Source organism: Tinamus guttatus, unplaced genomic scaffold (assembly GCF_059628265.1).
Source record: "Tinamus guttatus ecotype Peru unplaced genomic scaffold, ASM5962826v1 Tinamus_guttatus_pri_ptg000045l, whole genome shotgun sequence".
Lineage (NCBI taxonomy): Eukaryota > Metazoa > Chordata > Aves > Tinamiformes > Tinamidae > Tinamus > Tinamus guttatus.
The window spans coordinates 2,218,938-2,502,353 of record NW_028288579.1 but is presented as its reverse complement, the minus strand read 5'-3'; the positions used below and the strand labels follow the sequence as shown (position 1 = coordinate 2,502,353).

The following is a 283,416-nucleotide window of genomic DNA, read 5'->3' as shown; positions in this document are numbered from 1 at the left end:
AAGCTGAGGCAGGTGCTTCCCAGCTCTTCAGCTCCTTCGTTCCTGGATCTCTTTGAAGCTCAGCAGTTTGGGAACTCTGGTCCTCTCAGGATCTGCGAGGAAGATCTAGGTCTTTTAAAAATCACTGTACCTGCCATGAGCTTTTAGAGCTCCCTCGCTCCCAGCTCATTGTAGGTGGGCAAGGACTAGTAACAGGTTTGAGAGCCCCAGTGCTGTGCTTCCTAACACTGAACGCTTCCTAACGCCTTCTGACACATTTGACCCCAGGAATATCCTCCCATGCTCCTCCTGAACACCCGTCAGCTCTGTACGAGCAGGTCCTTACTTCTTGCTTTAGAGAACATCTGTGTAAAAAAGCTCTGTTGTGTTTCCTGTGACTTGTCATCAGAGCAACGTCCCCTCCATGACTCCCCCGTTCCTGTTCCATGTCTAGGGACAGAACAGTGTCTGCTGGAGCCACGCTGCCAGCGGGCTAATGGGTGTCTTCTGATTCCTTCTTTCTAGGATGCATTCGAACAGGGCCGTGTTTATATTGGAAGTACAGATGAGGGATATGAAGTGCGAGAGGGCTTTCCCCAGGGAGTCCAGGTGAAGAAGAGGAAACCAGGGATCACTGTGGTGACACCAACGAGGGAGTTTGTGTTTATGTGTGATAATGACAAGGATCAGAGGGAGTGGATAGATGCTTTGAATGGAGTCCTTGCCCAGCCTTTGACCAGCTAAGATGAACACAGAATTCTAGTGACCTGCACTTTTGGGTTAATTCCAGCACTGCTCCGTGGTCTCTTTCTGTTGGCAAGGATGGTGCTCAAGGCCCTGCACAAAGGACTTCTTCCTTGAACAGCTGTGGGCACAGGGGAGGAGACAAATGAGTAAGAGGGGGATACAGATGTTTAGAAAGGATCTGTTCCCTGTAGAACCTCGCGTGAAGTGTCTTCTCCCTTCCCTTCCTTGTTTTTGAGAGGAGGAGGCCTTCTTCTCTTGAGGCAGGATCAACCAGCCTGTGCTGTCTAATGGAAAAAGGAACAAGGTCAGCAAGAGACTCTGACCCTAGAAGAAACTGAGCCCTGTAGATGCTGTTATACCAGATCCTCCCTTCTGGTCTTGGTCTGGGGTCAGAAGAGGACTCCTATACATCCCATAGGATGTATTTGACAATCCGGCCTGTGGCATGTATCCTGCTCGTGAACATGAGCATCTGTTATTTGAACACATAAAGCCAGTGACAAGAGGCAAAGCGATCACTACCAGGAGGATGCAGGGTGTCCTGTCCAACAGGCCTAGCTGCCAACCCGTACTGGATCCGCTGGACGATCGGAACCAAGCAGTGCCGCGCACTGCTGCCGACACTAAGCGCGTGTAAAGCTGGGTAGCTGTGCTCCACCTGCCTGCAGCTCCTCCCCACACAGCAACAGGCTTGTTTGCAATGGGTTTAATGTTTTGTACAGTGTTATATTTCTGGCACAGAAATTATTAAAATAAAAGTCATATTTGAATTGTAGAGGATATTGTAATATAATCAATCTGATGACAGAATACACCTAGCTCCTTGGTTTTGGCTGTCTCTGCTATTTCACTCTTGTAAGTGGCAAATCTGCCGTGAACAGGTTTTTTTCCAAAGCAACCCTGAACAGTGATGCCCAGTCAAGACAGGAGGAAGATCTGCTGGTCTGTCCTACCTCCCAGAAGTCCAGCTGAAGCTTTGGCTTCTAGATTCTCGTAATGAGTTTGTCTAATCTGGGCACTGAAAGGCAGAAACTGCTTCTAAAAGTATTATCTTCAGTGTCCTGCTTGAAGATACTCAGTGAACAAGTGCCAGCACTGGAAAAGTACAGTGACTCGGGTATCACTCAAACCACCCCATGCAGGAATTGGTGAAGATTGACACTGGCTGATACAGTGCACTGATTTTTTACTTGCTGGAGTATGAGGTTTGGTTCTGCCAAGCAGACATTCAGATACTTGATTCTTCTCTTTTAAGACTGCCTTAGCTTGCAAATCAGGCGGAAGTCTTGCAAGCTGAGTTTCTGGTGAGGCTGTTACCTCTTGCTGGTGCTTGCCAGTCAGTCCGAATGCCCAGAATAGTTCTCCTCTTTACAGAAATGAGGAAGTTTGATACAGGCAGGGATTAGTGTGGAGGTTTTGTGTGTGTGCACAATAGTGTAGAAAATTTGTTTGAGCTGGATCTTCAGCTGGCTCATCCCTATCTAACCCTATCTGCAGCAAGAGTGTTGTGTGCTTACGTGTGCCCATAAGCTCACCTGTGTTCCCATTCTCCCCACCTAACCTCTATTCCGACTCCTGGTGGGTCAGCAAATCTTGTTAACAGCCTAATCCAGCAGCCACCAAAATCAATAGCAAAGCACTTGCTGAACTTGTATGAAGAACAGTATTGACCTTGTTTTGGTTTTGCATGTGTTAATTGTTGTTTTGGCATGAACTGAGTGATAGGGGGACGATGCTTGGTAGGGATCAGGTCAGCCAGTAGCTGAACTTCCTGGATGGGCCTGTGCTGGTCTTGCTGAGCTGGGGTGTTTGCTGCCCGGGATGGGTCAGTAGGCCAGTCCTGTCAGCAGCTCTGCTGTGACCTTGTTACAAAATCAAGAAAGTCCATGAGAAAATGAAAGAGTGAAGATGCAACAACTTTTGAGGGAGAGTCAGTAGAAGTCAAGGCTGGGTCACGGAGCACTCTGCATGATGATTCATTTTGAAGTCAAAACGATTCCTGGACTAGAGCTTCCGAAAGAGGGGACTGCTCGGAAGGGCCGTGTCCTGGCCTGGAGCTCTGTGGGAGCCTCCCAGCCCATCTGTGCTCCGTCCTGCCTGTTTGGTGGTCCCAGCTCAGCTGTGGGGCCCAGCCGTGCAGGGACAGGAGCCTGTCTGCAGAGCCAGTGTCCAAGAAGAGGCACCGCTCTGGGGTGTCCTCTGCTCTCTCCCTTTGCTCTTGCAAGGAACACACCATTTCTGCCATCCTGTCGCTGTGTCCCAGCTCCTGCACACAGGAGCCTCTGGGGAGGCAGCAGGAGACACCTGCAGGAATCAAAACTGAAATAACCAGGGGCCACGGCAGCTTCCTTGGATCCCGGCAGCTCCAGGCAGTCCTGCAGCTGATGAGCCTCTGCAGTGGCCTGTAGTGCCAGTGTGTGGCATTGCTCACCTTGAGCACTGAGCACCTGAAGGACAGAGAACCATCTGTTCTTTCCCTCCTCCTTCCTAAATGTCTTTAAGCAGTGTTATATATTGCCAGTCTTAGCAGCGGAACTATCTAACCAAAATATTATTTGTATGGTTCTAGAGCTCCATCTAGCCAAATGGCTCAAAATGGATCAGGTTCGTTATGTAGATGTCTGCTTAAAGAGAAAAGAAAAGCCTTAAGAAGCTCTCAAATTTTGATGGACTGCATGAGCAAAATCTCACTATTGACCCTCACTTTAGCACTATACACTTATCTGTATGCACAAAAGATTAACTTCAGCTGCCTGTTTCTTTGTGCAGACTAAAGGCAGACTGAGAGGATGGCTCAGATGTGCAACACAGATTCTGAGTGCAGGCAATTGAATATCTTAGAGATCACTGCTGGTTTTCCACACTGGCCTTCCAGTACCACCTGATATGCTTGATGGAGTAACTGCAGTTGTTTACATCTCCTGCCTTGATTGTTTCATGTCCTTATTAGGGTAGTTTACCTGAGGCAGAGGGGTACAAAGGCTCACCCTTAACAGCAGATAAAATTGCTCTTGGTGAGGAAAGATTAATGTCCCCACAAGTAGAAGAGGTTAAGGAGCAATTGTAAATGTTACGATGGGAGAAGTACCCTGGGCAGCTCCCACCAGGTGAGTTTTTGGAAATCTCTTGTTTTACTGGAGGGTGTTGACCCAATTGATCAAGGTTCCTGCATATGGCCACTCCACCTCACTGAATACCTTCCTTGTGAGACCCCAATATTTAGCAATATTTTGACACGGCTTTGACCTCACACTCAAGATTTGTAGGAGAGTCATTCTAACAAATAGATCAGTCTGTAAAGCAAAAAGTTCAGAGAAAACAGGTGCCTATATTGTTCTAAATATATTGTTCAAAGTATTCTTGAGAGCAACTAAGGCTAAGCTAAAAGCCCACTACTAGCAAGGGCAGTTCTCCCCTCACCATCCTTCCCTTCTCTCCTTGCCTTTTGCAAGTACAGGGATATCTCAGTGCTTAGTAGTCACAGCCCAGAGCAGGAAAGTAATGGTTTCCAGCTATCCCTCTAATTATGAGCCATTGCCCAAGAGATCCTGCATCAGCCAAGTGATGTGTTCCCAGAGCTTCTCTAGCTGGTGCCGCTACTGGGAAGTAATTATCAAGGACAGTGATGGATGGGCTGTGAGAGCTGCTCATGAAATGAGTGGTAAAAAAGATAAATCGGGAAGACCAGCGTGTTCCTGGTGTGTGGAAGGTCCCTAAAAGCAGCTGTCAGCATGACAGAGGGGTCAAGAGACATTATTGAGCGGGGAGAAGCCCCTGAAAGCGGGAGATTCCCTCAGGCGCCACAGAGGGGCGCGCCGTCTCCCTGCGTCGCCTCAGGGCCGCGCGCGCTCCCGCCGCGCCGCCGTTGGGCGCGCGCACGCAGGCGCGCGGGCTCCGCGCTCACTAGGCTGTCCCTCTGGCGCCGCCGTAGCTCGCCCGCGCCGGGGCGAAGGAGGCGGCGGCGCGCAGGGGGCCGCGGCGTGAGGGGCTCGCAGGCCGCAGCGGCGCCGCGTCCCCGCACAGCCCCATGTGAGCGCCCCGCGCCGGGGCCAGCGAGCGCGGCCATGAAGAAGGACGTGAGGATCCTGCTCGTGGGGGAACGTGAGTGCGGGGGCGCTCGGGCCGGCCCAGCGGCGGAGCGGGAGTGTCGGAGGACGCTGCGGGGCGTCCCGGCCTGGTCCCCGCCGCCTTGAGGCACCGGCCGCCTTGGGGCGCCTCGCCCGGCCGGGGCGGAGGGGAGCGGGCGGCCCTGCCCCCACCGCCGTGGTCGCCCTGCGTGGTCCTTTTTCCTCATGAATCCGTGGAGATAGATCTGGGAGGAAAATTCCTGCCCTGAGTTCGATCACGGCCTGACAACTCTTTCCCCCACTTTTTTTTTTTTTTTTGGTCCTCCACCAGCCGAGATTTAGTCATTCTTTTATGCCGAGGTTGGAACTCCCAAAATCCCAAGCCCCTCTGGGCAGCGGCTGTGCTGGGCACTGGACAGTTGCGGTCAGCTCGGGGCCTGGGAGCGTTAACTTGATGCATGACCTTGGGTAAACTACGTGCTTGTGCACATGCCAAAGTTGTAACGAGCTTTTGTTGTTGTTTAGCATGTCCCTAAAATTATGCCCTTAAGTTCTTACTTAGGTATCCAAATCAGGGACAGGTTTTCAAGGGTACAAAGAGCTTCTGTTTTGCTAGTTTGTAAAGTGCTCTTAGATACCTTGCAGGAAAAGAGTGTAAAGTAATTGCAACTGTTATTAGTAAAATTATGTGATCCTACTAACAAGGTGGTATTACTGACAAAGCATCCTTGTGGGTTGGATACATAAGGTATTTCTACCACGGTTCATGAAATTGTGTGACTGTAGGGGCTGCTTCTGTCTTTACTGTCTAAAGAGCTTCTCTTGGACTTCTTTAAAGGCAGTCTGTAGCAAGATGTTACCATGCAGGGAAGGAGGGTTGAGCTTGTAAAACCTCTGTTTGACCAGTTTCACAGGACCACAGGTTTCAGCTTATTTAGAAATGTTTTTGTGCATTTGAACATGGACCTGCATTCCTTTTCAAAATGTGTGCCTAATCTGCCTTACTGTCTTTGGCAATGAGTTCAGGGTTGCTTGTGTCAGAATTATATTTATTGGGCAGACTAATTACCCGGTTGGAGTCTGCACTTGTTACTTAATGGATTCTGGGTTTAATTCAAAGTCAACTGATCTTCTATTTAGCTAGAATGTTGGAACTGTTTGTGTGTATGTATGTATATATGTGTGTATGTATACATATTTACGTTAATCAAGTAGTAGATGGAAAGAAGAAATCATATGAAGTCATTTGAATTAAGAAATGTCAAAATGCCAGACTTAATATTTTCCAGCTGCAGAATAAGTGCTTAAGGAAGGAAAGTTCTATAATGAAAATCTACCACAAAAGTAGCCCCCTTTTAAAAACCAACGTAGTGCCCCATGTGAACAGTGAGAACTTGGGTGGTGTATTGTAGGGGGAAGAAGAGCATGTCAAAGTCACGCTGTAGAAGACTGGTATGTTTTGAACTGGTTTAGGTCAGTGGTTTACCTAAAGATATCGACAGATTTGTGTTTGTTTGGCAGCTGAGTGCATAATGTGTCCTATTGGGTAAATTTCAATCTACTATGTAGACTTTATAGCAGCCTACAGTATAGATACATATCAGGGATTGTGAGCATCATTATACTGTATTTCTACTGGAGCTGTAATAAACAGAAGGGGAAAAATTATTTTCTGTATCAATAAAACTGCTAGAGTTTGGTAGTAATCTGTCAGCTTCAGACTGTAGAATATTATGGGAAAGCCTTTTGATGTAAGCCTGTCCCAAAACATTGCTTTCTTCATCCCCAGTGGTTTTCATGTTAGGTTAAGGTTATTTTAGTTCCAGTATCCAGGGTGCAAGCACTGATTTCTAATAGCCACTAATTTTCAGAAAGTGTCTAGCATGCTATTTTTGCCTGGCATGGTCCAAAAGGCTTCTGTATATGAGGAAAAAGAGAAGCCCAGTTTATCATCATAAAGCACTGTGCTGTCTTTTCATCCTGCCCAGTTGATACTGTTTAGGCTGTTATTTCCAAGACTATAAACAAAATTGGGAAAGCAAATGGCTGACCTAGATTCAAGCAAAATAAACCTCATGTCTACCCCTCAGCCTATGGTCTTTCATAGCAACAACATCAGAACACTTGCTCTGAATTAAATATTCAGGAAAAAATTCATAACCAAGTGCCTTCAGTAGTGTGTTGTCTTAGAACACCTCAAAAATAAACTACTAGAAAACTTTCACGGAGTAATGTGGACTCGATTTGTGCATATGTGAAGTTTAAGGATCAGTTCCTTGTCCTGCAGTCTGGAAGTCCTGTCCTTCCCAGGTCGCTCTGGCCTGGCTGGTGCGGGTTGCCTTCAGCTGTGCCAGCAAGTTGCTTTAGCTTCCTGCTTGTTGCTTATTTTTAAATTCTTGGACAAGTCTTCGTATTTTGGCTTTCCTACTCTATAAACAATTGTATTGCCTACCTATGTTCAGAAATATCTTGAGGAATATAACATCAAGTCCAGAACTACGACTTATGACTAATTATGGCTAGAAGATCGCATCAGTTTAGCCTTCAGCCCCAGTGCTGTTTGAATTCACCAAAACTTAGTATTGTGCAGTATGCATGAGTTGATTTATGGACCTTCAAAAGTAAAGACGGCAACTTAGCACTGTTCGCTGCAAACTGCAGTCACTTCTATTGTGCTGAAGCTGTATTTCCAAAAGGAGTTGGGCTTAGCTAAATATATATACACACATCAAGTGGCAGGTGATTCAATGATAGTTGCAGGATTGGGGAGAGGACACTTGTCCATACTTTCCTATTTTTGCAGTTATGTGTGTATTTGTGTGTATTTGGGATTTTTTTTTTTTTTTTTTTTTTTTGGAGGGGGGGCGAGGGAGGGGTGGGAGGAGGAGGAGATGCAGCATCTGGGTTAGTAAATCACACATAGTAGAGAAGATGTTATTTGACCAGGATGAAGTAGCTTTTGCTTGAATTGTACTGAATTGAGCAGTCAAAAATGCTTTACAACCCCAGATAATACTTGAATCCATTTTGGTATTTTTATGTTAAAGAAATGGGTCACAAACAATTAAAGCAGTAATAGTCTTTCAAGGCTTTCAAAAGAACACAAAATGGGCAAATGAGGACTTCAGGGATAGAAGTGCCCTGAACAAACTTACCGACTTAATTCAAAGATGCTCAAAGCCAGGAAATCCAGTAAGGAAGCCAAAATTCTTAACTTTGAAGGTACACTGAGCTATTTGCTTGAACAGAGCTAAGTACTGTTCTGCTTTTTGGATTAAAAAGAAAGAAAGAAAAAGTGCCTTTAGGAGTTTTCCACTTTCTTTTTTTTGAGGGGGAAAAGCTCGTTTGTACCACAGGGACTGCTCTTGTTGCATTTCTGAAGTGGTCAGGTTAGTTTGTGGAGACTTTGTTCAGTTGTGATAGACCCATGTCTTCTAGCTCTTAATCATTGATAGTTTGGGACCAAGGCCTAATAATGGTATCAAGAATACTACAAAAACAGTTAATAATTAAATTCCTGCTTGTGTGCTTTCTTTGTAACTCTTAAGCTCTGCTAATGCATTTCTAGTTTGTTTTGGTTGGCTTTGTTGCGTAAGTATTCTGCATTAAGGTAAATTCTGCTGAGTTTCTCTAAGACTGAGCAAAATTTGATTCCCTTTTTTGACAAAAAATTGAAAGATTAAGTGGAATCTGCAGCTCTATAATAAAAGACTTCTGAGAGAATGACTAGGATCTATATTCTGTATTTTTAAACTGTAAATATCTAACATCATCAGTTGGAAAATGTTTTTAAAATATTTTATGCTTTAAGATGGGGTGCAACTATTAAGTGTAACAAAATCGAATCACTTAATCTATTTTTTTTCCTTCTTTTACAGCCAGAGTTGGGAAGACATCGCTAATTATGTCACTTGTCAGTGAAGAATTTCCAGAAGAGGTAGACCATCCTTATTTGTTCTTGAAATATTATTTCTATCCTGTGGTGGTTTTTTTCCTTTTTTTTTTTCTTTTTTTTTTTTCCCTAAAAGATAACTTCATAGGCTCAACCTTAAAATAACCTTTTCTATTAAAAAAAGAGCGAATTAAAACAATGAGGATTTTACCTGTAAGAGTGATTTTAAGTTAGTTTAAATACCTCTGTGCAAAGATCGGGAATACAATTTTTAATTAAATTGCATTCTTGTTTTTCACATGCTTAATTAAAATCATATTTTTGATGTAGGTTTGTAAGCAGTTGAAACTGATCAGAACTGGCAGCATGTTTCAGCGTTAGACTCATAACTGGGAAGATGCTCAAAGAAGCAAGATGCTCCTTTTTTTTTTTTTTTTTTTTTTTTTTTTTGCATATTACTTCTGTAGAGCTGAGGTAGATTGAAAAATAAATGAAAATGAGAAATTAATAAGCCATATTGTATAACTTGTAGATAGCATTTTTTTTTGTAGATAAGAAAGACACAGCATTTAATTTTACTTTTGAGAAATACTTTCATGATTGAAATAATAAAAAAAAAACCCAGAACACTTACGCTGCTTTCTTCCAGCATAAAAGCAGAGCTACTTCCACATTTTATTGCTTTATAAAAAGCAGTTCTCTTCATGCCGTCATGTGGCTGCAACTGCTGCAGATAGTTAAGATTTTTACATATAAACATGAATGTTTATTTCTTCTGATCACAAGCCTTAAAATAGCCATCATGTGCTGCTCTTTGAAATTGCAGTGCCTTATGTTTAGTGCCAGTCAGTAGGTTACCACAGCTCATGAGCGGAGATCAGACTAGTAACATAATTAAATTTAATCCCCAATCTCTTGGGTAAAAAAAAAACAGTTTAAGGGCAATCAGCAGCTGGATCTCTAGGGGACACTCCTTGATGGACTCTATGTTGATGCACCTAATGAATTACAAGCCTCTCTCAGCCTGGGGACTTATTTGTTACATAGGATTGTAAGATGTTTTCATAAGACTTTTATTTATATAGCATTTTTGTTTAAGATAACTTACAGTTGAGAATTGGGTGTAATGGGTTGAGTTTTATCGAAGCGTTCATTGAATCCCTTAGAAACGCTGCTTTCCTGCATAACATGCAGGAAACCACTTATGCAGCAGGTGTACTATTAAATAACAAGAAAGTAGCAGTGACTTTCAAAGCACGGCAAAAAGAAGCGTTTAGGCTATTAAACTGTTTTATGTAAAACCAACTAATCAGCAGATAAGTTGCAGTGTTTATCTTTTAAAGTTTTTCTTGCTGTTTGTTTACAACCCAAGGTTCCACCCCGTGCTGAAGAAATCACCATTCCAGCTGATGTTACCCCTGAAAGAGTGCCAACCCACATCGTGGATTATTCAGGTAAAAGGACTGCAGAGTACGCGTAAAGTTTGACTGAAGTGGTGTGGATTTGCTTCTCTAACTCAATAGCCTCTTTAGTGGTAATACTGGTATGGGACCAAAACTGCATGTAGGAAAACACTAGATGGAAGCTGAAACTCAGGGGATAAAACTACATCAAGTGGTGGTGGCTGATCCCATTAATTCAAATCCAAACAGGAACTTGTGGTACTTCCATGGAAGGCAGTGGGGTGATATTCCAGTGAAGATAGTGTTCTTTCTGATGTGCATATTTAGAGATTCAGATGCAGGTGGCACTTTCATTGAATTTGGAGCTATTTTTCTTTCAAGGAAGAATTTAGTCAGATGCAGGAGACTTACCTTATTCTGTATGTTTGTGATACAAAAGCATGCCATGTCTGACCTTAGAAATTCAGTTTAAAACTTTTTAATTTTTTTTAACATATTGCAGCTTCCTTGATCTTTTTGAGCATTAAGTTCATATGCTTGTGTAAATATGTGCACAACTAGATAAAAATCCAAGTTATCCTCTTCACAGGTCAATATATAAAATCTCTGGTGAAAACTGTCTTCATCCATTTAAGATGGAAGCAAAAAATTAGGCTCTGTTAACAGATTCTTGCTTCTTCTCTCCCTTCACTGTTTGAGTATATCTTTAGTGTGTTCCTTATTTGGAGCAAAATAAACAAAATATATGCTTTCTATGGGATGAAATATTCCATAGATTTGAGTAATGAAGATATTAATTGACTCTGCAATAAAATTACTCTGTGCCATGTTTTGTGGTGGAGTTTACGTTATAGAACAGATGGTGTCGCTTATTATTCTGGGAAGGGTCTTTTGATAAATGTTGGGGATCCAAACTGTGACTCATTTCATGCAGAACCTTTCTGGAAACATAATGATTCATCTTTAAAATACCTACTGAAAAAAATGCATGCAGCAGGCCATCTTCCAAGTTACTGGATCAGTTGAACTGTTGTTACGATCGAAGCACTTTTCTTAGTGCACTATAGCAAGAGTTTCCACAAGGCTATCTTATGAGCATTGTGAAATATCCCTGTTTAATTTCTTAAAGTTTGCATTTTTGCTCACAACAATGTTCATTAATACTGAACAGCTTGTTCTGTTGTATGCAGAAGCAGAGCAAAGTGATGAGCAGCTTTACCATGAGATATCACAGGTGAGTATTTTAGAGTTTGCTAGAAACTGCTTTCTGGTTTTGAAGAAATCTTTCCTTTTAATTTCTCTGCTTTAAATGAGGTACAGTTCGAATTGTAGGGAAAACCCTTCTTGCTCTTTCTTCCTTGGCATTTCATTTAGGTGTTTTTTTTTTTTTTTTTTTTTTTTTTTTTTTTTTCCCTCCTCTGTTAAAAACCTTCCTCTGTTGAAAAAGTGTGACTTGGTGAATTTGGTGTAAGCTTTTGCTTTCTAAGTGAAAGAACAGAACCTAGATATCTTTAGTTAGTAGACCAAGGAATTGATGCTTTTTGGAGAAAGAAATAATCCCACCCTGAAAAGATCTATTTCACTTATGTAATATTATTCTGTTGCATTTACGAATGTGAGAACAGTCTTAGTACTTTTATAATTCTTTCTGCTTCTTATTCCCAGTTGTTTCTGAGCACCTCTGCACATTTTCTGTGCAGACTGTAGTGATGTTGCGTTTAGTTCAGTAAGCGCTGCAAATTGCAGTTCTTCAGGTTAGTGGGCAGAAGCTGGGAATACTAGACTGCAGGAGACTACAAGTCTAGGATGCAGTTTTTGAATAATGGTGAAGCATTCTTGATCTCTTACGATATTATAGATGTTTCTTAATTGTCTCTTCTTCTAGAGACTATTGGAACTTCACGCCTTTTTTCTTTTCATTTTAGGCAAATGTAATTTGCATAGTATATGCTGTTAATAACAAGAATTCTATTGATAAGGTATGGTAACACATTTTATCCAATTATTGCTTGAGGTGGAAGTTGTGCATTGCTGATTGTTGGCTTGAACAATCCAAATTAACTTCGAATGTTTAAAATCTGTAAAATGGCATTTGAGATGAGATGGTTAATAAAATACATCTATGCATTGTTTTACTTGTGGTCCATCCCAACATCTGGATTTTCAGTCATCTGAGAAAGATATTTCTTTTCTCCTGTATGGATAAATAAGTGCTCCTTTGTCATCTTTGCAAAGAAGCAGTGGTAGTTGTGTGAATTAAACTGTGTGTACAGTTCAGTCATGCTATATTTGAAGGCTTTTTTTTTTTTCTTCTCCTTTTCCCCCTTCCCCTTTAGGTAACAAGCCGATGGATTCCTCTCATCAGTGAAAGGACAGACAAAGATAGCAGGTGCATAATAAAAACATAAGTGTGGATTAGGCTGCACATCAATGAGTGTTAAAGGACAGTGTTGAGGATGTTAACTGTTTAAGAAAATCAAATTGTAAATTTAAAGCTTATGCAAGAAGTCCAAGGAGCAAGAGACTTAAAGTATGTAGGTCCATTAAATGCCCCAACAGTGCTGTATATTTTGAATTTCATGCTCGGTTTTGAGCAGATGTGATATTTGTGATAGTATAATCAGTTTTGGCTGCGTGACCTGTATCGGCTTTCTATTGATGGTGGCTTTGTAGAACAGTAATAATATGGTTAGTTATTCTTATGTTCAGCAGGATCACTGGGAAGTACATTTCAATCTAAGTGTGTATTAGAATCATTTACTCAAATTGCTAACATTTAGTTTTGCCTACTGGTTGCTAGTGATATCACACTAATCACATGAAAATAATGTAATAGTTTCTGGTGGGAAGTAGAGCACTAAATTAAAATCTGTTGATCCCTCTGTCTGTAAAGTTCATTAAAGTTTTTTTTTTTTTTTTTTTTCTTTTCAGACTGCCTCTTATATTAGTTGGAAACAAATCTGATCTAGTGGAATATAGCAGTATGGAAACTATTCTTCCCATTATGAATCAATATACAGAGATAGAAACATGTGTAGAGGTATGCAAGACTTCCTGAAATTGGAATGAGTAACAAGAATACATTCTTGTCAAGCATATATAATAACTCTTTAATAACTGTAGCGGTTTTTGTTCAGACTAGATAAATAACATCTCAACTAGAGCAGTTGTTGTCACGGTGAGTTTGTTATTTTTTTTCTATAGAGAAGATGCCACTATTGTATGATTAAATATTAAAAGCTGTTTTCATATTCAGAACATCTCCTCAATTCTTTGCCCCCATCAAGTATTTTAAATGTATTTATCAAAATAGATGTCATACATGCAGACATATGGCAAATATCAAAATAGAATGGATATATCTATATATATGTTAGACTGTGATACTGCTTTTTGATTTCCATGTTACTGATACTGATAGCAAATTAGTGAGACCTCCCTGTTAATTACTGAACTGATAGAGGAGCTAGCCTTTTGTTAATAGCACTGCATCCACAAGGTGGGGCTAGGTATTAAAGTTTGCTCACTTAGATTTCTGCTTGAACCATCAAATAGTCAAGAGAGTGGCAAATCAACATAAGGATTTCTCTTTCAGTGTTCAGCAAAAAACTTGAAGAATATATCTGAGCTATTTTATTATGCACAGAAAGCTGTTCTACATCCTACAGGTCCTCTTTATTGCCCAGAGGAGAAAGAGGTATTTAAATACAGATTTTAAAAACAAGTAATGTGAGCAGGGGAAAGTTGACTGAAGTTAATTTTCTGTTCCTCCCTTTTGAATGGATTTTGCATTTCTTAGTGCATTCTCATACACACACCCCTCAAATGTCAAGCATTATATTCTTAAAAAAAAGAATATTGATATCTTTGTTTTACATTAATCAGATCTGCCTTTCCTCTTTATTGAAACAATAAAGACAGAATTTTTAATGTAAATTTCAAAATAAAATATGAAGCTTTGGTAATGGCTTTATTGTTGTGTCAAATTATGTGTCAAATTCTGTTCTCTGTTAACTTTCACATTAATCCTCCTTTTTCAGGAAAATTACTCCATATTCACCCTGATTTAAAAAAAGAACTTTTCTGAGCATGGTGTGAGACTTTGGCAGAAGACAGGTTGTTTTTAATTACCATAGGAAGTTAGTTCAGTGTATTATGAAGGAGTATGATTTTTTTCAAACATTAATTATATAGGTAATTGTTAATAAAATCAGTAAACTTACCCAACCATGTGTTTTTGGACATGTGATTTGCTTCAATTTCAAGTATTTTGTTAATGTAGAAAACTAGAGAATAATTCTGTTTTGATTTCTTCCATCAGAATCATCTTTGAGTTAGTAATGATGTGATAGAATTGTTGTGCTGAAATCTTTTTGGGTTTCCCAAACCAATCTCTATGCAATCTCTGACTTCTATGAAGAGAAGAGTCCATCACCAGTATAGGTGTTGGGAGAGAAATACCCCTGTCTCTGTTTTCTTTCATTTGGAAGGTATCCCAGCAATTCTTCTGTCCTAGAGATAGTTCATGTGATCAATGCTTTGCCTGGCAGATGAATGAGCTCTGTGGAGGTTTTCAGTGTTTGATGTTTGAATTTTTTACTTCTGAAGCCATAGTTGAATCAGTAAATGTAGACAGTAGACTTCTTTAGAAAAAGCATAGTTCCAGAGCCACTTATTTTTGCAAGGTGCTGAAATTGCCATGCTTTCCCCCGCCCCTTCCTCCCCCCCCTAAAATTCTTTTGCAAAAAAAAACCCCACAACTTTCCATAGCAATATTACTGAACTTAGAGAACTGGTTTTGGGGGGAATTAGTGCCACCTGCAGCCTGTGAAGAGATTCAGACTAATCTACTTATTGAACAGAAAGGCATTTTATGTGACAAAAAACTGCTTTCGATCGGTGGACATAAATTTGCCAGTTTAAGAATGTTCTTTTTCTTCCCCCCCCACCTTTTTCCTGTGTGTGTTTGTGTGTGAATGTCTCTGTTCCAAAAATGTAAGATAAAAACTAGTATTAGCTTTAATTCGTTTGAGCTGTGTGATGTCATTTAGTGTAGTATTTTAATCTAGAAACCCAAAAAGATACTGAACTTTCTTTTATTCCTTAGATGAAACCTGCCTGTATTAAAGCACTCACTCGTATTTTTAGAATTTCTGATCAGGATAATGATGGTACTCTCAATGATGCAGAGCTCAACTTCTTTCAGGTAAGTCTGTCTGCATCTCTTTTCACTATTCTGAATGGCTGAGTTATATGAATACTACCAAAACAACTGTTTATTTTAGAAGGAATGATAATAGATCAAAATAAATGAGAAGGGAATTGGGCCTAAATATGAAGTCTCTACTGCAGCATAAAAGAAGAGATCTCCTTGCACAACTGAAATGGTGCTAATGATTTCTAACCACTGCTGTAGTTTTAGTTCAAAACAAAATAAAAATGTATTTAAATTGATCAATCCAAAGATAGTATTATTTAAAAAAAAAAAATCTCCATATAATCTCCACTGAGAAACTGGGTTGCCTTTTATTAGCTTATCCTATCCTTTAAGGCTGCATTTCGTATATAGGATGTGCTGTTTGTAAGGGTAGTGTCCAGTGGTCCTAACAGACTCTCCTGATTTTTGTTAGAGAATTTGTTTTAATACGCCACTGGCACCTCAAGCTTTGGAGGATGTAAAGAATGTAGTCAGGAAAAATCTAAGTGATGGAGTTGCTGATAATGGATTAACATTAAAAGGTAAGCATTGTTTAACTTTTAAAAATGAATTTTTTTAAGTTGATAGTCATTCTCCTGTAAAGTAACTGTTTTGAAATATGAACTCTAGTTTGCTTCTTAAATTACAAAAGTTGGGTGTGATAACAGTATCATGTCAAAGGATGATTAAACTGAGGGATAAGGAGCATGAATGATTTTTTTTAACTTGCTGTTACTGAAGCTTGGAATCCAGATGTCTAAAATAAGTCAACTGAGTCAAAGAGATCGTTTCCTAGGAAATCTGTAGCTTGTGTCTCATCTCACTGGTTGCAATAACTGTCAGCCAGGTGTGGTGTCTGCCAGCATTTTAACAACCACATTGTACAGATTTGCTAAGAACATATGGCCAAACTGAAGGAAGAAAATGTTTTCTTCCTGAGCATCAGTGTAACTGCTTTCCTTGTGGAGCTTGTGCATGTAATAGTACTAGTTATAAAGAGTGGAATCTTAAAGCATAGCCTTACTAAGCAGTGAAATCTCAGTGTTTGTTAAGCTGTAGAAAGTGCTAACTGATCATCCAGTTATTTTGGTATGGGAAAACCAAGGCCATTCTTCCATGGGGTTGCTTTCCAGGCTTCTTGCTAACTGTTTTTGTATTGTTGAAAATATGTTTTGTCTTTATTTTCATACAGTTAAATTCTTCTAAATCTGTTACTTCACCTAAGAAGTTGGAAAACTGAGTGTTTATTTTCAACTCTTTATTCTGATATTGAGTCTATTTGTATAGCAGATGAAGTGCTTCAAGGCCTTCAGATTTTTGTTATTTGATTTCAGGTTTCCTTTTTCTACACACGCTTTTCATTCAGCGAGGAAGACATGAAACAACTTGGACTGTTCTACGTCGCTTTGGATATGATGATGACTTAGAGCTCACACCAGAGTACTTGTTTCCTCCGTATGTATTGTTGTTTTAGCTTTCTTTAACCTAAAGGAAATTATTTTATGTTGCCTTTGGTGAGTGGGAAACCTTATGTGTATTTATCCAAGACTTGCTGTTACAACAGTAAAATTCCCTACTTTTTGCTCTGCTAGTAAAAATCTTCATGTGACTGAGAATTATGAAGAAATGAGACTTGTCCATTTCTCCCCTATTGTGCCCTTCATCCCTCTTTATAAGTAAGAGGTGGCAAAATAGACTAGAACTTGCAAGTTTGCAATTGCAGACTGTATGTGGCTCTTGGAATCTGTAGAAAATTCCCAAATTAAATAAGTTTTCATATGTTAACATGCAAATTTCCTCTATTTTAACTTGCTTTCTATCGTTTTTCAAAAGCATACCTATCTACTTTTAAAAAAAAATGTTGCTAGTTATTAGATAGTATGTAATATAAAGACACTCAGTGATACCTTTAAAATTCCTAACAAAAAGTACTTGTTTTGTTCTCTTTTAATGAAATTATTAAAATTCAATACTAAGATGAAAGACCAAATGCTGTATTTCTGAACTCACTTAAGACTTCCAATTTTGTTTTTTGTTTTCAATAAATAGGCTAAAAATTCCTTCAGACTGCACAACAGAATTAAATCATCATGCATACTTGTTTCTCCAAAGCATTTTTGATAAACATGATTTGGTAAGCCTTTAATTTGAATTTAGAAATGTGTGTGTGTGTGTATGTATATATATATATATATATATATATATCTCAAAGCCTTAATAAAATCACAATTTTTCTAGCAATTTTTTTTGTCATTGTCATTTCATTCAGAAACTGGCTTAAGCTATAAAGAGGAGTGATGAAAAAGGTGCTAGTTTTTTAACAGCCAGTTTCTTGAGCCTTGCAAATGTACACCAAGAAAGTATCTGTTTAGAATAGTCAGGAATTAATCTGTGGTGTTTATGTCTGATATCAAATGCTTGTTTTCAGGACAGAGATTGTGCTTTGTCCCCCGATGAACTGAAAGATTTATTCAAAGTCTTCCCTTACATGCCATGGGGACCTGATGTTAACAACACTGTTTGTACAAATGAGAGGGGCTGGATTACGTACCAAGGCTTTCTCTCTCAGTGGACGTAAGTGTGGTGCATTACGTTGTTGGTTACTGCTGCTTTATGGAGGTGATTCGGAAGGGTCCTTGAAGCTTTTTGGAATATGTTCTGTTGATTGGTTCATGTTTCTTTCTTCTAACCTTTAGAAACATATAAAGAATGCTGTTCAAGACTGGTGTTTTTGTTTTTTTCTTTCCCTCTTGAAGTCAAAGAAAGTGAGGTGAACATCTTTCCCTGTGCAGAAAATAGCGTAGGTGATAGGTCTCACTGCCTCAACAGTATTTGTCTGAGCATTAAGACCAGATAAAGTTGCCATTATTTGTCTTCAGAGAACTTGTATCTTTGAGTACTGGGAATACTCCTATTATCTCAGTCTGGAGTGATGTGGGGGGAAAATGTTATGGTATTCTGCAGAATTAATACGGAGGACCTTTATGGTTTAGAAAATCTTTTTTGTGCCCTTCACTAGGCTAACCACATACTTGGATGTACAGCGCTGCCTGGAGTACCTGGGTTATTTAGGCTATTCGATACTTGCGGAACAAGAATCTCAAGCATCAGCAATTACAGGTAATTGCCAAAATTTGGTATAATACAGATTTTTAAACTTAGAAATCTTCCTAGGAGTCAATTGTTTAAATAAATAGAATGTCCTGTCTTTTTTGAACTTTCATTCTCTCTTCCTTTACTATTTTCTGTTCAAGCCAAACTCGATTCAGTATTTTTGAGGGATACTGTTTTGTGTGTATGTTTTCAATGTAAATGGATAGTTAGTTCAGATATAGCTATCAATGACTTGACTAGATAAAGGAAAAAATGTATAGAAATGGGCTTCACTGAACAAAACCTGAGAAAAGCTGTATGGAACTTGTCTGTGTCGCAGTTGGCATTCTAGCATGATGTGTCACTGCAATCGTAAGGCAATCCTGTATGTGTAAGAGTTGGTCAACATTAACGTTCTGTTTAAAAGCTTGCAGAGATACCCAGACATATTTGAATCTTCTGTTTGTTATAAATTAGTTGCAGAAGGCAACTGAGAGTGTTTTTTCTGGGGGGAGGAGGGCATGGTGTTTTTTTTTTTTTTTTAAATCAGTAAAATTAAAAACTAATGAAATGGCTCCACCTCTGTTAAGCAACACAACTGTTTCAGAGTACTTGGGTTTTACAAACATACACACACGTGCATCTTGTGAAAGAAATATTTGTGTTTTTTCAAAAGTAACTAGAGATAAAAAAATAGATCTCCAGAAAAAACAGACACAAAGAAATGTTTTCCGATGCAATGTTGTTGGAATGAAAGGCTGTGGGAAAAGTGGAGTTCTTCAGGCTCTTCTTGGAAGAAATCTAATAGTAAGAGACCTTTGTTTACCTTCACACATGCATGCTTTGAGTTAACTTTGGACAGCCAAACCCTGTCAGAATTTAGAGCCCTGCTGATTATTACTGAACTTACAGAGTCCTCCTGTGTATTATAGTTTTGTAGATCAGCAAATAGGCAAATGGATATTGCATTGCATGATTATTTGTTCATCGTGGAATATAACTGTGCGTGTACTTGCCAAAATAAGCTAGGGTCAGATTACTGTTATGCTTGTTCATTTATAAGGAGAGTAGAACAGCTTCTCAAACCTAATTTAGAGGGGGAAAGTTAGTATATTTTATTGTGAAATTCTATGTTTCCAGAGACAGAGGCAAATACGTGCAGAACACAAATCCTACTATGCCATTAATACAGTCTATGTGTATGGACAGGAGAAATACTTGCTGGTAAGTCTGCTCCATTGTTGTTTGCGTAAGACTGATTAATTTTAAAATTCAGTGCAATTCTTTGGAGCCTTCTGCAAACAAATGAAAAATTTCTGTTTTAACTATCTCTTTAATGGGGAGTTTTCTCCCTTTCTTCACCGCTTTGTTTTGTTTTGGTTTTGTTTTTCTCCTCAGGCTAAAATATCTTCTGGTTTTGCCCGTGGCTAAAACTCTGAGCAGAATGTTCAGACTCTGTTTGATACTTTTTTTTAAGCCCTTATTTAAATCCCTCTATTATCTTTGTACTTTTTGGCATCAAGTTATAACACTAGCTGACAAATAATCAGCAAGTGATCTATCACTTTTATAAATAAGAACCTGCCAGGTGGGATAATTAGGATGAATAAAGTTCATCTGTCTTCAGTGGGTTAAATATTTTCCTTAAGGTTTGTTTGACTGTAGTTTTGCTTTACTATAATAATTTTTTCTTTTTCAAGATCTAGTCTTCCCCTCTGATTTTCTCTGAATACCGGTTTCTATGGGAATCTAAGGTTTTATGTGTTAGAAGCAGATGTAACTTTTTATGCTGAGGTTGTGATTGCCTGGGGATGTGATGTTAACAATTCACATATGTTAGCTGTATGGTAAATTCCTGGTATTTTTGTTGTTATTGTTAATTCTGGCTATTGTCAATCTATTGCTTCTAAGGATACATGAAATGAGCCATTAAATTTTGAGAAAAAAGAGTTATAAAATTCCTTTAACTGCATAATGATGGAGCTCTTCTCCCATTTCCACCAACTATTTTTTTTTCTCCCAGCTACATGATGTCAGTGATTCTGAATTTCTAACTGACGCTGAAACCATATGTGACGTGGTCTGCCTAGTATATGATGTTAGTAACCCCAAGTCCTTTGAATACTGTGCCAGGATTTTTAAGGTTTGTATTTATATAAATCTAGTCATTGACAAAATTCTGTTTCAATTGCTCATATTTTATGCAGTTCTTTTGCTTAAAATATATATTCTGTATGTGTGCTAGTTATATACGGCGAATGCATTAGAACTGTCATGGAAGTAAGAGTGTTCTTTTTTTTTTTTTTTTTTTTCTTCACACAAAGCTATGGTATACTTGTCTATTTAAAATATTCTGCTTCTAAAGCCACCAAACAGCACTATGAATGTGTCTTACTGTTGCTGCAACCAGTTAAATTCAGGCTGCTTAAGGCTGAACACATTATCTACTGTTTCTTTCTCTGTTTTTCTCTAAATTTGCAGCAGCACTTCATGGATAGGAGAATACCTTGCTTAGTGGTAGCTGCAAAGTCTGACTTGCATGAAGTTAGACAGGAATATAGCATTTCACCTGCTGAATTCTGCAAAAAACACAAAATGCCTCCGCCTCAAGCCTTTACTTGCAATACTGTTGATGCTCCAAGTAAGGACATCTTTGTTAAACTGACAACTATGGCAATGTATCCGTAAGTACCTGAGCCGTTGTACTTGGCGTACTGCATGGGTCACTCAGTGCCACCACATATCATTGTTAGCCACGGGGGAGCTGCCTCATAATGGTTTAACAACAGAGGGAGGAAAGAGCAGCTTAAGTAGGATCTTTAAATTATTTTAAATCAAAAAAAAAAAAAAAAAGTTTAGTGCCAATATATAAGATAGTGTCAATTATTCCTACTATGCTGTTTTCTAAAATGCATACCGTATTTCATCCAGTTCATGTTGCATTTTGTATATATTTATCCAATGGACATGTAGAGTTGTGTTCTGTACATGTTGCAGATGCATAACTCATTTCTTAGTGCTCCTCTCTCAGTAATTCTGAGATAGTTGTGAATAAGTAGAGGTATTAGCAAGGATTTTGATACAACCTTACAGTACAATTTTATGGTTAATTACAACACTTGCTAGCAAACAGCAATTAAATTCCCCCCAGTGCAGAGCTTAAAGTTTTTTTCTTATTTGGGCTATTTAATAGTGTATTCTTCAAATCATGAATCTCAAATCTGATATATTTCACGTAATGCCTGTAATAAGCATTCCTTGGGCTTTAGGCATGATATACTTAAGCTTGTGTTCTTTTTCAATACACACCTCACTCTGTTGCTAAGCTGAGATTGCATCTCTGTTTGGTGGGTGGAGCTTTTAATATGGTGATGTACTAGATAAAAATCATAGCACAAAGTCTAGTATGACAGCTGACATTTACTTTAAATTAAATAGAACTAATGTCACTTTCACCCAGAATCAAGTGGTTTTTGTTTTGTAGCTGAGAAAGAATTTCTTGAATGAGATTTGTGAAGCTTTTGTTCTCCTATACTTATTTTGTAGCACTGGAATATTAGGACACTACTAAAAGTGTAGCACTGGCTATAAATGTGTGTTGTGTCAATATCCCTGCTTCTCCCCTGGTTTTGAAGCATGCGTGTTTGTAAGGGTGGGAAAATAGGGGTGACAGTCACTTTGTACCGTGTGCATTCCAAGTGGTAGAAGATGTGGCTTACTTTCCTTTGAAAAATGGGTGTTATCTATTGCTGTGCAGACATACTCCAAAGTCCTGAGATGCTTTTCTTACAAACTTGAATGTAATTCAGCAAATATTTCCAGTGATGTTTGTGTTTTCCTATTACGATCTGCTAACGGGTGATAAAGCCAAAACACCCAAGACCTAGGACATGTAACCCTAAAATTCTGCACAGCTGTAGCTTTACCCTTGCTTTCCCAGTGTATTTATTTATTTATTTTCCTCTCCTTACTCATTCGAATGTACCTTTTATTCCTAACTCTCTCTTGGTTGTGGCACAGCCCTAATGTGCACCTGATTTTTATGAGCAAGATCTCAACTCCTGTCCTTCTGTGTGTTTTCGCAGCCATGCCCGGTTACGCTGTATGTGCGCCTGCAACAGGTGTACATTTTGCATCTGTCAGAACTTCCTCAACTCAGACTTGCTGCAATCTGTAAAGAACAAACTCTTCACTGCAGTTCTTAACAGGTCCTTAACTTTATTTACTAGGTACCAGGTGTGCTTTTAACATAAAGGTTTCTCTGAAAAAGCAATTGGTAACCTTATACCCTGCAGATTTTTCACTCCATATCCACTAAGCAGGCAGATGCTTGTTTTAGTAAATGTCATGAGATTTTTTTTTTCAGGCACTGATCTGTGTAGCTTAAAAGTAGTTTTGATCTTTGAAGCTTAGTTTAAAGGTAATTTTGAAATACTACCAATTTTGTGGTCAATTCAGCCATTTAGTGATTGCAAAAACAAAAAGGAGAAATTAGGCCTGTGTTGTTAAGGGAGCTGATAATAGGCAGCAGCTAGTGTCTATAAATCTATAAAATGTCTCATTTGGGACCATATAGGTTCAAGTATTCATTAGATATAGTGCTGCTTAGATACCAATTCTACAAATATATTTTCATTTAATGTAGACAAAGGCAAGTCTTGACTATAACAGTATTACAGCATACTACACGGTTACAGTTGCTGATTTTGTTTGGGGGAGTTGACAGAATTTCTGTGTGTATAAATTATGCATATAAATATTATGGCTGGTTTACATAGTGAGTGGATATGTTGTGAAAAAATCTGGAACTTTTAACATCCAATTCATCTCTGAATAAAACAACACATTAGAAGTGGTAAATGGTTAACCATGTCCATTTGCAGCTATTGCAAGAAGAGCAATTAGTGAACTCACAGATTCAAACTGTAGATTCTGAGAGCTGGTTTTCAGCGTTGAAGTGGGTGCTGCACCTTGTCTTGTGTGTACTGCAGGCTGTGTTTATGAAACACCTTGGTTTTGACACAGTTACTGGCACCTCAGCATTCATCATCTTCCCCTGCAAATGGGAGTTCAAACCGAACAACTTTTGTAGTGTAGTGGTTCCTTCTTTTATAGCCTCCTTGGAATCCCAGATTATGGTGCAAATGTTTCTTGGAAGGCCGTGGCTGGAATAGCATGGCATGCTGCTGCTCCATGTGTATTAGCACGTTATATTGCTTTCAGATATAACTGCACCAAACAGAGGATGCCTCCCTTGAAGGCAAGTTACGTGTGCATCAGAGGCCTAGTGATGGACATACCTGCAGTATAAAGTATGCTGCTGAAATCCTACTCTTGGAGTTCCAAATATTAGTATTAACCAAAGAGTAAGAAGAGGAAGAGAGGGGAAATGAGTAGCTCGAGAAAATATAATAAATATGTGAGGTAATTCTTACTATGCATCTTCCATAATAGTCTTCCCTCAGACAAAAGTCCCTTGAAACAAAAGTCTCCTTGCATGTTGTCACTTCACTCAGCAGTCACTGCTAGAAAACCCCAGTCTTCTGCTAGCAAGGCCCAGACCACTGCTATAATTAATCCTCACTTCTCCTTTCGGATTGCTTATGGATTGCTGCATTAACTGCTGTGGCTTGTTTCTCTTTTGTATGGGCGTTTGAGACCCTGTACTTTGTTCCCCTGAGTTACTGCTGAGCTCCTATTTGAAAATCTTGAGTGCTCTCATTCTGCACCTTTTGTCTTGGTAGTGGGGAATAAACAGCTGAGCCCACTCTGCTCTAAAAAATCTGTAATTCAGAACAAAGAATTCCTCAAGCTCTTGTGCTGATCCTACAAAGAAGCAGTTACTGCTAGAATCTCATCTCTGCAGTCATCTAGAGTCGTTTTATTGCAGGTTTCCAGCCTTTTACCTTCATCCAACCAACTCGCTTTCTAGTGAGCTCTTTAAAAATATTTTTAATCTAATGGAAAATTTGTGATTAGAGAAGACATTTTAATCAAGGAGACTTTTTTGATGTAGTTAATGTTGTGGGTTTTTTTTTTTTTTTTTTTTTTTTTTTTAACTAAGTGCTTGCATAGTCAGGGAAGTTGGGCAAAAGTTAGTCATTTAAGAGGCAGAGGAGGTTTCTCAAGAGTATTTTTTTTCTCCTGGTTTATTCTTAGTCTGCAGTTTTAGACAGTGAAATCTTTCAGACTGGGCCCCTTCCTGTATTATTGTTGCTACGTAGTGCTTATATACTGTTACTGAGGCAAATTTTGTATTTGACTATTCCCACTTTAGTGATTTAAGGAAGAACATTGCTTCCTTGCAATTGAGACATGTTCATGCCACCCTGAATTTATCTTGTATAGACAAGCTTAAGAGGCTCTCTTGTAGGTTATCAGAAACACAGCTGCAGCAAGTGTGGAAGGTCAGTTTTATAATATTTATTGTACAGGAACGGGAATTGTTGGTTTGAACTACCCAGGATCACAGTTTGATTGTCTGAGGAAGACATTGCATTCGGAGCACTATAGATGCATGTATGAGATTTGTTACTCTGTTGTAGCACTTATATTTCTTAATTTGTGCTTTCCTTTAGGTGTTCGTTTGTAGTTGTCTGGCTGGCACTTAATCTCTTTTTACTACATTATTTTACCTCTTTTTAAAAGCAAAACTTCTGCATATATAAGTTATTCTAACCCTTTCCTTAACCATCTGCTTGGTTTTATTTTATTTATTTATTTATTTCCATGGCATACATTTTAACTGTGTGTTTCTGCTTTTTTCATTTTAAATCATTCGCTTGTTGCCTTTTGCTTGTTAGTAGTGGCGTTTTTCTGTGGCAGCTGAATTTGTTTCAGAATGATTCTTCTGCATGAGAATTCTGTTGTGCAGGAGGAGAGACATCTCTCAGACAATGTTTTTCTTCATTCTGAAGGTTTCAAATAGTGTGAAATAGTGAGTTTTTACTTGCATATAAAACAAGATTGTTTCAGGAAATATTTATAAGTTTCTTATGAAAACCTTTCTTCTCTGAAAGTAAAGTTAGGAGAATAGTTTTATTTTCCTTTAATAATGGGAAGAGCTCTAAGAACACAAGCCACGTTTTATTTTTCCACAGTGTGCAGTGCACTTGGATTATTTTTTTTTTGAAAATAGAAGTGTATTGTTAAATCTGATGGAGGAAATGTTTCCTTATTTTATCCTCAAATTAGGAAAGTATAACTATTTTATTTACCTATTTTCATCCTTCTATGAACTGTTTAATTCATACTCCATACTGAGTAGAAGTTTGCAAAGCTGCATTCTTTGGCTGTTTTCCAAATGGAATATATTGATTGGGCACTTTACATTCCTTTTAGTTTTTGTGTATAGTAAGATGTGCTTGGAGCTTCTTACATTTTAGATGACTAATGCATGGGGGGAGGCTAACTGCTGGAGTTGGTTTGCATCCCGGGGAAAAAATGTGCCTGAAGGGAAGCTGCAGCAGCTTGCACACGTGACACGATGTTGGTGGAATTCCATGTGTGTTTTATCCTGCAAACCTACTACCCCTCGGAGCAGGCTGCTGCTGCTTGCTGCCTGCATTAACTCTGCTTGTAACTCTGGTTTGAGCTGCCATGTGGCTAGGCTGGCCTCACCGCTGCGCTTTTCAGATGCTTTCATCACTACAGTGGGGATGTTCTGGAACTCAAGGTCAAACCCACCCAAACTTAGGTTTCTTTTGCTGCTGACAGGGAAAAAGCGTTGGTTTTGGCCCAGAATTCAGCAGTTTTGTGTGTGTCCCTCTGACTGGCATGCTCAGTTAACTTCTTGCTTAGTGCGTGGTGCAAGCTTCTTGTGAGTTCAGAAGACAGTAGAGTTTGGAAACATGTCATCCAACAGGTGGCAAATGACTCTCTACTCAACCTGTCCTTGGTATCAATTGCACTTTTTTTCCAAAATGTGTATTAAAATCTGTTTTTTTTTTTTTTTTTGCTAGAGGTGGAATTTCTAGACTTCATATATGCATGGAATTGATTAATTAATTTCCTACACAAGTCTATTTTTGACATTTGAAAGCTAAGTATTATTACTACTAAGCAAGAGCCTCAAATAGGACCCCATGAACAATGTTCTAACTAGCATGTGTGCACGTATATACGTACGTGCCTTCTCCCTGACCAACACGGGGCAATTTTCTCATTCAGGGTTGACAAAATTGGTAGTTACTTGTAACTTGAAGTTGTAACTTCTACCATTGCAAATAAGTTCCATAAACACAACTATACTAAAGTAAAAATTTAATGTTGTTTTAAAGTAACATTTATTTAAAACTTGGAAGCTTTCTGCATGTGTTTGAACACTGTAATCACTTTCATGTTGAAGAGCCATGTTAGAAAAAAAAGGTTGATTATTTTTTAAATTTTTTAATGGCAGCTAAATGATGTGATTAGAGGAAAAGAAAGGTGGGAAAATGTGCTAAAACACATCCAAAGTGTTCTGAATTTCAGTATTGCTTTAATTTAAATTTTTGTATTAAGATTTTTCTGAGGGCCCTAATAGTTACTCATGGAAGTCAGCTTCCTTTGCGGTCCTGAGACAAGTCACTGTCCTGATTTCTTTCATTTAAATGAAAGAATCTGTAACCGAGGGGCTTAGATAAGAGATCAGAACCAATTTACTCTGTGTTTAGACATGAAAAGACGTTTTTATCATAGCTGAAAATGTAGTCATTGTTTTTTTAAAAGGACATAGTATTACTTTATCTTGCTTAGTAATTTTCCCACATGCCATTAAGTATGGACCTGTTGTAAGTGTTGCAACAAGGCAAATTATAGATAGTAATCAGAAAATATGGATAGGAGTGATAGTGCTTTATGAGACAATGCAGAAGCATTCATTGCAATTTGAGTAGTGATTTGTACTTTTAAGGACAGGCTTTTTGAATTATGCAAGTAGTTGGGCATTTGAATTAACAAAATTAAACTTGAGCTGCTAATTATACAATTATACACCCAACAGAACTTGGCACATAAGTAATAAAAGATATATACAATGATTTATTTTACATATACAGATAAGTTTTATAATGTTATGGTCTTAAAGGCTTCATAATCATATACTTAAAAAGAGCTTTCTCTGAAACTTCTTAGTACTGCTAAAATACAGTTTTGGTTTGTCAACAGTAATGAATTCCTGTCAATTTGAGGGCTGCCGTGTTGGAGCCAGGGTGCTTTGCCCAGGTACACTAGCTTGTGTGGAGTACAGGAGTATTGCAGTATCCTGTAGACTCATGAAAACTGACGCTTTGGTGTTGGTAGGAAGGGATTCATTTTCCTAAGCAGCTTTCTTCACAGCAGTGGTGCTGACTTACGCAACCATGTTTTTGACTCAGCTTATCAAAAGCACAAACTGCAGTTACTGCTGTTTTCCCCAAGCACTAAGTTTTTAACAACCGCACAAGAATAGGGTCTAAATGGTTTTAAAAAAAATCTGATTATAAATCGTGTGGGCTTTGTCATTTTGGCATATTTTGAGACTCTTGCTGTTGTTGAGCCATGCTATGAACTGCAAACTGTGCATGTGTGTAAAAAGGTTAAGACCCTACCTAGATGAGTTGGGTGCCATGCTGTTAGCAGACGAGGAGAGCAGTATTGTGCAGCAGGTGCACGCCGTCCACTCTGTAGAAGATTCCATCTTCATGGAGTCATCTCTTGGTCCACGTTTGCTTGAAGACAGGTAACAGCACCCTAACTAAGGTGACCTTGGCATTGCCTTCTCCCTTGCTTCCCCTTGACAAACCCACCTGACCCCTCGTATGCAGTTTGTCCCGACTAGCTGTGGAAGAACTAATGCTTGCAGGAACTGATGAATTTGAGCCATTCCGTAATGGAGCACGATAAGCCTAAATATGAATAGGAATTTCTACTGAGCAGCTGTGACCGGCTGCTTGTGCACCGAGGAACCCGTGCCCGTTCTTCAGCATATGATATGACAGTGCAATGGTTATCTACATAGTTCGTACTACTCCTGCAAATGTCTTAAACTGGTTTTGTGCCTTTTGATAACAAGTAACAATTCCTGCTCTCCAAAACAGCTTGTGTATGATGGCCCTGCAATTCACACATGAATTCTTACACAGTGTATGCTCAGGGTCTCTGTTTGTTTCTTGTATGTAATAATGCTAAAGCTTTCACCGAGTAACCCATGACAATTAATACAGGCTAAAATACTTAGAGTAGTGAAGTTCTGTTGCAGCTTCTATCTTTGAAATATATACACATATTAAAAAAAAAAAAAAAAAAAAAAAAAAAACTTCTTGCTATTATTAAGGAACTTTTTGTGTTTGAATGGTGGTGTTCGTTGTAACTTGTTTTAAACAGTAACTGCTGCTTTATGGTAAGCTGTCATACTTGAGACTACTTTGAGGATGGCTAGCAGTGTTTAACTGAGCATGCTCACAAACTTCTTGCAATATTTGGGTTGCTGGCTGTCTCTAATGCAAATTGTGGCTTTTTATGTCATCTACTCACTTCATATTGTTGTCACATCTTGTACTTTTTCTGTTGATGCCAGTGTCACTGCCTGTTTCACTAGCACATTCTCTTAGCTTTTGGCTTGGTATTGGTTGGGTGTTTCTATTACTGTTAGTGTGGGAAGGGCTTTACAAATTGCCATTCTTTGATTCTAGCTTTTGGAAAAAATATTCCTTGCTGCTTGTCAGTAAACTTTTTTTTTCTGGGAAATTCAAATAGATACTCAAAAGGACTGAGGATTTTGCACAGAAAAGCAGATATAAGCAAGCAGAAGATGAAAAATAATAATAAATTATATTTTGCTGTGTCGTACTTGTTCTCACTGTGGATGCTTGATTATTTACTTGCTGGTATTCTTAAAGAGAGCAGATTGCCCTCCGCACAGTCGTAGTTGACTAATGATCTGCTGCAGCATTCCTCTTTCAGCTACATGAGGTCTCCACTTTTAGTGAGCTCCACCAACATGATCAAAGCTGCAGATCAAGTTCTAAGTTTTTAAGAAAGTAAAAGTGCCTGTATGATTATTTTCATGGCCTAACTGTATGCTTCATGCTTGTGACAAGTGTAATGATGAATTTCCAAAAGCAGAGCTGTTCAGCACAAGTTGTCGATATTCCTGTCCAGACATTAACCTGTTTTTCTGTGTGTGTGTGTGTGTGTGTTAAATTGCAGGCATGTGACACAAGCAGACCTCAAGAGCTCTACGTTTTGGCTTCGAGCGAGTTTTGGTGCTACTGTCTTTGCAGTTTTGGGTTTTGCTATGTACAAAGCATTATTAAAGCAACGATGATCTGAGAAGAAGCACATCTGGCCCTACCAAATAAAAATAAACTTTTATGTACATTCAGAATGCTTTAAATTCTGCTAGGAATATTTATATATGCAGAGTTACTTTATTAATATTTGTAATTCATGCATAAGATTATTTTAAATTATAGTTCTAATTACAGTATTGCATAAATGTGTGTGAGAAAAACAAAAAATTGCATATTAACAGCCAGGTGAAATGGCTTGACTTATGAGGCCAAAAGGGAATTAGCTGTAAATAACCTGTACATACTAAGGCAGTAAGACATGGCTTCCCCCAAAGTTATTCAAAATACTGTTCTTAGGTGTTTCACCATAGTGACAGGATAGTGTAAAATTTAAATTCATTTTTCAGTAGAATAGGTTCAACTCAAGGATCACTCTTCCTCAAGGATTGCTTATTTATTACAAATTCATCTGACGGGACTTAATCTTTTGGGACTACAATCTGTATCAGGCAGAATTTTTGATTTTTTTTTTCTTTATCTATTTTTTAACTAAAAAAAAAAAAAAACAGTTTACCCACTGAACTATGTATTTCAAGATAAAGGTCACTGTGGCTGACTTGGCCTACGATTTTGTATGTTATATGACCAGTGAAATGTTTAACAGTCTAAGACTTCTTTTAAAACGAAAAAAGGAAACTTCGAAAACTGCCAGACCAACTTCATATGCTGTGTGTAATTCTATTTTTTTCATTTTCCACTATGTTGCATTTTATAACCCTGATGAATCAGATGAGATTTATATATTGTAAATGTTTATAACTCAGAAAGTGTTTAATTTCTCACATCTGTAAATCATACTTGTTAAGCTGTGTATGAGCTAGACCTAAGTAGTACACAGTGCCTATTCTACTGTAGTAAATTAGTTGCATGGTTCACAGTGCATTCTGTAACTGGCTAGATTACCTGTAGACACAGCTTTTTTAATGATGAAGTAAATCTAACATTATTCCTCATGACAAACCTATTTTTCCATCGCTGGCCTTTTCAGGTATTTCAATAAAATAACTCTGTACTGTGTGTGTCTCTCAGCTTTACTTTCCCCTTTCCTCTGTCTTCAAAGATGATTTTTATGAAACTTTCTGTGATGTCAGTGAGAATAAGTGGTTGCAGGTTAAAGATGCTGTTTCTTTGACTTTTCCAGGGGCCCTTCCAAAGAGGGTATCGAAGCTTCCTTGCTCTGTTTTTCTGCAAAGCGGTGCCGCTCGCCTCCTGCTCGCCCCGCTCTGGCTGTGGTGCGGCTGCCCCGGCCAGGACGTCACAGGCTTTTCAGGCCCAGCTCCTGTGCTGAAGCTGTCGCCTTTCGTAGAGGGCTGCTCTTAGGGCTAAGGGAGCACTGCTACTTTGGGAAAGCATGTTCACAAGTGAATATACCTGTCGTGGTTAAACATACTTAAATACTTAGTGTCCAACAACTAGTACAAAATAATGTTCGTTTCTGTGCTAAGAGGAAAACATCTTCTTGTAATAGTGACCTGCTTTTTCTGGCTTCAATCTCCTGCACAGGAGAACAAATTGCTGCCTGTCTGACTGGCCCTGACTTCTGGTGACTTCTGAGACAGGGCACATTACACCAAGGCCGTTAGCTCTTGGGTGCAATCACTAGTAATTAGTTGAGGGTAGAGAAGGAAGCATGAGTGGAGGCTGTAGATGCCGGAGGGAGTCTTTTCCGATGCAGCCAAAGCTGAACACCGCCGTTATTCTAACAGGGTCTTGCCCTGGAGCCTCGCTGGGAGTGGCGGGAGTGGGAAATCCGCCTCCGTTTTCCCGGGCCGCCTCCTTTGAGCTGAGGCCGCCGAGACGAGGCCCTGAGGGAGCGGGAGCCGCGGCCGCCGGGGGGCGCGCGGGGCCGGCGCCTCGCGCCCTTCCCGCCTCGCGCGGGAGCCGCCTCAGGCCGCCGCTCGCCTCAGGCGGCCCCGCGCTGAGGGAGCGGCTCCCCCGCCCGGCCCGGGCCATCCATGGACCATCCTGAGGCGACTTTTTCTGTAATATTATTATTTTTATGCTAATCTCACGGTTTTGCAGCTCTGTTTGCTCTTGAATGCTAGTCTTGGTGAGCCAGCTACACCAAGTGCCACGAGCTCTTTCCACGTGGCATCGGTTCTGGTCCGAGGGCAGAGCACACGTTTGTGTTGCACAAACTGAGCTCATGGGGAAAAAACAGACCTTGCAGATCTGCACTAGGGCAAGTGCTAAACTTCTACCTCTTTGTAACCTTCCTTTCCAAGGGGTAAAAATACCATTTTTGCAGGGCGTGTGGCAACTTTGCAATATCCCTCAGGGATCCCCTTGGGATTTACAGCCCATCCTGCTCTATGGCTTCAGATGGGGAGATGTGTTGGAAAACTCTGCTGAAGAACTGAAGTGTGCACAGAGCACAATGCTTGGAGCAATTAGAGTCTGGCCATTTTAAATGCATCAGGTAGATACTGACGTTTGTTTAAAAGTTTGGTGTTGTCTCCAGATACAGTGACCCATGGGAAACCCCAGGATGATACAGCTCGTGCTGTGGAGTTGCCCAGGTCATGTCTTGGTCGGTCTGTGCAGAAGCCAGTGGCTTGTCATGTCACTTGTGGCAGCAGTGCTAAATGTGTCGTGCGCTTGACGTGCCTCGGTGTGGCAATCAGTGCGTGAAACACGATATACCCTGCGGCTTCCCACCAAGCTCTTGGATTCCCCGCTCCTGGAGCCTCCCATGTGTTCGATAACACCTGTGCTGCTCCTGCCAGCAGGCAGCAAATTCCCTTTAGCCTCCTCTTGCAGCCAAGTGTTTCCTAAAGCTCACAAAGTCTCCGCTGTTACAGCACAAGTGAAGCGTATCTCATTTCTTATTCATATGCATGAAGTTCTTGCCTGTCTTTCCTCCAGGACTAAGTTGGTGAAGGATCTGTAGACCATGAAGTGCTGCAGTCCAGCTGCTGGTCAACATGAGGGTTCCCCTTTCAACTAAACACTTGGACGTGGCCTTGGTAAGCCACGAGCTGGGAGCACTCAGCAGGACAAGGGGGATAACCTGGCTTTCTGGGGTGAATCATCTGTACAGCTGTCTGGTAAAGTTTAAGGACACCTCAGTGACTTGGGAGCCCAAGTCCTGCTTTTGAGAGCCGCGTGTGAGATCCTTATCCTCACAGGAGATAAATCCTGGTTAGCTTTGATTCCTTTAAGTGCTCTTGAAATTTTTATTTAAAGCCTTAATACTAATTCAGTCATGAATATTTCACAGGTTATAAAAAGAAATTAATTCTTTTTTTCTAAGTATATGATTTCAAGCACAGAAACTCGGAAAGTTACTTTTCCTTTTAACTCTAACTAGTTTAAAATCATGTATTTTTCCCAATAGTAGTATAGACAGATGCATATTTGGGACAACAATATCTTAAACTCTTCCTGTATGCCTGTAGAAGGGCTTCAATGGCAGACTACATTATAATATAGAAAGGAATTTAGTAAAATCCATTCCCATTCCCTGAAAATCCATACAAGTAATGATGTTAGTGTGTTGTTATACTTCAGTAACAGGAGAATGATGGAGGGAACTCAGAGCCAGTGAACAGTGACAGAACTTTAAACTCAAGTCTTACCTAGATTTTTAATGAACAGATCTCCTTAGTAACTGGAAATGAAATGTCATCTTGGGGATATGCACAATATAAATCTGAGAATTTTACATGAAATAAAACCTTTAGTTATGTTCCAAATGAGCGGACAAGCGATCGTGTCGCTGGAGAAGGGCACAAGGGCCAGTGTATAGATGAAGAACAACGTGGATTGCTATGCAACCCGGACACCTTCATCAGCTTAGGGAGAGGACATTGCTTCGACCGAAAGCTCGAAAGGGAACACAGGAGTCTTGATAGCTAGAACTGCTGTTGCTGCATTTGGGCAGCTGGCTCAGGATCTCTGTGAAAATCTGCATAGTTCTGCCACCAAGGTGAGAGTTGCAAACTTCAGTGTGCCACTTGCCAAGAGTTCTGGGTCCTGCGAGGATAATAAGTCACTGTGAGAGAAAAGGAACCTACCCATAGAGCATGCAAAGAAGTCCTGAAGTTGTACTGCTGTAGTTGAGGGCTAGTTGGTGGGGAGAAGAAGAGGCAGTTCAGTCAATTCTGCATTCACTCCCTCCCCACAGTAGCCTAATTTGTTCTTTCCTCTGATACAGACACTGTTTCCTGACAAATTCTTCCGCTCTGTTTTCCAAAACCAGGCTGCATCTTCTCCTCCTGTTCATTCTGATGTGTGAATTGGCTGGCCTTGGTGCAAAGTCACTGAGAGGACAGAGAACTTGCTTCAGCTCCCTCAGAGATGCATCCCTCACCCCTCAGCTTTGACCTCCTGTCTGGAAACTTGTCAATCCAGGATTAATTGTAAGCATGACTTGGTTTTATGTTGGAAATTAACCTTGAGTTATTAATGGCTCTCAATTTCAAACAACTCTTTTAATTTGGAATGAATCTACCAATGTCTGCTGTGATCTTATCAGGTGACAGCTAAAAAAGAGCAGAGACTCCTCTTAAGCAGTGTAGGATTGACCTGATACTCCCCCTTATGGTCTCTAACTGTTCAAAAAAGGGTTAATGGGAGATTTAATTATCTTCCCTAGCTAGGACCAAAGAGATTATTAGAATCAGCTGCTGCCACTAACATCTACTGGGCAGAACAGAGCAGCAGGTGGAAATAAAGAGTCTGTGCTGGAAACTTTTCAGTGGGGGGCTTGAAAAAGTTGTTAGTGTAATGTAGAGAGTATGGAGGATGAGGATGAGAGTCCTTCAGCGTATGTTGGAAGTCAGGCATGAGATCGGATCTCATTTTCTCCTACTATTTCTCTTCTTTAGGAGGTAAAGCATTGACATCCCTGCAAAAGGGAAAGGAATTATGAATCAGGGAGAAGCCAAAAGTAGCACATATAGTCTGATTCATGGTAATCCTAAAATGTGAGCCTATATTGTTCTAGCCACAAAGCTTATTAATGTTACTGAAAAAGCTCTTTGCAACTGCCTTTTAGGTATAATGCTGTAAACTCTGTGGTCTTTAAAGAATTTTTTTCCCTAAGAGTATAGTTGAAGAGGCATGAACCAGTCTTAATTTGCTGTCTAACGTCTTGCTAGGGTTATGTTTGCATGCAGTGCTTTAGGTTTCCATTTTGGTTCCAGAGTTGTTGCCTTCCCAGGTTGGCTCTGTCTGAGCTCTGATGCTGCCCTTGGGCCCTTACGAGGGGCTCTGCAGTTGTTTCCAATCGTGAGAGCTGGGCAGGGTTGTAAAAGCTCTTGGGGGGCTGCCCTGTGTGGAAAAAGGACCTATGAGTGAACTGCTCTGATTTGCTCTAGGAGGTTTGGGTGACAGATGTTGGCTGGGTCCCTATGCTGAGGGTTTTTTGTTGCAAATTCATGAGCTGACCTTTTTAGCCACTTCCCATGCAGGAAGAACCTATAGCTGTATTTTCTTTGCAGGCATAGAAAAGGTTGCCCACATGAATGAATGTGAAGATGGATTGGAGTTTATTATCTCAAGTTTTTCCTCTCCAAGTTGCTTCTGAAGTCCATCTGTGCTCTGTGTGCTCTGTGGTGGCCCTCAGATCCCTGTTTCTCTAGCAATTAACTGTTTGCCAAGGTAGAGTTACCAGGGTTTGCAGTGGGGAGAAACGATAGTCTATATTAAGAGGTTCTCAGCCTTGCAAGATGATAACTTGTCTGCAACAAAGCTCCTCATTAGAATCCTGTTAATTTCCTTTCTGTGACAATTATAGCACAGCAGTAGCTCATATGTGCAATGCACAGAGATATTCCCTGAGAGGAGGTGAAAGGGAAGAAAAAAAAAAAAAAAAAAGCTTTTTGCTATCACTAGTAAAAAGATTCCTTAAAGAAGCAAAATGGATGTATAGTTCTGCAGCTGTTTTCCAGTATAATGGGCGTTTGGTGTTAAGGTAAGAAGTTTTTTTCAGGACTCTTGTTTATTGCATTAATGTTAGATTTCGTGGTTAGTATTTCCCTCGTGGCACCTGGGATCAGAAGTGATAGTGAGCTCCTGACACGGCAGTCCCCAGCTGTGTGCAACCTGTAGCCCCTGGAGATTGGCTCATTCATTCTCTCTTTGCTTTAAAAGCTCTCCTCCCTAAGGACATCTTTAAATAATTGCTATTTCTTTCTGTTGTCATAGCATATTTTTGCTTATCCATCTGTTTTGAAGTTTTGATGAGGTTTGTTTTTAATCAAAAATAACTTATCTCTGTAATAACTGTTTTCTTGGCTGCTGCGTGGGATGATACTTGAGCCCTTGGTATGAACCTTACGTTAGAGGCAGTGCTACAGGTTGAGATGCGGATACCTGCCCGTAGGCAAGTGTAGTTAACACGGGCACGTGCAAAGAGGCCGGCACTGATCCCTTTTAGTCTTTTAGCATCTAAGAAGCTAGTGCTGGCAGTGACAGTGGCCTCGACCCATCTGCTGGGGTCTGTATCCTGAAGGATGCTGCCCCCTTCGCTGCTGCTCCCCAGGGTTTTTGCTGGGGGCTTGGAGTGTGGCTGGCCGGACTAACCAGCGCCGTGTGGGACAAACCCAACCCGGATCAACGCAGATGAGCAATGCGGAGCTCCTGGGAAGCAGGGCCTGGAAAGAAAGCCTCTCCTGAAGTGCCCTTCTGCTGCATGTACGTGTAGGATCCTATCCTCCCCTAGAAGGGGTCTGTCTGTTTTGTTGGTTTGTTTTTGACAAATCTGTGGGAATTTAGCTCCGCTCTGTCCTCGTGGCTGAGGCGCGGCTGGGCGTCTGAACGCGCAGACCAGGGTGGCCCGGCTGGAGGTGCCGCTCGGAGCCACGTGGGGCTCTCAGCCCTGGTGTCAGGGAAGCAGAGGGCAGAGGCCTCCGCTTGCCCTCCCTGCCACTTCTGTGCTCGCTTGGAAGAGCTGAAATTGCTGGATTCTGCCTTTCCGTCAGGGCTTCCCCGAGTTCCTAACCCGGGCTCCAGGTGGTTAAGAGGACAGCCCCGCCGGGTACACAGGGGTAGGGATGAAGGGCTGCAGACCAGGGAACACAAAAGGGGCTGTGCAGCTCTCCGCGGGGCAGGAGGTCCGTTCCCGAAGAGCAGCGGGCGCGGGGGACACCCGCCCGCCCCGCTCGGACCGGGGGGCGGCGATGGCCGCGGGGGCGAGCGGGGCTCCCGCCGCCGCTCCGCGCCGCAGTCCCGGCCGCTGCAGCTCCGCCGTGTCCGTGTCCCCCCCGCGGCGGGGGAGGCGCCGGGCCCGGGCGGGGGGCTCAGCCGGGCGGCGACCCGGGCGAGCGGGAGCCGGGAGGGAGGGATGTGTTTGTGCGTGGGGGGCACCTGCCCCGCGCTCGGCGGCCGTGCCCTGCGCGGAGGAGCCCCGCGCGCTGCGGGAGCCCCGCTCGGCGCCGCTTGAAAGTTTGCCAGGCAGCGGCTCGCTTTAATTTCTGTAAGGATCTGGGGGGAAGCGGGGGGAGGCGGGCGCTGGGAGGGGGGACCGTCTCCAAGCATGGGAGAGAGGCTGCCGGAGCCTCACGCCAGCTCTTCCCCTGCTGTGGCCGCCAGCTCCGCAGCGGAGGAAATCGAGGTGCTGGGCTCCGAGGATGTCCTGCCCATGGCCGCGGAGGATGTAAGTCCCCTCTGCGCCGGGTCTTCCCCGCTTTCCCCCCCGAGCCGCGCTAATCGGCTCAAGCTATTTATAAGTAAAGTCTGGGATGGGAGGGGGGGATAGGAGCGGTGACCCTGTGGGGCGAGCGAGCGGCACCGGCTCCGTCCCCACCGCCCTCTGGCCGCCGGCTCGGGCTCCCCGCGGCCCCGCCGCAGCCGCTGTCCCCGGCCGGGCACGCGCCGGGTCGGGGCTGCGTGCGGGGGCTTCTCCGGCGGCGGGAGAGGGGCTGGTGGCTCCTCCCGAGGCGCTTCCTGCGGGCAGAGAGCCCTTCCCGAGTCCCAAGCGATGACAGGTCTGCAGGAGTCCCGCTCTCGGGAACCTCTTCCTTCTCCGGCTCCCAAGTGACAAACGGCCGAGGAAGTTTTTTTTCCCCGGCTCAGCAGGGCTGGTAGTCCCTTTGCTCCCTCCACCTGAGGATGGGATAACTTCTGCCTCTCCTTCTCCAGCCTAGGGGATCAGCGAGCGGTCCTGCGAGCGCTGATCCCCGTGCTGCGGGGCCGAGCTGGGAGCTCCGCATGTGCCGGTCCCGGCGCCAGGAGCTGCAGGAGCTCTCTGTGCATCTGCCCGTCATGGAGCGAGCGTGGTCCTGCAGGGTCTGCGCACCCCAGGGCTGCTCCTCGTGTCCTGCCTGGGGAACTCTACTGGGAGGAGGACTGTGCCAGGTGCCTGTCCAGCCTGCAGGGTCCCTTCCTGCCTAGGAAGAGTGAGTCGGCTGGAACAGAGGTAGTGACATTAAATGTCTTTCAGAAGTGGGCTCCGTAAGGGATCTTGCGCCAACATGAAAGGAACATTTCCAGTCCAAAGCTCCAGCATAGCTCATCCCTTTGCCCTCTGCTTTTGTGACGGCGCTGGGGCTGCTTAGGGCAGTGCTCACACCTGATTTCAAACCATACCCTCCTTTTTCCCCCAAGACTTCCTTCTGAATAACCTAGAATTCGGCTTGTGTTGGATTTGCCTCCCAGAGGAGAGCAGAGGAAGTGCAGCTACTTGCTAGAACTGCATTGCCAGACTTATTCCTGAGGGCTGTAAATCCCAGAGGGAATACGTGGTGCAGTTTGACCTCTACTGTACCATTGCCGGCACTCCTAACTGGAGCTTGCGTAGGTTTCTTTGGGAAAGAACAGCTTTCCAGGACCTTTAACAGTTCAGGTTTCTGAATCCTCCTCCTTTTTTACCTAAGACTGTGATCTTTTCTTCCCTGACAAATACTGTGCTTTTCTGATGGTCTACAAGAAAGCTTTCCTGTTGTGATGCACGTGGGCTCGTTGGAGCTGCTCCAGCCTCTACAAGGATGCAGCCATTAGCAATCTGATCCTGCCAGGGCCTGGCAGAAGCAGTAAGTGCTGAGAGCCTGGCAGGATGGGGCTGCTGAGATAGGAGAAAGAGAGGGAGCTTGTCTGGGTGAAACCCAGCGTCGCGTCCTTGTGCTACTGCCTTTCTGCGTGACCTTGAGGTAGGACGGCCTGGGCCTGATCCAGCTCCTGGTGTTGTGCTATTCCTTCCACTGGGGTCTGCGCTGCTATTTGGCTGTTGTTCTCTGCAACCAACAGACTGAAGCTGGGTCTGCAGTTGCAGTGGTTATGGGAAGCTGCTGGGACCCGGCAATAGAAGATGTGGCAGAAGCCTGAGGTATCACAGATCATCTGCAAGTCAGGAGAGCAGGAAGGGTGCAAGTTCCCTCCTTTTCCACAGCCGAGGGTTTCCTGCTGGGACAAGTGGGCTACAGAGTGCATCTCTGCCCGTGCAGACCGCTCTGTGCCAGGAGCGTGCCTGCCTGAGACCTGACTGGACTTTCTGATTTTCTATTATTATTATATCTGAAGGCTTGACGTCAGCTTTTAGGCTTGCCCAGGGAGAGCTGACACAGAGTCAGTTCTTTATGTGTTGTTAAGTGCTAAGCTGTGACGTTGTGGAGGTTTGGCTGTCCCAGGCTTGACACAGCAGCTCTGCTGCAATGTCATTCCAGCTCAGAGCAGCATTCGACAAAGCCATGATTCAGGCAGTTCCCAAATGTTCTGGGTTAAGTGCTGGGCAAACTTGTGATGATAAATGGGAGTTTATAAATGACCAGGAGAATGGGATGAGGGGAGCCAACAACTTAACTGATTAAATAAAATTCAGTGGCCTTTTATGTAAGCCAATATCTCTCCAGTTGATTCTGTTTTAGATCTGCCCACCATGTGGAATGGAATATTCTTTGAGGACTAGATAAGACTCTGAGCAGAGCTCTGCTGTGCATAGAGCAGCACGGTGAGGGAGTTTGCTTGTCTGTTGTTTGTTATTTTTCTCACTTACCTTTTTGGAAAGGTGAATGAGAAGCTGTGTTGCTCTGAGCAGCGCTTCAGCGAGGAGAGCTGGGAATGCGTGGGCAGTGGTTACCACTCCGTCGTCCTACGGCAGTCACTCTCTCCTCAGGAGACCCCAAATCCATGTGACAGGAGAGAGGCTCGAGCTCTTCAGTTCAGAGTTTCCCCTGTTTGGGGGTGGGAAGGGTGAGCCAGCCACATGGGGCAGGAGGCATTGGCATTGGGCTTCCCATTGTCACCTGGTCTTTCCGTTCCCAAGTGACAAGGTCTAGTGGAGTGTTCATGGCTTCTTGGGTAGTTTCTATACACAGCTTCTGAGGCAGATCTGCTGGAAGGGGAGTTGTGGGGTAAACCCATGGGTTTCTTCAGTCTCTCCCTCCTCCGCCTTGTGCTAGAGGAATTATCCTAATTTTTCAGATGCAGTTACAAGAGGCTTGGAAAGCTGGTGCGCTAGCAAAGGCCTTGCAGCAAGTCCTTGCTGGAGTTAGGAGCAGGCAGCAGACAAGGCTTTGATCAGCCCCACTTTTTCGCTCATAGTGTGTGGGTCAGTGTTGGGCCACAGGACCTCCGAAAGTGATCTGAAAAAAAAACATTGCCATCCCCTCCCTCCACTCAGCACGCACCAAGCTTTCCTGATCCCTGTGGAAGAAAAAGCGTTTTATTCCTTGCTTGCCTGCAAGTAGGCAAAGCGGAAGAAAACAGAATTAACACATGAATGTTGTGAGTTCATCCTAATTTGGATTTATAAATTAAAATTGTCCTTCCTGTGGTTGGTGGATTCCTCTGCCTCCACTACTGGAAGGGTAGGTGATTCTGGGATGAAGAAGGATGTTGGAAATGGCACTAAATCATTTGTTTTTTTTTTTCTATTATATAGGATATACTTCTGCTGTTTACTGCATGTTAATGTTGTTGCCCTTATACCTTCTTTTTCTTCTTTTTCTTCCCTTATGCATTGCCTCTCAGCACTGGAAGGCTCTATTTGATCAGGTATGTGAACAACTGATGTATTATCTCCTGTCTTGTGAGCAAAGATCTAACTTCCTTCCCTTATATTAGGATTTCCCTGCTTTTAATTTATTGCTTAAGAGTAATGTACCCCAGCATCCTGGGAACAGCAAGTACAAGTCCTGATTGTCATTACTGCTTTTGGTCCTGTCTTTGATCTTGTGCTCAGAGCAGCTGGGGACAGGAGTGGGCCCAGCCTGACCACCTTCCTGGCGCAGGCTCTGAGCCCAGGTGTTCTAGCAGGTGCTTGGCTGCTGCTGGTTGCATTTCTCTTGCTCAAGGGCTTAAAGCATCTTGTGCTCTTTGAGGCAGACAAACTAGGACCTCTGAATCCAGCACAGCATTTTTATTTTATTTATTTATTTATATATATATATATATATATATATATATATATATATATTCTTAAATGTCTCCCCAGCTAGTAAACTGACTTCTGTAGGATTACATCAGTTTGTTCTAGGTCAGGACCTGTTACTTTTTGGCATATATGGAATTAATGCAGTACCTGCTTCTGTACCAAAGACTGTGGTTGTATCCGGTGAACACCTTGGGTCAGACCTGAGGCTGTGTGAAACTGGCATGTTGTGCTCCGAGTTACATGAGCTTAGAGTTTGGGTTGTGGATTCCCGTTTGTAAATTGTGCTCCTAGCTGCTTTAACTGGCATGCGTGCTCTGTGGTGTTCCTTCCATCTACCTGGCTGAAAGCAGCTATAAATGGAAGGATTTTTGCAGGGTTGATTTGCGCTGCTCTCTTACGTCAGAAACTTTTGTGCTGTTGTGTGTGTGTGTGTGTGTAAATGTCACCCTTCTGTGAGTGAGCACTTACTCTGAAGCTGGCGTCGCTCCGGCCACACTGGAGCTCGGATGGGATTTTGTCCCCGCTTTATGAGGCGATAACTCGGCTCCTGCGCATGGCCGAGCTGCCGAGGCGAAGGCTGCGCTGCAGTCCCCAGGGAAGGGTGTCCTCTGTACCCTGGCGGTCCTGCTGTCACTCAGTTAATAACTAGACTGTGCTCTTTTATGCATGGGTATCTGTGACCAGCTGTTAATCCACCTGTCTGGACTGCGGTACCTTTCCTCGTTGTACAGCCAGGCAAAGCGGCAGTTGGCATCTAGCTTAGTGCAATGGTTGCTCACACTGGAACTGCAGAGCGCATTGGAATTTGCTGGGACTCATAAGGAATGCTGCCCCTCAGAGGGGGAATGCAAGAGAAACTGCTCGCAATCTGGACTGAGTGCTTGTTTCAGCCAGCATGAATTCTGATCCTACAAGCAGCTTTTGAGTCCTTGTGAGATGAGGGCTCTTGGCCAGTAGCTACCTCAGGCTCAAAGGAGGCATGGGTAATTTCCCCCTGGGCTTGCCTGCATAGTAGAAATGCCTTCTTTTTTTTTTTTTTTTTTTTTTTTTTTTTAAAGGGGAAGGGCAGGGGTGGAGTCTGACCATTGGATTTACAGAACGTTACCCCAGAGAGAAGGGAATGGACTGCAAAGCCAGGCCTCCAATAATTAGCCATGTTTCAATTAGGGCTGCAGTTGAAACTTAAGCCTTGTTTGTGAGGCTTTATTATCAAAGAGAATGCAACCTGTGAAAACCAGTTGCAAGTCCTAAGTAAATCAATAAAGCCCTTGTTGCCTGTGGGCAAAGCCAGAGAGCTGACGTCTTCCTTAGTGTTGTATCTGCAGCGCAATTAGCCCTGCAACAAACTGCGAGATGTTATTTGCCATGGAACAAGGTTGCTACTTCCAGCAACCTTGTGCTGGTAGGAGAGGGGGTGTTTTGTTAAGCTCCGATTGGCATCCGTGTGAAACATGAGGACAGTCTCAATGACTAAAGAGTTTGTGTGTTGAACCTGGAAGAGTTGTAGCTCTTTCCTTGGGAGGTACTGACTGGCCCTGCGTCTGCTTAGCACGGATTTGGGTGGCCAAAGATTCACGTGCTTTGTGCTTGTGTAAGCCTGAGGGTCTGGGATGAAGCTGGATGTTCCCCTTCTCCGCTGAGACACGTGGGCCTCTGCCCAGCACCCTGCAGAGAGGGGTCCTGCAGAAGGCGTTAGAGCAGTTCGGAAACCACAGGCTCAGGTCACAGCTGCTGGTATGGTTGGGGCATAGCAAGAGACCCAGCAAGGGAGGAGTCGGCACCCTTACTCGTCCTTGCCTATAAAAGAAAGATTGGGATGAAATTATGATTAATGCGTTTTTGTTGCTGTTTAGACGCCCTACCAGCTTTAAGAGTGTGTGTTTGTTTGTTTGGGTGGGGAGAGTGGGTTGCCAGGCAGGAGGTTTAACAACTGATGATCCTTTTTGGAGTTTTTTTTTTTTTCCTATTTGTTTTGATCCATCTCTAATCTTTTGTGCTGGAAACCATCACTGACTTTGAGCCAATATCTGTAGCCACTGGGACACTACTTCTTTTAACAAGCAAAAGAAAGAACATTGGTGAAAAAAGTAGATCCAGAACCGCCTTCAGGGTAGTGAAGTCAAAGACGCCCTAGCGTACCAAAACTTGTGAATTGCGTGAGTGAGGGCTTCAACCAGGCACTTCTTCAGTGCAGCAGCCAGGAGGTTGCAGTAGCTGCTGCCTCATACCCTGCTTACAAGATGGGGATTTTATTGCAGGGCCATGGCTCTCGGGCAGCTCTAACTCACTTTTATATGGGAACTTTTATAGGATTCATACATTTATTTATTGTGCTCATAAACACCCTCCACCCACACGCACATTAGCTCTGCATCTGGTGCCTTTGCGGAGCGCGCGCGGTTGCTGAGTGCTCCCCGTTGTCTCCGAGCGGAGTCCAGGCTCCGAGTGAGACACTGCCCCGCTCCATCCCTCCCTAATCACATGGCTTTTCTTCATTTGCTCTTTGCAGACCCAATAACTTCTGGCTTTGAGGTTAATCTAGACTTAGAAGTGGTGCAGTCCCAGGAACAGCTCCTAGAGATGTTTCTCACTGCTGTGCTAAAAATGTCCTGTACTGGTTCCCCTGTGTGCAGAGCAGAGGAGATCCTGCTGCCCAGGTTGGAGCCACTTGTCTGGAGGCTGGGCTCCTGAGGAGCTCTCCTGCTTTGCTGTGTCCTTCTGAGGCCTTGGGTGCCCTTCTTTGCCTCTGCGTCCCCAGTGTCCCTGCTTTAGAGATGACTAATCACTACTAATCAGCCCATGTGGGTGAAGGGGGCATCTCGGAGCACGATGTTTGTCAGCAGGCGGCTCTGAGCCTTGTTAGGGGGCAAGTGCTTATACCATGTTCTCCATTTGTCCCATCCCCATGGCTGCTGAGCTTTCAAGGGTGAATTAACATTATCAGCCCTCATCTGAGTTCTCGCTTGTCACCCATACCCTGTAGCCATGACAACAAACTTGTTTTAAATAGACACATGTGAAGCTCATCCATGAGACCCCGCTCACTCGCCCTGCACTTTGAGCCCATGGGCTGTGGCTGTCAGTCCAGGCTGTGTTTTTACTGCAGCTGCTTTAGGAGTCCTGGATTTTTTTTCCTGAGCCTTGTGTGTGGGTGTGATGGCAACAGATGAACAGAATTTATGGGCAATGCAGAAAGATGCCAAGTTACTCTGGCTGTGTAGGCAGATAATGGAAAACTTAAGCTCAGAACCGAGGCTGTGGAGATACCCTGGACAGAGGAGGAGTTGAGTTGCTGACAGTACCAGCAGCGGGTGCAGCTGAACCCGCTTTGCCTCTCCCCTGTAAAGCATTAAAATATGCTTGATGGAGACCTCACAGGCTTCTTAAATCCAGGGCTGGTTCATGCTTGGTTGAAATTGAAAAGCACTCTATAAAACCAGGCCAACTATGATCATGGTTGGTGGTAACTGGGAAAGGGAATCATTCTGAACTCAATGATCTTTTATGTTAATTGTGTCGCTTTTCTCTGGGTAGCCTTTAACATAGGAAGGACCAGCTATTTCCCACGTTATAAAAGAAATTCCAGTTTGTTTACTGGAATAAATGTCAGTTTAAAAAGTTTCCCTGGCTCTTGTTACTGGATAACCCTGCTGGCTGTGCCTGGAAGACCTCACCAGGTCTTGCTGAGCTCCTGTTGGTGGTTTGTGCCTGCAGATTTTACTGCTTGCTTGACAAACTCCTTGTCTTTCCCTGCTGTTTTGTGTGGCTCCCTAGAGGAGGAAAATGAGAAACTGCTAGGTGAAGAATGGGAAACTGTGGCTGTGAGACTAGCAGCGTGGAAGGGGGATTTGAGCACAGGGTCATGTGCTGTTTCCAAGTCTTTGCCTGGATTTGGGGCTATTGCTGTCCTTTCAGATTAGTGCTCATTAAGACATACGCCTGTGCTGCAGAGAGGAGGTTTTGGGGCTTGGAAATAGGAATAATCATTGATTTGTTACTTTTTCTCCTAATGTGGCCCAGAGAATTCAGAGGAGCTGGTAGGAAGCCTGTCCATGGTGATAACACATTAGCAGCTGGGCCCTAAGCCCGGGGTCTGCCTGGCCTGCTCTGTTAGGCACTTCTGTGAGCAAGATAAGAAACTTGTCCCTCCTCCCCCTCGGCCGAGCTGCCTGTTGTAAAGGGGAGAGACGCTTTAAAGGCTCCAAGCGTCCCTCGGCAGCGCATGGAGCGGGCTCTGCGTCTGCACCGTGCCCCGAGCTCTAATCTCGTTTACAGCTGTCAGCCTGGGCTGCGGGCAGGCGTGAAAGGCAGCAGAGAGGGAGGGAGAGCAGCTTAGTCCCGAGCGGAGGGCACGGGCCGAGCACCTGCCCCGGCGCCGCTACCTTGCGCGGGGGGCGGCGCTGGCAGCTGGGCAAGTGTCATCTGCTGCTTTGAGGGCCAGCCATGGAGCACACGATTAATGGCTCGAGGGGCCGGGCTTTTGTGAGCCATAAAGCCCTGGGATTTAGGCAGGGCTCTCGGGCCTTTTCTTCCAAGCAGCACCATTGCTTTGCATTTCTCAAGTGGCATTGGGGGCGCATGGGGCTGCTGTCTGTGGCCACAAAGCTTTCCTTTTCTTCCCTCCCAAACTGTGCTGACCTTTGTCATGCAGCATTAACCCTCTGACTCCTCCACGTTGGGTTATGGGGTTGGGGGGGGTGAAATTCCCTTCAAATTCATTGCCCTGTGGATGGACTTGAAGGGAAGAATGGGCTGGTGAGAGAGGAACAGTGCTTACTGAAGGGGACTGCTTTGCTGTGGCTGTCTGGATAATCCACCCTTTGCTGCCAGAAGCTCTTTGCAAATAAAGCAGCCCCCAGGAAAAAGAGGCAGAGAATTTATCCTTCCTTCAGTCGAGGGAGGAAACTGAGGCACTGAACAGTGAAATGATGTCCCAGAGACTATTTCACCCCACAAGGTAGTGCCTGGGCTTTTACCCCAGGTCAGTCTGTGTTTTTGCAGTGGGGAAGGCTTTTCAGTAGGTAGCAAGGGAATGGATAGCATTCCCAGCACTCCAAGCCTTCCGCCACAGACTTGACTTTCATCCAGGACACCCTGGAGTGCTGGTTCAGCAAGAAGACTGTCTGGAGGTCATTAATGGTAGTTCTGCTTCCTGCAGGATGAATGGTAGAAATTCCCCAAGTTAATAACGCACCTTCTACCCTGAACACCAGCCAGCCCCCGGGCTGGATCTGAGGCTCTGGGGTTGCGTCTGTGTTTACAGCTTCCCAGCTCTTCGCAGCTTTCCAACAGCCCGGGCCTGGGCTGTTGGCTCGGCTCAATAGCCACGAGTGTGAAGCTGGGAGGAAAAGCTGTCGTTATAAACCAGCCATCAGCAGTGTAGCAAACAACTCCGTCTGGTAAAGGGAGGCGCATCCTGAAATGTTTTCAGGAGTCATAACAAACAGAAAAGCACATGGAGGGTGAGTCACTCACACAGCTCGTGAGTTACTGGCAGCTCCACGTCTCTAGATTTGTAGAAGCCTCGGGAGGCTTCTGACTCTGTGCGCGTTTGTGTGCCCGCCATGTGAACGGGGCCTGGAATTCCGCGTATTCCAGCGTGCAGCCGGCGGGAGGGAGGACAGGCTGCACTCAGAGCACTGTGTCCCTGCTGCCTCCTGCTCCCAGCTGCAGTGAGGGGCTGCGGGAGCAAACTGCCATTTCAGCTGCATGTGCTGGGTGGTTTTTAGGTGCATAGGTCCTGGCTAATGCATTGTTCTCAAATTCTGAAGCAATAAGAACATTTAAGCCTGTGTCTTCAGAAAGAAGGCAGGGGAAGCCATAAACACCGTCTGAATTGATGCTGTTCTGCAAATAAGCCGGTGCTTTGTGCTCTGTAACTCTGTGCCCCATTAGGATGGGAGGGGGAGAGATCATCCTGTCTCCAGAGGCACAAACCCAGCTGCTGGGTGAGTTGGAACAGTTGAGAGGTCTTTTCCTTCATCACTGACGCTTGTAACATTTACAAGGCTTCTAAAGTTACTCTCTCTTGGCCCTGGAAAGCAAGCTCTTCTCCTTCCTCTCTGGTAGGAGGTATTATGTTCCCATTGCTTTCCTGTATTTGCAGTCGGTGCAAATGTACCAGGGCACGTTTGCAAATTAAATGCAGCAGTGGGCGTGCTGGAGTTTGACAGCAGCCAAGGAAACTGTGATCTCTCTCCGCCTCTTCAGTAGGTATCATACAATGTGTTGGTCTGAACTCAGCTTGATGCCAACGCGCCACGAGACCAAGTTGACGGGCTGTGGATGGTGGGCTGTTTTCCTGCACCAGTGTATGGACAGGCTGCTTGGGAAGCTGAGCGCCGAATGTGCTGGATTTGTGCTGTGAACCTGTGAACAGGTTGTGCCTGTTCAATCCCCAGCACATGGGAGAGCCACTATCCTCCTCCTTCACGGATTTCCGAGGTAGCAACACCCCCTCCAGCTCAGCTGCTTTGGGTGACGCTGGGGATATTCTGTCACCAGAGAGGATGTGTCAAGCTGAAAGGTGAAGCCAGATCCTGAATGCTCGTGATCGCTGCCGCTTAGTGCTGATATTTTTTTTTGTGAGACTAGACACAAACATCTCTGCCTTGGCCAGATTCCAGCTGTGTAATTTATTTCTCTGACAGCATTGTGATTTCAGCTGGAGAATTTGGCTTGATATTCTCTTGTAGGATATGAAATTCCTCCAAAGGACTCCATGGGATCTGAGCATCCAGCTCCTCTGAACAGCTTGGCCTCTATGACAGTAACTCTGTGCACCTTCCCTACCCCTGAGCTCCAGCAGCTCCTGTTTGCTGCACTGGGGGAACAAAAGTGTACCAAGGCCTCACTTGCACCTTGAATTCCTTCAAATTCCTCCCTGCACTAACAAGCTATGGAGTATGGCTATATTCGTAGTATATGTTCCTGTTGCTTAGGAACAGCTGTCTGCAGTGACCCTGTGCTGCTGGTGAGAAAAGTAATGATGGATGAAACCGATGTTAAACAAGCAAGATCAATCTTTCCCCTAGGAACTGTTCTTCATGCTCTTTGCTACTCAACACACTCGATGTAGCGATTACTCTGAAGTTTTCTGAGCAAGGCAAGTGCATGGGGAAAATAAGTAAGGTTGCTGGAGGCAAAACTGTTTGCGCCTGTCATCAAACCGCTGCTCTCTTGCGCTTCTCAGGGCATTGATCCCTGAGGAAGCATCTCTGATCTTTCACAATTAGGCACCGGTGCTGCTGGGAACCGTAGTTTGTGTAACAAACTTTGCTGTGATATTTAATGGCTTAATTGCCTGTTGCCTACAGGGAGCAGGAGATTCTCACTCCTCTCTCAGGTGGAGGAATCGATATTATGTGCAGTGGAAGAGTAAACATTTCACCCAGGCTCCTGGAAAGCTCTGAACTGAAGAGCCTGTGTGCTCGGAGCGAGAGCGGAGTGCTCGGGAGCCAGCGTGATGTGGTTGTGTGTGAGCATCTACCTGCCGAGCCTGCTAGGGAACAGCTTTTGTGGTGGGGCAGTCGCCGAAGGGCCTCGTGGTTACACCTGGGACAGCAGGGCTGGAGGGCTGTAAACACCAGATAGCCCCTCTCCACAAGGCAGGTACACGGGACACCTTCCCCCAGGGCAGCAATAGCAAAAATGTCTCCCGAGGAGTGGCTGTGTGAGCCTGAAACAGCCTCCTCCAGCCCTATCCGCCCCCGTGGCACCTGAACTGAGAGCTGCCGTTGCTGAGCTGATTTATGGGGTCACTTAAGGATTGCTGCTGGTGACCAGAAAGAGCTAGAGCAGAAACTCCTTTGCTGGTTGCTGATTTATGGCCGTAGAAAACAGTCCTGAAAAGCAAAGTGAGGATTTTCTAGACCTTATGTGGTTCCAGCTGACTGGCAGCTCCAGGCTGTTATTTGACCATGTAGAGTAATAAAACTGGCAAAACTAATTAACATTTGGGCCTACTGTGAAACAAACTAGTTCATGCAAAAAATTATTTTGCACTTGCAAGCAACTGCGACTTTATGGACTTATAAGCCTGTATTTAATGAGCAGGCATGTAGTACGGTGCATGAAGTATTTCCTTGGCTGACTGCAAAGACCACAATAGCACTTGACAGGCTCTGCCGATCACTGGGGACCTGAACACCTGCTTGGGGCTCATGTTCTCTTTCCTTATTTATTATGTAGCTGAGGTGTGGGTGGAGGTTGATACAAAGCTGTGTTGGATGGTTTCTTGTAGCCTGAAACAGCCTGAATTATGCAAAACCACCCTGAGCCCAAGAAGTTCACTCAAGGAAGGGTGTTTGCCACGGATTGAGAGAGAGGCTTTCTGAGGTCACTCTGCGCGCAGCCTCTTTCCCTGTGAAGTGTAGCTGAATAAGCTCTTTCCCAGTGGGAATGCTAAGTGTTTTTCTGATGCTAGCAGGGAAACAGCGAGTCAGCAGAGCTCCAGCCCTCCCTTCCCTAATAGGGGTGTTCTCTCTGTGCCAGTTGTGACGATCCCATTGGAGAAGGGATGGAGTGCTCCAGTACTGTTTCCTTGCCAGTGATGGATGGCTGCGATGTTTAGCAACATTATAGGTGATCCGGCCTCTGCCATCCTCTACCGCTTTGGAAGGAGGGATGGAGGGAACGGCTGTAATGTGAGCAAGCAGGAAGAGGAGCCCAAGGTGGCTCTCGCACAGCCCGTCAGGAGCCCCGCACAGGAGTGCTCAGCTGCCTGCTTGCCTGCCCTTCAGTTGGGTTCTCTTTCAGATTGCAAATATCTGTTCTGCTATTGGCAAACAGGTTGGAAGCAACTGACTGAGCTACAAGAGATACCACTACTTTTGTTTTAGTTTTCTAAAATCTTTGTGGTGGATGTGCTTGAATATTGTGGTACTTGGGATATGGGGCTGTACCAAGCTTTATTCTCTTTCTTCTAAGTATTATTGCAGAGCTATTATTTGACCTAAAATAAGTATGTGTGCATACTCACTGTGATAGGATTCTGCTTTTTCACACATCAAATCAAGTCCCTGTGGATTTTCACCTCCCTCCCAGATCTGGCAGACGGTGTAAAAGGGAGCTATTTTTAATCTGAAATGTTCTAATGTTTCAAGTCTGGAGTATAGGATGTAGTTTCCTCCTGACAAACTTTGTGGTTCGTTGCTATAAAGCTTTGGTTTTGAAAAGAAGGGTAGAACTTCCTACAGGAAGGATAAAAGTTCTGATTTGGGGGCTATGAAGCTCTGTTACTTTGAGGAACTACAACCAATGGAAATGACTGTCCTTGGGTGAACAGATTTACCAAGAAAGAGGAGGAATTTGTCAGAGGACCCTAGCAAGCTTCTCAGCATGGTCCGTTGTGGTGGAGTGGCAGGAGGGACCCAGTTCCCCTCCTTGGCGCAGGGCGTCAGGCTGGGCACTGCTGCTCCGTGCGACAGGAGCCCGTTCCACTGCGAGCACCGCGGCGGCTGCGTCTGTCCCGTGGGAGCTGCTCGGCACGAGCCCCAGCCCAGCTCCCACCTGGCTCCCGGTGCCCGTGGGGCCATTCGTGACGGTCACGGAGGAGTCTGGCCTTGTGTCCCCTCAGCTGGGACACGGGGGACCTGGGAGATTCTCCCAGGTCTGTCCTGTAGGCAGCACCAGTTGCCTTTCTCCTTGCCAAAGCTGTGACTGTCCGTGGAGCACTGGAGCCAGTCACTCGCCTGTGCTGGGTGGCAGAGGCTGGGGTGGCTGCTGAGGTCTCTCTTGTCTCTGTTTCTGCATACAAAGCAAAGGGAACTATAGGTCTGGGGTCAGAGCATAGCTCTGTTCCAGGAGGAATAAAAGAGGTGGCAGCACCACTGTTGCTCTCACAGAATCAAAAGCACTGGTCCATTAAGACAGATAATACTGCCTGGTTTGGCAGCAGGCTGAGAATTTGGTCTAGGATTTTAATGCATATTCAAATAAATCCTCTTCCCTAGTGACGGTGAGATCTTGAATTTAGTCCATGTGCAATGACATGAGTTTTAGTGAGCTGATGAAACTGAAACTCAGAGGTTTCCTCCTTGCACGGGGTTTGAACGTGACTTAGTTGTGAGCACGGCGTGTCAGTCCGTAACTGCAGGGTTTGCCCCTTTTCAGCTGGGCTGCCTTTACAGGGTGGATCCATTTGTTAGACACAGGCTCTGTGCTGCTGCTTGTAAAGAAAATGTGATCATTATGTTATGATAGGCATTAGTTTCCTTTTCCAGATTTAATGTATTCCTGTAGTTCACGTCCACTGGCCCCTTGGCAGCTTGCGGGCTGGGTATGTAAATTGGGAGCTGCAGAGGATGCCTGAGCCATTAATGGGTGGAATTTGCTTGTAAAAATGAATGCATTTAATGTCGCATGGCGAAGGATTGCCTGAATTTTTAAGTTGCCTGAGGATACCTTACTTGGAATTCAGTGGTTCAGGCTATATTTGTTACAAAACCAATACAAGCAGAGAGGCCCTGTGGTTTCAGAAGGGTGGCTGCTCTTTTGTGCTCCAGCACTGCTTACAGTTTCTCTGTATGAAGTGTATTCCAAAGAAGCAGTAAAAAATCTATACATAATGATACTTTAAAACAAAACACTTCAGTCCAAATGCTCTGTGTCCACAAAAATATTGGTCTTCCGAGATCTCTTCCGATACTGCTCTTCAGGAAAAGCTGAGTTTTAGTAGATAGATTTTCATTATTAGGCTTCCCTGGAGGGATGTAGGGGACGGAAAGGATTCAATAGGCCATTAAAATAGTCCAGATCTGCTGCAAAATGAAATTCGGGCCCTGCGGAAGGGGCCCCATTTGCTTCCTTTGGGCCCCGTGCTAATTTTGTGACTGATTTCAGAAGGGGAAGGGCTTTCCCTGGTTTTAATTTTAGTCTTTCTTTAAGCATGAAGACCTGGGAATACTACTACTGCTTTTGCTCCTTTTGCTAAGGATCTTATGAAAGGAAACCCCCAGAGAGTGCCTCCCTTCCTGGGAGAGCATTTATGTGCTACATGTCACTTTTCAAGCACATGAGGTTGTTGCCTTTACTCAGGTGTCGAGAGGCTGTGTTCACCATCATGGTCATGTCTCCTTTTTCCCTCAGCACTGTAAGATCAAAGAATCAATCACTGCAAAGCTGAAGGAAAGTGCACCAGGGCTGAAGGGGCAGTAGCAAATATGCAAAGGGAATTGGATCATAAGGTTGTGTAAAGGAAAAAGATATCCAAGCTTGAATGATCTTTTACCTGGAGGCTTCAATGACTTAATGTAACTTTTTTTCTAAGGTGAAATCCTGGCTCCAAGCCTTGATAACAGCCAGTGTCTTTCCACCATGAAAAAGTACTTGGCCACAACCTCTCTACCTGCTGGTGGTTGAGATGCAGCAGAGCTCAGTCGTGGGCAGCCCTTCGTTACCGTAACCACGTACGACCCACGTCCCACATCCATCTCGCCGACCGATCCGTTCTCCCAGGCAGCAGTGTCCGCGGTCGGCAGCGTGAGGAGATGTCCGCGGTTGGGTGCCTTCCTGGGAAGGTGACTGCAGGGACCAGTGTTGCCAGGCGGGCAGCAGGGACAGGCCCACGGCACCAGGGTGCGGTGCCTGCAGGTGCAGGTGGGCCCTTCACAGAGCATCTTCTCCATTCCTGTGTTTGGGAAGTCAGAGAGGCAAACGGGGGTGTTTGGGCTGACGTCCTGCTGGTTGTGATCATGGGGATTCGCAGCCTGCTCTGCCCTCAGGCCGTGCGTCTCTCTCTTAATCTGTAGATTGTGGTTGTTGGAAGGGGCAGTGGGCAAGAGCGCAGGCAAAACCAGCTGCTTTCCTCGTGGAGGCTTCATCTCAAAACAGCACTGCCCGGGTCTATGGGAGCCTTATCTCAGGTCATAGAGTTCAGTGGAAGCTGGAAGCATTTGATGTCTCCATAGCCAAGAAGAGCCATCGGTCCCTTTGCTCCTGTCTTTCCAGTTGTCCCCAGTTCTGCAGCGCGTCCTGTGCTGGTGCTGTGGCTCTTGGAGCAGCTCTGCTCGCTGCCCTGTGCAGCAGCCGGCTCCCCTGGCTCGGGAACAGGGACCGGTGGGATGCATAGGGCTGGAAGAGCCCTTGGGATGTCCCCCCTTAGCTGCAACCACTGCTCAAGGGTGTCTAGACTGTGCTGCTAGTGTGGGAGGGATTCTCCCTTCAGCTTGTCTGAGTGTCATGGGAAGAGAAGTGTGAGTGCAGAAACTCTCCACCAGCCCCTGCTTCTCCTCACAGCCCCAGCTGGTGTTTTCTGAAATCATTTTTAGTTAGGCTGCTTCCAAATTCTGCTGCCAGATGTGAGAGCTGGAGCAGGCAGTGCCAGTCCATTAAAATGGCCATATAATCTTCATTGCCACAATAAAGACTAATATTAAGTCAAATGAATTCTCTTATACAGGGGACAGGAGTGAACCTCGCCAAAGCAGCCCAGTCTGTCGTACTTGCCTGGCTTGCTGCAACAAGTAGTTATATATGCAGTGAGATTTCCCAGCATGGGAGTGGAGTGTCAAGGGAGGGTGTGCTCTGTGCTCAGGAAGGGCTTGGGCTGGAGCACTTGCAGTAATTTGCTTTTCAGCTGCATTCCCTCCCTTGGTGAGCGGCGAAGAGCTGACAACCAGCTAACACAGGTATTTTGCTAGCATGCATGGTAGCTGTTCTGCTGCAAATCCCACTATTGCCTGAGTAATCCCATTTCTGAAGATGGTTTCTGTTGAAATCCTTGTCTGTGGAATGTACTGAAAGCTCCAGATCCCCCTCAGTACTGGAGATACACCCGGACTCGGGGTTTAAATGCTTAAACCAGCGGCAGGTTTGGGCCTGTCCTGCATGGGACAGAAATACTGAAGTTCCCACAGCAGCTTCACAGCTTGGCCACTGCTGCTTCCTTTCCAGGGGAACAGTCAGGGAGGCTCACGCTGCCTTTGGCTCACGCTTGTCCCATGCCTCTTTAAGAGCAGTAGTTTCTACAGGGCTGAGCAAAGCTAAAAATCTTGCCTGTGTCTCCCGTCCAGCTCCTTGAGGTAGCTCAGCATGATGAGCAGAGCCTGGTTATATCTGTTCTCCATCTGTCCTCCCTCTCTCATCTTTGCTGTCATTAATTGTTAGCATCTGGCTTGAAAGATTGCCTCTTAGCATGGTGCTGATGGGATCTTTCCACAGAGGATTACGGCTGGAGTGGATTGACGGGAGAGGGGGATCCTGGTTGTGGGAGGTTTGCCAGGCACGTGTGGGTTCAGTTCTCTTGCTCCAGTTCATGTCAGGACAGCGGCCAGAGTTGGTCTCAGCTCCGTTTCCCCTCACCGGGGCCAGCTGTGGCTGGGGACGGCGTGTCCTCGGCTTGGGACGGGCTTCTCCTGCAGCCGGCCACCACGCGTGGCCTTGTCAAGACTTGGGGTCCCGTTGCAGCAGCTGCAGCCCCCCGGCCGGGCAGTCGTCCCCCGCTCTTAGGGTGGCTTCTGCTGCGTGGATGGGGCGCTTCAGTCCAGGACGTGGCAGCGCAGGATGTGCTGGCAGCAGGAGCTGAGAAATCACTTCTTAACTTACGGTAACGTGCTCCCTAGGCGGCTAATGTGCCCACAAATCAAACACGTGCTTTCCTGTAGCTTTGCTTGCTTTTCCTTTACCACCTTGGCTGCCGGGATTTCCTGGGCCTCAGAACTTAGCTCTTGGCAAAAGCACCATCTCCTTCACTCTTAACGGTGCTTAGTCTGTGCTTTGAGTGTCCTGGAGCGAAGCCAAGGGCTGCACTGTGCTCGCCGAGTCCAGGCCTGGGATAGGATACTTCTTTTCCCTCAGTTTGCCTCCTGCACAGCCTGTGTTTCTTCTCTGCGCGAATGGAGAGTGCGAGGGAATCCCTTTGCGTTCAGGAAGGCAGGAGTTTCCGCTTGCCTTGCTGATCCTCTGCTCACCTGCTCCCTAATCAGGTCCTAAGGAATCCCAGGAGAACTTTGCTGCTGTTCACAAGGGATGAGTGGTGCAGAGGGTACCCTTTGCCTTGCAGAGCAGCCAGGCCCTGGGGGCACAGTGCAGCCTCGCTGCATCAGCAGCTCTGGTGACTCCTTCATGGCTAGGCCAGCCTGGCTGGAGCTTTCTGCGCCTTGAGGACATCCCCCTGGAGAGGATTGCTGTGTGTGTTGGCGCTAGCTGGTGCAAAAAGGTCTTATCCCTTCTCCCAGTCTAAACGGAAGCCTTGAATCTAATCTGCCTCACACTTTAAGTCTCAAAGATAGCCAAGTCCAGATGGAGCAAATCCAGTAGTTTACACCAAAGGGCTTAATTTTGTGGGATTCTTGGAGAAAATGTTAAAAGACAATCACATAGTTTAGAAGCATTGCTGGATTTTTTTTTTTGAATTATTTTTAAGTGAAAATCCCCCTGGCTGACTAGTATTCCCCTGTCACTTTAAGCCATTGAGATAACATTTCTTTTCTTTTCTTTCTTTCATTAAGACTATTTTTATCCTGGCTCGTGAGACTGCGCCTGTAGAAATTAAAGCTCTGCTTGCTATTTCCGTGCCCATCCCACCCGTTCCTCATCCCTAAATCCTTTCACTGCTTCCCAGCTTTGGCTCCCCTCCCCTCCTCACTGCCCTTTCCAGAGGAGACCCCCCCTTGTACATCCTTCTGTGTGGTCCATGGATATCCCCACGCTTGCTGTACTTCCCAGACGTGCTTTGACCTCTATTCTTTCTTGACCTCTCCTTAAAAATCTCCCCTCCAGCAATTAGTACTTCCTAATTTTTACTGCTCAGTTATTAGGTGGCAGTGCAGAAGTGCGTCATAGGGGTGGCTGGAGCACAGCGCAGCTCATCTCAGCTTCAGGAGCATTTTAAGTTTCTTGCACCTTGGGGTGACTGACTTGGCCTCTCTGCCCTGGTTTCCCCATGCACAAAGCGGCTGTTTGCTGAGCTGGGGGCGGTGGAGCCACTGTGGATCATGGAGCACAAATCACCCTTGCAAAGTGCAGCATGTCCTGGAGACCTGATTGCTAGCAGCCAGTTCCCAAATCCCTGTTCTGTGTTTATGGACCTCTTTGAAATGGACTGATGATCAGCTCAGATTTCTCAGGAGCTGCTTTGCTGTTCCATTAAAAAATTAAAATCCTTGTAGGTTTTCTCAGATGAGTCACTTTTTGTGCCCTGGTTCCAGGATGCTTGCTTTGGTTTGCTTAAAATTAGCTATACTGATCTTTAACATGGTTGGTGCAAGAAGCATCAAGTAAGCAAGGGAAGTAGAACCAGAGCCTCAAGCTGGGGCACACACAGACACCTTGTGGTTCTTCTAGCAACACTTCAGAAACAGTTTAATGTTTGACTTCCACAATGTGCTGAAAAGGCAGAGCAGAGTCAGCTCTTAGGTTTAGATTTAAATTTATTTTTCTTTCCATTGTGTTTGTTTTTGAGGGCTATGTCCTACCTTCATTTCTCTGACCTCTTATTTTAGCTGGAGTGACAGTCGAGTACATCTGTGAGCAAGGGAAACATGAGCTCCAGACACTGAATTAGCCTTTGAATGGTTGTTCCTGACAAATACGCAAGATTTTCTGAGCATGAAGTAAAGGGCCATGATTTAAGGCCTTGTAGCCTGAGTCACTGTATCTTTTGCCTTGCAGTTGAGAAAAATGAGATTTGGCACAAGATCATGGAGCAGGTGACTGATAAACCCTGGAGGATTATTGATGTCCTGACCTATCTAAACATACACACTTGGAAAAAAAAAATAGCAGGTGATGCAGTTTTAATCTGCTTCCTATCATTGCACCTCAGTGTCCCCAGCAATGAAAAGGATGGAAGGGGGTGAATTAGTGGCATTGAAACTTTTGTTGGCATTTCTGCCCAAATTAGAAAAATGTTTTGTTTCTCTTTTAGCAAAATATTTTCTTAGACCAGAGCCAAATGCCAAATCATTAGGGCAACTTTAACATAAAAACTCAAATGACAGTCTAATGAAATAATCTGAAAATGATTATGCCTGTTGTTTTGACACTGTAGAAGCTGGAGGAATTTCTTCTAAACAGTCAATGGGCAGAACTAAGACAAGTTCATGAGAAAGTCTTGGCGTGACTAAAATTTCCAAGTTTTTGTTTAGAAAAGTTTTGTTTTGGGGAATTTACCCTGGCTTTAGAAATGAGTGAGAAGTTTTGCAAATGATGATGACCAGCAATGTTATACATGTAAACTGCCCCTTATCCCAAGGCAAAGGTGCACGTGCATCTCTCGGGCTGCCCCCTTGTTACCAACTGCTTCATCCCATCAGCTGCTTCTGTGCCCTTGGCCCCGTTTTGCTGCAGGCCTCTTTAACGGAGGCCGCGCAACCTTTGGTGTCTGTTGTTTGGATTGCTCTGGGTTCATGAGAATTTGTTGGCTCGGAGCAGAGAAGGTGCCTGATGGTGGGGAGAAAATAAAGGGACAGAAGATGGTAACACTGTCTGCTCTGGGCAGCTTTTCTGCCTGTGGATTAAAGCTCATGCTGTGTTGCTTGTTTGTTCTCTCTAAGGCCTTGTCGAGTCCACATGGGAGGCTATTCTGTCTGCAGGGTTTCACTTTGTGCCACTCTGTTCTTTGCTTCATTTCCCCTCCCTCTTTGCCCTTGCATTCAAGCAGTTTCTTTCACTCTTCCCCGTTGAGGTCTGCCTTTGCTCTCTGCCCCATGTGAAAGACGGTGCCCTCGCTGCCATCCACCCCCTTCTGCTCGTTCACGTCCCTGCTCGCCTTGCTCGTGCATCCCGCTTCCCCCGGCCATCCGGGCCGTCCTCTCTTTGTGCCCCGCGGTCCCGGAGGATGCTGTGCCCCAGGCATGGGCTGCTTAACCCCAGCTGGAAGCCTGGTGGGGCTCTGTGGGGTGGGTTTCTCTCTCTAGTTGTACCCTGCAAGTGAGAAGACTCTTTCTCAGCCCCTTTCCCTCTCTGGGTGCAGCCTGGTCCTTGAATGCGAAGAGTATTTATTGAGGTTTGCTCGTCTGCCTCCTCTCTCTTTGTCTGTCTCCCCTCCTGGTTCCTTTCTCTTGGTTTTAAGCCTTGAGGTGACTCTTTAGGGAGTTGCTTTAAAGCTCTTGCTCTTGAGAAATGTAACTTGCTCTCATCTAAGGTGTGTAGCTCTCTGATTATGCTCGTTACCTGCGACTTCTCTGCCTCCTCCTTCTAATCATCTGTGTTTGGGCCATTTGGTGCTGGACTTTCAGTTTTGGAAATCCATCCCTGCCCTTGGGCAGGTGATTTAAGTGTCTCCCAGCAAAGGGGGCTGGTGAGGACAGTAACCAGGGCTTGTTGCTTCCCCCTCTCACTGCACCGCGGCCCTGTGCTGGTGATGGGACCGCAGCAGCCTGGACCCGCAGCACTCGGTGAGGATCCCGCGGGTGCCCCGGACCGAGCGGGTGTCACCCAGGCTGCTGATGGAGCAGGTCCCTCGGCTGCAGGGAAGCTCAGGGGGAGGCCGGCTTGCCTGCGGGTGCCCGGGGGCTTTGCCTTTGCGTGGTGAGTTTGGACCAGTTTGTTCAAATAAAAGGGCACACAGGCTCGCTAGAGGAAGCAGGTACTTTCAAAAGCCTGTGTGAGCCCTGTACACAAGAGAAATTTGTTTAGTTCAGTAAAGCAGGCAGGAATGAGGTGAGGGCAGAGAGGGGAGCGGGCTGAGCAAGGGTTTGAGTGGGCCAAGCACTTCGCTGTGTGGGGAGTTGTGACGAGGGGACCTGCTGCTCTTACCTGCGGCAGTGAGAAGCCCCTCGTGGTGCTCACGCAGGGCTGGGCTCTGCGAGGTCTTGTCAGTGCTGCAAGAAGGAGCCTTTCCCCTGCCAGCTGTTTGCAGAAGGAATTTCAAGCCACGCCGCGGTGCAGTTTAGTGTCAGGCTGGTGAGTGTGTAAAAGGGATTCCTTGTTCTCTGTGCCCGGGCTGCCCAGGGGCGCTGACCCTGCCGGGCACCGCTGGCCTGAGCATGGTTGGTGTTGGAGCCACGGGAGCAGCAGCATCCGCGGCAGCGGCACGGAGAGGGCTGTGCTGGGCTACCTACTTTCCAGTGTTAAAGGAGTTCAGTTATTAATGGTTAAAACAATCACCTTATTCTAATCTAAAGCTGTCCAGCTTTGACTTTTATCCCCTAGATGTGGTTATACATTTGTCAGAGCCAGGAGTCCTGTGCTGCCAAATTCCCGTTCCCCATGAGGGTTGTTCTGGACAGTGACCAAGTCATTGCTTAACCTTCCCTTTCATACGCTAAATGAATCGATCCTGTCAGTGGAGCCACTTGGTTTGTAGCAGCAGCAGCTGAAGTGCCAAAAGCAGAGGTAATGTCACCTCATTTACAGAGCTGCCGGTCTCATTCCCGTTTCTGAAGGGAATTGTGTTACCTTGAGAGCATGCCGAGTCAGAGTAACAAATGACAAGGTTCTTCCCTCAAAGCGGCTGCGTCAGAAGATGGCATCCCCGTGTCAGCTGGCTGCCCTTCTTGGCTCCTGGCCATGTGGCTTTCTGTTTGTTTTTGCAGCAATACTTGTTGTTTGCAAGCATCCAGCTTTACCCAAAGCCCCGGCTTGTCCTTGCGCTACTGCTGCTTTGGCTCCTTGTGAGCACTGTGCAGTTACCTTGTGCTTTCTCCCGAGTCTAGAGGCAAGAGGGAATTCTCATGGCGTTAGTAACACCTCTGTGTGACGCTAGGTCGCTTGTTTAGGGTTTTCTTGAGACCCATCAAATAGCCATTTTTTTCAGTGTGCTGAATGTGTGTCAAGCTGAGTTTGTGTCCCTGCAAGTCCTGAAATATGGTGCTGTCTGGTGGTGTCAGATGCTTTGCAGAAATGTGTTATATCAATGATCTCATCTTACAGTCTGCACCAAGCTTATATTCTCACCCAAAGTGCATCAGTTCAACATAATCTATTTTCTGTAACCCCAGCTGCCTGATATTAGGCTAGTCCTGCTTTAATTACACATTACTCACTATCAGTTGTCTGTTGCTCGGGCTTGCCATCAGACTGACAGTCCTGCTTGTTCTTTTAAATTCTTGTCACAGCCCTGCAGTTTTGGGAGCAACGGGGATGTCTCTGTATCCCCCACTGTGCTTGGGAAGGTCCTGGAGCTTTGGAACATGGTAGGAAGGGCAGTGGAAGAAAGGGAAAGGTGGATTTTGGTGTTTTCCCCAGTGTTCCTAGGCTTGCAGAGGCTTTTTAAAACCTGCTGGATACAAGTCATACAGACCTGCTGATTCAAAACTCTCCAACTTGAGCAGGTGCTGTGGAGTGCTCTCCAGAGTTGCTATTGGGACACAAAGCGTCTCATCATCATATGATAGGGATAATTCATCAGGCTTTTGTCCAAATGCAGAACAGAAATGTTTTGACTACCCCGACTTCTTTGCATCAGTGCTGCCCATGCTACTTTTTCTAGCTAACATTGATCAAAATGCCTGACTTGAATGAGGAAACGGGGCTCTCCCGGCTGTGCTAGCGGGAGCTCTGCTGTCGCGGGAGGCGTTGTCAGCAGTGAGGATCACAGAAATGCCTGTCCACGCTTAGGTAACCCGGTGGTAACCTGACTGCAGGAACTGGGTGCGAAATAAAGCCCCAGCTGAACAGCTATTCTGATTTCTCTTTAATGTCTTCATATCATTCATGATTAGAGCTTGTTTCTCTCCAGCCTGTGCAGTTGACTCTCATGCTTTGCCTTCTAAATAAAATGCAGTAGCCCAGATAAATGCAGTAACCCACCCAGACTGTCTTGTACTTCAGTGGGGAAGGGCAGGGGTTCCCCACTGTAGCCCCTTACCATGTGGAAGCCCTGAGAGGTTTAACTAATGTTTGTACAGAATTTTGAGATTCTCTAGTTTAAAAAAAAAAAAAAGGTTATAAACAATAATTAGACGGTAACAAATGAGAATATTGGGCATCAGGGTAGTATAGATTTTGCTGGTGTTCAGCTTTTGATATTTGATGCTTTCCACCATTCAAATGAAAAGTGGGTTTTACTTTAATTAGACTGTAGAGCTCGTTGCCTCAGGAGGTTCCTGAGAGCTGAAAACTCGAGGAATTCAAAAGGGAGAGTGAAAGCTGGGGCAAATACATGTATAACAATGTCAGGCTAGTGCTGACAAGATCTGGAAGGAGCATTACACCTCTTGTCTCGGGATTTAAGGAAAGGTCCCAACTGTCCAAGCTGGTTTGGTTGTGGCAGTCGCTAGGTGGTGTCTTGGGGGCTTTATTTTGTCTACAGTCTTAGAAATGTACCAATAGTTCAGTAAGTTGCATAGTCTTTTCAACATACACAATGAGATTTCATTCACTGCTGCTCCTGTTTATTGTAGTAACACCTAGAAATTCCTACCAGTGCCAAGGTCCTGGTTTTTACAACTAGTGGAACATTAGGCCTAGACCAGACGAGCAGAGCATGGGAAGAGACCTTAGTGCCTGAGGTCACAGTCAGTCAGCACCAGAGCTGGCCTGAGAGTGCAGGATTTGTGGTGTGAGTCTGGGCCACAACCTGCCCTGCCTGTCCAGCCTGGTGCTGCAGCCGAGGGCATCTGTCCAGCCAAGTGTGTAATGTGCCCAGTGATGGATCAAGATTAAAAAATGTATTTCCACCTAAAAAAAAAAAAAAAAAAACCCTTTCCAGAATTCATCAACTTCTTTCCATTAAACTTAATGCACTTCCATAAATAATAGAAGAAGCAGCAGAGCTGGAACAGACTCAGTCTATAAACATGTCTCTTCACATTAAGCCTTGTGGCAGGATGGAGGAGATCTCCTGCCATCCATGAGGTCTCGTTAATTGCGTAATTATCTCCATCACTTTCAGTGCTGCATCTCCTCCATCGCCAGAGCTGCTGTTGCAGCCTCTGTTTACCCTGGCTTCCCTCTGGGGAGAAGCTTTGGCTTCAAAGCCAGCACAGTGGCGTATTTTGAATAATTTAGTTCCGGGTGGCTTGAACACTGTGTTCAATTCAGTTTCCCAGCCACGACTGGAGGCCGATTCGTGCGAGCCTCCTGCCAGGAGGCTGCTCCAGAGCCATGCAGAGGGATTGCTCCGGGGGTCACCAAGTCACAGAGCACCACAAGGTGGCTGGACAGGTCCTGCGAGTGAATCTCAGCTCTCATTCCTCCCTGTTGTACTGCCTTAGCATGGGCATAGGCAGAGGGAAATATGTGGAAGAGTTAATGCTTACAAATGTTCTTGGATCCAGGAAACATGGGTTAGGTACCCAGCTGGGTGTGATAAACTTTCCCAACAAAGTGTAGGTGACAGTTTTTCTGGGTCGGCTTTGCTTTTGAAAAGCTGGATATGTCTTAGATATGTGTGATATGATTTGGAAAGGCAGTATGTGAAACCTTGGGAGAAGGCCAATTCCGTTCATGTTTGGTCTCGTGGCTCACTAATCACCCTGTGCTGTTGCAGCCGGGATCCAGTCGGGCTCTGCTCTGGCCTCCAGCACCGTGTCTCGTGCACACAGATATGTCACTTCCACCTTCCAAGGCATTGCAAGAGGTGCCTGGGCTCACTCTGGAAATCTTGGCAGTAATGAGAATTGAGCCTGGGCCTAAAGCCATCTTTCCTGTCTGCCTAACAACTGAGCTCTGCTGCACTTCTTATTGTCCTACTCATGTCCAATTAGTGCTTCCACTCCCTGTCCAGATAAAGGGCTTTTGCAGAAGGTAACAGCAGATGGTAGCAATACGGGTTCCTTTCTTGTCTCTCCGCCTGAGAGCAGAAGTAGTAAATTGGAGCAGAAATGCCTCTACACGTTGGCCAGCTGTCTCGTGAGCCCAGCCCTTCGGGCTGCTCTGGTCTTCGAGGAAAAGCGAATCCCAGACTGGCCCCAGCTCCGCTTTGCCATGTGCTGCGCACCAAGAGCGTCACCGGTGCTGGGTGACGGGCCGCCTGTTCTGCAAATGCCTCTGCCCAAGGAAGTGAAGAGCAGGTTAGTGCTCTGTGCTGCTCACAGCCGTGGGGACCCTTCCCGGTGAGTTAGGGGAGGGGATTTCCTCAGTGCCTAAATGTGACTTGACGTTTGAGGGCTGGGTGTTGTTTCCAGCCTTCAGGTTCATCTCAGGTCAAAGCAATCTAATACACACTAAAAGTACAGCTGGAGAGCCCTTAATCACTTTATGCTGTCTGGGCTGTGGTAGGTAAATTCATTATTTACAGGGAAGAGGACATGCATCACGAGCACTAATGTTCTGCTGCATGTGTCCCAGTGGCTCAGGTCAGCTGACTCGGTATGGAGAGACTGCACTCTGAGATGGAAAAGTGGACATCCTGCTCTGACTGCTTTTGGGAGAAGGTTGGCCTTGTCCTGCACCAGGGATCCTTCTCTCGTCCTCACCTCCTGCTCTCCAAAAAGAGAGCAGGATCTTTAAGCTCCTGGGAAGGTCATCACCAGCAGACAGTGGGGGAAGTCCTGTTACAACAGCCCCTGATTTTTGCCCTCTCATTTGAATTATAAGGCAGGCTTTGATCTTCTTCCTTTCATTCCTTTAATCTCTATCAAAGCAGCAAATGCTGTATATCCTGACATCACATATAATAATAAATAAAATTCTAGGTGAGCTCTCACTGACTCCCAGCATAACTCCAGAGACTGGAGAAAGGTAGGGAATGGGCTCTGGTATGACATACAATTGTCTTGGGGAGAATTTCTGTTTCTGTCTTAATTTTTTTCTTTTTTTCTTTTTTTTTCTTTTTTTTTTCCTTTGGCTTGAACTAGATGTCAGTATATTGACTTGGAGACTTTTGATTTAACTACAAGGTGACCCTTGGGGCTGGAGATGGTGCGGAACTTTTGAAGGCATGTTGGTTTCCCTGGGTTGTGGAGACTGAGCCATCTAGTTGTTTGAATTCAAGTTCAGCAAGAATCAGAGCTGGCATCTGAAATCTTCTGAGATGAAGAGATTTCCCATGTAATTAACTTCACTTTTCCAGGGCCAGTTTTGGGAAGGGGCCTGCATGTGAACAGGAAGCAGACCTGCTACAGACAGCTCCTCTCCAGTGGAAGAAGAAGCAGGAGTTGTCATTTCCATATGAAAAGAGGGCAAGCTAAAGTTTAAGAGTATTTATTTGCAGGATCTGCCTCCTAATCTTGAGCAGAACTGGCATCAGTGCCAGAAAACCTGACTGCGAGGCTTGTCTCTCCCCGAACAGAGGACAACACTGGACCTTAGAATAATTTGGGTTTGAAGGCAGTAATCCAACCTAGAGCCCACTTTCAAGGTAGACCAGGTTGTTGGGACCTTGCCCATTGCTAAGGCAAATTATGGCTCTCTCCATACCGACACAAAACCCCTGCAATGTGGAAAATTCTTTGCTCCTAGGAAATTCACCAGTCCCAAAGCCAACCAGGGGTCCCTAGTCATGCCCAGTTCAGCTGTTCACTCTCCGGCCGCTCTCTTCTCCCAGGGGCTGTTTGCCAGGGCGGGGAGGAGCAGCGGCTGCGTGAGCGAAGCGGCGTCCCCACGATGCCCATTGTCTGCCCGCAGCATCCGCCTCCACCCTACTTGCTCACTCAGCCATGGCTGATGAGTCTTTAATTAAAGAGGAGGAATAATCTGAGATTTCAAATTCTTTTTCACTACCCGTTTCCTCTTTCCATCAAAATTTGCAGCCCACTCACCTTATTTTTGTCTTGCCATTTTGCTGTGGTATCTTCACTTGATGAGATGTTTGCTCCAGAACAAAGAAGGAATAGGAAAATAATAACTTGTTTGGGGCTGGGGATTTTGTATCCTGGGTCAGATGGCTGCTACGGTCATTAACATGTTTACATTTTTGCTTAAGAGCCTGCTTGAGGATCAAGGGAGTTAAGGGTGATAGTCATTGAAATGCAGAGGAACCCTTGCATGAAATTGCCGTTAGCGTCTTATTGTTGGAGCAGGCAGCAGCCCTGCTGCTCCCCGCGCATTGGGCTGCAATTGTCTGCCCAAGGAGAGGGGCAGGGGCAGCAGTGCTGCAGCTGGAGGGAGCCAAAGGGAGCTGCTCCTCTCACTGCACTGCCGGGAGAGTCGACCTGGGAAGCGCATCCTGGGGCTCGGAGCGGCCAGGCTGCCCTGTCTCTGGCACTGTCCTCTCCGCAAGACAAAGGTGGTTGGCTGGGACACCTGGTTCTTACTGCCATCCTCATGGATAAACACTTGAGGCGTCTAGTGAAGGTCAGTGTTCTCTTTTACAGCTCAGGGACTGCAGTGTTTCCAGTGAGCTACTGCCCTCCTCGAGCAGGGGAAGCATGTCCTGTGGGACTGGCTCAGCTCCTTGACTCTTCTGTGGTTAGCTATGATAGCAAAACCAGGGCTTGAGGCACTTCGAGGTGCGGGATGTGAGGTGTGGGGTGGGTTTTGAGTACTGTGGTGACAGGTGACTTCAAAGTGCCTTCATTTTATATGCTGGAAAAAAATGTTTAAGTGTGAATGAAGGTGCTCTTTTACAGCTGGAGTTTACAGTAAAGATGTTCAGCTCCGGCCTGTGGTAGCTGTGGTCTAACCCTGCTCTAAAGGCAGCCCTTTTAAATTCAGATTCTGATTGTTTACTACTTGACTCCTTCTTCCGTGTTGTTTAGATTCATTGCTTTACTTCAAACCTATTTTCAATTAGTATGTGTAACCTGCTCCTAAAACCAAAGGTCCATATAGTAATGTGAGAGGAAAAAAGGCTCCTAGACCTAATGCATTTACAGCATCAAAAACAATAGCTACTTTTTGATATTCCCTAGATTTGGGTGGGAGAAACTGCAAGATGATTAGTGGAAGGATAAATGCTATTAGTGTGATAGAGAAGCACCTTCAGACTGGAGACTCATTTATAGCTTCCAAACAGCCTTGGTTGTCTGTCTGTTGGTCGGTCTGGAAAGCCAGCAGATACAGGCAGGAGCATCCTGAGCAATAGGACTGTGTCTGCTCTAGAGCTAGCGGTGATAATGCTGGATTCGTTAGTGTGTCCTTGTGGGCTCTTCTGAAGTCATTTCTGTTCTTGGTCACAAAATGTTCCTTTTCAGCATGCTTTAAAGCAGAACAAAGTATGGGAAAAATGGTTTGTGACCTGAGCAGCTCTTTTGTGCTTATGGGGCTTGCATCAGCTCTGCCTCCCTTCTGCCCTTTGAACAAACAAACAGCCTCGTTCCCCCGGGCTGGCTGGTGGCCGTTCCTGCGGCCGCGCAGTGAGGACGCGGCGCGGGACAGCCCCGCACTGCGGGCGCCAACCCCGGCCGTCAACGCACGGGGGCATTTAGGCCTTCAAGGAACAAATGGCTGTGTCCCAGCCTTAAATATCCTCTGGCCTCTTAAATATCAAGACATAGTTAAAGTGGTACCTTTAAGAGATGTCAGTTGGGTCAAATGATTTCAGGTAACAAGGATGAACAAGCAGTGTCTGTGGGATTTCAGTCCCTGAATGACTCATCTCTTTGCTTCTGTAAATTCCCCTTAGAAAAGGTCATCTCAGATATTACGCTAATAACACATTATTTTCCTGAGTTATCTGCGCCCTGGGGTTGGACACAGTGAGGTTAGGCTGGCTTGGGAGTCCCACCAAGAACCGGAAAGCATCAGGGGTGAGTCTGAGCTGAGAAGTCACAACCTGGGGGCTGGTTATGGGGTCTGTTCTGTTAACTTGAAGAATTAGAACAGACTGCCTGGAGTGCGGGGGGTGGGGGCTGCACTTCTCCAGGGATTAATATTAAGCCCTTGTTTAACAGTAAACAGTCAGTGAAATCCACCTTTGTGTCTGGGTACCAGCTGCCAGGAAGGTACATCCAGGCCACCTCGCAAGGGCAGAACAAGCGTTGGCAGATGGTGGGGAAAGCGCCCGGCTCTGGCCCTGCACAGGTCACTCGTCTGGCCTTGCGGGCCAGGGCCGTGCCCGGGGCCGGCCTGTTTTAGAGCTGTTTAGAGCAGCACCAGCTGCTGGCAGCGTCTTTGGCCCTGTCGCCCTTACGAGCCCGCCCTTGCCGAGGCGGCTGCTCCTCCGCTGCTCTGGTCCAAGGCCTGGCGCCTGCCCAGCTTTTGTTCTCCATTAGGAAAGCGTGAGGATTGGTTGGAACTTCTTGGCTCTACCAGGGCCTTTCATGTCCCACATGTTTCCATGAAAAGACTCCCTCCTGCCCAGCCTGCCCCCTGACAGCCATTGAATCCAGCCAACAAGCTTGATATCATTATCTACAAAGAGAGGCCAGTGAGCGCCAGGGTGCCCAGAGCCAAGTTTGCAAAATCAAAGGCGAATCTCCCAGCAACAGAGAGCTGGCAGAGAAGCGGCCGCACCGCGGCTAGCGCCGGCCGCCCCAGTGCCCGCTGGTGTTCAAAGCGCGTGGGAGCCGCGCTTGGTGCGGTGCCAGCGCTGCCTTCGTGGGGCTGCGACGTGCCTGGCTGCGGGCTCGGCCCCGCGCGGCGCTCTCGGGGGCTCTGCACTGCCTGGGGGTCGCTGGAAGCAGCCGTGCCCGCAGGAGGCTCCAACGGCCCTGCCGTGCTGTCCCGTCTGCTCAGGGACATTTTTAGGAGGTGAGCCATTGAGTCTGAGAGAAAACAGATGTTTTTGGGCAAAGCGAGATTCACTCCAAATCTCATCTTTGAGACTTCCCTTCTAATGAATCTGATTTACCTTCTGGAAATAGTATGTGGCTTTCTTGTCAGATTTGGTTTAACATGATGTTTATCCATTGCTCCCTATCCAAAGAGTCTCTTCACAATCCATCCCAAAATAAAGATATCTTCAGCAGTAAAAGCATTATAATTTTGGGAGGTACTTGTTAAGGTGGTGTCGAAAACTATCAGAAATACTGAGCAGACAAAGGTCTTGAGAAGGGATTGCAATTGCAGTGTTAGGAAATACAAGAGCAAACTGTTTTCAGTGGGTTGTGTCTCACAGATTGCATCTCCTGTGTGCCTGATGGACCAGATAGGGATGTAAAAAAATAGCCGGGAGAAAAAGTGATGCAGTGGAAAAGAAGGTGAGAGGGGCTGGCTGAGCTGAAGTTTGGACTGAGGGTGATGCTGTGGGTGATGCCCTCTCTGCAGCAGGGTGCTCTGCAGGTCCCTGGGCAGGAAAGGGAGCCGGAGGTGAGGGGGTTGCATGGCCCCTGGCACCTCTGTGGATCTGCAGTGAGTAGTGAGTGTGTGGGACGCCAGAGCTGTGTGTAAAATGGAGAAGTTAATCTTGTCACTTTTCCCTCCTATCCCCAGTTCGATCCTGACAACACCGGCTACATCAGCACCGAGAAGTTTCGCTCTCTCCTTCAGAGACACGGCTCAGAGCTGGACCCCCACAAGCTGGAGGTCCTCCTGGCCCTGGCAGACAGCAACTCCGAAGGGAGGATCTGCTACCAGGACTTCGTGAATCTGGTGAGTGCTCCGTGTTGGCAGGACCTGTCAGGCCTTTGCTATATTTAAAAAGCTTGCCAGTGAGAGATCTGTCAACACAAGTGTTTGCTGCATCCCTGCATCATACTCTGCAAGGGCTCTCTAACGCACTCAGTGGCAGCTGAATTCTTGAGCCACAAGCAAAGTTGCTGATGATTTTCCAAAGAAACAGGTTTGCATGGGAAGGACTCATGGGACCTATTGTAAGAGGAGCATGAGACAGCAGCTTCTACAAGTAAGCTCCTGTTCTCAAAATCAGTTGGTGGCTGTCACAAAGAGCCAGAGATCTGTCAATCTGACTGTCTCCTGGTGTATCTAGGGATTTCCCCGCTCTCAAACAAAATATACAGATAATTTGTGTGGACTTGCTGGGTGGGAGTCATACTGTGCTGTTGTAGACGTTTACAGCAACAGGAATAGACGTGTTTCTAAAACATGTTCGTTTTCCCAGATGAGATGTCTCTGATAGACTAGAGCCATGATCTGAATGACTCTGCTGATGAGTCAGTTATTGAAGGAATCTCTCTGCTTCTTATCGAGGCTTCTTATCTCTCTGCTGTATCGTGTCTACATCTGGCCAGTCAGCCCAGATGTAGACACGTATGTTGTAGACACACAGTATATCCCAAAAACGTTGTTTGCCGGTCAGGCAGCTGTAACAACCTTCCGGAGCAGGAGCACAATGGAAGTGTAACTCTGTCCTGCAGGAATGGAAGGACCTACCCTCCCTTGGGCTGTATGTCCAGCCAGGCTGTGACATGAGCTCCCTCTGTGACAAGTACAGCTTCATTTTTGTTGCTGGGCTAGGGCACATTTCCTAGGTCTCATGCACATCAAGAAAGTCTCCCCCACCATTTTTCCAGTCATCGCTGATTTCCCAAGCAGCAGCTCTGCCCTGTTTCTCCTGCCTCTGTAATTCCCACATCAGTTCCAGAAGACAGCACAGCAGTAGGAGATATCTAGGCAATGTCAGTGACACTTCTAAGATTTTGCTGAAATGTTGGACATAATCTTGATGCAGAGCAAAATTGTTTGCATTTCTCTGTCTTCCTCCAGTGAGCGTGGGGATTTGATCCCCCCATTTCATCTGTAGTCACTCATGCATTGTGTTCTTGGTTTAGAAAGATTCTTCTGTATGTCTTGTCCCACATCAATCAGAAAAGAATGATAGCAGGGCAGGGTTGTCAAGGTCCTAGCTAATAGCTTCAATCAGGCAGTGGTCAGGGCGAAGGTGAAATTACTGTGATACGGTGAAGTAGATTTGCTGGATCTAATCAAGCTGTCTTGTTAGCTCCTTGCATGCCTTTAGGTACACAGTAAAATAAATGAACCAACTATCAAATGGATCACAGTGAGTGCGTTTCCTCCAGCTCCAGGTTTTGATAAATGGTCAGGTCAATAGTACTCTGTGATCAGCAGAGTATTTATCGTAATAGTTGCTTGTTATAGAGTTTGCTATGTTCAAAGCACCGTGCAACCCTTTGCTAATCAAACTGCACAACACTTCGGTAGCAGGAAGAGGTGCATCCAGCTCCCTCTACAGAATCAATGGCCCAAGGCCAGCCAGCAAGTTGGCAGCAGGTTCAGGAATAGAACTGGGCTCTTCCTCTGCACCAGCCTCATCCTCGCACCACGGAGCTTGAGAGTAGTGCAAGCTCATGGAAGGCAGATGTACGGCCTGGACATCTTTCCCCTTTGGGGAAGGGGAGATGGTGCCAGTTCATAACAATCTGAAGTGACTTTTGCAGTGCAGCATATTTCCTTCACTGCTGTTGAATGAATCTTGTAAAGAGAACATTGATTTTTCTATCATCAGCCCCTCCTCATCTGCATTTTTTGCCCTCACTAATCAATAGTCAATGTGGATGCCAGAACATTAAATTACTTATAAATGGCATTTCTTCTTCTCTCTTCTCCTCCTGTAATTATTGATTTACACCATCCATTTTTTTAGGGCTCCTTTTCTCTTCCCTAGTTTTCTGCTCCCCGACCTTTTGAGGGGCTTCTTTGCAATCCTGGGGGTGGAGGGAGCGGGTTTGCTGCCTGTGACACACACTGGCTCATGGAGCTTGGAAGACAACGGCTGTCATGCACCCAGTGGGAAGTAAGGCTTAATCACCAGGGATCAAAATAACTCAGGTATCCAACTAGGTAGGTGCCTAGGGTATCATCACCTCTTTTTTTTTCTCCCAGCTTTGTTAATTTTCATGAAGAAGGGGGTGCTTTCCCCCAGCTTTGCAGAACTGGATCTTTGCAGGACTCGCTAGATGTGAATGATAAGAGAGGGTGCTGCTTCTGCAGGGTGCTTGGCTGTCTACCAGAGAGTCCGTTGGTGAGAGATGCTATCAGTGACCGCAGAAGCAGCCATAACTATGAAATGATTATTCCCAGGAGGCACTCCAGGCAAGAAACCCCACTGAATAATAGTGTTAACAGTTTGTTTACGCCAGTGTCCCAAAGAGGGCAGGCAGAATGGCTTGCATGCACACGCTCCCACACCGCCAGCACCAAAACCTCTGCCCGCTCACATGCTGGCTGCAGTCCCCAAGGAAAGGGCTGTTACTGAGCAAAACCAGGTGCTGCCCTCCTGTTCAAACAGGGCTTTGAACTTCCAGATCCACCAGAAATGTAATTATAGGACTTCTTACCTTAACAGGAGACCCAGGTATACACACACACACACACATGCCTGGTCAAAACACAGCAAAGTGGCTTGAATTTCTGAGACTGGATGCTTTATAAGAATTTGGTGATAGGAATCTACAAGAAGGGAATAGACCCCTGGAAATTCCTCCATAAATAATTTGAGTAATGAATAGGGGGAAGCTAAAATCTCCTGGTTTGATTTGCAAAACACTAAAGGAAATCGGGTAGACGACTCTCAGGGAATTATTTTTCTGCTCTATATATGAGATTCATTTCACATAGTTATAAAACATAATGCTGCAATCATATCCATTTCTGCTTCTACACTAGGACTCATAAGAATGTCAGAAAGCAGTTTCAGATGGGATTTCTTATCCTATGTCTGAGACACTGCAGAAAAGGAAAAAAAAAATAACCCCCTTAAGCGTTTCCTGAGCAAGCAGAGTTGTCTTGCATATTTCTCTTCTCTGGTAGCTCTTCTGTGTTGTGAAGAGATGCTAAAAATAGTGATGGTTCTGGCTATGAACAACGTAGGCCATCAGAGGAGATAATGGAGAGGAAAAAAAAAAAAAAAAAAAAAGCTTTTTAACTAACTTTGCAACTTTTATAGAGAAGGAGACAAGCCAGAAAGTAATTACAGCTGTTCGCTGGGATCCTTGCTGAACAGCAGTTGCTGCTGGCGGTCCTGGATTTCTTCTCATAATATCCTGACTGCAATAGAGCTAAAAAGCAGAACAGCAGGGCCCTGGAGAGACGCACTCTCCATACTGTGGCCAAAATTTCCTCGTCTTCTGTGCTGGGGAATGTGGCTTGTTACTTCAGTGATAGGAATAAGGCTTGATTCTGTCCCTTGTAGGGAACAGTGTGTGCCCATAGATTTTTCATGGCCATCCTCCCTACTTTCAGAGAGTAATAATGCTTTCCTTTTGCTGAATCAGTGCTTGCAGTGGTGACACTTTTGCTTAGGGTGTTTCCTCCAACTTGGCTTGAACTGAAATGGGGAGAGAGAAAGAGGAAAAGAAAAGCCGTTCCTGGGAAAAGACAATTTTTTGCTGGAGAAAATATTGCATTTTATCTTTTGGCTTTGTGAGGGTGCATGTGACAGCACCAGGAGGGCCTTATTATCTTTTGGAGGTGAGCTTTTAAGAGGTTACATCCTGTATTCTTTCTGCCACATAATGGGGAGGTGAGAGAGTTCTTTTAAACCATACTTTTTTAATGGTACTTAGAAGTACTTTGTAGCACAGTCATAAAGAAGCTATAAATTGCACTTCCAGCATTTTCCTGTGTTCTTTACTGAATCAGCTCACAGTCTGCATAAAGGCTTATGTGAACGTTGCTTTGCAATAACTGCATATAATTCTTTATTAGCTGAGTCACTAGGAAGACAAGCAGTAAACCCTAAACTTCTGATTTTTAGGGGAATCCCCAGACAAGGCAAAAGTTTACCCAAATGAATCAGAGTTCTTCTCCCTGCAAAATGCACCTTCACTTTCTAGTAAGTGTTTTAAGCTTAAGTAGCTGTTGCAGAATAACCCAGGGCCAACAGCTCTAGTGGACTCGTTTGGTGTTTGTAGCTTTGTTCTCCTTGTTGCTAAGCTGGAAAGGTTTGTTGCAGACAAAGCTGCAGGTTTTATAGCTCTCTCTTCCTCTCTGTGCTGGTGCAGGAATGAGGGCAGGTTCTGGTGCCAGCCATCAAGCCATCTCCCATCACTGGTCTCAGGGATGTCCTTCAGCTTCCAGTGGTCCCCCTTTAAGTGTTTCCTTTCTCCTTGACTCTCTGTCTTGGCTGGAAGTATGTGATTCCTGTATTGTCTTCCTGGCCTCTGATCAGAGCTATAATAATAAATGTTTAATAAGGAAAGGATTTGAAAATCCCCTACTTCAGTATTTGATCTAATCTCATGCTCTTATGAATTCAGAGGAGGCTTCCACAAGAGGTAATGATTCTGCATTTCCTCGCTGCATTTTCCTGCAGTTCCATTCCATAAGCAATGGCAAACTCTGTCCTGGGCCAACACTATCCCTGGGGAGCTGTGCTTAGTGTTCAGGCACTGGTGTGCAGCTGGGCAGGCCTGAACATGGCTAAAAGCAGTGGCAGGGAACTCATTGCTCTTTGTGGAAGAGATTTTGGTGAGTGAGCCAAGACCACATGTACAGGAGTTGATGTGAGCGGTTATCCGATCATGCCAGGATCCATCTCTTACATCCCGGTGTACTAAAAGCCCTGCTGGGGTGCAAAGCTGTGGCTCCAAGGTGTGCTTCCAGGAGAGCTCAACACTCCTCCTGGCCAATGTTCCTCGTGCTGTCTTCATGCTGTTTTTCCTCCAGTCTTGGAGAAATCTGTGACTTCTCTAGTGGAAGTGCTGGAAGCTGTAGGGTCAGGACATTTAAAAGGAGTGGAGACAAAGCCTTGAGCAGAAAATATTTGTGCAGTGACCAAGGTAACTTATTTGATCTCTGTTGTGTCTCACTTTTCTTGAATCCCCAGAGGAAAACACTGCTTGGGCAGAGCAAATCAGGGTGTTGGCATTTCATTCATTCCATCTTGATGCTCTTTGGGAAAGTGTGGCCAGGTTGGTGCAGAGGATATGAACATCTGTGATGGATGAACTTGATGCTGAGTCATGTATTTTGGGAGAAGCAGTCTTTACCCTCATTAGCATTTTGCAGAACTGTAGAGTGAGGGAAGAAATGTGAATCTTGAAAGCAAAATTGATTGGAAAAGCTGCATTTGTAACTAAAGTGGGTTATAAAACTGGAGCTGACAGAGGCTTTTTAAAAGCTTGTGCTAACTTTTGATTTAGTGTTTTGTCTCTTGGAGGATCAGAGCCGGGAGCCGAATGGTCTGATGTGGTGTGATGTGTACTCAAAAATAGCCACAGAGCAGCCAATACGTGATGGGCAGAAATCCAACTGGGCTGAATAAAAACTGCAAAAATGGTACTGTGCCCCACACAAGTTGAGAACGGAAGAGTTTAGATGGGGAAATGCTACAGGACTTGGCCGTTGTGATTCTCCTGTGTTGGGACAGCAACAGGAGTACAGATGGCCAAGAAACCTGGCAAAACTGGTTTGTTTAGGGGTAGATAGTTTCTGTTGCAAAAAAATGCATTACCCGAGACTCTTTCTAGACTGATGTGGATTCTGAAGAAAAGCGGGCCTTCCTACTCTACTGAAATTTGGTGTTGTCCTAGGCTAGATTATAAGGACTCTTATCCTAAACTTTGGCATTTTTAATTGTGGTTCACACTGAAGTGGGCAAAAATTCTGCTTCTTATTAGATATATGCAAGCCACGCTCTGAGCAGAGCTGTAGCAGTGAGCCTGGTTTTGCTTTGGTGTGTTAATACCCAAAGGGTAGAGTTAGCAGTACACAGTTACAGGTCATGTCAGCCTCGCTGTTTTGCAAGGGAAATTTCTTTCTCTCTGCATAATAACTTTTTCCAGGCATGAAAGACTAAGGAAACATGTTGTTCCTCCCCTTCATTCTCCACATTCCCTATTTATTGTACCCATCTGCCTGCAGCTTTAATATCGTGCTCATTAAAGAAGTCCCAGATCAACTGCATGGAGAGAAGCTGAGGGGGCTGCCCAGTGCTTTTGGAGCCATCATGCACAGGCCAGCAATGGGCTTCTTGTTCTTTCAGCTGATGATTAAATGCCTGGCCCATAAATACCAATATTATATAATTCCCAAATCAAGTCAACAAAATGTGACCATATGGGCGAATCTCTTTTGGGGAAGATTTGAATATTCCAAAGTCAGTCTGAGGAACAAACTAGGCTTCTCAGCAAGAGTTTGTCACAGCAGCAATAGCAACCTAATCCTCTGTCTCTCCTCGTGCCCTGGTTCCCCATTGCCTCCTATCTTGAGATAAAAATGCGAGCAGGCCCAGGACTGTCGTCTCCTGGTGGCCTCGGAGCCGGCTGTGCTGCCTCTTGGGAGCTCACCAAGACCAAAGTCTTGGTGCATCGGGCAATGGTTGCAGGTGGAGAAGACCCTGTTGTTGCAAGACCATGTTGCTGCATGTTGTTGTTGCAAGAAGACAATGTTGTTGACCAGGCTTGACAAGTGCTGTGCATCTGGCCATCTGCAGTTAAGTGGCCTGTGGGTGGTTCTGGGCATGGGTGGTCTCTGTCCCTGCCTCATGCAGCTGCAACACCACTCAAAGGCTGTGATATTTAGAGGGGGACTGGGCCTCCTTTCTGCAGTTTCTGCTTTAAAGTAGGTTTGATAAATATTTTGTGTTCCTGCCTGAGGTAGGAAGAGGTAATTAGTGTTTGCTAAGGCCTTTGAGTAGTTAAGAGTTGTAATTATGGCTACCAAAAGCTTTTAATTTTCTAGCTAAATTGGTGGTGGAACAGGGTTTCCCCTCGACACAGCATCCTCTATGGAGAGCCAAAGTTTTTTTTTTTTTTTTTTTTTTTTTTTTTTACCTGAGGTGGGACCTCCACAGTGATCCTGCAGTATCCTGCTCTGAACAAAATGAGGAAGACTTTTCCCCTCCACCTGGTTAAGATGTCATGGAATGTCTTTGGAAACATGCTGATGGATTGTGCTTCCTTGACTTGTTATTTGAGTCCTTTGGCTGCTCTGGTTAGCAGTAGTGCAGAGTCGGGCATCAAAAGTAGCCCGTGCTGCCTTCAAGAACTGAGCAGGCTCTTCTTGCCCTGTTGTCGATGACAGATGGGCTCAGTGGAGCCTGGGTTAGGATCCTCTGCTGAACAAACCGAAGAAAAATTCCATAATGAGCCTAGCACAGGCACGAACGCTGGCAGCCACTGGGGTTTCCGATGCATCTTTCCCTCAGCAGCCTCTGCAGGGATGAGGTGATCATCTGCTGAGGGCTGTCAGCACTTCTTGATGCTGAACTGCAAGGATTATTTTCTGTGGTTGACTCTGGAAATTATGATTTTTCCATTGATGTGCTGCAGCAGGGAAGGACTCCGGGTGTTTTGTGGTAGGCAGGAAAATCAAACATATCACTGCAGTTGAGACATAGCAGCAGCCGCAGAGGACTGATAGTTTCAGTGTCACTTTAATCTCCTTCACAAGAGGCATGAAGCCACGGAGAACAGACACAGAGGCTGTGAGAGAGCACGCACAGTGTGTCCGAGCAACTGCACCCGACGGACCCGCAGAGACGCTTTCCTCTGCAGACACAACAAGGTCATTAGGTGGCCCAAGGTGCGTTTGCCACAAAGGAACATCTGTCACCTACCAGAAGACATCCCGCAAATGCAAAGGAAGCTTTACAGCTGGCGGAGGTCTCCGTGAAAACACTGCTTTCAACACAAACAGCCTTTCTTAATGCAACAAAAGATAGATCAGCAACAAATTTTGTTCTATTCTTTTGTCTTTTTAGAGAAAAGCTGTAGGATGGCAGATTTGAGAAGACAGAAAGAAAGATCTTTGTGAACAGATTTTCTCCTCTCTGCTTTTTCTGCCTTTTTTTTTTTTACCATCAGTGTTTTTTGCTAGTGTTTTATCAATGAGGAAAGGCCACAGAAAGCAAAATGCAAAAGAGAACAGGAAGAATAAGAACGAAGAAAAAGTACTGGGGGTAGAACTCCTTTCTCCCAAAGGCACCTCCAAAACAAAGATTTTTTTTCACAAAGAGGGCAAAAAACACACACACAACTAAAATGACCCAAAGCTTTTTGTTTTGTTTTGTTTTTCTCCACCCGAAATGTCAGAAGGCCAGTCCAGCAGCTTGCTCCAGATTGGAATGGTTACCTGGCTGCCTGGGCACTAGGAGTGTGAGCTCTCCTCCTTCGGGATGTTAGCTGAAACCAGAGTGATCCAGGACAAACTGGAAGCCAGCGCTGCCACATGTCATCCCGTGTGGGATGATGCTGGTGGTTTCTGAGATCACTTAATAGTTACCTCAGAAGAAGGACCAGGCTGTCACGCTCACTTTGGTGCCTTTCGCTGCAAAAAGGTTCCCCTTGTGATCTTTAGCCACATTTAAGATGTTGTCTTTTAAGCTTTCTCTGCCAAAGATTCAGCCAGTACAGCCAGTGAATCTAATGCAGCAGGTTTGTTTGACATCAAGCCTAATTAGTAATTACCCAAATCTTGGAGCAAGCTCTTTCAGACCTGATATCTTTTTTTTTTTCTTCAAGCAGGCTAGGCATAAAATTCCATCTGCCTAATTTGCAAATGCAATTGCTTTAATTATGCATCCAAGTAGGGAAAGTGTGTGCTCAAAAGATAGATAGCTAATTCTTTGCACGAATGGTGATAATGCATATACAAATTAGCCGTGTCCTCCAAAGCTTATCCTCTGAGGGGGCAGATTTTCAGTTGGTGTAACTGTTCAGAAAACAACAATAACGAAAGCTGTCTTACAAGTTTACAGTAACTAATACACCAGTTTAGCCTTTGCTCCTGTGGTTGTTTTTGTTTTATGCAACATATCCTTTTCCTTGCCCGGAGCTAACTCCTGCCAGCAAGGACAGAACACAAGGGCTGGATGCTGCGAGTGGACCTGCTGCTACAGCGAAACTCCCTGCCCCCTGGGATGGCAGGCACAGGGAGGTGTGACAGAGCAGGACACGGGGACTTTGCTTGGTAACTCTTTGTGAAGGGAGGGCTGGAGCATCAGCCAGAGAGCTCAGCTGGATGCATCAATAGCCTCTGCTCTGCCCTGACCTCAGTGGGTACTGTAATAGCAGACCTTGATACTTGGTCTTCTCCTTGCACCACGGGTCATCCCATGGTCAGGCTGGGACTTGACTCCATCTCCAGCCTGCTGCTGGTCCCCCTGCCTGCCTAGATGTTGGCCCTGCCAAACAGGCACAAATCTCCCCTGATGTTATATTAGGCCTTGCTCCGTCCTCACGGTTTCTTCCTTTTCTTTTCACCCAGATGAGCAACAAAAGGTCGAACAGCTTTCGCCAAGCCATCCTGCAGGGGAACAGGAGGCTGTGCAGCAAGGCTCTGCTGGAGGAGACGGGGCTGAGCCTGACGCAGAGGCTGATCCGACACGTTGCGTACGAGACCCTGCCGCGAGAGATAGACCGCAAGTGGTACTACGACAGCTACACCTGCTGCCCGCCCCCGTGGTTCATGATCACCGTCACCATCGTAGAGGCAAGTGCCTTAACGCCCTCTCTCTGGGAAGCCACCCCATGCTGCCAAAGGCTTTGCTGGGACATGAACAAGGGCTGCAGTAAGACAGGTTTGGACCTAGAAAAAGATAAGCGTGAAGCTCATGTAGCATGTAACCACTGTGGCTTGCTGGCGTGTGTGCCAGTGGGGACGGTCACCCTGTCCGTCTCAGTATGGATACTAGTCACCGAAGCAGTCTGTATATGAACCTAGTTTGGGAAACTAACGGAAAACCTTTCAAAGAGTGAAAATCTGGATCATTTTATGGAAACAAGTGATTCACATACTGGATTTTGAAGAAATATTTCTGCAAGGCAACCTCTGTCCTGTGAATGGAGAGGAGAAGGAAGGGACAGAAACTACATTAAATGTTCACACCTGTTCACCTCTAGGTCTTTGCTCAGTAGACAAAAACAATGTTGTGCAGTTTATTTACATTTCTATCAATTTGAGTTAAAAAGTATATTTCAGTGAGAGAGGTCATTTGCTAACTGAGGAATCTTCCTGCTCTTCTAGGTTGCCTTTTTTCTTTACAACGGAGTAGTGTTAGACAGATTCGTGCTGCAAGTCACCCATCCCTTATACTTGAAGAACTCCTTAGTTTATCATCCTCAGCTCCGTGCTCAGGCTTGGAGGTACCTAACCTACATATTCATGCATGCAGGGTGAGTACTTATAAAATGCAGAGATTTCCCACAGTTCTGCTTTCCCAGATAGAGAGGGGAGGAGAAAGTGACTGAATCAGCTCAGAAATTAAAAAAAAAAAAAATCAAGTATGAATCACATGTAGAAATCTGAAGTTGTTGTAGGGTCTTGGGCAATTCAGCTCCCTATGCCTACATGTCCTCAAGCAGTGATGTTCCTTCTGTGGGCAGTGGGTAACGCCTAGAAGCATAAGCTAAGATTGAGCACCTGTTTTGTACACCCTTACAAACACGAGCACAAGATTTTTGTCCTGAAGAGTTGACAACCCTAACTGTCAGAGAGACAGTAAGAGAATGGTCCACCTTGTGCAAAATAAAAGTGCCCAGTAAAATGAATTGCCCTGCACCCTATGGGGAGGTGTGTAGCAGACTTGGGAAGAGAATAGAAGACTGTTTACTCCTCCCAGGATTCAAAGAAACTTCATTATGTGATGTTTGCGATACCATGGTGATGAGCGAATGTCACAGGAAAGTTCATTCATGTACAAAACACCCTAGTCCCTCTATGTGGTTTCTCAGATCATTATCTTCACACATTCCTGGCAGATAATTGCGATTTTCTGTAGTTCTGTCATAGAAAATCCTAGCAAATAGGTTTCTAGCAGTCATTTATGGTTTGAAACCAGATAAAGACCCTTTGTTGTTAAGTGGAAAGCTTATATTCCCATCAGCCAATGTTCTCTTTTAAAAGGCCAAAAAGATCAAACTGATCTTCTTGTTTCTCTGCCAGAAAATGAATGTCCCTTTCTGGAAAGACTGCCTCAGTGTATAATTGCCCTTGAGTACAAGATGTAGCCCAATCTCTGGATAAAAATCATAGTCACTGACTTGACCCAAGGGGAGAGCAGAAAGTCCTCTGTATGCAGGTCCCAACCTATTGGGCAGGATGTGAGGCTGGTTACATAAATAACAAGGAGAAAGGTCCATCACTGAGGGTGTGGGGAAAGCTGGGCTTGTAAGAGAAAGGAACCCTTGATTTTTAACTGCTGTTAACTAATTTGTTTCTGGGTTTTCTCCTCTTTATTTTTTATGGTCTATTTTGTCTGTGTAACCACAGATTGCTTTGGGTTCCATTTGAAGAGAAACAGCTGCACAATAACAATTTCTGCAGCATTCAAGCATCTTCCTGTATCACTTGTGGCTTGTTTTCCTAGCCTGGGCACAGCCGCCCTACCCTTCCCAGCACTCTGGCACTCCTCACACTTGTTGTCTGAGGAATATATCAGGTCTACTTTACCTCTGTGGCTGGCACTGGAGATGAACAGCAATGAGGGTGACGTGCAGGGGACTCCTTGCCCTTGTGATGGGTTCCAAACTGTGGCCATGTAGCCCTCAAAAGTGACAAGCCCTGCTTGAACAGTAAACCACACAGTTTTTGTGTAGGATCTGGAGTTGGGCTAAGTGTTCATTTATTGCTAACTCCTTTGTGTTAAGCTCCTTTCATTTCAGGAGAACAGATAAATCTTGAGAAGGTAATAACATTTGTAGTGGAAGCCCATCATTCTCCTCTTGTTTTCAAACAAGAGGCTAACACAAAGCCGTGGGTCTATTGTTATCCTGCTTCCTGCTGAGACTTTAAAATGGTAATGTGGACTTCTCCTTAATTTAGTGCTCTCAGTCTGCTTTTCTGTGAGCAACTGCCAGTCGGAAGGTGTCCGAGAAGGCAGCAGTTGCTAAGGCTTGGCTGGCTGTGCCTCTAGAAAGGTCCCAAAAATGGAAGGATGGAGGGAGCTTTGTCACAGCCGCAAAGGCAGGCAAAGTTGTAAATTCTGCCCTTCTGCTTTCATGGAAGCAGACGTTGATTATCTGGGGGCCACACATTTGTAGCAGTGCCATAACTAATGACTTGCATTGATGCTCAGTTTCATTTGTTTGGTCCCAGGGAAGGTAAAAGTCTTCCATAAATCAATGAAATTGTCATTTCAAGAATGACGCATTCACCACTGGCAAAGGCTAATTATATTTTATGGGTGCTTATTGACTTGGAGCCTTCAATGCTCTTAGCATGATGGGGATGAGGCATGAATGGGGTCACTCCTGGAAAGTCTTTGAAGAACAGCTGTGATTCAGAGCAGTCACTTCAGAGTCTAGGATAAACTTTGCTGAGCTCTTACAAAAGCTGCCTTTGAAAAACTGGTCCCCATGCTTTGTGTGGAAATGTCAGGCACCGCTCGTGACGTTAACTGCAGGGCAGCCCAAACGTCCTCCCTCCTCGCTCGGAAAGGGCACTCGGCTGCTTTGACTCTTTCCTGTGATCTCTGTTTGACCTCCGCTGCTCGCTCCCTGTTTGGGTCTCAAGTCCCATGAATGTGCAGGGTCAGGGCAGAAACCCGAATGTGCCCATGCCCAGTGGCCTCCAAGGCACTGAGCAAGGTGATAAACACACTGCGATGTGCAGCAATTGCCCTTGATGGCAAATTGTGGTCCTGAGTGTCTGATGCAAGGAGAGAAATTTATCCGTAGAGAGAAATGAGGTGGAAACAAATCTATTAAGAGCTCAGGAAAGAACAGTCTCCTGTGGTATAATTTCTAGCCATCTTTGCCAGCCCACCTTTAAATTCTCCTTCATGCGACTGTTAAATCAATTACTGCATCTTATCATCAGCACTTTTTTGGATGTATATGGGAAATTGCTGTGGTAACATGAAGACCAAAACAGTAAAATGCATGCAACTTAAACCAATGATTGCTAAGGACTGTCCGTGAGCAATCTATAAAATAGGATGTAGATTTACAATGCTGTAGCAATTTTGCAGTCTTTCCCCCTAAAGATACTAGTCTTCTGCATTAAGGGTGCTTTTGTTTCATTTAGGTCCACCTGCTTTGTAAGGGTCTCGGGCACTCTTCATATAGAAAAGAGCCCCTTGGGGTCCACTTGGCAAGGATCACAGCCCTGCGGGCTCAGAGTAAATCTCAGACACGAACAGAGTACTGAAGATGGTCCCTGTTTGGGGCCTGATGCTGTTGTTATATCAAGGGGAAGATCCTTCATCTGGCAAAGGGATGGACAAATACTTGTATGGCTAAGAAGGGGGACAAAGAGTTAGAAAGGAAGACAACTGTTATTCTTCCTTGACACAGGATAGAACACCTTGGACTCAATGTTATTCTTCAGCTCTTGGTTGGGGTTCCCCTGGAAATGGTGCATGGAGCAGCAAGGATCAGCTTTGTCTACATTGCTGGAGTGGTGGCAGGTAGGTGACACCTCTACATGGCTGCAGATGGCAAGGCATCTGAAAATGGTCTGTGCTGGCTTTCTTAGGATGGAGTTTGATTGATTTCTATTTTGTGCTGTATTGCTTTTTTTCATGTTTGTTTTTTTCCAGCAGTTTGGCAATGGTGGAAGTTACCTGACAATAGATCACCATGTAATTAAAACAGGAGGAGAGTGTGAGAACCACCAAGGGCTTCACAGTGGAACTCAGACAGGGATTGACTGCCTTAGCTCAAGATTTACGATTTCTTCAGCCTCATGATTTTATCTTTTTTTCCATAATGAGCAGATAAAGCCCTTGCAAAATGGGATGCACAGGCTCTACCAGGCTTGGGCTGGGCTGAGCACCCCAGGCTCTGCAGGCTGCACACAGAGGCTCACAAGGCCACCCGGTGTCATTTGGTCTTTTCTACTACAGTTCATTCGCATTGTGCAAATATGTGTCTTGCTAGGACTGCAGCTACTTCTGTTTTATCCTCCAGTGAGGAACACGACAGACATTTGTCTTTCTTTTGCTTCCTTGCTATTTTGATCAGAATGTAAGTGTTTTTTTTACAGCACAGGTTTGAAGATGCATTGCTACCTTGTGCTGGCCTGCTTGACTGCTTTTAAAGTAGGGACAAAAGAATCGATCACTTATTTTCTTGTCAGTGCTTAGTTTCTCAAGCTGATTTATTCCCCTTCCCCTTTCTTTTCTCTTTGATTTCCCCATTTATTGCTGCCTGTCAGCAGTTAACCCAGAACAGGCAGTAGCAGGGACGCAGGTAGCAAAGAGTGTTTTTATTTGGCTACTAAGTGTACGAAACCCCTGTTCTTCCTCCTAGGCTCCCTGGCGGTGTCGGTGGCTGATATGACTGCGCCCGTGGTGGGCTCCTCTGGGGGGGTGTATGCACTTGTCTCTGCCCACTTGGCCAATATAGTCATGGTGAGTACCAGAATGACTGCCCAGCTTCTTCGGAAGTGAATGAATCCAGCCAGCTCCGATGGCTCCAGTGACTGGAAATAGCACCTGACCCAACAGTTGCTCCTGTTAATGTATCTTGTCTCAGTGGTCAGGCCCTGCAGTGGGAATGTTTCACTGCAGTTGGTGATGGGTTGGCACCTTGAATGGCAGCAAGAGGGAAGACTTACCAGCTGTAAGGAGAGCTGATAGCCCAGAGCAAGGGCTGAGAAATGTTTGGAAGAGAAGGAACTGCCTGACTTTGCAGGATTTGCAGGGCTCATCTGCTGTGTCATGTTAGCTGCTACCCAGGAGAATTCCAGTATGTGGTGGATTTACACAATATCCCTTACCTGCTTTTGTAATACCCAGACTAAAGCTGACCCTTAGCCACGCTAGTGATAATATTTTTTGCTGTTTCACATAATCAAGTACTTTACAAAGGTCAGTAAATACCAGCATCTCCAGTTCTCTAAGACTTGGAAACAACAGCTCATCCAAAGGACTCGGCAAGGTAACGGCCAAGCCCTGCACAGCTGCTGTGAACCCTCTGCAGACTGCGGGCCGAAAGCTACTCTGCCCAGAACGGTGTTTTTGTTGTCATTAGGATTCATGTGTGGTGGCCTACGACTGCCTATCTGCCCTGTACCAGCAGTATCAGAGCAGGATAACCGTAAAAAACGATGGTAATACAGCTTCTCCAGGGAAGCACAGTGAGAGTCAGCTGCAGCAGAGGCAGAACGTCTGTTCAATGGATGCTGGAAAATGTGCATATGTGTGTGGGGGTACAGTATCAATTACATGATGTCAAGCCTAAAAGAAATGTTGTGTTTAACATAGTCAACAGACCTGAGCTGCAACCCACAAGCCAGCGCTGCTCCAGGCAGCTTTTCTGGCAGCTGGACTGGGGGAAGTGAGTGTTTTCCTGCACAGAATAGGTCTCTCTTGTTGTCTTTGAGTTTATCAATTACATGATGTCAAGCCTAAAAGAAATGTTGTGTTTAACATAGTCAACAGACCTGAGCTGCAACCCACAAGCCAGCGCTGCTCCAGGCAGCTTTTCTGGCAGCTGGACTGGGGGAAGTGAGTGTTTTCCTGCACAGAATAGGTCTCTCTTGTTGTCTTTGAGTTTTTCAGAGCATGAATGAGCTGGAGGCTGTCACCAGAATTAGGATACCAAGTGTCTGCAGAGGTGGGGAGAGAAGAGGGGGTGCCCATATCCCCCAGGTTCCTGGTGGGGAAATGCCTGCTCTGATACACAGTTATGTTCAGATAACCCCTGCTTCTGCGGGCTCCATGGTGGGAGGGTGTTTTCCATCACTCCAAGGGTGCTAGTGCAGACATGGGACTTCCTCACACTGAGATTTGCGGGGCAGGTGGGGGAAATTGGAGAGCATTTGGCTTTGCTTTAGAGGAGGAGCCTCCGCCAGAGGTGTGCAGGGAGTCTTCAGGAGTGATGCTTCTCACAACACTGCAAAAGGACCTGTCATTTAACCACTCATTCGTTTCCTTCAAAAGTACTTAGCAATTCCTATGGTAGCACTACCCTTATCAGCTGTTTTCTTTCTCTCCTGACCTGAAATTACTTTTCTTGCCTTCCCCATTCTGGTAAAGACTTTTGCTTTTCTTCATGCCTTCCCTCCTCTCTTTGCTTACCTAATATCTAGATGTGACACTGTTAACATACTGAAAAGATGCTGGCTACTCAGTTGAATTGCTGGTAAAGCTCATTTTTTTTGCAAAGGTGCTTTGAACGTGCTGAGGAAGAGGAGGGACTGGTGCAAGGAGGCTCTCACTTGAATCATCTGTTCCCTTATGCCTCCTGGTAACCAGAGGAAATGAAAACATCCCTGCTTGTAAAAATAAATATTTTTGAAATTAAGTACATAAAATAACCAACAGGGGGAAGCAATAAAGCATCTCACCCTAAGGAAAAGAGTAAAGGGAGAAATTCAAAACAGCTCCATGGAAATGAAGAGCAAAGGAACCAAGCACAGTATTAATCAGCATGAGTTCAGAGTCTTCTGACTGGGTTAGGTGTCTCTGTGGAGAGAGAAAATGAGTTGCTTATTTTGTAGAGATTGCATTTTTGCAGTCACAGAAATGTTTTACGGACAGATCTCACATAAAACTTGAATATATGTTATGTGTGTTGCAGAATATTCCTTCAGCAGGCCAAAAAGTCTGCAGGTGCTATTGAACTTAGACTGAAGAGCTTACAAATATTTTTTTTATTCAGCATGATGAACAGGTAGTTTGTTACAAGAGGCCTGCCACCAGGGGTTCCAGAATATTCCTAAGACCTGGAATCTGATATAGATATCAACAGGCAAAAACTTCCTTTACTGCTTACAAATAATAATAATTGGTTGCCATACATATAGGTTTCCCAGGACATAATCTCCTTTTCAGCTTGATTTTTTTTGAAGTGGACAAAGAGGAATTTGGACATTTCTCCCAGGATTTCTGATTATCATTCAGAAATTCTTATTCCAACATACTGACTAATGACGAGGCCTGAAAACAAAAGAGGTCAAATCAAGACTTTCTTACAAAGCAGATTCCTCGCTCCACTTTTATGGGGATCTTCCTTATTCATGCTCCACAGAAGCTAAGAGGAGCTGGCACCCAGAGAGGATGTGGTGGCATCCAGAGAGGATGTGGTGGCATCCATGGCGATGCTGGCTGGGATGAGATCTATCATCAAAGTGAGCCCTTAGGAATGTACCCCTGGATGCTGCTCCACTGGGTAGCTGCCACTCCTTTCAGGGACATCTTCCCTGCACAGTTTAATATGTAACTGTCACGGGTACCTCTGTGTGTCTCATAAAAAGAGAAAAGCCTTTGCCATGGGGATACATGCAGACCTTGACTTTGATGCTGGTTACAGGCACACTGAAATCAGCTGGGATCTGCCCATACACTTGAGCTGGCTCCAAGTCAGGCTCTTTGCTGAAGTCTCCATTCATTAACAGATTGAGCCAGGACCGTGGCCTGGATCCAGGGAGACTTTGATTCCCAACTCTGCAGCAGAGGCTTATTGACAAATGACTTCCCCTTTTGTGCATTCTTGTTAAATTGGTAAAAAACAGTGGTAAACATGCATACCAAGGGTTTAAAAAATATATTTATCTGACTTATTGTCAGAACACTGTTAACTAGGCAGCCCTTCCTCTGAATTGGGTACATGCTTAATTACTCTGCCAGTGGTGCCTCTTTCCCTCAGCTCTTTTGTAGAGTTTTTTCTTTAAGTCCAGCTTATTCTCTTTTGAGAGAGAAAATTTAGATGAAGTTATAAAACTGTCAGTGGCTGATCAATAAAAACAAAGCAATTAAGCCTGTCTAGTCCTTTAGTGTGTGCATGCACTGTGTTATGTAGTGAAGAGGGTATAGACATGGCCTATGTAAGCTAGTGATTTTTGAAAATTCCCTAGCTTCTAAAACGTGACTTCCACATTTATAACTGTCATTGGTAGCTCTTGGCTATTACCAATCCCTCATATATGGCAAAGTCTAACTGCTTGGACAGAGGAGCCAGTGACCTGAATTTGGAAAAGGTTTTCTTCAATGCCTTCCAAGTTTGCATACTGCACAGCTTTATTTTTGTTGTCTGTTTTCCAGAACTGGTCAGGAATGAAGTGCCAATTCAAACTGCTGCGCATGGCTGTTGCCTTGATCTGTAGTAAGTATCACACAATATTTGGATCCTGCTTTGTTTGCCCTTGTCACAAGAGTTCATGCTAATTCAAGGAGTTTTGACTTTGCAGCAGTTTTGGTAGGAACCTGCAGCTGGATCCTCTAGCAGCAAAAAAACCACATCACTCCTGAAAGCAGATTTTGGCTTTCAGTGTAAGCAATTAGGGATGATAATTTGTTGTTAGCCAGCATTGTAGCTTGTGGCATTTGTGAAGATCTGGAACTTAAATGGCTTGTTTTTGAATTCCCAAACAAGAAATGCTTCTATAATGCTTATGTTTAGGTTTCCTAATGCGGTTCCTGTCTGGAATGGCAAGAGCATTATACAAACATTAAAGAATTCTCTCCCAGGTATGGCCTAGTGTGGTCCTGCAAGGGCAACTAGGCTGTGTATTCACCATGGACAATTGTCTTCAAAGACAAATCATCTTCAAACACCCCCTTTTGTGGTTTTGGTATGAGATTTTGGAAAGAAAATATTACCTCCCCCTGTCTGTGCTTCCCCCACCCCAAGCTGCCACCAGCCCTTCAGGAGACCTAGACAATGACTTTATTTCTCCTCCTTTGTTCCAGTGAGCTTTGAGTTTGGAAGAGCCGTGTGGCTGCGATTCCACCCCTCTGCCTACCCGCCCTGCCCGCACCCCAGCTTCATGGCTCACCTGGGAGGGGTGGTGGTGGGCATCACCCTTGGCGTCATCATCCTGAGGAACTATGAGCAGAGGCTCCAAGACCAGTCCTTATGGTGGATCTTCATTTCTATTTATCTCATTTTTGTCTTGTTTGCCATCTTCTGGAATATCTTTGCCTACAACCTGTTGGATCTGAAGCTACCTCCACCTCCCTGAAAGCACAGGACAACAAACTCTGGAGAGTGGAACTCATCTGCCAGCTGTGTTAAATGAATCAACAGCAAGGGTCTATTTTTGTATGAAACTTAGGGCAGAAGAATTCTTTTGAACGCAAGCATGTGCTGAAGGAAACCCTTAAAGGTCTCACAGTGAACGGGTTGATCAGTTTGAGCATGAATCTGGCAGGTGCTGTAATACTGGCTGGCTTGGACCCTGCGTTTTTCCACTGCAGGGGCTCCTCTGGGAGAGCTTGTATCTGGGCAGTCGTTGCTTGGTTTGTTAGCACACATCCATGCTTTGTATGGGCTATTTGCATTTTCCAGGTCCGTGCTCTACTTGCAGCCAGTTGTTGAACAAAACTTCTCAATGTTACTGAACACTAAAATGGAAAAAAAGGACATTTATTAGATATTCACGTGATATTCACAGGCAGCTTGGGTTTGGTTTCAACGGATACATCTGACTGTTCAGCCATACCTGTGCCACTGTCTAATTACTTGAATAGTTCCTTAAATATTTTAGCCTATGGTGGAAACTCTTTCAAAGGGATCAGCAGAACTTGGTCACCCAAAGTGGTGGAGACTGGTCCTCAACTACAGATGAAATGATATTGCACTAGAAACCTTGGGGACTCTTTAAGTGGTGTGGACACTCATCCAGAGGTGACTTTGCTCTGCATGTTTCACTTTGTTTTTCCCAGCCTGCTGTGGGTAGGCAGTGTGGCTGCTTTTTCGTTTTGGGGAGGGAAAAAAAAAAAAAAAAAGAAGGGAGCAAAGGTTTATTTGTGTTTTTATTAGTTGACAATCGGGTGCTGTTTTCTTTTCTCCAAGTGAGGATCTCCACTCCTTCAGGAAGCCCTTACTAGAAAAGCGGGACCAGGATCACCCACAGCAGTGAAACGGAGAAGCCTGGTTTTGCAGTGACTGCTAAAACCACAAAGATGGTCAGCGTTCCTGAGGCAATGGAAGGTCAGGGACTGCAAACAACAGTTGCAGGGATGCGTTTTTGCTTAACAGAGGTCCAACACAGGATTTGGGAATCTCTAAGCAGCCTGTAGCACAGTCCATACAGCAGGATACTGCCCACATGGACCAGGGGAGCTGACTGGACCACCTGGAGCGGGAGCAGTGCTTTAGGTGCTCGTCTCTGTCGGGTGTTTCTGTTATTCTGCTTCTCACTTTAGGGAGTTGCCAAAACAGAAGGAAGGAATGTGGGTGCCCTCCCCTTTCCCTCCCAGGTCAGTGGGCTGGAGAAAGCAGCCAGGGAATCCCTCTAGACCAGCTCCTTTTTCCCTTTTCCATTTGCCCTCGGCAGTGCAGAAAGTGGGATCCAGGTTCAGTGGGACCTTCTGCACTGAGCACAGGGCAAATGGATGTGAGTGGACAGGCCTTGCTGACCCTCGGTGGGGAGGAGGGCTGACTCAGGTTGCATCAGACCCCGATGACTTGAAAACATTACCTGAATTGACCTGAAAAAAACATGTTTGGGTGCTCCTTTTCGTTTCTTTTCGTTTCTTTTCGTTTCTTTTCGTTTCTTTTCGTTTCTTTTCGTTTCTTGCAGTTCTTTTTTGGGAAGGTCGGTCAGATTTGCTCTGTAGCAAATTGTCTCAGTGTGACAGGCTTTATTCTATCACCTGTGTAACTGGTGCTGCCTGCTGATACCACAAGATAATGATTGACTGTCCGTTTAGAGGGGACACTCACTAGTGGTCATCAGCTGTCCCTTTCCTTCCCTTTTTGGATAAAGCTGTCTACAAGGATGAAGTTCTGGCTGCTTGGGACTTACTAGTAAAACTCCTGTTACTTTGGGGAAAGGGAAGAGGAAAAAGGAAAGGAGTTTCTGCAGCCTGTGAAAGAAACATTTTTTGTCTTCCTTGTGCCCAGGAATGGGAGCTTTGCAGGCACCTGCACCTCTGGTGCTTCCCCTGGCTGCACATTGCTTGTGGGCCCTTGGACCAAGGGACCAGAAGAAGGGATAAGGTTCAGAGCTCTGATTGTTTTGGAGAATGGTTCCTTGTGCCATTTTATCTCTGCAGTTCAGGTCTTCATTGGAGAATTCACAGCAGTTTCTGTGCATTGTTTCAGGTCAGGAGCTGGCCAGGGAGTTTCACAGTGATGGAGACAACCTCCTTGGGGAGCAACAGGCAAGCAGCAGAGTGGGGAGGTAGGAGACTACTGACAAAAACATGGTTCATGCTGAAGGAGGATATCGCTTTCTTCACCTATTACTAAGCCTTCTGATCATAGATACCTTTTTAGGATAATACTGAATTTTCTGGTAGAAAACGTCTATCACAAAGAAATCCAGGTTATTCTGTGTGTAATTTATCACTGCAATATGTACAGATTGACTTTTATTTATGGATTCTCAGCCAAAAGCTATTTAACGCGCACGAGAATCTCCCCAGGGAAGCTCTCTGTGGCTGCCATTACGTGGTCTGTCACAGCGCAGCGAGCCAGCGGCTCAAGTGCCACTGTCCCTCCTCACACCTCCCCCTGGCCCTGGGAACAGGGAGTAAGTGGAGTATCTCATGGGCCCTCCTCTGGTCCTTCACCCATGGTTGAGCATAGTTCAGGGGAACTGATTCAAAACTGTTCTCACTTTGAGCTTCACTTGCTCTCCCAAATTGTAGTTAATCTTTCTGACCTTATCTCTCTGTGGCCCTGTTCCCTGTCTGCAGCCTGTGAGCAGCCTTGGCAATCACAAAGACCACCTTTTAGATCTGTGCCGGATTTACTGGAGGTGAAGAAATGAAACCCTGTCACATTTCTGTTCATCAGAGCTGAAAACTCACACCATATGTAGGAACCAAGCTCAGTGTATGGCCTGCTCTGCTGAGAACTATCAGCTCATGGATAGCAGTGCAAAATGTTGAGGTTGTTTTAGTTATACTTAATTCATTAAAATTATACTGTGAAAACTTGTCATAACTTGTTATTACCAAGTTATCAGGAAATGCAGCTATGTTGTTTTCTAAGTCACCCAGCAATGCCATCGTACTGCAGCACCAGAGAGCTACTAGCAGACAGGCTTTTATTTTACCTCCAGATGTCCTTGATGCTGCTGGCTTATTTCACAGCCTTAGTATTCTCCATCCTGCTCATTTGTGGTCGCAACTTGTCACAATCAGCAGTGTTTCCCTGAAGGGGCTGCCTACCTGAGGGGCTGGTTCTGGTGGTTGCTTTGGGTTTATTTCAGCTGCTGCCTGGATTTTGCATCACAGTCTGATACAATGTGTATCTATTGAATCTTACAGAGGTGCTGTGCCAGAGCAAAAGGCAGGAACTGTTACCAGGACAAATTTGAAACTGGTACAGGTTTAAGAAACTTATTTCATGCTGTGTCCTTGAGTGAGGGAGGAGAAAAAGCTGCTTCTCTGCTGCCTCCCCATGTGGTAAGGAGACTGCAGCAGGTTCCCTGAGGATACCCGGCACAGGTAGGGAGCAGGAATGCGGCTGGGAGAGCTGCTCCAGGGACACCTGCCGGCAGCGCGGAGGCTCCGCAGAGCTGCCCAGGAGGCTCCCGCTTATCCTACACGAGCAGTGAGGAGTGCCCGGACAGCCCTGGGAAAGAATAAGAACCGGACACGCAAGGAGGTGCAAGCAGCACCTTGTATTCTTAGATGCTTGGGTACAGGGCGGGATCAATTTTGCAAACATCAGTAATAATGAAAAAGGGAGGATGGGGTTGGAAGGGAGTGATGGGAGAGGAGGTTGCCAGAATCTCCAAGTATGCTTTAAAGATGTAGTAAAAGCCCCAATGAATTCACTTTTGCTAAATGTTTAAGCCAACATTTTAGATCATTTTCCCCTCTGTCCATAATAGTACTTAGCAGTTAGATGGTATATCACAAATCTTCACTACTTGCTCCTGTAGGAATCCATAAAGGGTTCCTTTTTATGAACAGGAAGGGGTAAAGCCAGAGAAAATAAGTCTGTCCGAGGTGACAAAACCAAGTTTTGCCAGACTGGAAATAAACCTCACGGAGTCTGTGTCCCAGGACCTTGCTCCCCCTGATGGATTATGCTGCCTCCGTGCTTTGAATCATCTCGGGTAAGTCTCAGTCTGTGGGGTCTGAGCGCTGGAATCTGACAGAGTTAGAGCTAGTACCACGCTGACAGCTATCGGCTGACCGTACGTGACAGCCGCTGCTTTGTGCCAATGTTTAGGCTCCCAAGATCGTGGGTAGGATTTTCTCACATACTTCAGTGAGTCAAGAGAACAGTCGATTCATTTACATAGCTTCAAGCTCAGCTCAACTGCTTCGGAAGCTCCATGTGCTAGTTTATCTGAGGTGGAACTGGGAAATATGAAGGCAGTTCAGCACCGGTAGCATCTGGAGGCCAACTGGGATCCAGGGAATGAGAGCTGATGCCCCTGAGGTTTTTGCCTCCCTTGGAATATCACTGTCATTTGTCTTTTATAGTGGTGCTGCTTTACCAGTGCTCTGTGATACGGCTTCGAAATTGCTCCTGCAGTCACTGATGCTGAGAGCTGGTTGTAAGGGAAAGCAAGTGCGTTTTGCACCTCTATAATGAAAGAATTGCACGTAAGGCAGGATTCAAACTGGTTTACAGGTAAATGTATTTTTAATGTTACCATTTATCATTGGCTTTTAATTGGGAAGAACTTTCTAATTAGGCCTTTCTGAAATGCCAAAAGTGGTACCAAAAATTTATGTTGCAGAGTAGTTTACAACACAGAACAGAGCAAATACTCTGGGCCTGATTTAAGTAGCAAAAATACCTTAACTTTCAGTGAGCTTAATGGATGTGTTAGTCACTGGCTGTCTCCTGACTCCCCCAGAGTCTGTTTAGTTTGCAAACAAAGCTAGATTTATGGAGCTTTTCTTTTGCTTACACTACTAAAGCTGAATGCATCCAAGTGTTAACAAAGCACCGACCAATGTAATTTTCTGCCTTAAAAACTGAACAAATGATACTTTCCCGTTAAGGGCTAGTAAAACAAAATTATATTTGCAAGGTAATACGCTACTGTATGTTTCCAAATATTTTTGTATTGTGTACATTCTGTATATTTTTGTTGTAACAATATTAATTGAGCACAGATTCCATTAAAACAATTTTTGTTGGTGGGTTTTTTTGAAGGTTCAGATTCACTTTTTCTTACGAAACTGAGCTATGTCCTGTAATGTGCCAGAAAACAACCCAGAAAAAAACTTTCAAAGATGCACCATATAGTAAGTACTTCTACAGTTAAGGTATTTAGCAGGAGAGCAATTAATTTTGTTTCTATGTCTCCTTAAAAGTGTCTAATAAAGGCAGAAATGAGCTAGTTCTTCCTCCATGATGTCTCTCAAGGAGACAAAGCTAGCTTAAGATTTGTATTAAATCCCTTCCCGACCTCAGGAAGGGGCCTTGCAGGAATGGAAATGTGACTGACAGCATTTCTTTCACGTTTGCTACTCCTAGGAGGCAGATGACTGCTGGTGTAGGGCTTGGCTCTTGCTGTTAATGTTCTCCCCTTAACTCAGCATTTCTAAGATGCTCAAAGCTTTTTAGATGTTTTTTTTAGGAAATTCAGCAAAAAGGTGAAAAATATTTTTATTTTTTTGTCCATTAGTGCAGGATCTGTGTTTTTGTTTGTTAATAACATACCCTTGCCTTGATGGTCCAAGTACTTTTAGAAAGGCTAAATAAAGGCAAATGCTACCAATTCCAGCATATCTGTAGCAGAAAAGGAGCCAAAAGCTGGTACCTGTGATACTAGCCTTGGATTATACAAACTCATAAAATTCATAATTCATTTTATTCCCACAGCTTCCAATTATCTGCTGTACAGTAGGCATTACTCTTAAGTGTTGGAAAGAGAAACACTAATTGCTTTTTATGCTACCTCTCTCATGGAGAGCGGCGTGGGGGAAAAAAAACCCTGAGCTTTCAAACTGTGTGAGGTCTCTAGCACTTAAAGCTCAATGTGCATTCTTAACAGAAGCCTGCGATTTGTGGGGTTTTTTTTTTCTCAGAAAAGTTTTAAATCAGACCCTTAGCACTAAAGAAATCTTCAAGTGTGCAGATTAAGCACTACTAGCACATCTCGGCATTTTCTGACCTTTTGCGAGCTTCATCCTCAGCTTGCAATAGCTGATTGCTGTAAAAGCAGTTAAGTGTGTAATGCCTTCCAGGCATTCTGCAGCTAAATCACCTTCTTCTACATTATATGTCGTGCTTTTGTTTCATTACCTTTAAAAAAAGGGAAAAAGAAAACTAATGGAATTTATAAAGGGGAATATGCCAGCTAAACATACAAAATCAGGAACTGCACTATCAGGATGTATCTCAATGAGGTTTCTAAAAAAGGAGACACGAAGGACAACCCTTGCTTGCAATTCAAAGTCACAGTATTGAGGATTAAAATGTGTTTTATTGTAAACCTTATTATAGGTTCAGTACAGCTGTTACATGAAAACACTTAGCTTTTATCATTAACAGGCATGATTACTGTATGTATGCATAAATACATACAAGGACATAAAAATTTACTCATAAAACTCTTCAGTCTTAAGGCAATGCTGCTTTGTATCAATTAACAAGTTGCTTATCTAGGAGCAGAAGAACAAACTTTGCTAATTTGAAAGTAGAATGTCTGAACTAGTTACGAACCTATTATGTTCTCTCATATGAACAAAAATGACAGATTCATTTACTATGATTTAGCTAAATGTTTATGCTTCTTGAGGTATGAAAGTAACCAGATCTTTAAGGTTATCACTGTTTAATCATTAAGATGTTTTAAATATTTTATACACACACACAAAAATGCTTGCCAGGTAACATTTTTGTTGTTTTGTTGTTGTTGTTTTTTGGTGCAATGACAGTAGGAAAAAAAAAAAAAAAAAAAAAAAACACAAAACACACAAATGTCCTGACCTGACTTCCCCAGAAAAGGAGGAGCAATCAGCTGCAGAATCTGTTAAGCACTGAAAACTATACAACACCTGATACTTACACATTAAAACAAAACTCATGCTGCTTTATTTAAAAGGAGGAAAAGTAGACAGAACTAAAATTTACCTTTGACCCAGGAAATACTTTTAAATATAAATTAAAACTTCTGACATAGTGAAATGAAGTAGCATGGAAGAAATTAAGGATTTATACAATACCCTTAAAATAGTGCAACTAATTAAGATTGGTCTGAATCACTTCTGTTTCTCTCATGAATTCCTCAAGGACAGCCACTACATTTTTGGCTTCTGGCATTTCTGCATGTTCTACTTTAACAATCTTCAAAAGGATGTCCCCACTGCCGCAGTTCTTCAGGAACATGTAACACTTGAACAAGGCATAGTGGTTCATTTCAGCCTGGCGGATAAACCTCTTCAGGTTGTTAATGTCTTGTATAGCCTGTGAAGAGAGTAACAGTATCTTCTTATCCTTCTATAGAGAAAGGAAATATGCCACTATGTGGAAAAGTGAGGGAAGAAGAGCAGGAGCAAAACATTTGTAATAGGAATTTTGTATTGCTATTCTGAGTAATGCAAGAATTGAGTGAGTACTGTCCTTGAAGGGTATTCCACTGGGATATGACGGTATCAAGGGTTCACCTCAACTTTAGGGCAGATCAGCTAGCAAATATTAATGACTGAATTTGTGCTGAAGCCATACATATGGGTTCTGCCAACAAATTAAACATCAGAGTTAGATAACAACATATCAACATACAGGTTTTTTTTTTTTTCCTTGCTGTCCCTTGGTAACCTTGATGTCTCCCATAGGCCTTAACATAGAGGCAAAGTTACCTTCAATTTAAAGTTTTCCAAAATTTGCCGGAAGAGAAATGGATTTCCACCTTCAGCAGCATTTATAAAAGCCTGCATCCAGTCCTCACAGAATCTGTTGCTTCCTGTCACGTGTTCAGGAACACAAAAAAAAGGGAAGCAAGAATAAACTCAACAAAAGGATGTTCCTACGTTCACTTGGTTTAACTGCTCTCATACAGTAAATGACCACAGCATATCTGAGCCAGGAAATAAAAGTCTAATAAAATCAGCATTCATGGGGAGAACAAACACAGCTACACTGATTACACAAAATTCTCAGTCTTGAGTTGCTTCCCCTAACATGCATCAAAAATCCAGTGGACAAAAGTGTAAAATCACAGCTCTATGGTCCATGAATTAAATGCATTCTGGATTTTATTAGCAACTATTTTCAAACCACAGCTCCAGTGCATATGGTAAACAGTTACTCTGCAACCCAAGAGAAAAGCATGTTCTAGTTTTCAGACAGAATCCAAACTTTCTAGGTATGAACCTGTGAACCGTTGCCTATCTCCAACCACCTCTCAAGAACAGCGCTCTCAGCACCTGAGGAAGCAGCAGAAGGGGAGGAACGAGAAGTGTTTACAGCCACAACCTCACCTGCATTATGGAACTGAGGCTGGGCTCCACTGCAGTCTATAATTACTGACTTGTCCTGCTCCTCAGTCATGGCTATACACAAGGAGGTCATTGTACCTTCCTGAACAAGTCCTTGGAGGCTGGCAGCTGCCAGAAACCTGACCAAAAAAAATTGTGTGAATTGCCTGTTGCTACACAACACCTGAATATCAAAACCACCTGCAGAACCAAGGTAGTCACAGGCCCCTTGGTTTCACAGCATCTTTACCTGCTAATGTCTTTCTCTGTTCTTTCATCTGAGTTTTTTACTTCCACAGGGGTGTAACCCAAAGCCTTTAAGAAAAAAAAAAAAAAAAGACACTGATCTGATAATATTTCTGCTCCTTTACTGTAGTTACTAGTAATAAATACATAGCATGTATTTAGAATAAAGAATCCTCTGTAGTATTACGGTCACTGCAACTATTTTTGCATTCAGAAGAAATACAATAGTTACACTTTATTAATTATTCCATTAAAAAATGTCTTTGCAAAATCAGGGACTGGTGTTAGGATTAGATTTTATTTTCCAGTGAATTGCATGAGACACAGGCAATAAAACATTCCTTTTGGCTCAGAAGGATTATTGCACGTACAGCTTTCTCATTATATTTTTAATTTTCTCATTCTAATTAAAAACTAGTCACTACTAAGCAATTTAAAATAAATTAACCATAAAAAAATACTTTTCAAACATGAATTTAATCACGCTTGATGGATAAAATTTGTAGGTATTGTCTTAGCAATAAAGGATGGAGAAACTATTTGATTTAAATCAAAAAAAGGGAACTTTTCCTCATTTTCCCTAGTTGGGAAAAAAAAAATAAACACAGTGGTAGAATACTGAGGCACATTGAGGAGCCTTCCAAACCCTTTTGATTTTCAGTTGGACATACACTTACAGCATGTAACAAGAAGGCAAGTTTCTCCTGGAAGAGCTGTACTACTCTCTGAATAGGGCATATGGAATTCTCAAACCAGCTTCGCAAGTAGGGGTTAACGTAGGTCTCCAAGGTTTTTTGCTGTAATGAGTTGAAACATTAAAATTTTTACTGCAAATTAGATTTCTACATAAAAAAGAAGCACATTAACAATCTATTCAGCCTGTGACATTTGGATGTCAAACCCTTTATTTCAAGCCATGATAGACTAAAATCATGACTTTGACATTTAAACCCACACTGATGTGGAATATTAGATAGGAAAGACTTGATGTTTCCAGAATTAGACAGAATTATAACTTATTATGACATATATTGAACAAAGATCATGCATCAGCAGGCACGGGATGAGGTAGGGACATAAAATGCATACTTCATTAGAAAAACTGCTATGAGAAGAACAACAAAAATCTCTCCACAACATGCAGAAGCAATAAAAACCTAGGTGGATGCTGCTAACCTACCATTAGACTGTTAAATTTTATTAGTCATTCTTCTCTCTGAATATAAATACAAGTAACCTTTAAGAGATTTATAGTTGGCAAAAAAAAAAGAAAGTTCTGCTTTTTTTTGCCCTTTGACTTGTGTGAGTAACAGCACTTTAGGCATTCACTGCCTACTGCAAAGCAAGTAACCACAGCTCTCAGCAATACTGGTATGTTATACAGTAACTTGTTTCTGTATCGTAAATCTTCCAGATTGCTTTACTAATAAATTTGTGTAAAAAGTGGTCATTTTTACCACTTTAAAAAAATAATAAAAATCAAGCCTTACCTCTGGATTACAGTTTATCTTCAGACTTTGAACGTATTTGTCCAGCTCAAGTCTGAAAGTATTTTTTTTTAAGGAAAATAAGATGATTTAGGTAAGACCTGCATTTTGCCCTTTTAATGTATAGTTGTTATTAATGCATTCAGTGATATACTGGAAGGTTTCCCCAAACAGGCTAGTGCACTGATTTTAAGCAGGAAGCAGGCAAAATGAGAGCATCACTTTTACATCTTTTACATCACAGATAGGAAAGTTAAAGGTAAGGATATAGTTCTAAACCTTTCTCTGAACCGCCTAAGAAACAAATCACATATTCTGGAGCTGTGATGTCCGATTCCAGTGCTGCCATTTCTAGGAGATTTTCTTGGCGGAAAAGACAGTAGTAACAGCCAACTTTATATTCTGGTATGCTATACAGAAAACAAACAAAAATAATTTTGCTATAAATGCATCACAATAAAGAATTGCAAAAAGTAGATGTACGTGATTTCCATAAAGAATTATCACTCCCTAGCACAGATTGGCCCTATACAGGGCTGTCCTGGACATTCTCTTTTTTCCTCAGCAGAGTAACCAGAGAAGTTTAAGTTGCAATAGTAATACATACATGCAATATTTTTAAGTACTCAAACATTCAGTTATTTATCACAATATTTTTTCCCAAAACCACCTAAAGAAAGAAAAACATAAAAATGCCATTGGCACAGAGATGTTTTTAACAACAGCAATAGACTAAAAGCACAGAATCTGGATTAAACCTCACTGCAGCAGGAGATGGCAAGATGTACAATGTTGCCAACACTTCTCGTACTTCCTGCACCGCTTTGTGAAGGAGAAGCTATGCTTTACCTCAGCTCCACAGTTGCGACGTTCCCCATCCCTTCAAAAAGGGCTCCTTTAGTAAGGCGCTTAGCAATAAAACCACGCAGTTCAGTCTCCGCTTCAGGTGGTAAGTTAGTGTCCAGCAAGGACAGGCTTTAAAAATAATAATAATAATAAAAAAGAGTTAGCAGAAAGCAAATGTTAAGGCCTGAGACAAAACAGAAACGTTAAGTGTTTCCGGTAGTGAAATGCAGAGTACAAACTCAAATATGATTATTTATGTTTAACACATCAACATGTAATACGTAAATATTATCTGAGCTCTCAGAAGTTCCCACTGGCCTTGAGGACGCCGTCGCAGGGGGTTCTGCTTTGGCGTGACTTTGGTCACTGCTCACTTAGTCGCACCGCGATCGCCACAGGCTCCCTGTTAGCACCGGAACGGGACACGGGAGGAGGTTACGCGCACGGGTTGTGCCCACCTGAAGTCCTCGCCGGAGGGTGTCTCTGCAGCCCGGCTTCCATCGCCGCTGTCAGCTCCCTGCTGTGGGGACCTGCAAATCCAGCCAGGGTCAGGCCCGATTCCGCACACGGGGCCAGGGGCAGGGCAGAGCCCGGCCTAAGGGCGTTTTGAGACAGGATCGTGAAATGGAGGGCAGTTGGGGGGGAGTCTCCTTGGGGAAAACATAAACGTGATAAGAGGCAAGCGAAGCGCTGCAGACAGGGCCGCTCACCTGCGGCTGCGGTAGCCGTAGAGGCCGTGGTAGGTGCTGCCGTGCCGCTCCGGCCGCCGCTCCTCGCCCGCGCCGCCGCCCTCCTCGCTACTCTCCAGCTCCCGCTCGTCGCCGTCCGCCAGCGCCGGCAGCATCGTGGCCCGCACCGAACCCAACCGGAGTGGCCCGAACCGAACCGCGGCCGCCCCGCCGCAGTCCCCTGGGCAGCGTCAGCTCGCGGCTAAGGCCGGGCTCCCCCTCCCGGCGCCCGCCGCGCCGCTCCCTGTGCCTGTGAGCCCTGCTCGCCGCTGGGAAGGGCCGCGCAGGCTGCAGGGACCGGGCTGGGGCACCAGGGACGCGGGTGGCGTTTGGCGCCGCCGCAGCTAAGGCGCTCGCTGGTGTCTCCACGTGAGCGGACACTGCGGCGGGGCCGCAAACGCGCCCGGCGGCTACAGCAGCCGCGTCGGGAAGGCGGCCGCGGATCGAGGACCGGGGCGAACTCAGCAGCTCCCTAGCAGGAGAAGGGGACCCCGCAGGGCTCCAAAGCGGGCCGGGGCGCGCCCCTCCGGCACAGCGAAGCACAGGGAGGCGGGAGGCAGGTAGGAGCTGTCCGTACGCTTTATTTGAGCACCCTCCGAACGGCCCTGGCCCTCCCCCCAGCACAACCGCCCCCCGCGGCAGCGCGGCGACAAAATGGCGGCGGCCGCCGGCGAGAGGCGGGAGCGCGTCACGTGGGCGGCCCCTCCCTCCGTGCCGCGGTGCGTGCTGGGGGCTCGGAGGCGGCGGGCGCGCGGCGGCCATTTTGTGCCTGCCTCGCTGGGCTCCGCGGAGCGGCTGGTGTGGGCACCGCGGGCCGGGGCGAGCTCCTTTATCTGCCTTCTGTGTAGGTCGGAGGTGCCGCCGCCATGGGCCGCAAGAAGAAGAAGCAGCTGAAGCCTTGGTGCTGGTATCCTTCAGTGTGCGGCAGGAGGGTGTGGGAGCTGGCGGGGGGGAGGGGAGCGGCGCGGTCCCGTCCTTCCTCTCCTCGGCGCCTTGAGGTGCGGCGCTTTACTTTTCTTTGTCCCGTTATCATCTAGTCCCTGGATCGGCCCTGTTTCGTTTTCCGTGCTCCTCAGAGCGGCGATGGAGCGTCGTCCGTGCCCTTCCTCTGTGCTCCTAACCGCCCTCCCCGCCGTGCGGCCTAGTCCGTCCGCGCCCGCCTCGCCTGAGGCCTGGGCCGGGCTGCCCCAACCGCCGCCCTTGGTCCCTCTTTGCTCTGGTTCCCCCAGGGTCCCAGTAACGCAATCCCTATCCCCCGAGGAGAAGGATGGTAGTAGGAGGGGAAAAAAATCATAAATATAATGAATGCTGGTATTCAAGGAGAACTGGGGTAGTCTGGCTACAGAAAAGCCTATTGAAAATCTCTTTTCCAGGCTCTTGGATTTGCATTTGCTGTGTGAGAGTTTTTTTTTTTTTTTTTTTTTTTTTAATTGAGAGATATGTTTTTTTCCTTCAGTGATCTGTTTGTAAGCCTCTTTGCATGGGGATAATATAGACTTAAGTTTTCTCTCTCTGACTCTCTGAGATACTTATCGTGGTATGCAATCACTAAAAAATGGCGGCAGAAGATCATGGAGCAGCTTTCCTTTTTATTTTTTTAGTAATTTTTGAAGGCATCTATACTTCTGTTTTGGTATTAATAAATTTTAAGTTTTGCTGGAAGTGAGAAGGATATTGTAGCAGTAACAGCTAACACCGAATGTGCCTCTGCGTTGCTAAGCAAGATGTCTGGGATGTTGCACAGAGAGATCAACGCTGAACTGCAGAAGGGAAACTGCAGTTTGCCTCTTAAGCCATATGGATAGGAAACCTCATTCACTTATTAAAAAGCAGAAAATGTTGTGGCTATTTATGTAGTGCCCTAAAAATTGATATATCTGGGGGACTGAAAAAGGAAGGGCATTTTTAACTTTTTTTTTCTTTATGGATCTTAACTACAGATATTTATAAGCATGACTATTTAATAACAAGTATTTAGCTTCACTTCCATGTTATTCAATGTATTTTTTCCTTTAATATCTTAATCTTATTGCATACCTATCTCTTCCCAGTTTTGTAGTTACGTAACTGTTTGGAGAGAGAAGTGCTGGGTGATATGAAAATGCGAGGCTTGGTTTCAGACATCCATGAACTACTTGTGGTGATTTTGGTGCTTAGAGACATTTTCGGTGCTTTCCTTGCTTTAGAAGAAGTCGCTTATTACTGTAGTGTTGTAAATGCTTGCTTTCTGTGTTAAATATTTCCTTAACAGCCTTCAATAGGTATTGCAACAGGGATTTTGATGATGAAAAAATCCTTATACAGCATCAAAAAGCAAAGCACTTTAAATGCCATATATGTCATAAGAAATTGTATACAGGACCTGGTTTAGCTATACATTGCATGCAGGTATGTTTTAAACATGCATTAAAGTTTTCTGGTCATTATGTAAGATTGCGAATATTAGGAAATTTAAAGATTTTTTGGGAGGTTTCTGTAACCTTGAAAATATGCTAGAAACAGAAGTCATCTGCTTCCACAACAGGAGTGCTCTACTACGTTCACAGAGTATATGCAGTAAAGATCTTTAGGCCACTCGGGGGAGGGGAGGAATGAGGAAATTATGAGCTGCCTTGGTGTTCAGATTACAAGTTTAGCAGCTGGTTTTAGAAGCAAATAGTAGTTAACAGTGACTAGAAAACACACCTCAATAGGAACATCATTAACAGGAAGAATATTTCTAGGTGATTATTTCCATCTTGAATGTAAATGGGTTGAAAGCTACTTTTATTTTCTTCTCTTCCCTTTTTTTTTTTTTTTTTTTAAAAAAAAAAAAAAAAAAAAAACAAACTTCTTTAGGTACATAAAGAAACAATAGATGCTGTTCCGAATGCTATTCCTGGAAGAACAGACATTGAACTGGAAATCTATGGCATGGAGGGCATTCCAGAAAAAGATATGGAGGAAAGGAGAAGGTTACTTGAACAAAAAACTCAGGGTAAATTGAAATCTAGTTGGGTATCTGTCATTATCATAATCTGTTTAATAAATTAGATTTACTTTGGTGGGTGTATGTGTTGTGGTTGGTGGTGGTAGTTTTTTTTCTTTGGTTGTTTTTGAGTTGACTGTTCATGTTTAATATTAGTTATTAATCACACAATAGGGTGTATTTGCCTCAAAAGCATATAGATCAAGTGTCTATATGTGTGTATATATATATATATATGCATGTGTGTACTAATATAACTTTTCTGTTTGATGAAAATTGGTTAAGTGTTGGCCCTGTGTGATCATAGTCTTTCGTACTGATGCTAAGAATTTGCCTGTGTGATAAAGGTCTGACTCCTCAGAAGAGTAGTACTTGGGTTAATGCATTCTGTAACTGCAGATCTCTAGACTTTTGCCAGTTACTTGGAAAGAAAAATGGTATTTTACAGCATATGCTCTACCTTCAGTCTGATCGTATATGTCATACTATTCAGCAGAAAGCCAGAAAAAGAAACAACAGGATGATTCTGATGAGTATGAAGATGATGACTCTGCAGCTTCAACTTCATTTCAACCACAACAGGTTCAGCCTCAGCAGGGGTACATTCCCCCAATGGCACAACCAGGTTTGCCTCCTGTACCAGGTGCCCCAGGAATGCCTCCAGGTAACATGGTGTTTTGAGTTATTTTTTATTAAAATGTTCAGTAGACTTGCAGACCACTACATATATGCTGGAGCGTCCCTTCTGACATTCAAGTGCTGATGGTTGCAAAATAGTTTTCAGGTGCATCTGGCTGTTCTACACACACACCACATATACGTGCACATCTTCACTTGTGAAGAAAATTACCTAATGCTTGCCTCTAGATGGGAGCAATGTCAATATGCTAGTAAGGCTGGTGAGGAGACAGTGGATCTAAGCCAGACTTGCTTGTAAGCTTTTATATTTCATATAGAGATTAAATTAAGAAAATAAGGTTTTAGAGCTTTTTTTAAATCATTTATATCATTTATTATAAATGTCTGAAAATATGCTACTTGGCAAATATCATTTAAGTTTTTTTAAATGTGTTTAATAGGTATACCACCATTAATGGCAGGTGTTCCACCTATGATGCCTGGAATGCCTCCAGTTATGCCTGGGATGCCACCTGGGTGAGTAGGAAGACGACCCATACGACATATTCATACTGTGTGTTTTAAACCATGTGTCACAGAAAAATTCAAGGTGATCATTTAAAAAAAAAATAGGAACCTGTGAACTCTCTAATAGCCTTTGTGAGTATTAAGACTAAACAAAGATCTAGAGGGCTATAAACCTACATTAAAAATAAGTTGTAATAATCAGTTTATATGTAAAGTATGGTGTCTCTTCTATTTCATTGCCATGTAAAGTGTTGTTGTATTGGTTTAGAGCCTTCTATGAACTACTGTTGCATTGTCTATTGCATATATATATATATATATATATTGTGCATCTGCTTAATGGTCATGGACCTAACCAGGAACAAATAATTATCCATTTTGTTTGACCTAAGTTTTGGGCAAGTATAAGGTGTTGGTGTTTTTGTTTTTTTAAATGCTTGTTTGGGATTGACACAGTACCCTATCACAATGTATTTGGAAAATCACAGTTAGATTTTTGATTTTGTCATAAATTTTCACAGATTACATCAACAGAGAAAATACATGCAGTCATTTTGTGGTGGAAACATGTAAGCATCTCATTAATGTAATTTTAGGTACATTCATTATGCCATTTTATGTCCTATATTTGATAAGTTTGAAATTGTGTATGTGAAACTCTGACTGTTGCTTAAGTATGGGGAAAATGTCATGTTAGATTTTGCTGTATAATATTTGAGGTTCTCATTATCTAAATTAATATTGCAAAACTCGGTGTTAAGAAAAATGTGTTCTTCAGGCCATCAATGAAAATAGACCCTTTTAGTTTATAAGCATCTGTCTTGCATTAGACTACACATACATGGTTTTAGTGCTTTATGCTACAGGGCTTTTTGCAGGAGCTTACTTTTAAGTTTAAACTTAACTAAGGTGAGAAGTTGATTTTGAGACATAAATACTACCTTTGAATTGTAGAAGTCATGATTTTGTCAGACATCTTTGGGTTGCTCATCATGACTGTAGGCTTTCTAAGCATAAGTGAACAGGATCTTATTAGGCTCCCCGGTGTTCAGCATTCCTTAAACTCTGTTAGCTTTGGATGAATCTAGTGCCGCTTAGTAAAGACAATTTGCCAAAAAGCTGCAATCCGCTTCCATTTTGGTGAAGTCTTATGGAATGATGTTGTTGCATTACACTTTTACCTTATTTAATCTGTACTTTTCAGTCTAGCAGATAGTCGTTGAAATAGATGGCAAGACTTGCCCTTCTCCAACCATTAATCCAGAAAGCAGTAGCAGTTCTACATTGCCAGTCACTGCTACATCTCCTCTTCTTATTCCTTTGTAGCAGTAACATACAAATTGAGAGGAATAGATCTGGGAAACCTGTTGTGTTCCATAGCAAAAGCTGGCACTCTTTAAAAAAGACCAAGCATCATGAATAAAGAGCAGAAGAAAAAACATCCCAACTGTCCCATAGAAGAAACTGCTTCTTAGTGGGATTTTGGTATGCAGTTCGCTGCTGTATACTTGTCTAATTTGCTAAATAAAGTAATAGTTATTCCTTTATCCTGCTTCCAGTAATCCAACTTTGAGTGTCTGAAGAATGAAGGCAAGCTTAAGGCTTGGTTTGTTTCCTGTAATTTTCTGTGTGTTTCTCAACTGAAAACCACTTAGTGTTGTAGACAGCACCTCTTCTATGGAGTTGCAGCCCTGTGCAGAAAGGATTTGCTTAGGTTGTGTGTAGTGTTGAAAAGGAACATAATTCATAGTTTCCCCTATAAGATAAGGATAAAACAAATCATTTTAGTGATTCTCATTTCTTCAGGTTATCAGTAGCAGGCAAAAGACTTCTAGGTGTGAAGGGAAACGTTACCATGGTTAGAACTCCTCGCAGAAAAGTGTGGGCTTTCTTTTGTTTTTGTATATATATCTATTTTTAATCCAGAATACAGGGAGTATTTACTGTAACTGAAACCAGAAATTTCCTTAATATCTGGACTCTGCTTTCGGTCACACTTTGTGGTTAGTTTACAGCTTTAGGTTGTCTGCAATTCAGCTCAGATTCTTAGATATTATTCTTAAACTAATACTCTGGAATATATTTTAACAGAGAAATCAGGTTTGGACATCTAATAATGGAGGGAATGAAAGCTTTAAGAATTAATGTTCAAATAGAATTTGGGGAATTTGTGTGCTGTTATTTTTTGATTTTTTTGGTAAAGAAAAAATAACTGTGGAGCTGGCTGTATTTTTGGGATTGTTTCTGTTGAGAACTTCTTAAAATTGTTTACCATGCCTTTTATCTAATACAGGTATGTGCCAGTTGTCTTAACAATGAATCATGAGTGTTCATACCAGTATTCCTTTCCTTTTGAATAGGATGATGCCAATGGGTGGGATGATGCCTCCTGGACCAGGAATACCACCTCTTATGCCTGGTATGCCACCAGGTAGGTTAGGGCTGTAAAACTCCTCCTGTGGCGAGAACTAAATTAATACAACTTAGTTTTTTTAAACAAAGTTGTATCTACATACTACATTTTTGTGTGTGTGTTTGGATTATCCAAGAAGCTACTCTTGCATAAAAGACAGACTATTGTGAATGGAAAATATGGAATATAGGTTTGTTTTTTCCTATTGCTCTTCTGTTTTTGTTGTTGTTCTTCTGTTGTCTGGCCTTCGTTTACATGCACAGACCTTTTTCTTGTGACTGCAACTGGAAAATTAAAATGGTGGAAAATGTTTGTGAAATAATGTGATATACCCAATGTGAACTTGCAGTGTAAAGAAACTAACTGGAAATTTCTTGCTATAGACAAAACAGAGCTGCCCAGCCTTATTTCTTGAGGTTGTGGAGTTCTTAAAGCAGCCCTGATTTCTCAGTATTGCAAAATGCACAACTAAAATCAGTTTTACTCTGAAGTAGCCAACTCTGCGGTCCTTTGCATGGACATTTAATTGATGTCTGGCTGCAGGCATTTGTCATGATTTCTTTTATAGATGCCTTAAAAACACATCTTCCCTGGGGGAAGATTTTGTTTGTTTAGAACACTGGGAACAGCCTTGGTAGAGGATTAGACTTTCTTGAGCCAGAGTCTCTAAAGGTTCCTTTGGTTTGCAGGCATGCCACCTCCTGTTGGCCCTCGTCCTGGGATGCCTCCAATGACACAAGCACAGCCTGTGACGGCACCGGGTATTCTTAATAGACCCCCTGCTCCTGCTGCATCAGCACCTACCCCTCAGCCTCCAGTTACTAAACCACTCTTCCCAAGCGCAGGGCAGGTAAGGTATCTCATAGCCTGGAATCTAGTCTACTGCATTTCTTAAATTGCCACTGTGCCATTGTCTGCTCTTTATTACTGAGGAGGCTCCAGAAGTAGCTGGTTGAGGGTGTTTTTTTTTTTTTTTTTTCTCCTCCAAGCCAGAATTCAATGCAGTGCTTTATCAACTTACAAAAGACTTTATCTTACAACAGGCCTGAAACCAGGCAGAAGTTTTGTAAGCCAGGGAGGGAGAGAGGAGTAGGCAAAACATCTCCCTAATTCATGTAATTTGCCTTTTTATAAGTACTTCGGGTGGGCAAGGGGAGGCGGTAGTCAGCTGCAGGAATCTGATTGCATAGAACTTTTCCTAACATTTCCTGAGTATAAATCTTGATACAGTTTGCTCTCTGAGTCTTTTTGTAATGGGCTCTTTACCCATCTGTGGACTAATTTATCCCATAGTCATATTCACCCTGTATTAAAACATTGCCTGGATGAAGATTTTTTTGTTCCTCATTTAAAAAAAAAAAAAAAACCTTATGAGGAAAATAAAACAGTAAAATTTTATTTAGGTATTTTGGGGAGGGAAGTGGGGAAATGATGGTGGTTAGAATGGCTTGTGACTTCTATCCTTTGATTGCACTTGCTGTAACTCCTTTTACTTGCTTTCAAGAAGTATGTTACAGAAACTTTATAGTGTCCTACTTGCATTTTGGACTTCTGCAGGGAAGGATTCATTTACAAAAACAAAGTCCCTTGCATAAGAAATCCTTTCATTTGGATACTTTCCACCCATTTGCTTGGAGACTTTTCACTGTTTCCTTTCTTTTATGCTACAGATGGGGACACCTGTCACAAGCTCAAGTACAGCTTCCTCCAATTCAGAAAGTCTGTCAGCATCTTCTAACGCTCTGTTTCCTAGCGCAGCACAAGTACGCAGGAAGTCGCAGTTAAAAAAAACAAATTGCTTTGCAACTTAACCCTTTGGACCATTCTGTAAAACCTAAAATTGTCTAAACATCTTCAGATACCCTGTTATATTCCTGATTATGTTTAGCTGGTAAAACTACAGAGTCCTTGATTGTGAGTTGCATCTTTGCCAGAAATCAGCATGTCTAAGTGCCTGATTTTTTTCTTAGGCACTGAGAGAATGAAATGCTCCATCCTGGTTCTAAAGGGTTAAAAAAGCATGAAAGCAGATAAATGCATTTTACTGGGCAGTGGATAGCTTGATGCATGGTCAAGGCTTTTTAGCTTATGTCGTTTAATATGATGCATCATCATGTAGGAAACTTCATGATTTGCATTACATGTTTTAAAAAAATTAAGTACGTTGTTTCGATTAGAAAGTTTAGTGAAAAAATATAAATGTAAAATGCCTAGAAACAAAAGCATTCTCTCATAAGTAAAAATTGCTTTGAAGTTTGTAGCATCTTCAGAGAGAACTTGAGTAAAGCAAGCTTCTCTTGAGTAGCAGATTTAATTTAAGAACAAAGTAGGAAATAAGAAAATGACATGCTGGAATTTTTAGTGGACTTCGTATTTGCCTTAAGCTGATTTCTTCAGACAAGAAGATTAAAAAACTGTAGCTACGGTACTTTGTGAAAATACTGCAGTGACTTTTTTATGGAGAGAATGCTTAAAAGAAAAAATATACAGAGTAGAGCTTTTTTAAATGTTAAACACTTTCTAAATACCTAGTTTCAATGAATGCTAACACTTTCTATTATAAACTAACAATAGCCCAAGTATGCTAATAACTTAATGAGCGAACTGTATATTGATAGCTGCAGGCTGTTAATATAACAGTGAATCAGGAAATATTTAGACATTTACAGAACTTTGTATTTGAGGTAAAATTTTTCAGTAGTGTGTGGCGTTTTTTTCTTTTTTCCTTTTTTTTTTTTTTTTTAAATTGTGGCTTTTGATCTGCTTCTCCTAGACTTTCCTCTGTGTGTGTGTGCGTGTGTGTCTGTGTGAGTGTGTGTACATATATATTTATATATAGTATGTATATATTGGGTTTTATTGTGTTTCTCAGTTGCTTTAGTATGTGATAAGGCTGAACTTTACTTTTTGTCAAGCTTATTTTAATTATGTATCTCACTGGAAGGTTTCAGAGGTCTAACAGATAATATCACTTAAGTTATTTCTTAAACTTTAGGACATAAATATTTTTATTGATCTATCCTTGTGTTCCATAGGCTGCTGCAGCTGTTCCTGGTCCAGTTGGTACTGATTTCAAACCTTTGAATTCTACACCTGCAACAACAACAGAACCCCCCAAACCTACATTCCCTGCTTACACACAGTCTACAGCCTCAACCACTAGCACAACAAACAGCACTGCAGCTAAACCAGCTACATCCATAACAAGTAAGCCTGCTACACTTACAACAACCAGTGCAACCAGTAAGTTGATCCATCCAGATGAGGATATATCACTGGTAAGTTAAAATATTTTTCGTATCTTGCTGAAAAGTGCAGTTTATGCTAATCATGACTGATTCTTCTGTGTTCTGCGTAACAGTAGTAATGGTGAGAATACAAAACATAAAGTGCTAATTGATGGCTTGCATCCTCAAAATGTTTGATTACAGAATGATGACTAGCATATCATAATGATGCTATTACAAATAAAGCTACCTTCTTGTTAGCAATAAGCAACTGTCAGCCCAAGATACAGTTTGGGCATTATTTCTGTATGTGAGTTAAGAGTGAAGTTAAGTAGATACAGTTGATAAATTTATACCAAAAGACTTAATAGCATTGAGACTTCTTCAGACTTATAGCAGTCAAAATCGGGAACTTACAGATTAAAACAAATAAGTCTTAATTTCAGTTCAGATATTTTTTTATGTCTCTGTGTTAGCTTTGCCTCAGCTTGTTGTGAAGGTGACTTTCCTCACCTGAGGGAAGAGGAGGATTTAGGTGCTCTCTGCAGAATACAATATTCGACAGTGTTAATAATTGGAAGGGAAATAAAAATCCAAAAGTTAAGGTTGCTGCATAATATGCTATTAATAATATTCTTGAACTCTTGAGACATTTGAAATGTTCTATTGTGTAATCTATTTTGTTCTTGCTTACTTTGATTTTGTTGAACTTGAGTCTTATGGTGTGTTACAATCATCTGTTCCTGCTTCTAGGAAGAGAGAAGGGCACAGCTGCCTAAATATCAGCGTAACCTTCCTCGACCAGGACAAGCGTCCTTGGGTAATCCACCAGTTGGACCAATTGGAGGTATGATGCCACCACAGCCAGGAATTCCTCCACAGCAGCAAGGAATGAGACCTCCTATGCCACCTCATGGTAATCATAAGTTTCCTAATTTTCTTTATTTAAGGATTTGTTTTTGCTATAAACTTTTTTTAATACAAAGTGGCAGATACTGTGAAGAAACAGCTTTTCACAAAATGCAGCTTCTGCCCACTGTTGACACCTAAAATAGCTGCTTTTAAAAAACTTGAATTCTTGTTTGCATCTTAAATGTTTTGTTTATAGGTCAGTATGGTGCTCATCACCAGGGCATGCCAGGATACCTTCCTGGAGCGATGCCTCCTTATGGTCAGGGACCTCCGATGGTGCCCCCTTACCAAAGTGGACCTCCTCGACCTCCAATGGGAATGAGACCTCCTGTAATGTCGCAAGGTGGCCGCTACTGATGCTACTACACACATTCTAATAGGTTTGGAGATTAAACCTTTTCTCATCTTGTGCTGTTAATATAGCCAAGCTTCCGTCAATTAAGGCTTCATTGTGACTTAAAAATAAGTATCTTCCCACATGCAAGGAACTATTGGACATTAGTATTTTACATGGGAAAAATATTTGGAATAATAACAGGAACTTTTCCTGATGTTGCAATTTATACTGTATGGCTTCTTTTTCATGTTTCATCTAGGTTTTTAGAAGTGAAGTATAGTAAATATGGTTCGTTAAATTGTGAAGGCGCTGGAATTACATGAACATACCATCTTAAAGGCAAGTTCTGTAACATTATGTTGCTATTTGTAAAATGATGCCTTCACAGCACTTCAAGTGCTGTTGGACTTCACGTCCCCAACATAAGTTTGGTGAGGGCTGTAACTGTTCCCAACTACCTGTACATTTAAGAGTCAGAACATGTAACAATATTTAATGTATTTAGAGTTCCTTCTGTTTCAGGGTTTAAGTAAACTGACCCCCTAAGGTCATGTGACTTTTCTGTACTGTTATAAACTTAATTGTAATAAAAGAGGAGAAAAATTTATATGCCTTTTTATTCGTGACCAGCTGTGGACAACTGCCTGAAAGGTTTGTACAGATGCATGCTGTGGTAACTATCAGTGTAATGAACACAGTTGTTGGTGCTGTTTTGATAAAATCTGAATTCCTTGCTCTAAAATTAAGGCACTCCTTTAGCTGCACGTCTTGAGTAGAGAAAGACCTGTACACTTATTAACTATATCTTCAAAAAAATGAGGCTGCAGGAGGCACATCTTAACTCCTGGATGTAATTTCTCTTAATGGCATATGTTTCTTTGTGCTTTCTCATCCTCAATAAATTTTAAATGATTTCTCGTCCTGGCACTTATTTGCAAGATACAAGTTTGATTGCTGTAAGATGCATCCTAGTGCCAGGTGCGTCCTGTTAGTTCATTCTTCAGCTGACTTTTCCTTTCAAACGTGCAAACACATGAATATCAGGAGTCTTAGATGAAGATTTCTAGAAGCTTAGTGCATGACACATGGGTGAGCGATTTCCAGTTGATACTGTATTGAAGTTGACCTGCAAGAGAGAGTAACTTACTCTGTTTTTCAGTGTATAAAGGAGAGATGGACCAAGTAGTATGTAACATACTGTGTTTTTACTTTAAATATGCAAAATTTCCAATCTTGCCTGGCTCCAAAAAGTGAGACATCCTGTGTGCTGTGATCAGATGTTGATTGAGTTTCCTGAATCATTTAATGGAGTTGTCTAGAGCAGGAGACCACTCCATCAGTTTTCCTAATTACAATTAGCAAATATAAATCTTAACCATCTGAATTTGTCATTTACCTTTTTATAAGAGTGAAGTGATAGATGACTGTCAAGATGGAAATTCTCTGAATATCTAATATCACTGTGTTAATACATACTGTATTTCTGATGAGAATGCAAATGTACTTTGTAGAGGAAAGGAAGTGAGAACTTTCTGGGTCACCTTCTTGGAACAGGAAGAAAAGAGTGAGGAGATTTTCATTTGCAGGTCAACTTTAGATACGTGTTCCAGCCTCAAGCCTTAACTCTGTAACTTAATTTTTAGGATATTTTTCCTTTAGGGTAGATTAAAAAGATAATTAGCTCCATAGATGTTAATGGGTGCTGTTTTTGATTTCTTTTTTTTCTTTTTTTTTTTCTGCTGGACTTAAATAAGCTTCATAGAGCTTTATTCTGTACTGTCTCTTAGTTCAGAAATACAGTATAGCTATAAAACGGTTGTGTCTCTCAGCTTCAAAGGCTTGGGATCATGGAACAGCTCATAAAGATACTAGAGCATCCAATTCATTCTAATGCTAACTGAATGGCCTTAGTTTAATCATTAAAAATTGTCAAGCACTTTTGCTGCAGTGTTTGGAAGACCATAACTCCAAGCCTCTGTTGAGAAGCAGTTCTTTCTGGTGATCACCTGTCAGATGTTCAGTAATTGGCTGGCAGATGTGCTGAGTGGGCCTCAGTGTTGAATCTTTTTAGCTCTTCACCTTGCTGTATACATACATATTAGAGATGAAACTGTTCTGCTTAAGCAAGTGCTTTTGATACTGTTTTTTCCCCTTTGGTCTGATAAGGTTAAATTACCAAGCAAAACACTAGAGAATTTAATGGTGTCTTACATTGATCTTTTTTTGTAATACTACACATAATTCCTACATTATAAATTGATTTTAACCTTCTTGTAAAACTAGAGGAGTTTCTTGCTTTTTCTGAAGATCTTGCTGCTACTGTAAGGATGTTTTGCCTTCCTGCCCCTGTTAAATTTAAATACCTTCTCCCTTCAGCATCTTCTTGTAATTGATTTTATTAGGATGTTGGTTTTGGATCCCTACTTTGCCTGGGATAAGTATTTGGGAAACATGACTGCATGCACTGCTAACTCTGCATATCCTGCAAGATGTCTTGGTTAAGTTGTAAATAGTGAACATGTAGCTGTTTGATAATAACATCACATTACAGCTATTACGGACTTCAGAGCTTGTAAGCGTTTAAAGATGGAACTTTTCTTAACACTAATGTTACAATAATCCCCCAGCTAAACACTGCCAAATACAGTCATGTGCTTTAATCTGCAGCAAACAGGTGAATGACCCTTTCTGTTTTGTTTTTCTTTGTTTTTTACTGTTGATAATCTTTCCTGCTCCTGTCATTTCTACTCTGTGAGAGCTGTGATGTGGCTATGTTCAGTTACTCTTGTGCCTCTTCTGTGTACTTTTGTGTCAAGTCAGCAGTTTCAATGCATATGTTGTCTGTTGGTCCCTGCCTCCATTTCTTTGGATACTGCTTCTTAATATTGAGAGAGTTGGATTTATGGTGCACTTTCCCAAAAGAGAAAGCTTGCTTATACCTTTGACTGTAGTCTTTTTCTATAGAAAGACTGCAGCTTTTTATAAAGCTTCATCAACAAAGCTGTGCCCACAAAATCTGTGGTGTGATGCAGCCATGCCAACAGGTTTTTGCTTTAGTTAATCTCTCCTTAGTAAGGGATCTTAGAAGCCTTTGCACCTCTAAACAGCTAGAGAAGACAGGCTTTTCATGGGACTCAAGTGAAGTAACTACATAAACAGAACCTTTGCTTTTTGATTATTCCCCAAATTTGTCACATAGTAAAGCTAAATCTTGTAAACAGCTTTTGTCAAACCTCTAAATTGGGTGTAATGCAGATGTGGAATACAGTAAACAGGCAGCAAAAAAACTTAGATGGAAAAAGACATTTATATGAATCAACATTTGCAATACCTGGCACTTTTATGAGGTTTTATAAATTATTTTATACATAGTCTCTTACTATCCCTATGAGAGAAAAACACTCTGCTGTTTTTTTTAGGGCAAAAATGATGAGTCTGACATGGGAAAACCTTGAAAGAACCAAGGTTAGTTTCTCAGGTGTCTTAATACGATTTATTTTTTATTTTTATTTATTCATTTTTTTTACTGCTTCTAGGATATCTTTCTGCTTTGGCATTAGTTAAGTTAGCTGGTTTATATGGGCTAGAAATTCTGGGAGCCTTCTGAGGTTTTTTTGCACTTCACAGGTGAGATTAAGTGCTGATTTAAAAAAAATGAGGCTTGGCTGTATATCTTAATAATTTCAGTAGATAATTATTCCTCACTCTGTGCATGCATGGAAGAATGTGAACAAGCTTCTAGAAACATACTCAACTGCATCTTACTTGTATGGTTTCTGCAGTTATTGGGAGTGTATGGAGCACTTGAGCAATATGCATATCAACTGTGTAATTTGCTTTCTCAAAACTTGGATTAAAATGTCATATATAACCTGAAATTATTTTACAGGAACCAGAGAATTCTGAATACAAGATAAGAAATGAAACATCAAGATTACTTCACTTTTAAAAACAATAAGAAGGGCATTATGACTCTTCTGTTAAATTGAGACTGATCTATCAGTCCATGAGCTGGGGCTGCAATTTAAAATGGTTGCTTTAATATTATTTAATGTCTTAATAATTGTACTGGTCTAGTTTCTACATGATATGCCAAGGCAAGGGTGAGATATTTCAGTGGCTGATGGAATCTTTAACTTTACTTTTTGTGAACTAATATGGTAAATACCATCAGTTATGGGGAAAGTGCCCCAAGACAATTGACTTATGTTCCATTGATCAAGCTAATAAGCAAACCCTCCAGTTCAGAAATAGCTACTGATTGTAGAAGGTTTAGTTTGAGCCGAACAACGTAGATGCGAAGGCAATCGTTTCCTTTTGTTTGCTTGATCACTGGAATTTTGTTAACTTTGAATGCATGTCTTTTACTTAATTGGGTCATGTTTTTTCTAAAATTCAAATTTTTCTTCTTTCTATAGCCCTGCCATAGGACAGACTGAGGCAGAGTCTCAGTGTTGCCCTGTTCAGTCTGAGGCAAGTGGGATTTATTTTATTAATTCTGGGGGCTTTCACAGCTTTATGGCTGTTGGATATTTATGTCCCCAAACTTGCAGCAAGTTTGGTGAAGGCCCCTAAATTTATTTTAATTTAGGATTTTTATTTTCTTTTGGTAGATGGGCTCTATATGAATATTTATCTTTTTATTATTACTTCGTTTTTAAGAGTTTCAGGGGGAGGGAACATGTTTTAAGATGTTTGGGTGTCTTCTCTCTTGCTGGAGTGTTTCCTTCACAGTGGTCAGATAGTCTTTCAGCCACATCTTTCCTTCCTTCCCCATCCCTCCCCTCATTCCCAGGAGTCTTTGTGCTGTTTGGGTTTTATTAATGTGGCTTCTTGTAATCTTTGAACAGGTGGCATGTAGAAATTGCTAATGTTTCTTCTGGGAAGTTCTATTTAATAAAGTGTTTAAAATACTTAGGTTGTTAATAGGAGGAGGTGACATAGCTTAGATTACACATTTTTTTAACCTACAAAATGCTGTTCTCTTGGAGAAGGTTATTATGACATTAATGCTACTACATTGCTACTGATGCATTGTGCTGCATCACAAGAAATATTAATGTAGAGCCCTATGAAAAAGTGAAGATTCAAGGTAATAAAGCAGAACAGAGGAGCGAGGAGGTGGAGTTGGTAGATTTTCCAGCATATTGGATTCAGAGAAGACCTTTTCATCAATTGCAAATGTACCAGACTTCACAATGCATTGCCTGTTGGCAACATGCTGAAAATCATAGCATGTGTTAGAAATTCCTCAGGATTGTGTAGCATAAGGAAAAATTATGTGTTCTTACTTGAAGTTTTCTTTTGCACAGTGAGTAGCATAGAATTCTAGTCTTCATGTGGGAAAAGGAGATTTTGTGCTGTTGCTTGCTCTCTCTTGCCAGTCTATAGGTTTGGGTACTTGAGGTTACTCGCAGCCGTCTTCAGCCTCGAAGGCTAGGCTTTGTCCAAGGAGATCTTGAAACTTGCCATCAGTGACATTCTTACATTAACAAATGTTGATGTTGGAGGGGCTTTTCTAATTCTTTTCGTAACCTTTCTAAAATTTGCAGTGTTTCTTGGTAGACATAGAATGCATTTCTTCTGTTTTGCTAAATAGTGATGCACTTGTATGATTTTTTTCTTCAGTTAAACTTACTGCAAGTGAGATTTGTTTATTTTCTTGGTTACAAAAGTCGACTGCACGTTCCTCTTATTCTTTCCTTTGTATGCTGCCCTTGGTATTTTTCTTAGAGAAGCGCCCCCCCAATCTTGCCCATGGGAAAAAGATGTCCTCTGTTAACTGTTCTAAAGTAATTAATGAGCATACTGTTGCTTTTCTAATTTTTGTTGTGATGCTGCCCTTGGGAACACATCAGGATACACTGCTGCACCTAGCGTTGCTGTTTCATATATTCACTCTATAGAAACATTTGATCTAGTTCCTGTTTTTCTGTCATATCTAAGGAAACAACCACCAAAATACTTGCTATGGCTTGTGCTTCTTGCTTAAAATGAGTCTGTTTAAAGAGTTAAGATAAATAGCCAAATAACAAATGCATAACAGTGAATTTCTTAAGAATTCCCACTTAAGATTGCTGCAGTACAGGGTAGATTTTATCCAGCTACCTGGATTTACTTCGTCATAAAGCAGACAGAGAATTCAGATATGTGCTGTGTTGTTTCTAATGGAGTACCCTGTTTAGATCCACACTTGGCTTACACGTAACATTTATCTGCCTCCACAGTATAGGTTTATTATCTAATTGGGATGAATTGCTTGATCTGGTTTTGTTGGAGACAACTGCTTGTCATGTTCCTGAAGTTTTTTTTTACTGATACTTTGGAGCAAGTGAACTAGTTGTTTTGTAGTCTAAAACATGATCCTAAGCTAGTTTTAGACAATTTCAGAATTTCAATTCATGTTCACGCTCTTTCCTGCTGAAAGAGGCATTTTGATACTAAGATAATACCATGGGATATTGCTATATGAATTACATGTTTCCTAGCACTGTTTTTTACTGCTACATTGCGAATATTGTTTGTAATTTCTGGTAGGTAGTTGACAAATCTTTCAGTCTCCATTCTTTTATTCCTACAGGTTTTTGAGACAGGGCTTTTTCTGCTTCCTATTTGGGAGCTGGTACCTTTAGCAGATTCACCCATACCACTCTGGTCTGTTACCAGACTGGTGTATATGCTTAAGTTTGAAGAGATTAATAATGCGCATGTGTTCACTTGCTTTTGTTTTGTCCTGAAAGATGTATGTGCAAGTGCTGCTGTCTTTTTAGTCACTGTGCCTTTCTGTGGGAATAGCTCTCAGCTCCTGGGCAGCTGGCCCTTCATCTTTAAAACAAGTTGCAAAATTCTCATTCAATCCAAGTAGCTCATAGCTTGCTGGGTTTTTTGAAGCTCAGTTAGTGATTCTCACTAGTGTGGATCTAAGGAGGGTAGCTCAAAAAAACTCTTGTGTTTCAAAGAATGGATAGTTTGTGTGCCAGAATGTGCTGCCAGTATTGCAGCAGTCTGTATCAAACCTGTGATTCTCTCTCTCTGTTTTTGTGTGTGTGTGTGTCTGTTTTTTTCTGAGCATCATCACAGTGTTTTTAGTGACTATGTAAGTATTAATGGAAGTAGGTTCTAGGGTGTTGTTTTTTGAGTCATATGGTGATACGTGAGTTTTATTTGAAGGCCAAGAATTGCTGGAATTCTGAGCTGCTGAATTGGGTGAATTTCCACCCAGTGGTCAAAGTGAATGGGACATGGCAAATAAAGTGCCTGCAATGCCTAAAGTTGGTCTTGCTTTAGAATTGTGTGACAAACACAATGTGTTCTGAGCCATGCATAATAAAGGCAGGATTCGTTAATATTGTGAGGAGCACAGAGTTCTGTGGTAACCTCCAGAAAGCTTAAAAAGTGTATGCATACTTGTAAATCTGGAATCGATCAAGTAACTACTTTTTTTTTCTTCCTAATAAAATGGATGTAAACAGATGCAAGTCTGAGAGAAAGAAAAGATTTGAAACAGCTTTTGTAGGGATCAAGCTAGAAGTGAAGTGATTCCAAAGTGTAATATTTATAGCAGTGGACAAGTTTAATAGCAGGTTCTGGAAAAAAAAGTAGAATCTTGCGAAGGCTATCAGGACACACAGAAAACAATCAGTATCATGAATGTATTGTTACTTTTTATCATGTTATATGAAAAATCTTGGAACCTCTATTTGAGGGAGCCAAACATTTTGGTCTGCTGCTTTTGCAGAAAAAGCCACTTGTTGTCCTATACTGTGTGACACCAGTATGTTCCTCAGTGAAGTTCTTCCCCTTCCAGTTAGATAACACTGACCTTCACTGTAATAAGCAAATTATGGGGACTAGTATTTAAACATCTGAGCACTGCTGAAAATACTGAGGTACTTGCACCTTGTAGGCAAGTTAACATAACTATTTTCTACAGAATCATTTTCAGTAGGAAGAATCAGTAACAGTGCAGTTTGAATTCATCCTCATTACCTCTCTGTAAACAGTTGTTCTTTCTCGGGATTTAAGAAAAATAGTTCTGTCAAAACTAGAATTCTAGTGCAGTACTAACTAACACCCCCTCACACACACAATTTTGAGATGGTGAAAGCTTTCTAAAGAGCTGCTCTTGGAGGAATGTCTCCAGTTTTGCTTATTGAACTGGTGTAAATCTGGCTTGTGAGTGTCATTTAAAAAAAGAGGGGAGAGTATTTCTTCTACTGCTGTTCTCAATATCCAATATGTAAAGTTGGTTTTAACTAACACCAGTTATCATTACAAAATGAGCAGTTATCATTACAAAAAAATACACCATGAAATCAAAAACTATTTCCTTGTTTTCTAATTTAGGGAATGATGTGATGCTTTGAGACAAAGTAAGATGTCATGCAAAGCTTATTTTTTCATAACTTCATAAAGTATGTGTTATTTGAGCACTAAATTCCTTAGCTTCCCTCCCATAAATTCTAGTGGAAGGAAAATATATTTTGCTCTTTAATCTATAAAAATGATAGAATAAGAAAACATAAGATTGCTTGGTGAAGTACCCTGTCTGTCTTAAGCATTTTAAGTTTGTTTATGTTCATGTTAGGCAACAGGATTACGGTGTTAAAATTCTGTCTTGTTTATCAAGAAATACCACAAATGTAAAGGCAAATTCAAATAATTTTAGACTTGCCTTTGTGTGCCTTTCTTTGAGGGACAAATTGCAGTAATTGAACTTTGGCTCTCTTCTTTTAATGAAAAACTAAGTTGTGAGAAACTTCTTGGTTTAATGCAATTTGTGTTTTTGTTAACTAGCAGCAGAATTTCAGCATTTGCTACTTACTGGTAGAGAAGAAAAATCCCACAGCACTGCCAGTACAGGTTAGTTTAATCTGTAAGTACCTGATGTTCCTATTTGAAATACTGTGTTCCAATGATGCCATTGAAGTACGTGAGGAGGAGAATTTTGATTTCTGGTGTGTGAATGTGTCCTTGCTGTTTGCTACTGTTCTCAGTAGTGAATAAACTTTTTCCCATAATGGTCTGTAATGATTTTAACCACGCCTGTGAATAGGCAGTATTTGCAGTCACTTTTAGAGGAGAATTTGCACAGAACTCTGACAAAAAGCTATCCGCTTTTACTGAAAAGCATAAAGACCTCTGAAATGGAAGATAATTCTTCAGTAACATGGTGATTACAAAAAAGATTTTTTTTAGCAGTGAACCAACTGTAGGATATTCTGACAAAAAAAAAATCCCGTTGGTAACAATCTGTAGCACTAACTTTAATCTTTATCTAGATATTTTTAACTTTTGCCTCCTAGCAGCACATTTCTGGTCTATTAGGTCTGTTATCAGGGAAAACAGCTCCTGACTTTTTAAAATTCATTTCAGTACAGTAAAGGCTACCTACAAACATGTTCTTTTGTTGAGCTGTTTTATCTTATTCTAGTGTTACTACTTTTTTTGATGTTTTTTTTTCCTTCCTTCGCCTACTCAGTATTTCTAGAAGTTCTTTTATTTTAATTGTATTGTCTTCAGAGCGTTTTACAACTTAAGATTCTTTGTGGTTCTCTGTGATTGGATAAATGCACGACCTGCTCCAACACAACCTGCCTGCACTTCTTCATTTATTTGAAGTGCTTCATCTGTACAAGTGTAGGAGATGGAAATGGATTGTGTATCTGTGCTCTGACACACGGCTTGATGATAAGCTGTGAAACTTTCTGTGCCTTAGTGCACTCCTCAAAGATACGTCATCACCCAGTGAATTTGAGGGGCTTTTGAGGTTGGTGGTGGATAAGTGTATAAGAACAAGGTCAGTGTGTGTGTTAGCGCGGTGCCTACGCGGGAAGCCCTGTTGGCTCTTCTGAATGAGCTGCAGTAGTTTCGCCAGAGACTCCGTAGACTTGACACTTCCAGTGCTTTTAGAATTTTGAAGTCTTACACAACTCTGCACAATTCATCATACTAGTCTGTAAATGCATGATCAAAGGAACATATTTTTGCAGGTTTTAGGATAGTTAAAAGCAACAATAGTTGCATTAGTTTATATCTCCTGGTGTTTTCTCTATGCCGGTTCTGGGGCATCTACACTAACCTGTTTTGCCTGCAGTAGTTACATGCTAATGTGAACAACTGGTGGAACTTTTCATAATAAATTCTATAACTGATTTGTCCTCTCCATCTCCTAAATCTAAGTGCAGATGTGCATGACTAAATGGGGTTCGTTGCTACGAGACCAGTATCTCCAATGGAGCGTTTGCATCTTTCTTTTCCCCGCTGACCCCGCACGCTGAGCGGCTCCCGCCTGCGCGGCCGCGTTGCCCTGTGCCGACCTGCTCAGCCTGCCCCGGGCTCGCCGCAGCGGGAGTCGCTGCAGGGGGCTGTTCTGTGGTGTCTCCTCGGCAAGCGCGCAGCTCTGCGGGTGGCCCTAGGCTCAGCTTTGGGAGAAGGCCCTTGATGACAGGACATGGTGGTAGCATTAAACTTCCTTCTCTTTGAGGGGGTACTAAAGAGAATACCAGGAGCAGGACCTTTCCCAGCTGGTGAGCAGGCTTAAGCTGTTGTTCAGCTGTTGGTCCCACGTTGCAGCCGCTGTCCCGTCGGTGCAGCAGGGAGTCCCTGTCCCCGTAGTGGCACAGGGCAGGGGAGCAGGCGGGCGCTTCAGCTTGGGCCTCGAGGTTCCCCAGCTCCCCCGAGAGGCTCCCCTTGCTGCAGGGTGAATCAGGGCTCTCTGCAGCTTTTCATTATATCTTAACGTGTCACGATCATTAACGTGTCATTATATCTTAACGAGCACACGATCAAACTGCGGCCCCGCTCAGTGTTAGCACAACCAGGAAAGACACTGTGTTGCTGATTTCATTTTAACGTAACTTGATGCTGCTTTTGTGAAAGTAGTACGAAAGGGATTCACACTGATGTTTTTCAAAAGGCAAGTGGCAAATATTGGTAAGTTTGTTTAATTCCAGGAAGTGAGAAACTGGTAAGTAAATGCATCACTTTAATGCATGCAAATAAGCGTAACAGTAACTGCGGCTTAATTTTATAGCATTTGGTTTATAAACAAGACCTGAAGAAAATATGGAACTAACATGATTTGCATCTGATGATGATTTGCATCACCTTCTGTGAGCCTGTGTCTACCTCTTTGTAGCAGCCTGATTAAACACCAGTGAACCACTGTTTCTGTGTATTTTTTCCCTTCCTTGAGGACTTATGTAAGATGCTGAAACAGCTAACAAATACACTGCAGTAAGTATAAAATTCCCCTTTGGTGTTTCAGTTTAAATAACTTTGTACTGGTTCTCTTCCTTGTAAATTGTGTGGGAAGTCATTCATAGGAGCTTTACCATGTGGCACTTCAATCTTTATGACTGTTGTTGTTGTTCTTGTCTCCTGTTGATTTGACTCTACAAAAAGTGTAGCTATTTAGGTTAAAGAGTCTGGGAATGTGGGGAGAAGTACTGAGTGGCATTTTCATGCTACCTAGTAGAGGAGGATTAAAACTTTTGGAGCAAAACTGGAGAGATGTGCTAGCTTAATCCTGGAACCAGCACTCAGCAGTGACGATCGCAGCACCAAGGGGGAGAACAGGTTAGTGGGCAGTTTGGTCTCATTTAACTGCTACTCTGCACTGACTTCTCAGAGATAAGAGGAAAATTAATCCATGATCTTTATATTGCCCTATCTGGAATGAATCATAGATAGGTGAAATGAGCTCAAGGCCGAGTCGAGCACCGTCTCAAGCTGAGCAGGATGGGGAAGGCAGTGTCCTTGCTGGGGTTCATGGGTGGTTTTTGGCACTAGGGCAATCTGAGGGTGCATTTGAGAGGCAGAGAAACAACCTTGATCCTAAAATCCCTAGAGGAAGGAGCCTTTTCACCCTGCTGGCTTTGACTCCCCAAACTTGGGGTGTTTGGATGTGAGCAGGTGTGGGAGGATGGATCTGTTCTCTGAGTGTCAGCTAGTTCTGCACTGGTGGGCGTGGGGGGGAAACTGGAGTGCTGGAGTATGAGGTTGGGCTTTTTTCTCGCAACTCTTTTCTGCCTTTATTGGGAAAAGGGGTAAAGGAGGCCCTCGGTTTATAATGCATTGATAAGGCGAAAGGATTTGAATCTCAGCTTTTCCTTATAGGGGGAAAAGTAGATATCTTTGAGAAGCAAGACCTCAGAGAAAGACTTTGAACATGGCCTTTGGACAAAGGATCTGCAGCCTGAGCTCAGGGTTAGGGAGCCTCCAGAGTCCCAGGAGGCAGCTCCTGCCTCACAGCCGTCCCAGGCTTTACTCCTGCTTCTGGGGCCTGGAGGCAGGTGAAGGTGTGGACTAGATGGAATATTCTCTGGCTTCATCCTGTCTGAGACCTTGCTGCTGCTCTAATTTCACTGCAGTTTGCAATTCCTTTTACAGGTGTTAACTGTGCCCAGATCCCGACCGAAGGAAACCAAATCGGCCCTTTTTTATTCTTAGAACTGTACATACAGGTAGGATAATTCAGCTCATGTAGAAATTTCAGTTCTCCTTAAATGTTACAGGCACTTAACAATATCAACGCAAGCCTGCAATGCTGACAGGCATTTTATCACTAAAAGCTTAATCTGAAATGGTTGCAGGCATGGTGCTGACAACAGAATCCGTTTTCCAAGTTAGTAAATCGGATTAGGTGGAGTGAGAGTGCTTTCAATAACGGGCATGTAAGGCGCTTCTCTAAGCTGTGCCCCATGCGGATATGTCTCGGGTAGTGCTCCAAAATGTTTTTCCTGATGTTGGGGTTGCTCTAGACTACTCCTAAGAACTGTTAGCGTTTTATAGTCTTTGGTGGCTATGTAACTGCTTAGTCTCACCCCTCTTTCCACATACAGATATATCCAGTATGGTACGTAATATTTACAGAGAGAAACAAGTATGATACAAAACTGAAGTTGGAGACCAGGTAGGGGAGTTGTTTTTAAATTATCACTGCGAAGTGCAAAGCCACTTCACTGCCTCCTCCCCGTGCTCCTGTACTGGGTGGTGTCTCTGGCTGAGCAGGATGCGGGTTCGTACAGGCGGCGCGTTGCTGTGGGGAAGGATCTCTGCTCTGCCCGGTTGTTCCAGTCATGGAGCTGAGCAGTGACTGGTGCTGTGCTGGTGGTGGTGGTTTAACTAGGCAGAATTCTTCCAGGTTCTCTCCTGCCGCATTCGCTCCCTCCAGGCCAGCCCAGCAGAGCGCTGGAGGAAAGCGAGGGCCGGTGCCCAACCCGCGGCGCCGCCGTCGCTGCGGGCAGAGCCGCCGCGCGGGTGGGCGCGAGGTGAGTGGTGCTCGGGGACGGGGCTCTGTGCCCGGGGCCCCGAGGGGCCTCTAGCCCCAGGTGGGGGCAACTTCAGCTTCTCTCAGGCGCCGTCCTGCTTGGGGAAGAGCCGCTACCGCAGCACCGCGGCGCCCGGCTCATTGCCACGCGCAGGCAGGAGAAGGTGACCTGTTTTCTGAGGCTGGTTCATTTGAGTACAAGTCTTTATTTAGTAAAATTATAAAAACTTTACATGAGAAGTACAAAAATATGGAATAGGCTTTGAATCTTTTTAGGTAAAAACTACCTTTTCTTCAGCTTTAGAAACATGTAACTTGCTCAGTTTGGCATCTTAGGTAAATATTTGCTCTCATACATTATAAAACTAGGAAAAAGCCTCCAGTAAAGTAGCTCTAGAGAAGTGGCTGTATGTATTCAATCATACATATAACTGTCAATAATTTACTAGTTTAAGATATAATGGCACAATCAGATGCATTAACTGCCCTCACTTTGTAATCTTCCCCATTAGCGGGAATAGACAAATGTGTCATTGAAAGATGCAGTATCACTTTTCCAGTTGTTTTAGTATGATAAATTAGAAGAACGATTCAGAAAGACTTGGCATGCTTTATACTTGTACCACTTGGATTTAATACCACTTTGTAGTAAAAACTAAATAAATATAAATATGTTAAATAAATATATTGTAAAAGAACACCCCACTTGTATCATATTAGAATTGAGCATTTCTTAAATGCTTCACACACACTTAATGCTTTGTCACAGCTTTAGGGCCAATGAAAAGAAATACTGCATCTTTAAAAACATCAGCCTCCCTTGGACATAATTATCAACTCGTACAGAACAAAACAAGCTACTTGCACAGCTTGATCTCACCTGTTCAAACATACTGCTCTGTACCTCTTTTGTTGCTTCCTCTTTTGTTCCCTCTGATCTGCAGCTGACAACCCCGCTTTAGTAGAAAGTAAGGAACACCTGCAGTACAAAAATCAGTCTCTTAAAGCAGCTGCCATCAATGTATGCAAAGTTTCTTCTGAAGATTTTCTCTGATTTAACTCTACTGCTCAAACTCCCATGAACACCGGGTGATATTTAAGCAATAAGCCTTATTTCCAAAGTAAATAAATGTTTTTAACCAATTTGATTTTTCTAGTCATTTTTTTTTCTAACTTCATTTTTTGTGCTCAAGTATGAGGGTCTGATTTTCCACAGTAGTTGTGGGGAAAAAAAACAAATTGTATTCTCTTTCCTGGTTTGCATAATTGAAAGTGATTCCCTTTTCCAGTGTTGGTACTGGGCCTAGTGCAGCCTGTGGCAGTAGTGCAAGGGCAGGGTCTGATGCTTTGCTACAACTAAAAGGCTCCTCTTGCAGATCTCAATAATTACATGATTTCAATCACTGTGTTTTGATTCTGTGCAGAAAAATACATGAGTTATAACTACAGTATAGGGATATGGCATGATGGTTATACCACTGTACTCCACTTTCACTCCCTTGGGATAACTCCACCATGAGGGCTCATTGCTTTTGTGAAGTTACCCCTTACTCCTTGGGCTCCTGCTGTCTCCTGATGCAGTGCAGACAGTACAAGGCACTTCTTAGAAGCTTGGTTTCCTCAAAGAGAGAATTCAGCTCTTCGGTGATCCCACTTTTCCCTGCTAAAGGTAGGGCTGTTTTACAGCCCTGTGCTTGGAATGTCTGTCCCCGAGAGGGAAGCTCCATCCCCCTTGTTTTCAAACAGTGTCTCCTGGCAGACTCTTCCCTGCAGAGTCCTGGCTATAGTATTGCTGGAACAGTCTTTCGTGGCAGCAAATCTGCATGGCTTTGTAGGTGTGCAGGAGCAGGTGAGGGAAACGAACCGTGAAGTAACATACAAAGTCATCTGGGATGGAGCCCAGCGTCTCCTGCACCTCAGGAGGCAGTTCTCGGTAATGGTGCTTCTGTAAAAGAAAACCAGGGAAGAGCTCCATCATGGCTTGTCTACGGTCACTCTTTCAAATAGATCTGTCTGAACAAAATTCATTTTCCTGGACAAAGCTCATTATAAAGATCTCAAACCCTAAAATGGGGTGAGAGAGAAAGACTGGCAAAAAACAAGTAGAGGCAGATTCCGCTCCACGTTGTTTACTCAGCCTAAAGCAGGGGGAAATGGGTATGGGGGCCTGAGTACCTTGGATGTGCACATTTATGCTCCAAGTTCTTTACCTTATTTCTCATTGCCCTCAGGAGATCCCGTACTGAGCCCCCTTTGTATGATCTGAATTTTCGAAGATCTGGAAAAAAGAAAAACCTTTTATGCCATGGTTCTGTGTTTAAGCTGGTTGCATTAAAATACTTCCATGGATGTTTATAGATGTGTTTCAAATATCTTGATATATCTTTTTACTCACATAACTACTTTGCTCACAAGCTCATCTGCTGCAGTTAAGACACAGTTATTGTTATGTTCCTGTCCATGCAAACCAGGAAAAAGCGCTATCCCAACATGTAACCTCATTACCTGTCTGAAGAGGCACAGTGATGTGTTCTCTCCAATCCATTTTCACCACTTCTCTTCCTTTTTTTTCTAATTGCCGGACAATTGGACCATCTAAGGCTTCTTTCTCTATCCGGTCACTGACATCCTGGAAGAAACAGGTTATTAATAGTTTTATTTGCAGGTTTCCCGACTACTTAAAATTGCTCCTTTGGGCAGTCCTACTTTGTCAAGAGGTAGAACAAGTACAATAGGAGGAGTTCTGCTGGGGAGGGGACGAGGGGTGGGCCGGAGCTGGTATTTCACCATCACAGAGGAGAGCGTAAGAGTGGAAAGAGCCTCGAGTCCTCAGCCAGTTCCCACCGCAAATCAGGACTGATGACCCCACGGGGCTGCCTGGCACCTAACCCCCTGCTTGGCAAGGCCTAGGGTGGTGGGCGCTGCTGCCCTATTGCAAGTCTTCCTTGCTCAAATTTAGGTTGATAACAGTGTTTCCTTACAGTAAGGTTGGGGATTCTATTCCCAACACTCCCAGGTTAGAGTTGGAATTGAAGATCTGAAAAATGTTTAGAGCAGTCCTTAGCACTGAAATGATTGAAAAGGGTCACGACAAACCTGAAAAAACTGGAGCTGTTTTTCTAAACTCCAAAAGAATGGGTGCTTTAGCACACAGCTGGCAGACGGACGTTTCTGAGGGTCCATGTTTATCATTTGCTCTATTAAATCACGAGCAACTATGTCTTCTGCAAGGAGAAAAGGGTGATAATTCACAGGCTGTCCAGAAAGCTAATGTTCTGTACCTTTAGGAAATCATGTTTTCCTCCTATTTCTGATACAATCCTGAATGTTCCAGTACCACCCTCATATGTACAGTGCACAACACCCGACAGTCCAGTCTGTTGAAACAGCGCAATTATGAAGATCAAAGTTCACCTCTTCCCTTTCTATTAAATAAATGCTAGAGTGGTAAAGGCTGCAATATGCTAAATTGTCTATCACTTCTTTGCTTGGGGGCAGTAATTTCACGTCCTTCAAGTCCTTATGTCTAATATATCTGGGGGGGGGGGGGGGGGAGCCTAGGTGTAATTGTGTAATGTCCAACATTACCTATTTCAGTGTGGGTCATAGTTTTGCTCTCATTTCTATTCTTTAGCACCCACTGACATGTCACCAAGCTCTTGTAGCACTTAGCTTTCTCACCGTGTGTCTCTGCACTCAGCGAGTCCAGGCTGTATGCACCAAGCAGGATGTTGGCTTGCCGCTGCAGGGATTTGCCAAAGGGGTGGCTGCCTTCGGACACCACGTAATAAAAGACACACCCAGCTGAAAAGATGTCCACAGTACATGTCTGCAAATAAATAACCCTTCATGGCACCTGCACTCTCTTCCCCCAACTCCCCGGCCACTCTCCCCCTGACGAGTTTGGATCATCACAACGGGGTTACTTGTGCATCAGAGGGCAGGAAACCTTCCAGCCTCACATTTATGTCACATGAAAGCAATGGGGGGGGGGGGGGGTGAGGAGGCTATATATAATATATAATTTTATATATAAAAAAGGCATGTGTGCTATTGTTAATTCAGCTGCAAGCCAGCATGAGGGCACAGGCAGCGCTGAGCCCACGTGCCCTGCACTGTGGTCTTGGGCGGAGGCTGAAAGCTGGACACTTACGGGGTTCTCCTTGCAGTCTTCGCTCAGCATCTCGGGGGCGATCCAGCCCTCGGTGCCGGGCACCCCTGAGCGGCGGCTGAAGCTGTGCCTGCCCACGGCCAGCTTTTTGCACAGCCCGAAGTCCGAGATCATCGCTTTGACCTTCCCATGCGCGTTGGGCATCGAGATGAGGATGTTGTGGGGCTTCAGGTCCCTGTGGACTATTACACACATCACTTTTTAGTCCCTCTAGGCCATTCCCAGTGACACAGGTCAACCTTTAATGTATTTGCATTGTAATCTTTAGACAATGAACCCCATTTTGTTAAATCAAGGTCTTTTAGCCTAAAGCTATTGTCTTTGCTAGTGGTTCATCACATCAGCTTTAAGAAGTTGAAGTTAACATAGTTCTCTGCACTAAAGTGTGGAGACCTGAAAATTTAAAAAAAAAAAAAAAAAAAAAAAAGGGGGGAACAATAGCTTTAGTCCTCAGGCAGTCAGCAGTTGTTAGTTTTAAAGGTAGGCAGTCACTGTGTCAAACAAGTACAAGAACAAAAAACGTCTTGCTGGCAACAGAGCCACAAGGCTCTGTGCTACTGAGAAAACTCTCATAGAGCAAACTCAGGAAAGGACAGGAGAAAGTGGGAAAAAAAAAAAAAAAACAGAATGAGAGCGAGAGACTGTGTGTGTGTGTGTGTGTGTGTGTGTGTGTGTGTGTACGTGCGCGGAGACCAGAGCTGATGGTTCACTGGAACACGCTCCTCACCAACTACATGCACACCCTGCCTGCTGCAGCTCTGCGTCTCTTACAGTTCAGAACTGCAGCAGCTGCAGCCCCTGCTGAGAGGAGAGGTAATTCCTACCGATACTGAGGGAGTGCAGGTAAGCGAGCCCCGATGTCGTCTGCTGCAGGAGAGTGATGGGTTGTAAGTCATGGTGACTGAAGGCCTTCTGTTCAACATACTATAAATCAAAACACAAGGACACTTGATACCGCATAAACCAACGCTTAGCATTAGCCTCCACCAAGATAAGGTTTACCACCCCTTGCCCCCCCCAAAAAAAGCATTAAACTAGGAAAACTGCAGCCAAGCTAATGCTAGCTGCTTACACACTCGTAAGAGGCTTTTTTTTTCCTCTGTAAAGGTAATCTCTGTAACATCAATTGGAGGGCAGAGGCTACCTAGCACTGTTGCCTCCAGAGGCAACCATGTGGGAGGACATCCAAGTCCTTCTGGAGGCAGGATAAGTAAAAGCAAGTCCTTCTCGAGAAGGAAAACACAAGGACAAGAGCTTCCAGCTGGCACCTGGCTGGGAAGAGCTCTGAGCCCCGCACTGCTGCAGAGCTCTGTAACTGCCCCCAGGTGGTGTCCAGCACCCCCGGCGCAGCGCCCGTGGCAGCCACTTCAGCACGCGACGCTCCGGCAGCTGCCCGGGCTCCCCGCAGGAGGACGTCCCCACGTTCCTCAGGTTTGCTTAGGGCCCCCTCACCTCCTGCAGGGTGGCCGCGCACAGCTCAATGGCGATGTACTGGAACTGCCGGTCCTTCTCCGTGCAGAAATAGCGGATCACGTTCGGATGCTCGTCGGACTCGCGCAGCAGCTGCACCTCACGGTCTGCAAAGCTGAAGCACTCGGGGAGAATTCTTTTCACTGCAACATCCCGGTTATCAAATGTCCCCCTGCAGACAGGAACCATCATAGAGCTTTTAGACTCTCTAAAAGCTAAAACTATGTAAGTAAATGACAACAGATGCCATTTTACAGAGGCACAGTAAAAAAGCATTCCCATGTTGGAAACATCTACTATCATTAAAGCTTTATTTACTGAACAGTTCCAAGGGAAAGATTTTTTTTTTCTAGTGAAGAAACACTGCAGAAAAATATTCCAGACACACTCAAAATACTACTTCAAAATTTCCGTTTCTGTTCGTATTATATAACTGTTTTTAGAAAGGGAAAAAATCCTACTGCAAATAAGATATTACTTAATCCATTTAAAGCTGAATGCATGTATCATTTCCTACCTGTAAACAATTGTTCCTTCAGCTCCATGCCCCAATACATCTTTGGGATTAAAAGAAATCTTGCCAACCATCACTCTGTTTGTAGCTTCATCTGAACAGAGAACAAGAAACAGGACTCTCAATGGATAAAACCCAGCCTTCTACAAGTGTACACCCTTCTAGGCAAGGGTGCAAAAATCCTTTTGCTCATGTTTAAATTTACAACACACATGATCAAAACAAAGTAACATCTCCATTTTGGTACTTATACTGAACCAGCAAATATTGACACGTGACCGTGTAATCCACCACATTCAAACCCAAGCTGTACACACCAGTCGGTCACGACTCGAACAGCACAAGAGACCGGTTTTTAACGTTTGCTACGTTACCAAACAGGTTGGAGAAATATGGTGACTCTCAATGAAAGAACCTTCATAAAGCTCAACTCACCTCCCTCTTCTTGCTCAGTGGAGAGACAGCTCCCGACATCCGACGTGGAGATGTTGGAATAGGCAGAATGGTTGGACGCCCTGGGGGACAGATTTGGCGTGCTGGTAGCTGAGCTCTCTGTCCGTCCATAGGAGGCATCCAGGAAATCTGCTTCTGCCGCCACGTCGCTGGGAGCACCGAAGGGCAGCAGCTGCTGCTGCTGCTGCTGCTGCTGCAAGAGCTGTATCTTCTCCTCCAGCTGATGCTGTCTCTGTTGCTGGTGATGAACACTCTGTGGGAGAGGAAAGGGATCCCAGGGCCACAAGAGAAGCTATTTCTTACAGTCATGTCACACAAAGGAAATCTACAGTTATTGGGGCATTGGCACATTAGAAGACAGAAGAATTTTTTCATGTTACCACACTAGCAGCCAAGGAGGCTGTGGAACTAAAGAGGCCTTCGCTCCCAGGGTCTCCATTTCACTGTGAATTCTCACAGCAAAGCTGAGAAATCACACCAGTTAATAGGGCACGAGCTGACCCACTGCATGTGGGAATTATCGAGACATCTCCAGAGGATTTTTTCCTACTCCCCCAGTCATTTCTAGGCTAAGCTGCCAAGCGTTACTATCTCTTCCAGAACTCACAAAAGCATCAAGTCAGTCTTACCATTGGGTATGTGATGATAAAAGCCACCCAGCCCACAAGCAGGAAGGTGCTGAGAATGATCGTGGCCATGTCTTTCAACATCGAGTCTACGGGAGCCTCTGGACGAGGAATTGGCCGAGCAGGTTTCTCCTCAATATCCTGTGGAACGGCTGGTGGCACTTCCGTTGAGGAACCCTCAACTATGTCAATAACCTAAGAGGCAGAGAAAGCTCTGTTAGGTCAATGTAATTCCGCTGCTTTTCTTCTTACTTCTTCCCTGAATTTCCACTGTTTTTCCTTAGCCTTCAATCAACCAGTAAGATGATCGTTATCATCACAAACCTCTTCCATAGTGGCTTTATGAGAGTCAGCTGGGATCACATTTTCAGGCCTTTTAGGTAGGTTGCTTGGGAATTTCTCCAAGATCTTTGTAGGGGCAGATAATGGTGTTTCGTGATGCCCTTTAAATAAAACATATTTGCTAAAATTTAAGATTTGTCAGAGCTTTATTCACTTACTGAAAGAGCTGGTCCATTAAAAAACAGACCAGGAAGGGAATACAGAAAGAGAAAGGCAGTAGTTAAGGCAGCTGGAAGCTACATCCCTCCCACAGAGAGCGTACAGCACATGATATGTCACTTAATTATAAAATTTACATCACTTAAAACAACAGAACCACAGATGGTTCTTCATTTCTGAAGAAAAATTGTAAATATTCCTGAAAAAAGTGTTCCTGCATTTGGGGGTTTGGGACACACAAAATAGGCTGACATTTTATTAATAAAAGCTTTAATATCTGTGCCTTAGTATCTGTGCATTTGTAAATGGGGAAAGCAATTCTCGCCATATGGATTGGCGAGAAATAAGGTAATACTACGCATGATTAAAAAGTTCAACAGAACTGAAGAACCAGAAAACTTTACATGAGGTAAATAATAAACTATTTTTAACCCTTTTCTGGACAAAGGGCCAAAATACTTTAATTAAACACCTTTCCACACCCTAAGGAGAACACTTCATCCGATGCAAGGAATAAAGCGGGGGCCTTGGAAATAAAAATACGCAGCTGTGTCCTTACAGACATTACTGCAATTCAGATGCAAAAGAGGAAGAATTAATATCGCACATATAATGACTACTAGAATTAAGTAATTGCTGGGCACTGGACTTTAGGCAGTCCTTTGCGCTGAGGTGGGAAGGTAACTGTGTCCACGAGGTGGCAATGAGACACCGCAGAGCTGCAGGCAGGGCCAGGGCAGGGAGCCCGCGTACCGATTAAGAGCCAGTCATTCCAATAGTGGAGTTTGTTCTTTTCTTTCAGCCTGCCCGAAAACTTTATATCCGTACTGGGGGTGATAACACACTCGCCGCTGTCTCCGATTGTGACCCCTTCTGTTTTCGGACCCTCTAGCAAGGGCAAGGCACTGCCACGGGGCTAGGAAGAGAGATGAAGTGTTACAATTGACGAAGCACTTTGTCTCTGTAATATTGAAGAAATCAAGTCAAAATGCAGGTCAGAATGGACAAGCAAAACTTACATATTGGCAGAAAAATGGCTGAAAGTAAATACCCTCAGCCACTGCTCAAACAATCCTGGACATGAGACCTGCTTCCCTTCTATGTTGCATGTTGCCTAGGAGAGGAGATTACCCTCTCTTTCTTTTCAAGAAAAGTGAAACAGGATCTTTATTTCCTACCTGGAAAGCTTCAGGGTGAACCAAACAGAACTGCAGGGGAGTCTCCTATCTGGGGGAAGTTGTGCTAATGAACACAATGGCAATTTTATCATCAGTAAGCCCAATGCACCAACACAGCACAACGCAGCCTCCAGTCCACTCCATTAAGCCTGGCTGGCACAATATGTATGTTTGCACTTTATTTTATTTTTTTAATGGAAAGATACCTGTTTTAAAGGGGACTTTTCAGAAGGTATCATATAGCTCTGTCAGCTCCCTACTTACCACGACAGTTACTCCTTCATGCACCATCGATGGTGATGCATACAAACTCGTGGAATACTTTCCTACATATAGAGTTGGTCTAGGGGAAATAAATAAATAAATAAATACACACACAATCCACGTTAGAGAACAATAGCCAAATGCATAGTTCATATTCTTAGCTAAAACCTTGGTAACACAATCCTTCAGAAACAATTGAGTTTCCAAAATCATCAATATTTATTCCTTGAAAAAATGGCTTTCTAAATTCTTTTTAAGTATTGCTGTACTTTTTAATTCTGAAAGCCTTGTTAATTAATATCACAATTCCTCATTTGACAGAACTCAGTTCCTATTTCTGCATTACAGTAATCAAGGTTAACCAAAATGCTATGCACCTCAATGTTCCACATTTTTAAAAAAATCCTTTATTAATTCAACAGAAAAGATCTGATAGATCTTCTACCTATCCTGCTAAATTTCTGATTGTTTTTTCTTTTATCCCTCCTTTAAAGAGTAATAGAACAAATATGACATACAGTAAAGCTGGAGAGCAAGGGCTGCTTTTATGTTTTATGTATCCACCAAGATGATGGATTCTTTCCACCGTCTTGAAAATGCTAAAACAATCATTAAGCATATGAATACAGATAAGGTTTTAATGACAAAGGTCTGTCCAATAGATGGTGAGAACAACAAGAATATTAATGCTCACGTTAATTTGCTCTTGGTCTCTGTTTCCTTTGGAAAAGGGTATTTCCATTTGGTAATGTGTCCAACCTCCCCAGACATGAACGTCAAGTAGCGCAGAGTTTCTATGCCCACGTTTGTGTGCATTACTTTCCGCAACCCTTCACGTTGCCAGATGTAAAAAGCTACCACAGGAGAAGCATAATTCTGAATCCAGAGTACATCCCCAGACTCACTGTCCACGGTGACCACCAGCCCATCTCCGTTAGACACGAAGTGAGACATTTCTGCAATACACAAATAGATACACAGGAGGTTACCTGGATGGCTGCTTACACGCTGCTTTAACAATGCGTATTAGCTGTTCAAGCCCTGTGTTAACTAAGTTGCCTGATACACATTATTGAGGTAGTTAATCAGTGACTCGGTTGTCAGTTAGACTGATTAAAAAAAAAAGGAGTGCTCTTGCATCATCAGAAAATGTATTCCATGCATTGAGCTCAGCTCTTCAGTATGTAGTGACAAGGATTTGCAGATCCCACTGTACTAAACCTGTGGATTAATCACCATATAAATCATGCCATCATCACAAGGTGAAAGGGGACCCTTCGTGGATGACTAAGAAGCCCCTTGCGACACGCCGGGAGCTCCTCCGTTCAGTGTCCAGCCGCAGGAAACTCGTGCCTGCTGCCAGAGCAGCACCTGCTCTGTGCCCGGTACCCACGATCGCGAGCGCGGGCGGCCCCGCACGCGCCGTTGGATTAACCTCGCTGCGGGGCGACTTGAACGCAGACAAGAAGCTCAAGTGTCCAAGACACCAAAATAAAACCCAGTATCAAGTGTACTTAGTGTTTAATCACTCCAGACCTTGAGAGAAGGTTGTGTTTGTTCTTGTTGTTGTTGTTTTCTCATAAAAGGAAAGTTCCAACAGTAAGAAAGAAAATGCAACATACGTTTGCTTTAATGTAAGGGCATAATTTATCTGCACAATAGTTCTGCCGTATGGCAAAATATCCACTAGGAATCAGAACCAGCTTTCTACTTTCTATCTCATGACCTGACATACAATTCTATTTTTCAACTTAAAGTGTATTTTTATAGGCAATAAATCTGGATTCAGCTGTAATGACCTAGCCTTGAAATTTATGGGTTAACTCTTCAGGACTCCACTTCCCACTTATGAGCTTTAAATAAAAATAATCTGCAGCAACGCTATTTACTCAGCACTTAAACCACACAAAGTGAATGCTGGGGAGATTACACCATTTTCTTTTTAATTAACAGGCTGAACCTCTACTTTAAATGCAAAATAACTCAATTTTATACAACCAGGAATAGTGTTTCCTTAATTAATGTTACTAATTTTGATGTTAACATGCATCCATTTTTAGCATCATAATAAGAATGCATGTTGGAATTCTCAGATGGGTTACAAATCGCTGCTGCTCCCAATTATCAACACTAATCTATTTTGCATTCTTTCTGCAGCACCCATCTGGTAAACACAGCTATTGCAAACATGATTTAAGTTTCTCAAATTTAGCCGAAACAGATTCAAGCTGTTAATCTGAGCAGAGGACGAAAAGTGGCAGATCAAAAACTGCACAAAAGTAAGAGAGACAGCATGACCTATTAATTATAGAAAAAAAAAGTCAGATATTTTTCTTGTATGCAAAACCTATAATCAATATACGAAAACTTAAGGCAACAATTAAATTCTTACTGTATTTTATGTCTTCATCAGGCAGGGTAGCTGCATAATCAAAATAGGTGGCATTCCATCGAAGCTCCTTCTTTTTAGTGTCATACATTGTGATCGTGTACTCTGTTAAAAAATATACAGTCTGTGAAGCAAAAAAACTTATGAGAGAATAGAATCAACCACCTCAAGTGTTAGACACTTCTCAAAGCACCACACATACTACTTAATGCTCTCTGCATTTCATTTTCTTAAAATCAGGTTAAACATCTAAAGATGTTAAAAATGTCCAAAGATGTTAACATCCAACCCACTCTTATACTGTCTACAGGAATCTCAGAACGAGAGAAGCACAGCAGGCAGTTACTGCCCTGTTACTGGAATTTTGGGTTTTACTGCTTCTGATGACTTCTTCTGATGTACTCTCTTTTATTTACAAGTTTCCAAACCTTGCCCTCTAAAATTCAACATTTATGCTGTATAACTGAGCTGGCACACTTCAGACTATTTAAAGAACAGCTTCATGCAGAGGTAAAGTCTAAGTCTCTAAGACTCACTCTTTTTCATTAGTCAATATACATTGGCTCGTGGTCGAATTTGATAGTTATTTAGAATAACATTTGTATTTTCAGTGAATACACTGTTATCTCCATTTTGCTTTAACTCTTTTTATGACTATGTTACAGATGTAAACTTAGGCTTTTAGCTGTTACTGCAAAGCAGCATTAAAGATAGAATAAATGCCACTTAGTCAACAGAATGAATAGTGCACCGTGTCTACTCCCAGGGCTAAAAAAATGTTATTGTTCCACTACTATGAAGAGTCAGTAATTTTTCTGTGCAGTCTTAAAATATTTACATGAAAATATTCAAAGAAATTAAGTAAATTTGAAAACTTAAACTGGTTAAAGTCACTTGTTACAATTTTGAAAAACAAAACAAAACCAAACCAAAAAAAAAAAACCAACAAGAATCTTTCTTCTAAGCTGCAGGAAAAAAAAAGCATATGACCTGTTCTCCCAAGGTACAGGAGGGATGTTGATGGGCAAAGGCTTTCTGCAAATGAAGAAGTCAAAGTTTGCTGTTTCTCCCCAGTCATAAGGTCGACCACGTACCAAATATCCTGCTTTTTACCTGAAACCATGATTTAAGAAACATTAACCCGTTACCATTCAGTCGGACTATTGTATTTACAAGCATGAGAAGATTTTAGAAAAAATCACTTTTGGTTGAGAAAGAAATCCAAAGACCCAATGCAGCCTATTCACTGCTCAGAAAAGTCATTCCCTCCCTCAGTAGTTGGCTTTTTATCTTCACACAGCAATTCAGTTGTGTATTCTTCAGATTCTCTGACATTGGAAAGATTGATGAAATATTACCTAATTAAAAATTCCCCAAAAAAGTATTTCCATTTCCTCTGTCTGAGGCTATATATTCTAGTTCCTGAGCATTTCAAAATCTAAAATTAAATTTGAGCTCACCCATGTACAGAATCCCATCTGAACTGCGACAGGGAGATGCCTGCACCAGCTCCGGGATAGTAAAAGGCAGTTTCTAGCAGCAGGAGAAAAACAAAGGCTTGTTTAAATTTGTGCAATAGTCTTCATCTACATACTGGGCAAATATTCTTGCTAAGTTTTAAGAGGCTTTTATCAGGATGAGGTTACAGGATACTAAGGGACAGGCGGCAGAAATACTAAAGAACAGGCCTTTAAAAAAAATTATTAAAAATGACCCCACTGTGATCTAAACATTTTGTAAAAGTGTATCCAACCAGAAATATTTTACCTTAATTCAAAAAAAGGGAGATTATCAGAAGAAAGGAAGCTTGGTAATTAAAACAGATTGCTGCTCCTAGATTCACCAAGGAAGAGAACCAACAATATTTTTACAAAGTATGATGGTGCATCTAGCTGTACGTGGGGTGACTGGAGGTGAAAGTAGTGAGTAGAAACTAAAACATTTAACAATATTGAGTCTTAAAGAAAGTCACAACAGCCGCCAGAGGGAGAAAAAAAAAAGACCTGTGGGAACCTGAAACATTTTATCCAAGTTTCATTACAAATTTTAAAAATAAAAGTCAAGCATCAGTTAACATCTATGAGTTAAATGTATTGGTGACTATTTTGAAAAGGTTCAGCATTTTTTCCCACTTGCTGCTGCATTCTACAAAGACATCTCCTAAAGGTATTAACGCAGAAGGTATATTTACCATGTGTTTTGGCAAACAGTTTTAGCAAATAAGATTTGTGTTATTCTGGCAACGTCTTTTCCATCCGGGAACACAAGAAGTTATTCACATATGCCACACAAATGTTATCTGTCCTCACCATTATTTTAACAAGTTCTAGAAAAACAAGTTCTAGAAAAAAATAAGTGGACAAAGCAAATGTGTCTGCTGCTGTTATTTTAAATCCAGAAACCATATCCTGATGGTCTCAAGAAAAGTGGCAAATTTTCTGTCTTATTAAGTATGTTTTCACTCTGGAAAGCTGCTAGCAACACAGCAGAGGGTGTTGTCATTCCCAGGAACACGTAACCTAACCTTGGCACAGGCAGGAGAAGCTGATTTTTGGCTAGCGAGATCAAGCTTTTCTACAGAACTGAAATTCTTCCCATAAGGAGTATAAAAACACAGCCAGCCTGCAGAATGTCACAGTACTATCAAGAAGTAGAAAGTTCCTTTGGGCACTTATCCTCCATGAGAATCTGATTAATGTATTTGTCTAAAAATTATCAGAGAATATGCAAAGCACACTTACAGTCAAGCCTTCATTATTTTTGCCACCAAGTGTATACAAACTGCCATCATTTGGGTCGGGAAGAAACGCTGGTCTAGGATTTAAGCAGTTAAAACAGGTAAAGCAACAGCTGTGCTGATCTCTGTTCTCAGAGATCAGGAAAACAACTATGGGCAGTATTTGCCTTCTGAAGAAATCTTTTTGGCTTTGTACTGTGCATTTTTTTGAGATTTCATTTAGCTGCAACTCTAAAGAAAACTGATAAAATGTAAACATTTCAGACCTGATATAACATGAACACACTCAAAAAGTCAAAGCTCCAAACATGCTGAGCCATCAGTCACTTGGGTGAAAGCTTTCAAGCAATAGCTGTATGTTTTTAAAATGCCACAAAATAAAATAAATAAAATAAATAAAATAAATAAAATAATGTCAGTGATCTTTGTCACTGAGAAAGCTGTCGGTGAAAAGTAAATAAGCAGTAAATGAGCCATAGGGAACAGACTTACTCTTCCACATGTGTTGGCACCTGGAGCACAGGATCTGCATAAACAGAACAAGGAAAAATCATGGTACTGGCAGTTCAACTCCTTGAAATCGTCAAACTCAAGACTGTCAGGCCTGCAACAACTTGCTCCGTTTCGAAAAGCTGTGGCACTGAGCTTGACAGAGCAGTGCCCTCAATAACCTCCTGTTTGCTTATGAAAGTTAGGTTTGTAACTAGAGAAAGTATGAAACTTCCTAGTTTTAAACTTTACCCAGCTCTACCTTTGCTTAGTCTGCCACCCCTGGGAGCAGACCTGGAGAAGCACTATCTTCCATATTATCTGTATTCCTCACTAGTCCAGAGCATGCAGAGTATGTCAGCACCACCCCTAGAGGTGCAAATGAAGCTTCTTACTTTCAATAAATGTGTGTGATCCCAGGTACTGACCGAGCAGAAGGCTGATCATAATTTGCAGCAACTGCTGTCACTGTACAGGCTTCAAAAACAAATTTTACTTAAAAATATGCTACAGCTAATGGATATTTGCAGAAACTGTAAGAGAAAGGACAATATGCATCCTGATATTTTCAAAAAGAGGGCCACCCTGGTGCTTTCTAATCTGTATTGTATGATCTTCTGCTACTTTGTACCTCTAATCAGGCAGAAAAGCATATGCTTCTTGGGCAATGTAACATTTAAATTCAAATGCCACATATAAACTGAAGGCCTGGTTCTACGCCTCCCAACATCAATGGGAACTGTCAATGGCTTCAGAGGGAGACTCTGATCCAAGCCAGAAAAACTTATTTCCACCTCCTATTCCAAATGACAACTTATGTGATTAGCATGTAATCGAAAAACAGACAAATGCCAAGGACAATGCAAAATTATTTTAACGATTTTTTCACTTAAATGGTCCTCCCAGTAAAACTTTTCTATGCACCCATACTGGAAAAAAATAGTAAGAAAAACAGATTAAAGATGACTAAGCAAACGCATACTTTTTTCCTCTCTCCACACAAAACAACATGATGCAAGAGGAAGGAAATAAGAACAAGAACAATGATGTTATGAGAGTCTCTGATTGGGAAAATAGAGTTCTATTTATTTTCATCCATTCTTTGCACAGTAAATATTTTCAGAGTAGTTTTGTTCCAAAGATAACTAAATGTGTGCGTGTGTGTGTGTCTGTGTGTGTGTATATATATATATATTTCTTTTTAAGCCTGGAAACAATATTCTAGATATTTCATTTCCTCAGAGCTGTCAAGATAAACTACTCAAAAGCACACTAGGCTTCTGGGAATAACTCGGTTAACAGGAGAGATGGCAGTGCTCTCTTCCAGCTTTGAATGCTTGCAGAGAATGGTCTTGTCGGGTTTCATGCTTGATCTATTCCCTCATCATGCTCTTATTCACCACTGCACTGGCCTCTCCTGCTTTAGCAAAACCAGCAGTCCCCCTGTGGCAGAGCAAATTCTGTCTATGGCAGTGGCTCTGCAGCCCTGAGGAAGTCCCATGTGCCAGAACTGCGCAGGGGCCAGCAAGAAACCCGCTGGATGGCACAGACCTCCCACCAGCTGCTGCAGACGTTGGGCCACTTCCTCTAGTGGCATGACCAAAAAGAAGAAGCAAGAACAGCCTAGCCATGCAATCTTATATTGAAGCCTCACACGTAGGGCTGCAAAGAAAAAGGCCACAAAGATGGCAATTTCAGCTGCTACTCTCAGAAGTCTTTGGCAATGACATGGAGTCACAGAAAAGAGGTAACAAGATTATCTGTCTTGAGTAAATTTTCTCTGGACGAATGAATTATCACCATTACCGCTGGGCACTGATGGGGATATGTAAGTACAGAGCTTCACATTATATCACAAACTCCACGTAATTCATCAAGAACCCACCACAAGTCACAAGTGCATATCAAAAGTCTTTCAGAATAACTTCTATTCAAAGGACCCAAGCAGTTCAATTATGTATCTGTCTCTACAGACCACACTACAGGGTCAGACTTTTATTCCACTGAACTATTACAAGCAATTCAATTCCAACCTTCAATTCCAAGAAACTGGCCTCAAGATACAAGTTATGTTGGGAAGGAAAAATACGAAGTTGATTATACCCTAATTATATCTTAGTGCTTGCTTCAAATAATCCGAGAGCTTTAGGATATCCAGTGCAACACAATTAGTGACTTACAAAATCATCCCTTCAGTATAAAGAAATATAAGCAAGTTAAAAAAAAATTGAAGACCTCACCTACTAAAAGCAAGATATTTTTTAAAAAATTCAAAGTATCTTTGAGCCTGGCTGAAACAAACTAAAGAAGCAAGAGACATTAGCAAGCACAGGCTAAAATTTTTGGAATCATAAATACCTCATAGAAAGGAAAAAATGCAGGTTCTGGGATCATAAATCAGCAGAAAATGGCAGCTGCCTCAGTGAAGGTAAGATTTAACACAAATGCCACAAGCGTTGCTAAAGGCAAAAGCCAAATACACTCTGCAGTTCTCTTGATGAAATGATTACAGTTTCTCATGCGGTAGAAAATAAACTGCCAGTGGTGATTTACACTACTGCTCAACAACAGCAGTCTTCAGCTACAGCACTTGAGCAACTTACCTAACTCTGAATACATCTTCCTTAAAAGATTGTTAGTGATAACAAAGCTGCATGACTTGTTTTTTAAATGGTAACTAAGCATATACACTTTTTTTTTAAAAAAAAAAAAGTATAACACAGATTTTCTTAAATATCTTAAGTATCTTAAATATCACTTTACAGTCAGTCAATCTAGGAATCTAATTTTTAAAATATGCTTATGAAGATCTAAACATTTGATCATATTACATTTGCAAAGGGTGTGACTGTAACGCTTTCCTGTAGCTCCCCCTTGCCTCCCAAAATTGAGCGAATAAATACACAGCATTTCTGGAACAATAGCTTGAATTCAAGTCATTTTCTGAGACCTGACAATCTATTAAAGTGCTTTACTCTGCTCACTGCTGTCTCAAAAGTGTGAAAAGTGCCCTATTATCAATAACCTAACACCAAAGAAGTGAAATAAAACACATGCAAATGGAACATTTACTTGAATTAAGCTTTTTTTCTCCCAAGTTTCTAAAAGCTCTTGGTAAAATATCATAACAATAATGTATTCTACACTTAAACAATACCAGCAGTCCTATGAAAATAATGAGTTCAATTCCAAAAAACACCAAAAACCTATTACTGAGTTATTCAGTGAGTGCCTTGCAGAACCATCATGACTATGACAAAGTTCATGAATTTTTTTGTTAGTATCACATCTTCAATACGAGGGAAAACAGTACTTTATCAGCAGTGAAAAATTCTTTTACTTGTTTTGTCAGTAGCTAAAAATTGATTTAGTAGGAATGATAAAGAGGAGGTAGAGAGACCAAATTAAGACATTATTATGATGTAGCAGGAAATGTTTGTGCTACTTACTGGAACTAACCAAAACACTGATGAAAAAGATTTCCTGAAACAGTGAGTGTTGTATATGAACTGTTAGTATTAAACACACAACTCAAATGCATTTCCAGGCAAGAGGCTATTCCTACTGAGTGAGCACAAATTCATGAGGGAGTAGATTTTCTTTTAAACTTAACTTTAAGCTAAAGTAACTCTTATTTTACTACTAATACAGTCCACTTGGAAAGATTAACTGTGGAAAATAATTTCTCTGCATTCCTAGCTAAAGAGATGAAGCATTTTTTCTTATTTTCTTAACACCTTCATTATCTTGAAATAAGATTGCAGCTCTGCAAAGATTCTTCAAAGACAACAAACTCTTCTCATTCACTTTCATGTGGTTTGGAACATACTCCAACTTTATTTCAAAGTTTGTTTTGAAATAAAAACTTCCTCTGAGATAAAAAGAGAACCTCATGAGTTTAATTCTGTTGCCAGGTGTTATAGTAGCCCTAAGACATTTAAATGCAGACTAGTAAAAGAATGTAGTGAGTTTTCTTAAAACAAAAGTCACCTTTACTACAACAATGAAACAACTGGAAAAGGGGGGGTCTTACCTTCTCTTTAGCAACTTAACACTCAAGTGTTAGCATGTTGAGACTACAATCAAATAATCCTGCTTTCAAAATTTCCTTGAACTGCAGTTCCCTGTCATTAGGCAAGTCATTCCAAAAGGCCTAATCTGTTCCAGTATCAACAACAATGATGACAACCAATTAACAACACATATTGGAACAAAACCTTTATAGAGAAAATGTCATCAGAAAATAAATAAAGAAAGAACAGTGCAGAAATACATTTGCTTCTACCCTATCCCCTAGGCTTCCATTCCCTGTATCAGAAGAAAAGAATTTCTTGAGATTGCTTATGTTTTCTAAGAAAGCCTGTCCAAAGGCATTCCGATATCTAGACTAAGAAAACATAGCTGTGAATTTGACTGTTGCAAAGCCAATTAAAACTCAACAACACAGACAGTAGAATAAAATTACCATTAAACAGAACAATACATTTCCCTGTCTTTGTTGGACTGCAAAATCAACGTTCTGTAAGAATTCACGAGCTTCCATTTTAACAACTTATTAAAAAAAAAAATCTGTGCAATAACTGTGACTGAAAAAGACTGAAAAGAACATTGATTCTACATCCTAAGCATTTATTCTAGAACTTCAGGAACTTACGCACAACACAGAAGTACTTATAAATATGTGAACATAATAGATGGTCAGTAGTTTACTCAATTAATTGGGGACAATCACATGTCACTAAGATTGGGATTTTGAGCTGGCAGGAAGCAGATGTCCCAAAACAGCTTTCTTTGCATCATGGCCTGAAAATACCTGTGCCTGTATCATTTGCTGTTGATTGGGCAGAAGCACATGGCATGTTTTAGATTCTTCTAAAATAAGTCTAACCCATATTTTGTAAACACATATGCAACAAAGATATACAAGCAATTTTTGAAAATATAAGCCTACTGCTAAATATAATCATTTTGCCCTTTCAATCTTCTCCCTATTTCACAAACACAAAAGGATCCCCTTTCACCAAGAGCCTTTTTTAACGCAAAAGACAGAGTTGCACATCATTGTAATGTGCCTTTAGTTAGAACACACCAAAACAAGCACTGAAAAGGAGAAGTGGGAGATTCTGAAAGAGCAAATGAACAAGTTTCTGCCACAGTGGAATGAGCTGGAAAAAACGGTTTCCTGACCTGAGGCCCTGCCATAAAAGCTGGGCTAACGGGCCAATTTGACATCATGTCATCCTAGCCAACTGTCACAACTACAGTGAGTGATTTTAGAGATACAAATCCACCATCTTCTGGAGTTTGCTGAAATTGATATGGTTCTATGGCCCTTTGGTTCTGAGTCCTTATTAGCTCTGAGACCAAAATACTTCTTTCTAGTTGGGAATAATCATTGATATCAGAGAAAGATCTATAGATCTTGATTGGCCTTTTCATAATTTACGGGCTGGAGTACTAATTGAGTCAGTCTTGATATGTTTATCTTATCATAACTAGCCTACTGTAGTCCACAGGCCATGAGTAATGTCTCAGAAATAAAATAAATAAATAAATAAAGCAATGTATGTGGGCCACATTTTTTATTGCTACAGTGAACTGAAGATCATAACAAAATTTCCAATTACTGTAAATCTAGACTGAAACCTGTTAAATGTTCTTTGGAAAATCATTTTGAAACAATTCCTAGGCAAATGAGTTTTTAAAGAGGTGAATGTAAAGAGATGGCTTTGGACAATACAGAAGGATACACAGGAATGACTGGCAGAAGAATAAAACACCCTGCTCAACAAGAACAACAATGCCCTGCCCAAGATCACCAAGTCCCACTGAAAACAGAATCTCAAATATGAAAGCTGACATTAAGTAAAAACTATTCTCCAGATTCCTTCTTCCCAACTTGCCATCATCTTTATCACTGTCATTTTTCTGACCAGCAATATCATGTAACAGCAAGCCCAAAGTGCTGTATCCCTGCACCTTTAAAAAAGCAAATGAGAGAAGTTCCATTTCCAGCAATTCTGGGAAGGAAGAGATTTCAACCTAAGTAATCTTAGGGATTAATCACAGGAGATGCTGTATACACAGGTTCTTCTCACATGCAGGAAGACAACTACGAAATAACAGATCAAAAGGAAAAGGGCTAAACCTCCATCAAGATGACTCAGATATTGCAGACCTCAGAATTGTACAGTGCCCTGTTTTTATCACACTCTTAGCCCCATTTAAATATTTTATGTTTCAATGCCAGCGCCTACCCCCATAATTCAAACAGCACTGAACTACTGCAAAAAGACAGCTGTCAGCCCTGATGGAAGCTCACCCAGTACCTTGCTAAAGGCAAGTGCAGAAAATGAGGGCGCCCATCACACTGTCACTCAGAAGTAACAACTGCTTTTATTGATCACAGATGGCACTCAGAGCTTTACTTAGTCTCTGCTCTTAAATGAGTGTCACAGCCGGGAGCCTTTCCATACCTTTTTTTTTTTTTTTTCTGGGCCCAAATAGATTTAGGGGAAGGAACATGGGTTCTTTCTATTAACTTGACTGTCATATTCCAGCTTTCCAAGGCCTAGAGAATGAGCAGCATGAGTCACCTTGCCAGTCAAAAACCCTGAAAACTATCAGATACCACAGAAGCCAAGAGGAAATGAACACACTGCGCACCGTCAACAAATGAGCCCAGAACCTCTCTACTTATAACCACAGGGAACCCAGTTTTATTTCTGAACTACTGGTGAGTCTCATTACTAACTGCCCCAGGTTTTTTGCCTACTTTATGAGACAAACAAAAGTATTCAGATGGCCTTTCTTGGGAGCATTAGGCAAAGACAGAAAACCCAAACACATTATTGTGGTGACAGCCTCATTTACTCTGCATACCTAGAGATAACTTTCAGTGCTAAATTAAAACAATTTAACAGCAAGATTGTCATGTTTTAAGTATCACCTGATAATGAACACTACATAGGTTTTTCTCCCAACCAAAATAAAATGTATATGAATTGCCTTTTGTTAAGCAGCCCTATCTACTTAAGTGAATTATAAAACTGTCTCTCACTGACTAATGCGGTTGCAGCACTTCAGGTGACCTCCAGAACTTCTCAAATTACGTGAACTGCAACATATGGTTTATTGTCTCCTACACTGTCAGGGTAAAATGGCACCTGCAAAAACACTGCTTTTAGCATGTGCAACTTCCCACTGGATACTTCTGTATAACAACATGAGCATAACATGGAACCTTACCTATATAAATCACTATCTGCAAAGAAAGCATACAGCAACAAGGCAGTATTTAGAGAATTAGCCAAGGTAATTAACAAAGAATATCAGGACATCTACTACCCACCTTCTTTTAAAGTCCATTTGATTGCACCCGTCCTCTTGCTGACAGCATGCAAACTTCCATCAAGAGTTGAAACAAACAACAGTGTTTCTGGCACAGTTACTGAGCTGGTGTTCTGGAAAAAAAAATATACATATATATACTGAATATCATTATTTACTGCATATTTTACTCATAACTGCCCTATAGTCTAGAACACCTAGAACACCATCCTTCTTTTTACTGATACAGATTGGCCAACTTCCTTGTCCCTTTGAATTCAGGGAATTTTTTGCTGTGACCTTCCATGGAACTGCTTACTTTGCCCCTAGCTAACCTAGGAGCCAAGTGGGAAATGCTTTAATTATCTATGAGACAGCCTCCACCATCGATTTTATATCAAAGGCTTCCTGTAATCAAAGAGTCGGGAGAAACCAGGGACCCTTAATCTCAGAAAGAACTGACACAAAGATAGTCACAGTACGGAACTTAGAAGCAGGTCAGAGAACAAAAGTGCTAAGGACAGAACCACACTACTAACAAGTTAATAGAACATACTTCTGTGAAGGTTTACTCCCTAAAAGACTGAAAGACACTATTAGCTGGCTAAGCAAAAGGGGCAGGTAATCAATATTCTATGTGGCTTAGTGGCTGAAAGACAGGCTGGTGTTGTGAATGTGTATACTCTCTGAGCAAGGACCAAATACTTTGGGTAGGAAGAGTTTAAAGGCTGAAGAAAATCCATATTGCTAGGGCTCTTAATTGTGTTATTTTATCCCATGTTTCTCAATATTATATTTCTGATGTAGATAATAAATTAACACTGCTTAGGAAAGTCCATGTGTAACAACAAATTCAGAGACAGCTCCTCAAAACAGTCAATTGCAGGACACAGACCTCAGTCTGACACTCTCATCATGCTGCTGTCAGTCACCAGGAGGGAAATCTCTCATTTGTTCATACAGAGCTGTTTGCTACCTGCTGTTGTTTCTACAGCACGAGCAACTTTTGAGACTGGCTATTGCAGGGTGTGTAATTCTGCCAAAAGAGCATCATATAGCAGCAAAGACTTGAAACTACACAGCTACTGGTGGAATGCAGAGGCTAAGCCTAAGGTGTTCCATCATATAAAGCAGAAAAAAAAATATATGTTCATTTATTAACCTCTTCTCTCTGCCTGCCTAGTACAAAAAGATCCCATATGCCCTAACAGACAAACATTTCCATTTACTAAGTCTCAAATTATCATTCAAGTAACTTTTCATTTGTAGATTGTATCTGTACTGCTCATCTGCTTGCCACCTGCCATGTTTAGAAAGTTTCATAGTTAAATATAACTTTTACCCTACCAGTATCAAAGAAACGAAAGTGCGTGCATTTTGTATCATTAATAATGCCTTAAATTACTTGTATTTTGAAGTAATTAACAGTCATGCTAGATTACTGTAAAACAAAACAAAAAAAAATGACAATAAAAAGCATGGACATGGGAACAATCGCTTCTTTGGAAGCCGTATTATTTGAGTACCTCTCTATTCTAGCATTTGACTCATATCAAGCTTAAAGAACAATGTAGTAAAATAATTTGTCAGCTTCTAGGTTAAAATGCAACAAAAGGCAAACCCAGGGCATTTTCCCCCAGGCTATATACAGATTAACATCGTTCTTTTAAAGTAGTCTTTATTCTCAGTACCAACTATTCCTTATCTTACAGAACCAGTATACCTTCCACAAAGCATTTTCGCTTCCTGTCTTTTGAGAAATAAAAACAGCACGTATCACCTTCACCAAAAAAAGGAGGGGGGGGCAAGAAACCACTTTAAAGTTTATGAAAACAGGAATGACAAAGCTAATAAGAAGTTAACAGAACCTTCAAAATAAAAGGAAAAACCAGTTCTCCCAGGAAAAGGCTTCAGCAAATGTAACCTTTCACTCCAGAGATCACAGAGAACCACAACTGGACAGAAGACAAAAGGGTTTTTCTCCCCCCACCCCGCTTTTTTTTTTGCGTAATCTTCCCTTTGGAACAGCAAGTCAGTATGGCAACCAGGAAGATACCCAGCAATGACCACATAAGACACTGCAATAAATTTCTACTTTAAATATTCAAAGGCTGAAATATGTAAAAATGTGAAGTTTAAATATACATTAGTTGATAACACAGCTGTCTGTAAAACAGAATACAGGGCTCTCTCAAATCTGGTGTTGTAACCACACTCCCAAACTTTCAGGATATTGTGGATGCATTAAAATGGACCTTACATATGATTCACTTGATTCAAACTACATAAAGGTAGTTATCCTAATAAGACTTCTCAAGAGTTTTATTGAGAATAACTCACAATAAAATATCACACAAGACACTTTTCAATATTCAACTGTTAACCCTCTTCTGCTGGCTTGCACCAACACTTAGCAGACAGCTTCTAGGTATAAAAAACATGGTATTACTGCATGGAAGCATTTTATATTCCAAGGTAGCAATAGGAAAATGTGAAAACCACCATCCATTCCTCTGATTTTGATGAAACTTTCATTGGTGCTGAACACCACAAACTCTCAGCTAAGTTGTCAGCCTGTGGAATTAAAACTTGTTTCAATTTTCCCAAAAACACCATCAACCAAGAAGAGTAGAAGGACAAGAGCAGAAGAGTGAATTTATATTCCAGGACAGAGCTGTCCATGACAATTTTAGCTGTGCAAGACATGTCTGTATTTCTCCAAAAATGAAAAAAGCACATCAATAACAACAAAAACTAACAGATTAACTACTATACTGATGTACCCAGTAGATCTATAACTCAAACACACTAATGTTGCAATGTTAATGAGCAGAGCACTTGAAGATGTCCTCATTAAAATGTAAAGTTGCCTCACCTAGATTTTCATGAGTGTCAGTTAACTGGCCAAACATCTCGTGCTGAGGTAAAGAGCACATTAGAAGAAATAACACCTGGGTTTGGCTGGGCTTTTCCCATGCCACGAGCAGCCTGCATGTGCTGCCTGCACACAGGATATTGCTGAGCACTGAAACCAGCTCCACAGGCCACAGGAATCGCAGGGAATCGACCAATGTTCTAAATGCCAATTTTATCCCCAAGAATTTGCTATTTTTGAACTATATGACTCCACGCTAAAAAGAAAACAGGCACGATTTGGAACATCTAGCTGTAGCACTACCCATGAAGAAAGAACAAAAACTATTTTCCGCTATTTTTAATTCTGTTGCTGACAAAAATAAGTTTTTTTTTTCAAAATACGCAGTGCTGTAAATCAGTACTGTAAAATATTTACAGTGACTGTTTATTTATTAAGAGTTCTATTGCATTTTTTGTTGTGTATCTGAGTCGTTACCCTTTTATAACATCTTCCCATATATCACTGGGGCAATTCCAAGAACTGTGCATTGTCACCTAAGTAACAAGGGGGACCATTTCACTGTAGAAGGAAAAGACAGGAAAGGAAGGCTTTTTTTATTAATTTTTAATACAAACTATAGGAACAAAATAATAAAGTTATGATATAAAGTAACAAATGGTACATTTATCTGCCAAAGCACCAGATCATTGCCAGGAACCTTGGAAGAAAATTGAAAAAACACAATTTGTGCTAATAACTGGATATCCTCAAACAATATTACGCTTTTCATGTTACCTCAATACTGAGAATTGTACACCAGACAATCTTTTTCATGGGTATTTATTACTCAAGTGATGTTAATAGTTCCAAATAAGGTTTCCTGGTCAAATGCATTAATTACAGGTACGATTATTGGGATTAAACTCAAAGAATCAAATATATGTATATATATACACATATATTTATGAAAAGGGATTGAAGCACAGAATGGATTTCAGGTTAAAAGCCAAGGTAAAGACTATAGCTGGCAGGGCAAAAAGTTTAGGTTAAAAGCTGAGAAAAAAACGGGGAAATAGGGGGCCCAAATTCAGATAATGAGCTGAAATAGACAATAGGAGACAGGAGACCAGGGCTCATAACTTGTGAAAGAAAGAAGACGGGAGAGAAATCTAGGGAAAAACAAGAATACTGAATTCTAGCAGGTCCCAAGTCTAGGCTTTTGCGATTCTGCAAGAAGGTATTATATAAAATTTAGTAACAATCTATTGATTTATAATTTACTTTCCACATTTTAAAATATTTCTTAACATTCTTATTATTTCTGACATCACAGGTTGCAAATCAATGTTTTGTAACCTCTATCATAAAGATTTAAGGTAATTTTTTTGACTGTTTGCTTGTATTTTTTACTCTCCTAATCAAGTAACAACACTTGAGTAACAGCTTCACTGGGAAATATGTTTACCTTTTAAAAGGGGAGTGGAGCTATTGTGTTCTAGACAAAAAACAAAGCCTCCAGCTTTGCTTAACTTGAATGATAAGCCCATATATTACACTAGCATTTTCAGATAACAATGAACAATCCATTATGCCTGTTTTAAAGAGCATAGCCTAAAACCTTCCTCTGCTACGCTCAAGTAAAATGGAAACAGTAAATACCAGGTGGCTTTTTCTATTGCCTCCTCAACCTGAGAACTTATGAAGCACAGCATCTTTCTCAAAACAGAGTTTTTAAAGATTAATTTTTCCATTTCATTTCACACATACTGAACAGTGCTGATTTGAAAGAATACTGTTTAAAAATATTTTCTCCATATCAAGAGTTATCAACCACATAAAGCAAATTTAGGAAAAAAAAATCTATTCAGCATTAAATTAGTTTTGGTTTGGTTTCACTATTCCTCACTTTTATTGCCCCTTACAATACCATATGGCCAACACGGTTATTTCTTAAAAGGACTTGCCATGCAGTGACTTGTGCAAGTAGTCTTTCACCTTTGAATTTAGAACTGTAGTCTCTTCTAGGTACCATGGTATGTACATTTATGCACATTGCTATCTTTGTTCTAGAAAAGGAATGATTAAAATGCCCTAAAGATAGGACACAGCAACCTTCCCATGCAACGCAGCTAATCATTTCTATCTGGATATCAACACATATATTATATTTTTGATCAGGAGTAAAAACTAAAAAGAGGTACGAGGTCACAGGATAAGAGTCTAACAGACGGATGATGACATACAGCAACAAAGTGAAAGGACACAGCAAAGATCTAGTGCCTCTCACTAGTTTCTAGATCCAGCTACACATTTTTTTCATGCTAGTTGGATCAACAGCCTTACGGAAAACTTTTTTTTTTTTTTTAAACTCTAAAACATATTATATATTCTTAAACAGAAAGCGTCCAGGCAGGGTGGTATGTGCCACAAGGTGGGCAGCACAGGCACGGGCACAGAGCCGCACCAGGCTGGCTGCGGGGAAGCCCGTCTCCCATGGGGGGACCAGCGGCTCCTTACGCAGCCGATTTTGGGGCCTGGCCGCGGCGGGCAGTCGGGAGCCCCGCGGACGCCTCTCCTCGCGGCGCCCGCTGAGGGGTCCGGTCTTGCCCGGTCTCCCGGCGCGGGACACCGCGGGGACCCCCGGTGCCGCGGCCGCGCCTTGTCCCCGCCGCCTCCCGGGCCGCGCCGGGCCCGGCCCGATGGCGCCTCGCTTACCGCGGGCCTCGGCGACAGCAGCAGCAGCGCGGCCAGGCCGAGGAGCAGGCGGCGCAGCGGCTCCATGGCGGCGGCCCGGGGAGCTCGGCGGGCGCCGCGCCGGCTCCCCCCGCGGCCTCGCTGCCCGTCGGGCTGCTCGCGCCGGGCGCGGCGTGTGCGGCGGGGCGGAGCCGGGCCGGGCCAGGCCAGGCCGAGCCGGGCCGGGCCGCGACGTCAGCCCGGTGCTCGCTGCTCCTTGGCTGCTCGCCCTCCCTAATCCTCTGCCTTCCTGCTGCCCCCGCGGATGAAAGTCCTGCCAGCGGCGCCGGGCTCAGCATGAAGGCCTTGACATTTGTAACTGGGGGGTGGACAACGCCGGATCACTTTTTTTTGCCCTTTTTTTTTTTTTTAAAAAAAAGGGCAAATCCAAGCTTCCTAAGCAGCCCCTCTTCACCTAACCTGCCTCCCCTCACCACCACCACCCAGTATAATTTCCCTATTGACTTTTCACTTTTAAAGCGGGTAGGGACATTGTTTTGGCACAGCTCCCACTCCGGCAAAGTCACCATGACCCTGTTCTACCTAGCTATGCTTTAATTACAATGCAAAAAAAAAAAAAAAAAAAAAAAAAAAAGCATGTGCTTCCCTGAACCATAAACCAGGTCCAAGTGTCTCTGAACACATAAAAATAGGCAGAGAAATATAGACATAATGGAGCAAGCTTGGAAAAAGAGCAAATCTACCCTCGTTGGCAAAGGCCTGGCTTCCAGGTGCCTAATTATATAACAAAGCTACTTTGTCCTTGCTACACACTGTTTGCTATTCAATACCAATATCCTTAATGGAGCTGCAAAGCACACCACGTCCTGAGTTTGTAATATGTAAATAACAGACCGGCTCTGGCAGCTCCCTCTTTAATAAGTGTGCCTTCTATTGAAACGGCAGCAGACATAATTATGAACTAACCAGTTAATTTGAATACCTAAAACCTCACATGTCTGCAAACCACACCGTGATTTCAGTTCTCCGAAACTGGCAGATGGTTTAGTTGTGGTGTTCTTGGATTGTAAAAGCTGCATCGTTTCAGAAAATAAAGCAGCTCACGACAATAACACGCACAACAAATGCGCCCGAGTATCCATCAGGCACACTTGTACAGCAAGTTCTCACAGTTGTGTGCACAGCGACAGCCGATGCAACTATCGCGACTGTGCAAGAAGCACACACACATTTTGTAGGATCTAGGGCCTCGATCGAGGATACAGCAAACGCTATTGCTGCCTCCAGCCACCCTCAGCGCGGCGCCAGGGAGCGTTTCTGGACACCGCACGTACCAAGAGATGGCAGCATTTCTCTTCCAAGCAGCCTGCACCTTCCTGAGGAAATGAGAGCGAATGGTTAAACATGTTAACTGGAGCTCCCTGTTTAAATTTGTATATTGGCTGGCTGACACTTAGGCATTATTACTTCCGTAGGTAGGATTTGATGGGCTGTACTCTTGAGGTTTGTGTTACATTCCACTAAGAGAGAACTCCTTCAGTTGCACAAGCTCTACATATGTCATTACCAAAACCACAGAGGTCTTAAGAAATAAAAAATCCCTCACAAGGACCTAGTAGGAGGTCTAAAAGGCAGGGATGGAAGCATCTCCAGGACCTGCGATGGGGAAATGGGTGTTACCTGCCCTCGCGGGACACCTCTCCTCAGGACGTCGGACACCATTTGCTGCCTGGCCTAAGAAGGGCCAAAAGCTTTCACGTTTTTAACACTAAGCAGTATATACTAACAAAGCAACATGAGTACTAAAATAATAATAAAAAAAACACCGTTCTCTCCAAATATTACTAAAAAAGCCGGCTAAAGCTACTCAACCAGGCCAGGACACACCGATTGGCAGCGCTGCGCCACAGCGCGGCCGCCATGTCGCGCCCTTCTCCTCAGGCACCGCGTGAGCAGCGCCCCTCCCCCGCAGCGCGGCCCGCCTAGCCACGCCCCGCAGCGCCACGTGCCGCCAACGCTGTCCTCCTATTGGACAGGGCGGGACGCGAGGCAGTATAAAGAAGAAGGAGGGGGCGGTGTTAGGTCTTTTCCTCAGTGCGGACGGCGGAGGTGAGCGCGCCGGGGGGTTCGGTGGCGGGCGGGATGGGCCGGCAGCGCTGATGTCTTTGACACGTGTTAGACTTCTGACACGCATGAAGCAAAACTACCTCTGAGCTCCCGGGCTGCTCCGGTCCCGGGAGGCAGCTGCAGCCAGCAGCCTCTCTAACCCTCCGCTTCCCACCGTGTCTTGCAGGCCGTGAGGCGACCGGCGGCGCTGGGACGGCGGCGGAGCGCGGGCTCTCCAATAAAGCTGCGTGCGACCCGCCAGCGTGTGTGGCTGCTTCCTGTGCGCCTCTCCCTGCCCCTCCGCACTGCCTTTGACCCGGCGGGGCGCCCGAGCCGCGGCGCCGCTGGCCAAGCTGCAGTGCTAGAGCGAAGGGCTTGTTCATAACTGGGGCCGCCCGGAACCGCCCGGGCGGCGCTTTTAAAAGCAAGTTACAGCTCGGCCCGAACCGCCCTCCCGCCGCGCAAAATGGCGCCTGCCCCTGCGCGACGGTGGCCCGGGGCGGCTCGGGCCCAGCTCGGGGGACACGGGGCCGGGGGTTAGAGCCGGGGGTAATACTGAGGTAAAGGGGATTGTGTGACTGAATTATTCACTGTTGCTCAGCACTCTGCAGTGTGACTTAAAGCAGCCTAGGCCCTGGCCCCTTCCTTGCTGTGGGAGGGTCCAGCTCATAAAGAGAATTTAAAAGAAAGATGTAAAGGTCCAGGCTTTGATAATGAGCTCCTGAGCAGAGCTACCTGGTTTCCCCTCAGAGCCGGGTATTGGGGTATTTTGGCAAAAGCAGTGAAAGGGGAGTAGCTTCTGCAAAACAAAGTGTCCTTTAATGCTTTGTGTATAATAAACACTCACTATAGCCTGAGTTTATGTTCACTCTAAGAGAAGCTTTAGATGAAGTAGCTTTATCCCACTTTCAGAACTGGGCACAGTTTTGGAATCTGTTATTCCTAAAATTAGAACCCATAACCATGTGGTACAACTCAGGTACAACAAAAGAAGGAAAATCTGAAAAACCTCAGTCTTTGACACTAATCTTAAGAAGCTTTAGAAATAACTTGCAGAAGACAGAGGCCAAGCATTGCGGAGAAATAAGTTTGAGTAATTGTTTCACGGGGGATAAATTTATTTAATAAAACAAAGCAAGCAGATTGTAGTTACCCACAGTTTATGAAGTGCAATATGACAATCTTGTGTAATAGTCTAAATCTGTTTACACATTAGTGCATCTAGTCCTTTGACTTCAGTTATTGCACATAGAAATTAAATCATATAAAAGACCTGCGTACAAGACATGCAGACTTCATGAAAGGCAAATAATGCCTACATAATCAGAGCAAAATCCAGAATATACACAGCCTGGAATGGTCAAGGAGGAGTTCAGGTAACAAATACAACCTACTAATTTCAATTAAAGGTAACCAAAATAGGTGTTCAAATATAGAATTAATTTTAAATATATTAAATGCTAGTTTTCTTTTATGTTTCAGGCAAGGTGCTGTTTAAAAAACCTTCAATATAATATCTTCATTTAGAGATGGTAAATCATCAACTTACACATGGAAATTTTGATTTACATCAAATGTGACAACACAACATACAAAAGAGTTCTTAAAAAATTACTTTTAAAAAGAAAAAACAAATTATGTTATAAAAGGAGAGTCAAAACTCACCTTCTCTGTAAACTAAAATGTTTTCTGACATCCATGAACAGTTGGCAACACTGAGTTCAGAAAAATGTTACACATGTTAAATAGTGGATATGTAGTGTTCAAATCTTCATTTAATGCATACATTTACTCCTGAATCATCATACCAGATAGAAATAAAAGGCAGTTTCCTCCTCCCCCTTTAGTTTTGGCCATTAATTAGCAGAAACAGTCTTTAATTACATCACAACCAGCTTATGATCAGCTTGAACAACTGCAAATGCTTGAATTCCTATTTCACAAACGCCAAGAAACCAACGCATAGGGGTCAAAGTCTTTCAGTTACAGCTCTATTTTTCACAAACATCAAGTGATTTGAAGTCAGTGCAGTTGTATGGCTGTAACAGACGAGAGTTTGGTCCCATGCTTTGCAGGTAAACACAGTGCAATGGAAGAGACTCACAGCAACAAACTCTCCTATATATATATATTTATAAAAGAAACTTGGTGTGTTTCATTGTAGCAAGAGGCTCTATACACAGTAGGGTAACTAAGTACTTCTGGTCATGTGCAGTATTAGACATTTTATGTGTGTGCTCATGTCTTTAAACATTCAGAATTAATCATGGACCGTGGTGATTGTACCTCACTATAAGGCGGCTTGCTATAGTTTGGTCTCATGGCTTTGCCAACTTTCATCTCAGTCACAAAAGTGACAGTCCCCACCTTCACTGATAGTTGTATGTGTGTGTTTTATGGCTACTTGCTTCCCCAAAAAAAGCACAAGTTCCATATGAAAAAAGCAATATGTATATACCACATTGAATCACAATATTACCTATACATCCAATTTACATTCTTTTCTCCTGAAAGCATCTTATATTTCGATCGCTTGACACAAGCTATTGACTGCAGAAGTGAAAGAACATAAAACAGTTCATTCTACACCTCCAACTGCCTGAGAAAGAAAAAAAATATTCTTCCAGTTTTATAAATTCATTCCTTACTTAGGATTTTTTCTATTTGGCATGCAGTTCCTTTGCTGCCAAACAACCTTTCAAGGCTATAATGCACATTAATGTAGCATGAAAATACTAGCTGAACAAAAGGTGTATCATCAAGCTCCTTGATCTGTGACAGCCAGATTTTTTCCTCCCCCAAAGAATAGATCATTTTATCTTCCACATTAAAATCCTTACAGCAGCAAAATAAATCAACTGCTAAATGGAATGAAACTTCATCTAGCTGAAGGACACAGGAACTATAACCAGGCAAGTGAGCACAAAGGTATGGTTATGGTTATGGTCATAGGCAGTTCTTGGGCCTGGGGGGAGAGGGGAAAAAAAAAAAGTGGCACAAGTTAAGGATGAGAACTAGAGCACAGTTCATAAAACCATGAGAATAAATTTTGTAATACTGTAAACCACAAGAGTCTTCACATGTCATGGTTGATCAGGGTCCTCCGTGGTCAGATCTTTAGGAGGGCATGTAGAAGAGCGGGGATCCATGGCTGAGTGCATTAAAGGAATATAAACATCATCCATGTTTGGCATGACAAAGATTTTCTGTGAAAAAGAGGGAGTTAAATTAAGTTACACTTCATCTGTCACTCTAAACCTTCAGTTTTCTGATTTGTTCAATTAAACACAGCAGATTTCCAAATAAGTGATTCTCTCCCAGAGTTTCATTCAGTAGTCCTGAATGAAACAGCAGACTTAAAACCAACCAAACAAAAAGAGACTCTAAACCAAAAGTATCATTAACTAAATGAAAATGTTACCAAAGAAACATACCTGAAACTCTTGTTCCAGTTTCTTCTCTATCCAGTCAGTTACATGGACCAGGGTCACTTCTCTCTCACCAAGCTTTGGCCGAGCTTTTAGCTCCAGGTAGGGAGGTTTCCGAAAGCCGTACCTGAAGAGAGCAGAGGAAAGGCTTTATTACCAACACTGCAACCAAGCAGGGACTTCAGTGTTCTGCCCAAGTTATAACCAGCTCACACTGCGCCTCTTCCAACGCCCATTTCAGTTGCATTTTCCCCTCTTCCTGGGTTTCAGTTCCCCAGCACACAGCTGAAACTCCACGGTGGGGCAGCAAGATCCTCTTACCATACTCTGTCCGTAGGTGGAGGTGGAATGTTAATTGCTAGTGTTCCTCGGCATTCCTGAACTTCCACTGTTAGCAGCAAGGGAGTATTGGAGACCTCTTCAATTTTCTTCTTAATAAATTCAGTCTCTGTTGCTTTTTGAAAGTATTTTGACTTAGTTATTTTATCCACAATCCTCATGATCTTACTTGTCCGATGTCCTCCAACATACCTGTTATTAGAGAACAGGATAAAATATATTCAGGAAATTTTCTTAAACCTACTGTTTGTTAAGTCTCCCAAGGCTTTCCTGTCAAATTATTAGGGTTTATGAACTCTGTAAACAGAGTTTTGAGTTCTATAAACTAAGCACAAATGTATACTGACATGTCCAAGCAGGATCTACCGATGCCTGCACACAGCAGCACTGTCAGCTACAAGCCTGCCAGCAGTCTAAGCATTCCTCCTGCACAGATGGCACTGGAAGTCATCTTTTCTTCTTTCTTTTTCCTATCTTTTATTAAAATCACAAATAGACTTGCATGATTTAACAGTAAGCTGGTATGAGAAGTGCCAACTTGTCTATTACAGTTCAAAGAAAACAGTGAAGAGACAGATATGCTAAGACATATGCAGATTATCTTCAGCACAGAAGGCCCAATCATCACGTCCAACCTATTTAACATCATGTCCAATAAGAAGATCTTCGTTTTGTCTTAGGGTATTCCTGCACTTACAATGAGTAGGAAGTTGCTGAAAAAGAGGAGGAGGGTGATTTTGGTAGTGCATGGAATGACATTCCAGAAATGGGTAACTGTGCCAGCAAAGATAGAGGCCATTTTTCCTGGCAACAGTGTCAGACAGTGCCCCAGCTTTTAAATTTATCACATTTATGGAATATACCCTATAGGAATAGCATATTTGGTATTTCTTCATGCTAAACATGCCTGATTGTGGCTTTTGATGTAATATAGGAGAGATGGCCATGCAAAAGAAATGACATTTTGCTATCTTGCAAAAATTAATGGTCATAAAGGTTTTTAGAGACCATTCTGTTTAGTAGCCAGAAAAGACAAGAAACTCCTTAGCTGGTATAGAATGGATGCATTAATTTCATCTTTTAGATTTAAGCTGCCTGTATCTTTACCCAAACAAAAGACTTACTCTCTCATGAGGTCCTATTGTAGCAATGCAGGTTTTTGTAAGGCACAAGAAAGGATTTTACTTAAAAATTCTTTCTGCTCTCTCTTTGTCTCCGTATCTTTTAAAAATATATAGATCACATAAATAATTATTTACTAAGAAGAGAATCTATTGAAATAATTCCAACAATTCATCAGATAGTTTTCAAAAGGTTTAGGAGCAAAATTCCAAGGAAACTCCCTGAAATATTTTGAAAATATCATGAGGCCTTTAGGTATATTCACTGTAAAATCACCAAGACATGATCAGACATAGGAAATGTTGTGGTTGTCTGACATATTTCAGGCTTCCTATAAATCAGCTACTGCACGTTATAATCTCAATCAGACATTAAAAAAAAAAAAGTCAGAGAACAGCAGCCAAAAATAGGGAATGACGTGGCAAAACTGACTTTTAAGAAATTCCCTTAGGAATTCTCCTGATGCAGCAACAGAGGGCAGTGTTACACAGCCCAGATGCTCAAAAGCCTTCAAGTGAAAAAACACTTGAAAACTAGATGAGAAGGCCAGGCTTGAATAATAGATATCTGACATTTCCTTAAAGAAAAGGATGCACTGGAAATAGGGAATCAGCAGCATCAGTACACGTATCCAAACAGGGTGGTTTGCTAGTCCAAAGACAAGGTCAGAAATTTCCATGTCATCCTGCAGTCTTCTACTTGGTCTAATTCTGGTATCCTTTAGCAGTAGAAACAGCAGAAATGCAGTCTAAACAGTGCATTTCACACCCACATACAAAATTCTGTTCTTGGTGTTGCTACCAAGACATGCTGGGGAAGCATGTCCCTTCTTTTACTGCCTTCTTTGCTTGAATATACTCGTATTTTGAAAGCACCCTGTATCGCAATGAACATTACAGAACTGGACCAGAACACCATTTATACCAGCATGTATGGAAATGAAAAAGAAAAAGGAGTGGGGTGAGAATTACATAAACACTTTACCCTTCTGCTCCTGGAGTCTGCTGCTTCTCTCCTGCCAACTCAGGAGCATCATCCTCTTCTGAAGACCCAGCACTGGAGGATTCCTCATCGCTGTCTGCAAGACAATACACCCTTGGCCTGAAACTAAAAGAATGCAATTTCCAGGTCAAATGCAACATTCTTACATAGCTATTCACCATGCGCAGCTCTTTGGCTGCCGCTACACATACTTCTACTTTAGATTCTGAAATGTCCCCTCCCTTTTTATAAACTCTTAATCTTAGAAAGTAAAGAGAAGAGATACTGAACACCCTCTCACAGCGATGGATTTCTTTTTTTTTCCTGAGGAGAACTCAAGATGAAATAACACAAATGGTATCATGGGGAGAGGAAGGGAAAAGTGAAATAACAGGAATAAAACCAAACAAGTGCTGCTCTCAAAGAGAATTCAACATATTACATGGTAGCAACTAATTCTTAGACTTTAGCTTTAGAAAAAAAACATGGACATAAACACAGAAAGGCATTCAAATCTCTCCAACAACTTCAAATTAGGGAAGGAAACAGCGAATGCACTTCCATATCAACAGATCTGCACCTACCACAATACAGCGAAACAGTCCCACGAGCTCGGGCCATGGGGACCCCAGCCAGGCCCCCAGCCCAGTCCTGTGCAGCTCACCCAAAACAGTCTGTGCTGTTCATGGAGATTTGAAGCATTTGGTAACCTCACACAGGACATGCACTGAGCTGGGGCTGCTCTCTGCTACTCTGTACATTGAACAAATTTTCAGCTGTGTGAAGCCCTAATTTAAAAGGACAGTTCAAGGACAAGTTGCCAATGCACAGCACTTCTTCCTAACAGTCTGAACAAGGGATTGCCCACAACCTCTCTATGCTGAAGAATCTGCTGTTCAAGCTACGAAATCAGACACTTGCAAGTCTCGTCCTCCTCTGCAGAGACATGTTTTGTAACTGCAGAAGAGCACTTCAGTCAGAGCAACCTTCCCAAAGAAGAGAGGTAGGGACAAAAATTCATGTCACTGGCCCAAATTGCAGGGCTGGACCTGATTTTTCTAGTAGAGAGAAGTTCCTATTTTTAGGTCAGATTCAAACTATACGTTTTCTATCTGGCTGTTACCTCACTTCACTTTCCTGTGTGTCACAGCATGCTGGGTGAAGCAGGCAGTGCATTTTTAAGGCCAGAGTGTCACTTTCTTCCAAATCCACAGTTTTGTCTAAGACCCTGTAAAGTGACTCCACAAGCTTGTATCTCCTGGCTGAGAGCACAAGATCTCCTTGCATTAAACAAAGCAACAATAAATGAGCTTTAGTGAGATTTGACTGGATCTCAGCACACAATGGATGGTTTATATGACACAAACATTGGAAGAAAAACACTTTGGAGCTGCAGCATTGTTCCTGAGCTCATTGCACAATATTTTATGAATTGCCATTTGTCAGTTTGTTTTTACATAGTACAATACAGGCAGAAAGGGTGGATGGGGTAAGAAATTACAGTGCTAACTTTGGGTTAGCTTGCTTGTGTCTGCCTGATCTCTCTTCTGTTGAGACCTGCTCCTGATTTTATTTTATAAAATCAGCTATTAAAGTGTTCTCTCCCTCTAGTTTCTTTGCATTTTCCTGTGAGTGCAGACAGTACAGACAATAATCAAACTGTACTCCAGCACACTTCAGTTCTATTTTAAGCAATACAGTAAGCTAGTAATTCAGTTCTATTTTAAGTAATATAGCAGGAATGATAAAACACATTGCAGTATTGAACCAACCATCTCGCTTTATATTGACAATATACAAGTGCATTTAAAAACCAGGGTTTCCCCTTCCTTCCCCTTTCCGGATGAGGGAGATTTGTTCTAGCTATATGAAATAAATGAGTTTGTGCTTATCGCATCCTAAGCACGGTTTACAAAGACAACACGATGATGGACTCGAGCGCACGCAGAACAGTTCTGTGTTTGTCATCACATTCAACAATTGATAATTGGAAAAGCCATTAAAATGAACAGAGTGTGTATGTGGATCAAACTTTTCTACAAATCTATTGTGTTCAAGGAAATAAAAAAATCAAAACTAATAGCAATTAAAACCTCGAGCAAACTCCAATATATTAGGCTGCTCTTTTGGTGAAAACTGCCATACGACAGCCAGCCCCGAGCATGGAGGACACGAGACCAAGTGCAGGGAGCAGTGAGGTTTCACTTATCGGTTGTACGTTCAAGTAATTGGTTGCCTAGTTACAGGCATTAACATTTGTTTTGCTGGGGGCTTATTGCTGAGCTGGAAATCGGACTGATTTTTAAAATATGAAATCAATTTGTTCACTAATTATTTTTGAGATTCATCTTGCACTGGAAAAATATAAAACACACCCAAAGGAAACTGTAGGGGATGGGAGAAGAAAAAAATAAGAATTCCATCTGCAGAGACTTCTTCTGCATCCCCTATATGTTTCGGTGGACAAGATTAAAGGGATTTTTTTGAAAAGCCTCTTTAATACTTAGGATCGCAGCTAGCAGTGCAATACTGATGCAAATTTAGAAATATTCATTTCAATCAGTGTCAATGAGAACAGAATCTAGGCTACTGATTTTAAAGCCTCAAAAATTCTACCAGTCCATCAGATCCTCTGCATCTATTTCCTTTTCACAACTGCACTATAATGTAGTGCTATTATAAGAATTCTTTTAAAATATCTCAAAATAATTAGTCAGAGCTATGACACAAGCATGAAAATTATCCAGTATTTTAATGCTTAATGTCCACAATTCATTTATATCTAGGCAAAAAAAAATCAGATTTAGAGAATATTTTCTTATTTATTGGCAGTGGATATACACTAAATCTGGGGCCACTCGCTGTTCAGGGATTGCAGATTTCTCAGTAGCTATTCTGACATTCTGCTTTCTGTAGCTGGAAGGGGAAACAGCTGCTTTGGAACACAACAGTTCTAGGACCCTCATCATTACTTAATGTCAGCCTAGACTGCAGAATGACTAACACAGAACATGCTCAATTTAGGGATGTTGTTGGCCTTGAGGATGTTGGGACAGTTCTGCCTGAGGTTAAGGTCGCAAAGCCCTAGGGAGGGCTGTGATCTTGGCCTTTACAAGCTGCCCACGAGGATTGCTTCCTTTTCTGACAGGTAGTGGAACAAAAACCACTACAGGGTTTTACACGGCACAAACAAGAGTCAGCCCATCACAGCTACTGGGACAGATAATTGACAAATACTACTCAGCAGGTTAGTACAAATCCACAGACTGATACAATACAAACAACATCATAAAAAATGAATGGGAAAGAGCACAAATGCAGATTAGGTAAGTTAGAGTATGTGTATTGTGCACTGTCTAATTTATCTATGAGATTTCATTTAGACACAGCAGCTAAACAGAAGTAGAATAGGAGAAAAACTGAAGTCTGAAGAGTGGGAGTGATTACTCCCATGGTGCAATAAAGCTATTAAGAAAGTCTCTGCATAACAATTATAGCCTATTTACATTCCGTAATTATTTAAAAGTGAGAAATGAATCAACAGGGTAAAAAAGTCTTCCCATAAATTACTTTTGGAAAAATGTTACATTCAGTGCATTATATTCAAGTAATAACCAGCCATTCAAGCATACCTTGATGGGCTAACACAGATACATTCACAGAGAGAATGGCTGAATACACTCCAGTAGAAATGGATTTGCGTGTCAATAAAGTCACATTAGGGTATATGTCACCCAGCGCTTGTAGTACCAAAGCTAACATCCCCAACAATTTAACAGGAAAACTATCATGTAGATATAAGCATATGGAATGACAGAGCCAGAGCTACATATGCACATGGAGATCTTAGCTTTACCCAGTATAAAAACTTTCATTTGACTGCATCACTGCAGTATCTTACCCTTCTTTGCCGATCTCTCCAACTTTCAGTGCTTCACCAAGAGGCTCTTTACCCAGTTTAGTCAAGTTCATTTTGGTCTCCAGGGTCATTAGAAAAGACCCATTGTAGGACATTTCCAAATCAATCCAAAGTCCTAGAATTATCAATAAGTGATGATCACTTTATTTTAATAGTATAAAAAAAAGTTAAATTTGTACACACCGTAACTGCTTAAGAAACTTGAATCAAGACAGCTGATACATCTGGAGCAGTACTGAAGGAAGCTGCTTCTTTACTAACACAAATTCTTTTTTTAAATAATAATTAAAAAACCCTTCATTTTATAGTTTATTCTTTTCTGTCATGCTTTAATGCTCTATCAACCAAAACACAAGAACTCAAACACAAGCTTACATTTTTTCCCCCCAATAATGAAGTACTACTAAGATCGTCAGAAAGCAGAACGCAGCAGCTCAGCAGACCCTCCACAGGGCCAGGGAGTCAGCATGCCTCAAACTCCAGTGCTAGATCAAATTAAGTAAAGGAAACCATTAAAACCAGATTACCAAGAGAGGATATTCCTTCTGGCCAGGAAATGCTCATACACTTTTTCTAGCAGGGGGGTATAGGGGAGGAGGAAGGGGGAAGAACCGGGCAGATGGCACAATTTATTCAGATATCTGGTTCTCTAGCCTTGACAGAAGAACAGTAAATACTAGAGCATATGTTGTCACCCAAATAGAACTGTATCAACAGGATTTTTTTTTTGTAAATATTGTCTGTTATCATCTTTACTTATAGCCCTATAAACTCTCTCTCTTTTTCTTGTTCTAGTCCTCTTTTAATCAAGCACTGATAGAAAAGCATGTATGTTTACTGGATGAAAAAAGCATAGTCCTTCACATCCAGTAACTGGCCACATTTCCCTGCTTCACAAGGATGGTCTCAAATAGGTTCTAAAAAAAACCCTAAAAGCTTTAATTCTGGATATTAGCCTGGAGTTTTTTTCCGTTAAGATTATTTTCTTTTAGGTGGGAGTACTTCATATGCCAATATACTAGCAAGTCATTCTTTTGGAAATAAAACTGTGCAATCATGATATCCTTATTTATATACATTCTTTTAAGAACTACTGCAAAATGAATTATGAATTGACACTTACTGCAAGTTCCTAAGAAACATTCAGATACTAAGAGTCTACATGTGATTTCCTTCATATTGTCAAATGACAAGGATTACAAAATCTCCCATGTCACAGTTCATCTGAACAAGGACCTGAAGGAGTTAACTGTTCCCACCGGTATTGTCAGTAATTAACTAGTGAAGCAAACATCCAGCAATCTCCTAAATCCCATCTCGTGACTTAGAACTGCAGTCCTCACTTATAACTGAAATCATTAGAACAGGAACAAAGGAATTCAAAAAACATGTACATCTGTTTGACTCAGATAACCTCTCCATAAAAAAAAAATAACCTTAAAGAAAACTGCAGGGAGAAATTCACCCCTGTACACACCTACTATTGTGGTTCAATATTCCTGCAACACGGCGCAATGCAAAGGGAAACAAGCTACGCACACATTTTGCACAGGAGACTGATGCCCTTATGATTTGTTTAGCGTAAGCTAAAATTGTAAAACTGTAATGTAAGCAAAGCACTTAAATTCATTCTGGGTATGTCAGTGAATTTTATAAAAGTTACTTATGCCAGTAATACATATGAGAAATTACAATATTCTAAGCATGAATAACTGTCGTCAAGTAAATATCTGACTCTAAAAAGTTGCAAGAAAATTGGTGAAAAGATCAGCAACAGATAACCTGGTTCCCTATTCCGACTTTAACCAACTGCTCTCTCTATGTTCTGTGTTATTGATACTTGCTGGCGTTTTGGCCCTTTGCTCCTCTGTAATTTAGGGCCTCTCTAGTGGTCTCCAGCACACTACCTATTGCATTAAGTTCATATTGACTCACTGACAGTTCATGTGTTAATGAACTTCATCTGGAAATGACCTTATTTTGGTATCTTTGTCTAAAAGTTAGAAAAGCAAGTTTAAACCAAAGCTGTTTGCCAAGCAAGCCACAGCTGCATCACCACAGGTCCTCCAAGGGAGTTCTTCCCCTTAGACCAATTAGAAACTTCTCCACCATTAGCAAAGTAATTCTCTTGCAGATTGACTACATCTTCCAGCCTGACATTGCAATATGGTAAGCAAATAAAGGGATGAGGGAAGTCAGAGGATCTTATTCTTCAGTTTTGTTTTCTGGTTTGTTAGGATTGTATTTTTCTGAATCACAGGTTTCAGAGCAGGACAACAACTCTTGAAGCATGACACATCTTGTCTGCTATGCTGTAGAACCAGCTCTCTCTTGATGAGACCTGCATTGGTCTCTGCAGTGCATGACAGATGCTGGCATGCATCTGCTCCTGTGTTGTATGTGCATTTAGTTTATGTGCACTTCTGTAACTGCTTACATATTTCAAGTGGAAAGGCACCCATATTTCTCTAACTCCTATAGCTTCTTTCAATTATGATTATACCAAGCCTGATGTGACTGTTACTGAAAACAGAGAACACTTAGCATCTCCTAAAAACGAGCTTTTAAGAGCTCTCATGAAGAATACGTTTCCTCAAGTAGAACACACACGACATTAAAATTCTGCTCTAGATGTTATGAAGGCATGTTCTGGCAAAAATTGAAAATGAAATTATTTTACCTTTGTGATCAACAGAAGGTTTGAAGGCTTGAAGGATCTTCGGCACTGCTATCCCCATATCAAGTTCAGTTAGAGTTAGTTCATTCATAAAGTATGGCAGCTAAAGAAAAGGACATAAGAAAATCCATGTTATGAAACTAAACATTACTGTTTCCTGAAACTGGAAAGACATTAGATTTTAAAAATGGATTGAGCTGAAACATTACCAGCGAAAGAATACCAATATGATTACATGAATTTCTTCAAATTCTAGAATTGCACATTTGTCAGTTTCAAAGTAATATTTTAAGGGAGAGATTTATCATCTGAACTTGAAGTGAAAATGTTTTTAATCTACATTTCAGTTCAGAGCCTGCCACTGACTCTAACTGAGATCACTGGTATGGTTTTTCATCAAAGCACATAAATGGCTAAATAACAAAGTATAAATCCTATTTTGCTGTGAATAAAAACTAAAGACTTTGTTTTTGAAGTTCAGTCGTATATTTTATAGTGGTAGTCACATCAAAATCTTAGCTATTTTTATTTTTGGTAAATTCTACCCTGGCACATTAGCCTTAAAATCTGAATTATAATTCTAGTATTACAAAAGTCATTGCATTTCTGTGATGGTATTTTTTGTAGAACTTCTCTGAACTAGAAATACTTATCTGCTGTGAACAGATTGGGCGCTAATCTATCAAAACACATCCATCTCCCATTCCCTATCTTTCCATTGAAATGTTTCCAATGAGATGTTTGAATATCCTGCTGTCATGACTGTGGAAATAGCCAGCATAGAATTAGGTTACTGCTTATTTCCCCAAAGCACAAGCAATGCTATCTCACAGCTGGTGGGGGCAGCTAAATTTCAGAGCTTGTCAGCAAGAGTATCTCTTTCTTTGCCCTTAGGACGGGGTGAACTCCTCCCCAAACATCAGGGACTGGACAGCCCTGTGATTAACTGCTGCTTCTGAGAAGGCTACAGAATGCAAAGGGAAGACCTGAAGTCATCCAAAAGCATCAGTTCTCCTCCATCCTTTGAACTTATGCAGCAGATACACAATTATATCCTTTCACCCATCAGACAGCTGGTACACTGACTGTCACTCCCATCGACCTCTTCCGCAGGCAGCGTATATTGAAAGTTATATAAGGTTTACAAACACCCTCATCTCCTCCTCCTTAAAGGCAGTCTAACACTTCTCAGAGCAGACTTCATTTTCTTCGAGTTCTGCATCTGCATTTAGTTTCTATTCATATTTCTAATGTGTGTTTGGGGAAACCAAAAGCACTGTAGGTCTATAGCACTAGCTCTAGAGACATATGTCAGGAAGGTTTAATACTTTATAAGCAGTTCTATTTATTCCTAAGTAAATACAGTAATACTTCCACTTTTCACATAGGAACTTGGCAGACACAAATAGTTAATTCAGCTGTAGTTCATTTGAAACCAAGGCAACAAAGCTAAGTTGTCAAGATCCTACTGTGAAATTGATGGCAAAACTCAACTGGAAATCTGATTCACATTTATTTACTCATTTGTCTTTTACAGTGCCCTGGATATCTAAATTAGTGGGGGTTTTTTCCTACTATTTCTGATCCCAAAGCCCATATTTGTTTTCCTCTGTCAGGAACAAGGAGTGCAAGACCCTAGAGTAGTTACCTTTATTTTGCTGAGTTTCATCTGGATCTTCTTGGACACTAGATCAGACCAATACTTTTCTCCTAAAAAATCCCAAAATATTCTTCCAACGAAAGCATTCACCCATGCCTCCTGTTCTTCTTCTTCTTCTTCTTCTTTTTCTTCAGCTGCTACATGGGCATCTGGCAACTGAAAACACAGCAAGTTATTCAGTTTTGGAAAAGCTGCAAACTACGGTCAGAAAAAGCCTCATATGCAGTGGGAAGTTCAGTGGATGGCTACAAAACAGTAAACACTCAGCACAGAAAGCAGCTTTAAAATCATGTCAGCTGGCCCGACATGAGCTTGTTTGTGATCATTCTGACGTGCCACAGAGGGAATAAGACCATACAGATATAGATTCACCTCAAGCAATGAAATAAGGAAGTCGTAAGTATTTTAACTGCTGGTAGAAAAACCAGATAAGACCAGAGTGCAGACCAGCCCAAACCACATACAAATGTGTAGTGTCTAACACCGACCTACTCCCTTCTCAGTAGGGCCTCAAAGAACAGTTAAGCTATTCTTTTTGCTTATCGGAAAAATATTAGAACACCACCCAACCTCACATCCTTAAATTCTGTTCACAAATAGAAAGACAAACAGAGTACAGGGAAGAACACTTCTTCCTGGTGTGCATATATTGGATTCAGAAAAACGTATTGTTCCTTCTGCTACATTAGAGGTTTTGTTTGCAGTTCAAGAGGATTATTTCTTAGTTCATTGAGGACCATCTCAAAACACTTGATATTATATACCAGGATGTTGCATAACTGATTACAGACATAAAAGCAAAGCCATCTGAAATAATCTGGAATGTGTACATGCTGCTGTGATCTCTTTCAAACCAGGAAGTTTGAAGGAAAAACAGCATGAACGAAAGACACCATATTTAACAGCTCAACTTCCTGTAATGAAAGGAGAATTATCCTTTCATTATTATAGGCAGAAAGTCTGCAGCCAGCAGAAAAGCAGTGCTTTATGAGAGGAATCAGGTAGATGATCCAGTTGCTCTAAAAATGCTGAAGAGCATTTCTTAGCAATGACTCCTCTCCGTGGCTGCAGCCTCACACAGGCAGAAATTGCTGGGCTGGTGGCTTATTGTGTGACACACGTTTCCTGCCAGCACTGCTATGTATTTATAGAACAATGTGTGGCACGTGCCAGGTTCAGCAGTGAATTCTCCACTGCCTCAGGGCTGTTGGGGGCTAGAGCCTCCCTTCCTAGGTGCCATGGGCCACATTAATTCACGCGCTGTATCACGGCCTCCCGCACCTTTTCTGGAAGCTGTAGCAAAGCCTGGCAACAAAGATGTACGGCACGAATTACAATTTTCATATGAACCAATGATCATACTTTATATGATGGCTTCATTTGTTAAGAAAGATTCATCGATGTTTTAACAAGTAGCTCTGCAGTCTAAGAGCTCCAAGAAATATTTACTGCTATTGGCAGGACTATTAGGCTGTTACGTACTGCGCAAGACTAACACATCAGGCACTCTTTTAAAAGACATTTGTAAAACAGAAACCATACATATTAAGTATGACCAATCCATCTGTGCCTTAGGCCTTTTAGAGCAGGCTTTACCCAAAGCAAGCCGTAGTCCTATACGAAAGCCAAGTCCACTTCTGTCCCTCAATCAGGCCAAACAGTGGGGATACCACAGTAAAAGCTGCCCCGCTTGTCGCGAAACTGCAGCTACACAGGAAGGTGCTGAAGGCAAATTCCTGGCTCTGATCATGGCAACAGGGCTAGGACATCACCCCCAAAGAAAGAACTGAAGAGGTTAAGCACTTTCTTAAGCAGAATTTATAATGTAATATCCATGTGGAAAAACTGCTAAAATCAAGATCTAACTTAAACTTTTGTCATAGGATTAATCTATCCCAGTCACACATGGGGATGAGGGAACATGTTCAGATGTAGTCAGGAATCTTAGGTCGTGCAGCTCTCCAGAGGCAGCAGAAAATGAAGACCAACTACTATGTACTAAAATTGCACTTACATTGCTTCAGCAAGCCAAGGCCTCAAAAATATGCTTTTAGTTCAATCTATTTTAGAATATACACCAATAAAAAGTTATTAACTTTGTACTATTATTAGTAAACTACTGGGAAGTGATCTGATTTTTATTCTTTTGATCTTAAGCATTAGCTGTCAAGATGCAATTTCTAATTCTTTTGGGACTAATGCTTTCTAGGATATACCTGTGTTGCTCCTAGTGAAGAAAATCTATGGCCCCTTCGCATGCTACAGTGAAAAGCAACTGTTGTCAAATGGTGATGAATACATTTGGGTCCAAACTGTAGATTAAATATGTATATATATCTAATCTACATATATTATATATATATATATATATATATATATATATATATATATATATATATATATATATATATATATCTTATCCTCTCCTCCACAGAACTTATTTTTAAAGCAACAGTTAGCAAGACAATATATAATACCACCTCTGATGCATCTTTTGGTGGGGGAAAGTATTACCTTTTTCACAGCTGTAGGGCTGCTCTCTGCACTGACGACTGGACTACCTGAAGGGCTTTTCTTTTCCCGTGGAATGCATTTGGCCATATAGACATTGTAGTCCAGAAGCATCTTCTGTCGCACATTGACAGTCAGATCCTTGTGCTTCGGCTGGGCCGTGATTTCTTCTGCGCTCCCCTTGCTGCTGCTCCGGCTGTGTGCAAGAGCTCCAGACTGACTGTCAGCCCTGCTAGGTGTTGGCAAGATCCCTAAATCCAAACCAATTAGAACCGTTAAAAAGAAAAGGAATCTGGAGGTCAAATAGCGAAGTGTATCATCAAATACGTGGAACCACCAAATTAACTTGCATAAATAATTATTTGGTTTATTCTGAAAGTAAACCAAAATAGTGCTTTCCCATTTTTAAGACTACAGTAGATTTTCATGTTGAAGTGGTCTTAAGCAAACTAGGCAACATTTGACATGATTCAGTATTCCGCAGGATGTGACTGGAAACAAACTCAGCTGGCCAGCAGCACATTTACACATGGACACTCTCACAAACACAACACATGACAGAATTCCCAAATACTGTGCAGGTGAATGCCTAAAGTAAGAACTGATAATCAGAATATACCTATAACTGTTTTTTTTTAAGTTTAATTATAGACTGTGAGGTTTAAAAAGACTGTCAAAAAGCTTTAATTATTAGAATTTTAATTATCCATTAATTTTGCATTTGCATTTCAAGAAGTTATATTCCAGAAATAATGATGTTAACAAATTTTTTAAAAGCTTCTCAGAGAACAGATAAGGAAAGAAGAGCATGAGTCATACACTCATGAACCAGGAGATTTAAAATAATACCAAAGGATGGTTTAAAATTAATTTTTCAAACATCTGATCCATGACTATCTGACATGTGTTTGCTGATTTAAAAGTGTATTAGAATAAGATTTTGTATTTAAATAATAAAATATGTTTTTTGTAACATTAAATCATGCAAAAATCTCTTAATTTATTTTAACAAGAAATTCAAGCAGAAGGAAGGACAGAGTGGGAGAGATGGGAGTAAGAGTCTAATACTGCAAATGTTGACATCAGTTCCAAGAAAAAGAACAAGTCATCCTTACGAAAGCTACAGGAATTATTACAGTCATTTAAAAATCATGTGGTCTTATAAAATAGTGTCCAACAACTATCACTAGAACAGCTAAGTGTTTTGCCAGGTTAGTGAGCTGCCCTGGTCTGGCAAATCAGACACAAGGGTGGATGAAGATCAGCTCAGGACAGAGGGTTGACAGGATTTGACAGCAGCGAGTTATTGACAGATTAGCTTTATCTAGTGACACTTTAAAGATAATCCTGTGTAACTGTTTGCTTTTATTTTGGTAGGGCCACTTTTATGCCAGGTTAGGAAAATAACTGCTCTTCCACATAGTTAAGCAAGTTTTACCACCAAGAGCTGGTAAAAGAAAGGAGGGGGCACATATGACCTCTAAAGAAAGGGTGAGGGGCTGAGGAGCCCAGATGAGCAGGAAGGCTCCTTTGGTACCACAAGGCTGTTACGGCGAGTACAGCTCCACGGTTGGTTTAACCACCATAGAATCACAGAATCACAGAATGGCTGAGGTTGGAAGGGACCTCTAGGGATCATCTAGTCCAACCCCTGCACACGCAGGGTCACCTAGAGCACGTGGCACAGGGCTGTGTCCAAGCAGGTTTGAAGATCTCCAGAGAAGGAGACTCCACAACCTCTCTGGGCAACCTGCATCATCATGAAAACATAGTTTATTTATGTTAATAGACAGTTTATTACTAGAGTACAAAACACTGAATACCTGGCTTGGATGGCTTCTTTGCTTCAGACTTCAGCCTGGATGCTAGGAGGAATCTCCTGAACCATTCCTCCTTCTCCCTACCAGTCCTGCCAAAGAGGTAAAGTACTTGATCCTTGTGGCTAGTGGATTTTGCCCCATCCTGAAGTTTCTTGGCTTCTTCGTTGTTCAAGTCCGCCTTTTCTGCAGCTAACTTTTCTTCTGCATTCTCTTTATCAGTCTGGGCCTTAGCCATGAAGTCATCCTGTCTAGCTAGTTCAATGCAAATCGGGTACTTCTTATTCCAAATTCGTTTTCTTGCCAGACTCTTGGGAACCAGGGAAATCTGAAGGATAGAAGGAAGGGTGAAATTAACCTACTTTTCAATTATAACTTCCATTTTTCTGTATTCATATGTGGAACATATGAATGCAAAAGATCTTAAGCTGGATTCACTAGGTTTAAAAAACTTAATGCATAGCTGGTTGACCTGCAGTCACCAGGTCTTTGGTTTCATAAATCCAAAAAACAAGGAGCCATAGTCATAGACTGAGGAATTTAAACAAGCCACTATTCAAGTAGCGTATGCTTCTACAACCATGTGTGTTGGAAAATCAGTTTTTATTTATTCTCTCCGCTATCCAGAATGAGAAAAAACAAGAATCTTATTTCTTTGATCACTAGGAAAGTAATGAAAAGCTAAGTTTAAAACTCATTACTTTTCATGCCAACTACATAAATAGAATGTTTGAAGCAGTCAAGTCATATAACTGTGCAAGAATCAAGGAAGAAAAGTGACCTGCTGATAATTACATTCAAGTTCAGTATATTCAGAGAGAACCGAGACAATTCAGGTGATGAGAAGAGTGGTGAGAGGTACAAAATCCAATCTCAGGGCTGAACCTACCACTGTTTTCTGAAAACACTGGGCAAACACCTTGAAGAACAGCCATCATTTGCTGATTACATGCACAGCACCAGCACTTTTGCAAGTTATTTTGGAGAGGAAACAAAAAAGTACCAGAAAATTTTCTAAGACACCATAGGGAACCATAGTCAGTCAAGTGCTCTTGCAGCATCTGATAGCTTTCTTGCTCACAGGAAAATCTGTAAGAGGCAGGAATCTCTAAGTTTCTACCTCACCTTTCTTTTTACCATCTTCCTTTAAAGGAAAGCAAAGCCAATAGTAAGCTCCTTCCCCACACTGATTCAGAGAAAGGAAGGCAGGTTTTCCTCGTTGTCTTTGTCCTTCTGTCTTAGTTTGCAAAGTCAACTGAAACTTTCCTCCCACATCTGCACTACAAATGTCCTCTGTTGATAGTGTGTTAAAAAAATCCACTCTTAATTACAAAATATTAAAGTATTGCAAATGGAATCAACTTTATACTGCAACTCCCCACAGACTGGCGGGAGTCAGCAACATGCACGGAAGCTGTTCCTGCATCATCCTTGATGTGCTCTTCCAGCTGCCAAAGACCCTCTTCTCCTTCCCTAGACAGCGGGTATGAAAGGGGGTGTCCCACACACCTCACTGTCCTCTTTTGCTGTCTTGTACAGTGTGTGTCCCCACTCCAACAGTGAAATGCAGAGGTTGTCTGAACTGCCTTGGGACAGAAACACCAGCCAAGAACTGTGCATGTTCATGTAGGCTTCAGAACAATCAGCCATGCAATAATGTAGTGTATTAAGAATGACACTCTAAACTTCCACATACTAACTTCTGCTTTGAGTCATCTGAGGAAAATCATGTTTTTCCATTATTGGGTAAATATGTAGTTTTTTTGTTTTTTTAATCCTCTCAATCCTCCTCCACAGCACAATCTTTTCTGACTTAATCATGGAAACAATTTTGTTTACATAATCATAGCACATGAAACTAGAATAATAACAATAAACTTTAAAGATTCAAAATCTTCCTTGTTAGAAGAACAGACATAAGTAAAATCTCACCTTGCTCTCTGTAAGCTCATATATTTTCTGGCTGACATATGTAACTTCAGGCTTTGGCTCATTGTAAATAGCCCTTCTAGAAATATTTTTATTGGGTTTTGAAAGTCTTAAGGTGCTTCCTTCAAGACGCACGTAGACAGAGTGAGTCAAAGTAGCGTGATACGTTTCTGGATCGTAATTGTAAATTTCATTCATCCATCCCTAGAGAAGAAAACACTTGTTAATAAGCTTTTAAGCTGCTAGAAAACAGTACAACAGTACACCAGAAAAAGTACAGTGTGCACATGAAAGGCCTAAATAGTTCCCAAGCTTCTGCCAAATTCATGCCACTTGCTGCACAAATGAATGCAGCAATGCAGTAAGTGCCCCTAAAGAGGGCACCAGACCAAGGGAGCACGTGGTGAGGACGGCATTCCGAGCACAACGTTTGTTTTCCCGGGAACGTCATCTCATCGTCACAAAACGGCGCGCGATGTGGAGACGCGGGCGAGCGCGGGCTGCGGGTGGCAGCTCCTCTGCTTGGAGAGAGCCCTGACATTTCCATCACGGACAGTCAGGGCCTGCGTTGAAGGCCACAATGGAGTTGGTTTCAAGGCACCATCATTCCAGCAGCGCGCAATGCTGCAATGCACACATCATACAAGGGGATGAGGTGTCATCACCCAGGGCCTGCGCAGCAAGGGAAACCCTGCTGAAACAGTCTGCAGGTAGGTCCCCCATTCCTGCCACGGGGGTCACATCATGTCCCTTCTCGAACCCCTGGCTGCAGGAAGTGCAGGTGGTAAATAGAGCAGAAGAGAAGTTAAGAGTATTCATTCATCTAGGACAAGTTTTCCTTCTCTTAACCTGTCAAATGACATCCTTTATTAATGATTTCAACCTGCACTTTAAGACCTTAATTCTACATATTCGATATCAATTAATGTCAGAGTAAAGGGAAGAGCTTGGTCCTTTTGTCAAGACAGATTTAAACAGCAGTTCTCATATTCCTCAGAAAAGTTGCAACTACCATATGCAAAACATGTCAGACATTACTGCAGCTTCTTAGCTTACCAAAGAAGTTTCTACCCACACACAAAAATATAGAGTTTATTTTAATACTCATTTACTTCAGTGACATATAACATCTTAAAGCAGGCAGCATATAAGTTCTTAGATGCCATAGCAACAGCGGTAGCTCTTTTGCTTACACCATGATCTACTTCATTTTCACTACAACCCATAAAAAAAAGGTAAATTAGCATTCTTTTTATGTTCAGTAAAGATTCAGCCACTCATCTTTGCTCTGCTCCAAAGCAGACTGCCTCGTTATTTATAGAAGCACCAGTGCCAACACATGCTCTTTGAAGAAGCTTGTTTGTTTGTTTTTCTTTCTGCTTACACTGGGTATATACAAGCACCATATAGGAAGCACAACTCGAGAGGAAGGGTTTTCTATAAACCATCGCGGTTCTGCACAGCAGGGTGGATGTCTGCCTGAGCATATCCTATTTCCTTCCTAGAAATTATTAAGCCAAGACATCTCCGAGCAGACTGCAATTAATTTTGAGCCAGGAACTCCAGCTGGACTTACTGAAGCACGAGGACAGCCCAGGCCTTGCCTGAAGCCACCGCGAGCCATTCGCCCTGCGCAGAACTCGAACACCCGGCTGGGCCCCGAGCTGGGCAGTCTCCCGTCTCCCCCGGATCACGTCCCGGGCTATTTCCAGCTCCGACGCTGACGTCTGGACGCCTGCAGCCAGGGCAAGGGCACAGACCAAAACGTGCTGCCGCCTCGGAGGCCGACGGCCACCTCCTGCAGCAACGCGCAGCTGGAGACCGTGCAAGCTCACCCAAAAGAGAAAGAAAAAGCCCCAGACAGAAGATTTCCTTATGCTACATAATTAAACAATGGAGCAGAGACACTTTGGTGGATGGTGCCTTTTCCCAGCAGTGAAAGGGTCAAGACCAGTAAAGCAGAGGCCTTCTCGGATTGCACCAGCCTGTTCTGTCTCGGCATTAACAAGTACTGGAATGTCCCACCCGCTCTGCTGATCTCTACCATGCGCCTCGGCTTTCCATCGCAAATAAATGGATTAGCTCTATAATCTGCCAAACACATTTTTTTTGTTAAACCCTGTACTGCAGGTTCCCCCGCTCGTTAACCCAGAACGGCAGCACAAGTGCAAACCCTTGTTCCTTCTCCCAGAACACGTCGGTGCACGAGGGACAGAACCACCTCTCCAAGATACTGAACCGCTTCCCCGCTGCCAAAACTACTGAACATTCAGAATCTGGAACAGGCAGAAATTAAACACAGTAACTGCCTAAAATAGCAGCCGACACTGCAATTTCCATGTGAGAAAGAGATTGGCTGTTTCATGTACTCGAATGTTATCTGAAAAAACAAAGATACAGAAAATTAAATTCAAATAATTGGCTTCATTCAGATAGTCTCTAGCCAAGAGTCAGCACTATAATGCCTCTTGCAAATAAATTTTAAGATTGCCAGTTTCTAAGGATGCAGCTCACTGTTTGCACTCAACTTTCAAGCTATTTTTTAACACAGAGAAACCCTGCATGGCTCAGAGGCAGTTGTTAATACTTTATCAAACAACCACGCTTCACTATTAATCAATGTGAAAAGCTCTGCTGGCTGCAGGACTTTTCCCCATATATCTAACAGCGCTAAGAAAGTAAAAAATACCATCTGCCTTCTCCTATCAGTAATTTTCATTTTTGCACAGTAAATTTTGTTTAACATGAACCATTTTTGGGAAGGTTATCCAAGAAGCTTCATAATTCCCTCCAAGTTCTCACATTTTAAGAACAATTTTAGCGGAAATACCTCCTCTCCTCTCCACAAAACACAAATGGAAAAGACTCACAACCACTGGCAGCCTCTTTGAAATGCATCTAAACAGAGAAGTTATTCGCAGCAGCAATTCTGCTACCATAATCTGTGAGCAACAGATACATTTTCCCTCACCACAGAAGCAACAAGGGGTTTCTTTGTGCAGCAGAGGGGGAACTGTATGATCGTTTTTTTTGGTGCTAGCGAAGTTGTTAAAATAAGAAATTTAGTAATTTGGGGAGGACAATGGCCCCAGTCACAGGGGGCCGTGCAGCTGCTTGCCATTTGCACTGATCCTGTGATCGCCGTCGGGAAAGGTCAGCAGTTTCTCTCAATTCACAGCTGAAATTAGGAGAAAGTGCCTGACTATCAGCCTAGTAACTAACCTAAAAAGCAACTGATTAGAATATTGGGCAGAAAGGCTTTCATAGCAAAGGTCATAGACCGTATAAAAATAAAAATACCACTGGCAGGATCTGGCCAGCTTGTTAGATGGCAGAGCTGAACTTTGGCATTGAAGTGCACTGTGTCACCCTGCCACGGCAGGGCCACCGGCTACCCAAAGCCTCTCGAGAACGCCCAGGTCTGGGCACATTTTTATTTGCACTACAGTTCAACAGAATAATTCGCATAAGAATTGCACTGCCAGGCTCTGTAGGGCATCGGCCTCCTTAGGGTTATTTATTTAGGCTCTCAGGCCTGGTATACCTTAACATGGGGGGTGGTTCCAAAAGGATGTCTTAGGAAAGACTCAGGGGGCTAAGACAACAGACCAGGTCTGCTGGGAAAAATAAATAAAAACAGAAATTCTGAATCATCAAATACCCCCGCAGAGAGCTTCACAATGCAAGTCCAAATCTGGAGTACAACTGCCTCCAATGTTTCTTAGTAACGGATCAATTAGTAGCCATTAGCCTTAAATGATAACATGAAAAGCTCCAGAAGCAGAATCCTGAAATTCTTGCTAGATTGTAGATCACTCAAACCCATTAGTATCCCTTATTACTGCTATTGCAAAATACTTCAAATATATTTTACTTTATAAGTAGCAAAAATATATGGGGTGCTATATAAATGTATTTAAAACAACAGGATTATACACGGCAGAATTTTCATTGACTTGGAATATAAAGACTTGTGTAAAACCAAAAAAAAAAAAAAAAAAAAAGGTTTAAGAAATGACCATTGCCATAACCAAAAAGCACATTTGTCTGCCAGAGGCCACTATTGAACATGAAATCCCTGGAGTGATGCTCAGGAAGAGCACGCTGCTAAAATGCCTCCTCTTTCTGTGCAGCTCTGGCTCAGAAATCTTTGCTTCTTCAGCAGGCACTGCCAACAGAGGGTACTTTTCTACTAATAAATGTGTTTTCTAATGGAAAGGGTAGATTTATCATTTCCATTTTAGCTGTTACTTAAACCTTTTGTACCAGTCAACAGAGCACAAGGGAACAAATGCTCAGAAAGGCCAACAAGGAAGTCAGAAAGCCCAATACGTTCGAAAAGGGGAAAGAAAGAAAGAAAAATTACGGGCATGAAAGAGAAAAAACATGAGGAGACAAAAAAAGGAAAAGGAACCTAGAGAAATGAAGAATGCAAGTGTTTTTTTTTTTCTATAATATCAGACATTTGAGTGAAACATAGAAGTGTAAGGGTCAGAGAAATTGAAAAAATAGTTTGAATCAAATCAACAAACTTGCCAGCACAAAAGTACTTTATTCTTTCATGTCGCAATGGAATAGTTCTGGGGGAAAGAATGTTCATGTTCAGGTATTCTGGCAGCTGCTGAGCAGAATTTTCCATTAGTTCTTGAAATTCAAGGGAAACACAAACTTCTCCGTATTTACGCAGGAACACATGTACTTGTACAAAAATAGCTTGACAGCAGTTTGGCAGAATTCCAGCTTTAAAAGCCCCATAAAATGGTCTTACATTTAGCATTTATCATCATTGCAAAAAAGCATTTCAGGCCAAAATGCAAGACCAACGAGTTCCAAATAGAGCATTTTTGTGAAAGAGATAAGTCTGATTTTCCTATATTCATGTCAGTTTTGTTACAGATTAAATTTTACCTCATTCTGCAGAGGATCAGAGGAGTGCTCTTTTTGACAGAGGCAAATAGAAAATACTTCTATGACAGGAGAAACATAACTTGCAATCTACTAAATCTTATTATATTATGCTCTACTACAATATGTGCACTATGCTGGGTTTTAAACTCTTAAAGCATTAAAAAGGCCTTTTATTAGTATATTAAAGACAATTATTTTATGTGTTAATAAGCCTAAAAATACTTATCAGGCCACACAAAACATAAACGTGCATTCATACAGAATCCTCTGCACAGTTACTTTCTAACAGAATGGCTGAAGGCAAGAAGTATCTACTTAACAGGAGCATTAAAGAAGGTTTAAAGGTTCCTGAATAACAGCTAACATCTCAAAGAGGCAGCTCAATGTCAGCCAGCAACGAGGATCAGAACTTGTCAGCTTCAGTGATCGATGCAAATATATATGAAGGGACTCAGGAGCCAGTTGGCAAGGACAGAACTGGAAGTTTATCGAGGTTTGTACATACAAGCAGGTAAATCAAACGGGCAGATGGGATAGTTTTTACGTAGCGTGCTTTCTGCAGGCCGTGGTATTAAACAGCAATCTCAGCCACCTACAGCTGGGTACATAACATGGCAGAGCAGAGCACATGGCTTTTCTTAACCACATGAGGAACAGATCAAGTACAGCAGCTTGCCAAAGCCAAGACACATCCCAAAGATCAGAGCTAAAAGACCTTCTATATTTCGTCCCCATGCTCTCTAACTCTATGCTCTACTTGAACGCAGCCCTTTTGAAGCTTCTTGATTTAGTAGACAAGACAAATCACTAGGTGGTAAAATACACCAGAAACAGAGCACACCTCCCAAGGTGCAGCTTCAAGCACAAGTGTTTTTTCACCCACTAAACTCTGACACTACCGACTTCCAGTAATTCAGCAGAATCACTTCAAACCCATCGGCAAAACCATTTACCCTTCCTTGCTGAAGCAATTATTCTATTTTTCTTCTAATCTCTAGGGGAGTTGAAGTCTTATACAGTATCATCTATCTCCCTGCCAAAGCCTCTAAAAAGGACTTTAAAATGATACTCAAGTCACAAACACTTATAATCCTGGTCATTTGCACCTTTGGAATAAAACCTTTGCCAGAATAACACACACAAACACACACAAAATGCCAGGACCTCACCTTCAGTATTTCAGGTTCTTTGATGTCTAGAGCTTCTGTGTTCCATTGCTTTCTCAAACTTCTACGCAATCTGAGATAGTCAGGAGTACGTGGAGTAAGAAGCCAAATCACACAGATAGCTACCATAAATCCAAGGGCAATTCCAAGTAAGAGTCCACTTAAGTAGCCAGGGAGAGGGATAATAAAGTAAGCATAGACTAACAGTGTTAAGAAGTACAAAGTTTTCACTGGTATTTTAGGCTCTTGCTCATATAGATTATTTTCATCTTCACTACTAAGCATAGTACCATTTTCCTCAGTCACCTCTGGATGAAGCGCAGTTTCAGTAGGTTTATCAGTTTTGCTTTCATCCTCTAACAAGCAGAAATCTTCAGAATAAAGTTCACAAAACTCCTCATCCTCTTTGCTTGCTAGTGCAGACAACGAACATTTTTCAAGTACTAGTAAAGTTTTCATATTCGCATCCTTTGTGCTTGCAGACTGAGAGCTTTTGGTCTCTGTCTCTTTTACATGTTCCTCAACTGTTTTTGACTGATCATTTTTACTCAGGTTAGAGTCACTGCCATAGTAGTCCCCCTCAGAATCACATTCTTCTTCCTTAATGCTGTAGTTGTTATTGCTTTCCAAATGGCCATTCAAACTGGAAAGGTTTGAGAGTTCTGAAGCACTTGAAGATAAGGCTTTGGGCCTGTGGCTACTACTTTCGTCACCCATTATTTTACTGAGCAGCTGAAAAGGCTCATAGATTACTTCAGAAAGGCGTCTTTTAGTATCTTCAATTTTAGCCTCCATTTCAGGTACTTTAAAAAAGGAACGAGTGTCAGAAGGAGATGTTAATGGGGATGAAGGGGCAGTTTTAGAATCACCACCTGTAGCTCGAGGTTGAGTGAACTGTTTGAAAAGATGCAAGTTCAGTTTTGAGTCAGGGGGTCTGTAAGACACAGCTTCAGATTCTTGTTTAGAGGTGTCTGTAGACAGAGATTTCACTAAGGTTTTCATTAAGTGTCTGTGTCTCATCGGTGGGGTGGGTTCTTTTGGTTCCACATCTGTTGAAAGGGACTTGACTAAACTCTTAAAAGGCTTTGAGCTAGAAACTGTGGATGATGCACTAGAGCAAACGACTGACCTGGAAGGGGATGAGGATGGGGAAGACGACGGGTTGGCTTTGTGTTCTGGAGATGCTGATGAGGAGCTAACTACATGACACGAATGTGATGAAGGAGACAAAACTAGTGGCACTGCACTGAATACTTGGGATATGGAAGGAGAATCCAACGGCTTTACAGTGTCAGCAGTTGGCAGAACTGCAGATGATGAGGACAGTAGTGATGCAGAATTGGCCATGTTAAGCGAGGTAGCTGGACCAGAAATATCATGGCCACTATGCTCAAAGCAGAGGTCTTCCTTGGCTTCAAGTGCTGTTACAATGCTTTGGTCATCTAGATCCTCATCAAGAATCTCCTTAAACTCTTCTTCCTCCTCTTCTTCCTCCTTCCCAAATGCAGAGAAATGAATAGTAATGGTTTCTCGGGAGACAGATCGCTGGACCTGTACTTTTGGTGCTGACTGCTTTGAGGACATTTCACCAGTTTTCTCTGCATGGCTACTGTTCTGACTTGTCATTGCAGGTCCCAGAGATGTGTCAGAGTCTGCAAAGAGAAGACAGAACTACGTTAAATGCATTTCCCCCCTCAAGACATCCTTATTTTCAAGTTTTAAGATAACCACAAGATATACAACAGTGTGTCGAAGCTTGCAAACCCAGAGCAAGGACAGAAGCATGTAAAAGTCTTTAGGTAGTCTTTATCATTCCATGATTTGCAAACTAAGGACAAATGATCAGGATATAAAATTGTCCAATAACTAGAGGCAAATTGAAGCATAACTAGACAGAACTTTATTCTAAAAGTTACCCTCTAAGAAAAAAGAATTCCTAAGATTAAACACCCTTTACAAATATATTTTAGCAGTACCTATAGCACAGTAAGATGAAGTAGCTCCAAACACCACAGTAATAGGTTGTATCAAAGTAGTCATCGAAAGAGCATGAATCATTCTGGACTTTCTGCTTTAGCAGACAGGGCACATTTGAGATATACTGCAGACAATATATGTATTTAAAGAATTCCCTACTGCCAGCAGTTTTGCTGTAAGAATGTGCAAGGACACTTCAGCGGAGGCAACGGTTCTTCACACTGACACTGCAAAAGTACTTTACCAAAACACAGATCTCTTCGATTCAGTGCACACAGGCTGCATGTAGGGTAAATATGCTAAAATGCCTGTCTTTTACAGCTGTTTTCACACATTTCATTGACCCATGAAAGTGGACTTAAGGTACATTTCCATGAAGAGAAAATATTACATATATTCCAATTAAAGCACTGGTGGCTGTTCTTAAAGAAGGATTAGGAATTACAAGAAAAGCTCTGCCTTTTTGGCTGTGAAGCAGCACTATCTTCATTGTCAAGACAGCAAGTTTACCACTTTAGTAACTGAATTACTTTTCAGGAGCTGTTAAAATGCTGTAATCAAACTGTCTAGCAGAATTAATGAGGGGCCTTTGTCAACATTCAAAAAAGCAGTTCAGAAGAATGATGATGTGGTGTTGAAGAAACATGTACTTCACAAACAGTCTGTGTTATCAAGGATGGTATTACGCAGCACGCCAATGCCACCTGCTTGTCATCGCTTTTCTACTAAAGGTTGTAGACCCTTATACTCGCTAGTGGCAATGCTAGTAAGCACTCTTTAACCTCTGCCAATAGAAGAGCTGGGTCATACATTTTAAAACAGGAAATTCTTGCTAACCAGTTCATCCAGTACAGCTGGATCAAAAGGGACCATCTGTCCACAACTTCCTACTCAGTATGGTTGTCCATTTTGTGGCTCGTAAGTTATTAACTAGCTTATTCCTTGCTTCTTCTAGCATTCACATGTTCTCCAATAGTTGTACAGAAGAACTCTGTACAACTGGATTCTATTCTGCTTCGTGCAAAGCCTCCAGTAATTTTTGTTCCAGTTTTCGATTCAGTTCTACTGCAAACCCCAGGGAGTCAGTTTGGGCTCAAACAACCAAAAAAAGTTTTCAGAATCTAGTCAAACTTTCTTCTACTTTCCACCTGAGCAGCCTATCACAAAAATGTTTCGGACAAAATATGAAGTGCTACACACCTTAATAGTGTCCATACCAGTGCGGTTATGGGCATGCAACCACTTTTATGCATAATTTCCCTAAGCCACATTTTCTGAGGTATGTGCATCTCATGAGGAATAAAAACAACAGCAACCAACCTCCCACAAAGTTCTGCCTCGGGTTCAAACTTTATTTTAACTATTACGGTGGAACTAGTTTAGTTTCTTCTGTCCTCCCAAAAACCCCTCTGACATCTCAAAGGGGTAGCCAAGAGTAAATAAGTGAAGTCAGTGTCATTGCAGGAGCTGTACATCTAGTCCACTTAAATCATTAGTTTTCGTTCCACTTCTGCAGGTCAAGTATTATTTCCCTCAGCAGTATGAGCTCCCAGTTACTCAAAAGTTTAGATATGGATTAGTCAGGCATATGTACACGGAACTTGTTGGGCGCTCTGGTTGGGGAGAAACTCAGTATCTCACTTTCCTGATAGGAAGTACAGGCAGAGCTATCAGCAGGCAGACTCGGTGCCAACTGTAACACGGGGGAAAAGGGAGAAAAAAAATAAGGGGGGAGAAGGGGAGAGCCAGAGAGCCAGGGGTTGGAGCAAGCACACTGTGCTTCCTCCGGCCCCAGCACATGACGCTACTGAAATGAGCTTCTGTTCTGCACTTAGCTTGGATCAGGCATGGAACAAGACAGAAGATCAATATTAACTCCTACTTCCCCTCAGCAAATAACATTTCTGACTTGTTATTTTTGATCAGCTAGAAATCCACAATTTTGGTTAGCTCTTCAGCACATGATATTTACACCGTACAGTTCTTGTGTTTAAAAAGCAGTTGCCAATATATACAGTGCTAATTACCTGAAACATGAAGCTTTTTTTTTTTTTTTTCCAAACACACAAAACATACTAGAAAAGCATCTGCTCCTTACCAAATAAGCAAGGTTTTTTCAATATAATAATTAACTAGCTATCCTATTAAGGAAGGAAATTCTTGATTAGTCATTATTTTCCTACCCTTCAATACATCACTGTACCACGAATTATGTCTCATAAAAGCACTCTCTTAAACCAGCACTATCAACAGGGCAGCAGGAAGTTGACACAACCCAACTGCACTTCGGCACCCCCACACACGACCTACAGGGTAACTCGTACCCAGCACCCTCAACGCCTGCTCCAAACGTCACTGCACTTGCCCAACCCAATTTTCAGGAGCAGTCACTTCCATTTAGGCAAACATATATATTCTTTTAAACCGTGTTTGATCTTGCTGGTATTTTTTAAATCAAGTCTGTTGATAGCCCAGTTCTGCTGCAAGGCAATTCATCCTTTCGCTCTCTAGCCCCTCCACCACAAATCTTGGAAGGAAAGTGGACCTTTTTGTATGAAATTTTCAGACAACTTCTATATCGAAAAAGAAAAGAAAAGAAGAAAAACAACCTGCAATGCAAGAGCAACATCACAGTGCTATTTACCTGAGTAAATATTATATGCGCTTCTAGATACTTTATGCGCACTAGGTACTTTATTATACTTTGAATATTCACTGCAATTATAGCAGTAGCTTTCTCTACATCACCCCCAAGCTTTAAGCAAGTCTAAGTCTTCTCAACACTCTAGATGTCAATGAGAAACTTGCCCCTACAAACAAAGGATAGGGGAGATTTTCTCCTGTTCTATTTCCCTTTTTTTTTTTTTTTTTTTTTTCCAATCTATCCCTAAGCATTTTTCCTGTTTTAACTTCAAATGAATCTTTTTTTTTTTTTTTTCTTCAAAGTAAATGTTTAGAAACTTTTCAAGAGGGAACAACATCAACATCCCTCATGCCCTTCTCCCACTAACATTTCCTCTACTAGGAGCTGGATTTTGATAACAGAAATGTCTTATCAGGTTCTTGCATCATGAAGATTTTCTCTTAAATCCTTCTAATACCCTCATCACCTCGTTTTTCCTTGCTCACTGCTTCCGCTCTTTTTGCTGTTCTCCCCTTGTGACTTAGGCCCTCCTCAGGGGGTTCAACCGCCGCTCCGTCCCCACAGAACCATCAGTCTCTCCCTCTTTTTTGAAGAGACGCAATTCCAAACTGCCCGGCTGCAGATTAACGAGCACCTGCAGAAATGTGCATTTTCACTGCCCCTTCTTTTTAAAGCCAGACTTCCCCACCTTCCCTGGCTGCTGCTGCTGTTGCTGTCAGCAGCGCTCGGTCAAGTCAGGCCACGCGCCTTTTAAGAGCGTTGCTAGAGGAACACGCGCTCTTACCTGCTCGGGGATGACTAAGTGATGCCTATTCATGAGAGGAAGACTTTGTATTTGCCTCTCCCAGCTCACCTTTTGATATTGCACATGTTCCAGAAAGGGCTTGCGAGAACTGACTTAGACAATTCCCAAAGACAGTACAAGGAAGAGCATCAAAGACACGGTTTTCACTTTGAAGTTCCTTTTGGATTGGGGGCAGGTACAGGGGGGAAGCACACAAGCAATCGATGCTTCTACCTAAAAGCACAAACAGCTTTCTCCAAAACAGGCAAACTCCCCATTCCTTCCTTTTCTGGGGGTAGTTCTCCAGCTTACAGCCCTGAAAACACAGAGTCTGTGTGTGAGAAGGAGTGGTATTTATGGTATTGAAATATTAGGTATTTAAATGACTTGTTTATCTTTTCTTATCTCTTTGTATATTGATTATTGTGCATGACACATCCAGGACACCCTGTCCACATATGCCAATTCTGCTCTCTAACAGAGCGAGCAACAATTTCCAAAGCAGAAACCATTCAACTCCAGGCAAATGTTTAAAGCTACAATTCTTCCAGCAACCCACAGAAAAGCAGGATCCACAGGAGGGGGAGAAGAGAACTCAGAGGAAGAAAGGCCTTGCAGTATTTTTGCCACTATGTGATAATGTGATTTTACATTAAAACTCTGAGTAAGATCAATTTTGCATTACTAACGGGCATATCTACATTTTGACCTAGGAGAGACATTTTTCACTTCACCAGCAGCTACTGGAGTTAGGGAGCCTGCACATCCATGGAAATCACGAGGAAGCTCATAAAGGAGATTACATTCAACTAAAACCGAAGTGTTGGACCTGACTAGCAAGATAACAGCAATTAAAAAAAGAATTCACAAAATACCACTCAGTGTTTCTGGTATCTTAGCTAAGCATCTATCCCTCTACACACACAGAGGCATCATATAAATAGGTATATTGTACAATTCCGGAAATTGCTCTCTTCACTCTAATGCAATTCAATGTGCAGTGGTTAGAATACAAAGATACCTTAGCTCTATATTCTATTTTTAAACCAAAGTAGATGCAAGCTTGCTTTGTGCTAACATTAAGCAAGAAAAAAAGGCTACAGGACAGATTTTTATTGCATGCAGAGAGTGGTTTCATTAGTTTTGCTATTTACTCATTTCAGAATTTCCATTTGTCTAGAATGTATGAAACTATTTTATTACATTCATCAAAGTAGAACGATCAGTAACATTAAAATAATGCTTTTACCCTGTGCACAAACCAAGGCCGATATCCCCTAGCAACTTCAATGTTTAACTGGACATTTGCTCCCTGCCACAGTTTACAACCTCCTCTTTCACAACACACCCAGGCAAAGCGGTAAGGCAAGCTTTGGAGCACCTCAAGACCAGTAATAACAACACCTTGAGCAACTCCCGTGTATAAATATTCTCCACTTATCTCACGTTTAGTCTTCCATCAGCACAGTACAGAGTGCACAGGTTATGTGACTGAACAAACAACGTGCAAAGCAGTAAACTAAGAAAAAACTTAAAAGAGGCCTAAGCCTTGCTTATTTTATCTGCCCCTTCAAGGCTCAATTTAGCCATGTTTAATAACTAAGGAACATTCAGTAGAGCAAGTCAATGTTTTGCATAATCATTTAGTTGCAGAAACAGAACAGATGGGGAACTAAATTCAGACATATTGCAGCAGGCCAACCATTCCAATCATATTACTACTAGTTACTGCAACATCTATTGCAGGGGGGAAGAGGAGGGAGAACAGTGCCCTGTATTAGTACAACACTTTCAGAAAATCTGTAGCAAGGTTAAAAATGCAGCAATTATTTTTCCTGTTCATTACTGTTAACTGTAGACGGGGGCGGGTGGTGGAAAAAGTCTTTTCCACAAAACAAAACCTACCCTCCATTTGATTAGAGAGGAGAAATGGTATATTTGCTTAAAACTATCTCTGCAACTGAAACCAGGCACAACAAAAGACCTTATAGGAATGTAAACCGGCCACTCTAGTGCTTTCAAACACTGTTCCTAAAGAGTGTAAACTCCTAGAAATACAGGGAGAAGCAAACAACATTCAAAACAGGTTTTGCATCTACTTTGGTTACAGGAAGGCTGGTCAGATCCTTAACAGGGCAGAAAAAAAGGTCTGTTATAAAAAAAAAAAAAAAAAAAAAAAGCTTTTAATTAATTCCTTTAGTTGGAAGCAAGTTGCAGTTACTGAAGACTCAGCTGTATGGCACCCCCAACTTTGTACCACTTTGGGCAATTCAGGATTTCGGAATGAAAGCTCTTCTAGGATATCATCTGCAGAGGCCGTTTTCCTGCTGTAACAATTAACAAAGTTTTGTTCATTATGTAGGACAGAAGATCAAATAAGTGGTCATGAAATGAGGCCACATTACTCACATGTATTCTTAGTTTCATTTTCAGATTTTAGAGAAAGTAATGCATTACAGCTTTAGTTTAAATCTGCAAAGCTATTCAGACTTTCCTACATAAGAAAACCTTGTGTGAGCTGTTGCATTTATATTAAAGCAGCACAAACAGAAATATATAACGGTAAAATGTGGATATGTTCTGCTGTACTTTCCTCTACAAAAATAAAACAGAGCATCAGAGAGGCAGCTGAAACAAAATGCCAAGTCCCATTCCGCAGCTATGGCCACACGTTTTAATTTTCTGAACACTTCAATCAGTGTAATTTGAGCTGCAGCACGTACCCAATTCTTACTTAGGAAGACGAGAGGGCAAGTTCTGGGTTCAGGCACATAAACATTGGAGAGGGAGCTAGAAGTCTTCAACAGCAAAACTGCAGGCCCAATTACAGGTGAATCAGTACTGAGTTGATCAGTTGGCAACAAGGACTTTGAAAGTGAAGTTTTGTCACAGCCCCAGCCCATCTATTTTGTTTAAGTCTTAAGGCAGCAAAACTGTCAAATAACCTCATTTCTTAAATAAACAAAACCAAAGAGCCTAATTTTCACACTCAATTTTGCTTGGAGGACTAGAGAGGGAAGCAGAGGGGATTTCATCGTTACAAACATGTCCATCCACTGAAGGATGAGAAAGGGTTCTTGCTGGTATCCCATCACTTGATATTATCTTTATGCTCATTTATGATAAATAACAGATAATTCTCGAGCAGACAAAAATCCTTCTATCAAGTTAAGAATAGAAATCTTTGTTTCAGGTCCTTCAGAACAAAGCACAAGTATTAGCAATCGTAGCAGTTATAGCCTTGATTTAAAGAATGCTTTAAATCATCAGAAATTTATGTCTCCAATAATCTTGGAACCATTTTGTCACAGAAATAGTCCAGAAAACCAAGTCCAGTGTGTTTGTCCAGAACGATCTCGTCGAGAGATCACAGCTAATGAAACACTACTTGTCATCTACATTTCACCTCATCCAGTGCATTTATTGCACAAAATAGGATGCAAGAAAAACCATCAAATTTCAATATCTTTTCCTATCACCATTCAAAAGTCCAATTACCACAAATGAAACTCCTCTGGAATCCCCTATCAGTTGATGTATTCCATGGTTAACATTCACTGTTCCTTTTACAGCTGCTAGTCATTACTTTTAAATGAACTACATCGCAAGTGTTGGTAATTACCATCACATGATACCCTTGTGAAGCCTTTGTGTCGGGGATCTGGTTACCCAGTCTGAAGATCATACGTTAAACCTTAAGCCATAGTAAGTCTACATCGACATAAAACACATCCTTGTAAGATACACGCAATGGCACCCTAAAAAAATTCTACCCCAATCCAAGCAACTCCTCCCAGTCAGGTCAGCCAGGGAGCAAGGCAACAGGATGGCTGATCCGGGATATGTTTGATCATGAATTTGAAGATTAGCAAACACAAAAACTGTAGTCAACGTTCTAAACAACTGCAAAATTAAGACAACCAGCACACAGTTTCACAAGCAGCAGAAGAGATAGTATTAAGAATAAATAAGCTTATCCACAAGAAGCTAAATAAAAACGAGCAGCACTTCAAGGTGTCATCGTTGACAGGGCCTAATAAGAATCTTTCCTGGACTTCCTTCTCTAGATGGAGGAGGCCACGGCCAAAGGCGGGACACAAGAACAGCCACATTTGCATTCCCTCCATTTCTTGCATCAGGTAGAGAGTGGAGCAATAGTTAATGGATCAATTTAATTTATTAAGCTCTGTGGCTTTTTTGACGTGATTGGGGTAACTCCTGTTTCCAAAAGCCATGATATAGATTTTAATTGCAACATATTACAGGTCAATTACAGATTGCCTGCCCTTAAACAGCTGCTGTGCAGGCTTGATTCTTATTGAAATCAACTGAGTCAGAAAATGATGAGCACATCCCACAGCAGTTTTTTTTTTAATCCTAACCACTAAGAAACTACAGTAGGAAGGCACATGAAAGAAAAACAACTTGGCTAGCAATCTGAATTACAGGATCAAATTACTGAAGAACAGATACTAAGATACGACAATTCTCGTAAGGATAAAAAGACCAGTATCCTGTGATGATGCAAACTGAGGTCCTCATGCACCTCAGAGCCCTGTTGTTCAAACACTTATTGACAGGAATACAAAAGGCTCCTTCCTACTCTGTTTTTCCTCTCTTGAAATGTGGGTACAGGTAACAGGCCTGGAAAGATGATCTGTCATGTGAAGATTCCCCCCCCAAAAAAGTTACTTAAGACTGGGAAAAATTAAGACTTTTTCCTCTCCTTTCAGCAACATTGACCTAGTCCAACATGGGTCTTCCACAGCATAAATCAGATCAAGAGCTTAAAATAAAACACAAAGCTCCCTGAAATGTTTAGTTAGTTAACAGTTTTCTGGAGTTTTTACATGCTCCTTCAAAAGTATTCTCACTGCCTCTGGTGAAAAGTAGTTTTCAATGATCAATAACGTAGGAAGCAAAACAGCGATTCCTCATTCCTCCCCTCTCAGCTCAGCAATTATTTCTTCCTATATAGTATAATTCATTTTTATAACATGTAGGCACAGCTACAGGTCCTTATCTTAGCGGGAAAGCAGACCTCAGGTAAATGAAATCATTCCTCCAAGCCTCCATCAGAGAGGCACAGTCTCAATCCCGACCAGCTACAAAGGGAGCTGTGGAACATGCAAGCACATTCACTTCCTCAAATGTTAATCAACTTAATTATCTCCAAGAATCCATATCGGACAATTCCTGAAAGTGAAAAGGTCAGAAGGTGGGTGCCTTGTGGCAATATTTACCCCGATTCCCTGGCTGCCTGCTGAACTCCTAGAGCAAAAGTTGTTGGCCAGTTTTTGTAGAGATCCCAGTTCTGCTTTCAGTTCAGCTGGTACACACCAGAACACGTGTGGACTCTTACTTGCACTCTCCTTTGCAGTTATTTCCTGCTAAAAAAAACGTGCCCAAATGTTCCCTTCTGTGTTCCATAACATTTGCTTTTCAGTAACCAGATACTACTGTTACATCTGTCTAGCAAAAGCCGCAAAAGCCTTCAGTACTGTAAAAGTTCCTACTATTGCAGACATAAATAATGTCGATACATTCTCAACTACTTAATAAAATAAATAAGAGCTATTGTATTCCACTGCAAGTGGGTTACATTTTGTGCATGCACAGAAAGTATCATTAAAGTAGCTTCAAGGAAATTAATTTTAGTTCATCAATTTTGAGGTCTTGATTTGCTAGGAGATAAAAGAACAGCAAAAGTCACCAGATGGATTCAAAAGGGCAACAGGAAATAACTGTCACCGAGCCATATCCTGCTTTGTTCTATTATAGTATTATGTAGACTATTCTAATTTCATACATGGCCATGTTCTTATATATGTGCTTAATGCATCCACAATCCATCCATTTAGCCGATGGAGCCAAGCAGTTGCACAAGCTCTGAACTACGCACGCTGCTAGGAAGTGGGAAGTGCTCACGTCCTCATACCTCACCATCCATCGGGGCGCAGTCATCTAAGCAAGGCTTGTAATTGCTGAAGCACGTGGGCTCAGAGCAGCCCGGCATGGGGCAGCTACAGGTGTCCTCCAGCAGAAGGTGACACATCGGTGATGACCAGCACCCGAGGAACCCTGCCCACCTCCGAGGGGCTGCCTCTGCCATTCCACAGATAACTAAGGCTTTAAAAAAACAGGGTTAGTTGCTTTGGGGGAGAAAAATGGGGGAAAAAAATAGTACAAGTGGAAGTCTGCACACAGGATGAAAACCTTTCCACTTTGCATTCAGCACTGCTAGAAGAGACAATTAAGCCATGGAACCATCTCTATACCCCCTAAAAAGTCTCCTGAACTCCAAGAAGGAGTTGGAAGTGTGACCATAGCTGGTAAGGTCTTCATAACAGCACTAACAGTCTGAGATCTGACTGGATGACACAGATCAGCACGCTGATTTATTAGCAAAATTTATTAGCAAAATTTATTTGGCTACAGGCATCAGAGAAGGTGGTCTGCAAAGCCACTAATTACTCTGTATTCATTCTCTGAGTAGGAAGACATCGGCAGAACTGTCAATATATAGTAGTTTGAATTGGTAAATACACTGCTCATGGCACATGGATGCAAAGAGCAGTTTAAAAATTAAATGCTGGGAAAGTGGTAAAATGAAATTCAAGGTACAGCAGCAATTGCTTCATTTTTTTTTAATCTTAATTGTGATGTTTTAGCTTGACCGAAAGAATAACAAATATCTAGTTAGAACTGAGTAATTTTGGTTATTAAAAATAAATCTGAAAAGTTGTCCCAACTCATGAGAAAATGTTTTGAATATCCGTTCTGTACTCGCACTGTTACCACTCCACAGCTCAAAGCTGCATGACAAATCAGAGGTCCCTACAACCAAATACTACTGATGCCCTTAAACACAACACATCTCCAAAGGGAAACTGCGAACACGCACTCGGAGCCCACGCGCTGCTCTGGAAGCACCGGGCACGACTCTCCGCTTGCTGTGACCTCCAGGCAGTGCCAAGGCACCTTGGAGAAGGAGCCCTGTTATCTCAGAAGAAACGGCCAGCTGGAATTACACAATAGGAGCTAGTTTGTGTGCACTGCTGCTCCTTTCTCCTCCCACATCTCTCGGTATTCACTAAAAACACTAGATAAAGGCAAGACTATTATATCTTTGCGGAAAACAAATAAATAAATTCTAGGAGTTGTTATGCATTTGCTCAGTCGGTTTATTAGAAACCCGACAAAGTCTTTATTAACTAGCATATTTTTGAGTTGACAGACATTTTGGATTATCCCCTCCTACTTTTTCCCCTTTCTCACAATTTGTTTCTTTAATATTTCAAGCCAAGTTGAAAAGGAAGAAGTATGAAAGTGATTAGACATAAGCAACTATTGCTGAGGAGGTCTTACAAAGACAAGCCTTATCAGCCTGAACAGCAGTTACAAACAAGAGAAGGAACATATGGATCATTTCATTTACCACCAACACACACTTATCTATGCACTCAATCCCAAACATTACACAAAAGTACTGGGACAGAGAGGGAAGCCCCTCCAGGCAACAGAAATGACAGCTGTGTTAAGCCAGCTGAATGGAATTACCCAGCCTGGAAGGCAGCCAGGGCACAGAAATCCTCACCTTGCACTCGCTGCTCTCGGGCAGGGAGACAAGCCAAACCCGCAGGACGCAGGCAGGAGAGGCGGGAAGGCACCGTGGGAATGCGCAGGGCCCCAACGGGAGGAACATCCTGCAGCCTGCAGAATCACGGGCACGTCTGTCCCAGCCCAGCGTCCCAAAGGAGAAGACAGGACAACGTGCTGCAACTGCAGGGGTGAAGACAGCACCAAACCTAGATGGAAACTTTCACTCTGTCTGCTTTTAGCATCACATGCTAAGCAATATTTCCTAATCAAACTACCATAATCACAAGAATGCGAGCATGACTCTCTCTCTTCCTCCCAAGGAAGCCTTTTTCTTCTCTTTGGGCTCATAAAAGACATTTTTGCTCTCTCAATCTTAATCACAATTTCCGACAAAAGAAAATTTATTTCTGCAGCTATTTAATTTCAGATCATAACTTCATTACAGCTCATGGCAGGTTGCAATTGCATTCCTCAGTACTTCATGATCTTGTGTGAAATTCCCAGCATTAAAGGAGATAGTAGCTTGGTTTGTGCTTATATTTTTGAACTTCAGTTTTAAAAACAAAGTATAAATTAAACCACATGAAATTCAGAGCAAAATCTAGAGTCTTACTGTTCTGTTTTCTTGTTCCAATATGCAAATACGCATTTTAACCTTGAGCATCCCATCTCCTCCCAGCCTCGGGTGTGCAGTGGTTAGATGACAGCCTTGCACCAGGGCACGACGCGCTGGCGGGATCAGCGACCCCACGGTTCCGCCATCCCTAAGGGATGCTCCTGTCGCCCAACACCACTGGGGTCACAGAGTGTAACAGTTTCTGAACCACAGAGACACTATGTAATGAATGCTGAAGCCCAGTTCATATAACTATTCATTTGTACCACCCTTCTGGCCTTTATGGGAAAACACCAGTGTCTACGGTGCTTTATTGATCGTCTGTTATCATTTGACTTCCATCATCTCTTGTCTTCTGGAGCACTGACTTAACCACTGTGCAATGTATTGATCTGGATTTTGCATAGCAGAATAACATGCTTTGCTCTTTGGAAAGACAGAGTTAAAATAAAAACAGGAGAGAAATACAACGAACAGAGAAGTACAGTACAGAAATGCAAGATGACAAATCAGAGAAGCTGCCCTTTTTCACCATGATATTCTCATAGCTTTTCAAAGACATTAATGATCAGCTTGATCAGGGAGAGGAGTTCTGAGTACCCAGAGAATAAAGCAGACTGGTAAATAATCTGATGCTGCAGAACGCCTCTCTGAGGAGAGCAGAGCAGGGGGCAGGGGGAAAACAAATGCAAAACTTACACAGCTTAGTGCACAAAGATGTTTCAGCCATTCCAACCCACTTTCCTGTCAAAACTTGCGCCTCTGCTTCCCATCTCTGAGAACTTCCAGCAGGAGCAGACTGCCTTTGGCTAACAGAGAAGTTTTGAAGTAACTCATCTCAGAAGCCCTAATTGAACAATTTCAACACTCATGTTTTATTTTTCAAATACTGGTTGTGAAGGATTTTCATTAAAGAATCACCACAATACAGCTGTTAATCAGTTCTTAAAATGGATATCCCATAGCCTCGGGGATCCAAAATAATTCATTAAAGTAACAGCCTTGCTCCACAGCAAGACACTACAGAGAAGGCAGGTAACACAGGAACAACAACACAGGCAAATGTTGCATTACAGAACGGATCTGTTTGGAACTTCTAAGCCTGCCAAAGAGAGGATATTTTTGTTCTGTCAGTATGCTCAAAAACCTCATGAAACTAAGTTAACACACAGCAGTCTTCAATGCAAGATTATTCCAATAAAACACTTACACAAAAGAACCTCAACATATACCTATATAACAAAAAAAAAAAATGCCAAAGTAAATTCTTTTGGACCTATTGAGATGCAAACTCACCCCAAATCCAAACTGCTCCATTCTGAAGGACAGCACACAGAGGTGCTATGTCTCCAGGTAGTTAAATCTTAATTCTCACAACACTTTTGAGTGAACAGGCACCAAGGCCAAAGCTATTTTGTGAAGTTGAACGGTCGCAGACCACTGGTCTAATCACCGTGTCTTGTTGACGCAGGCCAGGATGGCATCTTGATCAATAATTATTAACTTTCTACCTTCAAACTTTTGAGTTTGCCAAATTAACAGAAGGTTTAAAAAGTGAAACGGACCAAAGCAGATCATCCACAGTTCTGACATGGACATTGGGTCCTATATTTTTATGGCACTGTAATCAGGATTTTGTACCACACACACAGAAAAGAACTGGCAGCACAAAAAGCACCCAAAGCTTTGCTGCGTGGATCTCACCACTTACAGCAATCCTCTACGATAATGCAGTAATGCACATCTGGGTAGTCGCAGGCCGCATCGGTAGCAGGGTCTTCTTCCCAAAACAGATACCCCTAAAACCGGGGTGTACTGCCCTCATCAAGTTGAGACCCAGGCAGCTCCACCTCTATGTGAGGAAGAACTTCTTTCCTGTCAGGGTGCCAGAGCCCTGGCACAGGCTGCCCAGAGAGGTTGTGGAGTCTCCTTCTCTGGAGATCTTCAAACCCGCCTGATGCCACCCTGTGCCCCTGCTCTGGGTGTCCCTGCTGGAGCAGGGGTTGGACTGGGTGATCCCTAGAGGTCCCTGCCAACCTCAACCATTCTGTGACTCTGTGTGATTCTGTGATTGAAAGAAAAGTCAGCAATCAGCAAGAGCTTTATGCATAATATAGGAACATGCATCTGAGCACTGAAATGAGAAGCAAAGAATGGGGAGTTCTAACCAATAATCCTGAAGTTTTATTATTCCCTCTGGAACATGCAAAGGCATCTTATGTGTGGCTATTAGACTAGAGAGGTTTCTGAGAGACAGACAATGCTGCACTTTGCAGTTCTGCCTTCACTAAAAAGTTAAATACTCTTTCTACTCAAGCCACATATGACTGGGTTATTCGGTTGAGCTTAGAGAAACCATTTCCATATTGTACATATCTTGAAGTTTGTTGTTCCCATTCCCAGCTATAACAAAAATAATAATATAGGGGAGCATAAGCCCATTTCCATCTCCTCCTCATGAAGACAATACCTCCCCCACAGACCTGTGCAATAGAAGCCTGAAGCAGTAACAGAAAAACAGAAGTGGACACAGTACTTGGCTGAACTTAACCTAGCTAAGCACTCTCATTCTTACATCTCTCACCTGTACCTTCTTTCTGTCAACACCAACATTTAAGCAAACAACCTGCTGTGCTGTTGAATTATTCCTCACAGTATGGACCCACCTTCCCCCAGGAAGAAATAACACAGGATTTTCATGCTTTTGCTTCACAAAGTAAGAAGGAGGGGAAGATGAAACCTAGGTAATTAAACATCCTGTTCTAATATCCCGGTTTAAGAGCATAACTGACAGTATTTGGTAGACAGAACCCACAGTATTTTCTACCTTCAGAGTATTCTGCTAAAAAACAAAACTAAAAGCCCCTACAAGATCCTTGTTTACAAAATACATGCTCCTCTTGAAGGGCGGATTAACACTGTTTCTGTAGACTCACTGAAAGGACATCCCAAAGGATAGCAACAGCCACAAACAGCCAAGCCAAGGCCACTTGCATGCACAACAAAACCAAATGCTAGATAATGACCAAATACTTCAACAAAATTAGTTCACATCAGTATCCAGTTTTCATACAAAGTCTTCTTTTGCACTAAATCATGTTGTGAATATGGCAAATTTCACATTAAAAGAAAAGTGTATTGGAGCTATTTAAAAAAAAAAAAAAACAGATACAGAAGTTTGCTGAGCTACACAAAGCTGTGAGCTACAGTCATAGCAGCTGCAGATATTGTCACAGGCAAGAGAGAAGAGACCATTCAGTGGTAGGTGGCCTTCAGATCAACTTAGCTGAGTAAAGCTGGAGACCTTTAAGCAGCTGAGAAGTACTAAAAACCAAAAAGCAAGTTAGAATGGGGGTTTTATTCTGCACACACACACACAAGAAGTAGTGAATGAGAGAATCAGACTGCGGTAATCAAGTTAAATAAAAATCAATAAAGTTACTAAATTATTCTCCATCAAATTCTCTTCAAGTCTCTGTCACAATGCCTTTAAAACCTTTAATAGTTATATCATTAATATGCTGAAATCACTGCCTGTTCATACTGCCTCGCTGTTTCCTTCATCTAGAGTCATCCATTGTCTGTTGAACTGTTAAGCTCTTTGAAGAAGAAATCGTCTTTTCTGATCATTATACAGGATCTTGGGAAAACGAACACTGATTCGCGAACTACTTTCCTAGACACCTCATACCAGTGCAGGTAAGCTGATATTTTTCCCAGGAACATAAGTGAAAGCTTAAAATGAAATAAACATCCTGTTTGCCAACTACCTGAAATTCTGAAATCTGACAGAGGTGTTGCCCTTTAAGTTCCCTTGGAGTTTAATTTATCCTGTCATTTCTTCTCTACAGCACTACGGTGCAATCGTAACAGAATTCACAGTGAAGGAGGCCTCTGGAGCTTCCCTGACCAAATCACTTGCTCAGAACAGGGCCAGCTTCTAACCTGATGCCAAGGAGAAAGCACCTAGAACAAGGTCAATTCCATACAGTGTTGCCAGTCTGACTCTGACCTTCAGAGATCTTGGGCCAAGCATCAACATAAGAGACAACATATTAAATTCTAGATGCCTCTATGTGGAGGCTTTTCTTTGGATGGGTCTTTCACTGCCCAGCAGGCACAAAGCCAGCGCTGCCTCACTTAACTCCCTCCCTTGCCCCTTAAGTGCTGCATCTTTCACGAGCGCTGCCATTCAGTATTATTCTTTCTATATTTCACTGTTCTGTGATCCTTCACCTCCTAATCACACCTTGTCTAATGTCTTAAAGAAAACTTGCTTGCACCACCTAGAAGAAGAAGAGTCACCGTTCATTCCCTTTATGGACACATGTGGCATCCTTACGCATTCCCAAAGTTATCTCTATCCTGGATACAGTGTGTCTTTTCCAATATTAAGTACGTACTCATTAAGACTCACAATATTAACTCTTACCTTTAATCTTTTTCCTCCTACCCGCAACTTATGTTGTCATCCAACTGTTTGATTTAGGACACAATGCTTTCATTCAAGGATAAGTGTTTGAAAGCACCATTGAATTAACATTACTAGCTATTTAGGACAGCTGATGTCACGATTTCCAGCTCACCAGCAGAAAAGAATAAAGATGCAGAAATTTGAGTGCCTGCACGAAGCTCCAAGAAGCTCCAAGAATCTCCTGATCCTTTATTCTTCTGAAATCTGCAGTTTACCTTAATAAACCAAGTTTTACCTCTCCAACTCCTGTGCAGCTATTCCCAGCTAGCCTTCAAGCATTCAGCATCTGAGCTTACCTACATAATGGAGCCCAATAGGCCAAGCTTGATCCTTGATACCTTTGGTACCTTGATACCTTGATCTCTTTGTCTAGGGTTCATCTAACACGCTGGACTAAGTTAGCAAAGAAAGGCAAGATCAGAGCAGCACAACCCTTTAATTATCAGCTAACATGCTGTTTGAGTATAAAATGCATCTTCATTCCTCTAGTTATGTGGATTTGGTGTATTCCAATTACATAAGTACATTATCCATCTTTACTAGGTAAGTTTTACTCTCTCCTATTATTTGTTTACCCACCTACAGCAATATAAAGGTTCCTGGCATAATACCTTCTGCCTAGGTTTCTTACTCCACATCCTTTACTGTGTGATACAGTCGTTCTGGAAGTTATGGGAGTCCTGAAAGTCATCCTGGACAACTAAGCACTTGCTATTAATGTTTGAAACTACTACATGGTATCACTACCTGATCTGAAAGGAGTATGCAATAAATAAATATACTTTCTGTACTTTTTGGAGTTTTGACTTTGGATTTCACTAATGCATTTTCTTTTCTGAAATAAAAGAGAGGTCATTTAAACGGAGGTCATTTGAACAAATTCTTTGCACAGAGCAAAAATGAAGTTTACAAAAAAAGTCCTCAGCTTATCAACACAACTCACAGGAGACACCGTACAGCACCCCAAGAGATGTCTTCGATATAGTGTAAGTACAGTATAAGAGTCCTTTGAGCACAGAAATACCTTTTGGGTCTGCTCAGGAGATCGCCTTACCCAAGTCTACTCTGAAGCCTCAGCACCTACATGTAGTGATATTAATATGCCACCCACAACAGAGCAGTTTTGTGGGTCAGGTTTGAAGTCAATCAGAAGACTGACCTTTTATCTACGATAAAAAATAATGATGTCAGAGTCTTTAAAAGCCAATCTAGCATTAAAAAGAAAAAAGAAAAAAAAAAAAAAGATAACTTAGTTTCTCTTCCTTAAGTGCTTTTACCTCTGATTTAGCACATTTCCCATTTAGAGAAAATTGACATGAGATACTCGCTCACACAGCCTGAATTTTATTCAGAGATTAAGAATGTAGACTTATTTAAAAACTCCAATGAAGGCTATATCTTCTTGGATAAAACATGCCCCTGAGGTTATGAGGCTGCCTTGTTTTTCCACAATTTAACAGGCAAAAACATCTTGAAAGAGGAGTCGTATGAACACAGAGGAGTATGACAAAGCATCTTAATAGAAGATAATCTCAGAGCACCAAAGTCGTACAGTAATTTATCTTGCGATATGAAAATTGCAAATAAAAGTTTAACGAAGCTCAGTGGTGTACCAAAGGGCTCAGGATTACACGAGGTCCTGCAGGAGCTCCCTGACGCCTTTGCTGAGAGGCACCAAGGAGAAGTTTGAGCTCAGGCACTTGGAGGGAACTTGTATGGGAGGGTAAATACAGAGACTGAACTGCAGCAGAGGTGAGGCACAATGAGACAGCGAGCCGCAGGACAGCCAGAAACTAACGAGCTGACGCCCAGGACGGAAAAATAACATAATTAATTTTGAAAAATAATTATTTTAGGTGAGGAAAAAAATAAATAAATAATGGCTCCGTGTTGATGCAAAGGGCAAATTAAAGATTTCTCCCGCCGCCGAGCTCCCGCACGGCTGAACGCTTCAGCTTGCGGCTGCCTCTGAAGGCGCCGCTGCCCAGCGGCTCCGGCCCCGCTCGCAGCCCGATGGCCGCGGTGGCAGCGGCCGCCTCGGCGCGGGCCGAGCCCCGAGCGCGGCCCCGCTCGCCCCGCGCCGCCCGCGCCGAGCCGGGCCGGGTCGGGCCGCCCCTTCCCCGCCGCCGCGGCCCCGCTCACCTCTCCGCGGCTCATGGCACTGCCCGGCGCGGCGGCGGCGGCGTCCCCGTCCCCCGGCCCGCGCCGCCAGCGCCGCGCCGGGCGGCGGCAGGGGGAGGAGAAGCGGCGGGGCCGCCCGGCGCCGCCAATCCGGGCCCCGCGGTGGGCAGGGCCTGCGCGGGCCGCCGCAGCGCCGGGCCCAGGGGCGGGCCGGGCCTGGCCGGGCCGCTGCCGCCAGCCGGGGTCCCGCCGGCCCGGGCTCCGCTCCCCGGCCCAGCCATGGGCCTAGGGGCTCCCTGCTGCCCTGGCCAAGTTTCTGAGCAGCCATTTCCGGGAGAAGGATCCTGCGCTTGGGGCTCGGGCAGGGGGCGGTTGGCAACTGGCTTTTTTGTGAGGTAGATTTTGTTTATACCTCTGTGGGCTGTATGCGTGTATATAGACATATACACACATAAGACCTACATATATCTATACACATGCACGCGAACTACATAGTGATTTTGCAGCTAGTGCTACTGCTGTAATCTCTCCCTCAGTCGTTTCTTGGAAGCAGCTCCTGCCTGCAGGAAGCGTATGGACATGCCAGCACACAAAACAAGAGCGTTTACTATGAAAACATTACACCAACAACCAAAAATCCTGTTGACCAAAGAGCTCGGCAGCTGCCCTGGTGAACGTACCATGCCAGAGATTGTTTTATTATCTGTTTGTATTTCACAATTTGCAGTGGACAGAGAAAGAATTTTTCCAGAGCCCTGGTGTTAGTCTGTTTTTTTCAAGGTTCTTAGCAGCTCTTTTTTAAAGCAGGTTTCCTGGGTAATGGTAAAACCAGAGGTGAAGGAGGGTGGTCAGAATCCAGCAAAATCTGCTCCAGTGGGAAAAGAGCTGAGCTCTCCAAATCAAGGGTCAGGTCCTTCAAGTAAGTAAATGTCCAAGTGCCACAGTGAGCAGTCTCAAGTCCCCCAGAGTTAAGGTACCCAAGAAAATAATAGAATCACAGAATGGTGAAGGCTGGAAGGGACCTCTAGGGATCATCTAGTCCAACCCCTGCACACGCAGGGTCACTAGAGCACGTGGCACAGGGCTGCGTCCAAGCGGGTTCTGAAGATCTCCAGAGAAGGAGACTCCACAACCTCTCTGGGCAGCCTGTTCCAGTATAAAAGACTAAATTATCTGATCATTGCATCATCTTTACTCACCATCTACTGATTTTGTAACTTAAAAAGACAATATTTAACATATGGAAAAAGTGTGTTCAGTCATCTATGATATATTTCTTTTTATAGCTCTCGCAGTACACAAGCAGACCTTTGTATCATTATACCAAGTTGGTGTTAGTATTTCCAAAGTCTGAAGATAAGATAATGGGTTTTGTTTTCCTAATAACAGGTTCCTTCAGCATGAATATAGTCTGTGCCTGACACCGTAACTGATTGTGCTCAGCTGTGTTAAACTATAAGCAACTCAACTAGCTGAGCTAGTTCTAAAGCTTTTCTACTCACTATTTGCACCTAAGTTAGGCCAAATACACTCTAAAAGGCCCAGCCTCAGGAGAATATGTTTTCTACTTCAAGTTAGAGGCTTCTATGGAGTGATACATGCTGAGCAAAGGCTGGAGCCAGCCGCTAGGAAATACTGCACACAAGCAATGCCTGAACAGGTTACCTGGGCTCCACAGTGTGTGTGCCCTCTTGGGACTCCTCTTCCAACGGCGAATCCCAAACAGGTGGAACAGGGAAAAAAGAGGTAACTTCTGAATTTCTGAATGTTTAAAGAGAGAGTAACTCCTTTTGTTGGATAATTTATCTTCCATCCATCCTACAAAAAGACAAGAATAAAGTCATGCTTATTTATTCTTAATATTTCTGTATTCTACATATAAATATACAATCATTCTGAGACATGACAGGCCTGCAGGTTCTAGAAATAGGTATCAGTAGTCAGGAGCTGCTTTTGAAAAAAATAAAAAAAAAAACTTTAATCTTTCAGAATTTGTAAGAAAGACATCTAAATGCCTCTTTTAAAAAGTGCTTGAGACGGCTGGAAAATAAGAAGTCATATTTCTTTCCCAGAGCTACTGTGAGACTCCGTTCATTTCTCTCTTTCTGTAATGCTGCATCAGAATTTCACAGTTTAAAGCTTGTACTTTGGGAAAAAGGGGGCATTACATGAGATTTGGGTTTCCACATGGTTTTCACAAGCCCTTCCTTGCCTTCAATGAGATCTCCTGGGGGAGACCTGAGGACTTCAGCACAGGTCTGCTTGCAGTTGTTAAACTGAGAAGCTTTGAAATAAATGAGGCAGCAGCTGTGCCCAACGTGTGAATCCTGGCATGCATAGCTCTGTGTACGTGTATGAAAACAGCTTTACTGGCTGTTTTTTTGTCTTCTGCATCATGCTCTTGTTATCTGTACAATATTGAACACAACAGAAAGAGGCTTAGCACTGAAAAAGACAAACAAGACCCCACTGCCCACTCAGCGTACGCCAACCCAACAGGCACTCGCAAGGCCAAGGCTTCCTAGAGGGCTGCAGCTGGTGGTGATTATGGGGAGGAGGAGGGAATGCCACACTGCTTCCACAGGGAATGCGTGCCTAGCTTCCGCTGGGCTGTCAAACACAAACCATAGCATTCTCAGCACCTCCCATTTCTCTCCCTGCCCATGGCTTCGCTGTTCTTCCTGGACTCAAACTCTCTGCCTCCTCCTCTGCCACACTCTCTAGTTGCCAATCTACCCATTCTGGCCTCCTGCATCTCTCTGTTCCTCATCCACTAAGCCCTGCTCCTGAGCACATACCCAGTGCTGCTCTCTGGCTTCTCACTGGCACCAAGGAGCACAGCCAGGTCATATCCTCCTCAAAGGAGCTTCCCAGCTAGGTCCCTGGGCCTAACTCCACTTCACTTTCTAAAATCCCCCTGGAACCTGCAGAGGTTTTAGACTAGTTTGCCAAGGATCAGTGAAGAAACAGCCCTGTACTACTCACACCGAATTCTTGTGCACAGAGAAAGTTAATTTCCTTGCTAAATAAATACAAGCTGGTGCCCTCCAGAGTCAGCAGAAGTTGTAGCGTCTGCCTGACTCCTTGCAGCTTTGGGCTGGTGTATTGGAGAAAGGGCAACAGTGCAGGCAACAGCGTGGCTGCCAGGAGATCCGATGTATTCACGGAACAGGCAAGAACCGCCTCAGCATCTTGGCTTGGGCAAGCCCTGGCAGGGCACTGCAAAATCCCTGCGCCGTCCCCGCCGCCGGCACCGGTGCTCGAAGTGCACGGCCAAGGTCACCCCCGGGCAGACCTCTTCCCAGGGAAGGAGCGTTACAGTGCAGCCTGGGTCAGACCCTTTGAGCGCTGTGAATTAGCACAGGTGTCTCTAAGGCCTTGCAAAACCTTCTTGATGCTGCTTCTCGCCGCTCGTGCTCGCCTACCTGTGGTGCCGCCGGTGTCCGGGGAGGAGGTGAGCCCGTGCGCTGTGCAGCACAGCCATGTGCAGGCTGCCAAAGTCACACGAAGGTTGCAAGAGCTGCTATCTGGATTCCAGTGTACCTGGCAATTGGACAAAACTCTGAAAGGCTGAAATTTGATCTGCACATGACGGAGAAGTCAATACCCCTCCCTCTGCAGGGACCTCTGTGAGTTAGAATATACACTGGCTGAGCGCTGGAGTACTTCACGGTGCAAATGTGATAAAATACGAAGCTGGGAGAAGGCATGGGCGATATGGGGCCCTTTTGTCTGCTCGGCCATTAGATTAGAAACCCTTGACAGTACCATCATATGCTACAGTCTTCTATTAACTTGGAAAAGCAAAGCACAAAGTAAACAGCAAGTGACCTGACCTGCCAAATCACTCACCTATTTTAAAACTACAAGTAAATTTAGTATGCCTGATACTGAACAGCTGAAACTACAGGTTTAACCAGGCAAATACACTACTGCTTTCCATATACATAACTCCATACACCACAGGAGCATTAACCCCAGCCAGCAGTAGCTTTCTGCTACTGCCAGGGCTCAGGTTCTGCACTCAGAAAAGAGCATTGCCTGGGGACTAGAAATAACAGCAATCTTTAGACATGGCACTTGGAACCAACCTGTCCAACATTCAGGAGGAAGTAGCTCCATAGTGTTTAGGGGACACAGCAGAAAGTATTATCAGGTCATTTATGACAATTTTATTGGCTTGTCTTCCCAGGGAAAGTCAGATAAAATAATCCAAATGAATCACAAGTGCATTTGAAAGTGGTTAGTGAAGTTATGTTACAGTCCTGCATGGATGTTTTTACTGAGAATTAAAGTGGCCTTCATTTGATTTACCTTTCTTCAATTTCAGAGTGAAGTATGCTAAATCAAGCTAATGCCACTTAATTCTGAATAAAACTATCTGCATAGGGGCTTAATAGAATTTAACTAATCAATTTTGAAAGATAATTCAGGTGACGTTTCCCAAGTGTCCCCTTCGAGGAAAGTCTCTCATCAATAGACTTAATAGGAACTGTTCCTGGATCATGCTGGCGTGAGCTCAAAACATCAACACTAACCAAAAAACAGCAATGTCTCACACAGATGTCTTTGTTCTGAGAGCGTTAACATCTGCTCCAGAACTGGACGTATATCTGGTAACATCCAAGGTAATTGTCTACTCTGAGGCAGTGGGATTACCCCACTCAGCTTCACCTTGTAATTTAAATGTAATTTAAATCTGGTGCATACCCCAGTCTCCAAACACACCAGTTGCCCTGTTCCTTCTGCTCAGCTTCTACATCCATCTTACACTGCTACCCTATGCAAATAGCACCACACAGTGAAAGGCAACATCTGACTCCATATGACCTTGTTTTTGACAATATAGGAACTGTTCCTGTTCTTGAACTGTTGTTCAAGAGTGAGTCATGTTTTGTTCAAAGCATCATTAAATCTTTCAATTAAACATTGCTCAGTAATCCATCCAAACAGAATCTCTGTGTCAAAATTACCCAACGTAATATATCTTCCACATTAATCCAGCGAGACATACTAGGGAATCTGTTAAGCACATGCACAATCTGCTATAAAAAGGGGTAATGTCTATCAAAAGCCATGACCCTTTAGACTGTCAAATTCAGAGGTACAGGCTCTTTTCAAACCTTTCAGATGTGAGACACACTAGTCAGTGCCACCTTATATGGCATATAGACAGAGAATTAATCTTGATATTCAAATACTTCCAAAACTTTCATGTTTTAAAATAGCAAAATGCGTTTCTTTTGAAGTATGGGTTTGTTACAGCTATTTAGGAACCTCTTACTGAACTCAGATGATTCTTGAACTTCCCCTGGGGATGGTTTAGATGTCAGTGTTCATTCATTAACAGACTGGAAACTGTCCAGGACAATATTGCAAGAGAACACATGATGTCCAGGCTTTCCTTCTCTTCCTGTCTTGAACAGGACTCATGCAGTTCTCTACAAGTAAATTCAGGTTTAAGTATGATAGGTGGGACAAGGAACGGGGAGAAACTCAGCTCAGTGTTAGCAGGGCATACACTGCTTACTGGTCAACAAGCTATTTCTCTCTAGTGGCAAGACAAGCATAAAGTACAAGCTTACTTGAGCAGTGACAGTCCCATCTAGCCCAGATTCCAATACGCCTTCCTCATCACTGACAGCAAGCACGCAAAGATCTTACTCTTCAACTCATAGCAGAGACACGTACCGAGTATCTCATCTTAATACCACCCACACAGAGTGCTCAGGAAACCTCCCTGACCCCAGAACCTTGAGCTGTGGCTGTTTGTTGGCAACCGGCGTAAGAAACAAAGAAACTCTTGCAGAAGCCAGCGCTGGAAGAGGAAGACTCACTATGAAAGAAGGCAAAGGTGGAGAAGCAGCTACCTACCACATTGCCATCTTGTCCTGAGCGTGCAGGTGGGCTCTGCAGCCGTGGGGGAGTGCGCAGAGCTGCTGCGGGTCCCCGTGGGCTGGCAGAACAGCCCTCCCAAAACCAGGCAGAACTGGATACACTCCACGAGGGCTTCTGGATAAAGTGCTAGCTGAAAGGGTTGAAATTGCTTACAAAGAAACTGTCTCCTCTGGTGTGATTCCTCCCTTGTTCGAAGTAACACGGTTTTGTGCTTTTTTATATATATAAAAAAGGCTGCATCAAAATACCTGAGTGATCAATTTTCTCTGCTATTAGAAACAATCCACTGGGCCTAAAACCACCTAAGTGCTTTGGTCAAAGACAGGGAATAAAAGCTCACTCATTTCCTCATGGAAAGGCAACAGCTTTGTCCCTCAGACTGCAACTGCACGGAGCTGGCAGAGTCAAGCATGTGTGAGGCATGATTGCTTCGTTTATGAAGTGCAGAAGAGGGGACATGGGCTGCGAACATGACAGCTCCTGACAGTTCCTTTCATTGACGTAATTACAAAGTAGGTGTAAAGCAGTTGTCCAGGCAAACTAGTGACTTTGCACTGGTGAAAATGACTCCAGAAGACACAGCAATTAGGAGAATGAGTTGATGGGAGTACCCAGCCTTGCCCATGTTTGCATGCAGAGAAGAAAAAAGATATGTGACCTTTTGAGCCAGTCAGTGCACTAATTAGTGTGTCAGAGATAATAACCATTAAACATGAAAATCTGACCCATATATACACTACAAAAGAGAAAAAAGCAACCATTTACTTAAGTTTCTGTTATACTGTTAATGATTATGAGCTGAGAATCATGCAGAAAACTTGTAATCAAAAAGCATCAGTTTACTCCTTGGAGGGGCTGTTCCTCAGATCTGCTTTCCACAGGCTCACTCAGTATAGAGAGAAACAGCAGGATTGTGTGATTCATCCTCAAATGATCAAAAAGGAATCAAGTCAGTGGAAAAGATCACCTTAAGCAATGAAAAAAAATCAAGATATTAAAAAAAAAAACCTTTCAGCATTTTTTGTTTGACAGAACTCAGGTGTGTGTCAGGGCTATCTTCTAACAGGGAGCCCTGCCTCCCTGCAGCAATGAATAAACTGGATTTAAGCAGCGTACACAATGTTCTGAGGTTTGGGGGCTGAGCCAGCTAATACTTTCAGTCATGCTGAACATACCATCCTTCTGTAGAGATCAACTAGTCCCCGAGGTCCCTGCGAGGAACACAGGTCTCTCCTCCTAAGTCTGCATATTTCCCTTCTCTGCACCCTGAAGGTCTCCGGCTTCCAGCCAAGGGGGCAGATGTCTAGTGATTGTCACAGGCGCAGCACCCAGCGGCAGAACCAGTTTTTCGGGCGGGCTTGGTGCCCAGCGTGTGCTCTAAGCACATTTTGATCTGTTCTTCCAAAAACCTCCAGCCCTGAGGAATACCCTGGCTGGTGCTCAGCTATGTTCACTGAATCCCTCTGAAAATTGCAGCCAGGAGGCAGTTCACTTCTGCTCTCTCTTTTGCCTCTATGTAGGCATTCCTAGGAATTCAGGGCACTGCAAAATGCTTCTGTTCGTATCTGCTCAAGTGGTGATGGCCACATGTGATGAGAGCTAGGGGAGCATCAGGCACGACAGGTCCGTCCAGCTGGCTTGTGAAAAGAATCATCGTTAATGGCTATACCAACTGGAGCAATACAGGCCAGCTAATCCTGAGTGCTAAAACCCAATAATGTGAGCACAATCAGTGGCTATAAAATTTGAGCTGCTATTTTCCATGCAAGGACTGCATTTAGATGCTCTTTGATTTACCTGGTTTCAGCTCTGCCACGGATAACACTGCAGAATCACAGCTCATCTCCAGCCACCTCTGCGCTTTTGCCTCGTAACAGCTGCTACAGCTCCTGGCCGTCCCATTTGTCTGCATTTTTAAAATGCCTGCTCCTTTAACGATCCTGAAGTTGAAATGAAAAAATAAAACCTAACTCAAACAGTAACAAAATCAAATCTATGTTTTGCATTACTGAGATTCTGTGAGATTTTCATTATTATTTCCCTTGAATATTTTAAAATTACTCAAAAGCAAATCTATATTTCCTATTGACAGTCCCATTCTAATTTAATAACCTAGGTGGCTGCAATTTTCATTAAATTGACTTACACTCTGACCGCATTTTAATAGACTCGACATTTTTTTTCCATTAGACTCTCTCAGCCTCCTGACAAGCAGGGATGCCAAATCCCCCCTTCCAGTAACGCAGTGACTCATCCCACTTGAGCCGGAGTCCTTATCTTTCCTCATTGATATCAATCTCCCTGTCCCCTCCACTCCCGAGGACAGGCCGGCAGCCCTGCATTAGCATTTCCACTGCCTCTGAAGCACTCATCCCTGAACAAATAGAGAATCCTCCAGGGAGAGACTGGGCTGCAAGCAGTGGTTCTACTTGGAGAGGACAAATTTCCCTTCCTGCTGGTCGGAGACTCAGCCAGCCCGGGGCTCGCACCAGGGAACAGCCCGGCTAGGTGGAGAGGGCCACGAGGGAGTTCAGACATTTGGCATGGATTTGTTCTGGGAGGACAGAGATCAGTGAGGGCTGTCGGATCAGCAGCTCTGAACAACGTGAAGTTCACGGGCAAGACATTTCTGCCCTCCTAGCACTAGCTCATTGATTTGCAAAGCGACACTGTCACTTGCAGTGGAACCTTGGCTCTGTGTGTAGTTAAAAATTGCATAAACAAAATTCAGTGCAGAGGATTTAAAAGCAAGCTCTTCCCATGCAAGTGCTGATAAGTGCGTCGAGGAACAAGGCAGTCACACTTCCTCTGCAGGCACTGAGCGGGGCTCGGATTATGCCAGCTAAATAACAGAGCAGTGTGATTTTGCATCTGAAAACGCACAGTCCCCGTGGCAATATCAGTCTGTTACACCAGCTGTAAGTCAGATAGGTTCCTCAGTGCCTCATGGCTAACGTTGCTATGCAAGACGAATACACCAAGAGCAGCAACTGAAATGAACCCATTCGTTGTCTTCCTGGATCAATGATGCTCTTACCTGTAAAAGTGCCTTTAATTGACAGGCATATTTTCTACTAGCAATCACCAGTCTTCTACAGACACATGAACATTTGGTTCAGGCCAACCCCTGCAGACTCGCTTCTGCCACAGCACATGCCAGGGCACCACGGGCACCACAAACTGGGGGGGTGATGGCTAATGTCACTAGGCTCACAATCCCTTCAGTTCTCTGCCCTTTTGCTGCTTGCTCCCCTCCCTTGTTCTGTTCTACTTCTTCCATTCCCTTTCCTCACATTAAAAGTAAAGCTTGCAAGGAAGGTTTGTTATCTTCCCAACAAAACATGAAAAAGAAAAAAGAAAACTGGTCACTGCTGCCTGTTCAATGAAAAAAAAGGTCACATCTTCATTGCCTGAAACAAGGCCCTGATTTTGTCTAGTGTTCTTTTACCTTCTAGAGGATGCAAAAAAGATGTACTAATCTATTAGCTGCAGAGTCAAATCCTAATTTTACCACAAGTGATATTTAACTGTATTCACAGGTTTAAGCATGCTAAAATACCTGCTGAATCTGAATTGCCCCTGAGCTCAGACCAGGATGCCGGGTGAGGCCCATTTCTAACCACCACCTCACTGAACGCAGCGCTGCTGCAGACCGTGGCCTGGTCTGAGCTCCTCTGCAAGGGCTACCTACATCTTTGCTGGTTTGTGCTAAGCCGCTGATTTTGGTTGCAAGCTGTTGTTTTGCTTATCTGTCATCAGACTTTGCAGGTGACTCCTTCCCTGATTAAACTGATTTCTTTTAGTATTAAATTCAAAACTTAACTGCCGTGATTATCTCCTGCAATGGTGAAAATTCTTTCAGCCTTCCCACCCAGCATATCTGTGTTTGGTGAGAAAACAAATTACCTGTATAAATATAAAAGGCTCCAATTTAACTGGAGCTTCCCACACGAGCCACGTTCTTATGGTTGCTAGACTCTCCATGCTCCTTTTCATGGGAGCACCTGTGATTTACACTGGACTGTTTCAAAGGATGAAGACAATGAGCATTTCTTCAGACATGACAACTTGCTTATTATTTTCCAAATAACAGTAAAAGTGATGTTTATTCTCCTTTCACTAGCCTGTTCAGAAAAGAAGCCATGAAGTTCTAAATAATCAAATAGTTGGCATTTTAAATTTGTACTTGAACTTTCTATCAATCGGATTTAATTTCTAGTTTAACTGGTGTCATTTTTTTTTCCCATTTGATCACTCTGTTTTTCTTAAGCTTTTTCTTTCCCTGAGCCTGTCCTTTCTCTCGCAATAGATCTGCTACAGCCAATCTGACAGCTTTACCCTCCCCCCCGCCCCGCCAAAAAAAGCTGGGGACTTATGGTGAAAGAGCTTAGTGATGAATTGCAACATTAAGAACCTGAACCAAATCCATCTCACAAAGAAGGAATTAGAACAAGCCCGTAACACCCCAGAAAAGTAAATAAATGGGGGGGAGGGGGTTATTCATTCACTGGGGAAAAGGATATTTACTCTTTGCAGAGTATGCCGGCATTTTACAAACAAGCCATTAACTGTCACATGCTCTAAACATACAGCAAGAGAGAAGGCAGGGCTCGAAGGTTTAGGCAGGGTTTCCTTCTTGAAAAGAGGCAGAGGTCCAGCTAGAGCGATTGTACTGCTGTAGGAATAAAAATCACAAGGTTCTGTTAACTCTATGCATATAGAGGAAAAAAGAAAAAACATATTTATACATATATATACACACACACACACGCGCGCGCGCTGCCCCCGTTGCGCAGCCCGCGGCCGCCAGGGGTCAGCGCAGCGCCAGGGCCGAGCGCGGCGGGCGCGGCCCCCTGTCCCGAGGCGCCCCCGGTCATGGCGATTCCCACTGGAGACACTTGAACACAAATGTTGTGAAAATCCACGCGAATTTCTTTGAAAAACACTAGCCTCAACCGCAAAAGTTAAGAACAAACAAACTTTAATGTCTCCTTACCCCAAAATTCAGATTCCTTGCAGGCTGTGATAACCGGAAAACATTACCAACAGCTAGAAGTACCCTTGTAGAAAAGTAACACCGTCACTTCAAACTCCTCAGAGTTAACACTCCAGTGATAACATTTTAAAGTGAAAAGCAACTCTCCTTGCTTCCCTAGCTCTTCATGAACCAGAACAAATGCTCTTAAAACAGAGCTAGAATTGCAGGGAAAGGGGCCCTTTTCCCCCGAGACACAGAGCCTCCGGCTGTGGCTGACAGGAAGGATGACACTCGTAGGCCCAGTTCTGCAAACTGCTCTTTCCTGCGGTCTCTCATGAAACTCAGTATTGCACAAACGGGGCAGTTTGTTCTGGTGCAGAACGGAATGAATCCCACCACACAGCCACAGCCTGGGTGGAAACGGGCAGCCGGCAGCTGCACTGCGTTGTGCGCCCCAGGTGCTACCACTGGGTGCAATGGGAAGACCAAAGCCCTCAAGGGGTCACCTCTCCAGGCCACCTGGGGTAAATCCAGGTCTGGCACCACGCCGGACTCTTTTAGGACACCCTTTTATTTGTCTTCCAAAAAAGCAAATGCTTAGCAACACACTTCACATTATGTTCACTGAGTTCAGCTTGCTAACAAGGTAGAAAATTGATTTTTTGTTTCTTTTTTCCTCTCTCAATACTGTATTGCTTGGCCTCTAATCTCAGTTTTACTCTGGTTCAGAAGCAAATTCAAAACTTATTTCTCAAGTGTTTTCAATGGGCTATGATGTGTGTTTGCCATGCAGAAGACATATCTATAACAAGACATTGGATTTATTGTGTAGCTGTTTGTTATAGCCACAGTAAACTTGTCTTCTGCAGAGGTCTGCTGAGCTAATGCCCTGTAATTTAAAATATTTTGGCATATTTGTAAGTTAAAACAGAAGTGCTCAAGGCAGTGCACAACATTTCAAGAAGTGGACAAATTCAATGTGTTTTAAGAGGGCAAAAATAAGCTTAGAGGTTAAAGCTGAATTAGATTAATGGATGACCACATCACTACACCACGTTCCTCAGGGGGCATTTTGAAACCTAGCTGAGACTGGAGCTTTTCAGAGCTGTGCCAGAGACTACACAAATGTGCATGGAGAGCTTTTCATTTTAAGTAATTTCACACAGAACTTATATGAACCCATCCTCAAGCAAACTTAGTGTGTTTACCTGGTTCCTGACAACATAGCTAGGTACCTGGAATCACTTATTGCAGAAATAACATCTTTCATATGTAAATTTATTTAACATATCACAGAATTTATCTATATGGTTCATCACTAAGAATAAACCTTTCAGGCACTCACTTGTGCATGGTCACCAATATGAATGTGCAAGATCCAGTGCAAAGTTCAATTCAAAGATTTATTTATTAAAATACCTTTTCACATTCCTTATGGTAACACATTTGTATGGACACTGATGGGATGCTAGAATGAACATTTGCCAACAGAAGAGCACTGTGAAGTAACTTATGAAAGATTTACAATACAAACAACATTTTCATAGGGAACAATAAATTAAAGAGATTAGCCAGTAACTGGAAAAACTAAATGTGTTTGGAATGAGGATAGAAAACCCTTTTGTATTTCTTGTTCTTTTTGTGCCTTTGATGCAATGCACAAAGCAATAACTATATATGTATATACAAATCCATATCCTCTCTTTCATTAATTGCTAATTAAAATGAGAACCTTCTTACTTGTGACCCAGATCTTGTAGTAATTTAATCTGCAGTAAGAAAAGGAGATAAATTGGTCAAAGACCAATTGGTTGAAGGGTTGGGGACAGTACTTTTTGGTTTTCTATTTTATGAAAACCAATGCGGCTGAGATGAACATAATTAGATCCAGGTTTAGAAGTGGATCCTCTCTAGCCTGAAATTTATACCCAGTTTTACTGAACCCCTAACTTGAAATAGCATCCCAGCACTGTTGGATTGAATGTGATCTTCAAAAGCCATAATAGTGTTTTATCGTGATAAAGAGAAACAGGATAGAAATTAAGCTCCAAACTAGATGCAAGTACAACTTTGGATCTCTCCTAAATATCAAATTAATATGGGTACATAACAGGATTTTCAGGCACAAACTCATTGACCTGGGTATCATATATCTACTCACCAAATATCTGTATTTCGCATTATCCAAAATAAATGTGATGGGCAGTTATTCCTCGAAGAACCATCACAAACCAACCAACCAACCAACAAAAAAGAAAACGAAAAAGCACTAGAATTTTTAGAGGGGGAAAACAATTCAGCAAAGAACAAGGATATTTGTACCTCTACTGATAGAAGCATTTGGTAAAGTACTGAATCTTTGAACAGTTGTTCAAGTTTTTAGAGATCCCAGAGCTTGCTCTTCCATTAGACCCATTGCTGCAGTGTAACATCCAAGCTAGCTATAAATTAGCTGGCTCCAAAACTTGTAGCAGTCCAGCTGCTGCAGCACAGGGAGCTCAGCACAAGCTGCAAAATCGAGTCAAAGCACATGGCTGGCCAGGCTGGGCTGAGCTCTCTTCCGCCACAGCAGTGTGCTATTAATAACCAAATTAACTAGTTTAAAGCAAGCCTCAATATCTAGCATCACAGTAGTTACTGCACTGTAGATATGTATTTCTTTAGCTGTAGATTCCCCTTCTATTTCCTCAGAGCATGATCAACTGGAGGCTAAAAAGACAAAATTGCATTAGCAGGAGAAATTAAAGATGGGAAGCTAGGTCAGTGGTTTCCAGAGCCACTTTCCTATGAGAATTTTTTATTTATTTTTTATTTTTTTCCATTAAATGCATTAGGAACATTTCCATTGACCCCCCTGAGGAAATAAACTTTGAAAAGAAGAGCCTGGCATACTCATAAACAGAGCTTTTTAAACAGCTGCAACATCTTCCATCTTGATTTGTTCTTCTGCCAGTCAGTGTTTGAGATGGCTGTCTAAGTAGCATCAGGAGGCCCTTGTATTCTCTGTTGACAACAAGACCAAAAAAGAATAAGTATGAATATAAATGTCCCTCTATCCTCTCCTGCCTTCAATATAAAAACTTTAAATATAATAACATATTCCTTAGAGCACTGTGCAATGAGCTAATAAAAACTCACAGCTTCATTGGATGAAAAAGGACACAAGACAGTGGGAGATTTGGATTAACAATTCCAGACTGGACTGCAACACAGTTAGACATCAACATTTGTAACTGGCCACTTACTGATGAAATGTGGATTCTTGTGAGAACTGCTGGCACCTAAAATACCTGAAAGGCCCCTTCTTTACCAACTGATGCAAAATGCACAATTAAGCTCCCAGCTTCAGTTCTACAACCTAGGAAAAACCTTTCCTCAAGAAGCACCTGGGGTATCCAAACTGTCAGCAACGCAGCATCCGACAGGCATCATGTTTCTACACGAATCCACTCCTTAGATTATAGCCTCTATTCAATACACAGCGGGTAACAGAAACCCGGCACTGAGAACCACAAAAGGCAACGCGCAGATGGCAGAGAAATCTACGCTAATCGGTAGGAGATGCTAAGGAAAATTCCCAGACTTCACATTACAAGACAGAAATAATTCTGTCCACTGAGGATTAGCAACTGTCAAGTCTTTCCTGACCTCGTCTGCCAAAGCAAGTCGTCCTCCTTCAAAAGTCTGCTAAGGGTACATGGCGGCCTCTAACCTAATAGTTTAATCTGTCAGCACCGAGGCGCCTAATTCCTTTTGTGTACTTACCCCCAAGGATTTGCCCCATGACTCAGAGGCAGGAATTCCTGGTTTATAATTCAGTGTTTATTTCAGAGGATCACCTTGTTTTTCATATCCTGACTTCCTGAAATCCCGCCACAATATTAAATGGACACATCCTTCGTCTTCATTTCCCTTCTGAAGCTATTGTGCCATGTTTCTATGCACAGTTAAACAGATGCCAGGTCCCACTTCAGAGCTGGCTGCATTTTGCTGGCAAAGAGTGAAGCAATTATTTTACCACTGAGAATTTATAAAATGCTTTTGGGATAACTTGGTAAAGATGACAGAGAGAGAGTACCTGAAAAAAAGAGACATTTCTGCACATGGTTTGAAATTGGACAAGTTTCTATCTCAGAGGGTACATTCTGAGGCGGTACAAAAAGGCAGCTAAAAGTACACTGTGTCCTGACCAAGACTGCCTGGCCACATATGCTCTAGAACAAAATCAAACAAACAAACAAACACATCTAAGAGGTAGCAGGGGAGGAGGAGATATGAAGTCAGAATGTACCGCTGAGGTAAATGCAACACAATACCAATCAGTATTTGGCAAAGTGGCTATCTCGTTGTTAAGATATTTCCTTCAATATGTTTTCAGAAACTGAGACCATTAAATAGCTTAGACAGATTGCCAGCTCTGATTTCAGGAAGGAAACCTCCTCCCAGTTCCTCTCTAAGCAATTCATTTCTTTTGCAAATACTTCCTATGGATGGCATTTAAGACACAAATTCCTAAAACAGACGAGAAAGAGGGAAGGAACCTCCAAACCAAAGATTTGGGCTAATTTCTAAATGTCCTGAAATCTAAATGCCTGGCATTCAGGTTCAAGTTATTCTGCACTGCAAATTAGGCCCCATATTGCTACTAGGCTTTTATACAATTTAAACAGATACTTGAACAGATAATATATTTTTCTAACACACCACCGCCCTTCTTAACATAATACATTCAAACACTTCCAGTGGGTCTGTATAATACAACAATTATTGTTAACACAACAATAACCCCAGCACACAGGCTTTATTAAAAGCCCTGAGCTCAATTTGATCTTGGTCGCACTGTGGAGATGGAACAGAGTTCTTTAGTTTCCATGCTGGATTATATTTATTCTGACAGAAGCTACTTAGAGGCAAATAGACAGAGCAGGGCTAGTGCTCATTAAAATGATTTTCTTCATCTTTCTCTTCCGTAGTGCAGTACTCTGTTTTGCCTGTGACAGCTGGAGGATCAAGGCAGAATGGAGTAAGTTAATATTATCTGAGGAGTGGGACCCACACTTTTACTTTAATTTAGAGAGAGAAAAGGGCAGCAGGAGCTAATGCCAAGTAAAACAGCTGCATATCCTCCTGCCTCTGAGGAAGAAAAATTCTACAGGCCTCTTGTCTGGGAGGCTGCTGCAGCCACCAGCATCTCATGCCATTACCGATGAGCCCAGTGCCTGAGGGCCTCTCTCCACTCGCAAATTAGAGATGTAAAGCACAGATCTAAAGCAACTCCCAAAGCACTGAGCCAAATACTTCATTTGTTGTAAAGGAGCAGAACAGCTGGGGAGGAAATTTAAGCCACTTGATCAGTTTAGAGGGGCTCTTTCCTTTTGATGAGTAGGATCAACAACTCCCTCTCATTTGGTCCAAAGCTCTGCTGTACACCTGAGTTAAGCACTGAGAGAAAATGAGTTACAGAAGGAAACAACTGCAACACAATGATAGAAACCACCTTTATAACTCCCTGCCTCTTCTGTGCTCATCAGCATTGCCTAAAAGGTGCTGACAAGCAAATGGGAGGATGGAAAAATCTATGAAGAAATTTATCTGTCCAATCCCACTCCACTACAATCACTTATCTAGAGAGCAAAGAACGGTGCTGCTTTTTGTCACAGATTTTATTGGGAATAGAAGTAAGCATTCAAGAGTCAGAAGAGGGGAAATGTTTTTGCCATGCCTTTGGAAGCACTAATAATAATAATAAAGGAGCAATTACTACATTAAGTACATGAGCAATAACTAAGAAGGAGGCATAACCAGAGGAGAGTTAGCTTGACTTAGTTTTAGAGAATTGAGAGCAAAGAATAAAAACAAACCTTTAAACTAAGAGAGACAATGACATTATAAACCCTACTGGCCTGTTAATGTATGTCTGTTTATCGTAACACAATATGTGACCTTCAGTGCACTGCCAATGTCTGTAAATAATACAATGGGCTGCATTTTTATCCCATGGGGATGTGAGTGCTGATGGAGCTTTTCAAAACTCAAATGGATGCCATAAACTGACGTAGGCTGTGCTATTGTGAGTCTTATTTATGAGTCTCTCTCTTTTCTTAAGTACATGTTCCAAAGTCGATGGCAAGAAAACACACTGCCTGCCTGGTCTGAGGCTGGGCTACGTAACTTCTCTAACTTTTATGAAAGTTCTCTAGAAACTTATGTTCCTTGCCTCTCAGATTTCTTGAGTGTAGAGGAAAAGCTCATTTAAGGCATTCGCCTTTTTTTTTTCTCTTGTGCTATAAATAGATTATTTTCTATGATTTTTTTTTAGCTCTATAAAGCTGTTCACACATGAACAATTGAGGAGACTCGTTAGCATGAAGCACACTACTGATTTTTTCAGAGAGAAGTCTGGGAACGGCAGCTCTCTGCCCCCAGCTAAGTGTTAACCAGCTTAACAGGCTCTCAGAACTGACTCTTGAATGATTCAGCTTCAGCCATGCCCAACCCTGGGCCGTGCTGGCAGTGAAACATCTGTGATACATATCCTAAACTGTGCAGCTCTCTACCATACAAATTATCAAAAGATCTGTATTTGTCACCTACCTCCTATACCAGTGCCATCAAATACCAGTCAATTCCATGACTTTTAATGCTACCCCACACTACAAATGCATCACTGAAAGTCTGTTTAGAAAGAGCATATTTGAAGGGGCTGCCCAATTGCTACCCGTAAAGGTTGTGAGCAACAAATGGGAAACATGGCAAGACTTAAATGTTATTTCATTAGATGAACAGTTTCTATCTTTAGTTGCTCACATTAAATGCATACTTACAGAATGCCTGTTTTCCACAGAACCTGCAAAATAAAATAAAATTCATAAATTGTGAAACAGCCCACTGCAGAATGCCCTACTGCAAGTCCATGGCTAGGACTAGTCACTTCAAAGACCATCTTGAACAGAAGAACATTTTACAGCCCTCCTGATTACGGCTTCGAGCAAAAGTCTCTGCAGTGTTAATAGCCTCTACTGAGAGCACAAACTGTTACCAGACAAAAAAAGAATCTTCCTTTTAGAGGCAAGTTCTCATGAGCATTATACTTCCTTTTCCAAGTACTTGCCAGGAAAATAATGTGTTGCAGAAATCCGGTGTACAGTACAATTTTCAGAGAAAAATACGATCCCATGAAGACACCTGATGTCTGATTAATCAAGAGATGCTTGTCCCCAGTGAAGGTCTGAAAGCCAGTGGGATGTCTTTCCATTTAGGACCATTAATCTTCAAAAATGGACCTTAAACTTATTTTTAGAATTAAATTAGCTGTTTAGAAGTTCCAAATAATACCTTCAGATACTAAAACATAAATGTTTCTTTGCCTCTAATATTAAGACAATTTAGAGACATAAGGAAAGTAACTGCTCTTTCAGAAGAGGACGGAGTTCAAAGCGCTCTTTTTGTGTGGCCTGTTGTTTCACACATGATAGAAGCAAGCACTGAATCCTGGAGGCTGTTTGCTTGGGGAGTATATCAAATTCAGTGGAGAGAGGCTGTGTCAAGGAAATGTATCTAATGTCATCAGAACACTTTTTTAAATAACGTTTGAATAGTGCTTTGAAATTGTCAAATAAAAAATATTATAAAAAAACACTACATGTTGTTATGGCTAGTAAAAACTGTAAAGAGACCTAAATAAAGGTCTAGAAAATCCCTCGATGGCCAGTAAGTCATAAGGAAACTGAACAAAGGTGAATCTAACAGTTAACAGCACTAACGTCTCTCTCCTTTATGATTACATCCGTGCGTATTTTTTGCATCGTTAAGCTCACAAAGTTCATAACATCAGCATTTTTATCACATCAGGTTATGATTCTGCTTCAGTGAAAGCAGCATCATCAACACAGAGTCACAGCATAGAGTCAGGCTGCGACTTCTGAAATGCAGAGACAACCAGAAGGTACCGATCACCACAAGCTACGAAGCACCTTCGAAACAGGGCTGCTCACAAGGTTCAGTCCAGCAAAGCAGTGAAAAAATCACGTGCCTACAGCCCATTACACTATAGGTACATAACATTAATTTCAGCATGGATTTTATCCCAAAGTTGTTTGGCAACTTTGTTAAGAAACAAAATAAAGTTACATAGGAAAGATGTAAAAGATTTTTGTGCCTTGAAGGAAGACGGCACTGAACAAAGATGCTAGTAACCCACTGCTACACCAAAGCATGACTTGAGTAGACAAAACTGCATGTGTAGGTTTATGAAATGAGGTATTAACAGGCCACCGTTTAGGCCTATGTCACCATGCATTGTGCTCACAGGAAGGAGGAAATGAGAAATTTTGTATAAATTCCAAACTTCAAACAACGGGATGTTTATAACTCCAAAGCTACTTGGTCACAATAACAGATATCCCACCTCCAGGTAATCTGTCACCCCAAATCAAAATAATGTGACTTTCTAGCCAAGTGTCACGTCACTGCCAGGAGAAGGTCTCACACTGTGTCCTTTGAAGATGCTGCTAAATTGCCTTATGGTTTTAAAAAGGTACCAACCAGATAGGTCTGCGAATATCCTCTAACAAAGGCACAGTGACAGCTGGATGCTGCCGTTGCGGATTCTCTGCCAAGCCAATCTTTTCACAATCTACTTTTTCTTCCTGTTGCAAGCATGCAGTATCTTTTACTCAAACTGAACTGATTTTACTGCAATGAAAGGGAACAGAGGGAGCAATGAAACCTGGCATTCCCTCTATTAACAAAAACAGGGAAATGGAGATATGCTAGATTCTAGTCTTTCACAGAAAAAAAATCAAGTTTTATTCTATAGCAATCACAAACTAGGATTTAAATGTTATGTTAAAGGAACTAGAGCAATAAAAGATCTTAATTTCCAGCACTGGTGACTTCTAAAAGATTACCAAGTATAATAAGATAGGTACTTTTATGGATTCCTGCTGGATTTAAATTCTTGTTACTGCTTTGCTTTCACAGTTGATGAGGTTTTAAATTCAAAGAATATACTTTCAAAAAGGAATACAATAAATGGATTTTCTGTAAGGAATGAATGCCAGCCCATGTGGCTTCGTTATGTATTTTCCTAGTGGCAGCTACTGGAACCTGGGATCAGTAAAGCTCGAGGAAATGATTGGATTTCAAGTAGATATTCCTCAAGAAGCCCAAATAGATACTGTTTTCTTCTGATGCATCATATGGCAGCAGTAAGATGCTCGTCTCTCCTCTGCCTTGCCCTGCTCCACTGATACAGTTTTTTTTTTTTTTTTAATATGTATGCACAGAAAAAAAATACTGTATATAGAGATATTTATATATATATACACACACACAAACACACACACACACTTCAACACAGACTATATGCGGCAGCTGCAACTCACAATCCATCTCAAACATCTTTAGCACTGGGGAAAGCTGGACTATCAGCTGAAGAAGCTGAACTGCAGGCAAGCACTACATTCTGCCAAGGCTTTCATAGGAGCAGTAGCTTCCAACAGACAGGGAATCTTGGCAGGAAGATTGGGAACAGTATCTTGCACAGGGCACACACACACACTTCTGCTTTGCATTTTGGGTTCAAGCAAGGGCAGAAGCTCCCTGCATATTTGTGTCTTACTGAAGCCATATGACTTGGCCTGATTTTTTGCTGAAGTTATGGTCAGCCTTTGGCTCTGGAATCAACGTCTCACGGATCTAGGCTTTGGTACAGAACACGTCTTGAAATAACAAGATACACAGCAATTTTATTTCAGAGGATAGAAAGATTATTTAAAATGTGTTCTTAAGGGCTAAATTCTGAAGAGCGTAATGAACCCCAAATCCTGTGAGCCTCCTTCAGGCTGGAAAAGGCTTTCAGTGGGAACTTCTGGCTGAGTACAGAGGTGCTAAGCTGGGGCCCAGGAGCAGGAAAGTATTTGAGTAGATTTCCTGATTACTGGAGCTGATTTCTAATAGTTTGTTCCAAACTACTGAATGTAACGGGGATTTCTCATGCCTCTTTCCACTGGGATATATTTATTTTTCCATAGTACATTGTTGGTTGCAGTAGGATTTTTGGAATTTCCTGTCTCGCCACTGCAGTTACCTTCAAGCGACCAGTTCATTTTTCCAGACTTAGCAGCATAAAGGTTCTGCATTTTGTTTGCTAGATTTCCCTTTTCCTGATGAGAAACTAAGAATAGAGAGCAGTTTTCTTGCAGTAAGGCACTGAGTTCAACTCAGTGCACATCAAAATCAGTACAAAACCCACCACTGGCTTCTGTGAACTTTGATGCAGAACAAAAGCAGAGCTAACCGAAGACATGAGGATGTGCTCAGCCACTGGTTTCCACAAGAAGTGCCTTGAAAAACATAGGGAAATCTGCGACCCAGAATTGGCTCTAGTATCAGCTGCATGAACTGAGCTACCCCTTCCAGTGCCCGAGGAAGGGGTGGGGCTGAGGCAAAGAGGAAAAAAGAAAACACAGGATGGAGATGCCTGGTTTTCTCATCCCTATTGCGAGGCTCACAGACGTGATGGAAGTAAATCCTGTGCCCAGGGGAGCCTCCACGCTTGGAGCAGCCCTCACCATGGCCTCTCCCTCGGGAACAGTCCCCGCAGCCCAGGCTGCCAGGATTCCAGCAGGGCAGAGCAGGCAGAAAGGCCCTGGGCATTTTGCCTTCTGGCAGGCTGCTGATTGAGATAATTAATTGTTTTGCTTATGTCTCAAACTGTCTCTGTTCTGAACAAAAAACAATGACTCTAAGAATGAGCTGACAAAAACAGCACTTTAAAGTAGTTCATCCTGATGGGGTGGGGAACTGCTAGACAGAGGTACAAGGGCAGGTACAAGGGGGTGGCACGTACCAAATGCGCTCATTCCCCAGGCTGCCATTTGGATGCGTAGCTGATGCAAGGTTGGATTTGGGACTGAGACTTGAAGCTTTAGATATTTTCTGTAAAATGCTAAAGTAACAGCCTATTGATCTAGAGAAATTTTAAACCAATACCTGGATCAACTTGACAAACACCAGATCTTATTTCGTTGAATTAAATTACCATTCACCATAAGTGCAAATTCACCCGTATGAGTTGCTTCCAGAGACTATAGTAGGTGCCCAGCACACTGCCAAGGGCACTGTGGAAAGGCCAGAGGATTATCTACACGAGGGACCCATGAGTTAGGGTAAGGAGGAGTGACAGCTGTGGAGATCAAAATCCAAGATAATTTGGTTATTGAGATGGCATCAGCCTTGTTGAGGAGTGCAGTGGTAGTGGTCATAAAAAGGGAGAGAAAGAATATTTTGGCTAAGTTACAAAAATTGCATCAGCCATAACAACTACTGACAGCTCTTCAGCTTCCTCTCTAATGGACATGATTCCTGATATGCACAGGCAGCTTCCTGAAAAGTCATAATGGCTTATGAAGCACTCAATTAATTCTAATTACAAAAACCAAACCACAGATGTGACCTGTATGTAATATTAAAATGTTACATAGGTCTTAGGTGTTACATCCTTCAAACAGTATAGCCAACATGAATCCCCCAATTCATGTGTTTCCCCCAGAGGACACCTATATCCCAACCATTGACTTCCTGACACAGATTACACTTTCTGACACCAAAAATCTCACAAAGATAATCAAACCTAGAGAACATCAGAGAGATAAAACACTTCCTGTGCCCACTCGTAAAATTTGTCATTTTTCAGAATTGGGTTTTAATGCACCTACATTAATTTATGAAAGATATATCTATTTTTCAGGGATCCTCCATTGCGGCTGTACTTTGCTACCTTCTCATCACTCAGCCTACCAAAACCAAAGTAAATATTACATTTAAATAGAATGTAATGTAGCTATCCAAAGCGACCTCATTGCAATGTGATGCACTGCTTATCTATTTGAAACACTTTTCCTGTGCATCAGTCAGGAAAAACAGACGTGATTAAAATAATAAACTGCTAACTATGTTTCCAAGCATAACTTAAACTGTAGAATGTTACGTATAAAAGAGCAGGTGGACTGCAAGATTAAGGGGTGTTTGCATATGATCTGGTTAATTCAGCCTAGTCTTTCAATCGTGCAGTTCCCACCTTAAGTGCTTTAAATTATAGCTCCACTGCACCACCCTTGATCTTACGCTAGAACTCACTACACAGCCTTCTAGTATATAAAACTGTTTGTTTTGCTGAAAGGCATAGTATTCAGCAATTCCCCTTGGCAGAAATAAATGGACTATGCAACCAGTTTGTGAAGCCCGTTACAGATCCGGCCCACACTCTCCAGAAAACCTTTCAGAACATCAGCTCATTAGCCCTCAAGGGAGCTGCTTTTTCTTCGTGATGCTGCCAGGCAATCCTACACGAAGAGCCCAGATGTGCTGCATTCTCTGCAAGGCTGTGGAACTGCCTGCAAACTATAGGTTTAGCAGCAAGCTAGAAGTCAGGATTCTGAAATTCTGTTCCCAGTGTTGTCACTGTCTAAACGCATGTCTGAAACAAACGACCTAATCTCTCTGTTTATTCAGCTGTAAAATGGAGATAGAACTGCCTTATAATTCCTCACAAGGGAATATTATGCAATCTTTTGTAAAGCATCTTGAGATGCCAGGAAGGATTCCTTACAATCAGAATACTGTGTTGGAGGGGGTAGGAAATCCCATATTAATTAGAAATATGGCAACACATGAAGAAGAAAAACTGAACATTGTACGAAGCCACTTGATAAGATGGATGAGGAACGGAGAGGAAAATTGACCAGTTACAGCCCTAGTATTTACAGATCTAGATTTCCTAATACAAAGAGAGGAAAGATAATTCTTTGATTTAGTCTTTAACAAACTGTCTCTGAACCCATTACTGGCAAAACATGTAATTGCCAGTAATTGCCAGTAAGCTGCTCATGTCCACATACAAAAGTCTTTGTTAAATTCAGGATCTGAGAAGGGTTAGTATGGCCAGCACACACAGTTGGAGACTATTTGTGATGCTTAAAACAAGCAACTAATCCACTGCTGAAGTGATTTTATTGCTTTAAGTTTTTTTAGTTTGTTATTGGGAGCTTTAGGGATATTTGCTAGAGGTATGTTCAAAAGCAGTGTAATATTTTATAACAGTGGCAAGAATGCTCAACTAAGAGAGGTAGAGTGAAAGGAAAAGTGTTCTTCATTAACTGCTGAAGATGGGTTTGAGTCAGAGGACAGCACTCTACCATAATCCCCACCAGGACATGTTCAGATATAGAAGTAGAGCCAAACTACACAGCAGGCTCAGTAAGAATGGGCTAGTGAAATAGATGTTACAAATGTTAACCTCACTGCCTTGAGGATCAGTGGTTTAGACAGTGAGAAAGATGTTGCACAATTCATTGACAACAGTGATTTCTTAGCTGCTCTCAGGATGTTCCTGTGTGACTTGGATCTCTTTTTATGGCGTTTGTCTTCTATACTAGTCACTCACAAATCTACCCTTTATCTCTGTGCAAATGCTTCCTTTATGTGTTTAATTTTCACTAGCTTACTTACCATTATTAGCTTTTCTGATTTCACTATAAACTGTTTCAGTCGCCTTCTGTACAGGAGCTGGAAAATGTATTAGCACAGAATCAATTTATTTTCTTCTTTTTTTTTTTTCCTGTTCTTTTTGTTTGTTTGTCTGCCTTACAAAAATCTCCTTAAACCAACAGAACACCTCATTTTACTTTGAGAGGAAGCAGGTACCTATGCAGGCTGTATGAAAAAGCACCTACGCTCCTCTCCCGCAGAGCCCCTCTGTATGATTCTGATACAGATGTCTTTTCCTGGCTATGGAAGTGATAGTCAAAATAGACTTCCCTTCCTAAATTTGACTCTAGCATTCTAATAAACTCCTCAAATTGACAGTACTTGAGTTTTACAGAAACATTTTACACTAGAAACAAAGTCCTCTGCATGATTTAAAAGAGCTGCTGCTATTTGTTTTGAGGATTTAGGAATCGTAGGCCCAAGGATATCTGTAAATTTGAGTACTACACTCCATTACGGTAACCGCCTAATTAAATAGTATGGTCACAAAAATGATGTGATTTGCTATTCTTTCTGAAGTGTCTGAAGAGTGATCTGATTTCACACTGCATGGTTTCTATCTATGCACTTTCTAGGATGGGTCTCCTCATTTCCTCATCATATCAGACTCTTCTATTAGTGCATTTAGATCATATGGACATATCACGGGGGAAGGCAAAGGCAGCTTGTGGAATGATAGAAAGTAAGAAAAAAAAGCAGGCAGAGAAGATTCATGCCTCCAAGGACAGAGCTGGGATACACACACAGTGCTAATCTTAGCCTTTCATTTTTTGGACACTTGGAGTTGAAAATAAGCTCATGTCTATGTCATGAAAACCAAAAGGTCTTCCTTTTTTCCTGATATCCATGAAAACCTCTCCGCACAGTTTTCATACCAAGCATCACAACTACAGACACTTCTCATGGTAGGAAAGGGGCTGAGTCTTGGCCAAAGAGCTGAAAAACTAAGACCTTGTAACCTTGCAATTTTGGCATCAACTTTCCTTGGGGGGGAGGGGACAAAAAAAGTCTGAAGCTCTTGAAATACATTTCATATGCCACGCAATATTGCTTAAACAATCAGTCTGATTTCCAGTGGAGTCACATGCAGTCTTTTCACAATTTTAACAAGTAGCTCATTTTGTTAGTAGCACATTTCTCTAGCCAATTACAGCCCTAAATCCACTCCTGCTACTCCTGTTGATTTTGTAGAAAGACTTGGTGGGAGGTGTTTCCTTAGCTTGCTTTTCTTTTTCATTAAGTTCACTTATTATACCTCTATCCTTTTTTTTTTTTTTTTTTTTTGGTTAACATTCCAAAAGTTGTCCCAGCACTGGAAAAAATGTGCTAGGATAAATGACTTGGATGATTTGACATTTGTCCCTGCTGACTTTATAATGTTGCCGCCCTGCAGATGACTAATCAGCTATAAAAGTAAAAGAAGGAACATATTCTTACTCACCCATGATTAGCAGTTTCTCCCTTCTCACTTTAGTGATATTTCCTGATTTTACTTTAGCAAAGGCCTCTCTTTTTTCTTGCATTAACAATAAAGGGTCTAAATCATTGTGTCATCTTTTTATTCAATTTCACTTTAAAAAGATAACCATTTTTGTTAGGAACAGAGTCTCTGTATGGAGTCCTGGGTACACCTCAAGAAATAGACTGGGGGAGCTTTAACACCTCAATATTTCTGAAGCTCAGTACAGTCTTACAGAACCAAGTTATGTACTGAACATCTCATATGTCTGCTGAGTCCTCATAGAGTTACATCATCTGTTCTCATTTACACATTTTCTTTTAAAAAAAGTGTTTTGCCCATTTTAATTGGATTCAGCTATAAAGGAAATCTATATAGCATTAAACTCAGTCCATTATACTGCTACAGCATCATATCAGGAACAAGACAAATAGACTTTTTTTTAAAGATGTTGATCATGCATTTAATATAGTGATCTCCATTTCTCAAATGCTAGCACATCTGCACCTTTGTACAGCAGACCACGCACTGAGAAACATGTAAAACAACCAGCAAACGTATTAGTCCCATTTGGTATCTAAGTGCAGAGAGTGGACAGACAGCATGCTAAGAATACAGGGAAACCGCTAGGATGAAAGACACCTATTTATGAGAAAACGGAAGAACAGGAAAATTAGCTGTTCTAGAAGAACTTTGTTGCCAACCTTGAACAGCAAGTACGCTTGCCCAAATGTCTGTATTACTAGCGAAAGAAGAATGCCTTTGGTCTCAAATAAATGAGTGTCCCTTCCGACAAGGAAACAGTAAATTTGCCTGTATCTTCCCCCATCCGCTTCTCATCCAGCTAGAACAGAGAAGCTAGGGCATAGGAGAAATCTCTCTCATGGGTTTTATTCACTGAGCTATTCAAACCTTTTTTGAAAATTGCTGAATGATTTAACAGCTTTCAGCACAAGAGCATAATGCTCATGGCTCTCTGGATGACAGAAGATGATTGAAACGTGGATTCAGGTGTTTAGAATAAATTTCAGTGAATGTTCCTCCTTCAAGGTTGCAGAGAGATGTACTTCAGACTCATGCTAAGAGCTCTGTCACTGTAGCTACTGTGACAGCCAGAGACCAAAGTTATCTGGGCATCAATATTCTCATCATTTACTTAATTAATGTGCCACAAAATTCAGGATAGGTTCCAGCACTCTTCAGACTGAGGCTAAAACCACTCTTTTCTTTCCTACTTCTTCATCACAGTGGATCACAGCTTTGACTCTTCAACCAGTTCCTTTATAAAGAGAAGAAACTCCTCTGTTCTATCCTGTGGACATCTTCAAATGCCTATTAATTAATTTGGATTCCATAAAATGAAGCTGACAGGGCTGCCTTCTGCTCACAGCCACAGCTCCAGCAGGGAGTCCTGCCTTGCACAGATCTCCTGCAGAAGGGAAAGGCAGGTGCACAAGCGGGTCACAGGGAAGAAGGGCTGCACTGAACAACAGCACAGTTGCCACAGCATCATGTAAATTAAGGACACATGAAACTGTGATGCACACGCAACAACCTGTTCTAACTCCCACAGATGCCAGTAGCAGACTAGTGTCAGGAAACAGGAACGAGTCCAGAGATGCTCACAAAATATAATCATAGAGGCCAAATAGTTTATTACCTCTGTGAGGATCAAGCGTTGATACTTCAACTTCAGTGTACTCCACCTCAGCACTCTCAAGGTCAGGTCCTGCCCCAAAAATACCAAGAAGATATTTCTTTGTAGTACTGCATGTTTGAGTTGTGGCTGTGATCCTGCTACCACTGAAATTAACAGGCAAGTCCTTATTAATTTTGGTAGGTGCAGGATCAAGCCCTTCTTATGGCAGTTTTGAGTTATTCTCATAAGAGGTGTGAGGTCCACCCAAGCCTGAGGCTCATCCCTATCAGAGAGGCAGCAGACCAAGTCAAGAAACATTTCTGAAACTGTATGATAAGCAAGTTGTGCCTGAACTCTTACTTTCTATACAGCACCTTCAAAAGTGGCACAATAAGAAGCAGGGCATTATGAGGGATATTTCCATATCCTGCTCTAATTTCTCTGTATCTTTTCTCTCCCTGCTCTCTCATTTTTCTCTCCTTGAAATTACTTTTTCTTCTTTTTTCCCTAGCTGCTGTGGCAGGACACTTCCTATTCTCTATTCACATTTAAAGCCTTTCCTGAGTCTTCCATGGTCTCCCTCACCTCATCATCTCAAGTTCTGCTTTGCCAATAAGCAGCCTATCAATAGTACTGGTGATAGACAAGAAAACATCAAAACAACAAAAAAACTTTTTTAAGAAGCCATATTAGTTATAAACAAAGTTTAAAGGGCATACTTCCTAAAACAGCAATGATCCTGGAGAACCAGCACAGCCTTAAGTTTCTATGTTTCCAACGTGTGCATTTAAGACACTCTCCTGTTCTAATTTGACCTACTTAGACCACAGTGGGATAACCATGAACCAAATGTAGGCTCTTTCCTCTTGCTTGTTGAAGTAAAAAGTACACAAATGCAGGAACAGATACTATTATTTTTGGAGGTACAACAATAGCCTTGGTTTTCACATCTGGCAGAAATCTGCAACAATTTAGCTGGTTTTAATGAAGTTGCCCAATCCATAGCTGGTCAGGATTGATGATTATTTATGACACAGATCATTAGAGCAGAGCCCATTTAATTTGAAACAGGTAAGATACAATGGAGGGGGAAAAAAAAGCCATTGAGCTACTGTTTATATAATTTGTTTCCAAACTTTCCTGTAAAATTCACTTAGCACAGCTCCTTTCTCTTAGTTTTGTGATACAGTGCTGCCTTGTACACTCAGAGCTGCAGCACAAATTATGAAATGCAGATTCCTGCCATTTATTTCCTACTATGTTCCATACAAGTATATGCAGGAATCCAGCTCTGTAATCTGGATTAATTTAGGATTAATCTGAATTTCTGTTACACCAATGCATTCCCAGCTACCTTTTGATGCATAGTTGAAGAGAAAACCAAGTCAACCTGTATTCTAAGTCATTAGAAATTGCATCTAACCCATCAGAGCACTTTCATAGCAGTATAAAACAAAAGCATTTGAGAGAAAGTGTGCTTTCAGATGATAATACCCACATATGCAAATACTATTCTTTAACTAAATATCTTAAACACTAGTCCTTCAGAATACAATATACTAGACAATGCAATACTTTATGGCACATTTTAATGATTATATCTATATTAGTCTATGTAGTGTCTCCTGGCATTCTGCAGGTAATTTTATTCAGATTTTATGGTGGATTATTATAGGTTTAAAGTTTAAACATTTCAAGACCTACAGGTATGAAGACGAGAAACAAAAAATGCAAAAGTCTGTAGGTATTATACTTTAGAAAAACAAGTGCTGAATATATGCCATATAGAACTGAAAATTTTGAGCTCCATAAGTATTTTTATATTGTTCTTCACCAGATGGCCTCAAACCCAGCACAACTAGTTATACTTCATAATGCAGTGGGAAAGGGGTCATGTCATTGTCATTTTGCATGTGAGGAAACAGAACTAGACTCAAAGAATAGTGTTTTCCTCACCATCAGAGAACAAGAAGGGACTGAACTTTCAAATCTTGATTACTACCATCAGAAAGACCACAATTTCCATTCATAAGCTATTTTTAAATCTACTGTTTAAAAATAATGCAGTTACCTTTATTTTCATCTGTTGACTTCATGTGATTTTCACCATCTTCAATGTAGCTTGATCCTAAAATATTCAAGCAAAAATTGAACTGCCAGAATACTTATTTTAGCCAATCAAATCTATGAGTTGCACATCTCCAGCTTAAAACAAAGCTGCTACTCTTACTTCACAATGCTTATATGAGAAATTCTGTGCTTAGCATCACATCCAAGACAGTTATATAACACAGATGGGAGGAGTGTGACTTTTGCAAATGATCAGCTAAATAAAAATAAGATACACTGTTCATATCAGGTGTTCTAAACACATGCAGCTATCTTTAAAGTGTATTGAGATAGTGGAATAAAAGGTGCCAACTAGTGGCAAGTTAATATACCTATATTGTGGGGCCAGTACATAGGACCAGATGCCACATCTTCTCTTTTTCCTCTCTGAAATAATTTTCTTGTGGCTCTTAAAACTCTCAAAAACAAGCAATTTTCTTTTACTATGGTTTCTCCATCTGTAATGTTGGTAACTAACTGCTTGATAGAAGTGACTAAGCAGATTCATAAACTAATCTTTGTGCAAGATATGCTCATAAAAAAGCTATACAGCAACAATATGCCAGGTGATAAGTGGGAGAATGTTATTGGCATTCCTATGCATTCCTCCCAAAAATGGCCCCTGTTCGAACCACAATCATGCAAGTAAAAAATTTCAAATTAGTGTTTCTTAATCCAGACAACTCATTAATAGTCTTCAGGAAAATATCCTACCAGAATAATAGTCTCCATCATTGTTCTCTCTTGTCAGTTTTTCACTTGTCAGGTTTGTACCAAAGGCAGATCTGAAAAGCCAATAAAATTTGATATAATTATCCAAAACATGCAATTGGTAAAAACAGTATGATGCTATGCAAAGTTCAGTCATTATCTATGCTGACTACCATACCTCTTTAACTATTTAAATTAATGAAAATTTTGCCTTCAGCTTTAAGAAAAGCACAAGCAAATCTTAAGTTCAAAAGTCGCCCCTCTAACATTACTCTGCTTGAAGGCTTCTGAGTTTTACTTCTATATCTGAATGTGTTCAGATGTAGGTCTGACATTCCTCTACCCCTCTTAGCTGATCTTTTTCTATTTTTAGAATATTTCCTCATCCTGTTGATGTAAGTTTGCAGGTGGCGTATGAAGCACACAACTACAATCATCTATTGTCTGCAGGTGTGTGTCATGATAAAATATATTCGTGTGTGCCATAATAAAGTAAATTAATCTGGAGGAAGGCCACTGGTCCTCTAAACAGAAATATCTCAGCATTATCAGAAAGCAAGACATCTTACCTGGACATCTCCATGGACGGTCTTTTAGCTTGACAAAGTAAAATAAGAGTTGCTATTAATATACTGCATAAGTAAAAGAATTTAAAAGATGAAAACGCAAACAAAGTTATTATTATCTACCCAAGTCAGAGTACTTTCTATTGGCACTCGTATACAGGACACAGAATACTAGGTAATTAATCTTATCTCCCTGAAACACTCAGGTTCCTGAAATGTCTCTTGCAAGGAAGCTATGATCTCAACTTTCCAAACACAGATAAGTTAATTTAAGCAGTCTGGGATGCCCAGATACTGAAAACATTCCCTAATATTTTGCAACACACCACATATCTCAGGATGAACATTTAAAGCTAATTTGCTTATTTTCTGAAAGAATAAAATTCAAAGAGTACATTAACAGCAACAACAAAAACTTAAATTGTATTTGACAGCAGAGAGAAAAAGCTATCTTAAGTTTGCCTCGTAAGAACTGGAGAATTAGCTCAATTATCCTTGAATTGGAACCCCAAATCAAAACAAATCATCATAGCTCCACACTGATTCAAGGAGAAAAAAAAAAAAAAAACACTCAGGTCCCATTTACTGAACTCCAGTCTGGGCCCACATCCGAACAGTGGAATTTTGGCCAAGCTACAATAACTTTTTCTTCTACAAGTGCCATTCCAGCACTGTTGGCTAAATGTTCTCCCTTTGTTCAGGATAGCTGGAAAGCATCATCATGCCTGTGGCTTAACCTGGGCCACCTCAAATATTAGATTCTGCTGCTTTCTGAAATGGTATTTAAATACATCTCCTGAAGTTTCATCCTCAACAGGCCTTTGCTTCTGAAGCAAATGCAAGGCTTTAGCTATAATGCATTCATCACCAAAGAAATCAAAAAGAATGATTTATTACCCGTTTTCTTCTTAACCAAGAACCACCATAAAGTGAGAGCTATTGCTCCTGCAATAGGTATTAGGACAAATGCAGCAATGATTCCTTTCTGCCAAGCCGCTAAGATGACTGGAAATAAGAAAGACATGTTTACAAGTATGTTCAGTAGCAGGCTTTCACTTTACTACAAACAGGCCTTCTTAAGTGCTGAGGGAGAACTTTAATGAGGACTTGCACACAAAATTCACTAGTGAGCCTTTCCCTTGTGACAGACAATTTCTCAGAACAACAAACAGTTGTTTTTAGCTTCTGCATTTGCCTTCTTTGCCTTTTGAGCATCTCTGAAACTGTTCTATGCAAGTGAGAAATCTTTGCTTATAAACGATGCTTCGTCTGCCAGCGGCTGAAGGAAAACCCGTGAGGGAGGTACACTCACTAACATCCCAAATAACACAGCCCTCACCTGCCACGACAACAGAGCATGCAGCGTATCATAAAATTAACTTACCACTGATGGTTATTGGTTGGCTCTTCACATCCACATTAGCTCGATTAGAAGCAATGCAGTAATATGTTCCTGTATCCTCTCTTTTCATTACTTCCTTGTGCCACAAGATTCTGTCTGCGTTCTCACTTGTTTCATATACAAGGTCTTCCCGATCAGTTTTTTTAAAAATCTTGAAGTGGATTGGCCATGATCCTTCTTTCACAGAACAGAGGAAAACAGTGCCACTGCCATCTTCCACTTCCCCATAGGGATTGCTGCCCAAGCTGGCATTCCTGGTTGGTACTACAGAAGAGACAAAGAAAACAAGTGTCAGCACTATGGAAAGCGACTTTGAAGACAGAATACTTTACTGTAGAAATACTTGCTTTAATGTGAGATTTCCTTGCTCAACAGAGACTGAACACATAGTGCTGATGTGTTTGAACCGTCTTTGCCAGAGAGTATTATCTAATAAATATTTTTATACCCAGAATTACAAAGGCACTATAAACAAACTAAGCAAACACAAAAGTAAACTACTTCAATTCTCATAACAGTCAAACCAGTATATTTTCTTAAACGTCTGTGGATCCCCCTCAGGCTCCAACCTAGAAACAATCTAAGTTATTTCCAGAAATACCAGATCCAACAGTTCAGTGGTGCATTTAATTACAGCTCAATTTATGTAGTTCTACTTACATAGTTAGAGTTGTGCTTTTTTTTTTTTTTTACTAATTGTATTTTATCTGTTCTGTAACATTTAATGTATGACATTTAACATAACACATATTGGATCAAATTTTTGAGCCTAAGCAAGCCAAAAATTCTAAAGGGTTACAAGTTATAACAAACAAAATGAGAGAAGCTAGCTTGCATTTTAATACGCTGTAAGAATATGAATAGCTAAAATACACTTTTTAGGTTTGCAGTTCTACAAATTAAGTATATTAATGTATACATAGCTAGATGAGCAGATGTGTATCAGCATGTATAATGACATATGAAAAAACGTATATACTGTTAAGTCTTTTTATGATGCAAGATATGTAGAATGTTAGTAGCTTTCCTAAATGTTTAGAATATGAAGGAAATGTTTTGCCAAAAATCACTAAATAAGATTTATCTGGAAAGTTTATAAATGTGAATGAGGCAAGGGGACAAATAACGCAAGACAGATAGAAAAGAGAAATCACTAAGGTTACACTGTATAGAAACAGAATTAGAAAGTTAAAGATGATTTAAAAAACAGAAAAAAAAAGGGCTACTGATGAAAGATGTGTTTGTATTAGATAGGAAGCTAAGATTTAGATGTAAGATGTTGGTTACTAGGACTGATCCCATGACCGTGACAGGACTTATCCATCAGAGAGTTCTTGTTTGTTTGTTCCAAATCCTGTCCCCAGAAAGGGGCAGAATAAAAAGAATTCGCAGAAACCACCTCAGAAGAGCATGATTCTGCAGGAGGTTGGCTCACCAGAGCCCAAAACAGGACTTATCAGTCCTTACACCAGTCTCACATGGCTTGCTATTGAATTGATATTTGCTTCATCATTTTAATGAAAACACCTAATATCTTTCAGATTTTCAAATACTCAAGATTAAGCTATATTTTCCCAAAAAAAACTACCTTGCATTAACATAATTTCAGTTGTCATTAACTTGATCCAGATTACTATCAGAAGTTTCACATCAGGGACAAATAGTAAGCAAAGCAGATTCCAACATATTTTCAAGTGAGTTATTTTTAATTCACTTGAAAAAAAACTTTCATGCAGATTTCACATCCATCTTGCTCAGTCCACCATTTGATGCTATAAACACTTTCAAAAATCAACAACTAACGTCAAACAAAAAGAAGGATCAAACAGACTTACCTATCACTGTGATGTTTAGAATATTGCTAGCTTTCGTACCACTGGAGTGGTGATTTTTAGCGTCACATTTGTATCCTCCTTTGTCATTTCTTCCAATGTTTTCATCCAAGAATGTTGCATACGTGTCATTAACTACTATTTTCTGAACTTTATTTTCTTTGTAGAATGTGAATGTTATTGGAGGAGTTCCCATCACAGAACGACAGATTAACCACAGAGGCTTCCCTAACACTACCTCTGGTAAACCACTGACAACTGAAAGAGTTGGCTTAGAGACTGGAGCTAAAGTGGGAAGAAAAAATAAATAATTAAAAAAAAAATCACCAATTCCACTGCATAGGGCCGAAACATACAATTTTTAAAAATATATCATACAAACTTAATAGTTAGCTAGTTTCCACAGCCTACCTATACGGAGAGGTGTTGCTTATTGATAGAACAGAAGCAGAGGGATGACTTGAACAAAGCAAAAACACTTACACGAAACACAGGAATTGGACCGAAAGACAAGATGGGGAAAGTGTAAAGGAAAAGAAACAAATCAACGACCCAGTTGTGGATGATTCAAACTTCAGAGCTACTTTTGACCCAAGCACTAAATCTGTACAGCGAAAAAATATGCAAGCAAAGTAGCATTACTTACATTTCCTATGAGATGGATCGTGCAGAGCCTAACCAGGGATTTGCATGTCTGCAGCACCATCAACCACAACTCAATCCTGCTTTACCAGCCTCAGAACTTACTTTTATGCTCCATGAGGAAGAAGGGAATTAGGGTGTTGATAGTTAGTGCTGGTCAGGGCAGCTAGGGGAAGGGAGTTTTATTGGCAGCAAAGACCTCAGTTCTCCTGGAGCAGAGCCATCCCAATGACCTCTAGCTCTCAGGGCCTTCTGTCTGGGTGTTCAGTGGGGGCAGACACTGACACAGTGTCAGATCAAACTGATGAACAAGACGTTTGAAGAACATTACCATTTCTTGGGAATTGTAATGACATGAGAGTTGTCTGCCTCCTAGCAGAACGGAGGGGAGCAGACAGAAGGGAAGACTTACTAACTTTATTCCTCTTCAGGCCAGCCCTAGAAAAATCTGACCTGATTAGATCAGGACATATCAAATCTTCTACAGTTAAAGACTACAAGCATATTGCACAGAAAATAAGATTACAAATGCTAATAAATAACACGTTAGTTTATGGACTAAGGATTGATTCTCCAACAAATTAATTTAATTTATATCCTATGGCTTCCTTTTCCCCCCCCCTCACATTGGGCTCTAAACCTCCATATCAACTCACCATAAACATTTATCCTTACAGGCTTGCTCTCCTTGACGATTCCTTTTACTTCAGCTCTACAGATATAAGATCCACTGTTATTCACATAAACTCTCATCGTTAAGTTTCTAGAATTTTTCAACCATTGGAGGTCTCCATTTGAATTTCTCCTTAATATAGAGAAGTTAGCTTTCCGAAAACCGCTAATGCTGCAACTCAACGTTAGTTCCTTATGTTCATCCACCCTAAATGCTGAAGCAGTCAGTACTGGCTTGGGAAATAACTCTGCAAAACAGAAAGAGAACAAATTCACTCAATTTGAGCATAAAAGAATACAACTACCTACCTAAAGCATACAGAATTAAGTAAAATCAACCACGAGAGAACCAAAATCATATCTTGACATGATTATATTTTCAGGGAAAAGAGAAACTTTGCAATTTTCTGAAAGCCACTTCTCACACATGTTATTTGAAAATATTGTTTTAATTGTGAATTATCAGTGGCAGACAAAAATCAGAAACGTAAATGCAAACATCCTTTAACTTAGGGAAAATTTACTCAGGTCTGGATGTAAACTTCAGAAATATACCAAATCTTACCAAACCTAAATGCCACTTCAGAGTCAAACCTAAAATGAACAGAAGAATTACCTGCCACAACAACATTGAGCTTGGTGGTTTTAGATGCTCTCCCTTGCTCCACCTTACACAGATATTCACCACTATCCTCTACAGTAGCTACTGTAGAATATCTCAAAAGCCTCTCATCTTCTACACTGTTCAGTATTGTTTTGTTTTTCTGGAGTATGATTTCAATGCCACGTATTCGGGCTACCACTGTTGAGCACTCAATCTGCATTCTGTCTCCTTCTGTAATATTGCTTGAGGGCTTGGCATTCAGAGTAGGTTTTATAAATGGCTCTGCAAGAGAATACATTAAAAAGTCATGATCCAACCTTTTTAATTTTGATAAGCAAAAAAAAAAAAAAAGTAAACACTTACCCTTGACTGTAACGAGTGTTCTGTTACTGGGTTCTGAGGTTTCAAGTTCAAGATTTACATATCTCCTACCAAAGCAATCAAAATATAAAATATTATCTCCATCTTCAACGGAAAATTCTGTAGTGGAAAAATTTCTATATAGTTCAGTTACATGTTTTTCTTTAGGTGTTGAATTCATCTTTATCTTCCGGAAAACAAAATTTAAAGGAGGTTCTTCTTCTGGCAGTTCACAACGTAATTTCACAACTTCACCCTCTAAAACATCTTCTTTCTCAGCAGTCAGTATTGGCTTGGTCATCCCTGAGAACACATGAAGAAACAGATCGCTGCATAATCATAAAAGAGATACTATTCTCTGATGATTATGTAAGTAATTTACACTAATGAACAGATAGAAATAATTTGCAAGAACAAAGGTGCATGACTTTTTTTTTTCAAACACAACCATGTGTTCAAGGAATACTCACTCACCTGTTACCCAGACGTGTAAAGAGTTGCTAGATTTCATCTTCCCAGCTGCTTCCACAGTACACTCATAGTCCCCCGTATCTGAAGATCTAGCCATGGGTATTCCATATCGCGCCTCTCTCTTATCTGATGAGATCGTGAGCACAAGCTTGCCATTCTTAAAAATTGTAAAATTATGCCTCAGCTGGAAATCATTTTTTTTGCTAATATCAGCATGGCAGATGATTGACAATGGAGCTCCATTCTTTACTTTGGCAGATGGCTGAGCCTTGATTTCAACCATGTTGATAGTAAACACTTGATGAAGAAAATAAAAAAGTTACATTTATTTTCAATTAATCGAGCATATTATCTCAAGCATTTTAATCACTAAAAACAATTAATTGTATCCTACCAGGCTGTCTACCAGGCTCTTTGTGCTACAGGTCAGATCTCACAGATGGTGACACTGGTAGCAGCTCCCCCAGCCACCACATAGATACACCAGAGGCAAAGGGTGGTCATCTCAGCACACACTGTGCATCCTGGGGGCCTGACAGAATCATTGAGTGGCTACCAGTTTCATCACTAAGCAACGAATGTTGTGAGCCATGGGACTGCAGCACTCCCCGAATTCAGTAGCTCTGGTCCTTCTACTGGCCACACTCAGTGGATTCCTATTGCTTCTAAGTGGAGAAAAAAAAAAAAAAAAAAAAAAAAAAAAAAAAAAAAGCTCCAGCTACGAAGATCAACTTGAAGGATCAAGAATCACATCTAAGAACAGTTCAGACTAAGAATACATCTAGTCCAGAATTGTCTCTAACAGTGGCCATATGGGGATGCCCAGGCATATAAATCAAGGCTAGCATGTGTAAAAATCTACCTTTAACATTCATGCTCCAAGCTTCCAACTATTTCCAGCAAAAATGTAGACAGATTCAAGGGGGAAAGTAGACAAGTATAAAATAATACATAGTATAAAAGAATTCTACTGAGAGTTATTAAACATACAGAATCACATTGTGTTCAGAAAGCACACACACCTGAAGCCTATGCCAATTAAAATTAGCTTTAATGTGTCTCAGTCATTCTTTTTGGTAATTGCAGTAGCCCTCTTCTATCCTAGACAAGCAAAATTTTGAAAAATTAAGATCTAGATGCTCATGGCCAAATCCACCAAATTCCTGAAAGACACTAAGGATGCTTAAATTGTTTTGCAGCTGACTGCGAGGTTTTCCTTTTTTCCTCATGGTTTCTTGTTTCCAAATCTTATTGCCTGGAGACCTGAGGTAGACAAAACTTCAAATTCTACTTATCTAAATAAACCATAAACCTATGGAGTTCTATTTAATCTCAAAACAATTAGCGGAAATTGCTGGAGTTATCCCAGTGTTTCTTATCTCAGATAAGGGCTACAGTTACCTCTTTCAGCAAATTCAATTTTAAACACATAACACACAAGCCTGGGAGAATTTTAAATCTCTATTTCAGGACAACTGGAGCATGATGGAAGATACTTGCTTTCCACTTCTGCAAACCAACATTTATACACTTATCTTCACTGTGTGGGCAGTCATATTAAATCCTTACTGATCATACACAAAAGCAAAGCTTTCATTTAGTTTAAATGAAAACATAAACTGAACATATATAAAGTCTCCTACAATTTAGACTTGTTAGTCCTGAAATTAATATTCATATTAAAAAACTACTTTAAGAAGGAAACAGAAGAATTTTATAGCATAAAAATTATTAAAATGTTGTTATATTTTTAAAATTTACAGTTAGGTGAAGAAGCATAGAGAAACATTTACAATTTTATTTTCTCTCTCCCTAGAACATACATCTTACAGGGATCTGCCTATCTTGCTCAGGATTTTTATGAGAGACTTGGATTAGATCCTACTGGATTAGGAAAATTTTCCACTGTTTAGAGAAGTCCTTTGCCATGTCCACTTACCAGCTACTTATACATTAACCTTGTCTGAGAGAACTTTGGGTACATAATAGATACAAAAAAAGTGTTTTTTTTTTTTTTGCATGTGAATAGACTACCTGGCAAAAAAAAACATCCATTTCCCTGAAGTGATGGAAAAAAAAAGGAAGGATGTAGCATGTAAGTGCTGGGGCCCAGCAAGGAGATAACATAAAAATTAAACGCTTTCCATTCATGACAGAAGTTCTGTACTCTGCTCAGACATGCTTTTACAGGCAAAATAAAAAGCAAATACTCCAGAGAGAACCCACAGTTTCTGTTCTATATTTTTATACTACCTTCTTGCTCTGGGGTGATGAGGAAATTTTGTTTAAAGACAAAAACAAAAGCCTAACAACTAAATTTCCCTTCCTAGCTGTTCTATTGTATGCTTTAGTCAAACAGTACTCCAGAATTTCACCAAAATGATTACTAAAATATGGGTAGCACATTTCTCATTTCAATACTGTACAAAGAAACACCAACAAGTACTATATTTTATTTTTACATGGCCAGATTTTCCTCCAACTTATACTACATCAAATCCATCTAAACTCCATTATGGATGTACACTAACAAGTGAAGAATTAATTACTTCTTTCAATATTTCATGCAAAATCATAACTTACCTCTCCTCTGAGCGTAAAGTTGCGAATCTAGAGAGGAAAAAAAAAAAGGTCATTTCAAGGCTTACAGATTGATGGACAGTAAAGGGAAGCACTACAAAACCCCAACAATAAAATCAAGCAAACTGAAAAGGCATGTACACACCTAGATATTTAGTTATTAAACTTACAGTGCAAGAAAATCACCAGAAGAGCAAGATACATCTCGTTCCTGACGAACAGACACTTAATTCCCAAATAAAACTATATTCATCATCAGATGTGATTTGCCTCAAGGTTGAAAAAAACAGGTAAAAAAAACCTTTTTATTTGTTTGTTTTATGGAAAAAGATAAAATTTTGCCATTAAAAGTAGTACATTTTTGCAGCTGAAACTCTCTGGTTCAAGTAATCGGTCCCATTACTGGAAACTGGAAATGAAAAACAGTGAGAACCTATCTGCTGCTCACAGGCAGATTACTGCTCAGGAAGTGACTGGACTTTTCCTGAGGGCGCTACCAAACGCATTTGCTTTGTTTAATTTCTTAAGGTGTATTAGGGAAAAAAAAAAAGTTCTAATGACATTTATCCTGCAGTTCCTGATAATACGAGTATTTATAAGTCATGATCAACTATTTAAGAACAAGATTTGCATTTAATATTCAAACTTATTCAAGCTCAACAAGTCTTGTATTTCTCTTCATCTCAGTGCAAAGAACTCTCTCATAGAATATACATAACAGAGAATATATATGCCTAATTACCAATTTTTACCCCATTGCCTCCATTTCTGTGTGTCTCATCCCAGCAGAGAACAGCTTTACCACAGAGGGTACAATGCATTGTAACTACCTCAGAAAGCATAGTTACGATCGGATCATACTATGATTTTGACAGATGAACCTTATATCACCTTCATATGAGGGTGAAAGTCCAAAAGTGCACCATTTTATCCTGTGAAGTTAGAACACCACAAGTTATACACAATCTTAAAGCCTAAACACACTCACACACACTAAAAAAAGCTAGCTGGAATTTCATGTCCCATCAGCGGGCTAAAGCAGCATTGGCACAAACTGCATGTGGAAATTCTGGAGCAAGAACTAAACCAGATGCTCACTCCAGGTGACATTCTTTTACATTTGCACATGTCTACTTGCTTTTAGAGGAGCAACCGAATGATAACAATGGTGGGAGCACCAGCAGGGAACAGCCGCAGATGTCCCAGTACCATGGTATGAGACTTTCCTCATGGAGGTTTGTATAGAACAGTGGAAATAAAACAGCTGCTGGCAGCCCATACCAGGCTCCTCGTATACAACCCACAGCAAAAAGTGAGAAGAAGTTTTCTGAAAGGATTTTTACAGCAAACGGGATTATATATTTATTGTAGGAAGCATGTTTACTTTAGTTTCCTCAGAAAAATAGCATCTCCCTTTATTTTAACCTTATCTTTTATTCTTCTAGATTTATATTTAACAATAATGTAATTAAAGTCAGTAATTTAGATAAAATTGAAAAGAAAATGAAACTCTGAACCTCCAGCAGTCCAATTTTCCATATAATATTCACTTTAGGGAGCTCAGCGTTCGGGGTATTTTTTTTCTTGGTGTATCAGTCCACTTTTAAGGCACCTTCGTGTCATATTACTTGGACCCTAACACTGTCTGACTCTGTATTACGGTATTGCTAAAAACACCACTAAATACTTTTACAGTCTGTATGCAGAGACTTATAGCCTCAACTATTTATATGAAAACACTTCTATTTCTCCTAGAGTCAATGATTATTTTCCCCCAACAATAGTTTACAGTTCCAAGCACTATTGTATAGTTTGTATTATCAGCATAACTGTGGTATATTGCAAAAAAAAAAAAAAAAAACTTATAAATACTACTACTTATCAATACTACTGTGTTTTGTAGTAAGGAGTGCAGAATGGTACAACTGTCACAGCAAATTATTAGTGATTACTAATAATTAAGATGGTTTACTAGTAATATTTATTCTGCTCAACACAGACTGTTTCAAACACACTAACAGTAGAAGACCAGTAGTTTGGCTAGTTGCCAGCAAGCGTCTCCAGAGCCAGGTAAAGGAAAGGAGGAGGAGAACACATGGCGGATGGAGAACAAAGATCGATAAATTTTTGCTATTGATAGTTAAAAAATGGGAAGGAAGGATATTTTCCCTTTCCCCTACCCATAAAAGAATTCAACATGATATACAGAAGTTTGCAAAAACACACTAGCCTTTCCCACAAGGGGACAAAGGCCCTCAGACATCGTGAGGGAAGGGAAAGGGCGTATGGGGCAATATACTTCAGTTTCCATTAGAATGAGCCAATGTGGCTGAGTTCAGAACCAGGTTAAGTTCAGACTGGTATTGGTCAAATTCCAAAAACTAGAGTGCAGGGATGGCAGCCAAAACATCATGAAACTCAAGAGGAAATGATTTTAAATGCTAAGGAATGGCTTGAGACCATTTTTATTGTTAAATGTGAATTCAGATTGGCTTAATTTAAATTGAACATAATTTAGAAGTACCTGTGCTAGTAATGCAGTTGCATATTTTCCACATAGCTACCATATATTTTTCTGAAGATCCATTGAGAGACTAAGTTCATACAAAATTAATCTAATGCATATGCTATATGAAATCTCCCTTCAGTCTCCACTGCATTTGTGATAAAAGTAGGACTGACATCAATAATCCATCAATATACCTTCTGAAGCAGGTGGAAAAGTCAATATAATCCGATACAACGTCCTTTGAAGCCTATGGGAAGCTTTACATTTAACGTATTGCCCAGTGAATCAGACCTTTAAACATTAAAGCTGTGATCATCTGGGAACTCAAAATTTCTGCTTCTGTTGACTGCCCCCTCTGCTATTTACTTAAACATGACTTTTTGTAAAACGCATCAACTTTGCCAGTTGAACAGAGCTTTGCCCAAAATCTGAGTCAAGGTCTAGTTTCCTGACTAAGGACCAAATGCTGAAAAAGATTTTCAAGTGTGTGGTCCAAAATATATGATATTTTCAGCCAGTCCCTTCTGACAGAAAAGGAAGCTAGGAGTTTGCCACATTTACGTGTTTATTTTCATAGGCTCTCCAGCTAGCTGGCATGACAGAACAGAACATGCTGCAATGCTGATCATTAAGGCTGACATTTCCTCACAGAGCACATGCTGATTCCCAGAAATCTTCTAGAATACCTAACATTCACCTCCTGGCTCAAATAACCATTCTTAAAAGGAGTTTCCCGTTCTTTAGAAAAGATTAAGTCTTCATAAGTTACCCTTAAGTTCTACCTCTCTGATTTACTGGCAAAACAATTTTTTAGAACACAAGATATTATGAGGTCATCAAATCCTGTCCCTATAAGACATAACTTCTTGTATAAACTCATTCATTTCTATCTTGAAGGCAGTTTATTGCTTTAGAGATGTTTCTACAAATGTTTGGGACTTCATAAATTTTCTAAAAAATTTAAAAACATTTAGAGACAAGTCCATCTCTATTGAAACCAATGTAAGCTTTTTTCCAAGTCATGTAGCATGACTTCCAATTCTGTTTAATAGCTATAGCTATGACTTCTAATCCACCAATCCCGATATTGATATCAATATCTCACTGATTCTGTAAAACTCTCAACTATTTTACTTACAATACGACTTCCTGTTTCAGTATACTTAGACTTAACAGAATTATATTGAATGCAGGCTGTATTCACAAGTCTAGACAAAACCTTGGGGAAATGGGAATGAATTGACTTTGTTCTATATGTATTTGCAGTATTTACTTTCTTTTCTTGAACATAAAACATTCACATCTTTTGTTTTTATTTAAAAAGCATCTCTTTATACTACCCTAGAGAAGAAATAAAATTGAATTTTATACCTGGATTTGAATATTAACCAAGAACATTAAAGAAATTACTTTTTTAAAAAAAGAAGTTGAGAAGTTCTATAACATACAATAAATCCCATTATCAAAGCTTATGCTTTTCAGACTAATATTACATTTCACAATGGCACCATCTGCTGGAAGACGACCACTAATCAAATTATAGTAAACGCTGTTTTTCTCACTTTCATCTTGCACAGTTACAACCATCATTTCTCGTAGAGTTTATCCTACAATTACTGATTTCCAACTTCTCATTCTCTAAATGACAAAATTACATCTGGAAAAATAACTCTAGTGACTGTGAAGCTGATAAGGAGAGAATACCATTGGGGCTTTCATATTGAATTTTTTCTTTCAACATAGCAGGAGCTAATTCTTGCTATTTGGCTCCACTCTTTCTTAATTTTATGGTATTACTTGCTAAACAGGCTAGGGATCTGAAGTTTTGACTTATGCTACTGTGTTACCTTGGAAATTCATGCACAGAGGGATAGAAATTCCTCGTGTTAGAGACGTCAGGTCCACTTGCTGATTTAGATGATGATTGGTCTCTCTGATATCCCCTTTCAAACTTTCTCTACCACAGAGTGTGCAAAAGCGCCTGCTTCTACATCTGAAGACCATTTAAAACACAAAACAACAACAAAGACTTCAAAAACACCAGCAGCCACCTCCTTATGCAAGGCTGCAATCTAATTTAAAATATTTAGCAGAACCTTACAACAAACAGTATCTGAATCTGTAAAACAGTATCTAGCCCAATAAACGCAAGCATTTTGCCACATCTTCAACAAAATCAGAATACTTCAAACTCATGAAAACTGAGTTTTAGGGCCTCCAATTTTACTCCTTTTATAGGACTGAATTGCGCTGTACACGTCCACAAAGAGACATGAGTACGATTCCCTCATTTCTGGCAAAAACATGTAGTAACACCTGCACCAAAACAAACACGCAACAGTCTTCGATTCAGGAACTTACTGCTGTGTGTTGAAATGCAGTAGTTTTTGAGAGGAAACACAAAGGTTCCCATCACTGTAGCAGGTAAAAGATTCATTTCAGGAAGAACAAACAAAGCACTGGGAGGGGTGAACAGCATCATCGGGTCACGCAGAGATTTTGCGGCGGGGAAGGGGGGAGGCTTAGCCCTGCGGACGTCTCCCCGCGCTCAGGCTGGGTGATGTGAGCCGGTCGCCTCACGAGCAGCGCGTGAGGCAGCCGCCAGCCGCCGCGCTCCCCTCATGGCGGGCCAGGGCGCACACCCCGGCAAGCGGCCGCCTGTCCCCGTTCTACCTTGACTGCTGTGACTGGAAAACCCACACATCAGCGCCGCCATCGCATGGAAACCAACGCTGCTGCCTCACAACCGAGGGGGAAGGAACAGCCCACGCACATGTGCTTTAGATCACACAGGAAAAAGAAAAGAGGATGCTCTTGTAGGACCTTGTCTTGCTAGCTGCAAAAAGTGGGGGATCTGTAAGAGACAAGCACCACAGCCACAGTTTTAAAGCACTTAACTGTGCAGAAGCTACTCATATACAGCCCTATAGATATTCAAAGGCACTATCCATATATACAATGTCACTGCTGAAGCTATATTAAAGCCCCAGGGCTTTCAGGCAACCTGTTGCATGTATCCAGAGTGTCTGTCTACTGCTGTCCTGTACTGGGCAAAGAACATTAGTGGCACTGCTAATTCTTCTCAACTCCAGAAACCTAGATATGCACATGTACTAAAGATGGCACCTATAAAACAACTATACATGACAATTGTAGCCCAAGTTCCTCAGCACAAAGCTCTTCCTTCCACCCACTACTACAACATGACTACCACGGGCTAAATATAAGTGGATTAAAACAAAAGTCTCTCTCCAAACATCACCAGTAGCAATCAGCACTGCTTCCGTATTTAGGACTTCCTCAACTCATGGACTTTTGAGTCACCGCTCACTGGTGCAACTACACCATCTGCCCTCTTCACTATCGGCTTCATATTTGAAGGAAAATGTTTTTTCTCACAGTTCTGCTGTTTTCCTACAGTAAGCCAAGGACATACTTAAAAATAATTATAAACAACAGCCGTTGCTTCTTGTCTGAAGGTTTTCTTCTCTTCTTTTAGCTCAAGTCTCTCAGCAGATTCAGGAATCAACCACAGAAGCCAGAGGTAGGTTATTTTTTTCCCAGTTTTGTGATATGTCTTGGCATCGACTGTTCAAAAAAACAAAAGGGGGAAGGGAGAGGAGGGAAGGGATTCTAGAATGTCCGAAACTGTCAAGCAAAATTCAAACTTTTTCCCTTGCTTGTGTAATGAGACAGTTTACAAATGTTCATGCAAAATTAACTTTCTTCTTGTTAATAACACAACTTTATGTATATTCAAAATTATTTTGAGTTATTAAAAACTACTGCACAACCCTATATTGGCTATAGTTTACCTTAATCACGGCTGGCTTATTACCATTTTCTATTAAAAGATGTTGCAGGTTTTTCTCAGTTTTATTTGCGTGATCCCATGAACACCAAATTATTTTGAAAAACAGTCAAGGTTTCTGCTTCTACTATTCAAAAGTTGGGGAGGATAAAGTTAGATCTGTGCACACAAGATTAATTCAGTTCATTTACACTGGGCTACAGATAAAATACTGTCTTTACTTGAAGGTCCGCATTCCTTCTTATCTAGCATAAAAAGCTACATTCTCCTACAATTAACACCCCACAATACTTGTATTTCTCTGTTGTGCTTCTACTATAATCACTGCTGTTGTGATGGAAAAGTTTTTTGTTGGTTCATCGAAATATCTGTTGACTTTGTGTGGATATGCTCTCATTTGTATGGAGATATGCATTTTTCATTGAATGTTTGATGCTACATATTGACATTGAAAAATACAAAGCTGTGCTGCCTGCTACTGCAGGTGAAGAAATATCAGGACAATTTTCAACAGAGGTACACCAGGGTCTTCAACACTTTGTGAATAACCTAGAAGATATTTGAATGATAGATGCCATGAACTCACTCAGAAGTTTCTTCTTTCTAGAGATGTCCAACCCCAAGCTCAGCCATGCTCAGGGCACTTTGGAAGTAATAATGAACCAGAATGTGAGCCTCTCCTGTCACTCAGACTCTGGATCTCCACCTGTCAGATACACCCTCTTCAAAGGAAAACAGCAGGTTGCCACACTAAATAGGACAGACTCAACCCCAGCTGTGTTTAACCTGACCATCAACTCTGCCAGTGACGTGGGTGAATACAAATGCAAAGCTGAGAACAGAATCTCCAATAATGGAAAATACAGCAAACCTGTCAATTTAACCCTTATAGGTAGGTCTTGATTTATATCTTCACCACACATTTCATTTCAGGAGCACAGAACCACCCGCTCTGATACATCCCACTAGAGTTTTGTTTGCTCCAGGTGCTCTTTTGCACTGCACTGAGTGCCTGCCTTGATTACAGAGCTAAATTTCATGACTACCCTTGGTATTATTTCCTCAGGGGTCAGCAGTGTTACCCTGATCTGGCTCGGTGAGCCATCCATCCCCTAGGCCCATCTCATTTGCTTATGTCAATGTCTTTCTTTGCCGTTTATTCTGTACTCAGAGATACAGTATTTTCGGTTTCTTTTTACAGAGCCAGTTTCTAAGCCAGTGTTAAGCTCACTCACTTCTCGAGCAAACAAAGGACAGAATGTGACACTATCTTGTCTCTCGGAAAATGGTTCTCTTCCTATCACTTACGTATTCTTCAGAGGAAGAAAGAACATCTCTCGCCCCATAAGGATGCAGAAGAAGGAAGCAGCTATGCTTTTTCTGTTTATCAATTCATCTAGTGACTTTGGAACATATAAATGCAAAGCTGGAAACAGCTTTCCCAATAACACAAAATATAGCAACAGTTTCAACTTTACATTAGCAGGTATGTCAAAGAATTTATAATCATCAATAAACAAGGACAACTGTTAGGAGAGACCCTTTATCTCCTGTTGATCTACCTGGAGGAGATCCTAGCTTCATTTTTCTGTTTGGTTCCTATGAAAGAGAGGGCCTTTCAATCTCATTAGTGTGATTAGGTCACTGGCAGCAGCACGCTCCCTCCTGCTGTAGTGGTGTGCAGTTTGCACTTTCCTGAGTGGATCTACTAACCACAGTTAATCTGAAAAGTGAAGAAATGCAAAGGTTTGATTTCAAGCTACAGAAAATACTTAGAATACGAAAAAACAAACTTTTACATAAATACTTTTTGTTCTTTTTGACAGAAGAGAGAAGCAATTTTCAACCCTTGCTCATTTCTCTTGGGCTGATCCTGCTGTTGTTAGCAATAGGATTTGCTCTGGCAATTCCATTTGTCATTATTCCTTCATATAAAGCAAGTGAGTGATTTAACGTCTATTTCAGTTTCCAGAGGTGCTAACTTAAGTCAGTAGAGTCTATTATGCAAACACGTTATAAGCAGAATTAAGCTCTTGGAATTGTAGGATGTCACTCTGCTCTTAACCAACATATAGATTGGAAGCCACTTAACATGATGTTGACTTCTCAGCTATGTTTTAGATGGCAAGTCTGGGCTATGGGAAGAAAAGCAGTATCTAAAATATGCACATAAATGTTGGCAAGAATTGGTTCAAACTGTCCATAATAAAGAAAACAAATTCTATTAAAAAATGACATTGGTTAAGGAGCAGTATTAATCATGAAAGTAACGTTAAGAGGTTCAAATATCATGGAGCTGTTTATTTCTCCCCAGAGAAATGGATGCATATATGCCTGTTTCTTTTATAATTTACAGAAAGAAGTAAGTCTGTTAGGTCCTCGGCTGGCCTTACTTCAACAACAAATGCAGAAGAAACAGAAGACTACGTCATATACACAGAGATTGGTAAACTTATGCTAATCTCCATTTAGCCACAAAAATTACTTGCTAAAGCCTGATAGAAGAATGCCTTGATACTATTTGTAGCTAGTATGGGACAATTCCTTTAGATATTACAAAAGGAAGGACAGAGACACCCTTATTATGTTAGTGAACTAACGGAATATCTGCTCACCATGGCCTTTGAAGTCCCTCAAGATGCATATTTACAGTCTACCTGTCAGCTATACAGCCAAAACCGTAACTTTGACTATACTGGATAAAGGGTTCTGGAGTCTCGTGCAAAAAAGCTCCTAGTACTTAAAACAGAAAAGAAATAAAACAAGAATTTGGGAATTCCTGCTGAGGACAGAAAGAGCCATTGCAGAGGAAAGAAAATTAAAGACTAGAGAGCTACAGTGCGCATTTACTAAGAGTCCAATATGGGGTTATTTGCAATAAAATTGTAATAAAACTTGAACAACATGCGGGACCTTCACAATACACATTAGTCCTTTGTGCTCAACTTTGACAAGACTCAAAGTCACTTAAAACAATTAAGTAACACTAGACAGCAATCAACAAGGCAATTGAATTAAGTCATTGTACCAATTGCGCAAAGCATGCAATAATGAAGACATTGCACAAAAGCCACAATGCATAAGGAAGATTTGAAAATATCTACAGGACTTCCACTATTCTCAAAAAAAAAAAAAAAAAAAAAAAGGTATTACCTTTCCTGTTCTAAATACCAAGAGGGAATCATTCTCCCCAACAAGTCTGCCTTCCTGTTCAGGTGGTAAAGAGACAGAACTGCAGTGGCTCTGCTCAGCTTGCCTAATATTCTCTGCAGCCTCTCTTTCCAGTTACCAATCCGCACTCTACCACAGCCTGTAAAGAGAATGAAAATAATTCTGATAAGACCTATACATGCTACAAGGGGCATGTTTAGATTTTATACCCCGAATCTCAGTGCTTTGTACCAAGATAAAAATGACCGGGCCATAATTTCTTGTACTTAATTCTTGCTTACTGTCTTTAATCCAGAATATGTTAAACCTGAAGAACAGTATGCCAACTTTACCGTCATTAGAAAAGAAGATGAAAAAGGTAAAATTCCTGAAATAAAAATAGTGAAATATCTGGGGTGCACAAAGACATTTGGGGGGAATTTGCTGAGGATCTTTTTAGACAGTAGCAGTTATAAAGTGAAAATGCTTATCTAGCACAGAGAAATTAAAGTAACTTGAAGAAAACGAAGGAAAGCAAAAGTCTATCACCAACCTATCATTAAAAAAATTCAGCAGTTTAATTTTGAAACCATGCAGGCCATGTTATTGGTGACCAAGCTGCTAATGGCATATTAACCTCATATGTATCCTTATTAAAAGATGGATTATGTTATTCTGGTTTTCAGACAGAAGGATCTCTGCTACCATCTATTCAAATGACACCATAAAAGACGTAGTACAAGGTAGGATCTCACTTGTGATTAATTACATATTTTGTAGAATCTTTCACTCCTCAGATGTTCTGAGCACCGCTGAGCTGCACTGAAAGAAAGTTTTTCTTTAAGTTAAGTTTAAGTTGCATGTTTGTAACAAATTAATGATACAGAAGGTACGAAGAATACAGTTAAACCCTGCTAACAATGGACAAACATACTTCTTCCCTCTTTCCAGGGCAATCTAGAAACCTAAATGGTCCAGATTTGATAGAGCTGTACCAACAAGCTTTAGCGGCACTATTTTCAGGGAGACCAGTGACATCCCAGAAGTCAATTCAGGCATAGAATTTTTTTTAAAAAAAAAATCATTTTATTAGAACAAGTTAAGTTCATATGTTTTTCGCTGATATTACATACTTAGTCAAAAAGTCCTTCAGCCTAGAAATGTGCATCATTTCCTTCATCGTAGTGTCTCTGCTTCTTAGCTGGACTACTCCACTCTCCAGAGTAGCATCAGTTATCAACACGGTGAAGAGAACGCTCATCTCATCGTACCTGAGAAGATATCAGCACACCTGTTACTGCTTTTGGTGTAAGAAAAAAAAAATCAAGATAAGATTTGTACATGTGACCATATGCTGTAAATATTTCCTCTTGTTACATTATACTAAATCAAGTGTGAAGATAACATTTTCTTGTTGCCATTCCTTTCTTTCCTGATTACATTATTCTTCAAGTTATTGGGTCACTACAGAACATACAGAGAATTCTATCTAAGGACTTATATGTATATTTTTGTAGAAGCAGATTTTTTTTCCTGTTTTTTAATAACCAGGTTTTGAAGCTACTCTACATGAACAATTATTTATATATGTTTTTCATAGGGAAAAAAAAAATTCCAGATGAGTCTGAAAGTTCACTGGATCACTTACTGGAATATTATCTATCTGCAGAAACAACTCCTTCAAATATACCACTGGTAGTCATTCCAGGCTTGAAAAACTTCCTGATCAAGACCAGATATGGTATGCATGAAATAGTACTAAAGAATGAAACACAGAAGCCAGCCCAGATAAAAAGTGGAAAATAAATCGATTCTTCAAGTTTATGACTCATCTTTAACTTTACTTTAGAAACCTTTAGAACTTTAAAGTTTAGAGGTTTATTTTCACAGGAAAATCTCCAATAGCCATTTTACAGTTCAAGAGCAACTGCAATGGAATAGTATGAAAGATGCACAGTTCATTTAATTTCTAAGTGAACTGCCTGGCATTGCTCTTCATAACAAAATAATCAAGTTTAAATGTATGGTTCTGAATACATACCTGTAGTCATTTGGCTACTGTACATAAGAACTGGTTTATTTTCACTAGTTCACAGAATCTCATTTTTCATTTCCATAATTTAATTTACAAAACACTTTTTTCCTTACTTTGTATAAAGCTGTTCCAGAGAGATCTGCATGGTTTCAAGATATCCCGGCCATACAGAAATCCTGTTTTCTGACAGTTCATTGAATAATCCTTGACAAACCTGTGTTTATTTAAAAACAAAAGAAATAGTCTTTGAGGGTTTGAAATCCTAAACAAAGAAATCATTCAGACTGTAGCATGTGCAATATTAGCATTCCTAGCTGGTATTAATTTACTGGCTAAAACAAGCTCAAAGTGGAAAGCAACTTGGCAGCTAGATCTCCCTTCTCTCCCTCCTGTGCATATTTCTTAAAATATAATTAGCTTGAACAAAAACAATAAAGAAACCTTCTGAAGATTTAGCTCACATTATGTTAATTATGTAAGACTAAGAAGCCAACAGGGATTATTTACTTTCCTTCGCTTTGCACAAAATTAGCATCAATTTTATTATTAATAATAAAAGGAGTACAGAGGATGTGTTTCCCACTTTCCATGGTGTACCTCTTGAGCCACAACTCACAAGCTACACAGTGGAAGTACTACTGAACCAAGGCAAACATGAGACTCTCCAAGAACCACAACACAGCAGCTTGATTTTCCCCCATGTAAACATTGTGAAAATTGTAACAGAAGACAACATGGAAAGTCAATGCTCATAATTAAAATGCTTTTTCCTAACATACCTGTCTCAGCTCTGGTGTTGGACCTTTTCCTACATCCAAGGCTACTTTAATAGGTGCTAAACAAGGATGAAGCTTGAGTACCTAACATTACAAAAAGCGAGAGATTATTAGATATTTACACTGAATGCACTTAACAGAACCACACAACATTTAAAAAGCTATTTGAAATTTTTAACTGAATGAAAAAACAGCTTTACTAGAAAAAAATCTAAACATGCATCATTTTTCTCACGGGGCGGGGGAGAAACACCAATACTTGATATAAGTAGCACACATGCCAGCTCCATCATCATGGCAGAAATTATTATGTGCCAGCTGAGTCCTGCACAGAAAATGAAGCTTTGCCAGCAGAGCTGCATCATCTTTAATGGTAAGGCCAGAGAGATCCAAGAGGGCCTGCCAGACCTTCCATGTGCTGTCTACTGCCTGTTCTTAGAGGTTACTTGGTTAACAAATAGTTCGAAAACTAGGAACTAGGTGGAGAAAAATAACCCACCACTATCTGTGACCCACTTTTTCTACTCTTCTCTAGCAACCCGCAAACTGCTGGAAGGAGCCTTCCCAATCATCCTTTCCCCACACGACAACCACATTGTTCCTTCTAACTCTTCCATCACTGGCAACAGGCAACTGCGCATCAGAGAGAAGCTAAGACAAGAAAGGAGATCTCAGGACAAAAAAAAATGCTTATATAGGTAGAGAGGACTGCAGAGGCCATGGGCCCAGCCTGTTGTTACTGGTAAAAAAAAAAATGTTTTGTCTGCACCTGTTGGGGAAGGGAATAGAACAGAGATGTGAAAGAAAAGGGAGATATTTCTGCTTAAGTTTACCACAACAGCTGACCAAAAGGCAGCACACATTATCCTGCTCTAAACTAACAAACGCACTTCATTGTTCAGTCTATTCTGAGGGCTTTAACAGACATATCTGCACTGAACTGGGGTGTGACTTCTTTATTTAAGTTTTGTGCTTAGATCTGAACCCCTCTTCCACCTGTTCTTTCTTATGCGTTCTACAGAAAGTTACCTTTCTGTGGGAATTTTTCTTTTTCATTAATGGATTCTCAACTAGCTGTAGAGAATCAAAGAGATACGCTAACGTTCCTCGGTCCAGATTTCCACTCACAGACAGAACATGAGGAATAACATTCTTCCTCCCATCTCGGCCCTGAAGGAGAAGGAAAAACCCACAAAGATTCCTCATACACTGCCCCAGAGGGTCTTGTAATGAAGCATTGACCCCAAGCACCCTTACCAAATTTTAAATACAGTCAGACCTATATATTAAAAACATTACTGGCATTTTAGGTGTAATAATAACTGAGAAAATAAAATACGTGAGGAAGAGCTACACACAGATTACTTCTAAGCATGGAATGGGATAACCTATAAAACAGTTACAGATTCTTTTTGATGGAAACTTAGCAATGAAACACACAGGCTTAAGAGTTTTTCTTAACAACAGCTCACTGAAAAAGGCAACTGACAATATCTGTCTTGCCAATTTACCTCATTTCTCATTTCAAAGAATTAACTCCATACAAAAATTATTTCTCTACCTATTTTCCTATTTTTTCTGCATTAAGATCACTCAGAGACAACTTGACTTGCATGGTACCAATTGCACTGCTTTTACCACAACAGAATAATAAAAAAGTGATTACACATGAAGCAACTGGATCACAAAAAAAAAAAAAAAAAAACCCTAAAAAAAACCCTCACACATCTTTAGCAAAAAAAAATTTAATGTAAAGAAATTAATGTAAGGCTTACAAGTAACTTTGATCTATCCTCTGGATACATTTGTAACAGTTCAGTATCACCGAGATTTATCAATGATTCTATTGTTTCTTTCCCCCATGGAAAGCCATAGCATAAATTAAATCCTCTTCTTCCTTCTTCATCCTGAAAATCACTGCTGCTGAAATTAGATGGGCCTATTGCAAACTGAAAATTAAAAATACAAGAGATGACCCATTACTGTGCATGCTATATTAATCCCAAATAATGAATCTATAAAACAAGTTAAATTCTATGGCAAGCTTTGACTTGAAGCGCCACGTCGTTTTTATAAATCACAAACCAAAACTGTACTTTTAACTCAAGGTGGTAAGAAGCAACAAAATACTACATACAAGAGGAAAACATCTGCCTGTCTACACATCATGTCATGAACTATTTAAAAGATCTGTCATAATCTTATGCATTTTTGTTTGTTTTTTGGTTTCTTGCAAGAAACACACGTATTTCAGTGACTAACAAGCACATACCTTTCTCCACCATTGAAGTCTCTGCCGTAACCAGTAATCAAGCCATTGTCCTGCAGTTCTGGGAGAGCTAAACCATACAAGGGAAGCCGTGGTCCTTTCGCCTATTCTTTAAACAACAGCAAGGTCAGCAAATTAACTCCTTCAAAGATAATAGGAAAAAAAAAAAAAAAAAGGCAAGAGACAAATGTTCAAAAGTAATCCAAAACAAAGTTATGTGCAAAAAAGGGCTGGCTTAAGTACAAAAATCACGCGTTACTGTACCTGCTGAGACTCACATTGCACTGCTCCCTTTCTGGAACTGAGTGAAAACACACTCCCACTTGAGCAAGGCCATAAGGCAGTCTCTTGTTTACCAACTCTAAACAGCTATCGTACTGTGCTAAGGCACCTGCGCAGAGACAAGTAATTGTATTTAGCAGTCACAGTTCATAACTCCCGTGAAAGCCTGTACTGAATTGATGCACAAGGGGAAGTCGGGGCACTAAGGAAGTTTTAAGACCTCCCCCCCAGGTCCCTTACACGTTGTGCAGACACGAGGCCGTTGTGCAGACACAACACTGCGATGCTGACGGGCCGAACGGGGCAGGGACGCGCGTTGGGCACCTTGGGGCGCCTGGCAGCGGGCGGGCGCTGCTCCCCCAGCCCCGGCGCGACGCGGAGCGCGGACCTACCGGGCAGCAGGGACTCGCGGAGCAGCCCCGCGGCGCCCAGCGCCTCCTCCGCCGAGGGCTCCCCGCCTCGCAGCGCTCGGCGCAGCGTCTCGGCGGGCACCAGCCGCAGCGCCTCGGCGGCCGGCGGGGCGCCGCGGCCGGCGGGCCCGTGCAGCGGCGCGTCCACCGCGAAGACCTGCTCGCGGAAGGCGGCCACGGCCTCCCACCACTGCGCCGCCAGGTTCGCGCGCAGCGCCACGCCGAGCGGCCCGAAGGCCGGCGGGCAGCCGCAAAGGTAGGCGCGCCAGGGTCGCGGCCCCGCGCCGCCCCGCACGAAGTGCCGCCGCCGGCAAACCTCGAGGAGCTCCTCCCCGCTTGGCCCCTCGCCGCCGCCGCCGTCGGCCGCGTAGGGCCGCGCCGGGGGCCGTTTCAACGCGGGGCGCCGTAAGGCAACGCGGCCGCACAGCCACCCCCCTTGGCCGCAGCCCAGCGCCATCTTCCTCCCCTCCCTCACGGACAAGCGGCAGCGAGCGGAGCAGCACGCGCACCGCGCATGCGCCCCAGCTGCGCGCGCAAAAGCGGCGGGCGCGTGCGCGGTTGCCCGGCCCGCGTCCCGCTGAGGCGGCAGCGGCCTCGCCCCGCTCCCCGTCGCGGCTCACTCGCGCCCGGCCGCGCCGCCCTGCGGGCCCCGCCGAAGGGAAGCGCCCAGGGCAGCTCTGCTCCGCGCGAACTCCCGGCTCCCGAGCAGAGCGCGCGCGGCCAAAGCCTCCGCAGCGGCAGAGCGGTGGAAATTTCCATGCGTGCCTTGTCATGGCTTTGTGCGGGTGCCAGAAGGCAGCGCTTAGGAGGAAACACCCAGTCGGCTGTTTCATCGTGAAAAAAGTCACGTTAAGGCGCAGTGGAGTCGTGTCAGCAGCGCTGGCTCTGCAGCACGCTCAGTCCCGCAGCAGTGACTAGTTAAGACAACTCGGCAGCAGGTCCCTAGGCCGGCTGCTGGAGAAGTTGCAACTTCTGAGCAAAACAAAGCCGTTCAAAACGTGCTGCCCTGAGCCAGCCCAGGGAATACTGTGATGCAGTTGTATTTGCAGTGCAGAGCTGTGCTCAGTGCATTTCAGCACCGAGATCTCTCCCAGAGCCAAGATCACCCTGTTTTGCATAGCTCCTTTTAACGCCATGGCTCGAGTGCCAAGTTTCACCTGAACACACAGATGTCCATGGGCAGGTACAATCTTAAAAACTTGCACTAAATATATCATTAATAAAGCACACACCTCCCCACCACCTACTTAAAATTTACAATATCTGACTTGCACATGCTCACTTTAACAACTGTGGCTCTGTTTCCTATAGGGAAAAAAAGCTATTTTAAAAGGTCTCTGCACCACATCATTTTTATTTAAACCTTGAGTCTGAGTTTTAACTAGCTTCTCGTTACTGATAAACAAGAAGCAAGTGGGAGTGTTACATGGAAGTTTAATGCTTTCAAGTACAGCAGCTTAAGTGCTTTAACTAACCCCAGGATCAAGTGCTTGTCTGCACACAGAGACACTTTAGGCCATTGTTTTTACTCAGCATGGATGGTGCTTTGAGACCAGGGAGTATTTATTTGCAGAGAGGGCTAAGCTCAGGAGCACAGGGAGGGGGAAGCTATGCAGAATGGTGGGAGACAAAGCTGTTTTTCTTTCCAGAGCAGAAAGCCAAAGCCTCTACTCAGCGAACAATAGCCCACTTCCCTCCCTCCACTTCCAAAAAGAAATCACTGCTCAATACCAGTTTAAGTGTAATTTGAAGTTTTAATACTAAGATCTTCCCATATCTCTGAAGCTCATAGTAAGCCTGCATGCTAACTCACAAGGCCTGATAGCTGTAGGTACATTACACTCAAGCCTAGCCTGCATGTTTGCTCATGTGAAGGCGACACTTATGGTGCTGCAAATAAAAGGAAAAAAGAAAAAAATAAAAAATAAAAGCAGCTCCCTACACTTGTCCCAGAAGCACACTAGCAACACCATTTAAGCAGAGTTTTGGTTAGCAAGAGTTTTAGCTATACCATTACTCCTATGGTTGTTTTTCAAAAATCAGCCCTACTCTATTTACAGGGAAGAGTACTGTTTCCAATAGGTAGAAGCCAGTTTTAATTTCTTCCCCCTTAAAGTGGAGCCTGCCCTGCTAAGCAATCTAGCCCAATCAAGGCAAGGCTGGTTATTGTATATGCTTTATCTTAACTGCTTAATCAGACACAGCTGAGAAACCCTCCTAGAATTTAATATAAAAACATCTGACAATCCATTAATGTAAAGTTGTGCACATGTTGAGAAAATTGCAATTTGAAAGAAAATTCGGTCTTGAAATATCTTTATTGGAAGGCCATGCACTGCCTTCATTACTGTATTTCAAATCACTGTACATTTACTTTGAAAACACTGTCTGCATTTTCTAGTACAAAAAACTAAAAATTGTTTCAGGAATGTAGAGAAATATTCAACTTAAATAGCGAAAAAAGTGCACCATAATTACTGCTGCACTGCAGTCATTTCTGCATTTCCCGTTTCTTAAATAACTATCCTGTCTTGGTAACACACAATATAAAGAGCAATTATGAAAAACTGAGACATTTAAATACACTAAGTTATTGAGAATAACTTGTCGGCATTGGGTAACCTATCATAGGAGCAGCAGTACCAGTGGCAGGATACGCATACTGCTGTTGGTTCATGCCATTGTGCATATTTGCAATGTTACTCCCATATTGCTGCTCATAGCCATTCTGGTAAGCGCCTGCGGCTGCCGCTGCTGCTGCAGGGGTACCAGCCCTGAAGCCAGCCTGCATGCCTGCAGCTGCAAAACCGTTCCCAAAAGGAGTTCCATTACTGTAGCTTTGGGCACTGAAAGCCCCATTTTGAGCTTTTGCTCCAAAGTCTCTCTTCCCTATTGCACCATAAGTTCTCTCAAAGTTCTCCCTCTCTCTAAAACTACTAAATCCACCCCTTTTGCCCGCAGAATATCTGTCACGTCGATCACCTCGGGAACGACCTATTAAAAGAAAAACACAAGACCATAGTTTATAAGTAACATTGCATTTTAGCTTCAGGCTACTGAATGAATTTAAGCTTTTAGTTCCCCCTTGACCAACAATGAACCCAAGAGAACATCTTTCTGTTTCAGCCCCATCAAGACAAGCCTACTATGAAAGTCTTTGTTACAGTGTATACCCACTGAGTACACCAAATTTTAGCAAGACTGTTAAGACAGAAATAGGTGACAACTTAATCCAGGAGGGGACAGCTACACTTAGATGCATGTGTTCTGTCCTGTAATGCAACTGGTAGCATGAAGACAAAAAGTTACTTTGATCTTGCTATTGGGACACTGTTCATTCCATGCATTTTTCCAGACACAGGAAACAAAGCCACTGAAACAAGCCCTGTTAAGTCTATTTTTGGATCAGCATTAGTCATGGTGCACTAAAAGGTGTTCCAGGGAACATGCATACACACAGTGTAAGGGATTTTCTAGCTAACAAATACCTTTTTCAGGTCAGGGTAACAAGCACCTAAGCCACCTTCGGCATCCATTCTTAGGAAGAGCTTGGAGGTGTCATTTGTTTTTCTGGTGTGTTTTGAAAGCCATGCACTGTGCTTATCAGTAGTACTTACCTGCACCTCTGTCTTCAACCAACTGAAGCAATTTGGGGTTGATGGCTTGATTAGCCTCCCGAAGCACAGAGATGAGGTCATTTACTTGCTTAATATTGTTAGGAGTAAAGAATGTGTATGCTGTGCCTGTTTTGGTACTGCGGGCAGTTCGTCCAATTCGGTGGATATAGTCCTCTGAGGAGTTAGGGTAGTCATAATTGATGACAAATTTCACATCTTCCACATCTGTAAAGTGTTGCAGTGTGGCAAAAGGCAATGTACACAGTTTTGCACACCACAACAGCCAAATCGGAGATAAACGTTAGACAAGAGTACTTTAAAGGAAATAATGGCTGCAAAGAACATTGTTAGAATTATCCATTTCTGCATGAATATTGTGGAAGGGAAAGATATGCACACTCCATCTGTTCCCGTCTTACACCCACCCTGTGATCCAAAACCTTACCATAAAGGAGTATGCATTTGCTTGTCAATCCCAACTCAAGAGTCCCCTTTACAAATCATCAAGTGACATCTGAATGCTTCTTGCAGTAGGGCCACTAAAGCTCACAGCAGCCTCTTCATGTGCTCATTTGAGGACCTTAGAGTAAAAACATACAAGGTCCTTCACATACACACTCATCAGAAGCTCAAAAAAATGGGCCACACTGTTCGTCTTGCCAAGACCTTTGAACTGCAGCTGCAAGAAAAACATACCTGTCCCCCAAAAGTCACCAAGTTGTTTTTATGCACTGTCTCGTCTAGGCAAGCGCTTCCAAGAAGCCAGGGTTCACTTGAGAATGTGTCTCTCTCTGGCAGGTCTCGACATGACGACTACGTAAAGGTGGAGGAACTCCGACTTTCAACGGCATTTAGAAAAGCCGTTGCTTTCCTGCCCCGCTTGCTAAAGTGAGAGGTGGGCTTTTCTCAGATTTCATGTGCCAGTACTCACCAATTTGTACAAGGCTTAGTACATTTTAAAGCTGCTCTCTCCATTTCATGGTTGGAAAAAATTTCATTGAACATTCAAGTTTGTAATTATTTTCTTCAACATTTCAGCAAACTCACTGAAATTCAAAGACCCACAGATCACAGTAAACAGTATGCACAAAACTAACGGTACTGCACCATGGCAAATCATGCAAAGCATGGAGAGAAGAGAAATACCAGGGCAAAGTGAACTGTGAATGAGGCTGCTTATTTCATGAGAGAACAGGTTTATGGGGGTAGTAGTTTAAAGGATGATCTTTGCCTTTTGAAGATTACTGGCACACAATGCTCTCAGCTTTCACCTCTCTATTTGACCGGATGCAGCCAGCCGATCATTTCCACTAGTCCTCCATCCCCCTCGAGTCCTCCGATTGTCATGCCTAGGCCTTGCCACAAAGACTGCACCTTTATGTGAAGAAAACTTAGAAAAATGCAGAGGTTAAAGAAAGCAATAGACTTTCTTTAAATAACTTTGGGCAACTGGCATTATGAGTTGTACTAACCTAGACCTCTGGATGCAACATCTGTAGCAATCAGGATTGGTGCTTTTCCATGTTTGAATTCTGCAACAGAAGCAGCTCATCAGTTTCTTCGTTTATCAGCCAACACAGAAGTTATAATCAAAGAAAGCACTAAAACACTCACCATTTAGAACCCAGTCCCGCTCCTGCTGACTTTTATCACCATGGATACCCATTGCTGGCCACCTGAAAAATACATAAATTGGATTGGTCAAACTTGAAGTAGTTTCATTGCTCAAAATGAATTAAACTTATTTCACACAGCTTCTAGAATTAATTTTAACATTTTAACTGACACCTGGTGCAGCTGTATTTGTTTTGACCCCCACAGTGTCAAGCTGTAGCTCAGGAGGGTTCACGAGCTTGTTTACAATCTATTAGGGTAACTGACAAGAGTTCAAGCTACTATTTACTTACCCATCTCTCCTCATTTTCCTGGTAAGGTCATCGCACCGTCTTTTGGTTTCCACAAAAACGATTGTTTTATTTTCCTTCTCACTCATGATTTCTTCCATCAAACGAATAAGCCTTTTTTTTGGAAAAAGGTGACGGTTAGGACTTAGAGCAGCTTACTGTACTGCACAAGCTTATTTCCCTACCAGTCTGACTGGCACGGAGTTTACTTAGCAGTATCAGACCAGTACCAGAACTTCTGCTGTGAACATTTCGTACCAACTGACTACTTACTTGTCATCTTTCTCTACATCATGACACACATCCACGATCTGAAGAATGTTGTGGTTTGCACTCAATTCTAATGCTCCAATGTTGATGTGTACATACTCTTTCAAAAAGTCTTCAGCCAGCTGTCTGACTTCCTTTGGCCAGGTTGCACTCCACATCAGAGTCTGCCTATCAGGCTAGAGAAGGAGACTGGGTTAGTACAAGACTCCAAAGTTGAACCAAATGCCCCATCAAAAAAGTCTACCCAAGACAAGCCCAACTAAGTTAACTGCACTGATCTTGTTTTAGAGAACATAGTTGCATACACATGCCATTTATACTCACTCTGATCTGATCTACAATTTTTCTGATCTGTGGTTCAAATCCCATGTCAAGCATTCGGTCAGCTTCATCGAGTACAAGGTAAGTGCACCTCCTGAGATTGGTCTTTCCAGCTTCCAGGAAGTCTATAAGTCTTCCAGGTGTCGCAATGCAGATTTCCACACCTAAAACAAAAGCAGCAAGTTAGATGAAGTAGTTTCCACATTGCCTCATACAGAGAGGCACCAAGGCTTATCCATACCTCTTTCTAAGTCACGAATTTGTGGTCCCTTTGGAGCGCCTCCATAAATACATGTAGACTTCAAACGGCATGCTCTGCTATACTCTGCAGCTACCTGCTGCACTTGCTGAGCCAGTTCACGAGTTGGTGCCAGTACAAGACACTAGGAATAAGATGTTCAGCTTTTAGTTATTCAAAGAAACCAAGTTTCTAGTCTTAAACTTTTTTTGTGTAATAAGAGTTTTGTAAGGCGCACACACTCACAAAAAACCCTCTATACTACAATGCTATCACCAGAATGTATAAATAAAACAATTATTTGACTAGACACAACTGGAAAGCCAAATTACCTCAGCTACCACCAGACACTGGCCCTTGTTATGTCATTGGGTGGTATACCTGGAAATCACCAGTTTCCAGGAGATGACTATTCCAAAACAGAGCTTCTAACCCTGTTTTGCAGAATTTAAATTTGAGCTCATGAAATAATCTTGGGAGAATACTAGAAACACAAAATCATTTTTACTAATAATGAGAAATACAATATTGCTAAGACATAAGAAAGCTTCTGTAGTCACATAAGCACGAAATGGACTAACAAATTCACATTTGTTTACAGTAAGATCCTTTTCATTCAGGAATACTTACTATAGGTCCATCTCCTCGCTCTAGGAATGGCTGATGATTTATATGCACAATGGCAGGCAACAAGTACTGTGTGCAGTGAAAAAGAAAAAAAAAATAATTATAGTTTCTTTCCAGAAGCGTTCAAACTGCATAAAGTCAGGCAACATCATCACTGCTGAAATTCAGCATCAGTCTTAAGTTACAATCAAAACTTACAGACAGCGTTTTCCCTGATCCAGTCTGCGCGACTCCAACCATATCCAGTCCACTCAAGGCAACAGGCCATCCTTGTGCTTGAATAGCAGTTGGTTCAGTGAAATTCTGCCTCTGAATCACTTCCATAACATTTGCTTGAAGAGAGTATTAGAACTCATTAACTTTATTTTAATCAAACCTGGAAAAGCTAAGTCTGGCAATACACTGTTCTGCACTTACCAGGAAAGTTAGCTTCATAGAAGTTTATAATTGGTTTTGGACAGTTATGGCCCCTGACTGTTACTTCTTTGCTGGATCTGTACTGTTCAACCTCTTGCTGCAAGACAAAAATGCCCATGATTAGAATTAAGATTTGATACCATGCCCCAAGACTCTTAGCATGTTTATACTTTGTTTACTTTTGCACAAGCTGGATAGGGTACATACCACAGTACGTCTAACTACATCAGGATGTTCTTGATAAAAGTTCTTCTCAAATTTGGGAAGTTCATCTAAATTCCATTTCTTTTTTGTAAGCTTTTCCCCAGGGTTTCCAAATTTCTTTCCAGATAGCAGTCCGCCTCTACTCCCCCCAAAACGAGGGGCTCCAAACCTAAAGAAGAATACACCATGATATAGATTTCTTTTTTGTTTACAACTTGATTATCTTGACAGCACAACCTACAACCCCACAATTCAGTCTTATACACTTCACATATACTAAAACTCCAAAGCCTACTGAAGTTGTAGCTACCACAGTTTACCTAGTTGTAACTCATGGTCAGAAACTACAGTAACCCATTACCTTGCAGTTTCCACAAAACTAAGGGATTTCCTAACAATCTATAACTTAGTGAGAACTAAGTGAGAAGATGGCTGCATAAGCCCCACGAGGAAAATGGTTTCCCACATGTGTGTCAGCCCACAGCATGGGTACGGGGCACTTTGGCAATATTGGAACAACTTTCACATTAACTGTGTTTTTCCTTTTTTTTTTTTGGTATCCCAAAGGGCCGGCTCCCTTCAGTAACAGCATTTTTACGAGCTCACGCGGATCCTTCCGCTCAAGAGGGGCCCTGCACCGGCGGCTCCGGGCGGAGCGCGCCCACGCACCGCGGGCCACCAAGGCCGACCCGCGCCGGGCGCTCCCTCTCCCGCGCCGGGCCGGGCGCGATCCTCCCAGCACCGCACAGCGCTCCCAGAGGGGACCTGCCCGAGTGGCCGCTGCTTCCTGCCAGCGCTGTTTCCTTTGTCTCTCATTTCTGTCTACGCCACATTTTCCAGCCGCTGCCATTTTAGAGCCGGAGCTGGGCGGGGGGAGGAGGAGGAGGAACAAAGGCAGCAGCAGCAGCCGGCATTTTGATTTCCCCTCAGTCACCGCATGGCGGGGCCGGCCATTAACATCCGCTTACACAACACAAAGCGGGAGCCGGCCGGCTCCTGGCAGCGACTGCGAGAGCCGCCGTGCGCGGCGGGGGGGAAGGGAGAGCAGGGAACCGCCCTAGCCAGAGCTCCCCCAAGGCTTCTCCGGCACCGACGGAGCGCCCGGCCAACCCACTGACCCACAAACCTGCCGCCAGCCCCGCGCGCCGCTCCTCAGTCCGCCGCCGCGGCCGAGGTGCGCGGCGGCGGGTGAGGGGGTGCGCGCAAGGACAAAAATCGAGCTCCCCGGGAGCCATCCGCACTCGGGGCGCTCCGCGGAGATGGCTCGTCTCCCCTTCCCCCGACCGCACCCCTACGGAGCGGTCTCAGGCTCCGTGGACTTCGCCCCCGCGCAGGATTACGCGGCCGCCCACACGCAGGGGCTGCCCTCGGCGCCGCCGAGGGCTCCTAAAGCCTTTTCCTTCCTTTCCCCTCCCCAGTGCGGAGCTCCAGAGCCCGCGGGAGCTAAGGGGAAGGGCGCCAGGGCCCAACCCCCACGCTGCGCCGCCATTTTAAACGGCTAAGACGCAACAGCCGAAAAGCCCCCAGGCGGTCTAAGAGTCCGGACGCTGGCGGCGGCTAGCGCCAGCCGGGCCCCCGGACTCACCCTCTGTCCCTGTCGCTGGAATACCCGGACATGCTGATGGAAGCGATGGTGGCGACGAAGTAGCGATCACTAAAGAGAAGGGCGGACGGCACGGCCGGATCCCGACGCCGTTGACGGGGGCACTGAGTGTAGAGCGCCTCGCCGCCCGGATGCCGGTTATATAGGGGGGAGCCGCTGGGGTTGCTGGGAGCCGGTTGGTGACGCGGGCGTCGAACCCGCCCCTTGTTTTATGTAAGCGGCGTCAGGCTCCGCCCCCTCGAGGGGCGTGGCCGCGCCGCGGCCGACTGACCGGCTTCTGCGCCGGCGGGCGGAAGTCCCCCTCCCCCTGGGGGGCGTGGCCAGTGCTGACGTCACTGCCCGGCAGCGCCGGGGGGGGGGAAGGCACCTCCCCTCCCGCTGCCCGCGCAGGGAAGGGCGCGCGCCGCCGCGCATGCGCAGAAGTGCGGGGGGGGGGGGGCACCGGCCGCGGCCTAGCGGGGCCGCCCGACCCGTGGCAGGAACAGCGACCCCCTCCCCGGCCACGCGATTTATCCGGGGACAAACAGCGGATCGGGCACCGCAGATCGATAACCGGCCAGCGAGCTTCCTCCACCCCCCTGCACAGGCATACGACTGGGCAGAGCCTCAGGGCAAGCGGGAGCTCTTTATCTCTGGGAACTAAAAACAACCCAAGTCCCTCGGCTTTCCAGGAAACAGAGGGGGCCGGACACACACATACACTTCAAATTAACTATCCGGCTGCAGATGTCATAAAATCCATCTCGAAACGTTCTTTTAGACTGTTAGCTGTGGCCAGGGTGCTTTCATAAATATTAAAATGCATGTGATTGCAAGCAGGGCCTATTTTTATCTTTCCGAATTCCACCCCGGGTCTAGTAAAGCGATTTAAAGGTCACCAGGAAGCGCGCCAGTGCACCACGGGACACGGCGGCCCCTTCGGAAAGTGCAGGTGTGACAAATGTCCGGCACCTGGAGTGACTGGCCCTGCTCATCTTCCCTGCTCCGTTACCTTCAGGAATAACTTGCACGTCTTGCTGCTACCTGTGGCTTTAAGCACATACGAGATAAGAGTCGGAGCGTAAATATAAGCAGCCATATTGCCCGAGCACATGAAAACAACACACAGAACAAGCGCCCTAACAACACCCTCCCTACGTGGCCTCCCACCTTCTAGCGAGCTGTGGTTTAAGACTTTCATGTAACAAAAATAACTGTATTTGACAGTTACAGGCATTTTATTTGCATTTTTGGTCTATTTATGCTCCTAGTTTCTAAAGCACTCTGTGACAATCAGTTTCACAATTTAAATGTAATTTTAAACACTACCTGAAAAGTAGTTCCCTTGGCTTGAAACATGCTGACAATAAAGAACAAGGGGGCAACTAAAAAGTGAATTATTAGAAATGGTAAATAATAATTTCCCATCCACTTTTTTTCCTATATTTTCTGGGTCTTAGTATCTTCTCACTCACCCTTTTTCTAAGCCAAAAGCAGAATCTACTTCTTTAAAAGCACTTCCACACTTCTGATAATCCTTGTCACACTTAAGTTTGCTGCACACAGAATGCAAAATCTACCCCTTATTTAAATTTGCATAATGAAAGCAAAATGGTGGTTTTGTTTTGCCTTGTTTCCTAACAATGGCTCTTCCCTTTTTTGATTGCTGCTAAGATTGAAGCAAAGTTTTCAGAAAACAGTACTAGGTGATTTCATGACTAGCCCTCACCTAAGTTAGGCCTATGCTTTTTTCTTATCTACACCCACAGCTGTTTCTTCTTTACAAATGTTGCTTTTTACATAACTCCACACAATTTCACCTAAAGAAACCGAACCTCTCTCAGTCTCCATGTAGTCTGCACACATCTAAACTGCAAGAAACTTCAATTTCCTCTTTGAAAAAAACAACAAGAAACTTCCGTATTTTTGTGTTTCATCCTTTTAAAGTAAACATTTTTTTTCCTCCTTGTTCTCTTCCTTGAGCCAATATACGCAATGTAAAACAGAGGCCTGTAGAGCTGTGTACCTATCAAACTGAAATCTGTGTTTCCTGGGGCAACATGAAATTCCAGAATCCCTAAGCAGTGTTGCTTGTGCTTAGTAAGGAAGGAAATCTGCTTTCATCTCCAAAGACCTTCAAAAATTTGTAAACTGGCAGCTACATACAGACAAAATCTTTTAAGTTGCATTTCTAACCAATGTCCTGGCACTCCTATTGTCCTCAAAAACCACCAAGTCACACGGCATTTTCGCGAGCAAACTTACATCACCGGCTAAGCTAAACCAAACTCCCCAACCGCACACTAACCCTTTCAGTGTAAACAGTCATCTCCGCCTGCTAGCAAACAGCCGGCCCTGCAAGGTCAAGTGCTAGAACTTTCCCCCGCTCCACCCCTCCTGCCAAAGCCAGCCCTCTCCCCTCCTCAGGCCGCAAAAAAAAAAAAAAAAAAAACCTCACTTCAGGGCGCTTAAAGGCGGAACCTTCCCAGCAAACCTCCCCAGCACCGAGCCCCTGCTAAAGAGTGTGTTTTTTTGTTTGTTTGTTCTTTTTTTCTTTTTTTTTTTTTCCTTTTTATTGTGCGCTGCGCGGCCCCAGGGCGGTCCCGTCCCGTGCGGACACTGAGGCGGCAACAACCTCCCCGCGGCCCCAGCCCGCCCCCGGCCTCGCCTCGCCACCGCCTTCTGCGCATGCGCGAGGGTGAGCGCCGCAAGCACCCACTTCCCCCCACCCCGGCGCCGAGGGGGGGGAGGCAAAGCCGCGGTCACGTGACGCTGAGGCACGCGCCCCGCCCCGTCTCCGCGGCAACCCGCTGCTAAGCGCGACCCGCGGCGGAGGCGGGACATCCTCAGCCACAGCTAATGGCGACGGCTCTCGGAGAGGCGCCCCGCCGCTTCCGGCGCGGGCCGCCCAATGGGCGCGCGGGACGCCGCGAGGGGCTGTTTAAACTACGCGGTGCGGGCCGGCGGGCCGTTAGCAGCGCCATGGGCAGCGCGGAGGAGACAGGTAGGGGGCCGAGGAGAGCGGCCCCCCGCCCCGCTGTCCGCGCGCCTCCCCGTGCTGGGAGGGCGAGGGTGCCGGAGGGAGCGCTGCCGTCCTGCAGCTGGTGGCTACGCGCAGAGCAGCATTTCCACCTACTCTTCTTTTTTGCTCTGCTTTGTTCATGCTTGCTTTTCCCTTAAAACTGCTTGTTTGTGGCTTATATATATATATATTTATTGTATATTTTGTTGTCCCTTCTTTCTCTTAATGCCACTTTCAAACTAGAATATTTTGTTGTCCCTTCTTTCTCTTAATGCCACTTTCAAACTAGAAATAAAGGGCAATTGCAACTTCTTTAAGATTTGTCAGCCTGAACTGGAGGAGATGCCATGTTAATGTTTTGTGCGCTGCGGGGAAAAAAATGCGAGGGTAATGTGGCTTTGGAACAGAGGGAAGCCTCGATGGATGTGAATGTAATTCCCCTGAGTAGACAAGGGCAACAAGAGGAGAAAGTGATAGCTGGAGTAGTAACACTGCTTTTGTTCTACTCCTTGAACAGATGTCATATCCTATTTCTAGCAGTACAAAGTTGCTGATTAAAAGTCAATTGCTTTTGTAAGATATCAGCTCATGTCGTTCAAAAAAGGTGTCCTCTTTAGCTCCTGAGAGAGATGTTAAAGATCGCCATTTAGATCATCAGATTATGATTTTTTTTTAACTATAGCTTAAACTTGCTTAAAATACAGCTTAAAAATGCTTCTGCGTAGCAGAAGGGCAAATTCTGAACCCTAAATGATTACCATGGATGTTAGATTTGTTTCTTTTATCTACCATGAAAGAAATTAGAAGTCTAACTCTAGAACCTCAGTGTCTTCTGGCTGTCAGGTCCAGTTGTGTTCTGACCACATCACTGAACAAGGTGCTGGCATGCATCATTTCGTACTCTTCATCCATCCTTCTGTCTGAAAGAAGCCAGGGCACAGGAGAGAAAGCGTAACTGGTCCTGGAGTCTGAATGCTCAGGGTGGCCTGACTGGGATACCAGATACTGCAGTCACAGACAATTAGTCCTAAGCTTAAACCTCATTTCATTATAACTGTCTTATTCCCGCGTCTTAGCTGCTGCTGTGTGTTTATTATTATTATTATTATTTCTTTCTTCTTAATAGACTGGGTTGACATTGCCAATGATCTTTTAAGAAGATGTCATATAAACCAGCAAATAAAGCAGCTCTCGGAATGTGGTGCTGATGTGTTCATTCGTCTTTATGAATCAATTTTAGGAGAGAAAGTACCAGGTAGGAACATTAATTTCTAATGTTGTTAGTTTAACTTGCAGATCTACAAGGGAAAACATTGATTATGATCTATTCTATCTGTGTTTTCTAGATCTCTCACTTGAAATTTGATGGCATGGATTATTTATTAGAGATGTAGAGATTTTTACAGTGTTTGTGGCCGTCTAAAGTTACACACATGAAGATAGTCACCCTCTAAGCAGACTAAGTTATACAGGCCAAATAAGTTTCTTTGCTGCTATAAACTGCGGCTGTGAGGAGCATTTACTAGTAAAAATACACTATTTTTTTTTCTAAAATAAACTATGCCCTGAATTTATACATAGATACAGTATTTACAAAGGATTTGAATTTGCTTATTTTAAATAAGTGTTAGTGCTGACTTCTGCATAATAAAACGCTTAATATTTGTAGGCTCTTAAGTAATAAGTTAAGATAAGCAGTACTTGTATCACAACAGTGATACCAATTAAGTAAGGCTATACAACCATGTATTTGTATTTGCTTTAGGGTAAACTATGTATGTTTGGAGTGCCAAGACTTCTTGTTCTGGAAGATTTTAACAGCCTTGAATTAACTAGCAGCTAATTGTAGCAGAAGACCAGTTGAATACATACCCCACACTAAAAATAATGCTACTCCAAATTAAGATCAGAACACAGTGCAGTGCTGCTAGTTACTGATATGGGAAGAAAGCTGCTTAAGACAAACTGTAATTCAAATGTGGTGTTCTGAACCGAATTTCAGGGGAGTGTGCGGTGTGTGTGTGTATACACCTGCTAGGAGTAAAGGAGAAAAAATAAACTTGCTAGTCTTTCTTTCAGCTGATAAAAATCCTTACCTCTTATTCTGATTAGTCTAAGTTTGTAGGTGGTGTCTAATAAGGTTAAATATTAAAAATATCACAAATATTTAAAAAATGCTCTTCTACGTAAATGAAAACTTGAAAGTAGGTTAGTTGAAACATCAACTAACATCAGTTAGAAACATCAGTTTAACAGCAGTTAAATTATCAGCTTAGGTAGCCTATAATATATTGCTTATTTTAAATAGATTTCATAGCTACTCCTAGAAGCCAAGAGGATGATGCACATAATATACAAGCAGTAATAGATTCTCTGGCACTGGACTACTTGCAGGTCAGCTTGTCACACATCACTGGTGAGTACTTGTGTTAACGTTGACAGACACTAAATGAATGTTTAATTTAAAAGAACCATATCTTATCAAGCAGACTTTCATACCTGTGTGCAGGATCTTATAGCATGTTATAAATGTCTTTAAAATGTTGATCTCGTCTTAGACATCAGGTATAAATTTAGACAGCAAGCAGAGAATAAATAGAAGCCTTCTTACATAACACAGAGCTCTAAGAAATGTGAAAGTTAATCAGCAAACTTCACTTGTCTGCTTAAATGTTACCTGCAGTTTATTGGCTCAGTATTTTTTTGAGCAGAGTTAAAATTTGGAAAGCTTATTAAGATATGTTACACCCTTATGTTATTAAGATATATTACATCCAGATCTAGCTATCTATCAGTGACTCGAGATGTTTTCTGGGCTGAAATCTTCAGAAGAATTTCCAAGCAATTTTTCCTAGAAAACTCTTGCAAGATTTTTTCAAGCTGTTTTTGTTTGCTTTTATATATTTTTTTTCTTTAAGTACTATTATTAATAGTATCTTCTGTTAAGGTGAGAACATTGTGAAAGGAGAAAGAGAATCTATCAGAAACCTTCTTGAAATATTTGATGGTTTGTTGGAGTATCTTACAGAAGAGGACAGTGAAGCCTCTCTTCAGAATGGAGGTGAGTGGAGGGAGTTCCCAGTTTGAGGTATTATGTCATGCCCCTGTTGTATGGGCGGTATCTTCTAATGCTTGATAGCCTGTCTGCTACCAGTTAGCTTGCTGAGGGGTTCTTAGGTTCTCATGACCACAGTTCTTGGTGTCTGTGCATTGAATCCAATCCCCATAACAGATGAGAAGTGTCCTGCTTGTTTTCACTAGCAACTATAAGGAATTATGGCCACTTAAAATATAAACTTTGTGGAATCATATTTGGGACATACAAGATCAAACAAGTGTTTCCCCCACCCCCCAAAAATACTAAAAGGTATATACTATGTATAATACAATAATATGTTTTCTGCTTCATTCTTCTGGCAGAAGCCTACTCCAGACTTACTAATGTTTCATACTAATGAGTGCATTAGTGACACATTAATGCACACAAGGGCTTCAGGTTACCTGTGCAGGCCATCTTGGGGCTAGATCCATAACAGGGCTTATTTTGAGGAAGAAATTGTAAACTGGAAGAGATGGAGCTCAAACCTCCAGAGGCGGCGGCGTTGCTGTGAACTGAGTGCTGGTCTTCTGGTCTCACAGCTGATAAGAGCTGTCACTGCTGCCTGTTGCACAGCGTGAGCAAAGGGGGAGAGCATGTGCTGGAGGAGATTAAATGCTGCCTGCCCTGCTGCGCCGTGAAGGGGACACAAGAGGCAGTAGCAGTGCTCAGTGCTTGTGCTACTACTTTCCTCCTCTCATAGATGTTTCCTGCCAGTAGTGCTATCCAGTAAATATTAGTGGCACTAATTTTTCTAAGTACAGAATTTAATTATTTTGAGGAAGAAAAAAGGACTTACTTAGTAACTGAAACAATAAGGCATATGATAGCTATGGTGTTTTTCAAAATTTACCACAAATTGACCTCTCCAAAAATATTTTGGATATCACCATTATAATGTTGTCTTGGTTTTAAGTTGTTTTTGATAATATTGGCAATAATACCTGTTATTGGGAATGAGTAGTTTTCCTAAAAACTAATGCATCTTAAATATTAACAGATGACACAAACTTTCTATTTAACAACAAAATTCCAAATGCACCTCCAGAGTGTATGGAAAATAACATTGGTGAACTTATGCCATCCTCAGAACTCTCATCAGTTAAAGGGTAAGAACAATTCTGAATATTTGCATTGATGCAATGATCGACTATCTTTGCATTTCTGTGAAACAGCTAGTATATTTTTGATATTATGCAAGTAGGAAACATATGCCGATTACGTATGTCCAATGGAATGTGAGGTAACTTTCTCCTCTAGCTGGGCAGCAAGCAGGCTAAAATTAGATCTAGAATTTTTTTCTTCTCATGAAGAATTTTAAGATGGCTTTTAGTTTCCCTTAAATCTACTTTACACATGGAGTAAAGCAAGTTCAAAGCTTTTCCTTTCCACTAGTTTAAAACGACTGCATGAAACTAGGTTAGATTTATCTTCAAGATGTCTTCATTGGTTAGTTTTATGGATGTTGGTTTCTTATTTCCTGAACTTTAATAGCTAGCTAACTGAAGCTCCATCTTGTGGACTAAAGAGGCAAAGACTTTTAGAATAAATGCTTTGTTCCTTTTAGGTCCCAGTCAGAGACTTTTATGCCACCTTGTGATGTGGATGGATCAGGATCTACTCATGAATTAATCAGACTTGGGGAGCCTGCTCAATCATTTCTTGACAAAGAGGAAGGTGAGTTCAGTAATTGATACACTTTTAAGACTATTCTCTAGCAACATTTCTAAGATTTGGGGATACATTTTAATAAGTCTTAAACAGTTTTGATAATGTATCAATAAACTCTGATAAACCCATCAATAAAGTAGCAAAATCAAACCTCACTTTGTCCCAAAACTTCCTTCAGTCTTAAGTCTCTAATACTATTTCTGTTTAGGCACACATACATATGTCTTCCCTCAAGTTGGAAGCAAAAAGAATAGCTCCTTTCACAGAAGCTATGGCAAAACTCCACAGCTTTTTGACAACAGATATGTAGATGAAAGTAGTGGCTCAATTCATCTTAACTAAATAGTTCATAACACGATGCCTTAAAGTTTTTTTTCTTTTCATTTTTTCCTTTAAGCACTACTTCTAGAATGCCAGCTCCTTGAATTTTTGAGCATAAATGGACAACTGCAAGGGAATAGAACCTACACACTCAGAGGCCATTGCACAATTATATAGACAATTTTCCAACATTAGAAGTGCCTTTGTAAAATAATATTGTGATTACCCAGGTTTCTGATAGCTAACCTAACCCGTTTTGAGCAAGGGAGTAGGGGAGGACCATAACCATGGATGGAAGCACTGTAGCTATTAAAAAAAAAAAAAAAACAAAAAAAACAAACAAGGAAAACGCCTTCATAACTTCTGGGACTGTCTCAGGGAGTAGTGGAGTTTGCATCATGATCTGGGGTATTTTTACTTAGCTAGGTTTCGAAGAAGCTTCTTTTTTGGTTCATCTAACCAAAAACTGAAAAGCTAAGTGGTTTTTTTTTTTTTTTTTTTTTTTTTTTTTTTTTTTTTGAAAGCTCCTTCAATCTGCAATCATGCCCTGTAGGTGGCTTTAATGTTTTTCATATTTGTCTCTTAAGGGTCAGTGGAGTCTGCTCATACCACTGAGTTTCATGAAAAGAATTTGAGTTCTGGTGCTAGAAAGCTGGGGGAGCCAATACGCCAAGCTATTCCATTGCTGCCACCATTCCAGCCTTCTGAGACCAGGCCACTTTATCCTGCAGGGAGAGATTGTCAAAGCTCAGACAGCCAGTCAGCAACTTTGGTTAACAGTCAAGGACTAGAAACTCCGACGGTAACTAGAAACTCTGGTTTTATTTGTTAACTCTGCTTCAATTTTAAGACTTTCTTCTAATGTGTTTGTAGAATGTGAGTAACTGGGCTCTGAAGTACACTTTTTAATGTGTTCAGTGAGAATTTGTCTTCATATCAACAAGCTAGATTCATTTTCAGAGTGTATTATACAAACTTGGGTTATAAATTCATTTTTCTCTGGATGCTCAGAAGTTGGAGATGCACATGTGTGCAAGAACACGGTTTGCAATACAATTGTATTTATTTATACATTTAAAAAAATCTGCATTGACATCCATTTGCAGACAAACCTATTGTATGACCTTCCTGTCATAAGTCTCCTGTAAATTCATAGGAAACTTGCATTTTCTTTCAGCGTGAGACATCACTTGCACAAAAATCTGAAAGCTTTGCTGGTAGTGTTCCTCTGTCAAGGAAAATGCCTGGTGAGAGTGAATTTTCCTTCCTATAGGACAACTCTTAAGTGTCAAAGGTTGCTTTTGATTTTAGTAGTGGTATAAGCCAAGAGGGCTCTGAAACTGTTAGTACTTAAAAATGGTTACTTGGGCATATGCCACATTCATATTTCTCTGTTACAGGGAAAGGAAGTAGATTCAATTTAAGATATTTACTGTGCTAGAGAATAATCTTTGTCTGCAGTTCAAATCTTTTCTGACTTAGCAAGTGCATCTATGCTACAGAGATTGATAAATACATAGATACACACATACTTTTTTTTTTTTTTTTTTTTTAAACTTGGACCACAACCATTTTCAGGTTAAATCAGAGTACAGAATTGTTCAAAACATGGCCCCACAAAAGCCATTTTCAGCTTGAGGGAAAAGCAATAAAATGTTCCTATGGTAGAAAAGGCTTAGAAGCTAGTTTTCAGTGCTTATTTTCTCTGTTGCCTGGGAGACACTGGTTACCTTTCTAGTTTCTATAGCATTCCCATGACACTCAAAGCTCAAACTGTGTAGCTACAGTTGCTTTGTCACCCTATTCTTTTTAAATAATTCAGTTTTATAGCAATCTATACAGTTCACTAATGCTTTTGTCATTTGTTTCTGCAGTGGGAGAAGAGCATGGTCCTGAGGACAGTGTGGCAAAGGTAATTGTTGCATATTTATTTGTAGAAGTTCAGACAATACTTTGGGATTGCTATTTGATTCTCCTATTATCTTTTGAAAGTTCTGGGTTGTCTTAAGCCTGCAGATTTCAATATTGTTGTTTGCCACTCTACTAACATACATGATCATATAGTTCAATATGGTTTTTCCATAAAAGCTGTGGTAGAAACTTTCTCTTTTGCCATAAACTGTGATATTTTTGAGCTTTACCGTGGAAATATCAATGAAATTTTAACTTACTCTATCATTCATTCTTGTAGGTTCCTTTGGTAGATGGAACTTCCACATCTACTTCCCTCTTACATGAGGAACTGTCAGCAGGCACTGAACAAGTAACACAAGCTGCAGGACCTGAATCAAGATACCTGGCTAGAAAGAAGAGGCAAGTTTGTGTGTGTGTGTGTGTGTGTGTGTGATTTTGGAGGGGTGTGGAGAGGAAGGGTGGTGGTACTGAATCAAGATAAGATTTAGTACTTCACACATACCTCTTTTCTTCCCCTCTGTCTAATAAGGTCTCTTCCTTTTCAGATGCAAGACAATTAAAGATCAGTTTCAATAGAAATCTTTTTTTTCTACTAGGTGTCATAAATGTGTATGTATGTGACAAAGCTTTTATTCAGCCCCATAAAATGTGGTTATACAAAGAGACTTGGAATTGTACGTGGTAGTACTTTAACTGTTTTTTTTTTTTTTTTAAGAGAAATGAAATGTTGCATCCACTTTCTGTTTTAGGAGATCTGAAAACTCTTCCACAGATTCGTTTGAAGAAGAATCTGTTTCCCACATAAAGACAAAGGAAGAGCTATCTGAGCAAGAGCTACATGAAATATCAGAGAAACTCTCTCGAAGGTTAAATGAATTAGATTTAGTAAGTGACAATCTCTTCTCTATGCTATCAGATCCATGTCACCTTGGTGGTGATGGTTGTGGAAAACAAGAATATAAATATTGATAAAAAAGAAATCTTCACTTAACATCTGAATTTTATTGAATGACCCCCCAAATCTATCTAATAGATGCTAAAGAGAGCTTTGGGTGAGCATGCCAGAGAAGAGTTGGCAGATGAAGACAACCTTTCTCAGCACAGTGACAGTGTCATGGATTATCGCAGAAGCAAAGCTCGGCTAGGTAACAATTTTTCTTGTGATAATTGAATTCATTGACAGTTCTGAGTGATCCTAAAATGAGGGCCTGGACAAAATGCCTTTTTTTTTTTTTTTTTTCCTAGTACTGGATGCAGCAGGGACAGCTAGGTATTTTAAAACCAAGGTGTGCTGTTGTTGTGGGACTATGATTGTGTGCAACCATGCTATATGTAAACCAGATTATAAAACTATCGTGACTTGATTTAATCTACATGTGCAACATTATTTTACAAGATGGAGATCTGCTCTTTTTTCAGCCTGGTATACGGGTGGTCTCTGACCTTCAGATGTTCTTTCTACCTTTTACTTTCCCATCTTGTATATGTCCTATCCACTATCACACAATCCAATTTTGGGGTGTTTTTTCCTTACACTTGGCTGGAGGACTTTTTGTTTCGGGTTAGATACTCATCAAAGCACTTACCTCTTCTTCCAGATACTCCACATATAAAGAAGTACCCAAACAGGCCACGCTCTCTTTCTCCATCCTCACCCCAGTCTCAGCACCAACTGTCTTCTGAGCTACAAGATAAGCTTTACAGAGATGAAAGAGGCCAAATCGGGAAAATACGCAGCCAACTACAGAAAGAAATGGATGAAAGAAGAGTAAAAGCAAAGGTAACTTCTGGGTTAGACCTATTAGTTATTGTTGTTATTACACTAATAAAAATGAAAACTTACATGGTTTACTTACTAGCAGGCTTTGGCCCACTCCAAGAATTTTGTGATGTATTTGTAGACTGCTGAGTAGATGATGTAGATCCCAAATTTGGGGAATGGGAGAAGATTGAGGGTTGCAGGGGAAAGGAAGATGTTGAGGGAGGGTGCGTGTCAAAATAACAAGTTCATGAGGCACATATCTGAACTGATTGAACTTCTGTAAAATCCAAGCAAAAAGTCCGTCCTCTCTATCTTCTAGCTTGTGTCTAAAGCCTATGAAGATGAATTAAGAATTTATGAAGCTAGAGAGAGGCTTAGGCTCTCCAAGCTCAGAGAAAAAGCCAAGGAAATGGTATGTCATGCACTGCAGTGACTTTTTTTTTTTTTTTTAAACCTGTCTTGTGGATGTGTCCAGACATTGTGGATGTGTTTGGAGGGTATAAATGTGCCTGGATTTTCATTGTCATAGTTTTTTAGAACTGTAATTGATGTATGCTAATGAGGTAGACAAAGACAGCCTTTCTCTAAGATGGGTAGAACTTGGGGTCAAGTGCTTTGAGTCCTGTACTTGTGGGTATTATTCTTAGGAGTGACTTAATCACTGTGCTTATCACATCAAGTGATACCTTTGAGACTGGCAAAGAGGTTCTCACTGCTTTCTTACCTATTGCTTGAACAGCAAGGAACACAAGCTGAAAGGCTTTGTCATGCCAGCATGAGCTGCCCTGGTTTTGTAGCCTTTCCAGGAGTGGTCCATAGGCTGTTGGAGTAGTGTAAGTGCTGCAGAAGAACTGAGGTTATGCAATAGTGAGTTTTAACCTTCATTTGAACTTTGACCTGCATTTGGTTGATTCTGGCCTTTTATAGAATTAAATTCAGTAAGTGCAACTTTTAATTCTAAAGTTTCAAAGCCATTTTTAAATTCTGATATCCAAACTATCAGTCTTTCCCTTCTCATACCTGTCCTCCATCTGTTTTAAATCTGCTCCTAAGGAACAAGAATACAAAGAAAACATCTTTAAAGAACCTCCAAAAATGCCTCAGCCAGTGAAAGTTTATTCTAGAAAAACCACACCTCGGAATCCCAAACACAGCCAGTGGATTCCAAAACGAGGGACTGTGAAGCCAAAGAAAGCAGCTCCAAGTAAGAACTGCAAAACTATACTTGGTGGAAAACTGGCATCCTTTGAAAGCATGTGTTGAACTCCAAGAATAAAGGCATCAGTCCAAGATATACCAGTCAGCTGAAGCATTTTCCCCTTCTTATGACCTCCATATGTCTGGATTTTTGTTAGGGAAGATAATGCTTTAAGTAAATGTAAACCACTAACATACAATTCAAAACTGTGACCCATCTGCTACCTCCTTAAAATCTCTTGGATTCTTTTCAAGGTGTGTTTCCATTACTGCTGCTCCTGTGCTTATGTTCTTAGACTCTGAGCAGAGTTGTCTTTTTTTTTTTTTTTTTCCTGAGCATATATTAGTTTTGAAATTAGACCTCTAGTTTGAGGGGGCTGGTGCTGTCCCTCATGCAGATAAGAACTGAATCTGTCACCGTCTTGTGTGTGTCAGCTTGCTCAGGAGGGCAAGATGCTGCTAGTGCTGCCACTGAGCAAGTGATGCTGTAGGAACAGCCAACAAACAGAGTATAGACTAAGATTTGGAAACAGCATTCTGCTTATATGTAAGCTCACAGCATAGTCCCCCACGCACATCTGAATGCACAGGTACAGTGATGTGTGTGGTGTGTGTTGTGGTGGGTTTTTTTTTTTTTTTTTTTTTTTTTTTAAACAAAGATATCCTGGGAATAGCTGGTTGGTGATAAACCAGTCTACTTTCCACCTGTTTACTTGACCTGGATCTGTCACTACTACTACTGTACTGGCATTATTTTATGTTGCTGCAGCCAGTGAGAGACAGTGAGAGGGAAAAAAAAAAAATCACTGTCTGAAGCATTTGGAGAGGGGAAAAAAAAACTTGCTAGATTAGCTCAAACATGGTGGGGGGGAAGGGGAAATCAAGCTTGAGCTATAAAAGGAATTCTTCAGCAGAGGAAGCAAAAAAAATCCTTACTTACTTGGGACCACTTCTGCAGCTGCTGTACTGCCTCCACAATGCAATGTCCTGCTGGGTTTAGCCTGACATCATCATAATGGCCTCTTAGTTACATACAATATTCAATCTAAATTATTTCATAGCAGAGGTTGACACTGTCTGGGAGAATTTACCACTAAATGTGTTCTCCAGGAATTTATTGCTTACATCTGTCTTTACCTTGTAGTGAAAGTAAAAGATGATGACCTCCTATTTCTGCTACTGGAAGAATTTCCCCACCTGCATATTTCCCACCATACCATGAAAAAAATGTGTCAGCAGCAGCTCGCACAGATTGAACAACTTAAGGCAGCTTCTGGCAAAGACAGAGCTAAACTGAAACTCCAAAACGAAGTGAGTCTTGTTATTCTTACTGCTTAGCTTCATCATGGACAGTACCTCTGACAGAACAGGAACAGACCTCATTTTTATTAGATAAACAGCAAATTATGATGAGTTTTGTGCAGCATAGGGTACATATTGCTGACATACAGTGTTACAAGATAGTTATATACTGGCTTTGAGATAGAGAGACTTACTTGTAACATGTGCAAGCTTAAGAAAAAGATGGCTTTTGTTTCCTTCACTTTAAGGAGTATACTAACAAAGTCATCCAGTAGCATGGATAAGGCACTTAGTGGCTTAAATCTGAGCAGGCTTAATTAACAATATGCTCTTTCTCTAGGAAAGACTTGTTCATATTACTGCAGCCCAAGGTTTTATAGGCTCTCTATTAAACGTGTTTTGCACAACTTCACTCTGATTTCTGAGAGGATACTTTGCACAACTACAAACAGTAAAGCTGAGCCAAAATAATACTCACTTGGTAATTTTTGAAAAGGTGCAGGGAGGAGGGGAAATGCTTCCTGCCTAGGAGGACATGATTCATTAGAATAGCGAATGTATGTATGAAGATACAGATAGATGCAAACTTGCATCAGCCACTTCAATACAGCATTCTATACCAGTTTTTCTACTACTGCCTAATACCACTTTTTAAAGCATTTAGAAGCTTAAGTGCTGATTCTTAAACAGTTCTACTGTAGCTTAAAAGTTAACCAGCTCTTGTAGCTCATAGATAACTCAGGCACAGTAACTTTCTCATGTGGAAGAGCACTGGTCAGACATGAACACTGCCCTACTACTAAAATACCTATAAAAAACTGTTTATCCTGCAGAACAACAGAAAGTTTTTTTTTTTTTTTAAACATCCAGGTTCAACAAGCCCTGAGGAAGCATGAGCTGCTTGCTGACATCATTAAAAAAGATCAAGACCATAACAAGAGACTGGTATGTTCTTTGAAGGGTATTTATTGCATAATATTGACTAGTGAGAACACAAATTCCCTGACTAATGACAGTGGCTGCTTATCTTATGATAATATTGTGCCTCTTGAGTAGCTCTGGTCTCAACTGCCATGCTAATGTTTGCTGTGTGGCTACTGAGGTCATGGGAATGGAATTATTATCATTATGTTGCACTGTTGCTTTAAAAGTATAAACAAATCCTGAGAAAAGGCAAGGAGAAGCAATTCAGGCTCCTGGTGCCCGAATTAAACACTAGCAACCATGGCAAGACATTACTTTGCTAAAGTGGTGATTAATCCTTCAAACCATAAATCCAGTGTAAAACCGGGCTAGGGAGAAGCTCTTTAGAAAATGACCCTATTTACTTGACAAAGCTTTGAAGCAACACCTCCAGGAAGCACAGTGGTCTTATGGCTATTATTCTCCATTTAGCAAGAATTTAAGCAACGCATCTATCGACAGAAACGGGCTCAAAACAATGTCAGAGAGAAACGCCAGCAAATTGCTCGAGCCAGGAAATACTATGAAGATTACCGGGTTCAGCTGCGCGCCAAGATGATGAGGGCCAGGACACGGGAAGAAAGGGTAGGTAAAAGATGTCTTGATCTGCAGGTGTGGAATTCTTGCTCTGGGGAAGCTCAAATAATGGTACAAGTAGAAGGAGGACAAGTTAAGTAAACAAAGGATAGGAGCCAGGATTAAGTGGCTGGTCAGCCAAGTCCTAGATAAAAGGATTCCTCCTTTGGACGCACTGATGTAGTTTAGGGCAGACCACTGTAAAATAAAGGGTGCTTGCCAGGGTTAAGGGAAGGAGAAAGGGGTCAGGTATCAGTATGGAAAGAGGGCTCCTAGCAGGAGAAATTAGGGGAAGGAGTTTTCAAAAGCAGTAGAATCAATCTATTCTTATAGATGCTAGCTAAATAAAATAATCTTGAACAGTCTCTTTAAAAAGTGATTTAAAAAAAAAAAAGCTTTGCTTGCTCATCTTTGTTAAAACAAAAACTTTATACATGTAAAGCATCTCATTCAAACAAGCCCTATTAATCAGATATTTTAGCGTTTCTAAAAAAAACTACTGCTCTTTTGTAACTTACTGGGTAACTTCTATGTTTCTTGTTTTTTGTTGTTGTTATTTGTTTTGTTTTTCCCTCCTTTTATTTGTTGCCAGATATTTAAGAATCTTTTTGAAGAAGGCTTAGAAATCCAGAAGCAAAGACTAAAGGACTTGAGAACATATGCTCAAGAAAAACGTGCTGAGCAAAGGCGAGAGCATCAGAATGAACTGGAGTCTATGGAGAACTATTACAAAGACCAGGTAAACTTAATCTGCATCCAAGTCAGATAAGGGTGGTTTGTTTTTCTTCACTGGAAACCTTTGTTTTCTTTAATTGTTTCCAACTCAAACACTTTTATGCTTAGTTTTCCATGCTAGCAGAAGCTTTATCTCAAGAACGCCAGGAAATCCAAACCAGAGAGAAAGCACAAGCTCAAGTAAGTATTTTTAGTCTTGTACAAATGGTTTCTTTTCTCTTTGGGTGTTGTGGCTAATCTAAGTTTTCTTTAGATGCTGCGGAAAACAAAGAGAGACCTGAGATCAAAGATGGAAAAGGAGATCCAGCAACTGCAGACGATGATAATGCAAAATGATGAGGACACCTTTTTTCAAGAACTGGAAGCAGACAGATTGAGATCTAGACTTCAGATGGCTTCCTTTCAGTATAGCAAAAGCTCTTTCTTTTAAAACCTGTGGTAAATATCACTCAGTTCCCTTTCTGGGTAAGGTGATGGGAATCTTTGAGAACTGCTCTAGCTAGAGGTTGATGTGTAGCTACTATACTGTAAAGTACCTGTCTGTCATCTTGACATGTCCAAGTTTTATGCAGTGCTGCTTTTATGATAACCAATAAAGTTTTACCTTCTTTGCAAGGCTGGGATAATGTTGAGCTTAAATGTAGGGAAGGAGAAAGTCAATATGTATTGGTGAAGTAATCAGATTTCTCTTAACAGTTGAATATTGAGCTGGTTCTATTGATTTTTAGTTAAAAATATACATTTATATTATTTAACCAGAAGTAACTAGACTGAACAGCTGAGTACAAGCTTTAATGTAATGTCAATTGCTTAAGGAAGAAAAAAAAACAATTAATTGAGTCAGTAATCAAGTATAAGCTGCAAAAACTGAGAGTCTGAAGGGGCCTGTAGGCAGCATTCCTAATTATTGGGTGGGGTATATGACTTAAATCTCAACAACTTTCTTGCAGTTACTGTTGGGAGGAGCTGTAAGTTAGGATACTGTTTTCAATACTACATAAAACTCAACTCACACTAAAAACAGGTGCTGTGGTGCTTCAATTGCTCTATTTCAAAAGAAAGTCATGCTAATGGTAGATAACAAAGAGTCAGGCAATAACTTACCAACTGATTTACCATATTCTGTTTTAGAGTCAGATGATTTGGACTAAAGCAATTCTGTAAGACTGTACTTGCCTTTAGCTTTATCAAAATATATCCTATTTAACTAACCACCTTGAGGGTAAGGCAGACTAGTGCTACTTCTGTCAGCCTAGGAGACTAGGGTAAACAGATAAAAATTTTCAAAATTCAGCTTTTAATTCTCAAGGCAGGGGCCTGTAAGCTTTACCTCTAGCAGGGAGCTGGTACCTGTCTTTTACAGAATCATTATCTACTGCTGCTAGGAAAAGATCCAGTTCAGTAGAAAATTCAGCAGGAAATCAACAGCCATAAGTCCTAAGACATGCAAATACATAATGGTGAATACTTGACAGACACAGCAAACTACATGATGACAAAATAGGATGTAGCATGCAAAGCAATGATATAAATCTCATATATTCTGTATGTACAACAGTACGAACCTCCCATAAGGTAGTACCTCTTAAGGAATCAGCAGCAATTGTAGTGGATTTAAGCCTGAACAGCAGGTGGAAATGACAGTTTAAACAAACCAGATAAAAGTTGGAACATGCTATACTTCCCATGGAGTGAGTGGTGCGTGCACACATGTGTGCTCATTCTCACAACCCTTTCCAGGGAGTTACTGTAAAACAAGATAGTTCCAAGCACTGACTGGCTAAGTTTATTACATTTAACAGTTATTCAGTAATGTTACTTACCTTTTTTTCTTTTTTCTTCCCTAAGCAAGGTGGGTTAGGTTTGCTGAGTTTTGAGAGAAGACAGCTCTTTGCTAACAGAGAGGTAGAGTCTTCTGTGGGCCAAGGTTGTACCATCCACAACACAAGAAGGAAAGTTGTATGAGAAAGACACCCTGTCTGTCTGACCAGGACCTTAACACAACCCTTACGGTATGTAACAACAGGTAGAAAGACACCAAGAGGTTCAGTCCTGTAACAAAGCTGAGTCACTCAAAACTTGCAATGTTATACATTAAAGTAAACATAAATAAAAAAGCTAAAACCTTTTAAACCATTGATGCTGTGACAGTGCAAACAGCATACAATTTATTGCTCAACTTCTGCATGGGTACATACATTAAGTACTTAAAAACCATTTTATACAGATTTTTTTTTTGTTGTTGTTATTAAAGCTCACGTAACAGCTGAGTGAAAATACAATGCTAAAACACTCTGTAATAAATACAATGGAAATGATAAACTAAGAACTGTCAGTTTGTGGAGGAGCAATTACACTTGTATAAACTAATTACAACTACAGACAAAGCCCTAAGGATGTGGTAGAGCCAGAAACCTACTATATAGTGTAAAGTACAACAAATGGCACCTGTTAACTATATGGTGCAGTTTAAAGTCTGAAGCAATTGGAGCATGCTACATTAAGCTGTATAATGCATACTTATGCTGTAGAAGCAAAGCTTTTACTTCCATCAATGCAGCCAGTTTAAACGCACCAAAAGTTTAATACAGATGTGTAGTGTTGTAGAACAAGAACTTAAAAACAGGTTGTGTGCTCTGGACTTTAGTACAACACAAATTTGGTAAAAATAAATCAGTTTAGGGAAACTGAAACTATGTGCAAAAAAATTAGAATACATACTGTACAAAGCACCATTACAAAACTCTTTACACCGAGAAATTAAATCCTCTGAAACTCAACTGTGTACTGTATATTTGAAATCTACAAAAGTCACTGTTCATAATTAAACATTCATAATGAAAAGCAACAGCATAAAAACAATGTGACATCTTTCTAAAACAGCTAAAGACTGGATAAAGTAAAATCCAGTAAGAGGGATATGTTGAAATAAATATTCACATTAATCATGGGGTGAAAGTCCAAGGTTAAAATGCAATATTAGGCTTAGCACCTTTTTGAGGGGAAAGTAGCTGACATGATCTTGAAATAAAATTTTTGCAAAGGAATTAACCCTTTA

The 283,416-nt window shown here is 42.1% G+C and overlaps 13 protein-coding genes and 2 non-coding genes across 26 annotated transcripts in view; 9 read left to right on the top strand and 6 right to left on the bottom strand.

The window, feature by feature from the left end:
• The window catches only part of ADAP2 (ArfGAP with dual PH domains 2), a 7,181-nt gene extending 6,413 nt beyond the window's left edge, over nucleotides 1-768 (top strand). Inside the window, exon 10 of the mRNA XM_088537274.1 lies at nucleotides 505-768. Coding sequence (XP_088393400.1) covers nucleotides 505-723 — 219 coding nt within the window. The 3' untranslated portion in view covers nucleotides 724-768. The remainder of the gene's footprint in view (nucleotides 1-504) is intronic.
• A 2,553-nt stretch (nucleotides 769-3,321) lies between these two features.
• Nucleotides 3,322-4,710, top strand: RNF135 (ring finger protein 135). The gene is given in 3 exon segments (XM_088537471.1): nucleotides 3,322-3,330; nucleotides 3,677-3,833; nucleotides 4,184-4,710. Coding segments are annotated over 3 exon segments (693 nt in total).
• RHOT1 (ras homolog family member T1) lies at nucleotides 4,657-29,986 on the top strand. Of its 3 annotated transcripts, XM_088537977.1 has the most exons (21): nucleotides 4,673-4,827; nucleotides 8,672-8,730; nucleotides 10,058-10,139; nucleotides 11,279-11,322; nucleotides 12,014-12,067; nucleotides 12,425-12,477; nucleotides 13,020-13,128; nucleotides 13,684-13,785; nucleotides 15,196-15,294; nucleotides 15,719-15,827; nucleotides 16,620-16,740; nucleotides 17,335-17,419; nucleotides 17,714-17,859; nucleotides 18,305-18,405; nucleotides 19,055-19,185; nucleotides 19,519-19,602; nucleotides 20,402-20,521; nucleotides 20,860-21,062; nucleotides 22,464-22,586; nucleotides 27,935-28,078; nucleotides 29,548-29,986. In XM_088537977.1, the coding sequence occupies exons 1-21, from the start codon at nucleotides 4,791-4,793 to the stop codon at nucleotides 29,663-29,665; spliced, it is 2,124 nt and encodes a 707-aa protein (XP_088394103.1). In that variant the 5' UTR covers nucleotides 4,673-4,790; the 3' UTR covers nucleotides 29,666-29,986. The 3 variants fall into 3 exon arrangements, with proteins under 3 accessions (XP_088394087.1, XP_088394095.1, XP_088394103.1); XM_088537961.1 differs by lacking the exon at nucleotides 27,935-28,078 and having other exon boundaries at nucleotides 4,657-4,827; XM_088537969.1 differs by lacking the exons at nucleotides 22,464-22,586; nucleotides 27,935-28,078 and having other exon boundaries at nucleotides 4,660-4,827.
• A 7,184-nt stretch (nucleotides 29,987-37,170) lies between these two features.
• RHBDL3 (rhomboid like 3) lies at nucleotides 37,171-87,571 on the top strand. The gene is made up of 9 exons (XM_088537988.1): nucleotides 37,171-37,290; nucleotides 40,602-40,625; nucleotides 68,146-68,304; nucleotides 77,842-78,066; nucleotides 78,601-78,749; nucleotides 81,870-81,982; nucleotides 82,827-82,927; nucleotides 86,564-86,624; nucleotides 87,212-87,571. Exons 1-9 carry the CDS (start codon nucleotides 37,171-37,173, stop codon nucleotides 87,481-87,483), a joined length of 1,224 nt encoding a protein of 407 aa, XP_088394114.1. The 3' UTR covers nucleotides 87,484-87,571.
• A 6,973-nt stretch (nucleotides 87,572-94,544) lies between these two features.
• CUNH17orf75 (chromosome unknown C17orf75 homolog) lies at nucleotides 94,545-99,308 on the bottom strand. Its single transcript, XM_088537952.1, has 10 exons — nucleotides 99,156-99,308; nucleotides 98,904-98,975; nucleotides 98,449-98,574; nucleotides 97,869-98,009; nucleotides 97,603-97,660; nucleotides 96,790-96,909; nucleotides 96,117-96,181; nucleotides 95,870-96,006; nucleotides 95,249-95,352; nucleotides 94,545-94,853 (listed from the first exon to the last, which is right to left on the bottom strand). Exons 1-10 carry the CDS (start codon nucleotides 99,287-99,289, stop codon nucleotides 94,629-94,631), a joined length of 1,182 nt encoding a protein of 393 aa, XP_088394078.1. The 5' UTR covers nucleotides 99,290-99,308; the 3' UTR covers nucleotides 94,545-94,628.
• Nucleotides 99,309-100,036: 728 nt separating this feature from the next.
• ZNF207 (zinc finger protein 207) lies at nucleotides 100,037-111,103 on the top strand. Of its 7 annotated transcripts, XM_088537915.1 has the most exons (13): nucleotides 100,037-100,080; nucleotides 101,435-101,561; nucleotides 102,012-102,150; nucleotides 102,635-102,805; nucleotides 103,221-103,296; nucleotides 103,809-103,856; nucleotides 105,648-105,718; nucleotides 106,390-106,550; nucleotides 107,371-107,463; nucleotides 108,736-108,978; nucleotides 109,681-109,843; nucleotides 110,036-110,219; nucleotides 110,436-111,103. In XM_088537915.1, exons 1-12 carry the CDS (start codon nucleotides 100,040-100,042, stop codon nucleotides 110,194-110,196), a joined length of 1,494 nt encoding a protein of 497 aa, XP_088394041.1. In that variant the 5' UTR covers nucleotides 100,037-100,039; the 3' UTR covers nucleotides 110,197-110,219; nucleotides 110,436-111,103. The 7 variants fall into 7 exon arrangements, with proteins under 7 accessions (XP_088394041.1, XP_088394046.1, XP_088394035.1 ...); XM_088537920.1 differs by having other exon boundaries at nucleotides 102,638-102,805; nucleotides 110,036-111,103; XM_088537909.1 differs by having other exon boundaries at nucleotides 110,036-111,103.
• A 13,676-nt stretch (nucleotides 111,104-124,779) lies between these two features.
• ERN1 (endoplasmic reticulum to nucleus signaling 1) lies at nucleotides 124,780-152,919 on the bottom strand. Of its 2 annotated transcripts, none has more exons than XM_088537900.1 (22): nucleotides 152,802-152,919; nucleotides 145,593-145,704; nucleotides 138,245-138,278; nucleotides 137,757-137,829; nucleotides 136,476-136,548; nucleotides 136,006-136,128; nucleotides 135,019-135,120; nucleotides 133,321-133,582; nucleotides 132,627-132,705; nucleotides 131,938-132,100; nucleotides 131,008-131,126; nucleotides 130,687-130,878; nucleotides 130,040-130,310; nucleotides 129,608-129,698; nucleotides 129,073-129,262; nucleotides 128,445-128,544; nucleotides 127,603-127,802; nucleotides 127,131-127,278; nucleotides 126,546-126,673; nucleotides 125,955-126,078; nucleotides 125,660-125,727; nucleotides 124,780-125,394 (listed from the first exon to the last, which is right to left on the bottom strand). In XM_088537900.1, exons 1-22 carry the CDS (start codon nucleotides 152,841-152,843, stop codon nucleotides 125,188-125,190), a joined length of 2,901 nt encoding a protein of 966 aa, XP_088394026.1. In that variant the 5' UTR covers nucleotides 152,844-152,919; the 3' UTR covers nucleotides 124,780-125,187. The 2 variants fall into 2 exon arrangements, with proteins under 2 accessions (XP_088394026.1, XP_088394021.1); XM_088537895.1 differs by lacking the exon at nucleotides 152,802-152,919 and adding an exon at nucleotides 151,143-151,245.
• Nucleotides 152,920-153,274: 355 nt separating this feature from the next.
• LOC148595938 (small nucleolar RNA SNORD104) lies at nucleotides 153,275-153,336 on the top strand. The gene has a single exon (XR_015914208.1). It is a non-coding gene; the product is annotated as a small nucleolar RNA SNORD104 (small nucleolar RNA).
• A 191-nt stretch (nucleotides 153,337-153,527) lies between these two features.
• LOC148595937 (small nucleolar RNA SNORA50) lies at nucleotides 153,528-153,664 on the top strand. Its single transcript, XR_015914209.1, has one exon. It is a non-coding gene; the product is annotated as a small nucleolar RNA SNORA50 (small nucleolar RNA).
• Nucleotides 153,665-154,321: 657 nt separating this feature from the next.
• On the bottom strand, nucleotides 154,322-200,005 carry TEX2 (testis expressed 2). Of its 2 annotated transcripts, XM_088537886.1 has the most exons (12): nucleotides 199,924-200,005; nucleotides 179,688-181,336; nucleotides 173,614-173,814; nucleotides 171,688-172,009; nucleotides 169,868-170,115; nucleotides 167,342-167,509; nucleotides 165,697-165,796; nucleotides 162,999-163,131; nucleotides 159,101-159,223; nucleotides 156,977-157,186; nucleotides 156,662-156,782; nucleotides 154,322-156,433 (listed from the first exon to the last, which is right to left on the bottom strand). In XM_088537886.1, exons 2-12 carry the CDS (start codon nucleotides 181,308-181,310, stop codon nucleotides 156,311-156,313), a joined length of 3,372 nt encoding a protein of 1,123 aa, XP_088394012.1. In that variant the 5' UTR covers nucleotides 181,311-181,336; nucleotides 199,924-200,005; the 3' UTR covers nucleotides 154,322-156,310. The 2 variants fall into 2 exon arrangements, 1 of the variants encoding a protein (XP_088394012.1); XR_015914099.1 differs by lacking the exons at nucleotides 154,322-156,433; nucleotides 156,662-156,782 and having other exon boundaries at nucleotides 157,058-157,186; nucleotides 159,101-159,194.
• A 13,072-nt stretch (nucleotides 200,006-213,077) lies between these two features.
• Nucleotides 213,078-239,702, bottom strand: PECAM1 (platelet and endothelial cell adhesion molecule 1). The gene is made up of 15 exons (XM_088537879.1): nucleotides 239,547-239,702; nucleotides 239,380-239,406; nucleotides 236,800-237,093; nucleotides 236,329-236,628; nucleotides 235,978-236,247; nucleotides 235,346-235,609; nucleotides 234,051-234,332; nucleotides 232,198-232,479; nucleotides 231,711-231,818; nucleotides 230,817-230,844; nucleotides 230,251-230,321; nucleotides 229,499-229,555; nucleotides 227,449-227,517; nucleotides 224,291-224,347; nucleotides 213,078-213,781 (listed from the first exon to the last, which is right to left on the bottom strand). The coding sequence occupies exons 1-15, from the start codon at nucleotides 239,578-239,580 to the stop codon at nucleotides 213,762-213,764; spliced, it is 2,163 nt and encodes a 720-aa protein (XP_088394005.1). The 5' UTR covers nucleotides 239,581-239,702; the 3' UTR covers nucleotides 213,078-213,761.
• A 5,505-nt stretch (nucleotides 239,703-245,207) lies between these two features.
• MILR1 (mast cell immunoglobulin like receptor 1) lies at nucleotides 245,208-249,907 on the top strand. Its single transcript, XM_010212594.2, has 8 exons — nucleotides 245,208-245,304; nucleotides 245,385-245,429; nucleotides 246,304-246,588; nucleotides 246,898-247,182; nucleotides 247,523-247,636; nucleotides 248,053-248,142; nucleotides 249,163-249,225; nucleotides 249,798-249,907. Exons 1-8 carry the CDS (start codon nucleotides 245,271-245,273, stop codon nucleotides 249,905-249,907), a joined length of 1,026 nt encoding a protein of 341 aa, XP_010210896.2. The 5' UTR covers nucleotides 245,208-245,270.
• Nucleotides 249,908-249,909: 2 nt separating this feature from the next.
• POLG2 (DNA polymerase gamma 2, accessory subunit) lies at nucleotides 249,910-255,080 on the bottom strand. Its single transcript, XM_010212593.2, has 8 exons — nucleotides 254,601-255,080; nucleotides 254,191-254,317; nucleotides 253,930-254,035; nucleotides 253,433-253,606; nucleotides 252,687-252,827; nucleotides 251,661-251,741; nucleotides 250,995-251,095; nucleotides 249,910-250,117 (listed from the first exon to the last, which is right to left on the bottom strand). Exons 1-8 carry the CDS (start codon nucleotides 255,073-255,075, stop codon nucleotides 249,952-249,954), a joined length of 1,371 nt encoding a protein of 456 aa, XP_010210895.2. The 5' UTR covers nucleotides 255,076-255,080; the 3' UTR covers nucleotides 249,910-249,951.
• Nucleotides 255,081-256,352: 1,272 nt separating this feature from the next.
• On the bottom strand, nucleotides 256,353-263,938 carry DDX5 (DEAD-box helicase 5). Of its 2 annotated transcripts, none has more exons than XM_088537864.1 (13): nucleotides 263,826-263,938; nucleotides 262,220-262,385; nucleotides 262,013-262,109; nucleotides 261,794-261,927; nucleotides 261,599-261,664; nucleotides 260,972-261,113; nucleotides 260,734-260,894; nucleotides 260,413-260,585; nucleotides 260,143-260,253; nucleotides 259,850-259,911; nucleotides 259,708-259,767; nucleotides 258,236-258,460; nucleotides 256,353-257,612 (listed from the first exon to the last, which is right to left on the bottom strand). In XM_088537864.1, the coding sequence occupies exons 1-13, from the start codon at nucleotides 263,831-263,833 to the stop codon at nucleotides 257,209-257,211; spliced, it is 1,809 nt and encodes a 602-aa protein (XP_088393990.1). In that variant the 5' UTR covers nucleotides 263,834-263,938; the 3' UTR covers nucleotides 256,353-257,208. The 2 variants fall into 2 exon arrangements, with proteins under 2 accessions (XP_088393990.1, XP_088393983.1); XM_088537857.1 differs by having other exon boundaries at nucleotides 263,802-263,932.
• A 2,771-nt stretch (nucleotides 263,939-266,709) lies between these two features.
• Nucleotides 266,710-280,826, top strand: CEP95 (centrosomal protein 95). Its single transcript, XM_088537453.1, has 21 exons — nucleotides 266,710-266,870; nucleotides 267,897-268,075; nucleotides 269,129-269,236; nucleotides 269,768-269,881; nucleotides 270,918-271,026; nucleotides 271,485-271,594; nucleotides 272,497-272,711; nucleotides 273,087-273,156; nucleotides 273,784-273,821; nucleotides 274,101-274,222; nucleotides 274,573-274,708; nucleotides 274,857-274,968; nucleotides 275,422-275,603; nucleotides 275,905-275,997; nucleotides 276,639-276,789; nucleotides 277,927-278,093; nucleotides 278,955-279,029; nucleotides 279,480-279,632; nucleotides 280,216-280,362; nucleotides 280,467-280,538; nucleotides 280,612-280,826. Exons 1-21 carry the CDS (start codon nucleotides 266,710-266,712, stop codon nucleotides 280,786-280,788), a joined length of 2,691 nt encoding a protein of 896 aa, XP_088393579.1. The 3' UTR covers nucleotides 280,789-280,826.
• Nucleotides 280,827-283,416: the final 2,590 nt, after the last annotated feature.

Bases quoted from the DNA above. Each gene is read 5' to 3' on its own strand.
- RHOT1 (XM_088537977.1), top strand. From the start codon at position 4,791: ATGAAGAAGGACGTGAGGATCCTGCTCGTGGGGGAAC. The intron at 17,860-18,304 runs GTAAGTGTGGTG...GCCCTTCACTAG, and splicing joins GGCTTTCTCTCTCAGTGGAC to GCTAACCACATACTTGGATG. The intron at 28,079-29,547 runs GTAACAGCACCC...GTTAAATTGCAG, and splicing joins CCACGTTTGCTTGAAGACAG to GCATGTGACACAAGCAGACC.
- RHBDL3 (XM_088537988.1), top strand. From the start codon at position 37,171: ATGGGAGAGAGGCTGCCGGAGCCTCACGCCAGCTCTTCCCCTGCTGTG. The intron at 78,067-78,600 runs GCAAGTGCCTTA...CTGCTCTTCTAG, and splicing joins TCACCGTCACCATCGTAGAG to GTTGCCTTTTTTCTTTACAA. The intron at 78,750-81,869 runs GTGAGTACTTAT...TCCTTGACACAG, and splicing joins TACATATTCATGCATGCAGG to GATAGAACACCTTGGACTCA.
- CUNH17orf75 (XM_088537952.1), bottom strand. From the start codon at position 99,289: ATGCTGCCGGCGCTGGCGGACGGCGACGAGCGGGAGCTGGAGAGTAGC. The intron at 95,353-95,869 runs GTGAGGTTGTGG...AACACGTGACAG, and splicing joins GCCTCAGTTCCATAATGCAG to GAAGCAACAGATTCTGTGAG. The intron at 94,854-95,248 runs GTAACTTTGCCT...CTCTCTTCACAG, and splicing joins TGGAAAACTTTAAATTGAAG to GCTATACAAGACATTAACAA.
- ZNF207 (XM_088537915.1), top strand. From the start codon at position 100,040: ATGGGCCGCAAGAAGAAGAAGCAGCTGAAGCCTTGGTGCTG. The intron at 103,857-105,647 runs GTAAGCATCTCA...CCTTTTGAATAG, and splicing joins TCATTTTGTGGTGGAAACAT to GATGATGCCAATGGGTGGGA. The intron at 108,979-109,680 runs GTAAGTTAAAAT...TCCTGCTTCTAG, and splicing joins CAGATGAGGATATATCACTG to GAAGAGAGAAGGGCACAGCT.
- ERN1 (XM_088537895.1), bottom strand. From the start codon at position 151,208: ATGGAGCCGCTGCGCCGCCTGCTCCTCGGCCTGGCCGCGCTGCTGCTG. The intron at 145,705-151,142 runs GTAAGCGAGGCG...TTTTTTTTCCAG, and splicing joins TGCTGTCGCCGAGGCCCGCG to AACACCAGCTCAGTAACTGT. The intron at 127,803-128,444 runs GTAGGAATTACC...TGTGTGTAATAG, and splicing joins CCTGCACTCCCTCAGTATCG to TCCACAGGGACCTGAAGCCC.
- TEX2 (XM_088537886.1), bottom strand. From the start codon at position 181,310: ATGACAAGTCAGAACAGTAGCCATGCAGAGAAAACTGGTGAAATGTCC. The intron at 165,797-167,341 runs GTAACTACTCTA...CCTTTTCTTTAG, and splicing joins TGAAACTCAGCAAAATAAAG to CTGCCATACTTTATGAATGA. The intron at 157,187-159,100 runs GTAAAGTGTTTA...CTCTAATAACAG, and splicing joins CAGACTCCAGGAGCAGAAGG to GTATGTTGGAGGACATCGGA.
- PECAM1 (XM_088537879.1), bottom strand. From the start codon at position 239,580: ATGTATCTTGCTCTTCTGGTGATTTTCTTGCACT. The intron at 236,248-236,328 runs GTAAGTGTTTAC...ATTCTCTTGCAG, and splicing joins AACACTCGTTACAGTCAAGG to AGCCATTTATAAAACCTACT. The intron at 230,845-231,710 runs GTAATAAATCAT...TACTTTGTCAAG, and splicing joins CTTGGTTAAGAAGAAAACGG to CTAAAAGACCGTCCATGGAG.
- MILR1 (XM_010212594.2), top strand. From the start codon at position 245,271: ATGTTTTTTCTCACAGTTCTGCTGTTTTCCTACA. The intron at 248,143-249,162 runs GTAAACTTATGC...TCTTTAATCCAG, and splicing joins CGTCATATACACAGAGATTG to AATATGTTAAACCTGAAGAA. The intron at 249,226-249,797 runs GTAAAATTCCTG...CCCTCTTTCCAG, and splicing joins TAGAAAAGAAGATGAAAAAG to GGCAATCTAGAAACCTAAAT.
- POLG2 (XM_010212593.2), bottom strand. From the start codon at position 255,075: ATGGCGCTGGGCTGCGGCCAAGGGGGGTGGCTGTGCGGCCGCGTTGCC. The intron at 254,318-254,600 runs GTAGGTCCGCGC...GTCTCTGCGCAG, and splicing joins CCGCGAGTCCCTGCTGCCCG to GTGCCTTAGCACAGTACGAT. The intron at 250,118-250,994 runs GTAAGGAAAAAA...ATATCTTCTCAG, and splicing joins CTGGAACAGCTTTATACAAA to GTACGATGAGATGAGCGTTC.
- DDX5 (XM_088537857.1), bottom strand. From the start codon at position 263,833: ATGTCCGGGTATTCCAGCGACAGGGACAGAGG. The intron at 260,586-260,733 runs GTGAGTATAAAT...CTCCTTCTCTAG, and splicing joins AAATTGTAGATCAGATCAGA to CCTGATAGGCAGACTCTGAT. The intron at 259,912-260,142 runs GTAAGTAAATAG...TGTATTTTTCAG, and splicing joins AGGAAAATGAGGAGAGATGG to GTGGCCAGCAATGGGTATCC.
- CEP95 (XM_088537453.1), top strand. From the start codon at position 266,710: ATGGGCGCGCGGGACGCCGCGAGGGGCTGTTTAAACTACGCGGTGCGG. The intron at 274,223-274,572 runs GCAAGTTTGTGT...TTTCTGTTTTAG, and splicing joins TACCTGGCTAGAAAGAAGAG to GAGATCTGAAAACTCTTCCA. The intron at 274,969-275,421 runs GTAACAATTTTT...CTCTTCTTCCAG, and splicing joins CAGAAGCAAAGCTCGGCTAG to ATACTCCACATATAAAGAAG.